General features: G+C 42.4%; 4 protein-coding genes across 10 annotated transcripts; all 4 read left to right on the top strand.

Annotated features, from left to right (window-relative positions):
* Positions 1 to 101530: 101530 nt before the first annotated feature.
* fat1a (FAT atypical cadherin 1a) lies at positions 101531 to 175935 on the top strand. 7 transcript variants are annotated; one of them, XR_004697696.2, is made up of 32 exons: positions 101531 to 101679; positions 103237 to 106526; positions 119137 to 119451; positions 130774 to 130835; positions 136087 to 136416; positions 137432 to 137648; positions 138752 to 138820; positions 139363 to 139502; positions 146606 to 146881; positions 147115 to 147325; positions 147891 to 151961; positions 152607 to 152803; positions 152928 to 153081; positions 154385 to 154618; positions 158801 to 159187; positions 159956 to 160170; positions 161395 to 161532; positions 161727 to 161870; positions 162710 to 162907; positions 163579 to 164178; positions 165085 to 165307; positions 165394 to 165525; positions 165625 to 165782; positions 167063 to 167531; positions 168238 to 168391; positions 168768 to 168878; positions 168986 to 169626; positions 170305 to 170442; positions 170724 to 170786; positions 171096 to 171126; positions 172682 to 172717; positions 174047 to 174097. XR_004697696.2 is itself a non-coding variant. In XM_035168752.2 (31 exons), the coding sequence occupies exons 2-30, from the start codon at positions 103241 to 103243 to the stop codon at positions 172698 to 172700; spliced, it is 13320 nt and encodes a 4439-aa protein (XP_035024643.2). In that variant the 5' UTR covers positions 101531 to 101679; positions 103237 to 103240; the 3' UTR covers positions 172701 to 172717; positions 174047 to 174184. The 7 variants fall into 7 exon arrangements, 5 of the variants coding, with proteins under 5 accessions (XP_035024643.2, XP_035024606.2, XP_035024623.2 ...); XR_004697695.2 differs by lacking the exon at positions 171096 to 171126 and having other exon boundaries at positions 174047 to 174153; XM_035168752.2 differs by lacking the exon at positions 170724 to 170786 and having other exon boundaries at positions 174047 to 174184.
* Positions 175936 to 185202: 9267 nt separating this feature from the next.
* On the top strand, positions 185203 to 217288 carry mtnr1aa (melatonin receptor 1A a). The gene is made up of 2 exons (XM_035165385.1): positions 185203 to 185751; positions 215750 to 217288. Exons 1-2 carry the CDS (start codon positions 185577 to 185579, stop codon positions 216616 to 216618), a joined length of 1044 nt encoding a protein of 347 aa, XP_035021276.1. The 5' UTR covers positions 185203 to 185576; the 3' UTR covers positions 216619 to 217288.
* A 48909-nt stretch (positions 217289 to 266197) lies between these two features.
* LOC118121939 (E3 ubiquitin/ISG15 ligase TRIM25-like) lies at positions 266198 to 269574 on the top strand. The gene is made up of 3 exons (XM_047342378.1): positions 266198 to 266875; positions 269139 to 269196; positions 269513 to 269574. Exons 1-3 carry the CDS (start codon positions 266198 to 266200, stop codon positions 269572 to 269574), a joined length of 798 nt encoding a protein of 265 aa, XP_047198334.1.
* Positions 269575 to 270828: 1254 nt separating this feature from the next.
* Positions 270829 to 280067, top strand: LOC118121648 (E3 ubiquitin/ISG15 ligase TRIM25-like). Its single transcript, XM_047342377.1, has 2 exons — positions 270829 to 271555; positions 279993 to 280067. The coding sequence occupies exons 1-2, from the start codon at positions 270905 to 270907 to the stop codon at positions 280065 to 280067; spliced, it is 726 nt and encodes a 241-aa protein (XP_047198333.1). The 5' UTR covers positions 270829 to 270904.
* The last annotated feature ends 8291 nt before the right edge of the window (positions 280068 to 288358 follow it).

Genomic DNA, 288358 nt, shown 5'->3' with positions numbered 1-288358 from the left:
AAGTGGTTCTCGAGACGCAGCGGAAATGCAAACAAATCTACTAGAGTGACTTTGATTCCATCTTTTATTTTTCTGGGTTTCATTTCTTGGCGCGAGTGCGTTGAATCCAAACTGGTGTAGTCTGGTTTAACATGGCTGTTTTACATTATCCAGTACAATTTCAATAAAAGCACTTATAAAATATCTATGGTTTGCATCTTTTTCTTCTTATACTGTATATAACAATGTGCAACCTGCCTCCACTTCCTCTTAATGTACAAAAAAGAAGTTAAATTATCAAAATAAGGTTGTTGTCATCTTGCACAGACCCCATATAGTGATCGTTATTTCGAGGTCCCACCTATGCACGCGCTCGGCCAATCGCAAGTCGGTGGCAGCTGTCAATCATGACGTCTCACCCCATTTCTATACCATCAAATAACTAAAACCGAACTTTGTTGTGTTTTTAATTCGTTTTAGTTGATTTGTGCTGCAGCCAGCCACCAGGGGGCGATCAACAAGATGTGGCTTCAATTTTGGGGAGCCGTAATGTCATCCATCTAGTGTCTATGTTCTGTTTCTACCCAATGGAGGCAAAAAAAGAAGTTGGAAAAACAGACGTAATATTTGAAAACAACTTTAATTTACGATTATATTCATTCAGTGAGAGAAAATAATTGTGAAAAAGCTTATGAGTAAAAATGTAAAATTGCTCAACTGCTTCTTTTTGGTCAGGGTCATGCGTTGGAGAGTTGGTACAGATGAGTTTCAAACTTCTAACTGTATGGAAAATTATACTGGACTTCTGAATCACTAAACCCAGAAGTGGTGTCCCACAGTGCAACAGCAGAGGTGGAATCCTCATTCCAAATATGTCCTGTATACATTACAGGACATACACTACAGGAAAAGATGAGGCCCTGTGTCTGCACACCCAATGCTGAATACATTTACGAGAGAAAGTACAACTACCCATCTTCCCCATGTTAATAGTATTGAATATAGGAGCATATGAATAATGTACGAGTACAGTCGTATTCACTCCTCATATAACTCGTGTGTAAGTTTGAGTCTCTCTGCAACGGTAGCAATAAAATCAACAATCAGTCTGTAAAGTGCTTGGAAAAAAACATGAATAATACACTGTGTCGTAGAATATTTAAATTACACAACATAAGTATAGTTTTGAGCCCCTCATTAGCACTTAAAATGGCACATTTTGTCTGAGAAAGTTCAGTCCTGATTGAAAAAGAAATAAAAAAACAAAAATTAATATGAAAAAGTTCTGAACAATGTTTGAAATGATGCTGTTGTTTGCAGAGAAGAAGGTCCTGGGTTCAAACTGACTGTGTAGGCGATGTGTGTGTGTGTGTGTGTGTGTGTGTGTGTGTGTGTGTGTGTGTGTGTGTGTGTGTGAACGGGAGTGCGGATGGTTGTCAGTTTATTTGTTTTGGACAGTGATGGATTGGCGACCTGTCTCTTGCCTTAATGTATCTCCCTGAACATGAATAATGGCCGGATTGGATGATTGAGAAACAATATGTGAAATGCAATGAGTCTTCTTTGGGTAATAATTGAACCTGCCTGTAGGCTCCCTCCAGAAGAGGAAACCAAGGTGGAATGACAGCTGATATATGCAATGTGACAAATGAGATCAAATTAAAGTGAGGTTCAAACAGTATTTTGCTATTTAACCCCACATTTCTTTGGAAACTGGCTCCAACAACTCACATTCATTTTGCTCATATTAAAATATCCACACAGTAATGTAAATACGCACGTGTCCTGTACGGAGCTTTGAAGATGAAGGTTATCAGACAAGTCAAACATGCAACTTAACACAGGAGAGGTGCTAGGACGGAGCATACGACTGCACCAAGGCCAACCGGTCCATTTAGATTTATTCAAGCTGCACCAAATTGCGCACACTCCGAGATCAGTCATCTAAATGTGTCTGATGTTTTATTTTTATTTTTTATTTCTCACGATCTATGAATTATTCCCCTGGGAAACCAGTGACAATGTCAAAAGACCTATCAACGAGAAAGTGAAGAGGAAATCCTGGAAACGACCCTTTGTCCATGCAGGTCCAAGAGAAAACTTAGGTTTTAAACTTAACTTTGTTCCATCCTTTACAAAATTTCGTGGAAATCCATTTTGTAGTTTTTGCGTAATCCTGCTAACAAACTAACAAGCCAACCTATCTCACTTATCTAATTTCTATCTAGGCCGATGGGCACAAAGACCAGGATAACAATGTGTCATCGGCTATTAGAAATACATAATAACTGCATACTAACATAAATCTAGTAACATGCTGATACTTTAACGTGTCAAAACAAGATGGTCTAAAAAGTCAAATAGAAATAACTTCTCTGTAATAATATATAAAGAAGTATTTTACATGTTTAATCTAATAATCGTGAAATCCTCCTTGTTCTAGTAGATTTTATGAAAAACTATCTCAAGCTAGATATTTATTGATCACATGCAACATATAAGTAAACACTCGAGTTTATAACATTGTGCTATTTAGCTATCAGTGTTTGACTGCATGCAGGAGACCTCGCATCGTAAGCACATTTTCATGCTGTACAAGTGGACTATAGATAGATGGATATAGAAATGTTGTATTTACTGTAAAGCTCGTCTTCATTTCTTCTACCCACACCCAAGCACCTGCGGACAGGTCTCAGCCAATCCCTCTCAAACTCATTAGGGAGGAGATCGGACGAGGGGGTGACAGCGGTTTCATTAACATCAGTCCTCTTTGACACCGACATGCTGCAATATAAAGACGTCAGCATGTCTTTAGGTGTGTGTGTGTGTGTGTCATCATGAGGGCTGAGTGGGGAGGATGGAGTGGATGATATCCAATTAAATGGAGGAACTGGCGGAGAATGTGGACAGACTGATGAAATCCCGGAGAAATACTCTAGTGATGCTAACGTATTCCAGCAAGCGGCAGATACGATAACCAGATGTACCGCGGTGTCTGTCCAGTTTGGGAAACACATGTCCAGACAATTAAATCCAGTTCCAGACCAATTACACACAGTGACACTGACGGAGGTGTGTGTGGGTGTTCAGGCTCGAGCTGCTGACGGTATAAATTATAGGGACATGATAACTGTCTGGCTGTTACAGTTGCTTTTTTAATAGAACAGAACAAAACGGAGCAGAGTTGCTTAATGTTTCAACACAGACCCAGAACACAAGTTAAAAAAAAAAAAAATCCATCACATTTATAATTAGTGAAGTTGGATTATAGTCAATGTGTAAATTTAATGTTTAGAGACACCTGAGTCTAACAAGTTTCTCAATCGTGAACTGACACGACAGATTATTTTTTTACACAGCATGAACAGCAAAGAGTGAATAACCAGGGCCGGGGCGTTTGACTTGGATTAAGATAGACGTTTATTCATGTTGTGCTACAAACAGCTCAGTCGAAGGAGTCACAGTGAATATTTTGGACTCATTAAAAAGTACTGCAGGTTGCACAGGTTGTAAATCAACATGGAGACGCTGTGGTGAACGTGATGCTGCCTGTAGCATCATCCAGCTTGACCGGTTTGGTGATGGTCTGGGGAGGCAGATCCTTGGAGCAGCACAGACCTCCATGTCATAGTCAACGGGACCTTTACTGCTGTTAGGTACCGGGATGATGAAATCCTCAGAGCGACTGTCAGACCAGCTGGTGCAGTGGGACCTGGTTCCTCCTGGTGCAGGACGATGCCCGGCCTCATGTGGCCAGAGTGTGTGTAGCCAGTTCCTGGATGACGAAGGCATTGATGCCAGTGACTGGGCCTAACATTCCCCTGACTGAAATCCAATCGATCACCCATGGGACGTTATGTATCGGTGCATCACCAAGTACCTGTCCAGGATCTCACTGATGCCCTGATCCAGGTCTGGGAGGAGATCCCCCCCAGGACACCATCTGCTGACTCATCAGGAGCATCATGCCCAGACGTTGTCAGGAGTGCGTTCAGCCACGAGGAGGCCAAACACACTAATGAGTCCCATTAAGAACTGTCGTGATGAAATTCCAGTTGGATCAGCTGTGATTTTACCTTACCTTGATTTTCTGTGTGGTTTTGAAACCAGCCCTCCAGTGGGTTGGTGATTTTGGTTTCCATTAACCGTTGTCACGTCGTTTTGTTCAGTAAAGATTGAATAATTTGTTCATCGAGATCTGACGTGTGATTTAAGTGTCCCCTTGATTTTTTTTTTGGAGCAGCTGGTACATGAACACACTTCAGTGAAATTTGGTTCAGACAAAAAGAGAAAAGATATTTCCAGGTCCCTGTTGAGAGGAATTTTAATGTCTGATGTCACAATTACATCAGAATTTAATTGGATTTTTTTTATCCATCGGTTTATGACAGAATACCTGCAAAGCCCAATTACATGTCCAACATTCTCAGCTGGAGCTTGTGCAGATAGTCTTAATTAACAAATGTTAACATGTTCAACTAAAATAGTCAGTGAGTTATACATTAGAAATTTTTAATTAGCAAGAGTCCTCGCAGATTGTCGACACTGTTTATTTATTTTTTAATGTTATTTACCCAAATACAACAAACAGCAGGTCGCCATCCTGTGTGGAACGTCTCCGTCTTCGTGTCCAAAGTCTACATCCTGCAGTGCTCGTCCATCCCAGGACAAGTTGAAAACCATGAACTGGACCCTCATCCTTTTTACGACCCATTCAGGGAACTTCAGATGGCCTGTGTTTGTGTTCAAGTCATTATCCTGCCCCACACACAGGCAGTAGTCTCCACGCTGCCATCAATGATTACTCCTCTGGCTCCTGTAGCTCGCTGCTGTAATGATCCTCCTCGCTCCAATCAGAACAGCAGTCACTCCCTATCTCACATCTGAGGCTGAGGAGCTTTCTCCTCCACGTTCGCCTCCTTCAATTGAATAAGTTCCGTCTCAGCTTCCACCTTTTATCTGTCTTTACCTGTTTCTCTCCTTTCCTTTCTTCTCTCCTCTGATATAAATAATTGTGAATGTGCGAGCTACATATGTCCTTTATTCTATTAGTGTCTTTTTAATACAAGGACCAGTTCTTGTCTTATTTAGCTTTGGATCCCAGCTTTATTTTTCTGGTGAAGCCTGTAACGTATAGTTTGACTGCCCGTCTGATTGTTCATGAAATGTGTAGAAAATACAAAGAACATATTGATCCACTGCTCATCTTCACAGTGATTCAGTGTGAATGAAAAGCAGAGTTGAGGCCTACGTGATATTTGTGATATGTGAAGATTTCTCCTCCCGTGGAGCCTTTTGAATTCAGACGACTAACAGACGCTGCCAGATGTTTAAGAGCAAGTTTAAAGGAACAGTTCAATAACTTTCTCTCCGACAAATACATGATGGCTTTTATCATGTTGCTGTATTTGCCTGAGAAACACAGCGAGAGCGGGATGATGAAGGGATGACAGTTCTTATCGCACAGTTTTTTTTCAAGTGCTAATTCCTCTGATTTGGTTTTAATTAGTTATTTGATGCCATTAAAAACAGGATGGAATATCATGATTGACAGCTGAGACTGTTTATAAAGATGGATATTGTGTTTCCACTTCCTGCCACTAACAAATGAAGCTAAAATGTCAAAAACATAAAATAACTAATCAAAACAAAAATTGCTGGAGAATTTCCATTTGAACAAACATCAGTGGGATAAAAACGACCTAAATCAACATAAACCAATTTTCATAAAAATGTATTTAACGTCTATTTTGACTTTTTAATTTAGTCCATGTCCCATCCATTGGCATGAGGGGGCAGGATGGATGGTTCATACTGCAGCCAACCATCAGGTGGCGATAGAGATGCTTTGGCTTCACTTTAGGTGAGCAGCCATGTCGTCCGTCTTTATTTACAGTCTATAGCTGTGACTGACTCCCGACTGGTGAGTGCTTGTTTTGGAGGGACCTCGATACCGCAGCTCACTAATGAACGACCTTAAAAGGGCAAGATGGATGTGGGACATTTGGCTTCATTTTTGTACAACAGGAGGAAGACGTGTCCAGTTTTATATACAGTCCCTGTCCTGAGTGAGTGGGGCGTGCAGGGAGTTCCTGTGGGAGCTCCTATGCAGCCATGCTGCTATAAATCAGCCACTTGTGCCAGACTGCATTAGCACCTCTTCCAAAGCACAGAGCCCTAAAGTGATTCTTTAAAAATACATATCTCCAAAAAGAACACATGACGTGAAAAAAACCCACAAGTGATGTCGCTGTGATCTTTCTATAACGGCTTCTTTGCCGAAGAACAAAAAAGGTGCAGACTTGACATCCTATCAGAAAACAATCCCGTATAAACAAACAAAAAAAAACAACACAAAGAAACATGGTTGTGTGGGCTTCTCCCGGGGCTTTGTGAGAAGAGCTACAACAGACACATGAGCTGACATCCTCGCAGTGTTTCTCTTTGGGGAATCGGCTAATGAATCCCTCCACAGCTCTATAATGTGGAGATGGAACCATTGTGTATAGCTTCATGGAGCCCTGCTGAAAAGACGGAGCAGGTTAGAGCTGGATCAATCCGCACACACGCACACACACACACACACACACACACACAGGGAAACTCTTAACAATGCTGCTGTGACAAACTGTGGTTTTTAGAGTAAATAGAGTGCAGCGGAGACACCCGGAGGAATAGGCTGAGAGGATTGAGTTTATCTGGGGAACAAAGACGGTGTAACCAAATAAATGCAGACATGACAGATACGACGCCCGGTATATGATTGTCTCGCCCGACAACAGAAACAATCTAAGATGTTTTTATTTGTCTTCCTTCTTTCGGAGTCTCGGTGTGTTCTTATATTTTTTTTTTTTCGTCCTTTGTCCCCCAGGCACTCGTGAGATGTGGATATTCACCGGGCTGCAGAATAGTTTCCTGGCGATTTCTTTAAGAATAGGTCGCTGCTCGACAATGAGCCACAGCGATAGTATTTAGTCGGCTACACAATTAGTCCACTCACACAAGAGATTTCACTTGTTTTGCCTCATCTTATCGAGAAAGTGCACCGAGTTATACTGTTGTACTTTTTCTCTCCAACTTCACGTAGTGTGTATATACAAAAGCATACAACACAACAAAAGTGGGGGGCTCATAAATAATGTGCCTAAAAAGAGGTTTTCAAGGTGTTTAATGAGGTTTTTCCAGTGTACAGACTATGGGAGCCCCCATTTTGCGAGTCCGGGCAATAGGGATTGTGGTCAAGGTCCCAACGATACATGCGTTTGACCAAGTGCGAGTCAATCCAAGGATAATATCCTAGTAAAACCGAAACCAAGCAAATTAATCTAAATCATTTATTCTTACGGTGACAAACAGGTTGCCATTCATGTTTGTGCTGTTGGCGTGGAAATAGTTTTTGACCATTAACCTTAGTAATAAAAAAACGCTTGTATTCGTGTTGGCGGTGTCTCGACCTGACTCTCTGACCTCCACTGATCGGGGGGGGTGGACTACACCGATTGTCTGGTGTTGTTTTCACGTCCCTCTCAATGCACATGTCCTCGAACAGACCTGCATGTGCAGGGATCACTGTGCTGTTCACTTCAGTGCTGGTGATCTTCTCACCTCAGCAGCTGTAGGTGTGGGGCACCACTGTGCGACAGTCCTCCACCTCTGACACGTGTTAATGGTGTGACTCTGCACCTCCTGTTTAAACACACTCTGCCCTTTTTTCCAGCCCTGTTCTCGACATGAGTTGCTGCATGGGCTTGGTCACATTTAGCATGCGCTGGTCCCGTTGTGCCTGCGTCCTTCGCCACAGCAGATTGTTGTTGCTTCGCTTTCTTTCCCCTGCTGATCCCAGGAGGCGCCCACAGTGGATCTTTTGTCACAGAGTGCGGAGCTGCTGAGGCCGTGTGCGTGTGCTGCCTGGTTAGACTGAGAGTCGGGCTTTGTTCGGGTGTCTGACGTATTACCCGTCCTGTGCTGTCATGTGTCACAGCAGGGGCTGCACTTAGGGCTGAAACCGAGCAGTGTAAAGTGACCTCCACATCTCCATCAGAGGGGGGGAGCCATCTAATGAGTCACCTTCCACTTTCCCTTGTCACTAAGAATTAAGTGAGAGAGAGAGAGAAGTAAGGTCTTGTCCTTCTATCAGGGCAAACACCAAAAAGGAACAAAGTTAGTTGTAATTGTCTGAGTAGATCCATCCGTCCAAACATCCGTCCAAACATCCAACTATCAAACTACATTATAGAACATGCAAACTCCACACGTTGTTTTTATGCTAATACTTATTGCTTTGTATGACTCCTCCCTAGCAACAGCCAGTGGTCAGGAGCATTATGTTCAGATTCCCATTCTTATGAAAACCATATCTCAAGAACACTGAGAGGAAATTCGCTTGGACTCATGGATGAATTGATTAGAATTTGATTGTCAAAGGTCACGTCTGCTGTGACCTCATAAATATACATATTTTCTATGCCTTGTGAACACAACAGCTCAAGAAAGCATTGAGTGAGTTTATTCAAATTTGGAACCAACATTTACCTGGATTCAAAGATTAAGTGTTTAGATTCTGGTGTTTGAAGGTCAAGGGTCAAGGTCACGGTGACCTCATGTTGTTGTGAACGTGATGTATCAGGAATAGCCAAAGGGAATTTCATTATATTCGGCACAAACATTCTCTTGACCTCAAGGATGACTTGATTAGAACTTGAAGGTCAAAGGTCAAGATCACTGTGACCTCACAATCCCCTTTTTTGCCTTGTGAACACCTTATCTTAAGAACGCATTTACAGAATCCTCTAAAATTTGGCACAAATGTTTACGTAGACTAACGGAATAATTGATTAGATTTGGGTGGTCAATGATCGAGCTCATGGTGGCCTCACAAAACATGTGTTTGGCCTTTTGAACATGATATATCAATTCTGCCTTCAGGACATTTCTTCAAATATTGACCAGTTTTCATATGGACAGATGAGATCATTAGATTTTAATGGTAAAAGGAAAAGGTCACAGTGACCTCATGAGAATAGAAGAAATGTATGTAGATTGAAATCTCACTGGCTGGTGGAGGCAAACAACCACAGCGGTACTTCTAGTTGTGCTTGTTTTAATTTTTCTCAAGCACCTCACATGTATTGATATTCTTGTTATTGTTGCTGAGTGTGTTTTGTAACGTCTGAATAATACTGAACTTGTTCATTATTCATATGCTGTTATATTGAACACTATTAATATTGGTGAGGCGGAGTTTCATTTTCCCCTTGTAAATGTTTTAAGTAATTGATGTGCAAACACTGGGCCTTTCCCTTTCCCAGCAGTGAGGGGAAAGCAGAAGAATGTCGACGCATACATATCGGAAACAGGAATAGCCTCTGTGCCTTGTTAATGTGCAACCTTTGGGTAACTAGAGTATATGTAGTCACAGGGGCAGGAAGTAACTCCACACAAATAGGCCCTAAAAGGCTGGCGAAATCAAACTCTGCTCATATTGCTGCAAGGCAACAACACGAACCACACCGCTTCTGTGCCGTGGCCCGTGGGTAGGTCCAGTTTTCTAAATCTGTGGTGAGCGTGTGAGTCTGCAGAGTCTTGTTAGAGGCCTCCGCATGTAAACACGGAAGCAGGGTTACACTGCATAAGCATTGTTTCTATCCACGTGAGTCCTGCTTCTTTAAAAAAGGAAGAGGGGATGATCCGGTGCAGACGGCGCTGAAGGTTGCAGGAGTCGGGACCTTTATGCCACCGGGGGTCAGTGGTCACGCTGCAGGCTGCCTCAGGAAATAATCTTTGACCTGCCTTGTGCCCTTCCACCCAGAATATCATCTTCTCCCCCAGGCAAGTGTTTCAGAGCCGTAAAATACAGGTTATAGGCTGCTGAAGGAAATTGTGCAGGGTATCCATTTGAAGGCCTCAAACTGAGTCAATCTTTAGCCGTGGAGCTGCTGCCTCTGTGTTGCACACTGATATTATTTGTATTGTACCACATCTTTAATATAAACCCATCAAACGTTGCTTTGATGATTCTTTTAGCAGCGGCACCGATAAAGTGAGCTCACTTAAATTTCCCCCTGGAGGGAAAGAGTTTATCTGATCTTAAACATGCAAATTCAAACAAACACAAACGTAATCATATGCACGGTGAGATGAGTGTCTTCTCTTTTCCCATTCTCTCACACACACACACACACACACACACACACACACACACACACACACACACACACACACACACACACACACACACACACACAGCCAGTGCATGTTGAACAGAGGAGATCATGGCGTGAGGACACTGAATTATTCATCCAGTCCTCTCTGTCACTCTGTGCTTACACAATACTGAGCTCCTTTTCATATGCATTAGCACCGACACAGAGTTCACGCACTTTTGACCGCACACACGATTCACGACACGATGCTCTTCCTTCGCGTCTCTCATCCTCGATGGCAGTCGCCGTTTTCGACGCCTGTGTTTATTCCGCTCGATTTTGTCACCGTTTCCTCGGCAGTTGTTACCCTCCTGCCCTCGTCGTCTCCCTCTGTGTTGTGTGTCACGGACCCTTGTCTCCGTGCTTCCACCTCCCGCTGTGTGAAGGGCAGTCGTTATTGATGCCGGGGGGGGGGGCCATCGCTCCAGAAGTGACAGGCAGCCATGGGATGAGAACATGCATGGGGTTGGAAATTGGTGCGTGGGATATCTCCATCTCATTACCGGGTTGCCTCCGTGCATCTGACACACACACACGTCTGGGAGAGTAACAGTCTGCAACACATCATGAATATAAGCCACCAAGCAGGGAAGTGACTTCAGCTGCATGTCACATGGTGGAGCCACAGACAATATTCCTTTGAACAACAAAGCCAAATGAGAAAAGCAGATAGAACTATTTCTGCATAAAATGGTCGTAAGCGGCCACAAGTGAATCCGTTTCCATTTTTAAAAAAACGACGGCCACTGGAGGCTGTTCTTGGCGTTGAAGCGTGATTTCCATTTGTAACTTAATTAATATTCAATTTTACATTTCCTGAGACATTCGTTTTGCTTTAACAAACTAATTACTGGCCGTGCAGCAAAAACAAATTCTCATTAAGTTGTGTCCCATGTCTCCTCATTTAACCTAAGTTGTAACTGAGCTGTGTTGGCTGACAGAGGGAGGGAGGGAGGGAGGGAGGGAGGGAGACATGAACACACAACAGCCTTGAATTTCTAAAGACGGTTAACATTTGTCTGGAGAGAGAATATGGACGAGCAGAGAATTTGATTTAATGATGAGGGATCCAGGATGAAAAACAGACCACTTACAGTGAGTTTGAAGCCCATTGATGTAGACGTCAGCTCATTTCTTCAGATAACAACAGGTTCAACGTGTCTGAAGGGTTTTTTTTGCTTCTTTCTTTCCCAAAGTGAGAGTTTCAGTGAATGCACATTATCATGACTTTGAAAATCTGGTGTGTGATTAGTAATTATCTGTAGTATATGATTAGTGTCTCGCTGAATGACAAATGCTGCTGTGCCTGCAGTCAAATTAATTGGATCAGTCAAATTAATTGGAGATGTTAACAAGGATAAGTGCGTGTCACTCGGCTAATTGAAATCTATTGGTGCTAATCGATGATTAAAAGGGAATGAAGCTACAAAATAGCCTCATATTCACAAATATAAAGAAATTTAGAAAAATTAACAAACAACAATGTTCTGTGCATAACTGAGCAAATGTGTGTATATAAACACACACACTCATAAACGCATATACATAATTTTACATCCACATGAAATGAGGACAAATGCAATTATGAGGATTTTAATATAACCGTTTATTTATTATATATTATAATTAAATAACGTTTATTATTATATATCCATATACGTATGGTTACAGTAAATATCCAGACATAAAATAATTAGAAATCAGAAAATATATAAACAATAAATCAGATGCTAAACCTTTCCAGTGATTTAAATGTTTAAACTTGTAAACAAACCAAATGAGCCACTTCTTCCATTTTTGTGGATGATCCCACATACCCTCGAGGAGAAAGAAAATATATACCATGAAATAGGCTGTTTGGATCATAAAGTTTATTCCAAACCCACAGGAACACCGTGTGGTTTATTCAGACTTAAACACACAGCAGCAAAGACAAGGCTGTAATGGCTGAGATGATATTTGTTTGAGTGTCGTGTGCCTTTCTCAAAAACGACGCCTGGAATTATGGCATGTTTGCATTTATTGTAGAGCCAATGTAAATTCAAAACCACTTACCGGGAAGTCGGAGGGCTGGAGCCAGAGAAAGGCTCTAATGACCAGGAGTTACTGGAGCCCAGGGTAAGAAGTGGGACAAACGTTTTCTACACATGTGCTTGCTGAGCAGTTGTAAGGAACCTTCACCAAATTCGGATTTCCTATTAAATCTTCAATACTCATGATCAATTCTCTGACCTTCATTTCCTTCATTTTGTATTTGTCCTAATTATCAAGTCGAACGTGACGTCCAAGAAAATGTGAGACTCGTGTTTCTATATTGATTCATTCAGATTTGAGATGCATGTTGTTTTCAATCCTTTTTTGCTGAGGGTATAAAATTTTTCTTTACGAAGCTGTATATTTGCTGGGAGCAGAAATGCTGCAGTGGTCATTGAGTCCATGTTCTTCTCATTAGCCTGAACAGGGGAATATACTCAGTAAATCTGGTGCAGATGCTGAGCTTGCGAAGCTAAATGCATTCTATTCCACTTCACTGTTTTTAATCACATATAAAAATGTGTTGCATCTTTGAAACGTATGCATTTCTCAACATTACCACGTTTCCCTGCAGTGCATCTACTGCATCTTTATGTGCAATTTTGTATTATTTAAAATAAATGTGTTCATTAATAATGAACAATCGTTTATTGTGTAAACCTGAAGGTGTGTTTTCAACGAGACTGTTACATGTTGTGATGAAGCAAATCAATCACGGCTGAAGTTTTGCTCAAATCACAAAGCAATGTTCGCATCACTCAGAGAAAACGCTGCAAATTGAGAGTAACAATGCTTCATTCAAGGGTAAAAAAAACCCACAAAGCTCTGTTGTCTTGTCAAACTTGTCAGGCCGACAAAAAGGTTAAAATAAATTCACTGGATCTTTAAAGCTGCATCATTGTTTTTCTTTGAGCGGCTGCAAAACCATTCATCTGTTAGTCCCTTTGTTTGCTACTTGGAGAAAAGACCAACCCCCAGAGTGATGTTTTTTTAAATGACGTCCAGCGCTAACGCTCATTCGGACAATCTGCAAAGTTTTTTACGAAGGAGTTGGTTACATAAACATTTGCATTGTCACATACGTCCCCTCAGGAGAATGTACGTAGCTTCTCCGGAGTTCAGTTCATGTCTGAAATCTGCTTTTCTGACAAAGTCCACATTTGGAAGAAGATGTTAGACCATCAGTCCTTATTTTAAACGTAATTATTATCTTTCACAAAGCCGTTCTGTTCCTGCATCGAACCAAACCAAACATAGGATCGTCTCATCATGAAGGGGTTTATGTGATTTCATTTTCAATCTGTAGCATATCTCTTGCTGCTGTAGGGTCCACAGGTCACACTACAGTTCCAGTGTTTTTCTTTCCAAGCTCTCATGGTCTTTGGGGATTCGATCTGCAAATGTCAAGACATTGTGCCACAACAAGGAAATGTGTAAACAAAAGAAAAATAACTTGCGCCATTAACCCCCCCCGAAAAGCAGAATACCTCAACAGGACTCGAGCACAAACAGAATCTCATGTTTTGTTTTGTACATGTCATTGTGTTGACAATGAAATGGCCTTTTCTGTTGATATTCTACCTTATATCATAAACAGGCCAATTTCTGAGTCTATTACCCGCTGACACGAGGTAAGAGCTAACCTTTCTTTCAGTGTTGACCTTTGTGCAAAAGGCAGCATGTGTATCACCTAGACAAACACTTTGGAGGTTGTCAGGCTCCGGTAGCACGGAGAAAAAATCTTTTATTTGTTTATGTTCTTTCAAATGTCATTCCTTCCCTCTCAAACCTATTAACCGGGTTTACAATGGAACTGAATTCTTATCTGTAGAGTCTCTCATGAATGCACCGGAGCCGCGGCGCATTCGCGGAATAACAATGAGATTTTTTTTTTTTTTTTTAGCGGGAGAGAATATTTCATCCAGATCTATGGGGACAGATAAACAGGTGAATTTTATACAGAGGGTAATGCCTCAAGAATGATTAGTTGGGATAAGCTTTGTGGGCTGTAAGGAAAACCTCAAGGATCGCTGAGAGCACGACTGTTTACATGTGGTGGTGAGGTTAATCAATCAGCTGATGGCTGAAGCTCGACGCACAAATGACACAACAATTTGCCACTGAGTCTTTGGGGATTGTAAGTGTCAGAGAAAATGGGGTAAATCAAGAGGACAAATTCTTTGTTTGAAGGTTAGAAAAAACCCCACAAGGCCGGTTTGTCTTCTCACACGTGTATATATATATATATATGTAATATGATTTGCTGCTAGAGGAATGATGTCAACGCAACACACAGAGAAACAATCTTTTAGAATCACACTCGTCTTTAAACGCACATGGAATATTATTATTCTGCTCGTATCAACCTGTTATACTCTGATGGACACTGAGAAGACCGACTCGTCCATTCAGCCTCTGGACAGATTTGTCCAGAATCTCACATTTAGCGGCTCAAGACGAGGTTTATCTGCTCTGTCTTGTTTCCCACCTGTTGTTAAGTGAATTCATTTTAAAACATTTTCAGCCTCGTACACAATACAGGATCTTCAAGGCTAAACCGATTTAAAAAATGTAGGAGACGACAGACAGATTTAACCGATTTCCATCAGAACGCACACACTGGACGATTTGTAGGAAATGATTTTACGTTGGTTGATTCTCAGAGAAACTCTTGTGATCAAGGAGGATCGACAACTTGCATGTGTTGTCTTTTGCAGCAAAAAAACAAAAAAGAGCAATAAAATAGGAATGAATCAGACATGTTTTCAGATCTGGGAGGATCCCACACAATCGGGAGCATTACGATTATTTTGTAAACTGCTCACAGTTCATGGTAATTTGGGTAATCGGCTTCAACTGGCCTCTAATCGGAAAAGACGCCCCTGCAATAGTCGAAAGGAGCAAATTGGGTCCGATTATCCTTAAGTGTTTACCAGCCATTAGCTTTATCCTTAAACCTGTGATTGAATACAAACTGTGACCGGACAACAGAGGTAGAACTTTTTAATTATATTTTATTCACAGGCCGATTTTAAAGGGCAATGTCCATATCTATGACAGTTTGTGCTTGTACACGCTTCTCCTCTTGTGATGTCTCATTAACATGTTGACATTAACATCGTCGTCTTACACTCAGATTTTACTCCCAAACATTTCATGATGAAGAATATTCCCTCATCCAGTGCTGATGAGTCCCTACATGAGCCCACGTGACACTGTTTGTTTGTGTTAATCGGTTTTACGCGACCACGTTGTATCATATTCCAGTTTAATTGAGGACAAGTGATGAAAGTCTCGTCGGTCTTCCGCAGTTTATTGTGTGCTGTAATTAAAAGTACATTCTGACCAGGTCCGTGGGGAGTAACAGGAAACCAGGCAGCGGCGGGCAAAAGAAAGAGGACGACAGAAACGAAAAAGGAAAAACACTATAGAGGCTTTCTATAGACCGTATTTTAATATATAAGTCTAGATGCTCTGGGATTATCCTGCTTGCTGCCTTGTTCTGTTTTTTCTAAGCATTGGTTTATTAAAGAAATCACATTATATCGGGCGGTAGGCAATGATAATGTAAAAAGGCTTCTCCGGACTAAGAGAAGAGATAGATTTGAGATCTTCAAACGGTCACTTTCACTTCTTTTAACGCTCCAATATGAGGAAGCAGACTGGTAACAAGCAATGGCAGCTTAAGAAGCCCCAAACAAGTGATGAATGGCTGCATGATAGGAGTTGTGTGTGTGTGTGAGCTTATCTCCAAAAGCCAGAAAAGCCTTCTTTTATCACTCGATTTTTTTAATTGCCTTACGAGATGCACAAACCCAGCGAAACTTACACATCGTACGTACAAGTTTAAAGTGCCCCCCCCCCCACACACAACTAATCTAGTATCACCTCAACCAAGGAGGATATGTTTACGTCCGCCAAGGTTGTCTGTTTGTTTGTCTTTCAGCCGGATTACACAAACATTCACTGAAGCGGTCGGGGGCCTGATGCCACTAAGACCCCATTAAAGTTTAGTGCGGATTCAAATCTGTTTTTTTTTCAACATTTCCGTTAATTCCTCTGAGAATAATTCATGGCTCTTGATGATGACTTCGGGGACTGGTATTTATGAGCGTGTGGAACCAAAATAAAAATCCAGATCTAGTAATGTTTGAGACTATTCATTGTCTGCTTGAGCTGCGAACACTTACTGCAGAAACTCCTGGATGTCAACGGTACGTGAAAGACTAAGATGTCTGAGGTGGACAGCTGTGTGATATTGCACCGCTCCCTAAAATGATGATAAATGGGAGTTTTCTCAGAAATAAAATCACCAGGATAAAAGTCCCTCTAGGCCACCGCTATCCCTCCATCTCTCAATCCTGCACGCTCCCCGCCATCGCCACTAAAAGTATAATATCCTTAAATTGAACACATATTACAGGGTATCCCGGCAAATACCAGTTCAAATTGAACAAAATTAGAAAAGGTGGTGGCGCCGGTTGGCCTGATGGGATTCTGTGCGGCAGCAGAGGTGGAACAGCAGCCTTGAAAATGGATAAACGAGTTGACACGGAGGGGTTGAAGTAAATGACCTTGAGTTAATACACTTGCGGCAGCGAGAGGCCGAGTTGACTGAGTGGTACTGAGGGGAACAAGCGGGTCGCCGATAATATACTGTTGTTGTTATCATCAGCAAAGCTCTTTGGTTTCTTTGCCTCCGTGTCACGAGAGACACATTGCAAAAGCCGTAATTAAACAAACGACGTGAACTCGTGTCACGGCTAATATTCATGACATTCTATATGAGGCGCTGTCAGTGACAGTTTTGACAAGTCCCGCGCTCTGCTTCAGTGCAGATTAAATCATCCATTTCTCTATGCTATCAAACTGACAAGGCGCTGATGGTAAAGGAGCAGGAGCTTCTCGAACGCAGGTGTTCAGAGAAGCAAATGTAAAAACCTTAACTGGTTGAGTCACTGATGTATGGTGCAATGTATAAATCTGGCATATAGGAGAAATACGGAGATTTATCTGCATGAAAATGTTGCAGATGATTTCTCGGTTAAAAAAATTGACCAGCTACAAATGTTCGACGGAGCCGCCTTTTGGATCCTGCAGATTTATGACGTAAGACACGTTCCCATCTGTGGCAACAAATATTTAATATCCTTAAGCATCGATGCAGCTCACATCGGATTATTCATCTAAATTCAGTTATTGTGTCTGCGAGGCTCTGCCTGGTTTTCAGATCATATATATAAAAGATAAATTAATTAAAGTGTTTTATATGAATGGAGCCAAACATGCTGAAAGACGAGGGCAAATACCCTGCAGCCCCTGAACACCATAGACATAAAGGTTAATATCAATAATAGTAATAATCTTTATTTATATTGCACCTTTCATACATAGAATGCAGCTTTAAGTGCTTTACAATAAAATCATGAAATAGGATTGATCAATAAGAACAAGTTAGCAATGGAAACTTAGGAGCATAAAACTAATTAAAGGCATAAAATGAAGGCAAATAACTAAAAGCAAGATCATAAAAATATGATTTTTCTTAGAACTATCAACAGAAATAGTTTGTACGATGTGCGGTGGGAGTTTGTTCCAAACCTTTGGTGCATAACAACAGAAAGCTGCTTACCCAAACTTTTTTTAGTTCCTTTTTGGGATATTTAGCAAACCTGCAGTAGAAGACCTGAGGGGACGATCAGGAACATTCTCAGATAAACAATCAGAAACGTATGAGGGTGCTGCACCGTTAAGAGACTTAAAAACAAGTAGAATAAGTTTTAAACCAATCATCAGCGATACAGGAAGTCTAAAGATGCCAAAACCGGAGTGATGTGATCCCTTTTCCTCAGGTTCCAGGGTTAATATGAGACTTCAGGAATAAATGCAATTAAAACAGAATAAACAATGTGTCAGTGGGACCTGTTTTAATCAAGGCAGGGCTTCAAATCTGGTCTAAGATCTTCATTGTTTCAGCTGTGATTAATCATGTTTGTATGAGCCATGTGCCAAAATACATCTGTTCAATGAAATTACTACACATTCAGGTCCAGGTAGTATCGTGAGAAAAAGGTCACATAAGCCGTTTAAAGTCATAAACTCCAGAAAATGTCCAGACAATTGGGTTAGGACATTATCTGGACTTCACCTTTCACATGTGATCAACGTATCATCCAGAGAATCTCCTGAGGTATTCTCACAAGGGCTCACTCACAGATTCTCCATTTTAATGGGGGGGGGGAATTACCATGTCTTGTTTGTTTACATACTGTGGACTTGGGTGTGTTCCTTTAGAACTTATGGCACATTTATGAAAACATTATTTAAAGACTGTGATTGTTTTTGACTTCCTTGTGTCATCTTGTCACTTCAGCCTCTTCTACTCCATCAGGAAAGCAATGGCTGCACATTTATATTTTCATGTGGGGAGATTCTGTCAGTGAACTTTCATCACGAAACTCCTCTGAGCCAAATGTGGAATTGACTGAAACTGCAAAAAGTTTCTCAGTTACAACAGCGACGGGATGAGATGAAGGTCAAGCTGTGTAGAGTATTGCCTTTATGATGCCTTTAAGACAGACATTAGAAGATATGTTCAATCCAGGGCATTATCCTGATGATTTACTGTCCTGTAGTGACGTACCTGCTGCAGAGATTAAAAAATGTGTAATTGTCTAATATTGCCTGGGTCCAGTGGCACTGTGCATGAGCAGCACACAGAGAATGAAAGCCGGGGGGGGGTGAATAGAGATAGAGAGGCCAATTATTCCTCATGCATAGTAGATGATATGCAATAGACAAAAATCAATACACTCCGACTGTACGTGATGAAAAGTGGAGAAAATAAACATTTATTCCATCACATATCAGCTGGCGAATCATTTCTGCCGGGCCACAAAGCTGGGAGGAAAAAAAACTGCATTTCAGGAATAAAGTGAGTGTTGTGATTAATGACGAAGAACTGGGAAATGGTGGAGCCGTCTGAATGCAAATGGGTGTTCCTCCAGCTAATCAATGCTCATTTTCTTCACTGGACGGACGGAATCCCCGGCGGTTTCATCTCACGGGTAAACAAGGGAGTGAAGCACGTCTGGAAACAGCTTGAACACAGCGTCCGGAGATGAGGAGGCGCGTGTTTGAACAAGTCACTTACCTGAGTTAATGTCCGACAAAGATCGGATTCTCATGCGGCTCGGCAAACCTCGTCTTATCCGGAGACACTTTGAGCAAACCTAAAGTATGATTACAGTCTTCAGACTCCTCTACAGAAAAAAATCTAATTCATCAGCTCCCACAGACACGGATGACAATACCAGTGCACTGTAATTATTTACTAATTTCAGAAAAAGACCCTGGTCTCTGTAAAGGCTCATTTACGCTCAACATTCGATTTGGGAATGGACGGAACATTCTGTCCGTGCTTTGTGTTCTTTTCCTCTGAATTTGTTCCCCGTCTTCTGAAAGCAAAACAGAGCACTACCACTGGAAACCGTAGGGGCGGGGGGGGCGGCAGTGTAGCCAAAAGTTCAAGCGAGAGATAGGTTAGGTCGTAGAATATTTGGTAAGAAACCACAGGGCTTTACACACAACATCACTTCATCCAGGTACAGAAACAAAGAAAACGCTTTTGCATCACGACCTCCTCCGACGTCGACGTATGTTTTTGTTGTCGGGAAATCTCGCGACTCTGCACTGCCCTCTACTGGATGTATTATTATGTGATATTGTAAGAACCATCCAACGTAAAGGATGCATGGAAGTTAGTGAGCGGTGACACTAACATGGATAGGAAAGGTCATATAGATCGATAGATGAATTGTATTGATGCTAAATTGGGAAATTGTGTTACAGCAGCATATAGAGCGAAGAATAAAGAGACCAAATCCAAGAGATGAAGAAATAAGAGACCAGCATGCAAAATTTGCAGTAGGTAAAAGTGGGAATATGACTAAAAATAAATATGAATATAAGATGTGCACAGTATCTCTCTTCTCGAATGTAAAGGAGGCATAAATTAGCATTTGAGCAGGTTGCCGACACCAGACGCTCCATCTTCCCACTGCTGTAGTTTCACATGCAACAAAGTTTCAGGTCTTAGCTTCAAAGACAAACTTTATAATTTTTTTTTATGCCACAGAAAACACAACGGGTGCATTAATTGGCATGCTGGGGCCCCCCACCAACATAATGTACCCACACGCTGTGCAAACCATAGCTGCTCTGATTTGGATAACGGTATTAAATAATCACCACTGTAGTGTGTTTTGCCAGTTCTGTGTTTGTAGAAGCAAGATAAGACATTGCAGAGTAGAGATGTTCCTGTAGTAGCTTTAACCTTTAAGTCCAACTTCTCTCATACTGTTTTATTTATAGTAGTTTAATTACTTTTAAAAAACTACCTCACTTTTCTATTCACCACTTTTCCTGTTAGAGGGCTGCATGTCATCTCAAGACTCGATAGAGCTGTCCCTTTTTTTTGTGTGTGTTTCCCTCTCAGAACCCTGATATATGACGAACTGCCATTAAAGTTCAAGTCGTGTCAAGAGGAGTGAGAGAGGAGAAATAGCAGAGATGTGTTTTGTGCCTCTGGAGGTTCACAGAGGGAAACCGGCTGCAGTTCCACATCGAAACAGCCCAGTAGGAAGGGAGGTTATTAGGGGTGAAGTGACGGATGGGGATCGAACACTTTCTCTCATCTGTGATGCTCTGAGTGACCTGACATTTTCCACTGTCAGTGAAGGTTTATATTTAACCATGACACAGATCTCGCCCCGATCGTGGTTAAAGTTTTGATTGTGTAACCTTGAATTGAGTTAAAATCTATCATGTACCTTTTTTTTTAAATAAAAGGCAGTTAAGGATCATTTGGCTGTTTGCTGATGTCACTTGAGATGACTGTGGTCCTAATTGACTTTAGAGTAATACACCAGTTAGCTCTACATGCTACCATTAGCAGCATTAAGACAGTCAAATTAAAAGTTTGATCTCTGGAATCACTATTTCTGCAGGCAAACATATCTGAAGCGTGACAGCAGCGGTGCCAGATGGGAAATGTTGAACTATTGTCCCAGTAACGTAAAATGTACATGATCATACGTGAATCATATCGGAGAAAACAATAACAATACATTAACAATAAGTAAATAGTTTCTTCATAATACTTTTTTAAAAAACGGTTGGGATTTAGATCAATTACAGTTCACTATATCAACACAAAGAGAATGTGACAGCTCCAGTTTGAAATATTATTTGTCAGTAAAGGAAAAGTAAGAAAAGTACCAGCAGAGGCTCCCCGCAGTGTTTTGCCTTCAAGACAAATTCTGCTTCCCCAACATGTCAAATATTCTAAGAGGCTGAAAATTGTGCAACTGAAAGAAATGCGAGAAACACGTCATCTCTAATAGTCAAACATCAGAGAGGCACTTTTCTCTTTGTCCATTACGCTGTTGCTGCCACTGAGCAGAAATTCAAACTGAGACGTTCACGCTCCAACCTGATGAATTGTTTTTTGCTCGCAGCCACTCCCCTGTAATGTTTCAATTAATGCGCGTTGTTTGTGTTGTGCCCCGGAGGCTCGGAGTCAGACGCTGGCTCTAGTAAAACTTTATGTGTGAGACAAGGTGTAATCAAACAGGGAACGTGGAGCGAAACAGTAACTCAGTGCTGAGGAGTCGACTCATCCCAGGATTCTCTCACACAAACCATCGTGAAAGTTATCCAGAACACAAAATGCAATAATTTACAAAAAGACAAAAAAAAATGCAGCTAGATATTATATCAATATTCTGAATATATTCTGTGTTTTGTTATATCATACTAGCATCATTTTTATTTAGTTTCTATATATATATATATATTGGCAATTGCATATATTACAGGGGAATGTGGTTGGCTGCAAGTTCATAAATAACAGGGAGAAGGGGAGTTTGCAATGTTCTCTGTCTGTTTTACTCCGTTGCTCCGATGATGGATGAAATCATGTGACTTCTTTCTGGTTACAACTCTTCACTTTTCCAATTACTCATTGACAGCATTATCCGAGGCAAGTTCATTCTAGAACGACAGGGCCGGCAGTGGCAGTAGCAGACACACACACACACACACACACACATACACACACTCACGCCTGCGAGCTGCACCAGTTGAGCGAGGTAGCCATTATACATAGGTGAGGCAAGAGCTACGCCTGATGCAAGAGGTCCATCAACTCACTGCTGCCTGTTATGTAGCTGCTGATCGAGCTGACTGTTCACAGGCCAAAACCAAAACCACCCTGCGGCCACCTGGAAAAGCCCCAGAGCTCCCGACGGCATGTCTGCCACTGTGAATAAATATGGAGAAAGATCCAATTAGAATAAACAAGGCACGATTCATCCCCTCACACGACGGACAGTGTTAAATAAACTCCAGCTAATGTCCCATTAACCAGTTTGTGTTCACTTTGAAACACACGTAGGCGTCAGTTAGATTTCATGAGTTTTTCCTATTCCTTTAGTTCATAAGAGTCCAAGGATCAAAAGAATCCAGAGTTGTTAATATTGTTGTGTCTTTTGTAAATTGTCTGTGACTTTATATTAACAGGTTTAGAAGCGGCATGGTGCTTTTCACAGTTATTCCATTGAGTTTGATTCCACAAATTTGACGAGTGAATGAACGGATGTAGCGTAGTTTGTGTTTTTCCAAATTGTGTCTCATACCTGCACTGTGGTGTTTCTATCATCTTTTTCATCCTGGTTTGCCAAATTGGTGAAAATTGCACCAAAAAGGTTGAGCTGGAGGAGCTTGGACATTGTCTGGTACTTTCAGAGGAGTAACTCCACTGTAAATTTAGGGCAATTTAGTAATTTAAAGTGGCTGCGATGGGGTTTGGGTTTTTCTGCCTTGACTTTGTCCAGTTGGCACCAGAAGTTCGCAGAGACAGACTGTCTGGATGGTCGGCGTCTCACCCGAGCCAAACTCACCACTGGTAACTGCTGGTTAGACTGGGTCCAAGAATCAGCCAGAAAATTTTCTCTCCTCAGCATCTGCGGCTGCTCACTTCCCTGCTCAGGGAGAATTTGTCACGGGTGATTTACCTTAGTGACGGCGTTATCAGCCGCTGCTCCTCCCAGAAGCCTCCTGTGATCCAAATATTCAAAATCTATTTCTCACACACGGATCGCACGCTGGCTCGTCCCCAGCCCACTGAGTGATTCCTCCTTCTCCGGAGGGGCTCAGGAGAGAGAGAGAGAGAGAGTGGAGGGATTTATACGGGCTCAGCTCCTCAGGGACCGAGTCCCGCTAATCATCCATGATCACAGACAGAAAGTCAACATGCAACTGACACCTATACCTGCCTCGGTTGTTTGTTTCCTCCTGTTGTCTGCTGCTGCGTCTGGTTTCCTTTTTCCATTCACTGCTCGGTTATTGTTATCATTGTTAAACCCACAAACTCAGTGTTATTTGTGCTTTGCTTATTTGGGGACAAAAGTGGAAATGAAATACATATTGTTCTCCGATGATAGAATTCCTAAACCGGCAAAGGAGCATTTCAGTTTTTGTGAAAAATGAACCATCTCCTGTACAGATTCTTTTATTTATTTATATATGCCTTTTGATCAGTGGATTTAAAACAATTCAACACAAATAGGTCAACATTACTTTTATATGTTTATGTAAATTGATTTTTTTTTTTGCCATTTAAAGAGAGAAGACTCAACATAGTGCTTGCAACCAAAAAACAGTCTAAGCTAATCGAACATTGCACGCTGAACAGTTCTTCTCACAATCTCCCCATTTGTAAAGAAACAATACTTTTCCAGCCGAGCATCGAGGCTGGATCATCTAGCAACACTGACCCTGATGAACTATTCGGTTGAATCTGCAGACGTTAACAAAAACAAAGTTAGCAAAACAGCTGCTCGCTAAAGTTTCATATTTGAAGTTGACAGCGTTTTCAGAAATTGGCGGAAACAGTAATTTTTCTTTGGATGGTAAGTTGATATGTTGTAATTATAGTTTCATTATAAGGAAAATATGCATCTCTTTAGCTTTCTGTCATTTCCTACATCACGCTATGACTTGAACGCCAAGCACCCACCATGCACCGCTTCCTCTGTCGGGCCACGCAAGCTCCCAAGTTCCAACATGAAGGCAGCAATACAATGAATCGGCTCAATCTATCACTAACAAAGCAAATAAGCACATCTTCTACCTTGTGTAGCTGCTCCTTACAATTCACAGGACCATTAAAAAGAAATTTCAGGAAATACAAAGCACATTTGTATTCATTAGTCCTCCTCCTTAAACAGAGCGTTTTAGGCTCAGTCCTTTTCTTTTAATTTTCTTACTTCAAACACCTGGAGCAATTCGAGCCCAGTCTAATTGGTAACATGTCGAGAGTGAATATTTAAAAGGTAATTGGGTTGATGTCTTTCAGTCTCAGCTCGCGGAGTTTCTGCAGCTTTGATCTGCCGAAGCTCTGCGGAGCTTTAAAAAGGCCCGGTGCTCTGACGGCGGACGGGATGGAGAATGTACCAGGTGGAAATGTGTTCATTATGAACTCCTGAAGCCGCGGGAGGCTGATCTCTCTCTGTGACCTTCCCATTGCACCAGCTGTCCAACCCTTTGCAGCCGCCTCTTTGTCAGGGGCCGCTGTTTCAGAATGTGATGAAGTGCGTGACAGGTAATACGGCTTTTTTGTTTTGACAGTTTTTCTTGCAGCTTCTCAGATACCACAGAGCACAACATGTCAGCGCCGTGTGTGGCACGTGCCGTATGTGTTACATTTAACACATCCGTGGTCTAAATGCAGTATCGTGTTTTTTTACATTTCATGACGTTCGCCTTGGCAACACACAATTTGATTTTGCTAAGTAGGTCTTCTTCCTGGATATGTGTCTGGGGATGTGTCTTCTTTGGCCTACATGTGTCCCCTGTCTGCTCCGTGTGCACGCGCCTGTGTCTCGTCATGTAATATAACTGTAACTGAAAGACGGGGAGGACTGTCTGTCCTCGGCAGTTAAACGCTGCCACCTTCAAGGGCTGTTTTAAAGTCACCTCTCCTCTGTGTTTTGCTGAATAGGCCCCTCTGAAGGTAGAGAGGGATGAACACCTCTGAATTAAACCTAATTAACCCTTTTCCCCTGAACCCACGTTGGCTGAGGATGGTGCGCTTGCTCTCTTGTTTCATCCGCCCTACGAACTTGAACTGTGCAGAGTTTCCTTTAAAGGAGAGTGAGGACAGACTTATTAAAACAAGCTCCCTTCCACGCTGATAACAGGGAAAACTGAAATCCATCTTACACGATCCTAAATGCTTCAAAACCTCGTACAATGGTCATGAGGGCGACCACTGGGACACAAAGGCGGGTTTGAACGCTGGCTGAGCAAAATATAAAGATTCATATGTCATATAATCCAAAAGAAATCAAATATTTGAAAAACGTATCCTGACAATCAGTCATTCCAACACTGCGATGACCTTCTCAGGAAGCTTTACAGTGTGTTTCTTTGCTCACCTGCCTTCATGTGTTGATGCACAGTCAAACCTTTCAGTGTGAGATCTGTAATATAGATGAAACCACAGAGATTTCAGTCCTAACTAAATACATAGACGCTGACATTTGCAGGAAATCATGATTGCAAAGCGTCAGAAATGAGAAATGACCTTAACTGCAGAAGTATTGCATGACAAGTCAAATATGCAATGAACATAAGCACATAATTACTTCAGACAAGCTTTCATAAAAAAATGTAAGTATTATAGTCGGAGTATTGTCGGAGTGTTGTTGTCATTCATCATGACTCCCAGTTAAAGACAAACCTCTCTGGTACAAATGCAAGTTGTTCACTTTTTTATGTTACTGAGACTGATATACGGCTGCTCTCTTCATTTCCACCTGTAAAACTCTTTCAAATAAATATGTTAAATTTGATTTGTATACGTTTTTGCATTTCGTTGCATCATTGGAAAACCTCAGCAGGAAAGAGCTTGTATATTTTTTGCATAAAGGCCAAACCAGATCTCATTATGACTACAAAGCATCTGACTCTTTTGTTTCATCCTATTAAATAAATCGGACAAACTGCTCACATGGACTTTCACACTGCACACGCAGCCTCGCACTCGTACGTCTTTACACATGCATCGCCTCCCATGCGGAGTTGAAGACAGTAGCAGCACCGAGTTTGCACTGAGGTCAACTCTATTTAGAGAGCAGACAGCCAGACTCCTGGAGCCGGCAGAGAAAAAGACAGATTGAAATACAGGAGACGAGAGAGGAAGGCCCGGTAACCTGAAACCAAGCAATAGTGGAAGTCACTACACACAGGCATGCACGCATTTAATCTTACATGGACGTGTGTGTGTGTGTGTGTGTGTGTGTGCGTGTGCGTGCAACCCACTTTCTAAATTAGAATTTTCCAAATCCATCTGTGACAGGAATGTGGCAGAGATGTGTATTTGCGGCGGCTCAACAGACGGCAGCACAATGCCACCAGTTTTAAGAATATTTACTGAACCCAGAAGAAAAGTTTGCTGCCTGGCTTTTTGCTGAAATAAGTTCAAGAAGAGCAAACAACAGGCAACATGTCACGTTGACTGTGAACCAGAAGTGTTTCCACTACAAAGTTACATTACAACAAGCACAGACTACATTCAACTTAATTTTAGATATTGTGACCAGTGTGGATTAAGGATTCAGGATTTGCCTCTAATAAAAAGTTTTGTATTTGACGACACAATGTGGCTGCAGGCCTCCGAAGTCTTTTATCGATGCTATCATTTGTACAAATGTAGATTTTTACGAACACATTTTTCAGATGAATAAATATGTGGTGACACGTGGGATGTAACTGTGAAAAAGATGGTGATGATTTAACACGGAGCTAATACAATAACAGGACCCAGTGTGCCGCAGCAATGTAAATACACCGGGTAAAGAAGACAAAAATAGCAGCGGTGTAAAAGCGCTGTGAAGTAAATGTAAACTGTATGAGAAGGTTGATTAAAGGTTAGGATGAAAGGACTGAGAGGACAGTTAGGGGTGGCGTAGGGAGGACGGTCAGTGTGTGTAGGCAGAGGCAGAGTTCAGCAGGTGGCAGAGTTCAGCTGGGTGACACAACCAGGGAAGAAACTATACTTAGCACAGTGGTGAGACACCTGTATCACCTTCCAGGATACTTTGAAGTACTTCAAGCTTTGGTCAATATGTGTTTATTGTACAGTTTGAAGTCCAACAACCAGAACTAGTAGAAAAAACCCCTTTGCACTGAGATGATGTATTTGTTCCACACTAGGGAAGGTTTGGCCATAATGGGAACATTTGGCACCGGACATTAATCTAATATGGTCCAAAGTAAAAACAATAGCTCAAGCTTTACAGGAAGATGTATGGCCTGTGAACCGTGCGTTATTTTTTCTCATTTTTCAAGCTAAATTAAAATAAACTCTTTGGGTTTTCTCCACTAGGTTGAAAACGTTAGACCACCTCTAAACCGTAGAATGTATTAAACTCCTATCACACAGCTAATTCATTGTGCAAATCGAGTAGCAATCCACATTAAATTAAGGTCTAACTGAGGTTTACTAAATAATCTTAATGGTACCAACAGTGTCGGAGCCTCACAGAGTTCCTGTGAGATTCCGAGTCTCTGGAATCCCACTGTAAAAAATATATTCTGGATTGTCAGTAAACAGCGTATTGCCTATAATGCAAGTACAGACTTTTAAAAAATTATTATGAATGTATTTCTCTCCCATTTCTCATCTGAGGCAGATTTCTGTCACCTTGTCTTTGTACATATGTTCCTCTACAGCTGAATACAGAAGGGGAGCCAGCAGGAGTCCTGCGTCCTTTAAAGGTCTCGGGAAATTACTGCTGTACATTTTTTTATTATTCAAAGACATTGCAGCATAAATTAAACAGCAATGGAAAAGGGAAAATTACCTTTGAGTAAAGTAAGGGATAACAAAAGAAACTCTAGCCACACGTGTCAGCATGATGGCGACCGTAATTATAAAACGTATATAGTTTGGTGTGTATCTGCAGATTGTGAAGTTTTCTCATTAGTTCTTTCAGCTCAGACTCACAACACTTAGCGACAAGGACAGAGTCACAGCAAAATACCATTTGAAGAGATGCAGGGGGTGTCATTGTACTTTGTACTGCATGTGCTTTGAATTTCAATTTGACTTTGATGAATACAGAGCCATAAAAGCTCCCAGTGGGGTGTAACATGCCATTTAAAATCTATGGGTGATGATTGACATAATTAGGAGTAATGGACCAGCCACCGATTATCAGTGGAACAGGTTTGAGTTAATGTGCAGTAAAATACCATGTACTGTACCTGGTATGTGGCTCAGCTCATAGGTGCCATTTCAAACAGCGGTGAGGCTAAAAGGAGCATGGAAAAACATAATAATCACATGTTTCCAAACCTTTTTGTTAGACGTTGTAAATACTTTTACAGTCCACTTCTTACATTACACAAAATATTTTTTGAAGCAACCACCACTTGCATTTCAAAATGATTGTTACTGTGAGTGAAAATAACGCCATTGCAACCCACAGTAGAGTGATATCGCTGAAATGGCGCCTGGAGCAGCTCACATATTCTTTTTCCAAATAGACAAACCTATCCAAAGGAGTCCTAAGTGCAGTCACCGTGAAATAGAGCAGCAATATAATAATAATGTCCTAAAATGAATGGAAAATCATAAAAAAAACGAAGTCTTGCAAATCAATAAATTGCACCCTGGTTTTAAAAAAGGTCATGCATAATAAACCACGAATCAAAAGATTGTTTAACCTAATTTAAACGACTCTGCTATGGTCTTAACTTTCCAGTCGTTTAGCCTGCAGCTGTTTCTCTCCCCTTTTCAACTTGAGGAGCAGGGGTGGTCCTAGCTGGTATGGGGCCCTAAGCAAACCCCCCTTCAGTATTGTTATTTATATCAAAAGCAACGATAAATACTGAAATTATATACAATCATAACAATAACAAAATACCAAAAGGGAAATACAAAGAATAGAGACTATCAAATTATTTTAAACTGTAGCATATTGCTAATGAAAAAGACACAGAAACAAAAGTAAATTGCACAAATCCTATATCTATAGAACAACACACGTCATAGTAATTTAATTGTTACACAACTTCCCTTTAAAGATACACAAACACTACATAGCACAACCATCTAAATCCTCTTTAAGTGCACTACATTCCCCCGCTCCCTTCCCCCGCTCCCTTCCTCCCCTGACCTGGGGTCAACCAACCCCCCCGATCCCTCCCCCATCTCCTACTTCTGACTGAGATCTTTTCTAGAACGAGGGCGTCCCCCTCCACTGGGGTTAATTCACCCACACAATGACATTATCTCACTGATAATGAGCGATAGAAAACCAATATCGAGGAATCTTACTTTTCTTTCTTCTTCTTTTTTATTTTTTTGGGGGATGCACCCCCCTTGCTGACCCCTGCCAAGAATCTGCCACGAAGTAAGAGAGACTCTCAGGAAGCGTCAGGGAGATAAAGAAAGTTTACTCTAAAACACCAGTAGTGTCCTTCTACTCGAAAACCACGCAGCAATCAAAGTTAAAAGTTGAGTTCAATCAAATCGCTGCTGGAAATCGGGAAAGCTCCGTTTTAATCAAGATGCTAATCAGTGGACATTTTGTCTCAATGGGGTGTGTGTGTGGTTGTGTGTGTGGTTGTGTGTGTGTGTGTGCAGCAGCAACCAGGACGACAATGTGTGGAAATCCAAGCCTCTGCTGCAAAAATATTCCTGCACCTCAGTGATAGACCTTGAAATGATTTATGAAGTGTAATCGTAATAATCCCATTAGACGTTCGACTGGGACTGACATCAGTTACTCAGCTACTCAGCTCAAACCTCAAAATGGGAGATGTAGAAAGACATTTTAAATAGTTTTGTTTGAGCTGCTGCTGTGAAGTGTCAACATGACGGCCCCCCCCCCCGAAAGTGAAGCCAAAAAGCCTCTTGATCGCCCCTGGTGGCTGGCTGCGGTATCGGTCTCCCGCCTCCCCCATGTACGTGGATGGGGCACGGACCAAATTGACCAAAGATGGTTTCTGTCATGTTAGGTAGTTCTTATCACACTGACGTTTGTTCAAGTGCATTTTGTTTTAGTAAGTTTGGTTTTAATTATTATTATGTTAACGTTATGATTGACAGCTGGGAATCAAGGCGGTCAAGCACATTTATGGTTTGGTTTTACCATGGTGGTGTTGGTACAACAGAACTGATGCAAAAAACTTTAAATTACACAAGAGAGTAAATTGAAAAGCAAAAAATATCTTCAGATACAAATAAAAGTGAAATCAAGGCGTATTTTAAGATTTTTTTTTCAAATCCAGCAATAAAACAACATAGATCAACGTTTTTATTACAATTCATAAATAGCAAATATTTTTCAAGTTTCTGACCTGGAAAAAGTATTTTTCTACCAAGCTAATAATCTATGAATCTAATTTAGAGGTGAATGAAACCGTATTGAATGATATGGTTCATGGAAGCTTGTGATAGGAGAGAGAAATGGACCCTAAAGGACTTTATACCCATCATAAAAAAGTACAGTTGAAGATCTCGGTTCCATTAGATGTTGATGTTAAAACCAGTAGAAGTGAATATCTGTTCGTGTGTTTTTTGGCGTCAACAGCATAAATCTTACTATGTTGGAATTTGAATCTTCTCCTCTACGAGGAGTATGTCAGACGGAGCGGTGCCTTCAGGGTGCACGAGGAACCATGTGATTGCAATTACTCCCCTTGATTCGCTCCCGGCCATAATGATGTGTTTAAAATGCCATCACACAGTTGGTGGGGTTTATCTGCAGCATAGACCACTGCAGCCCAGTGGTACACTTATTTACGGTGAAATATCAGGAGATTCAAATTTTGTGGTATTTTAAATCCACGCAGAGGAGGGAGGGGAAACGAATGCTTAGAAGAGAGTTAATGGATTTCAGCACCGCACCAAGTTCACATCTTGTGAAATTTAACTTTGAACCTTTTGATACATATTTTCAGCCAAATAAAGACAGAGAACCATCCTGCATCCAAATCAGGAAAATTCGCCAATGTCAGAAACATGAAAGCTTCCAAAGGTGAAGCCAAATCATCTTGATCGCCCCCTGGTGGCTGGTTGCAAAAATACTCACAAACCCCGCCTGTCTATGTTACCGGATGGGATGTGGACCAAACTATTAAAAAATTTTAAGTAAACGTCAGGTAAATTGTTCTCAAAGATGTTTTCTGTCGTTGTAGGTAGTTCTTATCAAATTGATGTATGTGGTGTTCGTTTGTATTTGGGATATTTTGGCCTACTTTCTGGATGACCCCCCCAAATCGAATCAGTTCATCCTTGAGTGCAAGCAAATGTATCTGCCAAATCTGAGGGGATTCGTTTAAGGTGTTTCTGAGTTATAATGTTCGCAAAGTCAGAAAACTGTTCAATCAGTTCATCCTTTAGTCCAAGTTAAGCTTTTTTATCAAATCTGAAGAAATTCCCTCATGTTATTTCTGAGATATTGCGGTCGTGGAGACGTGTAAAATAAAGTCTGAACAAAGGAGCTAAATTCTGTTACTTGTATAGTTTCACACCGATAGTGTAAAATCTAAATTAATGGCTAAATATTGTGATATCACAGTTTGAAGTTCAACCTCATTTACACCATATAATGAGACACAGCCCCCCCATCTGTATGATCCTTCATCACCTCCTCACCTTCCTGTGTTGTACCTGGAAATAGAAAATCCAGCACTGAACTGCAGGGAGGAGATTCCATTCTTCACAAGCGGAGATTCCAAGCGGCTCATCTGTAATTACCGACTTGTCTTTGATATCTGTCATGTGAATGCTGATGTTGATATTTTGTTTGATGAGAGAATGGTTTGATCTACAAGCTCTGCTGACAGAGCGGTTTATCGTTGATGGTGCACTTAAAGATGCAAAGCAGAGCCGCACTTTCTCCTCGATTATAACAAAGAGCAACACACACAAACTTATACTCCGTTCAGTCTAAGACGACCATGAGCGGTGCCGACCTCTTGTGTTGTTTACGCTGATAAACACACACACTCAGAAGTGGCTCTTCTCATAAGCTTGAAGCTGGCGGGCACGTTTAGTATTGAGCCCTTCATTTAAATACTTTCTCACGTCGCCTACACTTTCCCAAACAATTTGAAAGAATTTGAAACTTACAGAATTGTCCGAGGTTGTGTCTCCTTTAACATCTGTTCACCAACAGCACAGTAATCATCTAGTGACGTCGGCCAAGCAGGTTGTGTTGTGTTTTCGACCCTGTACGTTGGTTGGTTGTTTTGTTTTCTGTTTTGTCTTTGTTTGTCAGCAGGATTACGCAAAAGCTACGGAACAGATTTCCACAAAATTTTTGTAGAATGATAGAATGCAGGCCCAGAAATAATTCATTAGATTTTCCAGAGAATCCAGACAAAAGGGGCAGATCCAGGATTTATTTTTCACTTTCTTTAACCCTTTGACCTAAGGTGTGTTTTGACCTTTACACCAATTTCCAAGAAACTTTTTTAATTTTAATATTTAGGGGATTAATATCTATGAGTGTGTGCAATTTGGTGCAGCTTAATTGAATTTACAGGGACTGTTATGCACTCTACTGAGGGCCGTTGTTAGTCTGTAGGACATAATTAATTTCTTACACTAAAATGTCAACGAGAAATTAACTTTTACTACTTTAAAAACATTTTGGGGGGAAATGAGAGATAACTTGCTTTACGTTTTCTATTAAAATAATGAGGAAATGTTAGTTAACAAACTGGACCTGGCAAGTTTCAAAATGTTAACATTGAAAGTGTCATTAAAATCAAGCTTTTCAAAGTCTGCAGCTCATTGTTATGGTCGGAGAAAGATCATCGTCTGGATTTAATACAGGAACAGACTTGAAAACATCAGACAGATTAATGTTTCTCCAGACATCATTTACCAAACCGTGCAAATATGATGCCTAAAAATCTGAAATCATCACAATGATACTCAAATACGAATTTCACATTATTAGTGTTTTGATAATGTTTCACTCAGGCATATTTAAGTAGTTATGCAAACGTCTGCCTGACAGACACGCTCAAGGGCAGATGTGGCAGTTTGTTTCTATTTTTGAGCCGTGATGAATCTAAAAGTCATTTTGAGACAAATCACTGATGTGACATTTAACAAATGTCGCACTCTCTGTCTTCGATAAATCGCAGAATTTCCTCCCCCTCTGCATTCATTTTCATGTTTTTATTCCCAGGACTTTGTTCAAGGACTTTGTGAGACGCTCAGAGAATCAAGACAACGGGAGCGAACCAAACAGAAACACGTGTCAGTCTGCGGCTGATTCCTCCGTCTTCATTTGGACGCTTACAGGCTTCCATTAGGACGTAAATGCCACATTGATCCCTTTTCCACCGCCTGTCCACATTATTCTCGTATTTCACACAGTATTAGGGCACATGGTGGCTACAATTAGCATTTTCACTTCACGGGGGTGCCCTTTGTGATAATAATGGAGCGTAGAAGAATCCCAGCACAATATTCCTCGGATTATACCCAGAGTTCAGCCGTGAACACTCAATCTTACGCTGCACGAAAGCCCCTCGAGGCTTCCACACGATGTCATGAAGCCTTGATATCCTGCGTCGTACGGGAGACATCTTGTTTGTTTGTGTACTGTTAACATCCATGTTTCCTGTAAATGGCTCCGGATGACTTTAGTGTTCCCCTGACGTCTCACCTAGCAGCAGCATCACGTACAAATCCTACTGACTCCTGAGATCCTGGAGATTTCCCTTGGCACCACCATTATATTCCAGATTTTGGTCTGTGATAAAAAAAATGTCTTAACGTCTATTTGAGGCGATGATATTTGCTGCAAATCTTTCGTGGTGGTCTTTTCATCATCGGGTTCAGATTAAGTTTGTGCAATACTTTGGTCTTTGCTGGGTTTTGGGTTGTTTAGCAGGCTAATGTCAGTTCTATGTTACCATCATAGACTGTATATAAATTATATTTTTTAACACTGGGGGGAAATGGAGACAAGTTATCCATTTTTTTGTTGTTTCTATGCATGTTAGCATTTAGCTCAAAGCCCCACTACAACCCTTACAGCAGGGCTAGCGTGGTTGTAGACTCACTTGTGTTGTGATGTCGAGAGGTATTTAGTATTTGTGCGTACTCTCTCAGTATCTTCAGGATCTTTGCAGCTAAATGAACCGTGGTGAATGATTCCATCGAGCAGAAAACACAGCCTGAAATTTACTTCATACGCTGATTTTCTCCACCACATTTGACTGACTTCACATTTAGAAAACATTGAAAAAACTCATGTCATGACTGCATCTGCATGATCGATGAAATGGATATATGATATGGGGACATTTTAAACAACAACTGTGCCAGATGTGTTTTTACTCACAAACTGTTCTGGAGATTGATCCACTATAAGAATGTTTGCAGACAGATGAGGCGTGTGACTCCAATCAGAGCTGTGGGATAAGCCGGACCTCCGAGCTCGAGTTGCGAGGACGGAGACTCTTGCTGGCAGCTTTTCCAAAATAATTCCTGGTGCTACAAACGTGAACCGGAACAAAACACCCACTGACGACTGTAAACACACCCAGAACGCACTCTAAACACAGAGTGTGTGTGTGTGTGTGTGTGTGTGTGGTGCAGAGCCTTCAGGCAGCTATTCACACTGACGTGTCCACTGAGGAGAGATGGATGATCCACTGTGAAGTCTCTCTGCAGGCAGACACGCACACATGCTCAAGATCTGTCCAAATGCTTTCTAAATATATATTTCAGAAAAATCTGACCCCTGACGCCTCCACTGAGAACAAGGATTGGCTTGTGGGGGATATTCTTTTAGAATCTGCACAACATAGACGATGAAAGCATCAGCTCCCTGATTGATGGCAAACAATTCAATTAGTACGGAGGGATGCAAATCAAAAAGAAAGTTGTTCTGTTATGCGTGTGAGTGTTTGTTTGTGACAGGCGAGCGTTATCCCCATAATGAAGAGAGCTGGAGGAAAGAGCTTGTAATTGTTTTCATAACACAGAGCATATGGCAGATCAAGCTTGTTACAGCTCGCTGCGAATAGAACCAGGAACTAAAGCTGTGGAAATGAAAACAAAAGTGAGGACGCAGTTCTGACGGCGAAACGCCACATCTGCAACTCGCACAAAAGCAAATCCAATCGCTTCCTTTGATCGGGCTTTGATCACCGGAGCCCATGTGAAGTTGTGTTTGTCAAGTGAAGGAGGAGATCCAGGAGAGCGCCTGAGCAACTTGCAGCCATAGGAGATCCATCTGGATAAAACCACGAAGTATGTGTCAGCGAAAATGTAGGACAAACAGAAAACTGTAACTTTAGCTGTCCAGTCAAGATAATTAAAAATAGTGAACACAGCTCAATGAAACTCATCAAACTATGGCATAAGTAGGTGGTTGACACTAATTAAACACGTACTGTCAACACTTTGTTCGCTTTATTTTTTATTTGAAAAAGGTTTGTGATCCCCTATATTTATAAATGTAATTTATGAAGCATCCAGAAAACAAAAATAGCCGGCGCCTTGTTAATTATGAATCCAGAAATGTCGTGATTAAGTGTTTTCATAGAAAAAGGGCCTGATGCTACGAGTGTGACTGTAATAATCCACAGTGAAATCACAGATTGTTTGACGCGAGCCATATGGTGCATGTAACTCAAAACCTCCGGTGTTTAATTAATCATAAGTGTGGCCCCTTGAAATTAAAGCATTCATCTTTCTTAATGTTCCTGAGCATTCTCTCACATATGTGCTGAATTTGCAAAAAGTCAATTTGTCACTGACTAATGATAATTGCTCGTTTCAATCCAGTGTTCGCTCTTTATCATTGGAAATCGTATTTTTACGCCTCGTGTGTAGGTGTTAATAAGTCAAAATCACTTGTGACCCGAGTGATTTTTCTCCAGCAATTAAAAATGGATGACTTTAATATTCCTGCAGCCTTTTAATTAATTAGTTAATGTATCACCATTGAAATATGTCACTCTTGAGGAATGCATTATTGTTTCATTTGGGTGCAACACATTTTAGAGGTTAACAGTTTTCATAACTCTGGAGCTTTACTTTGACAATTTAACCCTGGAGCACTTTGGCCTCAATCATACTTGTATGGGTGCTTTTACAGTATTGAGGGTGCAGACGTGTCAAGTCATGTGTATTAATCCATTCTGAAGGGGAAAGGGTGGCAGCCAGGTGATAAAAGACACAGCAAATAGATGATGGGGACAAACAACACAGTACAATATAATACAGCATTATAACACACAGAGGCCGAGATGAGACAAAGACCATCGTGCAAGAAAAGGTGCGCTTTATTTTGTACCATGGGTCTGAGCTTACCTGAAGGTCGAAGCACAGACTCCCTGAGCAGGGGCTGGACCTTCTTTAAGACGTGACGGTCATGGAGGTTAGAGAGCTGAACATTCACTTCAATAAATTCACTGGCCAACTATAAGCAAACCAAGCTTGTTCCTGATCGGCAGATTCAGGTTTTCAAACTATGCCACCATAGAAAAGGATGATTCAATCATTTTGGTGCACACGTTAAAATAAGTCATTTTTTAATAGCCTCTGCATTAGCCTGGGAGCACAACTCATCATCTAAAGCAGTACTCACATACCATAATATAATATTAGGAGTAATTCTCCAGCTCAGTTCCCTCAATACGGTTGCTAGGTGCTGACGGACGCCAGCTCGGAGCCTCGCGAATCCCCTCTGATGATGAAATGTACGCCACGCGGACCCCTAGTGGACCTTCACATGTATGAAAGTGATTGTGTGTTTCCTTCAACTGTCTTTCAGGTGTAAATGAGGCCTTTTAAGCGTCTCTTGATTCGCCTTGAAGTGCCTCCTTCCTGCTTTTATTCTGTCGCCATCTGCGTCACCTCGCACAAATCCTCCAGATCACGAGACACAAGTCAAAATGAGTCAACCCCTTCTCTGTAGGAATATGTAAATGTTTATTTGTTTATTAGTATTTACAGTGACTCAGTGATTCCTCTGTCAGCGCTGGTCTCACCTTCATGAAGATGAAGCTGATCCTCCGTCTTCCTGAGATCGTCTTTTCTTCACAGAATCATATCAGTGGAACGTTTACAAATTCAATGTGTTTGACTTTATTTGGCATCAGAAAGTGTTTTTTTGTCGTCCAGATAAAATGTTCAAATAAAAAAAGACTGAACCAACAACATCATATTTCATTGGGCTGTTTCCTCTACAACACATTAAAGCACTTTCTGATCTAATATCCCTGTCGACAAGAGGACATAACTTCTGTGTGGTTCAGGTTTGAAACAATAAACCCTCAACCAATCTCTTGCTGAATCTCCAGGTTTGATGCCTCTGGTGTTAATTAGACACTATGGACTTTTCTCACGGAGGAGACGTTGACCTGTTAATCACAGGTCTCACTAATTGCATTAATAATAACTGTATTTCTCTCAGGTGTCTCAGCTCGTCCCACTGCTCCAGATTTGTGAATTCTGGCTGAAATGGATCTGGAATGGGAGGACAGAGGATAAAGCTATTATCTCCTAAATATCAGTATTTTTGTGGACCTAAATCTGCCAGATTTAATAACTCATAATACAAATTGTTTTGTTTTTGAGGATTTACATTGTTGTTGTAGTTTGAGGTCTCATGTAGTGTGTTTATATCTGTTAATGTCCTTGTGCTTCCTCCAGACTTGGATGAACACACTGAAAATGTCCAATTAAACTACAGGAAATCTCATGAATTCATAAACAACTTATTTAATGTTTTCACTCAACCATCTGACACTGTTTTCCTCTCCTTTAGTTATCGAGGGGAACCACTCCTCTGAATGAACAACTTCCTCCACCAGGGAAAAAGAGACGTCTAATTCAGCACATCTATCGACATCTGCCATGAGAAGCCAGTTTTGTGTCGTGCACCAAGTAATTTACAAAATGTGCACGTGAGGTATGAGCTGCATTTCCTGCAGTTTAGTTCATGCTTCATGTTGTTGTGCTGTGTGTCATGTTTTTCGGGCAAATTGGCAAACGCTGTTGTTTCCACAAATGTTGGGACAGACCAAGAGTCTGTCGGGGGAGACGTTTGTCTTCTGGTCTCTCTGATAGAAATCCCTGACGCCAGAAAGACCGACTTTCTGGCGTCAGTTTTCAGCTGCAGTTTGGTCAAGTTCACACCACAGAACTATTCGGTTTTGGGTAATAGGCAACTAAATATGTTCAGGACGTGGCCAAACCGAGCAGCCACTGGAAACTGTGCATAAAAATAATATGTTAAAAAGGGAAGGATTTGACCTTCAGTCTCCAGGTTAAAGGTCGTGTGGCTGATCCACCACAACCTTCTCTCTATGCAGACAAAGTCACCCGACCCTCTGCAAACTGACTGACTCACAGAAAGCTTCCCTAGCAGAAAACACCCTTAAAGGCAAACGTCTCCCACGTGCACAGAGAGCAGTGCACACAACTGTACAGTATCTCAGCCACATGAAGAGGTCTTTGCCCTTTTTATCATTCACGAGAGCATCTTGTGATTCCCTCATCGGGGGTTTGGAGCTGCAGAGGCACCGGAGGGTCTGAATTATCTTTTCTTATCGGAATTATCAAAGTGTATTTAAGTAGACAAGCAAGAGCGAGAGAACATGCAGGCAGTATCATCCCCATCTCGTTCGCTGAGTGATTGACACGTTCTTTTTCGACTATTGATGAAGGAGAATTTACTTTTATAACCCTAGTTGCAAATGGAGAAAGAACTTGCCAGAGGGAGTTAAGTGTCACCTTTTCCTCCAACCTCCTTTCTCTCACACAACATAATCCTGACTTCACACACACACACACACACACACTGTCTCTCACCTCTTCACCACTTTTATGTTCGTGCTGTTGTTGCATTTCCTAGAAAACACGTCAGCCTCAGTGCTTCAGACCAGCGGCCAAGACCAAAATAAACCGAAGCCAGTTCGGAATTATTTCAAGAGGAACAGATTTGTGTCTGAGAGCAGAGACACAGGTGCCGGTTCAAGGTCTGACGTGAAAAGATAAATGTTTAATGCTTAAATGTTTAAAATCAACACTTCACAAGTCTCTATCGCTGTGGTGATTGGGAGTTTAATAACCCAAAAAACACACATGCCAAAATTTGTGACAATGATGTGAGATTTTAAAAGGAACAGAGGGAAGACGTGTCCTGTAAATAACACAATTTAAAAAAAGACAACAATGCTGCAAATGTGCAACACAACTAAAATGTGCTGAAAACACCTTTATGTCACCTGTAAAAACACTTCCTGTGTCCGTGTAACTCACAGTGAGTTTCTGTATTTGCTTATATGGCCTCCTGTTCTTTCTCCTCCCACCAATTATCCCCTTCATGAATCAAATCACTCACCTGACTTGGTTTATAAAAGACGAGTCCAACACCACTGCAGGAAACGAGTTTGTTTTTAAAAGACATATTTTGTGCCCACCTGAATAGCCTTTGTTTTCCATCTGCTCGGGTTAACCTGCTCGCTTCTCTTAAACTCTGCCGCGCTCCGCAGGTCCGCAGCTCCGCAGCCTCACTTCTCTGAAAACATCGACCTGAACATGTCGAACTCTGGACAATGTGTTGAACTTATTCCATGCCGCTGTGTTCCGCCGTTGAGTCTGAGTTCTGTGGTGCAGAAAACACGACTCCTGCATTCCTCCAACTTTATTCAACACTTTCAGGTAGTTTTCAAAGTTCACCCACAGCTTCATCAACTCTTTTTTTCCCGTCAAACACAGAACAAATGTCACAAGGAAAACATTCATTAACATTTGCAGTGCAGCGACTGACTTAAACACACGTGTGGTGCAAGAATAACACAGATACTTCATCTCTTATTAAAAACATGTATATTGTGGTTATTAATAGTGCAACAACTTCTATTACTGAGAAACTTCAGCAAAGTGTTTATATTAATAAAAACATTCAGATCATTTCATCATTTCAGATTATAATTATTGCACATAGTTGTTCTTGCCTCCCTGAGTTATTGGAATGTCAGTTTTTAACATTGCTTGATAATTTGTTCCGATTGCTGATGTTTATCTTGGTTTTTATCTCAGTTTCCTGTCTCTCTGCTAAATGTGAAGCGACACTACAGCTTCCTCTTTAAAACTGCTTCCCAAGTCATTTGAGTTTGAAAGTTTGTGTAAATATGACGCTTCACCCGACTTCCTCACGCTAATGGAACGTAATCACCTGAAGCCAAAACAGGCACAGAAGCATCGCCGGTGCACAGATTAACATGATTTAATACTAATCGTGCAGATTGTGACATTGTTAGCCGGAGATTATGGGACTAATCTTGGCCTCAGCTGGGGGCCAAGTGGTTTAGAGGTTAGAGTCTGTTATTCCTGTCTCCGTCCAGTGTTCTACTGATCCAGTGACATATGGCCCGCTGCAGTCAGCCGAGATCTTCAAGTCACTGTGTCGTCACAGTTTTTTCTTCCTTGTGTTTGTTATTGGGGTGAACAGGATCCCGGTGGAGGTCAGCTGTAACCTTGGTGACGAATAAATCGCGTTTCGTTTTTTATCTTTTCACAATAAAAGCCACCAGGTGATTTGCACGTGGAGTGTTTTTAATGCAAAGCAGCTAAGAGGAATGTTCAGTGTGGATTCAGCAGTAACTTAATACAGCTGTGACGTGAGGGAGTTTCCTGTGAATCCTTTATGCATTAAGTGAGGCAATGATGAGCTCTGCTGCAAACAGGTACAGAACTTTTACATCGAGCAGTGAATCCAGAAAGTACACATAATAAATTTGGCCTTTGCAAAAAATAATGACACAATTAAAGACCCGATGGTTTGATGTCTGATTGTTGTTGAAATTTCATTTGACCGATTCAGTGTTTGGTCGATAAACCTTGAGCTCAGACATTTCACATTTGATATATTTTCAGTATAAAAACGTTTCTTTTACAGAAAGTGCAGAAAAGATGTCGTTTTCTTACATTTTACATTTTAAACTATATAAAATGAAATGTAAAATAGTATTAATACTATAATTGTATATATTATAAATATGATATAAATATAAAACATCATGAATATAATACATTCAAATTTGATTTCCTTTAACCAAGTTAAATTTTTAAATGTATAGTTATTTATAATTAAATGTGTGGTTAAATTATAAATTGTGTGAATGTTTGATAAAAAGCGTCTTTATTTTTTATATTTTCTACATATTTCGGTTGACATATTGGTATAATAATTTTTTTTCAAAGTCGGCATCGGCCCCCACTGATCTGTATCCGTCGCCCTTTACTTCATCTACATTTCATATATTGTGGTTGGCTGTGCTCATAATTAAGACCTTTGTCGAGATCTGTGTGTATGAAGTGAATTAAGATTCAGCTCGTGTGTCACGGAGCAGTCACACAGATAATCACCTTCTCTCCCTTCACTCATCTGTATTCTGATGATCACTGTGTGTTTTCCTTTTTTTGTTTTTTCCTGTCAAGTGTTAATGAATCACAGCGGCCATGTTTTCGCAGATCACTGATGACTCCAATCCTATTGAATGCAATCAATTGCTCGGTGAGATTGTCGATACATTAATCAGGCCTTATACGACCTATTAGTACTGATCAGAGGCCTCGACTGGAGCCCGTCCAATCAGAGGGGGGAGACACACTGTGGAACCAGCAGGGCTTCACCCAGCACTTCATTTGTCTTCCCCCTGCAGCAAGTATTAGTACTTCAGTTATCAGCAGAGAGATCAGTCCACAGAAAACTTTTCATTTCTTTCCTCATCGTTCTCACATCAGACATTTATTCTTTTATTTTCTCATATTCAGAATCACCAGGAGTCAGTAATAAATCATCGTTTAAAGACGTCTAGACTTCAATAAGAGCTTTGTGTCGGTTAATGGTTTCTTATTAAGAGGAAAAATACTGCAATTGACTTTTAATACCCAGTATGTCTCCTGTCACCGTGTACTTATACAGGTAATTTGTTCCATTTCCTTGTTTCTTCACCTCTCATCTACAGCTCAAATATCTTTTTTTTATGAAGACTTCAATAACAAAAGGTCCCAGTTTAATAACTAATTGGAAACAATAATTGAAATATGCATGTAAAGGCCCTTTTTCATATTTTTATATGAAAGGTTTAGGTTTAGGTTTAATTGGCTGCAATACATGTAAAAACATATGTATTATTCTGCTGCATATTTTCCAGATTTTAACGCTGTTAGATATTTAACCTTCTCTGTGCAGAACAATTTATACGTTGACAAGACTGATGTTCTCACATTCATCTAAAGTCCAATAATGCACAAACTGTTTCACTGAAGTATGTTATACGTCTTAAAACATGCCTGATAAGAAGCATTTAATCTTGTTATGAAAATATTTGTGGATGTTACAGGCAAGGGGACTGATATGGATTTTGACCACATAGGTATCCATGTAGTATTTCATGGGTAAAGCATCTTACAATTAACGAGAAGCGTGAAAGGAAACCTCCACCAAAGCTATGATGTCACGTCAAAGGAAGTGCCGGTATCTGCCTGCTTGTCCAGATCGATTCCGAAATGTAATGGGTTCTTCTTCTCCTCCTGACCTGCTACTTCACCAAATGTCATGGAAATCAGCTCAGTAGCTTTTCAGTGATCCAGCTGACAGAGAAACAAACAAACTAGAAGGGCACTCAGTTGAACCTCTGCCAAGGCCTAGGTTCAATCAAGCTGCACACGAATCACACAAAATTGAATGGTTTCTCTCGTGGCCTGTGTCGAATTCGTCCACCAAATTTCGTAGGAATCGGTTGAGTAGTCTTTGCGTAATCCTGCTCACAAACAAACAAACGAATCAAGTGACAGGGGAAACAATATAGAATCCAAAGATGAACGTATATACACCAAATAAATAAAGAAGAGTTTCATGGAAGTCTGTTCAGTATTTTTTTGGCGTAATCCTATTGACGAACAAAGAAATGGACACAACCTAAATTGCGGGATAAAAACTTGATCAATAGTGCAGGATTAATAATTTATAACTAATCTTAAATTAATGACACAGACAGTTTCTGATCTGACACCACATTTGTCCTAAATCATTACTACTGGGTTGAAAACAAACCAGAAGTGAGCAGTTGTCTCCGGTGTGTCGAAAGTCGGACGGCAGCTTCTTTCCTCTGCAGATTCCTTTGCTCTATAACAATGTCTCACTGTTTCCTTTGCTCCTGGAAGACAACGGGCTTCGTCACTTCAACACAAACATACGTCAACTCCGCGAAACAGACGACGCCGTCAGTTTTTTCTCGGGGCCGTCTGTCTCAGCAGCGAGTGTCCGATGTTTCTTCATGCAGGGACGACGATTAACCCTGAGCTTCTTCTTCTTCTTCTTCTGTCATAAGTCATTTATTGTGGTCCAATGGGATGATAATGGCTGCTTGACAAAATGCTCCAGGTTCAGTTTCCGCCACGGACGGGACTCAAGGTGGACGCGGTGATTTAAGTGGCCCTGCGGGGGGAGAAGCCGTCGCCGTCAACAAGCAAACAGCAGCGTGATAGAGTGGCTCTCCAATGAGGCCGGAAAGATGAGACGTCAATGATGCTTTTAAGACGACAAGAATTACATTTTTCAACCGCCTGTCTGCTGTGTGTTATTTAAAGTAAATGTCAGAGTGTGTGTGTGTGTGTTTACTTTGTTTATGCTCCTGTCTCGTCCTCCACTGAGATTCTTTTCTTATAACAAGGTCGTCATTGCGTCATTTAACTTCCACCGCACCAAAAATAAATCGATTCTCATTTTTAAACTCTTGTGTGCTGAGTCAGGCTGTTTGTTTTCCCTTCTGATCACAATTCATGACCTAAAGAGTTAAAACTAATTATTTACCAATTAAATGAATCTTTTAATGAAGCGTTTTGACTGTCTGTTGGTTAATTTGTTTGTATGTTATCAAGATTTCGCATTAATTACTGAACACATTACCGTGAACCTTGGAGGAGGAATGTGGTGGAGGTCAGGGAAGAACCCATTCAAATTTGGTGTGAATCTGGTTGTGGAAGTGGCTTTTTATTTTTTACTTTATTGTTTACTGTTTTTTCCCGATTACGAATCAGATAAAATGTGTAAATATAGTTAACAGTTCATTGTTCTGTCAGAGTAATTCATTCATTTAGAGAAAGTAGCTCTGTTCCTTCTCCATACAGCTGATGGTCGTGTTTGATCATTGTTTACACTCAGTTTGTCAGAAGCCAGAGAGCGACAGGTGCAAATCTTGCTAAACAAATGGATTGTGAGCTCAGTGCCGGGCTCAGCCCCGATTACCTCCCGTAAGCCCTGTCGGCTGATGCCTCCGAGGCATGCTTCTTCTGTTCTTCACCAGCAAATCCACCAAATGGGGGATCCGGAGGGGATTTATTAGGCTGTGGCGCGGGTTAATCTATTCACAGGTACGCTAAAGTCATTAGCTAATCATCAGGAAGGTCCTCTCAGCCACGGAAAGACTTCCCTCGTGTGCAGCAGTCGTCGGGATGTCAGGTCACGTCTGTTTGGTCAAAATAGAGTTTGTCTCGTCAGATTAACTGTGTCCTCTGTCGACAACACTGTTAAACCGTCCGATAGCACTGACCTCGGAGCAGATCTAAGTTGTGAGATTCTTGTTGTGCTTTATTGCAGCCTGCATTACTTTAGTAATTTACTGGAGACGTTTGTGCTTCAAGTTCAGGGTCAGACTCTGACAGTAATTAATCACATGTCTGAGGTAAGTGACGAGATGTGTTTACCTTATCAAGGTAAAGTGTTGTACTTGGAAATGGAAAGAATCAACATTAAACACATCCATGAATTACATCCTTGAAAACTGGTGAAAAGGTGAAATACACCACATCTCACAACGTTGTAGAAAAGTTTGTTTATATTACATCAAATACGTAATTAAAACCAAACGTATCTGAAAGATTAACACTTGAACAACCATCACTGTGATGAGAATTACCCTGAAACGGCAGAAACCATGTTTAAGAAACATTTCATTCCTTTTTAATTTGGTCCATCCTCCTTTTTTCCAAGGTGCTCTTTAGTGTTTGGAATGATTCGTAGTTTGAGGCCGTGATGGTGGATCGTGGATTATAATTACAACTAGATTGTTTACCTGCCCACATATACTATTATAGACAATACCTCTCATTAAACTTGTCATTACCGCTCCCTTCATCTCTGTAGATACTTTAAACCTTGATTCACCTCTCCATTCACGTTAGAAACTGTCTTTTATCGTCAGTGTTGAAATCATTATTATTATGTTGATGTGCTCTCACCTGTGGCTCTTCCACAGTTGGTAGGTAGTTTTTCTTCACTCTTCCTGAGGAGTAAAGGCAGATTCCGTACCTTTTTTAATTGCTATGAGACCAATTGTGATTTGTGAATATGGGCTGCACAAATAAATTGAATTTATTGGAAAAATAAATATTCAATATTTCAATTACAATCTCAAATACTCATGTACAAAAATATCCAATCGGAGCAAAAACAATTCTTCCATCTTCGTGTCGCTCAGCTGATAAACAAGGTTGATTAAAAAAAAAAAAGATATATTCTATTGAAGCCTGTTGCGTGGTTACGATGGGGGTGCCACTGAAGGGGTTCCGGCTCCAGCAGCACTCGTTGGGAGATTCATTTGTCACTGATCTTCTCTGGCCTCTAATTAGGAGGCGAGTACAGGGCTGCAGTGTGCGGGAGGAAAAGAAAAGAGGGAGCGGAGAACAGAGGCTGAGCAGATCTCGTCCTCGTTGGATGTGTTTCCTGCAGAGAAAAAGGCTGTGAGAGCTGTTTGTCTCTGTGGGGTCGTGAAATCACAGAGTCATTGTCTCTCGCAGCCATCAGGGCTCATAAAGGACTCTCACTATCACAATGTTCTCCCTGCTGCATGAACAGGCTGCTCACAGACGTGGAAGAGTATCCGTTCATTTTCCGACCGATCAAAGCACATATATATATATATATATATATATACACGAGCGTCGTTTTAAAATGAACTGGTCTCTGTTTCAGACGATACGCTGGGCTTTATGCTCTGAACCTTAAAGGGATAGTTCACTGAAACATGAGAATTCACTCATTATCTACTCACCACTGTGCCGATGGAAGGGGGTGAAGTGTTTGAGTCCACAAAACACTTCTGCATTTTCAGGGGTGGACAGCGTTGCAGCCAAATCCAATACAATTGAAGTGAATGGGGACCACGTCTTCCACCCACCCCTCCATCAGCATACTGGTGAGTAGATAATGAGGGAATTCTCATTTTTCGGTGAACTATCCCTTTAAAGTTATAAACCAGGATTCAAGATACACGCACCTGCAGAACACCACCATGATTTAATAGATGTAGTTGGCACTGTCGTTCCTGGTTCGAACCCCGGCTCGGCCGGGGACTCTGTGTGGAGTCTGCATGTTTCTCGATGTGTTTGCGTCGAGTTTCCTCTCGAAGTCCAAAAACATAACTGGAAAGTTAATTGTCCGTGGGTGTGAATGTGATTGTGATTGACGGGAAATATCCTGAAAATGTTACTATTCGGGATAATATCTGGAACAACGTTTGCGTTCTCACATGCAGCCCCTCCGGACAATTTCAGGACTTCATTGCACGTTTGAAGGCAGCTTAAGTTGTCCCTGCTATATGACCTGTGCACCTCTCGCCCAATGTCAGCTGGGATTGGCTCGAGCCGACCCTGTGACCCTGATGGTGGAGCAGTATAGATAATAGATGGATGGATGGATGGGTGTAGTAAATCATGAGGTGTATTCACTTTCTTATTTGGTCCCAGATGAAGTCGTTTTGATGAACGTGCTCATTACAACTGCATTCGGAGCAAATTTCATGATAACACACAACATAACATCTTGAAGTTACTTTCTAACTTAGTTGTAGGTCATCTCGGAGATTATAAAATGTTTTGACGCCTCGCATGCTTCTCTGTGCTTTATGTCCTTGATGGTAAAAAAACTGCATTTGTTTATCTCGCACCTTGACAAACTGTGACTTCCTTTTTCTTTCTGTCCACAGGGTTTTGTTGCAGCTGGGCTCCCTCTCTGTGTTTAGCCGAGTAGCAGGCAGGGATATTGGTTCCCTGCAGTTTCAGCTGACCTCCCTGTCTGTCAGACACTTCACACTTGACTGCCATCTGAAATCCCCAGATTATGGCCAGCGGCCCCCTGCTGTGTCTTGAAATGCTGCATCGAGCGCGTTGGGGGGGGTTCAGCAGGCGGGTCTCATCGTTAACCAGCCTCTACGTGTTTCAATGGACTTGTGGTTGGAATATAAAATAAAGGAAAACGCCACATGAGGATACCAAAACAATACGAGGCCAAGCTCTTACAACGTTATTGTGCTATCGAAACCCGGGACCTTTTGACCAATGACTTACTGCAGAATTATAAACCCACTCGCTCACAGCAGATACGTTCTCCCTGAAAGTCACCCCGGCTGGAGGGAGACGTGTTAAGGCAGCTGTGTCTTTAAACAGATGGCGAGACATAAAATGCACCATCTATTGTGAAATGCGAAGCAGTAAATCTGCACACGTATATAAGACCCTGTGCCACACTATCATGCTACGTTTCCTGCCACATGCATGACGTTTATATCCTGGTTCCACACCCTCTGGATTACAGATAACAGGAAACTGGGCCTGACAACTGTTATCACAACTTCCATGGGAACGGGGACGAGGTTTTCTTTTCTTCTACATATATAGGAGATCGTATCTATGTTTTAAAGGTGGCTGCAACTAAAACTTCCTTCAGAATATGAATGCAAAGTGAGTTTGTTTTATTCTGTGTTAAACTAAATCCATATTGTCAAATATACATCACAATATGCACAGGTATGATTATTAAATTGGTGTTGGCTGAATTCTGTTTATCTGGTTTGGTTTGTGTCCATGTTGACTCGTGTCAGACTCTCAGAACTAAGTGTTTGATGTCTGCTGTAATAAAAAGGCCTGTCTGCTATTCCTCACCTGTCCACTAGTTGTCTCTGCAGAGCATCGTGCTCCTGCTCACCACCTGACCTCTGCCTGTCCAGCTGTGTTGAGCAGCTCACACTACCTGTGTCCAAACTCAAGGACTATCAGTCCATGAAGGTGTGGTCTTCGTAGACCAAGTAGACCATGGACGCTGAAGGGAAATGAGACCGTCTGGTCTTTGGAGGATTTCCTATTTGCGTCACCAGCTCGTCCCGCCCTTACGGTTCCATCATTAGCATTCCAAATGGAACAGCCAGTGGTGAGCAGTGTGACGCAGTGGGGGCTTCAAAGCAGCTTCTGAAGGATGCGGCTCCTGAATTGAGAAACAGCACAACGGCAACCCATCCACTTCTGTTTCCTGTGTCTCAGTTATTTTTGGTTTCCTGCTGATTCTTTCTGTATTTGCCTGAGCTCCACCTGCCTGCCCGCTACCAACCGGAAGCCCAAACTTCATGGATCTGCTTTTAACGACACCTGCCTTCTGCCTTGAAGCCTCCAGTCTTCCTTTGGGTCCAATTACCGGCTGTCAGTTGATCTCCGAAGGTGTCTCAGTTCCAAAACATTGTGTTATCTATTTTCTATCCTCAGCCTCCTCATAGGCTTATTAATCAGTTAGCATGGTATCCAGCAGATCAGAACCAGTAGCTGGTTAAAGCAATATCACCCGAGCTTGCATGATTTATATCAACCTTATTACCATCCACACACTGGAGTAATACTGATTTCAAGTGAAATGACCTCTCGTGTGCAGCAGAATGCAAACTGCACGTCACATATGGACAAGTGTTTCAAATGGTGTGCACAGGCTGAAGTTATTGTGATTAGTTCCCAATAATTTCCTGTCAAGTGACCTTTTCACCTATTTTCAGGTTTTAAATAATGTTCTACCTCGGTTACTGGGGTCAATCAAGGTTAATACAGGTGGTATTTGCTTTTTCTCCTCACGTCCATGAATCCACCCTATGACCTAGATTTCATAACCTTTGTGCACTTCCTTTTTGCCTAGAAAGAGCCTGTGTCACAACTGCATTCTCACACTCACGTTCCTGGACTGCGGCTGCTGGTGTTGCACCAACAAATATTTGTATGGCAGCAACATGCCATCCCCATCCAAGGTGATCCGAGAGACACAGTCTCCTGCAGTGGTTCCCTCAGACGGAGGAGAACAGCAATAACAAGCCTGAGATGGAAGCTGAGATTAAGAGAGGAGAGGCAGCGGCAGAGGCTCCTCAGATAATTCAGGTCTAATCTATGCTCTGCAGGTGTGCCGTTAGCACCTCCACAAATATTTACTCTCAGCTCTCACCCGCTGTTATCGTGCCGGTAGAAACCAGAGGCACACGCACACATTTCACAGATGCTTCAGAGTTAGACACGATTAAGCTCCGTCATAGAATTAAGTTTGTGACACGTGACGCATGTCTGACGGTCTCAGGATTTACGATTCCGACATGGTGCGAAATGCATTTGATCACAGTCAGAAAAATAAGCCTTTTTTTTTTTTTTATAAACAGCACAGCAGAATAAATTATTAATAAACGTGTTTGCATGACAGGGCAACGTGTGCATGATCAAAATCAACCAAACTGATGATTAACACGTGGTTAATGATCTATATGTGCATTCAGACCATTTTAATCTTTTTTACTCTATTGATTAGAGGCGTTTGCTGAGTGATTCTATGAAGGTGGTTATTGCAGGTGATGGAGTTTTGTTGTAAATTGTTCAGCAAATATTTGCTTTGGAAAATTTCCAGTTAGATTTTGCGAAACATCTGAAAGTCTCAGACACTCAAAGCCATTTCATTTAAAAGGTATGTTCTTTTTATTTGTCTCCTTGAGCTGCACACATGTAAATATCGGACTGAGATTCCTCTGGTATCAGTCGGGTGATCGGTTAATTCAATGTAAATAAAGTGTACATGTGAAGCTCCATGTGACAGGAGTGTACATGAGTATGAGCAGAAGTTGTTCGCACAGCGAGGAAAGTGGATTTTTTCGCTGGAGGTGGCCTGAGAAGCTCTGACGGCAGTTTTGATCTATCTGCATAAAATACTCCTCACTGTTGCGATCAATATGCAAACTGATGAACCCCAGTCGCCGGTGAGCAAGCGAGCCGCCTGCTTTCTCTCTGCACATCAGGGAATTGGTGTTTTCGCAGCGAGATGCTCGGGTTCGGGCGGAGCGCCTGGTTTTAAATGACCCGCACGCCCCCGCGCAGGTGCTTTCATTCAGGCTCATTAGACCTCTGCTCAGGTCTGCGATGGAAATTACATGAAGTCAGCAGAGCTGTTTCACCTTCATGCTACATAGTCAACTAATTATCTATACCCTGTGCTATATAGTTTACTGATTCACATCGTGTTTCTGCAGTCAACAGGATGCGAGAGATGGGATGATGGTGTTAACGTCCCAGCAACAGAAGGGAAAGACAGAAGTAAAAGGCTTTTTGAGGTGGTGGTGCAGTGGTCGATTCACTGGTTGTTTGAACTGGTTTTCCGGCTCAGGTTTAGAGTTTGGAGTTTGCAAGTACTATGCATGACTGCTTTGTTAGTCTACTCTGGTTTCCTTTCACAGTCCAAAGACCTGCAGCTGAGGTAAAGTGGCAAATCTAAATGTGAGTGTGAAGGGTTGTATGTCTGTGTGTCAGTGCTGCAATGGACTGGTGACACATCCACAGTGTACCTGGGCAATAAAGAAATATCGCAGTATAATTTTCATCAACAGCTATATAACAAAGGTTTAATATATATATATATATATATATTGATATATTGCCTATGCATTGTACAAACAGTGACAAGGTGTAACATGTGAGTGATCTTTCTCAGATTTGTAAAACGTTTCACTGTTTATCCGTGTCGCAGATCTTACCCCACCTCTCACCCAACGTCACCTCAGATTGGCTCCACACCCCTTGACCCACAAAGAATAGAGAGTCAGAGTCAGAGCTCAAAGATCATCAGAGGCCTAAGAATAGACATTTTAAAAAAGCTGAGAATGCATTACAGCAGCAAAAAATATTAAACGTGAGGTGTTCTGTCCACCCAGTGCAACGCAAATGATCAGTAGACTCTAATCTGGAATGTGCCGCTTCAAACGTAAAAACCTCTGATGCTGTTTCACGATGTAATCGCCAACTTTAAGGTTACTACAAAAATTATTTCAGCATATCACAATGCAAAGGACGACATAAAAGACAGTATATCAAAGTAAAGCTGGATTAAAATAGGTTCTGAGAGTTTTAATGCACGATGCTAATTCTGAGACCCTAAGATACTTGAGCAACCTTTTTCAAAGCCTTTTCAAAACCCAAGGCTGCATGCTGATGAGAATCCCCCCCCCCCAAAAAAAGAAGCTCGAGGCCAGGCAATGTTTTAAAGTGATCGAGCGATATCATGTTCAAATCAATGCTGGACAGGTAACCAATTAAGAGGCGCCAGTGTCTCATCTTTGTGGTGTTTAAAGTGCGAGCCGGTGCATTCGGTGAAAAGGAAAGTGGTTAATCTCTGAATAGAGACACACATGAATGAAGTCCCGTAGGTCGTCCACTGCTTCAAAGAGCTTCATTCATCACTCACATATTCTGTGAAAGGAAACATTAGGCAGCAGTTTGTCGTCTAAAGGGTTTAATCAGTTTTCTAATCTTAATCAAATTTTAAAACATGGGAGACCACAAAATTATATTTTATTAATATAATCATCAGAACGCACCTATTAGATGATTTGGCCAGAACGTAAAACCACACACTCGCCGTTTGTAGGAAATTCCCGGTCAACTCGCTCTCATTGGCTATTGCGTGTTTATGCTCAGAATTCCAACGTTACTGATTATGTGATATTTACGTTTTGAGATCCCAATCTGTAGCATTAAGATTGTTTTGTAAACCCCAGATATTCTGCTCCGACTGGCCTCTCATCTGGAATTGTCGTAAGGGTCAAATCAGTACTGACTCATTAGTAACAGTGTGTATATATGTGTGTATATAAAGAACCTATTTAGCCTTTCTCATTGAAGGATCATAGCTGCTTTAAACAGCCAGTCATCTCCACTCTGTTCTGCAAAATTTGTTTGGTTTGTTTTCCAGTTCCCCACCAGTCAGCACTTTGCTCACCATTTTTCCTACCAATTGGTTCTGTGAAAACCTCCAGCACATTCTCATGTTCTGGCTCAGCAGGAAAAGCCATAAAACTGCACTTCATTTGTCTCCTCCACAGATGGAGTATGTAGATGGCTGCCTCCTCTCTCTGTGCTTTCGTGCTGCAGGCTGTGGTGTGGTATATGGTTGTTAGTCCTCCTCCTCCTCTGCACAGTTAGCCAGCTCTCAGACAAACTCCCCTTCAACTTCAATTTCCCCCCACACAGGAAAGAGGCATATGCCAAATGAGGCATGCACAGTCGCCTGTGTGTGTGTGTGTGTGTGTGTGTGTGACAAAAGTCAAGAGCTCAACTCACTGAAATGTTTTCTTGATGTCTAGTTTCCAGGTTCAGTTTTTTAAAGGAACTTATTTATTGTGACACATTGAACATTGGTGACTAAAATGACCGTTTGTAGTGAAAATGCTAAATACTGTAAACATTCCAATCACTTTTAAAAAACACAACCCAAACCTTTCACATGTCGAGATTACATACAAAGTCAATGCGAAGACATAAATTAGATTCACGTGTTACATGTGACGAATGCGATTAAACACAGATGATCCTTCTGTGCGATTCTAGCATTTAGAGCAACGAGAAAATCTGAGTTGCGTTTTGTAGTGAGCGCAGCTTTAGGAAAACACCTTGTCTGTCCCGAAGGTAAGTACAATGTGTAAACAATCTGTAAGAGTATTAATGGAAGTATTGGAATGGAGACACATTGATAGTTTCCTTCTGGCTCTCACAGGTATGGACGAGGTTGAGGTCTGTGACTTTGTTATGGTCCAGAAAAGATCCTGGAGGTTAATTATTACCATCACTGACTCAACAACTGGCCTGAGAAGGGAGGTGTTCTCGGACACCTGGTGCTAAATCTGAACATGGGTGTTCACTGCATGTTAAATGTAGCGTGTCGTTACGGCCCACTGTGCAGTGAACTGCTCTGTTACCTCCGGAGCTTGAGCCAAAGGCCGACCTTTAATAACACCATTCAGTCGTCGGTGCCGCTGCCCCTCCCCATGGCGAGTTACACTTACCTTTAGAGATGGATGTCGTTGAGCAGCATATTCATCTTCGCTGAATAAATCCTTCAGATGTCAACACACTCAAGGACAGGGATTCCCTGAAGTTACGAGCCATCCTTCTTCTGAAGTAATGTTTGTGGGTCTCTGGAGAATAGCTGCCAGCGTTTTTCCCTGAACCCAATAGTTGGACATAAAAAGCAATCTGTATATTTCTGAGAGAGAAAAATTAATTATGGATGTGTTTGACTTTGAAAATATTTACTTCCACCGGCAGGCACTTAAGTGACAAAGCTGTGCATGTTTGAGGCCGTCTTAAAGATTTATTTTGTGAGTAATGGATATGTTATTTAGATTTATGCCACAATATGGTTGTAATAAAATCAGATTTGTTGATTTCTCAGCGAGGAAAAAGAAAGAAAAAACTGTCCATTCTTTTCATGAAAGAAAATATGGTTACACAGCCTGCAGTCATACAGATGAACAATATTATATTCAATGCTCCAACTCCAACACCAGATGTATGTAGTAATGTATTGTGGTGTATTGTCTGTCCGCCCATCTGTTTCATTCCTGTGAGCGTGATATCTCAAGAATGTCTTCAGGGAATTTGGTAAAAATATTCACTTGGACTCAAGGATGAGCTGCTTAGATTGTGGGGGTCAAAGGTCAAAGGTCAGGGTGACCTCGTAAAGCACAGTTCTTGGCTTGTGAAGGTGAAGGAATCCTTTGACTTTTGGCACAAACATTCACTGGGAGTCGGGGATTGAACATTTACTTGAACTTGGATTCATTTTGGAGGCCAAAGGTCGAGGTCACAGTGGCCTCACAAAGTATATTTATGTTTTGATGATAACCATAACCATAAGACTGAAATCCCAGAGTTAAATACTTTAGCAGGCATTGTCATTTTCTGTGGTTCAGACATTCATGTTCCCCAGAGGCTGAACTGTAATGACTTTGATCCCCTCTCTTTTCATCTGGTGCCATAAATGAGTTTCTTTTTAAGACCAAATACCTACAAATCTATCTTTACTTTTGCATTAAGTGCTAATGGTCGATGTTTTCAGGCTAAAAAACTTGAGCATTAATGGCGAACATGGTAAACAACATACAAGTTAAAGATGTATTTTGTTATTAAGTTCTTAAGATTTATGCTACAATATGGTTGTAATAAACCTGATCTGTTGTTTGTTGATTTGAAAACGAGTATAGTTAAAAAGAAAAAGCCACTATTCCTTAGTCAGAGTCCTGTTTAAGTGTCCATCTGGTTCGTCTGCAGCAAAATCTCTTTTGTTTCCTGCACCAATGAGGGTTTTAAGAAACAATCTGTCCTTTAGAAGCAGCACAGCTCGGAAAATTATTCTAGTAATGAAAAATAGAGAAAGAAAATTGGTTGGAATTAGATGCAAATTGTGAACCAAAGTTATATTTGAAAAAAAGACCCAACACACACAATTGTTTGAGCTTCAAATAATGTTTTTCACGATCTGATTTTCTCCCATTTTAAATTCTAAATAGATGGATTTCTTTTTTTTTTTTTACAATAATGAGATCTATGCGTGGTTACCTCACACATTTATGCACAAAAGCTGTTTTTGTTCCTGTTACCTTCTCAGATCTCCGGCTGCTGATGGGCTCTGGTATGCGCCTGCAGACAGAACATAAACCAGGTCAAACAAAAGGAGGAGGAAGACAGAAATGAGTCAGTGCTAATACACCTGGGGATGTGCAGTGAGCTCTTCGGTGACATTTCTTTTTCTTCCCCTCACAATGTAACTACCACCCATGAGGGCCCGGGTTGTCGGGTTGTCGAGGACATTTGATGAGTTGCTGCTCAGAGTTGTTTTCATCGCTGGAGGCAGAGTTCCTACATGTACATTGTCCCGCAGTCAATTTGTGGAGGTAATAAAATCTGCACTGCCATGTAAGCATAGTGAGAATGGGATTAAATCTAGCTCATGTACGGTTTACTTCTCATTACTTCATTCTACGATTTCTCCTCAGACAAATACTGGAAAGTACTTTTAGAGACATTTTCGATTATGTTGTCTTTTGTGTTGTCTTTTCTTTAAATCTGCAGCGAGGACAGTATTTTCTGTTGGACGGGTCAGTCCCTCCAACAGAAAGCCACCTGTGTGTCTTCCTGACCTTGACGTCACGGAGCAGTCTCCTCGGATCCCGTCGGGCTTTACGGCCTCCATAATGCAAGGTGATGATGACACTCACAGGTTTTATTGCACCATAAACAACCTCGACTTCCAACATGTCTCCCCAAAGGATGATAAGGTCTTTATCGGAGAACATGAAATAGCTCCAAATTCAGTCAAGTGGATATCACAAACTTAAGAACCCCCTGCTTTAATAAAAGTGGTGACATTCAGGAGATAAATGCACAAATCATGAACTCATAAAAGCTTTTTGAAAGCAGTCACAGACATGTCACCGTATCACATTTCACTTCAAGGATTTAAAATGTTTATCAACAGAATGTTTGAGATTTTTTGGCGATGGTGTGATTTAATACAAGTGTAATGATGTAAAGTTGTGACGGCAGCAGCCTGCGTCTTTTAGGAATTTCACACCTGCACATAAAATGGACATTTCATGGTAAAATCATTGGATTCACCTGCAGAGGCTGAAGTAACTCTGAACAAACATTGAATTTATGATTAACTTTGACAAACAATGTCTGAACAACCCTGCCTCCTGCAAATTACATTTCTATACAGCTAACATGCAACAGCAACTACGTTATGGAGGAAACACGATTGCGATCAGATTATATTTTCAATCACAAAGAAATTATTTCAATATACAGATTTGTCAATTTACAGTTGGCAAATTAGAATTATGTTGCATCACAATCTTCTTTTATCTGGTGGAACCTTCTCCATGTGGAGGCTTGGTTCACAGACAGTTGTCTCTTGGTAGCTAGCTTCAAAAAATCACACTTACAAGCTGTGAATTGCAGTAGCTAGTTCCCAGCTTGTTAGCGGTTTGTTAACCAGCTACAGTTCCCTCTGCAAATGGCCTTGTTAGCACATCACCAAGCCAATTTCCTGACAACACAGATAGGTGTTGCTGTGTCCTCTGATTAGGTCTCTATTAGCTGAACTTCATCTTAACAGTTGAAGTGTGACTGAAGGCTGAAGTGTTAGTTGGCTTCCGTTTCCATTTCCACCCTTTAGACTAGTTCACTCGAGCTGTATTCATTACACTGCAGTGCTGAGTGGATCAGTATCTGACCCCAGGATAAAAAAGCAAGTGGAAAACTGTGTTGAATAACGTTATTTTAACCGGCTGAGAAGAAGAAAAGTGGTTGAACTGATCTCAGACCTTTCTGCTGCTGCTTCCATTCAATGTTGAGCAATTCAACTTCAACTGATGTGAAATTGTCAAAAACTTCATTTAGGAATGTGTTGCTTGAACCTTTAGAGAAAATTAAACACTTGGCCTTGTAGCTTTGTTGTATCAAAGTCAACCACCCTGAACAACCATACAGGTCTTTGTGTTCCTGTCCTCTTTCCAGACCTTTGACATCATGTTAAAAATAGTAAAAACACAGTTAAGCTAATGGAACGGTCACACCTTGTTTAGGTTTAGGCACAAAACTAAACTGAGATCAGGAAGAGATCCTATTTGAGCTAAAATAATTACATGAGCTAATCAACGGGTAGTTCAGGTTGTGGAACAGTAAAATCCACAGTGATGTCTATTGGTTCCCAGTGGAAGACAAACACTCACTTTCCTGCTTTTTGTTGGCCTGTCCATTCTCTTCAACTGCCCCGTGACTTGGCCTCGCTCGCTCAGAGTACTACGTCACGTAACTTCCTAATTTGCTCCCTGACAGCATTGTAGAGAGGTTGCATAACAATAAAACACCACAATGGGCCGCGCTCAGCTTCTGGCACGAGCAACTTATGAACTCATTTATTTACAGGAGGGCAGTCTTGTTTCATCCTCGTTTAAACTTCAGAGTTAATGTATTTATCCTGTCATTAATACATTATGGCCCAGTTCCATCACGGCTTAAAGGTTTTTGGGTCGACAGTTGTTTTCTGCTGGATTTATTGTGTGCAAATGGAGAAATGACTCCAGGCTGATTAATTACAATCTGAAAATATTAACCTGCTCCATATCAAGATCAGGAATTTTAATGGTCCGTATTTTATGTGTAAAAACAATGTTCAGACATTTGTAATTCTTCATTTAATGGAATTTGACTTTACTGCCTATATTTCCATGCAGATATTACATTTTTTGACTCGTCTGGAAAGGAGATGAGAAATGTCATGAGGCTCCCACAAACTTTAAAAAAACTTTGAGCACCGGTATGTTTATTGTCTTCTGGTTTTCATATCTTCCGTCCAACACCTAGTGCGAGTGTGTGTGTGCTTTTCGTGTATTTCCCCAAATTTTATTGTTGCCGTTCACAGCTACATCACACCTGGTCGGTCGACGGCCCCCAGGAAAGAACCAGAATGCTTAATTCATGCTTAAGTGGCAGTATATTTTATCCATTATGTCGACCATAATGCACTTCTTAGATGAGGGCTCTGTACTCAGGAATGGATGGATGGCCAGAGCAGGAGCCAAATGGACATAGAGCCAAATTGTCTCTGGTGCTTTGGAGAGAGAAAGGCAGCATTGTTGTTCACTCCTGCCTCCCCCAGTGTGAAGCTCTGGGTCCCTTCCAAGGCTGGATGCTGTGCTTTTCTCTTCGCACTCTGCTCTGGTTGAGAGCTTGAATAAGGAAAAATACAGGAAAGAGGTTTTTCTGGGGGGAAAAGCTTGTTTGCTTTTCTCTATCTACTTTTTTTTTATAAATTAAACCTTCCAGATGGATTTCTGCAACCGTTCACCTGTTCAGTCATTTGACAAACATGAATGAGCTTCTTCTTATTCTTATGCAGCCAAGACGACAGTTATTCAGACGTCTGAGCTGAGGCGTAAATAAGAAAAGGAAATAAAAAATACTGCAACGCCAACATTAAAGAGAAAACATTAATTTGAAAAGAAGCTTTCGAACACCGATGCCTTTACATAAACAGAGGAAAATATATAACTGCATTGTGATCGGTTAAGTGCATTACTTTGATACAACAAAACGATATTGGCAAGGGAGCTGTCAAGTATCATAATAATCAGTTATAAGTTCCTCTAGTTTAAATTATAGACTTAAAGATGGTAGGCTTAAAAAACTAATTAAAACCAAACTTAATGGAAGATTGAAGGCCAGATTTTTCACATTTCACATGAGGCTTTGGACCATACTTGACTTAATTTCCTGTTTTATTTTGTTAAGTCTTTCCTCCACGCATTTCAGTTACTTCTACTTCCTGTTACTGTTCAGTTTCCCACCAGTTTTTTTCTGATCACCTGTTTCCAATCATCCAATCAGAAATATTTGTATTCATACCACCTGTGTCTTTCCCAGATTGTCTTTGTTGTACCATGACTCCCTTGTTTGTGTTTTCAAATCTGTCTCTATGACCTCTGCTTGTTTTTGGACTTTGATGATCCTTAACCTTTGAGTTTTTGACATCTGCGTAAAACTTCGGACCCTTTTAATCAGCTTTCCTTGTTTTCTTGTGTGATCCCTGCTGCTGAATCCGATTCTGTGTTTGGCTCCAACATAAACTATTTATCTTATGAGTATTTGCGATGACCCAAAGCTTTAACTGTTTTCCAATGTCACGAATGTCTTTAAAGCCTCTGCCTTTGATAAAAATGGATGAGAAATCCGTAAATGAAAAACAAAATCTTCACATCCACAGTTCCGTGACTGCAGGGCAAACAACTGAGTGGATCTCATCAGACCTGTTTTCTTTTAGCCAAGTATGCGAGCATACAAATTATCTGTCTGTGCACTTACTCTGCAAATTCAACATATAATAACACAAAAATACAGACCTAAAAAACAGGCCTATTGTCAATTTCTATTTCCAAGGTTCACTAAACGCACAGAGAAGCTGCACTACAGTCACCAAAAGAAAAGAAATATATCCTGCACAGGGCCCTCAAAGGGCTATAGTGGGTCCTGCATAGGGTGACAGTTCTTTAAGCAGTGATCCATGATAGGGATCTAATGGTCTGCAGGTCGGGTGGGGGAGCTGCAGGACCTTGTGGGTGCTCTGTGACCTGAACACATCTTCCTGATTATCTGTCAAGTGGTCCTGCAGAACTATCTACATTCAGCTGACATGAGAGATGCTGGGGAGATGTTCTCGCTATCATCATTCATCACCGCCAAACTGGTCTTCTGCAATCCATATTGGTTTGACGCCCATGCATTCGTCTGTTCTGCGGATGAAATCGTATTTTAATTTATTATGTAGTCACCGTCTGCTGAGAATCATGGCTACCACTAAAATATGGTCGCCCCAGAAAATGGAGATATTGACATAGAACACTTGGAGCAGTTTGTTATCGATGCAAAAGAGGAACTTCTTTTCTGAATTCTGAATTTATCTTCATTAAATGCGTCCATCTGCCAAACAGAAAATACTTCACTCTCTGTGATTCACTTACTCGTTCTGATTTAATATTCTCCAACACCGTGTTACTTCTGGAAACACACTGACCTTTCGGATTGTATCGGACACAATTACAGACATTTCCAGGATCAAAATAAATCAAATGATGTAGAGGGAACGCGGTCATACATGAAAGCTGACATTTGTGGAAATCGGCAAATGTTTGCTAATGTCTTTGCCATTTCGGCATAAAAAGGTGGGAGTATGACTTTGTTTCTGTGACCTCTGAAGTGCCTCGAAACTCAGTTATTCTGGGTTTAATAGCATGTTTGAAAAGGAGGTTTAGTTTCCATCGACGTTTGTTAGTTAGTAGAATTAGATAAAAACTACAGAATGGATTTGCATGAAATTTTGCAGAGGGGTGGGGCATGATCCAATGAAGAGAGCATTACATTTTGGAGCAGATCCAAATACCTGTGCATGCGAATCCAGGAATTCTTTAAAAAAACTTTCCTTAACATGGCGAGAAAGGCTGTTAGCCATGGCAGAGGTACTGTATGTGAGTTACTGGTTATCAAGATTACCCAAAAACTACTAACCCGATTTTTCTTCAGGGAAGATTAATGGTTGAATAAATCACCACTTTTTTCTTTTATATTTCTAGAATTTAGTAATAAATGGACAAACGTGTGGGATTGTTCAACGCCTGGTTTGTTTCATTGTTAGCAAGATAACGTAAATACAACAGGACAGATTTCCTTGATACTTGGTGGAAGGACGGACACGGGCCAAGAAAAAGACACTTTCTTTAACATTGCGAGATAAGACATTTTCTGATCATTTTGGGATTTGATGAAAAATAAAGTCTTACTTCACAGACTGATATCTATGAGTGTTTACAATTTGTTGCAGCATGATTGAACCTAAGGGCACTGTTGGGCCTTGGGAGATGTAGGCACACTATTGAGTGCCATTAAAGTTTATTTAAAATCTTACTGTACGTGGATATAGATCCAGAGATATTAATTCAGTATTTTTACTCCGAGGTATTGCCACTTAGTGTGTACTTGAACCCCTCCCAAAGCCACACGGGTGCTTTCACTTATTCTAAATGAGTAGTTTTATGAATACCTTCGCCGCCCTTTACCCACCAGAAAAGACCTCTAGTGGTTCTGTGATGACACACAACAGTAAACATACAGATAATGAGCCACGGGAAACGGGAGACGGGGGAATCTAGATGTTTTGTGTTCCCCCTTGGGTGGTGATTACTAGATCTATATCTCGCCTCACACTCAAGTATGCTCCAGTGTGCGCGATTCAGAAAAGCAAAAATTGTATGTGAACAGGGCGAATTGTTTAACTCATCCACTTGAAAGCCACGGGAGCTCTGTGGAGACCTGCTGTGAAAAGCACTGGATTAGTCAACATCAAGCTAAGTTGCTTTTCGGTAACTTCCATTTATCACACACTCACACAAACACACCGGGTTTCCTTCGCTATTCATCCTCGCTTTCAGAGGAGCAAGTGCAAATGAGCTATTGCACGCTGAAATCACTGGGGGCACTGCCACTTTATGGATTCTTCCAGGGCCTAAATAAGTCCAGACATGCCACCGTTTCCAATAATGATGTCCTTGCTTCATAATTTGTAGTATCTCCGTGCACGGACACAAAACAAACAATCTCAAAGGGCCGCCAGCGAGAGGAATGTGATGAATATTGCATGGTTTGGTTGGTGAGACCCTTTTTTTAGGGGGTAATTGTTCCAGCACAACAACTAATACGTCTCCTTAAACCTGTGACATCCGATGCCCATTTAAGGTATTCAGAGCATGGAGAATCCCATCACTAATTATCTCCCTTCACACAGTGCTTATACTGTCTCTATTTGCTGGGCGTTGATGTAGAATTCCACGTTTCTTACTCAAAGCAAAGGCTCATTTGTATTTCACTGGCTGATGCTGCAGAGATGTATGCTGCAGCTGATAAGTAATAAGGAGTAATTGTCTTTGGTTTTATTGTTGTCCTTTTTTCTGAAGTTCACTGTTGGAGGGAAACGTTAAACAGTCAAACAGTGGTGACTTTTTTCCCCCCCATTGAAAATCTATGTCATCAACCTCAGCAGATTATTGACTCAGCCAATGAGAGTTGAAGCTCGATGAAGAAAACTTGTACAACTCAACAAAAGGAAACTAACAAACAAATAACAGTAAAAGAAATTAGCTTTCAAGGTTTGTGTCTTTGTTCAATTGTTTGCATTTGATCTTTTTTTTCTTTCAAATTTTGATTTAGAGCGTGGACATAAGAATTTAATTGTACATACGTAAATCCTGTCATCACCTACGTGGGCTGCGTCTCCCTGTACTTGTCTTTGATTGGTTCATAGACGGGCGAGTGTCTGACATCAGCGGGTTGTATTAGCTAACTTTTTTTGAATAAAATGCATAGAGACAACATGGTCTTTATGATAGTTCTGTTTGAGTCCGACCGAGACCACCTCCTTTGGTCAGACTGAATTTTGGTTTGTTGGTGCCGGCCACGGTCTGAGGCACATTTCAAACCAAAGGTCCAAAACTGTAAAGTCCAAACAGATGTGAAAGTATGTAGCTGAAGCTGCGGAGAAGTTTCAAACTTCACGCTGAACTTTCACTGTGTCGCCTCTCCACCCGGAGGCAACGTTAGATTTGTTGATGCTGTAATAAACCTGACAACTTCTGTGCTTTTGTTTCAGTGCAGCTACAAAGGGCTCCCTTGGTATCCGCCATTAAAACACACTGGAGTGGATGTGAGTCATCTGCGTTAAGTGCAGTACGAATTCCTCAGAACATGACCCACAAGGGTATAAATCAGTGGGACGGTCGCTCGGTGCCAGCTCGCTACCTGCTCCCGCTCGCCGTGGCTGCGCTGCAGGGATCATAGCAGGCGGCTCTTGGCGGGAAATTAACTGCTGCACTTCATTGCGAGTTATTCAACAGAACGGTGCTAATACTGAGACGGTGAAGCTTGTAATCTCCAGTATGTGTTGACATTTTCAACATTCTGGATAATGGGAATAGATTTAAAACGCAAATGAGCATTTGGAGGACTCAAGCAGAATTCTACTATTTACTCTGTGGCGTTTATTACAGCTCACAAGATCCAGCGTTATTATTTTGTCGATTTGGGGTACATCGAAACAAAAACAACTATTCTTGGCACAATAATATAGTTACAGGGTAAGAAGATTTTCTGCTGAAAATGAGATGAGTGTAGTTCAGTTAGACAACTTACCATTGAAATGTTTATCCCAGCAGCAGAACACATGGTTGGAGTTTGGCTCGGACGTCATCCCTCCCCTGAGAAGGTGTTGAGTACATATTGATGCTGGAGCAGGTGGATGCTGGGAGTTAAAACAACATGAAGGGAAACACAGGCATTGACAGGCAACGGGAGAAAAGGGGGAAATATTGGTTGGGTGTGTATGGAAGAGGATTGCGGAGTATGAAGCTTGTCACCTGAGTAGAAAGTGACAAGCATCACTCATTCATGGCATCTTTTGCTGTATTTGAAAAGTATAAAACTACAAATAAAAAGTATTTTGGGGAGATTATTTTGGAGTAATTACTTTTTATTATCATCTACGTTGCTGACGTACCAACTTCTCCTGCTCCTCCTGCAGTAGAAACGAGCAACGATGTGATCTGTGTATATGAAACATAACCCTGATGACCTCGTGGGTTGGCCGTGACCTCCAATTATTTTGTCAAACTACTATTTTCAAGGTCAAGAATGAAAGAATAATAAACAAAACAAATTCTTCCACTGGCTTTTAAAACTTTAAATGTGCAGGGTGAAATCTGATGCCCAATTTGGGCACCGCAGCTCCAGTTATCTCTGTGTTCATTATCTCCTCAAATACACAAAGGAATTAATGAGCTTTTTTTAAGATGCCAAGCTGTTGATGAATTTAGATGATTAGGTTGGCATCAATGGTTAACATGTAAATCTAAAATAAGTTTTTAATTGGCACGAGGAACTTTGTTCAGTTAATACAAGGCTTTCTTGTCAACTCCACTAAACTTGTTAGACTAGACTGGCAGTGGAGCGCAAACCTCTGCCAAGGCAGAACAATGCTGCACATGATTGTCTGCTTCTTATATTCCCTTCCACACCAAAATCGAATGGGTTCTTCCCAGGCCCCATTCCATCACTTACCTGGTTAATCTGAAAAAATAAACAAATAGAATTGCGATCGCTATGTTAAAGACAGTGAAGAAAATGTCTTGTTATCGTGTTCTTCCTTTGATTTCATGCAAATTGCTCCGGTAGTTTTTGTGTAATCCTTATTAACGGATGCACAAACAAACTCAGACGACAACTTAACCTGCTTGGCCGAGTTAATGAACAAACACTTCATATGCATTTTGTGATTTTAGCTTTTAGTAAATGCTTGTTTAAAAAAAGGCCACATCAAGTTTTTATTCTCAGTATTTTCCATTTTGTGTCTTGTCTGTTGTTTGAGAGAATCTTATTCTGTAGCAGGTGGATTCTGGTAACCCCCCCCACCCCACCGCCTCCCTTCCACAGCAGCAGAGCGAAGCCAAAAACAGCCTCTTTGTACAGTCACCTCCTTGTTAATTAACACATGGAGAAGGAGCCATTTCTCCTGACTGCCACTCTCAGAATATCATCTTCTGCCAAAAGCAGCTGCAGGTGGGCCAACCAATGAGCACAAACAAATCCTGCCTTTGTAGGTTACATTAATTGCATCCCACTCCAGCAGAACATACCAACGCCAGGTGCTGCAACCAGATGGGCGTGTGAACGCCGTCTCACAGCCGTGGCCTCGCACCAAATCTCAGATACGCCCTTGGTCATAATTATTTATCACTCTCTTTGGTTCAAGATCTTTTTTTTTTTGCTTGACCTCGCGCCAAGAGGACGGCTGAGATAAGACCTCAAACAAAAGCAATTACAGCCGCAGTCAGTGTTGTATTGCATCTGCACTTATTTCATTACTTCTCAAAAAACAACAGCTGAAACATTTAACTTGTTTTATTACATTTAATTCAGTATCACCTAATACTACAAACCACTGAACCCTGTCTGTCTCCTTGTGGGTTTGACCTCAAGGTCACGTCTCATTTTTGATGTGGTGCCGCGAACGATCCCCCCCGTCCACCCCCATACTGCCACGATGACCGCCGATGCAGTAAATCTCTCGCTGGGGGAGTCCCCATTACCGAGCCGACCAGTCGGCAGGGCTGCGAGGGAGGAGCACATGAAGAGGATGATTAGCAGTGGAAGGTTTCTATCACTACACAAGTCAGTTCTTATCTCCTCTGCTTTGATGAGAGAGAGAGAGAGTGGAGAGAGATAATGTCTGAAGGTCAGCACTGAGCAGGGGGCCGATAAGGACTCAGAGTACACAGAGTAAAAGAAAGCCGCCAGTCCTGACCGGCAACTACACACCTCAGAAAGAGTGTTTCTTGTTACAGCTAAAAAGTAGAGAATGAAACGTCCACCTGTTTTAGAAAGTGTGTAATCGCTTCATGTTTCTTTTCTTTAAAGTTGAGCTGAAATGTGATTTCTCCTCACATCTTTTGTAAGAAAAAAAGTAGAACCACTGGCATTTGAGGCCTAAACTGAGTCACAACTCAGAGGCTGCATCCTTCAGACGCTGCATCGGAAGGTCGATTGCGTGACATTGACGAGGCGAGGCTGTATCATCTCGAAGGCTCCTTCAAATTCAGTTCAGTTATATTTTTATAGCACCGAATCTCAACATGCATAATCCCAAGGTTTAGACCTTCCAAGAGTATAGACCCAACAGTTCCCACAACAAGCAAACACAAAAACTGGAATAAAAAACTTTTAACTGGAAGAAACCTCTCCTCCCATGGATCCTGCCCCAGCCAACCTATCACAGGATTTAAAGTTAGTGATGAAGCTTACAAGCTAGCCATGCTGTTGGTTACGCTGCAGTAAGTGCGGCTGCTAAAAGTAGCTAAATGCAACGGTAATGACGGGACAAGCTGGTGTTGCAAATAAGAAATCCTCTGTAGACCGTCGAATTTTGGTTTGGTCTTCATTGCCATCTCGATTTACAGAATGGCCTCCGTAGAACACGTCCTCCGACGGATGAGGCCCCTAAATTGGGACCTTTTAGGGGCTATTTAGCCTAGCCTGCTAACATTAGCACTGATTCCTTAAGTCTAATACGATTCAAGCTAGCGTGTTTTATCTCTCTTTAATGGCTTTCATGTTTTACTGTATTACTGTACTGCATCGTTTACCATTGGGTAAGTGTAATGAATAGATCTACAAATTAGACGTTAGCATGTTGTAGCTGTTTCTAGACATTGAAGATCCATTTCCCCCCAAATTTGAATCACTACAAAGGTAATTTGTCCTTAAAAACTGATCTCATGTAGATGATGATTTTATTATTCCTCAGTCCCAAAAGAGGCGTGTTGGCATCACATGATTTGTCGACTCTTTGTACTCGCACCACACGGCCAAAACTGCCTCTCCGGCTCTCGACTGCCGGCACTCACCACAGCCAGAGGGAAAACAAATCTGTGAAAACAGTAGATGCCAATGACCACTGACCAGGAACAGTGACCCTGCTCAGGGAGTAATATTTAGGCAGCTGCTTCAGAGTTCCCACAGTCAGTAGGTGGACCAAACCCACAGCGACAGTGTATTTTCCTAAGTTTGTCCGCAGTTTCATTTTCTAAATACCAATTTAGAAAATTACTTTACTGGTTTTATAGCTATGACAGATGATACAGTTACACAGGTGCAAAATATTGTAAAATGCTTAATTAAATTCCTCTTTCTTTTTTTTTGAAAACATCTCGAGTCTACGCACAATGACAAATCCACCAGAACCAATCGGTTGTTCTAAAGAAAATAAGCCTGTGATTCAGTGCTTATTGTATCCATATTCAAAGATGTGGGCTGTTCTCCAGCGATAACAGATAGTGGTGGAATAATATTATCTCTCCCCTTTTGTATTTTCAATTTAAATGTATTTGAATCACAATGGAATGTACAATATTTCCATTCCTACAAAGATATAAAGAGAGTTTCAAAACACTCGGATTTCTGTTTGTTAGTCAAGTTTAATTTATGCATTGATCTCAATGAAATTACTGAACTCTTTTAAAATGGAGGATCCTTGAGTCCGTCTGTCACTCACTTTTGTATTTTCGCATTAACTTCTATCTATCAATCATTCCTTTTTCTCGCATGCATTCCAGTCATAAATGTGGATTTAATTACGCCCGTGTTATCGTATTTCTTTTACCGTCAGGCAGTGTGTGCTTTTATTGAGAGGTTAAAGTAATTAAATAGTGTTTTTCAGTCATTATCATTCTCACCCAGGGCTAAGAGAAGAAAATACTGATTTAAACAATGCATCATTTTAAATATAAAAAATTTAAATGTGTTATAAATGAGATGCATTCGACATGTTTGTTAGAACGTCATGAAACACACAATGTGTCGTACCTTTTACCAAAAAATACCCATAGGGCAACTTTACAAATTGCTGGTAGTTACCTTGAGTTTGTATTTATTATTATATTGACTTTTCAGGACTATTATGGTCACAGTTTCTCAACCAGCGATATTTGGTCCCTTCATTCTTTCTTCACACCATTAAGACAGAAGAGTCCTGTGTTTATATATTAGTCAGCGGCATAATGAACTGAAACGGGAAAAGATGATGTCCCAACTGACATTTTAGTCGTTCTGAAATGACATTTTGAGAGCATCCTACCTTTTTAACTAAATGTGATGAGGACTAAACATTTAAAAATTAACTTAGAGCTTTAAGCATTTGTAGCATTGCAGAAAAGAAAGGCTTTTGGAATTTTTTAACGTAAATTTTTATATAAATAAAACCTTCCTTAATTGTGTACTTTTAATTAAAATATGATTTTTGAGTTCGGGTTAACCCTGACCCTATTTTTAGTCAAACAATAAGCACAAATCAATTATTTGTGTACTTAACTCCCAGTGAATATACAGCAGGTTGTGATTATGTTTGTCCTACTATATGGTAATATGCATTCAAAATAAGATTTATTACAACAAAATCAATTTCTTTTAAGTGTATTTATCCTTTATTTAACCAGGAAGGTCCCATTTAGATTGTCAGGGAGTCCTGTTCAAGACGGGCAGCAGTAAATGATAAAAAAGATGTAAATACAAACACACACACACAAAAATGGATCAAAAACAAAGAACATACACACATTAAAAACAATGAGATTGATTGATTGTGTTGTGCGTGTGTGTGTGTGTGTGTGTGTGTGTGTGTGTGTGTGTGTGTGTGTGTCATGAATTTGACATGTAGCCAACAGGAAAACTCAAAGTAAAGTTCAGCATAACAAACCAGCAGCAGCAGTGGAGGAGTCAGGACAGTTTCTGCTTTCTAACAGGGTACAGCCTGTTTTTTATCAGCTGGACGCTGGAGTGAACAGCAGAGTCGGAAGGAGGGAGTAGAAAATACCAGCGCTTCAGCGGACTGAATGAAATAGATGAAGAGGGAAAGTAAAGGGGGAGTTACAGTGAAGAAAAGAGCCAGATGACGCCTCATCTTCCAGCAGTCAAGGATCCGTGCACCACAGAGTCTGACACTGCAAATAATCCCCGTTTTGAAGTTTTAACTCTTACCCATGAAACTTTATTATTCCCCTTCGATCTTTTTTTCCTTTTATTTACATAGACATTCGTAAAACTGACCTTGCAGTTTTTGCCGGGCGATGAAATTGGAATTGATTTTATTGATCCAAGGTCCGTAAGCATGTGGGTTTCACTCCACTGCAGTTACTATCCACTGAGCTGCAGATTCAGATTTAAACTGAGCATTAGATCTACTGACGAGCTCGATACCTCTAATTATTACAGATCCTGACATTAACATTTCACCAGTGTAACGAGTACTTCTATAGTCAGAGTAGAAACTGGGAGGACAAAATGAGGATGTTCATCCAAGTGAGAGATGATGCTGAAAACTGTAACTGTAGACAAACTTCATACTTTTATTTCTGTTCTTGTTTTTTTAGTCAGACAGAAATAAAACAACATTTTTAAATGTACAATATAGTCGATGAGAACCTTGATATTAACCATCCTGCTGACAAATGGCGATCATTTAAAAATCAGCACATGGCAACGATGGTATGGTTAAGGTGAGAAAGATTGTGGTTACTGAATGGAAACAATTAAATAGTTAAACCATAAAGATGGACGACGGCTCCCCAAAGTGAAGCCAAATCATTTTGATCACCCCCTGGTGGCTGGCAGCAGTATAGCTTATAAGCCTCGACGCAAGCAGATGGGACATGGGCAAAACTAAAAAGTATACATTTAATAAATGCTGGTTTCTGCCATTTTAGGTCGTTCTTATCACACTGATCTATGTTCAAGTGGCAAGTTTGATTTTAATTAGTTGTTTGATGTTGTAAAAATGTGGTAAAACATCATGATTGACAGATGAGACTGACTCGCGATTGGCCCAGATATCGGATACATGCAGTATCCGATATTTATATCCGGATAAATATATTGGATACTGCAGCTTCTCACCACGTTTACTACTTCACAGACTCAAAATTATGTAAGAAGCACAAGATGGCAGCCCCTGTATCAAGTCAGGGAAACACAAAGTAAGGTGGTAAATGCAGATCTGTGATTGGATGCAACCCCTCAATGCAAGTTGGCCACGGCGCGCGCACACACACACACACACACACACACAGTTCTTCCTGCAGTGGCGGTACCGCAACAATGGCAGCGATCATAAATCGTGAGGTGTTGATTTGCCCGGTGGGTTTTTCCTGCGGACGCGCGACACTGCCAACAGAGTCACTGTTTTCCGAGGCACAAATTAATATCGTCTCACACAATGCCGTCAGTATGTGGATTTAATTCACTGCCGACATCAAACCTGCTGATCCCAACAATCCCTTTATAATTAATTATTGACTTTGCTGCTGTAATAACTTCTGATGATACGGGACAAGTTGCTGAACGATTCCCGAACTCAATACTCCCGCAGAAGATTTTCACCGACTCGGAGTCAAAAAGTCAAGTGAGTCTTGGGGAAGCGAGAATGAACGAGAGGATCACAGTCACAATGTTCTGCGCACGATTTATCCAACTGTAATGAGTGTTAAATGAGTCGGGAGTAATGACCGTCCCACTTTACTGAAGAGTCATTATTTATCTACTACAGTACTCACAGCTCCTTCAGTTCAAATGAATGAGCGGCCCATCTTCTCCCCAGCTGTTCTTCTGCATTATTACAGAAATCTGAGGGAGAGAAACACCAAATAACGACGAGCTAAGTTTCAGTTTCTGTTGTGAGATCAGGGAGCGTCACGTCACCGATGTTCATCTGGAGGAGCCGAGGCTGTCGCTGAATATTCTTTGAGGTGACAACCACTCTGTCAAACACGCGTGTGCTTTGTATGTTGACACCGTAACAAAGAACTGACTGAGCGTGAGACTTTTTCTCTAAATTTAGATTTTGTTCCTTTTCGATTTTCGCTCCCCGCTGCCTCTTCTCCTCGTCGTCTTCAGGAGTGTTTCTCAATTCAATTCTGTTCATCCGCCTCTCAGCCCCTCCCCGAACCATTTGCATGTGCTCGCACCCACACACTCCACTTTCTTTTCCATCAGTGATGAGATGTAGAGATCACATACAAGAGGCTCTGTCGCCCCCTCATCCCTAATATCAGCCTGCTCTGTCGCCTCTTGATTCAAGTAGTCAATGGCTGGCAGCGAGGACATTTTCTCCGAGACGCTCTGCGGTGGTTCAGTTTTCAAGTTTCTACCACAGCCGCCCATTAGGTCACACATTCATTACTCCTGACAGGCCAGGGAGGAGAGGAGAGGTGGAGAGAGACCAGAAACACAGAAGATAACGTTTCTTCGGAGGATGAAATTGAAAACATAAGCTCGCTTTGCCTCTTGTGCTGCCTGAGAGATGCGTCTGATTCAAACCGTGAAACCAGCACTGGTCACATTCTTCCATGTTAAACGATGCAAAAACTAGAGGGCAGCACTGAGCCGAGAGTTTCTGACAACAACAAACGTGCTGACAATGGAAGAGGTGAAGAAAAAGGCCTGTTTGTCCCTTTGTCTGGGTGAAATAACGTCATATAGATAGATGCCTGTAGTTTATTTCCAATTCGCAAAGTCTCTCCTAAAAGTTTCCACCATTGATGACATCTCTTCCTCGTGTCGTCTCACTTGAGCATTGACTACACTGCCCCCCCATGATTTCCGACGGTACTGCTCCATGTCCCTCTGTTTTGTCCACATCCGTAAGCTTTCAGAAGACGTCCACAAATACGGACAAAATGAACGCAGAGTACGGATAAAAGTCTCCATCCATTTCTGTATCTAACGTATCATAATAATTGCGGCAAACGTACATGATTCTTGTAAATTATACTTGAATAGAGACGGATCTTCATGGCAAAGTCACTAGTTCAGGTTAATTTAGTCAGATTGTTTTGTGAGTGATTAGAAAGCAAAACAACCAGCGAATACATATAAAGTTACACATCCAGCAGACTTTCTAATTCATTTAAAGTCATGTTTCATGCAATCGAATGAATGTTTAATTCCAAATTCATAAATGCTAATGTTCACTATCTAGCCGGTAACTTTGTCGGTGAGTCCTTCCAGTTAGCCTGCTGTTGGTTTTGTAGGGTTTACCTGCTGATGAGGGCAGTGCGTCTCAGTCAGGGCAGTTAAGTTGCTGCTTGGCCCTGTTGCTGATCAATTGTTAATATAAAAATACTAATTAGAGTTTTTTTAGCTTCTTGGGTATGACGATAGCTTTACAAGGCTAAAACGGAGGCCACACACACAGGTCATTATTTTTAATTAGCCCTATTTTATTATTTGGGTTATTACAGCCGGCCATTTCCAATTCCTGTGTTAGCAACTGTTAATCCTGCAAATAATGTGCCATTAATGCTTTTACAATCAAACCTCTGGTATTTGAGGTAGCAGACGTCAGCTCTTGGTGGAAAGCATAACAGTTCATACTGATCTGACACAATGGACCATGGAAATTAGTCCACTTTTTACTACACCATCATTTCGGGGGAGTTTTGCGCAGCAGGGATGACATTAAATTCTGGTTCGACACATTTAATTAAACAATGATGCTGAAATCAAATTAGTTTTGTCAGGGCCGCAAACTGTGTATGCCTTTTCTTCTTTTTGATTTATTACATCCTTAGTGGGATGTTTTAGAAAATGACTAATACACATATTCTTGGAATTTTGAATTTGTTTTGGTTTTCTGAACTAAATCTCCTGTAGCCCACATTACTGGCTCCTTAATGGAACCCAAGTGTGAGGAGTCGGCTCTAACAAGGCTGCAGGGTAAACTTTAGTAGCACACGCTGCATCACACATTTTGATTAATGTCTCGTGCACGCAGCGAACCGAACCACATCACAAACACAGTGCACGCGGGTTACAGAGGAGATTAAAGCACCATTTTTTGAAGATGATTCGGAGTGACTCCCATAGGTCCTACCCCACTTCCAGCAGTAGTGATGTGCACGAGCTCACAGGTCAACTATGATAAATGGTGAACACCCGAGATTAGAGTCATAACCAATGATAAGAAGTGTTTTCAAACAAAAGTATTTCTGGTCAATCTCCTAAGAGGCTCACCTTATTCATTAGCAAGTACACGGGCGGCGTAAATCAGCCATTTAATCACCGATTCACAACGACCCCTATTTTCATCGGGTGACCTGCATTACACACTCTGCTGGGACCGTGATCTCAAGGTGGATCATCCACACGGGGCGGGGGGGGGGCCGAGCATCAACACTATTCCATTAATGGTTGATCATGTCTGACACAGGTCAAGGACTCAGTTGAAAAAGAAACTGTCACTCCAGGGAATAGTCTGGGAGAATAAACACTACTGGGAGAACAGCGGAGTTCATATTGATTTGTTTTGTTTCGCCAATTTTTATACTATAGTCTGTGGCAATTAAGGCTGAGTTTTGTGCAAGTGACATCAGGATAACCCCGGTTTTGAATCTGCATGGCTCGGCACTTTTTTCCCGTTTTGAATTTGTCCTCTGTTAGGACATATAGAGCTCTATTGTGGGGCCAATAGCTTCCTGTGGAGGCAGTTCTTAAATTGCCTATTTGATATGCCATTTAAGAGCTGGAACAGTCCTGAATGTTATTGGAGGCAGAGGGGAAATCTAAAGGACTCATTAGGTTTAAATCCAGGACAGGGTGCGAGTGAGGGAAGGGAGATGGGGGGGGGAAGTGAAGCGAAACAGGAGGGGGGGAGACTTTGTAGTTTGCTTATGACAGGGGGAATAGTCCAAGAGGGAGTTGGAGAAGAGACGGGCGAAGTTCCTGGGGGAGAGAGAGAGAGAGATGATTATGTGAGATGATGGACAGCTGCAGGGGTTGGATGAGCCGAGATGATAAACGATACATAATCTGAGGCACATGAAAATCATGGGCCTGCTTGATTGACAGAGAGGCCAATTGGTGGCCGACGAGTGGGGAGGGCGGGCCACAAGTCATGACTAAGTCCGAGTCCATCATTACAGTTCCCAATTTATTTGTCAGAGATAAATCTGTGGGCGCAGTGTGACGGACGGAGGGGAGGGGGGGGGGGGCTGCGTGCAGAATGGATGGAGATGGATCTCTGTAGCTTCCAGGCGGGAGTCGGCCCTCAGACGTGTGCCTTCGGATGACTTGCAATCCCCACCGGTGGCGTTGGGTTGTTTTATTGCCGAAGTGCATAAATAACAATCATCTCTAAGTGCACTGCCTCTACAAAACGCATAGTAATGATATCATAATGATGAATAACGCTTGTTTGTGTTCGATTAGAAACACCAACTTCTCTTAGTGATGCTGTTACGAGGGTAACACTGCACATTGCGCAGTTAAGAGATCAATTGAAGTGCTCAAAGGTTGTTGTGCCAAATAGAGGCTTTTATTAACTGAGAGGCTCTAAATGTTTTTCATATTAAACTGACCTAGCCGACATAAATTATGTGACTGGAGTGTGCAATTTGAAACACTTCTCTTGGACTTATTCACTGAACATTTGTAGTTTAAAAAAACCTGTTATTTGTAAAGCACCTCATGACAATCATGCAGTCCAGCAATGTGAAGCACTCACTTGCTATTGATTCTTTCCAATAACCACATCCCTAAGAGCAGTACTGTTGCAGTTTGCAGACATATTTTTATTTTATCCTCCCACTGGATTCTGTATCAAACATATTTACATAAAAGATATACTGTTCTTAATATAGTTTTACTATTTTAGGATGTTGTGTCCTAGAAACGGCGCCTAAAATTCTGATAAATGATAAATGCTGCCAGTGGGGAATAAATGTAAGATGTGCAACTGTAGCAGAAGACAAGTCATACATGGGTGTGGCCAGTTTTATTTGCACTGGCTTTTACAACATGTTCAAAGTTCCCCTGTAAAGTTTTGTTGTCGCTCGTTGCTATGAAACTATCTTTATTTGAGTGGGTTTCACATTCGCAGATGACGCGATAATTTCTATCGATAGCGTCCCACTATTTTTACTGACCTACAGGTGGCGGTAAAAGTACACATGGATGTAAAATAACTGGATTTTGAATACTTCCTGAATGTTTTATGAGTAAAATAAATGAATTAATTGCATTTGTTAGAGCTCAAGCATACACAAAATGCATTTAGGTGAGTACTACCTAGTGTGAATGTAACTCCACAGGGCACCTTTAACTTGTACTTTTGAATAAACCATTGAAATTCTTTGACTTAATGATGGTTAAAGTCTGAAAATTATGGAATTATAGAAATATTTTGCATTAACTGACTGAGGCTCTATAACCTTCCAATATTCATCCACAAACTAAAAGATATTTGTGCCATCATCACCAAGGAATGTTTCTCACTCACAAAACATAATTGAATTTGATGGTAAACAAACACAAAATATAACATTATCGTTACTTTGGAAATATCACTTTTACACGTTTACCATTTGTGCTTATTTCTCTCGTTGTGCATTAACACCTCCCACTGACATATCACCTTTAAAATAGGCTTCAAGGGACAAATATTCACTCAGCAGTGAGAAAATGTGTATAATAATAAAAAGAGAATCATATTTTAATCATCCTGGATCCCACTACAACTTAATATTCATTTAGTTGTTTAGTGTCGTGCAGATTGTGTATTTGTACATCAGTAAATTGCCTTGTAAAAGCTTCAGCCCTTCCCTCGGTGAAGAAACAGCTGTGATGACTGCTCGACAAACCGAACACGTAGTTCACTCCCAATGATTAATCAACCAAAGCACACGGTATCAGTACAGCATATCGTTCACACTTCCTGTTGAGTTGCTGAGTAACTTTTATGGGCCGGCGATTAGAGCTTGTACGGATATAATTTGACACGCAAACCAAAATGTTTCACGGAGATGAGGGAATTGATTTGGCGGCATGGATGTTCCGTGTGTAACTTAATCATCAATCCATTGTGAGTCCTGATAAAAGGCTCAGTGAGTAATCGTCCCACCTTCTCCAAACGTTCCTGCCCAAAAGGTGAGGCTCCGATTCTTACCAGAGGAGAGAGGAAGCTCTGACGCGGTTCTTTTCGGGTGATTTGTGCTGTTATTCGATTCCTGAGGAAGGAGTAAATGAGCTGTGAAGGTGAGGCAAGAAAAGAGAGAGACTGACACCTTTCTGACCATGGAAGTGTGTTTACACTAAACCCCCCCCCCTTATGTAAGTCAGCAGCTGGGCTACATAACACACACACACACACACACACTCACCTTCCCTGCAGATGGAGACTTCATTATTGCAGGAGGAACGAGCCTTTGTTTCGAGCACAAGCACAAATTCAGACCACAGTGGACGACTGGCAGTCTATTTCCAGCGGTGCATGAACCCAGTGCGCGCTATGTGTGATCTGCCCTTTGTGACAGTCTATTGTATCGTACAGGTGTGATCAGAAGGGCTGTGAATCATTATTTCATAGTATTGTTTTTCTCCCCTTTTTTGGTGGAACAGAATATGTGGTGGGCACTTTCGAAACATCCTCTGCTCGCTTGTATTGTTTATTTTAAAGAAAAGCCCCACACCGTTTGAATGTGTGTGTGTGTGTGTGTGTGTGTTTTTCCTGTTGCACTTGTCTATCTGCAGCTCTGCAGTGTATATGGCTCACGGTCCCTTGGCAGGTAGAACAGCATGCTGCTCTGGGATTCTGCTCAGATGTTGTTAACCACAAATCTGTCCCTACAAGCAAGAAACGGCAAAGGAAATGGATTCTTCCCCCCATTCTGCTCTCTGGGATTCACAGCACTTGTGGCTGCACGCCTGCAACCACACAGCCCATATTTTATTACAGGCATACAGATTCTATTGCACAGCCAAAACATAAATATAAATATATGATCTAGTCATTGCACACAGAAGATTGCAATGAAATTTGAAGAGACGTGAGTATATGTTTGCAATACCATGTTTCAAGTGTAAAACAGATTGAATTATCAGGGAAAGATGATGTTTTCTGTGGATTCTCTGTTAAATACATATATGATGTAAAAGATTAAACTGCTTTCACATTCACTTAACAGCATTTGAAGATGTTATAATACATAACATGTGGTGGGGGTGAGATCAAGAAACCAAAACTCAAAAAGAAAGAGAAAGAACCAGAAACTTGGTGTTCATCACGTACACTGTATATCAATATACAGTATATTGGTGTGAATTTGTTCCAGCCGCCTCCATGACCCTGCGCAGGAATGAGCAGGTGAAGAAAATAAACAACTGAATAATGTTATCCCAATCTCAGCATATATACAATCACTCACATGCATCTAGGCATGACAAGGCAAGGTGAGGCAGGTTTATTCATACAGCACATCTCCTGCAAAGGGGTAATTAAACATGGTATTCAGCTTATACGGACCAATTTAAAAGACCTTAACATTTTTTATTTAAGGTCCTTCAGGATGTAAACACGAGGTGGATAAATAATGAGTCGTCAAGGTCCAGGCGAAGGCAGTGAAGAACATAAAAGTTAGCCTTGCAGACCTGAGATGTACGAAAACAGTCGGTGATGTGATTTGGTCAAAACCAGTGAGTGCGCTGTAGAGACAGGAAGCCACTTTAGTTGGTGTGATATTTTTCATTTCCTTTGTCTTTCCTAGTAGCAGCTTTCTGAATGTGATAAAGATGTCTGAGTTTCTTCGGGAAGAGCTGAAAAAAGATTACTGGAGATAAAAAAAAAAACTTGGTCCAAAAAAGTTCTCCCTGGATATGAAACATCTGCTTCTTACTTCACTACATGGTAGAAGGAAAACCTGTTGTTGTTGTTGTGTATTTGTTTCAAAAGACTGAATAAACTTGAAAACCTGGTTTGCATTGGAACCAGATACAGTTTTGTCTTTACCAGCAGATTTTGGTTCATGCAAACTTTATGTTTTGTTTATTTCCCTTCGCAGAAAAGTATCCACAGTGACAAAAATGCATGGTGACAAAGTTTTGAATAATATAGCACAATGAAAGCATGTCTATGTAGAATATAAAAGGCCCAAGGAGTGAGCTTTGGGGAACACCACATGTCACATTGGTCTACTCATAAATACTTCCAAAACAAGCAAAGGCAACTGCCCTCTGGCTTTGTCAATCCAATGTAAATGTGTTTGCATGTGGTGTGTGGTGCCGCATGTCAATCAAAGAACGAAGGTTGTGCCAGACGCCCACAGGTCTCGGGGGTAATGGCACCTTCCAGACCAAAACAACCCAAAAGTGAATCATGAATCATAGAGCAGGGAGATGTAAACGGCTCTGTGATACAGGCTGGAATACAGATGTGACATTCACAGATAATGTCTATTCGACAGTGTGGTATCAGTGGTGGTGATGGAGGAAGAGAAATGTGCCTTTTTCTGCCTTGTTACATCAAACTGTAAGAACTAAAATGATGTTTACCTGGATGGATGGATGGATGGATGGATGGATGGATGGACCTGTGAATGAATGAGTGAGGGCTGAATTGACGGATAGATCGATGGATAAACAGATGGATGGATTGGTGAATGGATGAGTGGATGGTTGTATAGGTAAAGGTGTAGGGGTGAATTGATGGATGGATTCATTGAACGAATAAGCAGCGGATGCCTGGATGGATGGATGTATTGGTGAATGGGCTGATGGATTGGGGCTGAAAGGATGGATGGATGGATGGATTTATCGGTGACTGGATGATGGGTGAATGGATAGATGGATGGATGGATGGATGCACAGACAGGTGCACGAAAGGCTGGATGCATAATTGGATGGATGATTAATGGTTAGGTAGAAGTGCAGATGGACGGATGAATTGCTGCTGTAATCATCTTTGTCTCGGTGAGAGATGGGCATCAATTACAGAGACTTAATGAAACGGAGTCATGTTGAAAACAATGAGGCTGCTGCAGTGCCACTTGTATGTGTGTGGCTGTCGTTCCCCTGAGAGCCATTGTATCTTAACACACCTCCTCCTGTCTCTTCTTCAGAGGCAAACAAGTGATTATGCAGCTAACTAAGCTTCCAGGCAGGATGAAGCAGAGTCTCTGAGGGTGTGTGCGTCTCACCACAAAGAGCAGAGCTTTGTGGCTGCAACACAAACACACCACGTAAATATGAGAAGCCTTTTTCTGTACAGTGAAACATCCAACCAGCTCATGGAGGACGCACGCATTTCTCTGATCACGTTATTTTGAAAAGGATACGCTGACACATTTTTGTGCCAACGCGCCTATACTGATACCTACTCAAGCAAACAGTATTTATGTTTGCGTTATGCCTTACTGAATCTTATGCAAATATTTCCAGAATTCATGTGACAGTAGTTCAACCGTTCATTTTGGAGCAAAGGCTTTGATGTTCTTTTGGTAAATTCAAGTGAGCGTGTTTTTTGTCCAACGCGTCACGCTAACTAGTGCAGCGTGGATGCTGTGTGTGTTCAACGGTCCAGTGGAGGTGCAGATGCAGGGAGGCCACCGGCAATGACCCCCCGATTGTTTTTCCGCACTTCATCGCTGCACACACACATGCCAACGAGCCACGCCAGCTGCTATCTGCCACCATTGTGTTTTTGTGCTGTGTCTGTGTTATAGATGAAAGACAAATAACCGCATTACAGATTTTAGCTCAACATTATTCAATTTACAGTTTTACAGTATATTTTCAAAAGAGTGGTTTTAAGTGTGTGTGTGTGTGTGTGTGTGTGTGTGTGTGTGTGTGTGTGTGTGGCAATGTTAGCAAAATCAGGTGTTTAAACAACGTCAACAACAATATCTTTGCCTTTGGCTAAAGTATTTGTTTTCTAAATTTGATTCTACAAATATGTTATATGTCCAGGGGCGTTTGAAAGGCCCTTGGGGGGTCCCAGGCACAAAGGAAAATGGGGGTCCTACATTAAACCAAACACCGAACCCCCCTCCTCTAAGATTCTGAAGCTTTTGGCAGGAAGCTGCAGTGGAATGGGACCGTGGCGTCGTTGCAGTTTTCCTGTAAAAATAACTAAAATCTCACAGCAAAAATTCAGATTTTATTGCCAAGATTTGTCCCAATGTCTTTGACCCAGTTGGCAATGTTTCATAATTTTCTCACTGGCAGCACATTTTATTTGAAGACAACACATTGGCCTAAAGCCCACTGGCAGCTAATGGGCTTTGGGCTGACGGTCATAGACAGGGTGTCAAAAAATGTTGATAGTATTTTCAACTTGAGTGGCACTCAGCACAGCACATACTCCACCGAGGCTGAACCTACACATGATTGTCTTTTTCCTATAATGGAAATTGAGAAGAAAAGAAATCAGATGACCTAAATTATTTATTTCTCATAAAACATAGATAAAGACAGTGAAGAGAGACCCTGGATCTGTCCTTTAATCTGAGGACCAACCCCTCCACCAAGTTTGGTTGAAATCATTTAAGTGTATGTAATCCTGCTTAACCAATCAACATACAGACAGTTTGTCAACATTTCTGCATGGAAAATGCAACCAGATACTTTTTTTGTTTGTTTAGTTTAAGTAATGAATTCAGAGGATTGTGCCGCCTTGGCAGAGGGATGCAATGTTTCCCACGTCTGTCTCTGTTTGCATATTATAAACAATGAAAAACAAGCAAATCTGGCCAATTTGGTTCTGAGTATGGATTCCCAAACCATTAGTCAGACACGGCCTCTTCATGCATACTGATAAATTCAAATTTTACCCTTTTCATCATCCTTTTTCTAATGTGATACTTCAAAACGCTCATAAAAACATTGCCGATGGCGATTTGTAAAACGACGTCCCAAAGCGAAGTCCGGGTCTGGATTTAGACAAGAAGTTACAGTCCCGGTGTTAGCAGTAAAACCGTGATCGCGTACAGATGTAAGTTGCAATGAGCAGTGCAGTAACAGCTGTAATCAAGTGCAATGGGCTGTAACATCCCTGCCCTCTCGGAACCGTGGTGTAATACACTTTTTATGTGGGAGTTACCAACGGCCGATGCCTCATTTTCTTTCGTACGGCTTTGAGCATCACAGACACATGACCGGCCCTTGACTGGTCCACACACACACACACACACACACACACATAAACACTGAACATCTGTTTTACAGTTTCCCTCCAGACTCTCTGATGATGGATGTGAACAGAATTTAACCTTTATTTAGAAAGCAAATAACATTGAACTGAGATTTTCTATATTTAAACTCAAATCTTTTAATATTTGTAAATGAGATGTCGGCGTCAAGTGAGGTTACAAAATACGTGTGATGTGACACAGTTTGTGTGAGAAGCTCAACACTATCCTGAGTTTATCTGGTTCGAGCGGCTCCCCTGTCCTCTTATCTCTCAACCTCAATTACACATGAGTTCTCATTTCCATAACCAAGGAGGATCAAATTAAAACCTCATCCCAAACCCTGTTCAGGGGGAAATGTGTTAATGAGACATTTTATAACTCGCGCACAAAGAGCTTGACACGAGAGATCACAGGTCGTAATGTAAAATGAGTGAAGGTGGATTATGTTTATTCTGTTGGAAGAGATTCTCCTGATGTTAGCATGACTTTAACTGAGTCAAATGTCAAATACTTTACAGATACAGACTAAATATATAAATATTTATGTATATTTATTTTTTTCAATCACTTACAATTGAAGCATTCAATTCTTACACAGCACATTTTAGAAAACAGGACAAGATGGTGAATATCTGTACGTTTGAAGGTCTTCTGCAAAATGTAAGTTTCCAACTACCAGTAGACGTTAGGGACATAACCTCAGTTGTGCTTCTTAGCATCATCAAGTTATTTGGCCTTGTAATCAATGATACAGGCCGAACTTGAGGGGCTGTGTCCTCCATAGAACAGACGATCTCATTTCATCTGTCCCTCCGAAGGATACAACCCCTGAACTGGCACACGTCTTTCCATCTCTTTTTAACCAACCAAAATGACCATCTTGAGACATTTTGTTATATCTAGATAGTTAATTAATGTTAACTCCATGCATCGGTGGGTAAAGTTGTTCTCCACTGACTTGGTTTAAAGCTAGAACCATGTAAGGGTCTTAAATATCCACATGATGGCTACATAGAAGGATATTCCAAATCCTCACGAGTTGACGATCGATGTATCAAGAAGACTTTGGGCAGAAAGGGAGCAGCAGTGTTCTTGTTTTTATGTTTTTCATCCGTAATACCACTTTATTACTATAAGGCAGACATAGTCTAGTATCCACTGTTGTACAAGTAGTGCTCGTCATACACTGTTGGTATGTTTGCTTGTGGTTCAGTTGTTCACGTTAACTAATAAGTGTGTTGATACCAATGTATTCTCCAAAGGACAGATGGAAGCAGCTGATCTATGGATCCATGGAGCAGAGATCCCATTAGAGTGAATTGATAATTAGTTTATTTGTCATTGCCACAAATGCGCTGTGGGGCTGCACAGACTCTGGACTTGTTGATTCTGGGAGCTGCAGCTGTGGGAGTATCAGATTTCCCCGGCGTGTCCGTGAGGCGCGGGCGGACTGAGAAAAGAGTGAGCGTCTGGTGGCTGCGGCCGGCGCAGACAGACATGGTCTGCTGACCTTTGAGCCAGTTGCTGATTCTGCGGGTGGTGGCATGAGGGTAAATAATGGTGACATGCCTGTCACCTCAGGGTACAACTGCTCGGAAGTTGGGGGGGGGGAGGAGGAAGCCGTCATAAATTCACCAGGGACCAGATTGGGTGGTCTGCTGCCTCAACTGAAGGGCGCTTCCATTTAGCTGGAGTGGGAGCCTAATGAACTAAATGCAGCAGCAGGAAGAGCAATTTCTTCATTTCTTTCATCATTAAAAATAGCTGCTGAGACATTGGCAAGCAGATTGAGAGAACAACAGCCACCTGGGAACCCAAATCAACAAATTAAACACATTCTGCTCTCCCTTCTCATAGTAAATGCTCAATGAATTTAGATTTTATAACATATCAGATAAACACCAAGTCAAATGATTCGGTCAATTCACTTTTTGGAGCTTTTTCTTTCTCTTCAAACTTGTTGTTTTGGTTTTTTTGGTCACAGTCGTCTCATCAAATAACAAACTGATAAACTGACTTTACCTTGATCTGCCCAGTCGAACCAAGCAGCAGCTTTCTAAGCAGCTTAAAACATTGGCCTTAGGTAGAATATACAAATAAAAACTGCTCTTCTGCACTGTGAGTTATTGTAGAAAAACTTAAGGTAAGACCACCAAGGTTAAAACAAAAGAAGACACTGAAATTTGCTGATATTGAACAATGGCCCCCAAAGATGAACGCCTAATAATAAATCATGAAATCAATTCCGTTAATTTGTCTCCATCCACTTCTAAATTGGTCCCAGGACCGAAATTCTACTTAGCGCCTTAGCGGATCAATAAAAAAAATAAAAGCCTGACAAAGATTTAGGGTGGAAGCGCCATCTTTAGAATAAATGAGTCGGAGGAAGAAAGGGAACCGTGTCCCTTTTGTTCACAGATGCAGTCAATACATGGGAAATATATAAGTCGTAGGTGACAATGTAATTGCATTGTGGCAATTCTGTTCTACAGGCGAACGGCACCGATTGTTCTTGTGTCGTGGGAATGTCTTGTGGAAATTGAATGTTGTAATTTCAGATTGTTATCATCGATACAGTTGAATTGGAGGTTTTTTACAGCGTAGATAAAGCTCAGAAACCGTTTAGCCCATCTTGATAAATCTTGACAAGGAAATCCCGTTTTAGAGATAAACAGCTTGTGTAAAAAAACACGTTACAATTGTTCCACATAAATTTAACTGCACAGAAGCTTTCCCAGAGGTTGTTGAAGACAAAGATTGACTCTGTCATTACTTTTTTTTAATTTAATTTCAAGATTTTCATCTGTTTTTGATTCTGTTTTCTGGTTTGTATTTTTTCAGTGATGGCCACTCAGTATGTTTATGTTACGATTGGAGGTGAATGGCAGAACTCTGTGAAAGAGCACAGAGACATAGACGTAAAAAACAACAACGCCACAAAAACTGCTTCAGCGTACAGCGTATCTACCACTGATATAGTACGATGATCTGGTGGAGTCTTCTGGGTTAGAGTGCGGACTGGGACTCAAGCCCAAGATTAACTTACAGAGCCCGACCCGAACCAGAATGGAATTCTGTTATTTATGTCCAAACCCCTCCCAAAGATTACAGACATGTCCCGACCTGAAACCGAACATCATTTCAAATTCTTTTTCCGAACCCGGAACCAGGTCGGGTATCCACACTCTATTGTGGGTTGACCTGGTCCTGTTTGCTGCATCAGGATTAAGTTGTGGCTGTGGTTCAGAAGGTAAAGTGGTTTGTCCACCAACCAGAGTTGACAGTTCCATCCCAGTCTCCCCCATTCCGTGAGCTGAAGTGTCCTTGGGTAAGATACTAAACTCCAAATTGCCACAGACAAATAGATGCACTGTATGAATGTGAATGGGGGAATAAAGTCATCAAGACTAGAAGAGCTCTGTATAAATACGGACCATTTTTACCAAATTTGGTGATTTGGGTGAGGTGCACAGGTAAATTGGCAGGAGAGCATGAATCCTGAGGCCACTTCCAACCGGCCACATACACCAACATGAACACAGACGATATGTGGACAGAACAACATACAGGGAAGGACAGAAGGCATCATGGAAACATATGGAAACTGCAGGACAGATTCTGTCAGTAGCTCTTATTGTTAGAGGTGAGGCCGAGCTGGATTCAAATTACCTACACACGTCAATATAAAGGGGATGATTCATGCATGTAATGAATTGTTAATGTTTGCGGCTTTGTCTAAGTGACGTCAGGCTCGCTGTTCCTTTTCACTCTCCTGCCTCCCCTGCGACGCTTAAATAGATAGAGAGCGGTACAGCTAATGGATGGATGGAGGGATGAATAAAAGCCATAGCAGTTATGGAACCTGCATTAAATGGCCACTTCCATTAAGAGCAGCAATCGTGAAAAAACAAAAATTGATGGGTATTTAATGAAAAATTTCATTAAATACCCATCACGATATTCCCGGTTGCAACATGTGCGTGGCATCTAAATGTTTTATTTTTTGGAAGGAGCCACAATAAAGGAACATAATAACATATGGCCGAGCATAATGCCCAGATGTCTCTGCAGAAGTGCTGCCCTCCCCTTGACTTGTAGGTAACAACATCGGCATCTGGGAAATGAATACATGTATAAATCCATATGCAATTTCTTTTTGTGTGAGTCTCACCATGAACCTGTGAGCCCGGGTCGTGCGGTCACACGCCTTGAAGCCCGAGTCCCGGCCCATTTCGCACGATGAAAAAAAAATACTACGAGTATAAACATGCCAGAGATTTTTTAAAAAAGGTTGCAGAGTGGACTGCATGTCTCATCAGCCAAGGGCAATTTTTCAGGCTGGAACTAAATGAATGATGATGATAATAACATCCCAGGTCACCCCTGCGGATATGTGAAATGTTTTTTTGGGGCCCTATGAAGCATTTTCTGATTCTCCAGTATCAGCCGTGTCCAAAGGCGCTCCGGTCACTCGCGACCCGGTTTGATGCATAATGTCGTTTCTGTGATGAAATGACAAAATGAAATATTCACTTCAATTTCACGAACTCCGCACAGGCTCTGAAATCTTCATGATTTCTTTACTGCGCGGGAAAATATAGTCACATTATTCTGCATCAATATTTTAACTTTGCCGCGCTGATTATTTTTCAGACTTGACATCAAACGATGCAAACATTACTTTTAATGATAGTATTTCTTTAACAAAGACGTGACTTTATTGTGCACTAATGAGGGGGAAACAAAACCCATTTGTTAATTCTGACAATTTCATAGTGTCGGCTGCGACGACTCGGTGCTGCACAACATTCGCTTTTCATTATGTGAGTATAAAGGCGACTTATTGTCTCCCTCCTCGAGGTGCGGATCTCCTCAGTTTGTCTTCAGTCCCACGGGAGTTGGGAGATAACTCGGTCTGATCAAAGAATTTGAATGAATCATTCTGTAGTCTGTGGGCCTTTGGCTCCGGGGAGAGTCACAGCCTGATTGGATTTTCCACTTTCAGGAGCCATCCTCTGTAATGTCACTGACACCTCACTAAAGAAACACTGTCACAGTCTGTTATCTGGTTCAATATTCTCCTATTGACATTTTCCTGTCTGTGAAGAGCCGGGGATATATCAAGAAAATAAGACACACGTGAGGGAATATTCAGCCTTGTTATTGCCAGCCAGCAGGAAAGGTAGAGGGGGTTGTAGAAACCCTAAGCAGCCGTTCTCTGCAGGGAGTTGAGTGTTACAGCATTTTGATGCAGGTAGCATTAAAGAGCACCAAACTGCTACATCCACTAAACAGCTCTTCATCAATTATTCTCAGACTAAATATTCAGTTACCCCACTTAGCTTGTCTGTTTGTGTATCTAAACTGTTGTGTGCTGTATGTGTTGTGTTGTTTTAATGCAGGATCATGAATCAGGGAACTGGTTTGGGTGTAAAAAGGACGGACTGGTGCCTTTTTTGTTGCTGCAAAGAACTTTTACAGACACTATGAAAAACAGTCCGGTTTTCCCCGCTTGCATTTATCCACCTGAAACCTGCTGCAAGCTTGAAATCGCAGATGAAAGCTTTCCTCGAGATTAGTCACAGCAGTCTGTCAATTGTACTTATGTTAGTCATTTCCCCTCTCAGTTGGAATTCTCTGTGATTATAATGTATGAATATCTGATCCCTTATGAAAATATTGTATTCCGCTGTCTCTGAGGGCAAAATTTCATTTACAGTACGTAGCTCTAAGACTAAAAAAAATTGATATTGCTATTCTCCCTTTTCTCATTTTCTATTTTCCTCTCAGGTGTGCTTCAAGTCGGATGTGATTTGTATGAGGGAGTGAAAAATTGTTCTTCATTTTCTACGTGAAGTTTGAGCAGGAACTTCAAGACGAAAAAAAGTTCATTTTGTTAATTAATTCACACCAACCAATGTGACTGGGGATCGTATGTCAAAGAAATATGTGAAAACTATAAATGACTGACAAAGCAGTGTATCTTTAGCTGTGTGTTAAATAAGGAGCTGCACGAGCAATTAGTATGTGTTATGAATATATACAAAGGAATACGTGTATATACCCCAGTGAGTAGACGAGGAATCAAATGACATCATTTGTCAGGAAACAAAGGTTATTTCAACTTTGTATATTTTTGTATTATATTTGTATTTATTCATATTCATATACTAGTAAGTATTTTGTAAACTACAACAAATACCTGCAGCAGAAGAGAAGGGGGCAACGTTTGATCCAAAATACAAAGAAATTGGACAAATTGCACAATTACAGAACTTTTATTCTTAAAAAAACACCTTGTATATAGATTTTTTTTTTTTATTGTATATAGTATTTCTAATTTTAGTCTTATTTTTATTCTTACTATATTTTTTCCCTTGTGCTGCAGTCACATCTAATCTCAACTTATCTTATCATATTTAAGGAATATCAAAATACAAAAAACTAATGAACTGTAATTATACATTTTAATTTTTTCGGTTGAGAGATTTGTCAAATAAGTAATAAGTAATACACATTTTTTTAATGTAAAAATGTAATCAAGTTATTTAGTCTTACATTTTCAACAAATACATTTGGTCACGACACATCTACGGTTAAACAGTTCCTCAAAATTTCGTGCAACAAATCCCATTGTAACCTGCTGAATTCTCTCTGATGTCACGTCTTTGTACATCTACCTATTGACATCACAAACAGCAGCCTGGTCCCACAGCACTTTCACGAAATGAACAAATGCTAACCTCCCCTGTGCAGGAAAAAAAAAATGAGAGAATTGCATTTTCCAGTCCCAACAGGATTACACATTGACAATGCGCCTCGAAAAAAGGCAATTTGACACTGAAACACAGCGGCGGAGAGTAAAGCTGCAGAGGTCAGGGTGACGGATGCTCGATTCATGCCTGCATTCTCACAGAATTTGTCACAAAACCAATGGCTTTTAAAAAGTTGCTTACAAAGTTGCTTGATAGTTGTTTTTTCTATTGCTACATAGCCACCATTAGCGTTAATAATCAGAAATGAGTTCACCGTCAAATTCATTCCTTTGCTCACCCGCTGAGGAAAGCAACAACAGTGTGAACTCTTTTTTTTTTATTTTTATACTTCTATTGCTATATCACTCCTTTGCTTTAAGTGAAGTTAGCAGCTAGCCCCGACCCAGTTGGCCCTTCTCGATACCGAGTCACTGTAGTGTGCAGTCTGCTCAGGGTAGCGTGTTGTAATCTCTTGTCTTCTAAACGCAACAAAGGCTGATCCTTTGGCAAGTGACCATCACTGCCAGCCGCTCCTGGCAAGAAACCACATGCACCAGGACAGAAAACGTACATTTAGCACGCAAGCTGAGAATACACTTAAGATAAACACGGCATCTACTGCATGATATGGGCACACGAGCAGGATTCTGTGGCAAATATGGGTCATATGTGTGTATTTCAGGTTTTGTGCTCACTTCCCCGAAACGCTCTTTCTGAGAGTGTCTTGTTGCAGTGACAGTTCTGCTCGCGGACTCTGGGAATCTGGCACCGCGCAGAACAGGCTGTTCCCAGGTGCAGTCATATCAAGGCTCGCACAGGACAGCGGTGTTTGAACACCCTAATCCTCAGCCTTCATTCTTCCCGAGCTTCAATAGCCGCCGCTGTTGCCACTTCCCCCGCAACAACTGCCCCTGCAATGTTTTGCACACAAATCCAAAGTGGGCCCGGGCTGCGAGAGACATTCGTTAGACCTTCAAAGGGAAGCCGAGAAAAACCCTGCCCGATGATAAAGCACTGTTTTCACCCGTTTCTCTTTGAAGAGTGTTACGAATACAACCGTGCAGAAACCCGAGCACGCATGCACTTGCACAGGCTTTCTCATTCACCCACACAAACTCACATGGGCATACATAGAAAAATGACACACAGGAAAAAAGATGGATAGCAGCGGCGAGCACAGTCCGTTTTGCAGCCGCCTGTGGATCAATCCAAAGAAGAAAGGGCAGGGTTCTCGCCCCTATCAGTATAACAAAGTCTGTTGACCTTTTTAAATGAGTGAAGGATACGCTAAGGTAAAGTAAACAGTGGTTTGTTTGCAGCATCATGGCACGCTGTATTGATCCCTGTTCCCAGAAAAAGGTCATGCACTTGAGAGGTGATTGTTATTAGATAAGCAAAAAAACAGACAGTGAACTTTTCAGGTTTGCGGGCAGACAATGGCATTTAATTGTTTCAGCTCCGTATTCTTTTCCCAGCGCTGGAGGTTTTATTTTCATTCTCATGCACATTGCGGTGTCATCGTGAACAGTACCAGCCGGACATCTGTGCTGAATCAGCAGTAGATTGTGTGTGGCAGGTCATTAGCTAACAAGGGCAAGTCTAATGTCTGCTAAATAGCTAATAACTGCAGTCTGAGGGAACGCTGCCAGAAAGCGATGGATGTACTTTCAGCAGCCTTAATGTGATGGTTTCTAAGTCCATAAGCTGCTCTTATTGATCAGGTCAAGCTTGCATGGTTAATTTAATCAGGAGTTTGGAAGTTCAACGTTAGTCGGGTAGTAACACAAAGACAATCCATCATCTACCTTTCTCCCTGTCCGACGTTTCTTTGGGTCTTTTCTTTTTTGGAGCAGAGATTTTAAACTTGGAAAACACCTCTTTAGATCAGACGCCACAAAGTGCTTCACAATAAAATATAAAGGAAAGACAAAGCCAACGGGTAATCATGGTTAGCAAATTGTTCAATGGGCATGTAGAGGTGCCTTCTGCTCTGATGTATTATTGTGTCTGCAGAGGGCACCTCTCAGCCGCCGTTATATTCAATAACTGAGCAAGTGTCAGTGTAATTTTAACTCAAACACTGTGCTAGTGACAATTATCATTCCATTGAGGAGACGTTGTGTGAGAGCTTGCTCCATCTCAGTGACGGGTTTCTCAGACTGACGCACTCGGCTGCGGTGCGTGTTGCTTGCTTGTACCCGTTTTTTCCGAATTTGAATTTTCATGCTTGAACAACCGCCGAGATGACAGCAAGCAAATCAAACTCCAGACTTCACACCATTTATTCATCAAGTTTCATGCGCCATCCCTACTTTTCCAATCTGTATAACATGAAACATATTGATGCCAGATGTTAACAGCTGTCCCTGTCGGGGACGTGCACAGACATTATGAAGGGCTGTTAACCTAAAAGAGGGGAACTGTGCCTCATATAGGTTTGTATACATTTGGGGCCTGATCTACTAAGATCCCAAATAAAGGGTACTCAATTGCGTGTGCATTAAAACAGATTGCATGTTTGGATTGTGGGCGTTTTACTGGTTTCTGCCATGTAGCGTTAAGGAGAGCAGAGTGGCCGCCAGCGCAAAGCGATATTTAATGCCATGGAATTGAAGGTGTTGGTGGAAGAGTCAAACCAACATGTTGTTGAGCTACAGCAAAGAAATATTAATACAACTCAAAGAAACGCGATATGAGAGAGGATCTACGAGAAAGTAAATGCTGTGGGTAAAACAAAAAGAACAACCGATGAAATTAAGAGATGATGGCAGGATATAAGAAGAAGAACTAAAGAAAAAGTAGCTCATAATAAAACCTCGGCAAAGAAAACAGGTGTGTGGGGGGGCGGTTGAAGAGAAGCCTCTGACCAACACCTAACACGAGAAAAATAAAATGTTCTCTCCGTCTTCTTCCACGCCGTCTCCTCCTCACCACAATAACTGCAGCCATCTGTGCGTAACCCTGTGGCGATTAGCACCTACCTTTCAAACGTACTAAATATAGACGCAGTCACAAACCACCGCAATTATTTTCAGGCTTTGTAAAATCACAATGCATCTGCTAAATTAAAGTATTTGCATCTACTCCTCCCAAGCACACTTAATGGACAGCGCATGTTGTTCTGCATGAAATCCTCAGTGCTATAGCCTGTATGTTGTTGTTTTTTTTACTTTCTTGTGTAATTTGGACCACGTCTAATGATCCTCTCTCTGTCGGGAGCCTTCACTTCATTTCTGTCCGATATGTCCAACTCTATTGTCAACAACTGAAAACTTTAGCGTAGCAGCTGAATTTAGACATGACACTGACAGTAGCTTGAATCAATGTTTCCTGGGGGAAGCTCAGGAATTAAGACTGGAGTAGGCAACATCCAGTTTTGTGTTTTAAAAATACTGTATTTAGTAGAATTCAGAGCAATATATGGTATAGGATTTTTGATCATATTTTCTGGCGTTATCCCAGAAGTATTTTTACTTGAGCCCTGTACAAAACACCACTCTTTAATGTTACGTTCAAAATGAAACTCATTCACAATGCTATGCACAGATTGAATATATTGTGTATTTATTGTTGATTTAAATATTCGTTTTAATTAGTTAGTTAGCCCACTTCCAACTTCAAAAGAAGGCTCTACTAAACATTATATTCATCTAAAAACTGGATGACCAAATAAACCTGCTCGAAAGCCAACAAGTCTGATCTCCAACGAGGTTTAAAGTGTCTGCATGTGTCGTGTGTGACGTCATTCTTTGAGGGTGGAAACTGAAATATCAGAGAAAGCCCTGAGCACAGCGAGCCGACACATTTCAGCCCATTATAATTTAACTGACTGACGGATAAGAGAAAGAGCTTTCACTCTTGAAAATGTTTTTATGTTTACATATGGAATATTGATTTAGATGAGATGTGACATGATAATGACCCTCTGTGCTGCTCTTTCAGCGTGTGTGTGTGTGTGTTTGCCTCGCGCTCATCCCTCCATGCTGTCGTGAGCTCCCCAGATTGGCACTTAGAAAGAAAGAAGCCCATCAAACATTGATGAATGCCCCTCCACCTGCTGCTCCGCTGATTTGCATCTGTGTCCTGGCGCTGATTTGCAGCCCCGAGTCTCGCAGAGGGGACTTAAAAAACGCAAATGCACGTCAATTAAAAATGACATCTTCCAGCCAGCTCATTTCTATAAAGTTTTACACGTTTTAAAGCGTAAGAGCATCACACACACACACACACACACACACACACACACACACACACACACACACACACACACACACACACACACACACACACAGAGAGAGGAACTCATTGCCATATTATAATGTTAGCGTTATCAGGGCCACCAGCGCAGCCCACTCCCAGCATGTCCTGAGGGCAGATTATTTGCCACCGAAGCACTTTGCTATTTTCCTGCTGAGAGTCTGTGTGGAGAGAGCTCACAGTGTCAGCTTCATGCACATAATGTACCATGAGGATACATCTTTAATGTCTCGTGAATTTTAGTAATTCTGGGGGAACAAAATAATTTAGGGAGCTAATGATATGCTCCTTGGCCTTGGAAATGCTGGGTGAGGTGTAGGTAAGCGGGGTTAGCTGCTAATGCTGCTTACCTCAGAGTAGAAAAACACTATTTAATATATTATTCTTAACTGAAATACACCCCTCAAACATATTTAAATGCTAAGGCTACATCCATACTAGTACGTTTCTGCTTGCTACGGATACTACTCCGGTGTTTTTGAGCCACTAAAACGGAGAAGTTTGGAAACGCTGTTGGCCTTGTTTTAGTTTGAAAACTCCAGCACAGCGTTTTAATCTGGAACCAAAACGAAGATGTTTGGAAAGATGACGTAGACACTGACTGGGTCCTTTTGGGTCCTTTTGGGTCATGATGCAGCTGATTCATCAGGCTCCCATCACATGACCCCCCTTCCGGAAGAAAACATCCGACATTGCAGCCTGAGTATCTCTCCTTCTGAGCCTCGTGCACAATCGTGCATGCTCGCGAAGAATGTGAAGCAATCCAAAGCTCGACGCACCAACTTACAGGTCCTCAGCTATGACTGGATAAGTGCTGTTCACAGGGGGAGATGATTAGCGAGTGGTTGATTTACCATGAAAGAGGTGATCCATAGTTTTGGTTTTCCCGTGACGACGACCTGGGGATTCGCAGATTGCTGGAACAGGACACCAATAATTACACGCGTCTAATTTGTCCCTCTTGTGAAACAGGATCCGGTTTGAACGCGGCCGCTCGTCTGTTTGCCGCAGATGTGATTACACAAAATATTGTCTGCAGGCGAGGACCGAGCACCCATTCTCTGCGGTGACTGTGCCAAGGATGTACACACACAGCTTTAGCACTTAGTCACACAAATGTTCCCATGTTTTGTACACAAGACGGGGAGAAAGAGAGAACGAGGGAAACTTAGGTCCTTTTGGGTTCTTTTATTCCCTCCCTGGAGTGATATGACATCCCCCAGATCTGAGGATTAGGGAGCAGCGTGACGCCCTCAGGGCCTTCCCTACACTGTCGAAATCTGAGGCGCGATATGGCTCCTATTAGATAAGCAAATGTGTCTGTAAATACATGCTTGAATGCCGAAAGGACGATGATGGGCTTGTTTTTGTGCGAAGCAGACGGAGGCAGTGTCTTGCGGAGCCCGGATGAATAAGCTGCGTAGTTCTTAATGGTTTCGTTTTATTTGCAATTTTCTATTTTTCAAAGCATCAGCTTGTTCAAGGGAGGATGTGGGCTGGGTGACAGTGAAAGGCGACATCATCCTCAGGGGTTCAAAGCTCTCCCAATCCTCTGTATCGCACTGTCTCAAAGCCCAGAGCTGCAAATGAACATGCAGCACAGGGTGACTGTTGTTCTGAGTGGATTGTTGACATGTAAAACTGTCCTTGCAAAAAGCAGAATATTTCTTACTGAGGCATCTGTGTCTTGCTGATACATACAAATTCATAACTTTCTATATGGCAATGAGAAATTATCTGGGCTCCCGGGGTGGGAGATGAGTAATGTGTGTTAACATGAAGTGGAGCACCGCATCATGTTAATGTGCAACAACAAAAAGATGGAGGTCTCTCCACAAACACGAGCCTCCATTACAAGGCTTTACTAATCCATCCATGCAAATCCATGTCCAAAATGCGCCTTTTGTGTATAATCCCGACACAATTTCTGTGGGATTAGGATTTAGCGAGGGAAGAAAAAAAATGACTGGAATACAGTACATCAAAAATATCAGTCAGTGTTGTATTCAGATTGTTGTTTATCCCCCACCGCCTTTATATATTACATCACATCAAAGAGCTGGCCACTCACAAGCCAAATGAGGTCTACTTGAACCAAACTGTGTGTGGATATCTGCTCATGAGCAACAAAAAAACAGATATAGTGCAGCACCACAGAGTTAGTCTGTATGTGCAAGCAGATGAAATGGCTCTATCCTATATCACAACAATGTGTTCTACTTCGATCTGCAGCTTTGTGTTTGCACTGACACCACTCGGGCTGCGCTGCATACGGGTGAGCAGTCGTGATATGTTTGGAACACTTCAAAGATATCATCTCCCTGAAGCCACCTACTCCACCGACCAATCAATCAACACTTCAGAGTCCAGACTGTGAAGGAGAGGAGCCGAGGTGATTCGACTCTCAGAAAAAAAGAAAATATCAGTTTCAATGCATCTGAGCAACATGATAAAACGAGACCAATGACAGTGTGTTCTGCGATAAGCTTAATGGAATAGCTTGATTTTTACGCTCCTTCACTGAACAGCCGGTCGCTACATGTTGAAATGTATCTCGCTTTTTCTTTCGTCGATTAAAGATGTAGCTTATCTTAGCTGAGCTTAGAGGCTGAAAACCATAGATGTGAACTGTGTCTCAATTCGGGGGCCGCTTCCTTTGGAGGCTGCGTTTGAAGACAGATCGTTTCACAATTCGAAGGCTCCATAAGCGTTCGTCCACCTCCGAGCGATAAAGGCTCCACTGGGTGGAGTACTCAACGTCACAGCGAACGGTACACGTTAGAAAATCGTCTTTTCTGCGTTTTTAATCAGCTCTGTTGCTAGGTGACAGCTGTAAGAGTGGTGACAAGCTGGTGATGTCTCATTTCGGTTTGACCAACGTCGGCTGCATAGGCCGGGTCCTCCGGAGGATGCAGCCCCTGAATTGAGACACAGCTTGAATATAAAGATGGAGGATGAATCTCTGCCTCCTCCCACAATCCAGAAATATAGAACGGTGCCATCTTGTGTCGATGACGTCAGTTGAGACACAAACACACAAACTTATCAGAATCCCTTATCAGATAAGAACTACCTAAAATCACCGAAACCAATTTATTTGAATTTTATTTTTAGTTTGGTCCATGCCCCATCTGCTAACATGGAGGAGGCAGGAGGCAGGGTTTATGACCATAACGCTATGTTGTTGTCTATCTTTATATACAATCTAAAGGGAAAACTACAGCAACTATTAGCAACTTTAAAGCTGACTAATTAACACAAACTGTTGAGATGTATGAATGTGGGAAAAGCCAAGTGAGGATGACATAAGGATCCACGCGGCGGTGCATGTAATTTTAGTTCACGGCATTCTGTAGTTTCTCAGATGCTAAAAATAAATAGTTCATTCAGATTTCTTAAAATATCAAAAGGTCTCAGCTTCTGAGAGGCAGCGCTGCAGTGGTTGGCAATTTGTTGTGGAATATTGAGAGAAATCCAAAGGAGTGTTCTTTGTTTTTTTTCTCCACAAACACAGATCAAATACATGTTGCATTGAGTCACAGAAGCTAATAGAGCAGAGACTATAGTCTGGGTGGGATTTCATGTTTTGGGCTCCTTTAATAATCTCCGTCATCGCTGCTCTTTCTTCTTCTCCAGTGACTATGGATGGACTTTGTTCTCGGGGCTACCGAGGCGAACAGCTTGTTTACAACACGTGATGAATCCACTTCTGTGATCCACCTGGGGGACGTCTTCAGGGACAGCCGTCTTATTTGGCTTATGAACCAGTGCATAACAAAGGGCTTCGGTAATGCAACGCAGTCAGAGTCAAATATAGAGTTTATGAGCGGGGAAAGGAGGGGCTATTGATCCCCCCGAGGATACGGCAAGTTTTCATAATCGCTTGGAACGCGGAGAGAAACACAGATAAATAATGCAGTTATGTTAACTCTCCAAACAGGTTGCTCCAGCGGTAGCACAGTCTCTTCTTGTGTCATTTCTTTGCGGGGGGGGGGGGCGTAATTACGGAAGCTTCTACAACCAAGGGGCTTTGCTAAGATAATCTCCTGCTTTGCTTGAGGCAGCAGAAGACTTTATTTTCAGAGCGCAGCAGTTTGTCTCCTGCTGCAGGGGAAATGTCAATTGTTTATTATTATTTCCCGTAGATTTCTTATGTTATTTTCTATAAAAAGAAATCCCCCCCGCCCCCCCTGCCAAAACAGTGTCAGTTACATTGTCGACAAAAAGAATAAAGCCCCAAACTCTTAGTTTTTGTGTCGCGTGTTATTCGGCGATAATGTATTCTCTTTTTTGCACAAAGGCACATCCCATGACACCAGCTCAGAGAGGGTCAGTGTCTTTACTTGAGGACACTTCAGCGGGGTAGATATTGAATTATTCTAATCTCCTTTACAGTTAAGCTCTGCCTTGGGAATCAGATTCTACACTGATTGGGTGGTGCATGGGAGAAACAGATACCTGGGTGCTCTGCTGCTGCAGGCGCACCACAAATCATCTGTATCTTCTCCGGATCTCTATCCAGTTTCAGGTTGCAGGGGGAACATACAGCTTAAGACATTAGTCATGGGGGGAAAAAAGGGAAGTAACTCACTCAGCATGCCGGTCCACGCCTTTTACGAACATCTCTCAACAACAGGAGGACAATCTTTGGGCGGATTAGAATGATTTTTAAGAGGAAATTGAGCCTGCAGCGTGGGACATGGGAGAAAATATGTGGCACTCTATCAAAAGGAGGCATCTCGACTTGAACACTGAATTTCCTGGCTCTATTACACACCAGCGCGGCACATGATGCAGTGGCTGATGGGTCAGGCATCAAGCTATCTCACTGCATGCAGTCAGTGACATAAAAAAAGAAAATCAGTCTCCAACCACAGGTCTCCTGCGTGAAAAATATTTCCCCCCTCAGCAGAACTCGGCAAGTTACTTGAAAAATGTAATCAATTAATCATTACATGTTACATTCCATTAGCTATAGCTCCTTTGAGGGGGCTGGAGCCAATCCAAGCTCACATCGGGCAGCTTGGTACACTGTGGGTATCACAGGGCCAATGTGACATCCTGACCTCTGGAGGATGTCCGCAGAATTGGACCTGGACTCTGGAGCCTTTCACACATAAAGCACCGGAAGATTCTTAGCTCAGATTTTCTATGTGTGCTGTACTGCCTTTTCATCCTTAGATGTTTTTATTCTTTTATTTTTTTTTCAGTTTTGCATCTGTCACATCATCAACACACCCACTCACTCGCACTGAATCCTCCTGAGAATGTCTGGAGGTTCTCTGGAGTTCAGTGCATGTCTGAAAGCAGCTATATAGCTAAATATTAACACCTACAGGCAATTTAGAGTCTCCGATTAACCTCACCTGCGTGTCTTCGGACTGTGGAATGATGTTGGAGTAGCCTACCTGCACATAACCCGCACAGGGAGGGGGGGGAACAAACTCTATACAGAAATGCCATAGCAGGTTAACAGAGACCACTTTGCCACCATCATTACATTTTCGTCCATTGAAAAAGTTGGGTAATTATGCAACTAAACTAATGACTTGTACCTGAAGCCCATTCGTGGATGTAAGCTTAGCGTTGGCTAATCGTTCGGGTCTGTCAACTGAAAGCAAAGAGACCAAACTGATATCAACCATACAATGAATATGAAGACGAACGACATGACAGATCCCCAGAAGTTAAGACACCTGGGTGCAGTATAGGTCAGAGGTCCTGTCTCCTCCATGTTAGCAGATGGGACATGGGTCAAACTGAAAAGTCAAACTATACAATACATTTTTCTCAAACTGTATTTTGGTTCTAGTCGCTATTCTTTCCGTATGTTTGGTTCTAACTAGTTATATAGTCATAATTGCCCACAGGCTGAGTAAACGGCTGTTCCATCCTAGCGGTTCCATCCCCTGATCGCTGTAGCTCCCAATGCAAGATTGCAGCATCCGTATATGGGATATTTTACCTTCATTTCTGGATAGTGGTGCAAGTCCATGGTTAGCAAATGTTTATCTGCAATAAAGATGTATATAATTCCAATTTCAGCAGTGATTTGCTGCCCAACACTGCACTTTAAAGCCTCCTGGTTTCAAGTTTGTATTTAATTACTTCTACGGAGATGATTTAACTAGTTATTAAGGGGCTGGAGGGGCTCGCCAAGGCAAACACTATACACATCCATCAGGTCTATAACACACAAGGACCTGACCCCCAGCAGCCAGGACTGCAAACACTTGGTGAGATCAAAGCGGTGGAACCAGCCCTGGGCATCACCTGACCTGAATTCAATTAAAGCTTTACAGGCAGATCAGAGGAGAAGCTACGAGAGAGCACGAGGAAAAAAGAAGAAGGGAAAAAAAAGCTGTTCCAGTTACCGAACACTGTCTAAGACAAAACTGAGAGCGAGACAGAGGAGAGACCAGGAGAGGACAGAGAGATGAAACACTACACACTTGCTCTCTGACACACAAGCTCAATCTTTCTCACCCTCCCTCCTTCCCTTCTGCACACACACACACACACACACACACACACACACACATACATGCACATCCACACACACACACACACACACACCAAGCCCATAGGTCTCATTCGTTTACTCAGCCTGTGGGCAAATGTGACTTTAATGAGCCAGTGCTGAATGGACATTAGGCAGAGATTCTCACGCTGGACTCCTGGCTCCGGCAGCCCTTTCCGCTGTGGCATTTTTTGGCAGCCACTTCACAGCGCGGTGTCAAGTTTAGTTGTTAACCACATGTTCGTATAGAGCTGAATGAAGACACTTGCTTCTCTGGTTTTCAAGGACATTTAGCTAAATATGATCACTATTGAAACTAGGTGGTGGTGCAATGGCATAGATCATATCACCTCATGAGTTGAGAAGATTATATGAAGAAACAAAATGTTGTGTGTTGGTTGTATTTAGGGCAGAACAAACACAGCCACACTGCCGGAAACACACTGAGCTGTGCATGCAGGGAATGAGGGAAGAATCCATGGCGTCACAGCCTCCTCTCAGACTGAAGGTGTCAGATCCGGTGTGTGTGTGTGTGTGTGTGTGTGTGTGTGTGTGTGTGTCTTCAAGGACATCTCACATGCTCCTACTTTCAAGCTTTGTGGCTTTTTTGGGGGATGAATTTCATGTGCTTTTTGATGTAGATAGTAAATATAAAAAATGACCATGTAATTAAATGTTTTAATGGCTGTTGCTTTAAAGGCATGAATTAAACTAGGCCTTAAGGAAACTCTGTGGTTAAAATTCTAGTTTTAATTGATGCTTTAGATTATGCGAGGTTCAGTTAGTTGTAAACGCAGAAATCCATAAACCAAACATACAGGCTTACAAGCTGAATCACTTTCTCCATCAGATGTGGATGTGACTTCCTCTCACTCCGCCCCCTCAGTAGCACTTCTCGGAACGGCGGAGCTGTAGCCTGGTAAATCACGACTTAGGCGCTTCTCCAGTATTTTTAACTTCATGGTGTGCGCTCCCGTGAGGACGAGGTTGCGATATTTCCCGACATCACCTGAAGGCAGCGGCAGTATGCACCTCCACCTGAGCCGCCGGGAGGTGGAGGAGAGGAGCGAGGCGAACCGCAGCCCCCACGCGTGATGCCTCTCGGGCGGATGATCGCAGAGCGAAACGCTCTGAGACTGTGAGAGGTTGAAGAGGAGCAGAGTCACACATTGACTCAAACAGAAGCCACGCGGATCTTGGAGATGAGCGCAAACCGCATATACCAACCAACGCCAAGATCTATGTGAAGGGGAGTTTCTGGAGCGACCGCCGGCGATCGTCCAGCTGGTCTGGTGAGTAAAATTAGAAAACGTGGACTCGTGAATTTGTCTTCTACATGAGGTCGGAATGACTCTAGAAAACTTTACGCGCAAGTCAAGGGGTCTTTTACAGGGCGTTCACGCAAAAACAAATGCGCGTTTCTTTCTGTGTGACTTGTGCCAAATGCGCAATTACGCACGCTCGGCGCAGCCACACGCTCGCAGAAGGCAGGAGCTGTTTAGGTGCAAGTTGACAAGTTGTCAAGCTGCATGCAGCGCAGGCTTATTTTCTGCAGGCGCGCACCAGCTGGATGACTGCAGTCAGTCCGGGAAAGAGCAGTGAGACAGCGCCATCAATCGCATAGCAGCCATACTCCTCAGCGCCTGTGGAGGGGAGGTAGTGCAGAGCTTTGATGGCTGTGTGTGTGTGTGTGTGTGTGTGTGTGTGTGTGTGTGTGTGTGTGTGTGTGTGTGTGTGTGTGTGTGTGTGTGTGTGTGTGTGTGTGTGTGTGTGTGTGTGTGTGTGTGTGTGTGTGTGTGTGTGTGTGTGTGTGTGTGTGTCTGTGTGTGTGTGTGATGGGATCAGCGCCTTCATGGCGACTGTACCTCCTCCATCATCAGTCACCCTGTGCCAATGCCAACAAACACAGATCCACTGGGTGCTACATTTCCAGCCAAACCCCAGGCTCTTTAAAAAAAACCACACACAATATCATTAGTTAGAATAATGAGAAGGAGATAATCCCACAGAATTGCTACTTAAACACATAAAATACAAAAACAAGCCAGTGAGGAAGTATTATTAGCCTATTTATCATCATCGGGGGGGCGGCGCAGGTGCCCTGAACTGTGATTTCATTTGCAAAACAGAGTTAATCCACCTTTTCACCAAGGATGACAACATTTTGGTGTGAATTCACAGGTCATTTGTTTTTTTTCTCCGCACAGCGAGCGTTAATTATTGCCTAATTGAAAATATGTTAATCGTGTCTCTTTGCTTACCATCAGGTAGAGGTCATAGGCAACCCCCCTTCCCTTTTTTTCCTCACAAATAGCATGTGGGTTGTTTGTGCTGCAGCTGGAGAGGTGGATATTGGATTAAGGTTAGTCCCATTTGGGCAGGACAAGGTTTTGCTCTTTGCAGTTATATCTCACGTGGCCGAGCCTGAGGAGGAATTTGTTGTAATCTCTTTGAATTTGGGTTATTATAGCGACAAGCATAGACGATTTAGATGCATGAAATTGAGTTGAGATCATAGGTCTACAGTCTCTATTTTGTAGAGCAAATATAGTGGCAATAAAACAATACCGATAATTATCACGACAATTGAGTTAGTTTAATCAAAAATGCCATTTTAAGAATATTGTGACATGATTAAATCTCTGCTTGGCTACAAAACAATATCAGTAATTATCATGATATAATTCTAATTAAATAGCATTATAACTAAATTCTGATATAGCCTATCGATTATATGTAGGTAAGTAGAACACGTAATTGATCCAATTCAAATCTCATTTGTGAAATGTTTTGGTGTTTGTCATTCTCTGTTGATAAAGACAAGTTTAAAATCACAACCTTCACTCGAGTGCAAAAATCTGTCTTTCAACTCGAAAGGAATAATAACGTGTCATTTATCACAATCATTATCAGTATTGGTGTATCGTCCAATTTAGTTAGTATAAATCAAAAAAATCATTTTAGGAACCTTTTGACATAAGTAAATCAGTGCTGGGCTACAAAACAATATCAATAATTATCGTGATATAATTTTCATTAACAGCATTATTGCAAAATTCCGATATATAGCCTATCGATATAATTATATAAGTATCACGTTATTGATCGACCTCTGATTTGGAAAATGTTGTCAAAAGACCAAGTTTAAAATCACAACCTTCACTCAGGAGCAAAAAATCTGCCATTAAACTCGAAAGGAAAATGAACGTCACATTTATCGCGATAGTTGTCGGTATTAGCGTATCACCCCAATTTAGATCATGTAATCAAAGCACGCGGCACGGAGCGCGTGCACTGGGTTTCTCCTGCTGCCTGGGCCGGTAAGTAGATCCGGGCGTGCGCAGCGCGGAGAGATACGGCTCCGGTGTGTGAGAGAAAGGGAAGCGGTGGAGGGAGGGATAGAGAGAGAGAGAGAGAGGGAGGGAGGGAGAAAGAGAGGCTGCCCGGCGGAGGTGGTGGTTGTAGCTGCCGGAGTAACGGAGAGGAGAGACGCAGCTCCATGTATTACCATGCCGAGATTTGGACTTTATGAACTACATGAAAAACCTCCAAGCCTTTGAGCCCGGCGACAGTAGAGGTACGTGAATTACGCGCTTTTTTTGCGCTGTTTTCCCTGCGTAAAGCAAGCTTCGGCATCTGTGAGGGGAAAAGTTGAAGGAGGTTAGTTCGGCTGCTTTTTGTGGAAGAAGCGAGCCGCTGCTGCCGCTGCCGCTGCTGCTGCGTCTTTCTGCGGCTCTAACAGAAGTTTAGCCTCAGCGAATACAAAGCTGTAATGTCGGGTTCGGCTCCACAGCGAGTTTAAACGTGTCCTTTTCGCTCCGGGAGCAGTTTTGACGCTGGTTTGTGTTTGAAAGGTTGATTTTTTTTCTTTTCTTTTCTGGAGCAAACGGCTCCTTCGGCTCGTGAAGTGAATGGCTCCAGTTGGGGGAGGGGGTGAAACGGTCTTAAAGCAGCTAACTTCTTAAAAAGGGATACTTTGTATTTCATCAAAGGAATTCCACCGTCAGAGGGGAAAACGTTAAAGTAGCGAGTTGACAGTATCTTTGTTGTTTTAAGTGCGAAAATAAGATACAAGTTTTTACTTTTGAGTTTGAATTCTTCTCTTCTCTTTTACAATGGTGGTGCTCGAGCAGATGGTGCTTTTGTACCTGCAGGCGACACTTTAGCATTTTAAGGTGAACCGAGCTCCACTCTGTCACTCATTAACCGCACTGATAACCGGACCGTGCTCGGGTCATTCTGACACGCCTAAAGTAAATAATGTGGCTTTTTTATTGTACGTATACACACACACACAGCTCCAGACATGGCAACGTCCTGCTTTTATTTGTCTTTGTATGGACTCCCTACCCCCCCCGCCCCCCCACACACACACACTGAGCCCTGCGATGTTATAAAAGCTGCTGTAAAAGAATGAACGTGCAGTTTTAAAGCAGGTTTCTTAGTCATCTCCCCGGTGATGGTTGCTCCATGAGATTGCAAAGATCCCCCAGTGTGTTTCTTTTTTAAACACGGCTGATTAATTCACTGCTGCAGAAAAAGTCCAGTGCGGTTGCAAGTTGTTGAAATGCAAAAAGTTGCCGCTGCATGTGCACATTTCATTAAATTGTTGAACCCATCGTGGGCGATAAGGAATCTAAATTTATTGCATTTCCATGGAAGAGAAAAGGGAAAGCAGCCCCTAAATGTGCGCTCTCATGTTAAAACGACTTTTTTATCAACAGGGAAATTAAAGATTTATGTGTTTTCATAAGGCCACCTCTTCCTCTGAGCTTATTAAGCTGATGTTTGGAATAAATGAGGCACTGCTGCTATGAAATGCACATAGTTGCCATATGGCATTGTGCAGACATGGGGAGCAGCGCAGACTTACAGTACATCTTGTCACCTGACCGACTCCTCTGCCTCATCCTGTCCACATGGAGCCTATTTAGCCATTTATCAGCACCAGCCATCGCATGTCATGACATTTAAAATGTGGGGCAGTGCACAATGTAATAAAGGAGTAAGGTATGCTGCATTAAATCTGACCAGGTTGCTCACGCGGGGAGCATAAAAATGACTGAATGTTGAAGTTAATTATAATTCTTTGTATGATCATGACATTTACAATTATATTTTTGTGTCTTTCCAGGTGGATGTGTGAAGATCACGGTACGATAATGGGGAAGCACTTGGTTTCACTGCTTGCGCTGCTCCTGCAGCTGCTCTGTGGTTGCGCAGGGAACCAAAGGATGGTGAGGGCTGCCTCCATGCAATTCACCCACTCAGTTTACAATGCCACCATATACGAGAACTCTGCTGCTAAGACTTATTTGGAGAGTCATGTCAAGATGGGGATCTATATCACTGACCCAGCCTGGGAGGTACGGTACAAAATCATCTCTGGAGACAATGAGAACTTATTCAAGGCTGAGGACTACCTGTTGGGAGACTACAGTTTTTTGCGAATAAGGACCAAAGGAGGCAGCACGTCCATTCTGAACCGGGAGGTTAAAGACCACTACATCCTGACTGTCAAAGCTGCAGACAGGAACACCAACATAGAGTGTCGCACTAGAGTTTTGGTGCAGGTACTAGACACCAATGATCTGAGGCCTCTCTTCTCACCAACATCCTACAGCATCTCTCTGCCGGAGAACACGGCCATACGCACGAGTGTGGCCAAGGTCACGGCGACTGATGCCGACATCGGTACGAATGGAGAGTACTACTATAGTTTCCGAGAGTGGACGGACATGTTTGCAGTTCATCCTACAAGCGGCGTGGTGACACTGACTGGCAAGCTAGACTACTCTGAGACGAAGCTGTACGATTTGGAGATCCTGGCGGTGGACAGAGGGATGAAGCTTTACGGCAGCAGCGGCTTCAGCAGCATGGCGAGACTTACAGTGAGGGTGGAGCAGGCCAATGAGCATGCCCCTGTCATCACTGCAGTGACCCTAGCCCCCTCTGATACAGACCATGACCCAACCTATGCTATTGTCACAGTGGAGGACAATGACCAGGGACCAAATGGAGAGATAGCGTCTTTGAGTATTGTTGCTGGCGACCCTCTTCAGCAGTTTAAGGCTGTAAGAAGCAGCCCCGGGAGCAAAGAGTACAAAATCAAAGCAGTCAAAGACGTGGACTGGGACAGCCAGCCTTTTGGATACAACCTCACTTTACAGGCAAAGGACAAAGGCAGCCCCCCTCAATTCTCATCGGCTAAATTGGTGCATGTCACGTCTGCACAATTCAAAGTGGGCCCTACTATATTTGAAATGGCAGTTTACAGAGTCAATCTGAGTGAATTTGCCCCTCTTCATACACCTGTCACTATGGTAACAGCAGTGCCAAAGTACCCACAGATAAAATATGCTTTTAGACACAAATCTGACAAGAACAGATTCGCTATCAATCCAGATACCGGCTTAATCAGCACAACTGGACCGATCAATGCTGACGTTGCCCCCCGATTTGAGCTGGATGTGATCACAAGTGACACAAAAGCTGCAACAAAAGTCATCGTTGACGTGATTGATGTGAACAACAATGCACCTGAGTTCCAGCAGACGTCTTACAATGCCATTGTGGATGAGAATGTACCCATAGGGACCAGTGTGGTAACTGTTAAAGCCACTGATGTAGACAGAGGTGAGAATGGCTATGTAACCTACAGCATTACCAATGCCAGCCCTCAACCATTTGTCATCGACTACTTCTCTGGTGTCATCAGTACCTCAGAAGTCCTAAATTATGAGCTCATGCCCAGGATTTACAATCTCAGAGTCAGGGCATCGGATTGGGGATCCCCTTTCCGCAGAGAGGTGGAGGCATCAGTCAAAATAACATTAAACAACCTGAATGACAACAAGCCCCTCTTTGAAAATGTAGACTGTGAAGTGACTGTGCCGAGAGACCACGGTGTAGGAGAGCAGATAACAACAGTGTCTGCCATAGATGCTGACGAGCTGCAGCTTGTACGGTACAAAATGAAAGGTGGGAATGATCTCGATCTGTTCGAACTTAACCCGAGCTCTGGCATGCTGTCACTGAAGCACACGCTGAGCGAGGGAGAGGCAGCTAAAGTGTCCTTTCATAGTTTACAAATCATCGCGACTGACGGAGAACACGAGACTCAGCCAATGCTCATGAACATAACTGTTATCACGGCTCGCAAGCCCGTCCAGTTGAAGTGTGTCGAAACTGGCGTAGCCACCATGTTGGCTGAAAAGCTACTTCAGGGCAGCAAAATCCACACTCAACCTGAGACGGATGACAACTTCATGGATGTTCACTCAGTCAACAGGTACACTCCTCAGTTTGCAGAATCCTTCCCCAGTGTAATTGAAGTTAAGGAGGACCTCCCTGTCGGGGCTCGGATTGTCCATTTAAGTGCCACAGACTCAGACAGTGGCTTCAATGGGAAACTAGTGTACGTTATCTCAGGGGGAGACACTGAGAGCCATTTCATAGTAGATATGGAAACTGGTTGGCTTTTGGTTTATTCTCCTCTCGACAGGGAAACAACAGACCATTATACCCTCAACGTTACAGTTTACGATCTCGGCATTCCACAGAAATCCTCATCACGCCTCCTGGATGTTAAGATTCTCGACGCCAACGATAATAGCCCCCAATTTTTGCAAGATTCCTACTCTGTTGAAATAAGCGAGAGCACACCTGTTGGGACAGAAATTATCCAGGTGGACTCGACAGACAAGGATCAAGGAGATAATGGAGTTGTCGAGTATTCGATTTTTGGAGGCACAGATGATTTTGCGATCAATAAAGACACTGGTGTGGTGACTGTGATGAAGCCGCTGGATCGGGAGCTCCATCCAGGTTATGTCTTGAAGATTACAGCACATGACCAGGCAGTGAATGAGCCACAGCTAGTGTCCACTGTGGCGCTTAAAATCACTTTGGAAGACGTGAATGATAATCCGCCTAAATTTGTCCCCCCTAATTACCGCGTGAAGGTGAGGGAAGACCTTCCCACCGGTACCATAGTCATGTGGCTGGAGGCTCACGACCCAGATATTGGACCTTCCAGTCAGGTACGATACAGCCTCATTGACAACGTAGACGGGCATTTCGAAGTTGACAAACTCAGTGGTGCTGTGCGGATTGTCCAAAACCTCGATTACGAAACAAAACAGGTGTACAACCTGACGGCAAAGGCTAAAGACAAAGGGAAGCCCATATCCTTGTCATCAACCTGCTTCATCGAGGTAGATGTGGTGGACGTGAATGAGAATCTGTACAGACCTGCGTTCCGGTCATTTGTGGAGAAGGGATTTATAAAAGAGGATGCTCTCGTTGGGACTTCAGTGATGACTGTGACAGCTGAGGACGAAGACGGGGGACGAGATGGAGAGATCCGATACTCCATACGAGATGGATCCGGCCTGGGGATATTTACCATCGATGAGGAAACCGGTGAGTCTCTTTTCTCTGTGTCACTGCAGAGCTCTGTGAGCTTGTGTTAATTTCTGAAATAAGTTTGCATCAGCATTGGAGTGATTTGCATAAGGAAAGTCTAATGCGGCCAGGGTTTATTCAGTCATGTCACGCTGTGGAACAATGAGCAGTCTTCCAGGAGACGGGTAAGGTTCCTGATTCCAGTCATATTTCTTCTTTGGGAGAATTGACGGCAGGAACAGATGGAGCAGCTGTCTCTCAGACCTGTGTGGACATTCCTGAGTTACTGTTGTGGTCCTAAGGAGATTGTGGGAGTGAGCTCACCCTCTTTTCCCCCAGTCGAGCTCTCGCTGTGTAAATACACACACTCCCTCTGAAAACAGTTTAAATGTATAAAACGGGTAAATCTGTTACACCTAAGAATATAATATTCTAATGGCTTTTATAACAGAATATTGCAGTGACGGTAAGAACTTGCTTGTGAGCTCCTTATTTATGCAGCTGAAAGTATGTTAATAATTGCTCAGCTGCCCTGAATGATTGTAACAGCTGACTCAAATTAGTTCAAAATAATCAGTCTGGAATTTCAGGAGTTTCAACCCAAAAACCAAACAATCACCTGATTTGAATGTTTCGGACGTGCCGCCACCCCCTTTCTAACTTAGTAACCACATTCTCAGACGGCTTAATGTGATCTTTTCTTTCTTTTTAAAATAAAATTTCCCTCTGCATTATACATGTTTAATGTCTAAATCAGGCTGTGCATTTTAATGCATAATGCATTGATTTCTCTTGGCACATGTAATCTCAAAGGTTCTCATCTGCATAAAAAGTTGGAAGTGCAGCTTCTTAGTCTGCTGCTTACTTTTGCAGTTGTTAAACTGGTGTATATAGTTTTTAGTCGAGTGTTTCCTAAAGAAGAATCTGAATTATTTAGTAAGTTGACAGGAAATCACCTCAGTGAACCTGTTGGGAAATAGCCTACTTTCTTTTGCATGTTAAATTTAGCGTGAGGAGATGAGCCTTTATGAAGGGTACATCCTCTGTGGCTGTGTGTCAGCTGTGAGGTGTTTATATGCCGTAGAGCTTGTACGTCTGATCTCAATAAAATTAGATGCTGGGCTATCAAAAGCTTCAACTAGTGACTGTGATGGCTTCATGCAAGACTTGCTGTTCGGCATAGTTTTTTCCTCTCAATGTCCTGAATTGAATGTCAACGGGTGTTCTGATCAGGATTCTTGGGGCCGATCACAGATTGTTTAAAGTAATATTGGCAGATACAGATCACCGATCACAGGGCCTCTGTCTTGGGTGATCCAAGTGACCACTTATGATCTGATTTCTCTTCCTCGCTCTATATGCAAACAAACACTACAGGGTTGAATCCTACTCAGAATTTGGTCAGTAAATGTCAATTATTACTGTAAAATTCTTTTTTCAATTCAGCGCTACATTAAACTCCTGTATCAGCCTGGGTCTGTGTCACATGTTTCTCCTGCGCTGTCAGCAGCTGCAGGAGTGATGCTGTGCAGGGTTTTTATAACTGAACTATATGAGCAGGACCCACTTAAACCTTCTCTGACTGAGTGGAAATTTGACGTTTTCACATCACAGATAAATGACGATGAAAGGCGTTAATACCGGAGAAAGGAGAAATGTGCGTCCTACTCGTCGCACCACACAGCAGTTTCTCTTCGCTCAACAACTCTGAAAAGTGCACGATTTTAAAGGGAGTCTAGTGATATTGCGGAACACAAACATCTGCTGCTTGTGAGCACCTTTAAAATGTACTACAAGTAAAATTTTGCCATGTACAGTGCAGATTTATGATGGACTGCTGTTCTGCTGTGTTACAAGCGTGCCAGCGACTGTCTAACTCCAAATCCTGTGTAGGTTACGGAGTCAGGGACTCGGGGTTTGATCTTCTACTTAATCCCAGAGGCCTACATTAAGTGATTATCAGAGGTGCAATGATAGGATTGTCCTGGGTTGGGTCCTGTTATTATGGATTACATCTGAGGTCAGTAGACAACTAAATACAGCCAAGGTGGTAATGCCCCTCCTATGATTTCACTAGATGAAGGGTGTGGTTTTTTCAGCTACCAAATGCATTTAGAATATTACGCTCCTAAAAGGAAAATATAAGCACGGGTGCACACCCCGCTGTGTACTCGATGCTGCAGCTGCATGTTGTGAATCTTAACCAGAATGTTTTAATATGGTTTAAAATTAGAAAACGCATGAAAAAGTGGAGTAAGGAAAAATGCCAGGAGCCACGCACCTTCAGTTGAGGAATTTGCTTTTCACAGTGGGAACCGGGAAGGAGTGGAGCCTTTTCCTGTTTTACTTGATGCTTGTAATTCAAAACCCTCGCACATGTGTTTGTCAAGAATACACCAGTCGCTCGCACAGCCCTAATCTGTGCTGTAGTGTCTTGTTTCTTCTATTACCACAATATGAATCACTATCCTTTCAGCCATTCCTCTTATAGTGGCGTTCACAATAACACAGAAACAACAATGCTACTTTGTGGGGAACAAAGTGTTGATGTGGAGAGCGTCTGTGGTTGCTGGTGCAAGAAGACAGAGACTGATTTTCATAGAGTAGGTGTATCTAACGAATGCATTTCAGAGCTTGCCATGCTCGCTACCCACTTAACTGCCAAACCTTGCACACAACAGACAAGTATTCGTTTTTTGTTTGGGAGACATTATGCGATTATATTTAAAAAATGGTGTGCACGATCGCTGTTGGTGTCGTTCTAATTTACCTGAATTTAAGTCAAAGAAATGTTTAAATGCAAGCCACGTCCTCCTTTTCTCCAGATATGGCTGCTTTCTCTTGTCAGACGACTCAGTGGGTCCATGGCAACTGTTTGCCCAGACATTCTCTTTGTTATTAAAAGCTCTTTGCTCACTGGCTCATTGCCATCTCAATTTAAACTCGCTCTTATCGAGACTCTTTGCTGGGCCCCTGCCCCGTGCTGTAGACCAAATTTACCATTCCTCACTGCAATCTGATAATTTGTAAACAGTCATACGATTTCTGGAAGATAACTCTGAGCAATTTAACCGAGTCTTGATAGAGCAGAAAGTTTCCAAGTGTTTTTTTTTTTCTTACATGTTCGCCAACTTTGCATTTCAGCAGAAACAAAGCAAGTTGCTTTCTAAAGCAATTCCAGCATTAGCGCTGAGCCCTTTCTAACCAACTTTTTAGAAATGTATTCACATCACACAGTTACCCAGAAGAGTTCCTGCAGTATGCACCACCATTTTGTTCTTGGGAGGGAGCATAGCTTCACTTGTGAGGACTTGTATGCCATAAGTGGCTCGCTACCGGTGTTTTACACGTTGGGGTTGTGGAGGTCAACTGATATAGGTTTTCAATGCTAATTTTGAAGAGGTGTCAAATAGCAAACAGAGTGACATGTTATTTTTTTTATCATTTACCATTTCCTTTTAGGTAGAGCTTTGTAGCCTGTGATATAAAACTATTGAGAACACTGTGAAAAGATGCTGGTACTCGTTGGCGAACTAGAAGTTGGTAAACTAACAGTATGGCTGTGGTGTAAATCCAAAAGAGCAATGCTGAGAATATGTGGGTCAGTAGAGGAGAAAGCTGTGAGGATTATAAAGACCACTTATAGTGGTATTCATGTGAAAAACACATGGAGATCAGATTCCACTGCGAGTCACAACAGACCTGCAACAAAACAATGCTTATCATGATATAACTACGCCTGGATGACATCAAACCTGCCACAAATCACCTCAGGAAGGAAAATCAACAGTTCTTTGTTTTCATTACCAATGAGTAACCGTCTTCCATCTGGAGTGACTAAGACAGATTGTGTAAACCAGGAAGCTGGACCAGCTCATTCCAGATTCCAGGATCCAGTGATGTTACGATTAAAAGGTCCCAAGTTTAAACTGAAGGATTTGGGAATCAGTAGTTTTGTCCATTTGTCCAAACGAAAATCAAATTTTGTTATGTAGTTAAAGGATCAGGGAAAGGGATGATGGGTTCTGCTTGATTGAAGATGCATTTAGAGTAAAGGCAATTTTATTACACTGGCCTATTTCCTGATACACATCCATGTACATTCTTCAGTGATAGAAATGTTAGGACATCAATCAATATGAGTGAATATCAACCAATATAGGTCACAGGAAAATTAATTTGTTCTTCTGTACCTGGAAGGAAACAATAACCTGTGATTCCCACACATTAATTAACTTGTGGCGGCTCAACACAATATCACCATTGACCGCCACGTATTGATTTTTCTATTTTTGACCATTTCCAACGGGTAAAGTCTTATTAGAACAGCGTGCAGCGCATTGATTCATGCAGATGGTATGGAGCTAGAGACACACACCTGTATACTGTCGTGTTCTTTTTTCCTTAGGTAGAGATGGTAGAGTCGGTCTGGTTCAAAAAAGTATTTATTTAGAAGCAATGAACAGCTACTACATAGCTATGGGCACTCAACGTACAACCCGCAAGCCGCCTAATACCGCCAGGGAAGTCAAGAGTCGCCCTGAGCGGACGATGGGTGCAATATTTATAATAATAGGTAGAACTTTTCTAGACAAAACAACGCCTTTCCTATCTGTCCTTCAGACCCCAGTGGCCACTGCTTGAATTCTTTCTAAGGGTATGTCACAGTTTTTTAAGAAAACAGTGCATTCATGTATGTGTGATGTTTGAAATAAAGCTAATGGAGTTTATGCTGTAATATAGTAAGTTAGGTATGAGAACAAGTTAAAGTACAGTGTATTGTATGCCACAGATGTACAGTCTTCTCAAACAGGCATTATCAGACAGGTGCAAGACTGAACTGCGATGTGACACACACACACAACCATCAACTTCAAGATTAAAACCAGCCAGCAACGGCTACTATCAGTCACTATGTGAAGGCCGCACATTTTCCCACATATTCAGCCCAAACTGCCCCTGCCCCCACCCCTGTCTAACATACTGCACTTGTTTAGAGTTCAGTTTCATTGCCATCTTCACAGACACATATTCAAAGAAAAACATAGATTTTAGTCTTTAACAATATTCAAAGGAAAACATAGATTTTAGTCTTAACAAATATTCAAAGGAAAACATAGATTTTAGTCTTAACAAATATTCAAAGGAAAACACAGATTTTAGTCTTAACAATACACAACTGTTGAAGGCAAGTTGTTCCTCAGTTTGAAATGAAATCATCCAGTACACAAGGTGACCAGAGCCGAGTGTATTCAGTCGAGATGGGACACAGATGCTGATTGTATAATGTATGCGCTGCCCTTTCTTGCTGGGTAATGGTATGCATTGCCCTTTCAGTTGGAGCCGTTTGCTGCCAGCACTGCGAAAGCTTTCTTTGTGAAGGCAAATTAAACAGTTTGACGCAAAATGACAAAGTCCTATTAGCTTGTTTTTAAGAATTCCACAGAAATTGTGCCTGTCACTCCTTCACTTCTCCTCACATCTCTTATTAAAGTAAACAGACTCTTTAAAGAAAGGAAAAGATGAATTCTAGTTTAGTCCGTCTTTTGTTATCAGTGATTTGCGATAGCCGAGGAACCCGGGCCGCCTTCTGTCCCTAATTCCCATTCAGTCTATATGTCACAGATAAAAGTGGGACTGCAAAGTGGCACATGATTCCAAATAGTCTTTGCTCGAGCGCTGTTACTGTGGAGACGGGTCCAGGAATGTGCAGCGGGACAAAGTTGATTGTAGGTTGCTAAATGAAAAACACACTTTCCCTCGTTAAAAGTATGTTGGTCTCTCAGTCCATTAAATCTTTTAAAAGAAACTTGAGGCTGCCTTGTGCAGAAGACGTGCTTCATTGTGTGTTAATTCATGTCATGCTCTCATGAATTAGATTAATACTATTTCCACTCTTGCTGATGGCACTACTTACTTAGATTTAAATTTATTAAATTTGATTTATTTAGTAAAATACAATGCTCCAAACTATCTCATAATTAGCAGCCAGTGTTAAATACTTACTTAAAGCTACTGTGGTTAACCACGTTGCAAATTTGTCTGGATGCTGGTATGAATAGTCCTAATGTGTAAACATTTTCGGGTGTTGTGCTGTATATCCGTCCCTATTGAGATGTGTGTTAGCCTAGCTTAGCATATACTGTAGACTGGAAATGGTGGTAGACAAACTGTGTTCCCCTCTTTCCAGTCTTATGTTAACTGGCTGCTGGTTGAGGCTTCATATTTAGCAGATATATCAGTCTTCTCGAGCCCTTGGCATTAAAACCAGTTGTTGCATTTTCCAACAACACCAACATTACATTTTTGTGAAGTGAATGTTTTGTTGTTGTTCTGTTATGGTCATTAAAGATTGAATTGATCTGCATTAATGCACCATGATTGGCCTCACAGGTGGGAAGCCAGCAGGGCATCGTGCTTACTGGATGAATATCTGGGACAGATTGTGTGTGTGTGTTTTTTCCTCTCACATTATGCTGCCCTGAAGAAATTGTGTGGTGTCAGTTGAAAGTCTACATCTTTAGGGCCACCAGAGGTTATTGTATACAACAGGATACAATGCTATCATATAGATAATAACATGGACATGGGCGTAAATGTATAGCTATTCTGTTGGTGTACAGAAAGTAATAAAAATGGCTCCTGTGTTTCCCTCATTGTTATCAGAGACGCAGGCGGTGAGCACTTCAGGACTAGGGGGTTTATTAACTGCGTCTAAATAATATTGTGATATTGAATGAAGGAGAATTGTTCGGAGGCCTGTTCAAAGGCCTCTGAAATAACACTGTTCCCAGTAACAATGGAAGCTTTGTATCGTCAGCGTCAAGTCCCAAAAGCTATCTCAACTGGAATTAATAGGCAATTTTTTTTTTTTTGTGTAAAAAGTGGAAAGAAAACCCCCATTCAGTCATGCATCACAGACGTGTAACAACGGCATCAAAAGAGTTTCTGTTCAGTGCTCACAAATAAATGATTTTCGTTTTTCTTTGGATGCGAGTTTTTCCATTATAACTAAAATACACTGTTGAATATATTATAAGAGCTGGCTGGGAAACCGTTTGATATCCCACCATTAAACAAACAAACAAACAAACAAAAAACAATAGGATCACACTGATATACTGAGCATCGGGGGTTTTCCACTGTTAGGCTGGTGAAATGTTGGAGCTTGCCTTAAGTACCGTTCTCCCTTAACCCAGCAGTTTACAGCCATTTCTTCTGCCAGTAATGACTGTATATGGCGTGCACGCTGATGCATGAAGTGGAAATGGCTCACTGGCCCAATAGACTGTAATTGTTTGTCCAGGATATTGAAGGAGACGAGCCTGGACATGCTTTTTTGTGTGTGCGATACTGTATCATCTTTATGATTATCTCTAAGACCTGTCCTAAGGTATTATGACCCCTGTGCGTCCGTCAAACAAAACACAGGATCTCATGAGACTCAGCGAGTAGAGGTACTAGGTATAACCGTGTTCATAGCAGTAAATGCACAGGATTTTATTTGTTAATAAATATCTAAAACCACAGAGGCCTGCACGCCGAAGCAAGTTCAACATACCCACGGTATCTTTTTTTGTTATCTGGCCTCACTAAGTCTAACAAACCATAATCAGGCTGAGCTGTCACGCAACAGTGGTTATCAACCCAGTGAGGTTTTCCGCACAAAAGCGGTGGTGTTTGCAGCATATCAATAAACGCAAACACGCTATTAGAAAAGCATATTAGATAAAGGAAGATAACTGTAATATTACACGAATGCGAAGAAGATAAACACAGAAGCTGTTTTCAGACATGGTTCTGGGTAATTTGCGGACAATATTTGAGTTTGCTTTGCACAAATGAAGAACGCAGTAGTAGATTGTACAGACGTTTTATTCCAGAGAATTTCAGGAAAATGCCCAAACTTCAGTGCATGCCTGAGAGCGGCTATAGCCTATGAATCACTCCATCGTTGTGCACTGACATGATGAAATCAATGGCTTCAGGCAACGCTCTTGACATACAACAACATAACATTTTTATTTGCCTTGGACTACACCTTTAACTCTTTAAGTTTTTCAAAGGATTCAGATATTTATACCATCTGGCCTCGCGTCTTTGAAACTCGGATCTGGGATGCAGATGTCTGGGAACTCTGGAGAAGATGTGACATTAAGTTGCCGGGTAACAGAAAGCTTAGTTTAGGACTTTTTGTATTACACCAGGCCCTACAGCATGGTGGTGGAATTCAAAGCATTTTGCCAGGGCTGTGGAAAGAGAAAGGTGGGGGGTGGGGGTGGGGGGGCACTGAGAAAGTTTATGTAAGCATGTGAGCTGGAGGCCTGAGAGGGCTGAGGAATGTGGGGAAGGGGTGAGCGGAATTAACAAAGGTAGTTCAAAGCGAGCCCTTCGACGTTGCAGCTTAAGAATAAGAGAGTTGGGAGAATCGCAACTTTTGTAGGTCAACGGTTGAATGTCAAATGCACCTCGAAAATGACAGTGTTAATTTTTGAATCGACAGCAAATTCTATATTTAGCCCTCTACTTTGTTTCCCTGGGCATGTTGTGACATGCGTGGAGAATTTTCAAGCAGCTTCTCCAAAGCAAATTTCACCCTCTTCAGACTGTGGCTTCGCTGTATTCTGCACGTTTCTTTCTACAGAATACTCTCATTGTGCGTCTGTGCAGGACGTTGACTCAAGTACACTTATATGTAAAATACCCGCTGCACTCGATGGCTTCGAGATCCACCGGCTGTGTGAAGATTCCACCTCACTGCCACTGTGCTCGGGTAACTTTGAAGAACAAAGCCAGAGGGAAGAGAAAAGAGCAGGAGGGAGGAAAAAAAAAAAGCGGAAAGCAAATCTGGCCGAGGCTGTTGCACCGTCTGTTTTTTTTTTCTCTTTCTTGTGGCCCGAGGGCAGGTTTTGCTTCTGCCTTACTGGGTAGGCTAGGTATATGGGCTGGGTGTGGCAAGTAAATTCTTCAGATTCATCTTTCATGTGCTTTGTTAGTAGCTGCTCACCCAAAGGCAGATATGTCTTCATTTTAACTGCTTTAAGGTCAAATCTGTGTGTTTTTTTTGGTGTCTTCTTGGATAAATATGATCAGGAAAACTCTTAAGTGTGTGAGTTTGCGTTGACATTTAGTTTGAAAAGGCAAAAATTTGTTGCTGCAACAGATTAATATGAAGCTATCTTCTCAATGTTAGTAAATACCAGGTAAAGAACTGTGAGAGAAAAAAAGCACGACCCTGGTGAAAGTGGCCTCGTTCTGCTACACTGAGGTTTGCCAGTCAAACACTTTTCGCTCTCACAATAGACGGCGAGTCCTTTCTTGTACTTTGTCTTAATGGCTCCTGCAAATAAGAGTATCTCAGTTTTACTCCAACTGCTTAAACTAACCTCTCTAACCACGTTCCCCTCCTCATTCATCTAAACCGATCTCTATTTAATGTCCCCCTTCCCCACTAATTTCCTCTCTGTGGGTGTCCGCAACATTAATTCCCTTATCTTTTAGTGTTTCTACTCAGGATGCCTCACACAATCATTTGCATTCCTTATCTAGGTCTTAACATTTAGCAATTTCCTGCACGTTTTCCTCCAGCAGCAATCTTTATTATCCTCCGCAAGTTGTCGGATGCAGTGTGTTCATAAATTAGTCATCAACGTGTTATTTAATTTCTAAATTATTTCGATCAAATTATCCTGTTAGGTCTGTTAATCTAATTTAAGACGTTGCCAAACGTTTGGTTGTGTTTCTCTCGCTGCATTGTCAGTTTTTATGACATTAGTTTGCAGATTCGTCTAATTTGCATTCTTGACATATAAACCTCGTATTGTTTTTGCCGTTGGACTCCCGGCTTCAGGAATCACAGGGGGGAACTACCTCCCCTCCCTTGCCCGACTTCCCTTCTTAATATGTGCTTCAAGCCGCGTTGAGAGCGCCGTAATGATGACTAATGACAAGAGAGAATCCCAGGCCGAAAAACGCAGGGATGCCAAAGTAAAGCAGGGCGAGAGAATAAATCAGCCGTAGCCCCCAAAGTCCCCTACTGTGTTAAATTTGAGATTTTTGTGACAAGTCATTTGGCGTGTTATCTCTTCTCCTAAGAAATCTTTCATTACCGCAGGCAAGAGGTTCGGCTGCTCTCACTTACGCTCAATCACAGTTCCTCACGTTACAGTGTGTGAACAAAGGCAGCAGCAAAGAGACGTGTCCGTGTAAACTGTTCAAACCTATTTATCTGGGCCAGCAGTGAGTACAAATGTGTCATAGAGTCCAAGTCATTGCTGAAAATTGGACAACACCCATACCTGGTTATGATATGGGTGTGCTCGTACCATTATTAACTTTAGTTTTGCAATCAAATGTAGCTGTAAGTTCTATTGCTGTTATCAAAGTTATACTGTACAGGTTTCACAGGAAGACACTTATTAATGTTTTTTTAAAGGCCATCAGACATGTCAAAGTCCAGGTTTCTGATAAAAACTAACAATGGCCCTATTATATTTGTCCCAATCTTCATTTTTATTACTTACCCTTGTGCTCTTCTTATTGCAACATGTGTTTTGTGGGAAAAGCTGACCTGAAGGTTGTCCGTGTTTCCATTGTCTGGAAGATATCGCCGTGTTTATGTTTCCCCTCCGCAGCCTTCAACTTTGTGCTTGTTGAAACAACGAGACCTCACACGTGCAAGTTATCCAAATACTAAACTGTTGCTGCATTATCAGCAACTCCCTCCTCATTTTTTGGGGGGGCAATACTTGACTCTGAAAACCCTTTCAAACAAAAGGAAAGAATATTGATGTGTGTGTTTATATTCACTTTTTTGGAGAGAATAACCAATCAATGTAACTGTTATATATTATGGCTTTCACATCCCTCCGAGTCAATTGATTTCCGCACTTAATGTGTTTGTTTGAACAGCAGAAACAAGTCGTATGGAAAGATGTGTGTGTGCGAGGCGTCAGAAGTTTAACAACGTAAGACAAGAAAAATGGAGAAAGCTGATGATGAGTAACGATGGAGACTAATGTGAATGTTCTCATTCATTAGTTGTGTTAGAAGAGCCTTTTCGCTGTCATCTCTAAACTGTCAGAGAAAAACAACCGTTTGTTTATAGCCGCTTGGCTCTCTATCACTTTTATGTTGTTATATTTTTTCCTGCATAGAAGGAAAAACGGAGAGAAGGGAGTCAATGGTTTCAGAGTTGAAACAATAATTGAAGACATGTTGGCCCCTTTAGATCTATCAGCCGGGTTATAGTCATAACAGAATAAAGTAATCTGGTCAAATGTAAGGATATAGCCTCAGTCTGATTCTCACATAGTAATTTCTGTGGCTGTAAACACCTTAAGTAAGACGTAGGCATGCGCACGCATCCTGTTTCTCAAAGTGAAATACACCCCCACCTTCTCTCCAGTCCAAATGCACCTACTGAGCACCTGGTGAGTGCTTGTAAGTGGGGTCGGTTGGAGATGAATAGCGCTAAAGCAAATTCACTCCTGTGAACTTCGCTGTTAGCTTTTCCTCAGGAGGATCAGCGAGGACATTCAAACCGCTCGTCAGTTTCAGCCCCGTAAATATCTTAAGTCGTGTTGACAGATGTTACAATTGCTGTAAAACTTCAGTCAATCATGTCATTGATCCGAGGGATTAAAATGTCAACTAGAACTGCCTTGCTGTTAAAACCAATCACATTGCATTTCTGCGTCATATTGATACAAAACTTCACACCTGAGCTAACAGTTTCACGAGGACGGTGCACGGGGGCTTTTCATCAACTCCTTTCATCGTCTCAGACAAGAGATTAGTCTGTTTCAAATGATGTAATACCTCCATGCGTCCTTTACATTGGTGTGGCTGCTAAGCAATACATCCACTTGAGCCGAATCGAGTTTCTGACAACAAACATGGCGACTGTGGCGGAGGATGTGATAATGTGCTTCTTCAGAAAAAGGCCCCCGTGCCTGGGCAAAGTAAAAATCATATGGACGCCAGTAGTTTGCACAAAATCCAAAAAGTATCCGCAAAAAGGTCTGATATTGTGATTGTCTAACTTATTGGCTACACGGCCCCCCATGATTTCCACTGGTACTGCTCTGTTCGGTCTGTTTTTGCTGTAGCTTTCAAATCCACGTGAAATGAACGCAGAGTACGGACAGAAGGCTCCTTCCGTTTCCGCCCACGTATCTATGATGAGTTTAAAAGATCCTCTATATTTCCATATGTGACCTTTTTTAGTTTCCTTCCAAGTTGCAGAATCTACCCGTCCTCCACTCTTCTATTTAGCCATTGTCAACTTTTAGGGTTCCCATGTGTCTGAAAGTGCTTTGTTTTCTCAGCTGAAGGCTACAGCCCCCAAATGGCAGTAGAAAAAAAACTTCCCTGCCAGCAAATGTAAACAGGAGAGCACCGACTGGCTGTTGTCAATATACTACTTTGACACGCTTCAGTCGAGGGGCCTTCAATCAAACCCCACATCTGCCTGTTCGGAGACAGCTGGTTTCCCGAGCTTTTGTTTTCTCCTGATTTCAGAGATCAGTGGTTGTACAAGTAGTAATGTGAGACTCAGGGGATGTGTTGCACGTAAAAATGTTCCCCCGAAAGGATGCAGACTTAAGAGTTTGTTTATGTCTTTCAGGTGTCATCCGCACACAAGAGCTGCTCGATCACGAAACCACGTCTCACTACTGGCTCACGGTCTACGCCATGGATCGCGGCGTGGTGCCGCACTCCGCCTTCGTGGAGGTGTACATCCAAGTGCAGGATGTCAACGACAACGCCCCGCAGACATCAGAACCCGTCTACTACCCGTCTGTTATGGAGAGCTCGCCGAAGGACGTGTCAATCATCAAGATAAACGCGGTGGATCCAGACGACAGGGCCAGTGATAAACTCACCTACAGGATCACGAGTGGCAACCCCCAGGGATTCTTTACCATCAACCTCAAGACAGGTAAGATTGCTGTAACTGGTGCTGCTCAGTTCTTTCCCCTGTAAATTGCTTCTTATAGAGCGGAGAGGCCTTGCTCTGAGTCACAGACTTGTATTCTCTTTCATTTGTTAAATGTTAACCTTGAATGCGGCTGCTAGCCTGAGAACAAACTTGAAACTACGACAAAGAAATCACCTCACATGGCTTAGATTGGAAAGGTGGCCCCTTTCCAGTGCACAGTTTATCTCTCCATAAGTGAAAATAGTCTTTTATCGCTCTTGTCACATCTCTCATCCATTAAAGTAGGGATCAGTCTTACTGATTGATGAATCTAAATGATAAACACGTTCCACCCTTATCTAAAGACGCCGACTACTTTGAAGGTCATACATGTGGGAAAAAGATTTTCCTACAAATTAAATTATCCTCTGTGACTCAGGGCGAGGTTTTGAGATATATACTATAGTCTGACAAAGTGGTGGACTTCTTCCGAGGTTCCTGTTTCCTTTCTTCTGAAGAGGAAGAGCAGTGTGAACATCATATTTTGACCCAGGACAGGAGTGGGTTGAGCCTACAGGGTTTTTTTCCACTCTAACACTCTAAAGTGTGTTCTCATATGCGTACTCTGGAGATGGTGTGATGATTAATATTTCATTGGGCTCTTTAAAGTTGCTGGAGCAGGCTATGTTTAGGTGAATAGCAGGAAGAAAAAACTTAATAGGTGCAAAGTGAAGCTCCGGGTAGAGATAGAGCTACTTTGTAAATGTACAGATTTATTCTTGTTTGGCCAGATTCGAGCAGTTAAATTTACTTCACTGAACACCTAATATGAAAATATAATATACATTTTTTAAGTGGGAATTTAAGTTGCTTATCATTTTTTACTAACATCGAATACAGGAGTAATATGAGCTCTTTAAACTCTGCATCTACCTCTTGAATTTGTTTTTCTTTCCTACCTAGCTTACACACCGGTCTCTTATTGCTTTAAATGCAAGTGCTCATTAAACTGAAATGAGGAATGGGTAGTGAAGCAGTTGCTCCAATTTGTCCTCCCTGACGTGTGTGGTCCTGTTTCCCGAGGTAGTCACGTCAACAAACTGGAGTTATTTTTGTTGGAAGTTGCAATGTGAACTTTTCTGACCAAATAAGGATTCATCATGCAGCACGCCTCCCAAACAAGCCCCGGAGTAAATTTGGGCTCTTCCCAATGCGCAGGAAAAGAAAGAAAGAAAGAAAGAAAGAAAAACGAATGACGGAGAGAAAGGGGGGAACCTTAGGTTGTTGTTTTGTCTGCAGGCACGACAAGCTCAACTTACATATGCTGATAACAAGTGTGGGATGCTGGGGGGGAGGAAAAAAAAGGAAAGTGCTGGGAGATTTAATATTTATCTTCTCGCAAAGCAGTCATGTATAACGCTGTTCCACAGGCAGACCCTGAGCTGTGGAGAAGATATCTTTGCAATTATTTGTGTCTCCTAGATATATATAAATATATGTATTGCCCTTGTGTGGAGGAGTAACCTGTGATAATACAGAACCAGAGCTGGAAAAGAAATGTTTAATACTTAAGGAGCTGCTCTCAAACTAAATGGTGTTGTGTGCTGGTTTTTCATTTTGCTGCAAGACTGCGTATTTATCCCTTCTCCCTCAAAAGGACGGCATTCTATGTTGATGAATTCTTCATAAAATATACCACCATAAATGCCCACGATAAGTTTACACCACATCACTTATTCAGTAGTTGAAGGAAGTCTTCTAAGCCAACATATCTGGAGTAAATATTTCCTTCTACCGGGATTACTGAGTATTTATGAAGCTTATGGTCAAGTCCACTGTGGGCATGGGCTCTTTACAGTATCTTTACATGGTTCCTTTTTGAAACACGTCAGAAGAGCTGCCTGGAGAAAAAAGAAAGCTGGTACTACAGAGGACACTGAAGCACGAGGATAAGACTCATTCATGCATATCAAAGCATGTTAAAACTTTTATCAGTGGGACACCAGAGCCCCTTGTGTCAGGTTCAACAGAGGGGTTTGAGCGAGGAAAGCTTCATTAAATCACTGCTCTGATGCTTTGTTTTTTTTCTTTCTTCTTTGTTTTTGAAGATTGTGGCCGCGGGTGGAGGTAGAGAAGTAGGTGGGGGGGTGGAAGTGCGGAGCGTACTGCTGAGAACAAGAGGAAACAGTGATTTATGCCGAGAGACAGTTTAAAAAGGCAGCAGCATTCATAACTGGCCATTTTATTCCAAAGAATTTGACATTTTTATGAACTATTCTTCATTTCTGCAAAATCTGTGGCATTAAACTAGAGCAAAACGGGCCCAATATCTCTGCACATTATCAACTCAATATGACATTCAGCCGCATATTACAGGTTTTTGAAAATGTTTAAATTTACAACATGCAAGCCCCGTAATTACATGTTCTAAAATTGCATTTGGAAGCCTGGGCCCTGTCTTGGCATATCTACAAAGCTCTGCACAGGGCTGGGAAGAAGGAAAAGACGTTAAGGCCTGTGTTTTGTGTGCGGGTTTTGGGACTTCGTAGGCATGTGTTCCAAGCTAACTAACTAGCCCTCCATCATGGGCTACGGCCTTGTGCTGCCGTCCAAGTGTCCCGTCAAGGTTGAAACACATTTGAAGGTTTTGCTTTGACGCCTTGGGTGGCGTCGGTTACCCTGTTTCCCACACAGACGCACGGTGGCTTAGCAGAGCCCAGCATGAAAGGCTCAGACCTACTGTATGTCTGCCAAGTAAACACGTCCTGCTGTTTTGGCTGTCCTGACTTAGGTTTGTCATTAAAAGTGCAAGACCAGCTCTTCTCTATAGGAGACGTCCAGCAGACTATCTCAGACCTCAGAATGTAATGCCTTGGTATAGCCTTGCTTTCTGAAGGGACTGGAAGAGGGATATGCAGTGAAAATTGTGCCAGTCAGCTGGACACGAATGATGTTTTCTAAATCAGTAAAGGATCGGTGGAGATGAAAAATGCTGTTCAGGTCTGAAATTCTAAAAGATAAAAAAACCAATGCTCCGTTGTCTGGTGGCACATATCTCATCCCACCCACAGACATGGCCGCCGTTGTTCCAGCCTCCTTCAGGCGCCTTCATTTGGCAGCTGAAGTGAATTACATTTTCTGGATAAAGACCCACACGCTTGGTGTTAACAGGTCACGGCAGGATATGAGACGGATACTTCGCCGTGCTTTGTTAAATGTCCTTTGGTTGTATTGTAGAGTAATCAAAGGTTGTCTATTACTGAGGTGTAAATTCAGGGAAAGCTGGATTTTCTCTTGAGACAGCCGGCCCACTTGCTGTCTAGTTTTATTTTATTTTTTTATAAAGGAGTTGTCAGCCGTCTGAGCTGGTTCGTCTGGGGTTGTTGACATGAGTTACCCACCTTTTCTCTGGGAGAGAGAGAGAGAGAGAGAGCTGTGTTCATTACCCAGTGAATCACTCGCTCTCTCTCTCCTCTCGGAAATGCTGTGCTATGACTTAGTGGACTTTGAACGGCGCTCTTACGCCACACGTGTGTGGACCGGAAAACCAAGCAGAACATGTCATCAGAAGACAAACACACACACACACACACACACACACACACACACACACACACACACACACACACAGGAAGTTTTTTCTACCTTTCCCAAGTGAGAGCGAGAGAGAGAGAGAGAACTGGGACAAAGATCACACTACGATCACGAGCCATACCGGTCTTATCTCGCTGCATTAACCTACCTCCTGCTAAACATATGCTACTTTCCACATGTAGTATTTCTCCAGTGTTGTCTGTTGACATGTTACAAAACATTATCATCAGCGTATGTTGACCTGACACAGGAGATTTCTGCTTGGAGCACTTAAAGCCTGTTGAAACCTCCACCCTATAATAACGGCGCCTATCTGTGTTCGTCACCAGACAGTTGTCTAGTTATACCTGACAAGAGTCTGCCTTTAATAGGATATGGCTGTCTTTGCCTGATTGTGTTTGCCTTTAAATGGCAGCTTTCATTCCAGTGGTTAAACTCAAATGGAGAAAGATTCACCCGGCTGAACTTTGACAGCGTACAGAACAATTCGAGCCCAATCCTTTTTCTCCACCTGAAGCCAGCGGCTCACTGTCACCAATTGAAAAGGAATGCCATGGGTAATGCTTTGGCGAGGTTTGATACCTTCGTGCATTTGTCATCTCGAGGTTGAATGAAAAGGTAAGGGAAAAAACAGCCGCTGGGATTTGCAGCTGCGAATCATCCACTTTTCGAGGTGCTCATATCAACCATCCTTTCCTTTTTAAAGAGAGAAAACACTTACACACACACACACACTGGTGTTATCAGTGGTTTACGGATGCCCCAACGACTATCGGGGGAAGTGAGATAGGAAATGGATACTTCCAACAACCACTTGATGTTTCCGGTGATTTGGGGTCTGAGCAATTGTCGCAGCTCTCAAAAGAGATTGTGAGAAGAAAATGTGGAAATGAAAAATGGCCCTTTTCCCCTCTTAGAACTACAAAGAGCGGTCATGGTGGCTTAGTTGGCAGAGATTCAGTTCAAACCGTGTTTCTGTAGAAGAAATTCGACCTGGGACCTTTGGGGCATTATATCTTTTTCAACACCGGGCATTCATTCTCTTTATTACACGTTTCTATTGAATCATGACTTATTTTGATCAAATTGAAGAAAATTCCCCCAAAAAGTTTACGTAAAGATTTTGCTGATATTCCCGATAAGCGGAAGGACACTTTAGTAAATATTTACCCAACACTTCACAGTAGAACTGCTTTCATTCGGTACAAAGTGAAACTTGACAGATTAATGTGTGACAGCCAAACCATTATGTGACCAACCTCTGTCTTGACCTAGTAAGGTATGTTCATGTTGTGGAAAATGAAAGATGATAACCATGACAACACAGATCAAGGGACACCTTTTAATTAGCATTTTGACTGGATCATTTTCAGGCCGTATTTGAAAGGCTGTGTTTACAGAAACTCGGGACAAGGCCGTGTATTGACAGATCCCTCAGAACAGAGATGCATAGTCTCACTGTCACAAGGGGGTTGAGTGAGTTAAAACTGTAGCCGACATGCAGCCCCGACAGCTGAGCAGATTAAACATGTTTCCAAACGTTAAGCTATCATCACACAGCGGAGTTACAATGTTCGGTGTTTTAATTTGTACGTCTTATCACTTAAAACGTTCATCCCAAGAGTCGGCGAGGAAGTGCTCTTAAGACCCCTCTGTTAAATGGACCAAGTCAATCCTGTTGGTGCATGACAAAATGCCATTAGGGTGATCTCTTCCACTCAAGTGAAGCATACAGGCAACCACTTTAGATGCGGAAGGTCTATTGTATGTATGCACTGTAAACTGCTGTATGTGCAAAATTAAAGGGCACAATCCTTCAATGGAGTCCTAAGTAGGTTGTTGGCATTAGCGCCATTCGTATGGACAAATACCATGTACAAGTCCGGTCTTATCAGGAGGTTGTCGTTCTGAAATATTGGATTCTAGAAGCTTAGTGACTTAGAGATGACATAACACATGTCCGTACTTCTCTGTTTTCTCTACTGCACCATTTACCCCCCGCTAGCATTGTATTCTTAGGGTTGTTAACAGAGGAACATTAAGCTGCAAAAACAGAGTTTCCATTCAGGCCTTTAAACAGACGAAGCTGCGCCGTAAAAACATTTAGTTCTACAGGTAAATTTTGTATTAATTATCTGCCTTTTCCAGAGCAAGGTAATTAATCTCTTAAAATGTTTGCAGTCATCAGCGAGTGTGTCTGATTGTCAGAGGGGCAGGATTCTAACTTGCAAATTAACTCAAAAGAGAAGACAACAATGGGACATAGCTAGTTTTACATATTTGTGAATTTGACGGATGCAAAATGGTCATTGTGAAATCCCCCAAATTTTACGAGGGAGAAGAGAAAGTAATTTAAACAGACTTCATATCTTCCTATAATACCACTTGAGAATAAACACCAAGTAAACTGTACTAGAAGCAAACAGTCCAGCCACACGCTAAAATTGTTTTGATACTTCTTATGATAAATCTGTCGTGTCAATCTTGCATAACTCCAGGATTGTATGTGTACATAACATACACTTCATAAACATATTAATCAAAACTACCACCAGCTTCCAAACAGCCCATCCATTCACACAACACCACATAACATTTACTTTCACAAGCACTCGGGAACCTGACTCCCCTGTAGCCCCGATCCTTCCATGACGTCGTTGTCTTTTCAGATTACAAATAATCCTTGCAGCTGTGCGGTGGTGAGACATCGCAATCCCAGTGTAAACAACGCTCCCCCCAGTGCCTTTTTACTCATTTTTTTTTTTACAAAGAACTTCAGATTGTGCGAGAGTGTTTGCGTTAGCTTATACGGCCTCTCTTTGTTGCATCTGTCAAATTCTGTGTTTTGAGGTGACAGAACATGATGTTCATTGGAATATTAGTAAATGGGAACGACCAGTAGCTTGTGTGGAGCTGTAGTTTGGAGGCCGTTATAAAGAAAGCAACTTTGAAGTGCTAATCCCTAAAAACTCCCACAGTCCTTTGGATTTTGGAGGACCACAGTTTGCATATGACAGCGTCGATGGCACCACGAGCAGTGAAAACAGCCACCGTTCACAGTTTTGTCTTAGGCCAAAGCAACAGACACTGCAATCATAATGAAGCTGAGAATATTGCTGTCGTTGTTAGGACTTGAACATTGGATTTTTTGGAATAAGAAATGTTGCAGCCCATGTTCCACATTCTCGTCACTCCAGAGAAATGCCAAGTTTTTAATAATGAATTTTCATGGCCTGCTGTTATCCCTCAAGGTCTTCAAAACTGCACGGCAAAGTCCAACCGCTGCGGACACCCAGCACATTCCCGATAGTCTGGAGTCACGGCTAAATGTGTGTCACATAAATTTGTGTACCACTCTCTAGACGGCTAATCACAGCAGCAAAAGCCCGGGTATGAATAAGCCCCAACAATGTCCTAGACTTCTTAACTCCCCCCAGGCCTCCATTTTGGAGCAGCGGTTGTAGAGCTCAAGGACATGCTTGAGAGTGCCACTGCTGCTTTGCTGTTGTTTTTCTCCCCCTCTCAAAACAGCATGGCTATAATTACTGTCGGCCCAGCGCGGCCCACGCCTAAGCATGGCTTCTCTGTGTGTGTGTGTGTGTGTGTGTATATGTGTGTGTGTTGTGACAAAAGCTGTGGGTTGGAAGTGCAGACTTCACTGGCGAGCTCTGGCTCACCAACCAATCATTTTACACATAGTTAGCGTTTAGGGTAGAGATAGAGAGGTATGCACCATTTACCGTCTTGAACGCTAATGCCAGCGAAGACCGTTCCTGGTGAGCAAGCAGGCGAGCAGGATGAGTTTAAATAGATTTTTTGTTCTTTGCAAGTTTAGATTTCTTCTTTTTTGTAAACAAGTCACTTCTCTGAGAGTAACTCCAGTGCCAGGATATTAGAGAGGGAGGCAAGTCCTGTGGTCAGAGATCTGGCAGTGAGCTGGCAGCGCCTCGGACAGAAATGGAACAGAAGCAAACAAAAGCAGTTTAATCCACAACATGTCTCGTGAATCAAAATAACTCAAAACTCATCGACAGTCAGTGCAACTTATTTTGTGTTTCAGATGTTTCCTTCTCAGACGTGTCTATATCTTGAGGCAGATGCTTGTTTCATGCTCCATAGAACAAATTCTAAAATACTTAAATGTTAAAGATGGAGAAGAGAGAGAGAGAACCAGAGAGAGAACTAAAACCGAGCTTGTGGTTTAGACAAAAACACAGCGTGGCCATGACCCAAACTATTTAGCTGACTGTTGTAGAATTTAAATAACTCGTGGTTGAAACGATCAGTTTAATCAGCAACTACTTTGAGTGTCTAAGGTAGTTTTATTAGCGATAAATGCGAGGGAAATAACGAGGGAAGTTAAAGTAGAGCGCACGCCACTGCCAAAGCACAGTCCCCTTATGAAACCACAGTTAAATCTGCCAGATCCGGATTTATTTTTGGTTCTGCACAAAATTGCACACACTCCTAGATATCAGTCCCCTTAACGTGTGGGATTTTCTTCCTCAAGAATCCATGAATTATTCCCTGGGAAATCGTTGTGAATGTCACAGAGTGCACAAACTCACAATATTAAAGAAAGTGAAAAATGGGTTCTTCTTTTGGCCATGTTCCATCCTCCCATGGAAATCAGTGCAGTAGTTTTTGATAAACCAACAGTCGGGTGAAAACACAACATCCTTTGGTAGAGATAATTAATGGATCATGAAATAACTGATAAGTTAACATCCTGGGACTATTCAGTTCACCTATTGTGAAAACACTGGACTGGAAACAGGAACCTGAGAGAAACTGAAGGATTAAAATCGGTTACTCGTTATATGACAGGATTGCCTGCTGCATTAGAGATGTGTATTCAGAACACATGTTGGCAGGATTCACCGCCCCCCGGTGTGAGAAGGTCAGCACCCCGCCAAAGGCACAACAGTATCTGGAAGGAGTCTTTACCCGCACATCTTCCTGATTGTATCACCCTGGTCACTGAAACTTCAGCAGGGAACAGTTCATGAAATCGGAGCCTGTTCTCCACCGGAGGGTTGCTAGGGACAGTTTGGCCTTTTTCACAGTTCAGCAAGTTAACCATAAAAGTTTTCAGTTCAGCTTTACCTGGCTTGTTTTTTAAAAAAGAAATGGAAACTACACATCCCTTTTTTACGACTGGAGGTGATATGTTACGTGTAAAGTTGAGAAATCGATAAAAAGACATGTTTACTTATTTTATTGAAGAATTGTACTTCTTTTGCTTATATTTATATTTGGTTATATAGTTGCTTATTTTTATACTTGTATATTTCCTTTATAAATGGCACAATTTGATCTGAGGGCGACTTTTGACAAATTCCGTTGCTTGCTTGCTTACGACTAAGCTCTTGAATCTAGAAACAGAGAAAGATGACACCTGAGCCGAGATGCATTGAACATGCTCGTGCATACTCGGACAAATATCAATGTGTAAATGATGTTTGCAAACGACGACTTCCCATACAAGGCAGAGCTTAGACCACATCTCTATTCTCCGGAGTGGAATTGGGATTAAGGCCCAGCTGTTTTGTGATTTTATCAGTTTTGCTAACGTTTTTTATTCTCTGCCATGCGATTCCTCTGCTGCACAGAGACGGTACTGTTTACATTGCGAGCGGTGTATATGTTATTAAACCCAGCCAAGCTTTGATTAGGCAGCTGATTTGCAGAGGAATTATAAATCAGAGACCCGCTATGGTTAATGTTGTCGTCTGTATTCTGCTCTATAATACATGCGCAGTGAGTAGAGTTACCTAACGCGCAGGGGAGCTGGAAAACATTATCGTCCATCAGCTCCTGCCCGGCTTAAGCACATGAATAATTAGTCAGCGTGGTCTATTATGATGTGACACAGCAGAACTATTAGCTTTGATGGGGATAATCTACAGCCCGCTCGCTGATGTAACCCATGCTGATTCCCCTGCTAACTTTTTAGCGGACGTCATGTAACGTGCAAAGAGGAAAATCCTGCAGCTAGTATGAGTTTAATTTGTCGTTGGAGGTCTAAGTGATGAGGTGCATGCAACAGTACTGGGAAATGGGCTGGAGGCAGGTTTTCTCTTTGTGTTAACTGTACACAGACATAAAACAGCTCCCACTGAGGGACACATCTGAATTAACATTTCATTTGTTGCCCATCAATACTCGGGCATGTTAGGCTAGCAGAGCAAAAAACACGGGTTACGCCCACAGGAAATGTTTTGTGCTCTTTTATTTTTCGATTTCAAATATTAGCAGGTCTTTGCAGCTCACTGCGAAGATTAAATAAAGCCTCAGTAGGATGCGATAAAAAAACAGCGGAGCAAAAGTGCTGCACTTATGCGCCACAATTGCAGTGCTGAGGGACGCCTATTTCAGTACATGTAAGTTGTGGCCTTCTATTCTCGATGCGAGCATATGTGCCATTGATTGGTTTGGGTTTCGGAAATCCTTTGCTTTATGCTAATCAGGCGCAGTGTGGCAGGCCGTCGGCTCTGGTGCGGTTGAAGCTGGCATGTCTACACTCGGTGTCTCTGCAAAGTTACAATTACTCTGGGAGTGAGAACAGAACGCCGCGTATAATGTAGCTCTGTCGCAATATCCTTCCCTCCTCTTCTTCTCTTCCCTTGTTTGTGACTTTGATTCAAATTAGCCAGGAACTTCAGCTTGTTTTATTTTTAGTGTTTTTCTTTCTTTTTTCTTTTTTTTTCCGGCTGGCTTATCAAAGTAAACTCCACACGACTGATTTAACCCGACATCAGTCCCTTTTTTTCTCCTTCAAATGAATGATAGAGCTCAAAAAAGACCCTTGAAACACTTCAGCTAGCGGCGGGATCTTTTCTTTGGTTTTCCCTTTCCTCTGGTGTAAAAAGAGCTCTGCGGACTGCGGGGCGGTTTCTGACCGGCTTGTCTGTTTAGTCAGCTTGTGGAAGAACTAAAAGCGGGGTGTCAGGGCCGTGCTGCTGTTTGGGCACTATTTGCAGACCTTTGTGATATTTCACATATGTAAGGCAGTGTGGTGGGTCTGTCTGGCAACGGGATTGACTGAAAACAGGGAAGGCCCCATGGGGACGGCACCTCCCCCCCAGCTGCAGAGTCTTAACTCATGGGTGACTGATGAGATAACCAGCAGGGCTCAGTTTATGTCACCCAACAGTGAGTGGGGGGATTTTTCGAAAGGGTTTTTTTATTAGTGACATGTTGTTTCTACTCCTTTTTAAAGTGAAGTCAGTGTTTGCTGAAAATATCTCTTTGGTTTTTGTTCTTGAAAAGAAGAGAGCATTTGTTTTTTCTGCCTGAACTACAATGGCCCAAGTTATATTATTTAACTGTATTTCTTTTTTTATTACTTACTTATTACTTGAGACTTTGCAAGAAATACTGGAAGGATCACCAGGAAAACTTGGTGGAAGGATGTGGTTTGGGTCGGGGACAAACCCGTTCAATTTTGGTGTGGATCTGAATCAGGGGGCAGATCCAGGAAAAATATTTTGAGTTTCTCAAACCTTTTGTGAATATCGTAAATAATACAGATAAAAATCTGTCATATTCAGGATACGATATCTTTGGGTGCGTGTGTAATTTGGTGTGGCTTGAATGAATTGATGCATCATTTATAGTCTCGATTGAGCTTTTATGATCGCTCCTATAAAACAAAGCGATATGAATGTGATATCTCTCGGCTGTTGCTTTATATTATTCAATTTTATGACTGTGTTGTTAATTATTATTATCGTTTGTCGCCAACAGGTCTGGTTTCAACCACGTCAAGGAAACTGGACAGGGAACAACAAGACGAGCACATTCTTGAGGTGAGTTTCGTGTTTTGGCTGATTTTCACGTCTACAGGAGAAAAAAACTTAATTGTGAATCTGAACATGTGTGAAAATTAATTAGTATCTTGTCGATCAGAAACCTGCAAGGTCAACTTCTCTGTGTTTCGATTGTACTTGGCTTTGGCTGAGTTCCACATGTTGCCAACAAAGACGAGTCTTCTTGTGTAAGTGTCCTTTTCGAGGATAATTTCTCCTTGTACTGATTTCCGGCCGGGGTAGGAGGGAGAGGTGGGAGAGGTGGGAGGCGTGCGGCAGAGCCCGGTGACTGTTCCTTTGTTCTGTCCCACTGTTCCATCTCTTGGATGGAGCAAGCTGGGACAGGAAACCCACAGGTCAATGTCTAAACTTGTGGGTTTTAATTGCTCTGTTCTCTCCTGATGCTTCCCTCCCTCTCACCACAGAACTCTAGACTCATAACAAGGTGTTTTAATCGTGTTTCCGGTGCTGACAGGGAGCAGATTGGATGCCTTTTAATTACTGTTAGAAGTTACACAATTCAGTGATCACTGGGTGACGTTAAACGCTGGTGCATATGGTGCTGGAGCAGTGTTCTATTTCATACTCGGGACCGATGTAATTTAATTACAGGACTGAGTAAATGATAGGGACGAATAAGACTGGATTCTTGGAGGGAAATATTTAGCTGATGAATTAAATTGAGAAACAAATCCCTGAGGAAAGAGTCTACAGTTGAATCTTTGTTTCTGTGCCTGTTGACTTTGTGAAGACTGTTGGATGACAGGGTCAGAAAAAGGTTCCCATGCAAACGACAGAGCTCCCCCATCTAGCGGTTTGCTGCAGACGTAGAATTGCTACTTCCAACATGTGGCTGAAAGCTGTTGAATTACTGGGTTGGAATTAGTGTCTGATGCAAAGTCGTCGTGTCCTGAGAAAGAGAAGAAACACTCCCACCTCCGCTCGCTTCATGAATGTTGTTCATTTGTCTCATTTGACAAAAAGCCTCCAGACAGACATTAAAATAACCACATTAGACACTCGGCTCAAACTCTGTTACACTTTAATGTCACGCCACATTCAACACCCCTCTTCACGCTAATACACTTTCTTTTCTTTGTAGTGTTTCCTACTAAAGCCCACAACGATTAATCAGATACTGTAATTCACAAAGAAATGCAATTTTCCAGGAAAAATAACAAATTAAAAGTTTCACTTGCACATTTGTGCCTAATTTAAAATATGAGTTGGAGGATAATTTAGAGTTAATAGCATTTTCTGTGGAATAGAGGGAAAGTAGCTGGGGGAACTCAGCCTGAAGAGGCACGTGTAGCTATGGCAACTTGAGAAGTTTTAGTGTTTTGGTCAACGGAATCCAGCAGGAAGGCTTTTATTGGGCTGCACGTTCATAAAGCAGGACAGACCCCTAACCTGACAGTTTAGAGCTCCCCTCACCTCAGCGTATCCTACTGCAGCAAATTAAAGGATAATCATGACTCAGAAGAAAACGTGTGCGTGCACATGCCTTTTGTGAGTCGACCGGGGGCTGGCTGAGCAAATCAAATCGAAGTCCGAGCTGGCGTTGAAAGTTTTTGTACTGGCTTGTTGTAGAAGAAGAAACGAAACATGTGGGGCCATGTGGAACATGTGGAGCAATTAGGGTGGGGGCTGTGTCAGCATTGTTTGCACCAAATGCCAAGAGGAGGTGGAGGGAGCGCAGGGGGTTTCAGGCTTTTATGACGGGACGGGTGGGGGTTGGTCGTCCGTCGTGTGCCTGTGTGTGAAAAGGAGAGAGAGCTAAAGGCAGAAAGGCAGCGGGGGAATTCGAGAAAAAGGCAAAGCTGCTCCTGGTGGTCTGTGTGGGCTCTAGCGGCAGGATGAGAGGCCTCCGTCCCAGGAAGGAGGAGGAGGGGGTGGGTAAATAGCAAAAGTGGGACATGCCAGGACATGCATTCAAGCCTGGGACTGTGGAGAACACATTATAATGGAGGTGAATGGTGCTGTTCACATCTGTTGTCTGGAGCCTCTTGTTAAATACAGTTGGCATGAAGTAAGGATACACCCCAGACAGGTCGCTCGCCCGGGCCTGTGTTTGACGAAGTTATCAGATCCCACCCTCTCCACTTTTACAGATTGATCAGTGAACGGAAAAAAACAAGTACAAATCTGCACCACAAGTTTCATAGCCTGGGGACGATTGACTTATTGGCACGAATCACCTCACGGCTGCAATACAAAAACTTTTCCATTTTTCAATAAAGAGTTTAAAAGTTGCACCACAGTTCATTACTGCAAAACAATAAACACGTCATTTCTACTAACTTACAAAACAACTTATCCTGCTTCCCAGTTCATTTGAATTATAACTGAATGCAATAAAACCATGTTACTTACATATGGTTGAATCAGATGAAGCTAAAAGCTAAAAGATCGAGGAGCTGTATTCTGTCTCCGTTTGCAGCTCCACAGCCGTTCTGTCCTCATGCAAAGAGACAAAACCCCTCTGGTGCAACTTGTCTGCCTTTTGTGCAGTTTCCCTAATTATCAAACAAAGGCTCCTGATGAAATGGGTTCCAAAGAGAGGCATATAGTGATGGATAGCTGGGTAGATATAGTGCACCACTCGCACGCCCACACAGCAGTTGTGACTGTAAACTGCTAGTACAAGGTTTTTTTTTGCATGTTATTGTTTTTTCCTTTTCAGTGTATTTTTTATTCAATGCATATTATCAGGCTCTAAACCTAAATACTGTATATTCGGCTTAAAAAAAAACAACTGTGAAAATGTTCATTACAAAGCAGAAAATCCTCATTACAAAGCTCAGGATGGGAACCAACAAATCCTCCCTGAGAGACACATTCACATTCAGGCTCCTTGTCATCCCCGTTTAATTAATTCTGCTCATGTGAATCGCACGGACAGCTGCAGACACTGCGAGAAACACAAAAACACATTATTTCAGTAATTGAGACGACGGCACCAAATGGTGTGTGCCTGGCCCCGGACTCCTGACTGTTCCTGGTGAAGCACTTAGCAGATGGTTTTAAATGACTGCGGCGCTGCGCAAGACACACAACCTTTTCCAGGACTGTACGAGCATTGTGTTTGTGTAGGTCAGCGTGTGGCTCTTTGCTTTTGATTAAACTCCTCAGACTGTGCAGTGAAATGTCCGAAGACACAGCGGAGAGTTGAATCGAGGCGCGGATCTCAAAGCGTCAGCCCCCGCCGCCAGTAACTTTTGATGTCAGGACTTAAATTAAGGCTTCATGAATGATGCAGTTGTGCGACACTGTCTTTTTATACCGGGTCCCTTCTGGGATTTGGGGAAAAAAGAAGCCCCTGGTGTTTAGTCGAGGGCAGAAAGTCTTGATGTTTATTAGCAGGGCAAAGTCATTTCTTTTGCTGGTGTGACAGACTGCGGCAGAGTCAGTGCAGCCGGCGAGAACAGGATGAAGTCGTGCAGCTAATTAAAAATAATTATCTCTGGTGGGTGGTTCGTGTATCAGCCATATATATATATATAACGTACTGTTATCGTGATCACAGGAAAACATATTTCAGATGAGGAATGTTTTCAAGTGAAGCAAATCTTGTTTATCTGAAGACACCGATCTACAGGCTGTTACTCCTCAGGGGCAACAGAGGGTCTTCATCTACTGCAGTTACAGAAATAATATTTAACATTTAATCTCTTAAATAAGTAGGGTTGGGTACCGAATCAGACATGGCCAGTACCTACGGGTCCTTCTGAACCAAATCGCAGTGCGGATTCCGATGCTTTGGTACAGTGACTTTGAACTGAAATAGTTTTCCTGCTTACATGTAACGTAAACATCGCTGCATTTGCCAAGTTAACATTACACCTCAATCTAGTAGCTTCCTTAAACCTCGAGCTAAACGGCCCGGAAATGTGGCTGTATTTAACGTGAAAGCACTTAAACTACTTTAAACTTTAAATGGGTTAGGTTTTTGTTCTGTTTTTGAGTTTTCCACTTATTTATATTTGTATATTTACTTTAAATATAGTTTAAACTGTTTGCAGTCAAATTTCAAATTCCAATTTGCTTTAGCGATAAAAAAGCTGTTATCGTTTTGCTTTGTTTTGTTTAAACATAACGTTTTCTGGCTGTACCAATTTAAAATTATCAATTTAACGTCGGTATCGGAAAAAGAAACAAATACCAAACCCTATAAATAGTTGATTGTTGAATAATAGTGAATGAAGTTGACACTGAAATAAATACTTCCTGATTTTGTTATTGTGCCTCAAGTCGCTGCCAAATCACCAGATTCTTGTTCTCCACATGCACATTTATGCATAAAATTGCTTTATGAAATTATTATTATCATGTGGCCTAATAAAACAGTGACCCGGGAGATTGAAAGCTCACATCCAACCGGACAGAAGCGGTTTGAACTGAACAATCCCCACAACCAGGGGACTAAAATCTCTGTTATTAAAGTCCTGCATGTTCCCTCTTTCTCTTTAGCTGAAAATTCTGTTCCTAAAATCCGATTAATCTCGTTGTTTTGTTTTTTTTAATGCTGGAGAATTTGCCCGATAAGACTCAGAGATTTGTAGTTCTGGAAAAAAATGTCCCTTCTTTACGACTTCAATGCATTTTTACGTGTGAAGAATCCTGTTTGAGCACTTTATGATTAAATGTTTGACTAAATGAGAACATCGCCCTTCAGACTTCAGATTATTAGGCTAAAAATATAAAGACAACAACTAGTCTCCGGCAGCAGCGCTGTATATCCGCCTGTTAGTGGTGTATATTTGTTTTGTTAAGTAGCGTGTGTATTGGGAAGACCCCCTGACAGCAACTCTCAAAGGGAAGTGCCTTTAATTTTGGCTGCCAGTTAACTTGCTGAGAAAGAGGAGGAATGAAAGGATGATGATGAAGGGGGGGAAAAACACGCTTCCCCCCTTTTCCCTCTTTTCTTTGATTAATTTTGAGCTTTGGAATGTGAATTTCTAATGGGGTGTCTTGATCTGTACAAATTCCCAGGGTAGTTTTATATAATGTTTAATGTTAAGTCATATCTCTGGCTTTATTCACGGCCTCCTATTCCATAACTCAAACATCGTAACTATTCAGGGGAGTTTTTACTGTATTTGTATCTATAGGCAGGGAAATTAGAAGTAATATTCATTAATATATGTGATATTATTATGTATTTTGAATATACTGCTCAAGTTGTTTTCAGTCCCAAGCGCCTGAGGGTTACGTCTATCTCTGTTTTGAAACTTTTAACCTCTCCTCCCAGGTCACCATCACCGACCACGGCGTTCCCGCTAAGTCCACCACTGTCCGCGTCATCGTCCGGGTCCTTGACGAGAACGACAACAGGCCGCTGTTCCTGGAGAAGATCTACAAGATCCAGCTTCCTGAGCGGGAGAGGCCGGAGAGGGAGAGAAACACGAAGAGAGACCCGGTGTATCGGGTCATCGCTTCGGACCGCGACGAGGGGCCGAACGCTGAAATCTCCTACAGCATCGAGGAAGGAGACGAACACGGGAAGTTCTTTATTGAGCCCAAGACCGGCCTGGTGTCTTCCAAGAAGTTCTCTTCTGCCGGAGAATACGACATCCTTACAGTGAGTATCCAAGCCCCATCCCGAATCCTGCCGTCGGCCTGGTAGTCTCTCACTGAGCAGTAAAACTTAACAACAGATGCTTGTTTATTACACTCCCCCCCCTCCCATGCTTTCTAGCTCCCTTTGTTTTTTTTGCTTTTATGCTTGAAATACAGTTGTAAAAAATCTGTGTATGAGAGACAAAAAGCTAATTGGTGTAGGAAGTTGTTTGCAAAAACATCTACTTAAAATTTTGGGGCACAAGCCAACAACAAACAGCCTCTCTGGAAACTTTGAGGAAACTTTCCAGTGCACGTCTGAAAGCAGCTTAACTACGGTATCTAGATAGACATGAATGGAAAACTGCCACACCACCGGTTGATGGAGGCAAACATCCGCGATGCAGTGATTCTAGTTTGAAGAGAATCTTTGGATTACACTTGTGTTATATGTGTGAAAATCAACGTTCTGTCAAACTGCCACAAGGATGTTACTCCGAGTTGAGTTATTTCAGTTGGCTGTGAAAACTGCAGTGAATCATTAAGCGGTGATACCTGAAGTGATTTTTATCCAGATATAGGCTTCTACAAGTTGTGTCTAGTGCTGCTCGAAGACACGGCTCTCTCTCTCTCTCTCTCTCCACAGTTTACTGTAATTGAAGTCCTGACAAAAGGTGCGCTCACAAAAGAACTGCATTACAAAAGGTGTTTTGTTCTCCTGAATACAAGGTTTTCTTGCCATGTGGACGGCTCAGGGAACGGAAATGCTTTTACGATTGAAACACAGCCCGTTCTGTGGATTTGTGCCACTAATCAGTGCTTCTATTTATGCCTCCAGTGGGCTTTAGCTTTAATATGGTCTATTGTTGTATTGTATTTGCAAGCATTTACCATCAACCCGCACAACTAAACTTTCCAGTGTATTTACTTCTGAGAAGATCCAGGCAGAGGATCTGCTAGCGAGCTGTGCAGAAACTCATTGTCAACCAGATGCGTAACGCTGTGTAACACTTTCATTCTCTGCCTCTCTCTCTCAGATTAAAGCTGTCGACAATGGCCGCCCTCAGAAATCCTCCACTTGTCGCCTGCACATCGAGTGGATCCCAAAACCAGTAGTGCCAGCCGACGCAGCTCCCCTGGTCTTTGAGGAGTCCCCCTTCACTTTCTCTGTAATGGAAAGCGACCCCGTGGCGCACATGGTTGGCGTCGTCGCCACGGAATCCTCTGATGTTACCGTGTGGTTTGAGATCACAGGTACTGCCTCCCTCGCACGCATCACTGTGTAAACGCTCTGTCGTAGAAAATTGCTCTTTAGATAGAGAAACTCTTAAGTGCACTTAAGAACTAACGTAGCGTTTGTGTGTGAAATGTCAAGTAAAAAACCTATTACTAAATAAACAACAATTTAGAACACAAATATATTTCTATGCATTTTAAAATCATTTGTCGTGGCATCGATGAGTCAGTTTTCTGGTAGAAACTCGTCATGTTTGCTGCCTGAAGGAGCCAAAGTGCAGTAAATTCATATTTGAGAAAGAAATTGTTTTACCACGTTAGAAAAATAACAATGTACTAAAAGTGTATGCATGTGTGAAAACTTCCCATAAAGCTGCCACAGAAAAAGAAGGAAATATAACCTTAACTAAAGCTAAAACTAAATTGACTTACTGTTTTTCTCCAGCTGTAATCGGTAATTGAGAAGAACCCATTCTGTTGAATCAACTTCTCTGTAATTGAGTTACTTTTTTCACAAAAATAAACTAGACTTAGGTTCAATCCAATTGTAATGGAGAATAAGGCAAACCCAACTACATTAGCAGAGGAGCAGTAATTAGCTTCTCTCTTGTACTAGATTTCCATTTGGTTTTGATACCTTTAAATTACATGGTTAAATATATAGAATGCATTTAGGTTTAAGTGCAAATTGCAAGTTCTTAATTCGCCTAAACCCAAACAAAACAAAGACATTAAACAGTTTTCTGTAAGTTGTACTGTTGTCTGCCTGTGTGGTTTAGATAAAACAACTGTACCACAAATCAATAGTTCAAAAACAATACATGTTATCACAACTATCAGGTGCGAGGTCATTTCGAGACAATATATTTTCTTACAAAGTGTTAAAACTTAATTCGTCCTCTCTTGAATGTATTTCTTTTAGCTCTTTTAGGCTCTATGTGCATGAGAAAACTTAAACTGACTCCTTTCTTCTTCCTCCATTCCCCTCCTGTCGTCCCTCTAATCAATGTCTGACTGACACGTCTCTTTTTTTTCTTCTCTTCTTCTCTCTCTCTCCTTGCTTTGCTACCGCTTTTTCCCTCCTTTCTCTGGAATGTTCTGTTTGGTTGGATTTTTGCAAGACGGCATAGAGGATTCTGAGATGTTTTACATCCTTCAGATGGCTTGCGACCACAACTGTACAGCAGAAGGTAGCTGCTGGGATCTCCTAATAGGCTGTGCTGCGTTATGAGATCAACCTACATTGTCTGTTGGCTGTGGTTGGATTGTGTTGTGTCACCGCATTGATGTTGTACCACATTGTTGTGCCACATTGTTGTGCCACATTGTTCCCCTTTAAAAACCTGTGACCCGATGCAGATTAACCTGATTCGCGAGTGCCAGGAAAAACCTCTGCTCCTTAACCTCATGTGAATTAGAGCTCCATTTTATATCCACTCCCCGCACGGTTTATCCTTGAGATTTTAGAATAGCTTCATTCAGTTCATATTGTGCCGTCACACATTCCCCACTTTGCATTCATGCATGTTCCTTCATCCACTGTCAGGGTTGTATAAATAGCTTTTGTAATATCTGTTCGTTAGCAGAGCACAGAAGAAAATTAATGTCTGTCCGTCCATCCCAGTCATTCGTATTCAGTCGTCTTTGTACGTGAGCACAACTCAGCCATGATTTGTCAATAATCTTTCGTCCTTCCTTGTTTGTTATACAAAAAAAAAAACCTCTTCCACAGGTGGTAATTATGACAGCCGCTTTGACGTGGGCAAGGCCAGCGGAACCTTGATTGTAGCACGGACCCTGGACGCCGAGCAGAAATCAAATTACAACCTGACGGTGGAAGCCACAGATGGGACACGAACTGTCAGCACCCAGGTAATTGAAACACTAATGAAATGGTTGGAAGCTGATGAGGCAGTTGTCATTGTTCTGTTTTTCCTCTGTGTGAGAAATAACAGGGGGAAATGGACGGGTAACGAGTGAAGCGGCGTTCCAAACTGTCCCGTTTGTTTGTATCTGTTTTGTGAATCGAAGCTGTCGTTGCTCTCACCTGGTCTGGAAAGATGGTCGAGATCTTCATGACCTGACTGCTAATTGTATAATGCTGCCGTGAAAGAAAGGGCACGGACATGATGTGGTTATACTTTCCTTTTTTTGTCCGGTGCTTTCTTTTGGGTGGGACTCGGTTGTATTTTAACACAACTTTGTTTGTTTTATTTTGGCTTATAAGATTATAAGAGTAAGAGAAAGTTGATTTGATTTTAAGAATCAAATCCCCACATTTTGGGAAATATGCGTATTTGCTTTCTATTCAATAAAAAAGCTCTGTCCCGATGTAGTTTAATCCACATCAGATCCCTTATAAAAACATAATATTTTGTTGTTAAATCTGTACAGAAAACAAAGTGTTAAAATGACAAGTACTGATTTTACTCGGGTTAAGTGCAGGATTATTTTTGACCTGGTGCAATGACTTCTGGGTCGGCAGTTGCCTGGTAACCTGATGGCCACATCAAGTTCCAAAATACTGTAGAGTTGCTGTTAGGCTGCTTTTTTAGCCAGGATAAAGTCTTCATGCTGAACTTACCCTGTCATATCCCGACTGTAGATTCATACGGACATGAAAGTGGGTTCATAAGAAAGAAAATGAGCACATACCCGTGAAGAAATAAAGCAGAAACAAATGTCAAATTTCAGTTTTTCAACCCATGTTAGCATTAGTTAGTTCCACCCCGTCTTTTCTCTACCATCTCAGTCCAGCATGTTGAGCTCCAGGAATCTTCCATTGTCTCATTCCTGATGCAGAAGCCTGCTTTGATGATGGTGCCGTCTGGCCATTTTCCTTTTTTTTCTTTTATTCAAAGTGTGCATTCTTGAGCCCCCTCCCCTCCGCCCCTCCGCTGTGTCTCTCGCTGAACCTGTGAACCTACTTTTCTCTGAGAGGAACAGATTGTCTCTGTCTTTTCTGAATGGACCCTGAATAGCTAAAGACACTACACCGATGGCAAATGGCACAGTGCAGGGACTAAGATCAGCTGAACGGCAGAATGACTATAACCTTAGTGCAGAAGAGAATGAAAAGCTTCGACTGCCGTGAACCATGTGATCCTCTGTGAGCCATTTTGATGAAGATTAAAAATTACATCCAAAAACATAAAAAAAAACATAATGCAGAGAGATTATGGATCCAAACGACCTGAACAAGGCCGTTATTCAGGATGTTCATGTTCCACATCGTTTATAAACTAAATAGAAACCCACCAAAGCATGTATGGTACACTGACAACTTCATTTAAATATATTTATATTCAAATTGAATCCTACTTGCATGTGCATCTCGCTCCCCAGCTGATACCGAAGCTGAACTGCCATTAAAAAAGCTTTCACGCGCACAGCTCGTCTCCGGGCTTTGTTCAGACGTTCATGCCTTGTCCATACGATTTTTGAACACTTTTACATGGTAGTTTGGGTCATATCAGATGACAGCATTCAAAATGTTTTGTCCTTTGTCCTCAAAGGGGAGCTTCAGAGAACTGTAGCTGGAAAGGAATCTATTTGTTGTCACTCCGTATGAATAAAGCCTTTCATCATCTGGCTGCTGTGCTCCACTGAGCCTTGCATGAAGCGGCGCCTTCGCTGGCATTTCGCAGCTCATCCGCGGCGGCAGCGGTGGCGGCAGCAGCAGCAGCAGCAGCCGCAGCCGCAGCGAGTCCTTTAGTTTAGTGCAGAACCTTAAAAACAGAAAACCTACACAAGCTTCTACCACTCTCTCTCTCTCTCTCTCTCTCTCTCTCTCCTCCGCAGCCCCCCGGCAACAGACAATTTGAAAGCCTCTCAGCAATGCTGCATGCAGTGACATTTTAAGTCAAATTAATCACATTCAAAGGTTAATTCTCGGTGGGGCTTGGTTCTCAGTGGGACCGGCTGTGCTAGCAAGCCTTTCACATTACAGGCAATGATTTCGTGCAGTCGTTCTATAAAACAAAAATACTGACTCACTCTAATTTAGGTTTGTTTACTTTCATTCTTTCTGCATGACTGTGTTATTTTTATTCTGCTTCATGGACAAACTTTTAAATCGTTGTTCTACACACTGATGACATGACATTTTAATTTTACAGAAATCTTAAAGACTGCGTCAGAGAAGTAGGTGTTCATCCACATGTGATTCGTTTTAAATTGGTCAACCTCCCGAACCTTAAAGTAAATGTTGATTCCCTGGAGTGGATTTTCAGACCCTTACCTTATTTCCATCTGTCGGATTCTCAAAGGAAAGTGTAACGACAACAGTAACTGCTAGAACTCCTGTATGATCGGCTTTATGAACTCCCTGTCTACAGGCCATCACTGCTCCGTTGAACCCTGAGTTCACACAAGAAGTGGGTCAAAGAATCCATAGCTTATCGCCGGCAACACTCACGTCTTTCTCGCCGCCTGCAGACCTTGAATGTGCATATTTTTTTGTAGTTATTATTAGTGCTGTGACTGATAGGCTCTCTCGCAGATGAGTGCTCGAGTGTGAGATATTATATACCCAGCTGACCACCGTGGGTCAGCTGTTTTCTGTCGAGGGAAGGGATTTACTGAATTTGTATGCTCCATAAACCACATTTTAGTGATGTAGGCCAGCTGGCTGGGATATGCCGAGAGTCCAATAGGTGACTGAAAAGAAGCACAGAGCACTAGCAGAGTTTAGAGCAATTACCCCAAATTTGGTTGGCTCGTCATAAATACGTCCCCGAGCGGTTATTGTTGTCACAAATTATCTTCCGTGAAAAGAGAATGGTGAAAAACCATTAACTTGTGTTGGCCTCGGTGGTTTTTCATTTGTCGTGTACAGTCTATTGGATATATCTGACACAGCGCCAGTTTTGTTGGCTTGCACGTGTGTTTAGGAAAACCTTAACTGTCCCGAGTGCTCAGAATACAGTTTGCTCCGACTTGTTTCAGGAAAGCCCGTCTGATTGTTTTGGCTACCAATTTGTTTGTGCGATAACATTGTTGGGCATTGTCAGCATTTGCTCTGTTAGCGGGGGGTTTAACAAACTGTAAACACGCCACTTGCTGGGAGGTGCACATGTGTTCTGGTGGCATGTAACTGATAAGGTTTTGAAAATCTTGTGTATTGATTTATTTTTAAGGGGTAGGTAAAGCTGTACAATGGGAGTAAGTCATTTTGAATTTGAATTATTATCTGTAGAGTAAAATATGAAAGAATAGATTATGTTGAGTAATCACCTTTCCTCATTTCTGTGCCTGTAACAAAAACGAAAAGAGAATTTAATTGGAAACCACAGCACGTTATTGATTGTTATTCAGTTTGGATTCTTTTTCTTTGTGGACAGTGTGTTGTTTACCTTTAAGACAAGTCCTCCGGAGTTGCACTGCAAATGAGATCTCCCTGATCACAGGCATGCAGCGCACCTCGTGAAAGCTCAGCGTTTGGACTTGTCTGTTCTTTTGATGCAGGCTGGCCTATTTTCTCCCTCCTTAGAGTGTTGATTTGTTTTATTTGTGTATCTCTCTTTGTCTTTCTTTTTGATTTCTCCCTCTCTGGTTTTCAAAAGTCTCCACATTTATTGGCCAGGCATGCAGGGATGATGATTATTATGTTTGGGTAGAATAAAGCGCAAACAAGAGCACTGGACCTCTGTGGGTACTGGGCTGTGTTAATCCTGTTTTGGGAACACGGTCGAGTGGCCGGTGCCAGTGCCCTGCCTTTGCCCAGAACCTGCCACCTGGCAGGGAGGCTTCCTCTCCTACGCACGACACAGGAGGACAATGAGGACAATGAGAGCTCCCGTGTGGCGTGTCCGCGATACCACACAAAAGCTTTTTCGTTATTCAGAAGTAGAGCCTCACTGATATGGAGGCAGATGCTAATTCTGATATTGGGGAGTGAACATTTTTAGATACTTGTATATTAGCCGATGTATATATTTAAGATTAAGTGGCAGTGATTGGCGTTTATCGGCCAATAGACGCTCATACTGTTAATGATATTTGTGAAAGGTCAATATTAGAAGCTAACCGATATATCGGCCGGCCTCTCTCCAGCAGCCACTGTTCTCTTTTGAACTTAGACGTCTTTTATTTTCCAATGACAGTGACAAACTCAAAGGTGACATTTTTTAAATTATTTTAATGGTGTCTGTGTGTAGGATGTAGTGCCATCTAGAGGTGGGTTTGCAGACTGCAACCAACTAAACAACCCTGCCCTGACCCAAGCATGGAGTGAAACATATGGTGGCCAGATTACGTCGAAATGTGTAAGCACTCTATAGAGCAAACGTCTGTTCCGGGCTACTGCAGTATGGCGGGCCCCATGAAAGAGGACCCGCTCCTAAAGAAAACGCAACAGTTTTGCACTAATGAAAACATAAACTTGAAAGAATAGAGCCCCCTAAATCCTGCAGGCTGCTCCTTTAAGTCCAGCTTTCCTGTGACTCCAGTGGCGACATCAGTCTGAGAGACCCTGTTCTGTGGGAGGTCCATGGAAAACAGTCGGCCATTCTGTTGTGTGCTTTCCATTTGGCCGTTGAAACTCCACGAAGGCGTCGCTGAAGGATCAGCTGATGCAGACGAGGGGTGCCGCATTCCAGCCCGGGCACCTCATAGCTAGGAGCTGCGCCAACAAGGCAGCCTCATCATGCAGCCCAGACTCCCTCCCCCCCTCCATCTCCACCTATATGACATCCTCCCTTGGCCGTTCAGAAGTACTTCAAGCTGTTCAGCTCACAATCTGTTCCCGCTCTCCTGTTTCTCATGTTATCTCAGTCCACATTACAAAGACTCTCTTTATGTCTCAGTGGAACGTTCACCTCAGTCACTCATACGTTTTCTTGCCGTCAGTATCAAAGCTGACTATTGTATTTCTTTTCTCCTGGACCTCCTGGATTCTTTTTATGTGCCTTTTATTCTCAGCCACACATGTATTTGAGTGTGTGTTAAAACCTGTGCCTGCTAAATTTGACCGTTTCCCTTTGCTTCCTTTGGTCTCACTGTCACTTTTCTTTCTTAGTCAGTTTTTTTTTTTTTCTTCAGTACCTCCATCTGTCACGTCTGTGTCTCAGTCCCAATCTTGCTCCTCCTCAGCGTTCCCAAAGGGAGCCTTACACAAAGACGACAGAGTCTTCTTCTCCACCAGCTTTTCTGCTAGTCGGGCTGTATCATGCTGCTTTGTGATGTTTGGGGGCAAAGTTCTTTTGAAGTGTGTTAGAGCTTCCTTGCAAAAGGAAAGGCAAGTTTCTGTGCACGTGGGGGATGGGGGCTGAATAGCCTTGTGTGTGTGCTTTCAAAACTCTCTGATATACTACAGTTTGGAGTAAATGTGGATACTCTGACCAGGTTCCATTTCTTTCTGCTTCTGGACAGCACTATCAGCCCCTGCCACCTTAGCCGCTATTCACGAGACGCGTTATCTGACACTGGGCAGATTGAGACACACTGGACGGCTTTCTTTGTGTGAATGCATGTGGGGTAGAGCATATTTTATGAGCCTGTGTGTTTGGGTGCATGCATGTGCATCTGCGTGTGTAAAATGTGGATTGTGATACAGCGGGGATCTGGTGTTATATGATGTCTAAAGTGACATGAGAGGACATGCATGGGATAAGATGGATTGTCAGGCTTTCTGAGGGTGCAACGGGAACCGGAGGCCCCATTCAGGGTTAATGTCTCATTAGAAAAGCCTATTTATTTTACATTACACGTCCTGATTAGCAGCGTGACACGGGTCGCTCACGACACATGACTTGTGTGGCAAACAGCCAGTTTGACAGACAGCATGCAGCCCCGCGCTCCCCCTGCAAGAAGACATCTGTGAGCCTCAGCAGCATTGCCAACATCACAGCACACAGCAGATTGTAAATGTTATCAGTCCTGTCAGGTTGAGTCTATATTTGTCTCTGATATAGGCTCACGGTGCTCAATGAACAGTATTATGACAAAATACAACAGCGGGCCGTGGTGTTGACCAGAGATCTGACAAATCCTGGTCAGCCATCGAGCTGTTAACTGGTCAGAGCTTTTGTGACCACAGTCCCCTTCACTCTTCCTGCACCAAACAGCTCGGCTTTGGCCGTTTCCTTGTGGGACATCACCCCCTGGTGTCTGGTATGCAGGTGTCTAATCTGGGCTGATCCCTTTGTTCCCCATGTTTGGCAACGGTAGAAGCCCCTCGCTGGTCTGGGAAGCAGAGATGGCATTCCAGCAGCTCTCCATAATCCTCTGTCGGAAGTCCAGTAGACGAATGGCTGGTGTTGATAAAACATGCTCCCAGTGGAATTTTACAGTTTGGGGATGTTCAATTCTTTGTTGTTGTGTGTGGGGAGAAGAGCAGTGCACTTTGTGCTGCTCCAGGCAAGAAGCAGAACTTTCTATTGTAGATTTGAGTCTGAAGAGTTGTTGGACTATTTCATCTGCAAAACTGTGTCACTGAAACATGTATCAATCCTAAAAAGTTACTTTTAGACGTGTTATCATATTTCTGTTCCCACAGTTTACACTTATTTTATGGATCACACATAAACTCTAAATTTAATCGCCTGTACCTAGATGCATTGTCATTCAGTTAAAATATTGTATTTGCCATAATATGCATTGAACTTGAATACAATTGCGTAGAAGAAGAGCCTGGAAAAATGATAATTTCTGCATGAAGACAAAAGGGAATGAGAAAAGGAAATAAGATGAAACATGCGTTAACATTTTTTTTAGTGTTCTGGTTTCTACTTTTCATTTACGGGAACATTTATTCAGTAGATCTAAACTCAAACACTATGATTCTGGTAATGATTGGGTTAGAGTATGTAATTCATGTAAAATTAACCCTTACAGGAACTTAACCCAGGTTGGGTGTCACTGCTGTGCAATTACCCTCTCTATACTTTTAATGATAAAGGATTTTAAGGATTTAATGGCTCGGATAATACTCCTAAATAATATTCTAAAAAATGTATGGTGTTATTCTCCTATAGGTGCTCATCCGTGTCATCGACACCAACAACCACCGGCCTCAGTTCTCGCAGGAGACGTACTTCGTGAACGTCCCTGAAGACAAACCAACGGGGAGCGAGGTCATGCAGATCAGCGCCACAGACAGAGACGAGAAGAATAAACTGACCTTCACGCTCCTGAGCAGCACCGATCCATTCAGCCTGAGGAAGTTCAGACTCGACCCGGGAACGGGCATTCTGTACACCGTTGAGCCACTGGACCACGAGACGATGCATCATCACATCCTTACTGTCATGGTAGGAATCAATGAGAACTGTTTCACAATAGTCTGTTTAGTTCCTACATGTGGTTTAATGGAGTTTTGCTGATGTTTGCTTCATTAGAAAATGAAACATCCATGAAATTAAGTTTGTATATTTAATGCGTTCCCAAATATGAATAATTAGTTGCTTTTTGACGTTCAGGAAAGAATTATCCCTTGGGGGTTCTCACACTCTGCCTCTCTCTTTCTAAATACCCTTTTCTCTAGGTTCGAGACCAGGACATCCCAGTAAAGAGGAACCTCGTGCGTGTGATTGTCAACGTGGAGGACTCCAATGACAATGCACCGTGGTTTATAGGCGCACCTTACTCCGGTCGTGTGTTCGAGTCCGCTGCCGTAGGCTCGGCCGTGCTTCAGGTCTCAGCTCTCGACAAAGACAAGGGCCATAACGCAGAGATCGTCTACAGCATCGAATCAGGTACATATACACAAAGACGCTGTTCCACTCCGTCAAGCCACTGTTTCCCCACTTTTCTCCCACAGCAGAAAGCTTTCATTGTAAAATAATGCAAATGAAATCAGCTAGTAAAAAATGCATGAGTCATGTTGAGTCCTGCTGCCCACTCTATCTCCATCATGAATGGAATATTTTACAAAGACGAGGAGAATATTGAAGACTTTGTGTAGAGGTTCTTCAAATGCGTGGGAGATGAGCAGATTCCCCCCCTCAGAATTTCCCACAATGCTATTCTGCGACAGTAAGCAGTTATATGAGAACAAGATTTTTTGTTTTGAATGCATGCATACTTAAAATGGGTTGGATGACTTATTCTAATTGAACAGTAGCTTGCTCATCAAAAACATCTTCCTGGTACAACACAGAAAATAAAAGTTTTTTTATGCCTTCGCGCAGACGTCAGCCAGCGGCTTTATGTTTTCAGGTTGTCCGTCCGTCTGCTTCTTGTCAACAATATCTCCATCTCAGTGTGCATTGATTTATCTTTTCCTAAACACATTATTCTTTTGTCTTCCCCGTCTCACAGGAAATGTTGCAAATTCCTTGGCCATCGACCCTGTTCTTGGAACAATCTCAGTCGCCAAAGAGCTCGATCGCCGCAGCCAGACCCAGTTTGAACTTACAGTTAAGGCGTCTGATAATGGAATACCTCCCCTGTCAACTACAGCCACTGTACATATTGTGGTCACAGTTTCTGATAATGCAGCTCCCAGATTCACGGAGAAGGAGTTCTCTGCCGAGATCAGTGAATCCGCCCATCCAGGAAGTTTTGTGAGCTTGGTCTCAGCTGTCAGCCAGTCGTCTATCTTCTATCAAATAAAAGCTGGCAACATCAACAACGCCTTCAACATAAACCCAAACTCTGGAGTGGTTGTGACCCAGGGGGCTTTAGATTACGAGACCACCTCTCAATATAGTCTCATCATACAGGGCACCAACATGGCAGGAATCGCCAGCAACACAACACTTCAGATTCATCTAAAGGACGAGAACGACAATGCTCCAATCTTCCTCCAGAGGGAATTCAAAGGAGTGATCAGCGAGTCGGCTCCCGTCAACAGTGTTGTCCTCACCCATGAAAACACTCCTTTCGTCATCCGCGCCTCTGATGCCGACTGTGACCAGAACGCCATGCTCATCTATCAAATCGTCGAACCATTTGCTCACAACTATTTTGCCATTGACTCGAGCACCGGAGCCATCAGAAGCACAACAGCTTTGGATTATGAACAGAGGAGCGTTTTCCACTTCACAGTCCAGGTCCATGATCTAGGAATGCCACGCCTGTTTGCAGAGACGGCGGCCAATGTGACCATTGAAGTCATCGATGTTAATGACTGCTCACCAGTTTACAGCCAAGAAGTGTATGAGACCACTGTCATAGTGCCAACATACAAAGGGGTGGAAGTCATTCAAATCAACGCGACAGACTCAGACTCTGGGCCCAACTCAAAACTTCTCTTCTCCATCTCTGAGGGTAACATCGGCGATAAATTTAGGATTGACCCGGTCACAAGCATAATCTCTATTCAGAATGTCACACATTTGAGGAGCCGGTATGAATTAAAGGTCAGAGTGTCAGATGGTAGATTTGCCACTGTTGCAACGGTAAAGATAAATGTGAAAGAAAACAAGGAGAGCAAGCTGAAGTTCACCAGGGAGTCCTACAAAGCCTTTGTTCCAGAAAACTCACGTCAGAAGAAAACTCTAGCGGTCATCGCCGTTGTGGGGAACCAGGTGAACGAGCCCTTGTTCTTTAAAATTCTGAACCCAGACAGCAGGTTTGTAATCAGCCGCACATCTGGAGTAATCTCAACCACTGGAATTCCATTCGATCGCGAGGCACAGGACACGTTTATTATCATCGTTGAGGTCACCAGAGAGGACCAATCTGCAGATGGGGCTCATGTTGTCGTAACCGTGACAGTGGAGGATGTCAATGACAACAAACCCATGTTTGTGAACCTTCCTTATCACGCCCTGGTTCAGATGGACGCGGAGGTCGGCCAGGTCATCAGACAGGTCACAGCAGTGGACAAGGACATGGGTTCAAATGCAGAAGTCAGTTATTACCTGAAGGAGCATCAGGAGCACTTTCAAATTAGCCCCTCCGGTGAAATTTCCCTCAAAAGCAAATTTGACAAAGAGTCCCTCAACAAAGACTTTGTTATTGTTGTCACGGCAAAAGATAATGGAGAGACGGTTCTCTCGGCTGAAGTAGACGTGCCAATAACCGTGGTGAACAAAGCAATGCCTATATTTGAGAAGCCCTTTTACAGCATTGAAATCCCTGAAAACATTCAGTTACACACACCAGTGCTTCACGTACAGGCCAACGATTCCGAGAGTCCTCGTATCGTGTACACCATCTCTGAAGGAGATCCTTTCAAACAGTTCTCCATCGATTTCAACACAGGTGTTATTCATGTGATTCAGCCATTGGACTTTGAGACACATCCTGCTTATAAGTTAAATGTAAGAGCCACAGACTCTCTGACTGGAGCACAGTCAGAGGTATTTGTTGATATCATACTGGAAGACGTGAATGATAATGCCCCTGTGTTCCTGTCAAAGTCCTATTACGCCAATGTTTCTGAGGCCTCTGTCATTGGTATCTCAGTTTTGCAAGTTGACGCCAAAGACTCAGACACTGGCCATAACCAAGAAGTGTTCTTTCAGTTGGTGGAGGAAAAGGGGAAAAGCTCGGATTATTTCACCATCGATCGTGACACAGGAACAATCACGATAGCTCAAATGCTTGATTGTGAGGAAATCCCGCAGCACAAGTTGCGAGTCCGCGTGGTGGACGGAGGTGTTCCAGCGCTCTCCAGTGATGTCATCGTGACGATAGACGTCATGGACCTAAACGACAATGCTCCAACCTTCACAGAGCCCACTTACAAAACTACCATCAGCGAATTGGCCCCACGTGGACACTTCATCACCCAAGTCCAAGCGTCAGATGCCGACAGCTCAGACTCAAATAATTTGGAATTCTCAATCTTATCCGGGAATGAAGAGCAGAACTTTGCCATTGACAAGCGCACGGGCGCCATCGTCATTTCCAACCACCGGAGGCCACACATGCAGCCTCTTTACAACCTCAACATATCAGTGTCTGACGGCGTGTTCAGAAGCTCGTGCCTCGTCGTGGTCACAGTTATCGGTGCCAACTTCCACAACCCGACCTTCTTGCAGTCTGACTATGTAGTAGAGCTTGTTGAAAACTCCCCCGCTGGCACTTTGGTAGCAGAGGCGAAGGCAACAGATGACGATGACGGCATTTACGGGCAAATAACGTACCAGATTGTCAATGACTTTGCCAAAGACAAGTTTGCCATCAATGACAATGGAGAGATTTTCACTCTAGAGAGCCTTGACCGTGAGACTGCCGTTGAGAAAGTTATTCCTATTTCTCTCGTAGCTAAAGACGGCGGTGGAAAAGTTGGCTTTTGTGTTGTCAATGTCATTCTCACAGATGTCAATGACAATGCCCCACAGTTCAGAGCAGCCGAGTACAAAGCCACCATTGCATCAGATGTTCCAAGGGGAACCTCAGTGATAAAAATTGCTGCCTCAGACATGGATGAGGGAAACAATGCTGACATTCAGTATTCAATCGAGGCAGATGTTGAGAATGTGGAGGAGAATTTTGAAATCCACCTGACCTCTGGAGTCATCGTAACCAGAGAGAGTCTCATCGGGCTTGAAAATGAACTTTACGCATTCTTTGTGAGGGCGAAGGACACAGGGAATCCATCCAAACATTCACTTGTGCAGGTTTACATCAAGATTGTCGCACCAGAGACCCCAATTCCCAAATTTGCTGAACCCCATTACCGTTACACGATCGCTGAAGACCTTCCCATTGGCACGGAGATCGATGTGATTCAGGCAGAGAGCGAGCAACAGGTCGTCTACAGCCTCGTGAAGGGAAACACTCCCGAGAGCAACGAAGATGAGGTGTTTGTTGTCGACAGAGACAGTGGAGCCTTGAAACTTCAGAAGAGCCTCGACCATGAGACGACCAAATGGTACCAACTTGCTTTGCTCGCTCAGACCAAACACGAGAATTACGAGATAGTTGCATCGGTAATCATCAACATCCAAGTGAAAGACCTGAATGATAACAAGCCCGCCTTTGAGTCGGACCCTTACGAGGCTGTCGTTGTGGAGAACCTTCCAAGCGGGACTCAAGTGATCCAGGTCAAAGCCACCGACCTCGACTCCGGAACCAACGGCCATGTCGTCTACAGCCTCGATCCCAAGCAGAACTCGCAGGACATCTCTGAGCTGTTTGCTGTTAACAGTGAAACCGGATGGGTGACCACGTTAAAAGAGCTCGACCGCGAAAAGATGAACAAATACGCAGTTTCCGTCCTGGCCACAGACCAAGGGGATAAGGTCCAACACACCACCGGCACCACAGTGGAGGTAATGGTCGCCGATGTGAACGACAACCCGCCTCGCTTCACCGCAGAGATCTACAAAGGCACCGTGAGTGAAGATGACCCTCCCGGCGGGGTGATCGCCATCCTCAGCACCACGGATGACGATTCTGAGGACATCAACAAACAAGTGAACTACTTCATCACAGGTGGGCATTTATTATTCTGCAAAAATAGATGATAAGCGAGTGCAAAGAGTTTACTCCCGACTCATTTGTGTAACTGTTTTTACATAAACAGAGCTGGCGGGGGGATTATCCATTTATGCTACTTAATGCGATGATAATATCTCATCTTTGAAACATTACACAGTCCTATTATCTGTTAGCAGTCTTGAGTTATTGCCTGATTTGCCCAAGCTCAAGGCAAATATTTAGGTCATCATAATACAGAAATGTATAATTATCTGAATAATGCTTTGAAATAGGCAGGGGGGGAAAATACTTCCTCTGGTGCTAATTAGCAAGTGGGAATAAATATGCCAAGTGTGGAAATATAAAGAGGACTCGGGAACCAGCGCTGTTATTTGTTCGTTTACATTGTTCAACATCCTGTTGTCTTTGGTTGGAAGGATTGCTTGTGTTACCAAACATTTAGCAGCAAGGATTTGCGTTTTTTTAAAGTAGAGCTGAATACCTAGATGATTATTTTAAATTGATATTTAGTGGGATTGAGTTTTAAATTGTGCACATATCCTTGTCCTTATCCTTGTGTGTATTTAATGAGTCAGGCTGCTTCTTGCCTCTAAGTTGATGATCATTCTAAAGTGGTGCTCTCTTTTCAACGCCAAACAGGAGGAGACCTACTTGGCCAATTTGCCATCGAGCACATTCAGAACGAATGGAAGGTCTCTGTCAGGAAGCCCTTGGACCGTGAAGAGAAGGACAATTATCTCCTTAACATTACCGCCAGTGATGGCATCTTCACTGCCAAAGCCACCGTGGAGGTCAAGGTGCTGGATGCCAACGACAACAGCCCCGTATGCGAAAAGGTAGTAATTTCCTTCCCCCGAGTTGAGTGTGTGCAATTTTAAGTAGTTAATTTCAGTTCTTGTGTCCTCTTCATCCTAGCAGTCCCTTTAATTTCTTACCCGTCTTGCTCCATCCGTCCCCCAGTCTCTATACAGTGAGAGCGTCCCAGAGGACTCCCCCGCCGGCCGGCTCATCTTGCAGGTTTCTGCCACAGACGCGGACATTCGCTCAAACGCCCAAATCTTCTTCGAGCTCCAGGGAGTTGGATCAGAATTGTTCGTCGTTGACTCCGATACAGGTTTGTAGGAGTAATGTGTGATGTTTTAAGGCCACTGTAAAATCGTGATTTGGAATACTTTCATTATATATTCCATTTGATTCACTTGGCTTTTCTTTCCTGCTGAAGCCATCTGTGTCCTCAGCCATTGTGTCAGATTTCATTCCAGCTGTGCTGCAGGTTATTTTGATTTCTAGGAAGCTGTATGTGGGACACTCGTGTTAAAGGCTTTCATCGAACACACATGGCTTTTTCTGCAGCTCAGCCGCAGTCTCACATTCTAACACTTTTAAGATCCGGGGCCTCTGATCTCTCGGCAAGCTGTTAGGTTTTTATAGTTGTGTCTCTCTGTGTGCAAATCATTACCAGCCATGAAGGAGGCAATGAGTTTTCTTTTGCCCAGTTGTTATTTACTTATTCCTTTCTAAAAAAGCCAAGAACATTCCCCCTGCAGGGCAACTGAAAGACCCATAGTGGCACTAGTAATATTATTACAGAGTTACACTTAAATTGAATTTATGGCTGCTATACTTCTGGCCTTCAAATAATTTCTTCTGAGGGACCTTCTAAATCAGACACCCCAGCTGGCCTCTGGGACGACAAAAAGGAGGAAGAAGGGGAAGGAAAAACAATACCAGTTAATCACAGCGGACTTGTTTTCGAAAATAAATGCAAAGAAAAATCATTAAAGGGCAAAACAAACTAGGCCAGTAGATTTAAACGGCTATACACCACATCTGCGGCTGTATAAAATCCCTTAGTAATGGCAAAAATTGACACCAAGGCAGATACTAAGGCCAATAATGCCGTCCAGCTGTATATTTGGCAAACATCAATACTGGGTTTCTAGCAGCAGGGCTACTGTTACGTTGAGGGTTTTATATATTTTCCCAGTGCAGTGTAGTGGGATTATTGCAGATGAGGACAGCCAAGACGCTCTGGAGTTTTCCAGAATGTTTGCTGCTTCACTTCCAAGGTGGTTTCAGCTGCCAGAACCCTTCTGTCTTTGGCTTTCTCTCTCTCCTCTTGTGAGTCAATTACTTATTTATTCCCCTCTCTCCTCTCTCTTGAAAGCCATTAGTTGTTAGATGCTTTTCACTTGTTTAGTAGAAAGTAGACAAGGGGGCTACAGTGCTGTAGAGTACACACGCTGTGCTCTTTTAATCTCTGTCTCTAGATTAATTGCATACACAGATTTAATTTTTTGTCTGTGAGGGGAACGGCTTTGATGCTTTTATTTTTTATGTCAAACGACATCCCTCTGCTCCCAGAAGAGCGCATGTCTCTGTGTGTTTTGTACAAACGAGTACTGTCTCACCTCCAGGGGAACTGAAGACCTCGCAGCCCCTGGACCGGGAGGAGCAGGACATGCACAGGTTCAAAGTGCGGGCAGTGGACGGAGGCGGGCGATACTGCGAGGCCGACATCCACATCGCTGTGGAGGACGTCAACGACAACCCGCCGCAGTTCTCATCCGACCCCTACAGCATCACGGTCTTCGAGAACACAGAGACGGGCACGTATATGGCGAAACTGCAGGCCAATGATGTCGACACTGGTGAGGAAATCTTTAATTCACAATGCACAGTATTTCCACAACCTTGTGCTTCCACAAGGAAACTAAATCAGTCTATCATTTAAAGACATTTATTGTGTAGCAGGGGCCGTGAATCCAGCACCCAATAGATTTAGTTTACAAATTTTGAAATATTAATGTTCAAAAATAAATTAATCAGGATTATCAAAGCTTTAAAGACTCAAGAAAGCTGTTCTGGTCTTTGCTTTTTCTTTCAGCTGAATTTGTGTATGAGCTTGTATTATCCATAGATTTGAACAGAGCTGAGCTGATTGGACGGCGGAGCGGCTCAAATTTGAATGTGAAGACAGTTATTGGTGGTTTGCCAGCCCCTGGTCTCTGCTGCTGTTCTATGTTCTTTCATGGCACATGTGCAGTTTGATTTCAGAGAGTGACAGAAAAAGAGGAGTCCCTGTATTTCTAGCTCAATTTGCTGACTTAAATATCAACTGCCACCAGCAGATGTAATCAGCTGTAACTACGTCATTCAGCTGAAGTTAGATCTGTGTCTTGCACTGTTTTCAGCTCATTTTTACAGTTTGCATCTGACTTTTTGTTTAAAAGCCGTAACCCAGTTTAAACAGTTGTAAATATGCGTAAGTGTCTCACAGGCAGAAAGTCAGCATCAGCTCTCGTGACTTTGTCCACAAAAAAAACCCAGCACAGTCTTTATTCTGTATATAAGGGAATATATATCCAATACAATCGAATGTCATTCTTTAGAAAAGACTGTATCTAACATAAATGGAGAGTTGTATTAATGTTTCTGTACATAGGAAAATGTCCGACAGAGATGAAGGGAGCAGTAATGACCTAAAAAGTAAAGTTTAAAAAAGGAATGTTTTGCCTTTTGAATCTTACACAATATTTTAAATGTTTACTGCTCACTATCTAAATATAAAACTCACTTACGGCTCTGAAAATAATTTCCTCCTAACCACAGCAAGTCAATTACTAATCGGTATTTTATGATTCCTAAAATATTTATGTAATTTTTCCTGTTTGGAGTGTTGTTTTTTTAGATTTTCGATTTTTAAGTGATACTTTACTGCCCAAGTGCACTGTATGAATAATAAAGTGTCTGAACTTTGCTTTAGACAAACTTTACAGATGCTGGAGGCTCTCAGGTAAATCAGCTCCCATTCAGCTGTAGATCCTGCTGAGGCCAGAGAAAGTTAATTATGAGTCAATAAACTCACCAATGCCATTACATTATGCTTAAAATGCAATTAGCGGCGTTGCATTGCTCAAAGTCAGTGTATAATATAGCATTATAATTCAAGAATACTTTAAACAGGCTTTTAGCATCACGGTGTGCTCTCTGCATATGTATCTTGGTTCAGTGCTGACTAACAACACACAGGTTATTATCTTTCCATTATGCATTATACTAAATGGCACGAGGGAGGGATAACAAATGTGGAATTTCATGAATGATAAACCCCTCAAATTAAAAGCTCCATTACACTCTAATGAAATTCTTCTCTCTTCGAGCTGAATTCTCAAAAGGGATGATTGCAATTTTCCGTTCGCCTGGTGCAAAGCCGCGGGGCCTCGTATGTGTCTCTAGCGTCTTCACCTTTCAGCGAGCATCGCCAGCCGCCGAGGGGTTTACACGTGGATACGACTGAAACCACGCAGTTTTAACAGTCGCTTTAACTCCTCGGGACTTTATCCTGGGAACTATTGAACCTGCCGCTCCAGATTACACCTTTAGTTTAGTGGAGCACGACATTCCTTGCTTGAGGAACCATTTCAGCATGTTCCCTGTCAGAGAATTAAACGCACTCGCTTTCTATTTCCCTCTTCTTCTTTTTCCCCGGTCCTTCATTTTGGCTGGACTGACAGCTTGACAGAGTGAAAGGGATGCCAGAATTAGGTCCCCTCAGAGAGAAACGTTAAATGGTAAAAAAAAAAGGAAAGAGCCGGTATTGAGACATTTCTTCCCAGAGGCTTTGCTGGCACAAAATGTTTCGCATTTTGAATATCAAGGATAAGGATACCCGAAGGAAGGGTGGGGAAAAAAGGTGCTCCCTGCAGTTTCGCCAGGAGCAATAATTATTTAGAGCCACGCTGAGTGAAAGCAGAGGGGGATTTGATTAGTATTTCTCTCGCACACTTGGGCATCACACACATTGAAGCTTCGGTCTCTTATTTTTTTTGATTTAGGCTCAAGCTGGAATCTGTTTGGCAAGTCCCAGACAGACATGTACAAGAAGAAAATATGCGTTGTAGCTTTGACCCAGTTCACTCAGGCTCCGCTCAACTGTCTCTCCCCGCCAGCCATCACAATGCAAAGCCTAATGTATCCCTCCTCCTAAGAGAAAATAGTTTGCTTTATCTTCCATTGATATTTGACGCTGCACATCTCTGTGTGCACTCACTCTTGGCACTAGTTGCTGTGTGCCACTTTGGCTGGAAGACGTTTGATACTTAGCCACATCGCTGCTCCTCCGCTCAGCCGTCTGCTGCTACAGTGTCTGAGCGGCTTATCAGTGTGGAATAGTTATGAACCAGACAGAAAAACAGACTCAGGCTGGTGCCCCTGATCTGTGATAAACTAAAGTTATGCGAGTGCACATTCCTCCTTTGATTGTGCTTTGACCCTTATCGCTCTTCCTGCATCCGAGTGTCTCCTCTTTGCCCTCTGCACTGCCTCGCTGTTGTTGTTGTCCTCGTTCAATCTTTCCCGTTGCTCCACTGTAGACGAATTCAATCAATTTCAGCCGTGTCTACGTTAGTGCTTTGCCAGATTCGAACAAGATCTTGAGAATCTTTCCAATAAATTATTGAAAAAGCTTTAAAAGCAGGGTTTCCGCAGCGTCTGAAGATGTTTTAAAATTCAATAATCTCAATTTGCAGCCTTAAAGAGTCTTAAATATGCTAAAATATCACATATATACTACGTCTTGAATACGTTTACGCTGGTTTTTCTCCACGATACAAATATTTGCACAAAACTACAAACAAAACCAACAAAGAACTGATCATTCATACATGATACATGCTTGGAAACACACGGTCAGAGAGACTATAAATACTGTCTCTTCGAAGGTGTTTCTCCAAAAGGCTACTTCACCTTATTTTAATTTTGGGGAATCGTTGGAGTCCTAAATATTCCTTCATATTTGTTGTACTTGACATCAATTTGAAATTTCACACATTATCGTCTCAAAAAGTGTAAAATCAGCTCAATGAAACCTCCAGAAACCCTGAAACGTTACAACTCTCCCCAAAAATACAAAAAAGATTGCAGTTAGCAGATTTGCATTCAGCAATATAAGAGATTTACATGAGCTGCAACTAAAAATATTCTTATATATATATATCGATTCATTGTTATTAATTAGAAAAGTTTACAAAATATCATCACAGGGTTTAGTTTAAGTTTTTTAATCTAACTTAAAAAGCTAAATCTTCTGTCAATCAAATAATCAGCCCAGCTCCACTTTAATATTACATGTTCCAGGCTTGGGACGTAGATGAGCAAACAATTATAAATTTATGTGAACAAGGGGATATGGCCAATCATGATTAAACTCGAGTCTCTTAAAGGACGATCAAAGCAGATTAAGTTGAAACCATATAAGCAGGGCTCCCTTCCATCGACTCTCCAGCACCATAATGAGAACCGTGGGGGGGGGGGGGCTTACCTGACAAATGGGAATATTATAGCGTATTTCAAATGGGGGCCACCTGCAGGAAGGCATTATGATTATTATTGTGATCCGTCTCTGTCTTGTTGCTGCGAGTGTCTTGCCAGTGGGAGGACGTGAGTTATGAGGACGGAGCGGATTAGACTTTTTTTTATTTTTTACAGCTCCTGTTTATAAGAGGCTGTGTGAAAGATGGATGCTTTGGAATGAGAATAGAAGGATGGGAGTCTGGAATCAATACATCAATATAATAATCAATATGCTTGTTTACGCCCTGTACTTAAAGGAGTATTTCTGTTAATGTGCCCATTACTCTTATTGGTGATGATAACAGTTTATTCACCAGCTTAGTGAGACATGTGTGGTAGGTTAAACAAAATGAAAGGTCAGACACTCAGAGAGGTTGTGAACTAAGAGTTATCACATTATCACTAAAAGGAACATTTGCCAAAATGCATTATAAACATCCATGTAACTTCAATTTCCTTCTTTCTTTCCTTTTTTCCAGGTTTTAACAGCGACATCCTTTACTCATTGGTTGATTCCCTTGATGGGTATTTCTCGATTGACGAGAACACCGGCGTGATGAGCCTGGAGCGCCCCCTGGACCGCGAGGTGCAGTCGGTGTACGAGCTGAAAGCCCGCGCCACCGATCAGGGTTCGCCACGTCTCTCCTCGGTGTGCCAGGTGGTGATCTCTGTCCTGGACATCAACGACAACCCGCCGGTGTTCGAGCACCGGGAGTACACAGCCACGGTGTCGGAGGACGTGGCCGCGGGCACGCAGGTGATCAGAGTGCAGGCCGCCAGCCGGGACACGGAGGCCACTGGAGAGATCACGTACAGCATCATCAGCGGCAATGAGCATGGCATGTTCAGCGTGGAGCCACATACTGGTACGCGGTAGCATTGAATTAACTACTTTTACCAAACAGTCCCCTGAAATCCAATCAAGTTGCACCAAATTTCACACTCGTAGATATCACTCCCCTGAATGTGCCTGATATGCGCCTGGAAGGCATTTGTAAAAATCTTAGTTTTAGTGTTACAGTGCTTCACTGTGGACCGGGTTTAAATATGTAGTAGAATATCTAGAGTCACATCCTCAAACCATTACCTTGTTGTTGAGTCTACACCGTCTGCATTCCTGTCTCAGCTCAGATCGTGACATCAAGGTAAAAAGCCAACAGGGATAAGTGCTATATCCCCGGTGTGTCGACATCTGCAAACAACACAACAACGGCACATAAAACTAACACGTTCACTGAGTTTTACCTGAGTGTCAAAAAGCTAAAACCTTTTGTTTCAGACGGCACCGGGATTATCTTGCTGCATCGCTGTAACGCAGCGCACAAAGAAAAGAGCAGGATACCGTTCTATTGTGTAGCTGCAAGCAGTAGTGCAAGTTAAAGCAGCTGAACCAAGCATAACTTTTGTGTTTCAACTGAGAGTCAGTGACGGAGGACGAATTGACCTGCGGTTTGCAGAAAGTTGAAAAACCTAAAAGTTATGGCAAGAGCAAAAAAAAGGGGAAGACAGGTCACCACTATGTGACATTGCTCTTAACATATTTAGTTCTTTGTGTAGGCATTGTTGTACCATTGTGACAAACTCAAAGAATTCCTGTAATGTGACACCAGCACTTCCTGTCTCTTTGTCCCCAGGTGACATCTTTGTGATCGAGCCACTGGACTTCGAGGTCTCCCACGAGTACTACATCACCATAGAGGCCACAGACGGTGGCTCACCGCCACTCAGCGACATGGCCACCGTGAACATCAACCTGACGGATGTCAACGACAACAGACCCGTCTTCAGCCAGGAGACCTACACGGCCGTCGTCAGCGAGGACACGGAGCTGGGAAAGACCGTGATGGCGGTGAGAACATACACGCTACCTACAAGCTTACATACAGTTTGAGCTTGTTGTGGGGAAATAACACATAACTACTCTAAAAGTGCATCTCTCAGTTTTTAAAACTTTCCCCGAGCTCGACTTGTCTGTTTGTTCACCTTCTCACTCACGTCGTTCATTTACCAAATACACTATCGCATATCTGCACCTGTGGCAAATCACCATCTGGTGGCACAGCTAAATTAAGACCAATGCTCTTCATGCTCTCCGCACCCCTGCTCTCGTGCATTATCCGCCACACATGCTCAGACTGTTTAATTAAGAGGCATTTCACTCATTAAGCCCCTGATGCAAAATAAGACACTTTTTCCATGTTAAATTTTTACTCCATCCATCCCTTTCCACCTCTTCTCCTTTGTCTTATATCTGTTGTGTGATGTACCTGAATATAAATGGGATGCCGGCGATTGTCTCACACATACGAATATCACTGATTTCCCAAAGGATTCCTCTCTATATGAGGCGGGTGGTGGGTTTTTAACCTTGTTAAAATGTGCATCTAGTGTTTTTTACACCATACTAGATATATTATGTAGTGTATATGTGCCTTTTTATTCGGATCCACTCCAAATTTAAATGGGTTCTTTGTTGGGTCAGGCCACACCCCTCCACAAACCCCCTCAACAAAACAATACCTCCCTTGCAAAAGTAATAAACAGTCAACAATTGGATATTTCCACCCTGGAAGTGATTGTCTTAAAAAACAAAAAGACAAATTCAGACATTCAGTATTTCATACGTGATAAAACTAAGAAACCAATCCTGTCAACTTGCAGAGTGGAACTTTCCATAGCAGGGTTTATCTAAATTTAGCCTCATGCTATTAGCGGTTTGACGACGTATTAAAGACGAAGGTACATGTTTCTAATGTTATAGAGAGTGACAGATTCGTTAGTTGATTATTTTCTCTTTCACATTCATCACATTTTTCTAATGTTCTTCTAGAAAACAATCCTGATTATGTAAATCTTCACTGTGAAATACCCAGATTTGTTTTTAATGTGGCAGATAATTATGTGTTCATTAAGGAACCTGTCGCTCTTAGCAAGAGGCTGATTTAGAAAATAGGATTTAGGCCTTTTAATATATCATTTAACATACGATAGGGAAGCCAAAGCATTGGGTTGTCATTTTAATCCCTCATCAGTGGTGTCCAATTGATTAATGTCTTGATTGATTGGCTCCAAGGTGGTGGCGGAGGATCTGGACGGCCCCTCGTACGATCATGTGCGCTTCTCCATCGTGGAGGGGAACCAAGGCAGCCCCTTCACCATCGACCCGGTCCGAGGAGAGCTTAAAGTCGCTCGCCAGCTGGACAGAGAGCGGGTAAGAGCAACAGCAGACAACAATGCTGACTGTACACATAGGCTTAAATCCACAGAGGAACTAATTGCACTCTATGCAGAATCCAATCAGAGTCATGTCAGGCCTAATAGGAAAGCTTGTTTACCGATCTGTGCTGCATTATTGCTCACAAAAGCAGCTTTGCCCATGTATAGTAATTCTCTCTCTTCCCCCAGACTTCAGGGTACACGCTGACGGTGGTGGCTTCGGACAACGGGGTGCCCCCTCTTTCCAGCAGTGCCATGATCAACATCGACATCTCCGACGTCAACGACAACCCGCCCCTTTTCTCCCAGGCCAACTACAGCCTCATTATCCAGGTGAGAGGGGAGATGGGGGGCTGTCTGTGTGGAGAGGATGGAGAATGAGCTAGATGCAAAAGAAAGCAAGAGAGAGGGGGAGGTGCAGGGGAGGGGATTGCAGTGGACACGGAGAGAGGGATTAAGACGGAGGAATAATGGGAGACTCTGCGACTAGAATGTCAAAAAGCAAGTGGGAGGATGGAAGTGAGGAGACGAGAGGAAGGAGGAGGGCGAGGGAATTGAAAGGCAGAGGCTGCATCTTAAGTATAAGAATGCAGATAAAGGATTTATCTGAAAATGTGATGCTGATAATGGATGCATGACTGCAGTAAAGGGAAAATGTGTGAGGATGAGAGAAGTGAACGGAGGTGCACCTGCATCCTTGTTTCAGTCTGTTTAGAAAACTGAAAAAGTAATTTAAGAGAAACTGTGAGGGGGCACGGTCCATGTTGCAAAGAGCTCAAACACTTCAGAATGAAACATTGCTTTGCCCCTGAGAAAGTCCTGACTGGCTTTATTTTACTCACTTTGGAACCTTGATCAAGGTGAAGAACAACAAGGAGACACACACACACACACACACACACACACACACACACACACACACACACACACTCAGGGTCTTCACATACTGTACACACCACCAGGAATATCTGGAGAGTCACGATTTGAATGAGTTCACAGACGGGACAGAAAAAACTATCAAAACAATATAATAATAACAACTAGTGCTTTATAAAATCCATGGCAAAAAAATCAAAGGTATTCAGTTCTATTTTCAGCACCATGTATGAATATAATCATAAGCCACCTCCTCTCACTGCAAACATTAAACTCTCCCCTCTGGTATCCCACAGGAGAATCGACCAAAAGGCACAAGTGTTCTCCAGCTCACTGTAACCGACCGGGACGCTTCCCACAACGGCCCACCCTTCACCTTTGCCATCGTGGACGGGGATGAGGGCGCCGCATTCCACATCAATCAGCAGGGAGCTCTAGTAGCTGTGGGGGCGCTGGATAGGAAAAGCACAGAGCACTACCTACTTCAAGCGCAGGTGAGTCACAGCGCTGAGGAGAAACCGGAGTTGAGAGGTTGTATTGATTTAACTGCCAAGCCACAGCAGCATGATCTATTTGTCTTCCTTTTTCCCCTCTCGGTACCTTTTCTGTCATCCTCGCTAACTCGCTATCTCTTACTCTTCTTCCTCTCAAACTGCTCAGCGTTCCTCTCTGCGCATCAATCCTTGAATTCCCTCTAAATATATTTGAAATCCAATTACTTGGACAGTAAAGCTGCAGCATCAGTGTACATCTCACACGAGAAGCCTAAATAAAACACATTTGCTCTGAGTTGGCACGATTCTGAGTGTTGCTGGGTGTTGATGTGTCATCTTGGAGGGAAGAAACAGAAGATACAACCAGTGGGCAGATGGGAGATGAGATGGAAGTGTGATGTCTTCTTACACACGAGCTGCACACTCAGACTTGAGTTGTTTTTTTTACTTGCAGAACCGATGACCATCCGCGTGACAGTGTGACTGTGCAAGTGCATGAACTGTAGATGTTTTGGTTTTTTAAATATATTCACAGTACGGAGAGGCTGTCAACTGCAGGATGTCGGCAGTGGAGGAGCTTGATTGCCCTCTGCTGTTGGAAAAATACATCTTGCAGATAAATTGCACATTATTTGCTCATGGACGCATCTCTTTCCTCTTTCTCACGTTAGGTGTCAGACAGCGGCAAACCACCGCTCTTCTCCACCGCCTTCATCAGTGTACGCATCATCGAGGAGAGCGTTTACCCTCCTGCCATCCTCCCTCTGGACATTTACATCTCCACCGCCGGCGATGAATACGCTGGAGGCGTCCTGGGCAAGATCCACGCCACGGACCAAGACATCTACGACACCCTCACCTACAGCCTCGCCCCTTCATCCTCCTCCTCTTCCTCCAACGATGAGAGCGGCGCCTCGTTTTCAGTTTCCGCCTCTGATGGTAAAGTGATCGCCCTGAAGTCGCTCGACGTGGGTCACTACTCTCTCAATGTGACGGTGACTGACGGACGCTTCACCGCGGCCGCTGATGTCAACGTGCATGTTCGGCAAGTGGCCGCTCAGGCCCTCAACAACTCCATCGCTGTGCGCTTTGCAAATATTGCTCCGGAGGAGTTTATCGGGGACTACTGGCGCAACTTCCAGCGAGCCCTGAGGAACATCGCCGGGGTGAGGAGGAGCGAGGTGCAGCTAGTGAGCCTGCAGCCTTCAGAGCTCGATCTGGATGTGCTGCTGACTCTGGAGAGGTCAGGAAGCCCCTATCAGTCTCAGGAGGTAAGAACAACCTGAATTAAACTCTTGATATAAATGTTTTAGTTTATTCAAATTGTGAAATGTCACAATTTCCGAGAATCTTTGGTGACGTATTAAAACAAAGTCGAAACTTAAAGATATTAAGTTTGCAAAAAGGTGAAAAAGAAAATAGCTAAAAAATAGTTTTTGCTCAAACTGACTAAAACGTATATATCAGAATAGTCGTATAATTTTAAGTAATTGATTGATAGACTAGATTTAATAATAGGATAGAAAGTTGTTTCAGCTTCAAGCATGTAATTACCTTCAGGCCTGGTAAGCTTTGCTGTGTGTTCTCAAATCAGACACACACTTTGAGGTAAGATGAATGAGGAAGATCTATTGAAAGCGTAGCAGGGAACTGGAGCTGGAATGAAGAAGAAGGCGGTTCGGCTGCGGAGGGCGACAGGAGGGCGGTGATGAATTGCAGGAGCGACTGCGTAGGGGTGAACGGTCGAGAGGAATGGCCGTGGACAGTCTGGAGGTAGCTGGTGTTTGTGGGTTGATGAGCAGGGAAGCAGCACGAGTTCAGATGCACAATCTGTCAAAAAAAATAACATGAAGAGCAAGAACATCTGCTCCGGTTGCGAAGGTAGAAGTACACAGATGTTGCTTCGGGTCTTAAATGGAAGTTCACACATATGTTGTTTCGTTATAACCGCTGAATATTCATGTGTGAGTAAGAAGCAGTGTACAAACGTCTGTAAAAGCAGGACCAGTAAAAGAAGAGTCAAATAACGATGCCATTGATTAATCTTCTCTCTATCTTCTGATAAATCAAACAATTGTTTCATGTTTTTGTTGATTGTCTCATTGATTAATTTAGAACTAATCTCAGCACGTCTCCTTTTATTGAGTTTATCTGTGTTTGTTCCCTATTTCCTTCAGGTGGTTTTCCGTAAGCTGAACTCCTCTGCTGCTATCATCGAGGAGATGACGGGGGTGCGCATCGTACGGGTGGTGCAGAAGCTGTGCGCCGGGCTGGACTGCCCGCTACGCTTCTGCGACGAGGTCGTCTCCCTGGATAAAACCGCCATGTCCACGTACAGCACGGCCCGCCTCAGCTTCGTCACACCGCGGCACCAGAGGACGGCGACCTGCCAGTGTGACGGTGATTACGCCTCGTAAAAACACAGACACTCGCGTTTATTGTCTGCTGCGACCTTCCAGTCTGAGTGAATGTTCTTTGTGACCTAGGTGGCAGATGTCCTGTGGTGAACAACCTGTGCGAGAACAGCCCCTGTCCTGAGGGGATGGAGTGTGTGGCCGATCCCAGAGCGACCATGTACAGTTGTGTGTGTCCAGAGGGCAACAAGGGCAAATGCTCAGGTAAGAACCCCCACCACCACCCCCACCTCTTTATCTGTGTCTCCAGACGTCTTTATTTTTGCTCTTCTTTATTAACGCACGTCTGTCGCTTCATATCAGATGGCCACTCGCTGACGTTCAGCGGCGAGAGCTACGTGAAGTATCACCTGATGGAGAACGAGAACAAGGAGCTGATGAAACTGTCTGTGAGGCTGCGGACCTTCTCCAGCCACGCGACCGTCATGTACGCTAAAGGGACGGACTACAGCATCCTCGAGGTGAGTGTGTGGAAACCAGTTGTGATCATACATCTGTCACTTCAGCCTCTTTAACCCAGTAAGACAGAATTGCTCGTTTCCGAAAACTTCTCATCCTCTGAAGCCGATGGAGACATGAAATAAAAACATTTAATCGCTTAAACATTTTGCTTTCATTATAATTAATTCACGTTTTTCCCTAAACTTCCTGAACATTATTTTAAAATCAACAAAGCGGTCAAACTTGAGATCCAGACCTTCTTCTTCCTCCTCCTCCGAGAACACATCTTTTATCGATTTCGCCTCGGTCATCAGGAACCTCGTCTGGGTCTGAATCTGTCTCATTGTTATTTTAACCAATGTTTCTATCAATGAAACACGGCTGCAATCTGCCTTAATATCGCTCCTGTTGGTTTCATTGTCTGAAATGCTACTTTGAAATCTTATTTCCAAGCTAAGATCGCGAACAAACAAACATTTCCCAAAATGCATTTGCCTTTCCCGCGAGTATTTCAGTGAATCACGATGTATTTAGTCAGTCACATGTCTTCAAAAACGTGTCATCACGCCTCTAAAGGTAGAACCCTGCAAATGTCGCCCCCGGTATTAACGGTATATAAAACCATATGTTACATCCAGTCTTAATGGGTTAAAACTGACCCTGCGAATCAAAACTACGTCTAGACTTGCCCCATCTCTGAGTGGCCACCCAGCATTTCCATATCAGGACGGTTCAGTAAACACACGGCCGACCTGCCCTCCCCTGAGAGCACCCAGCCGACTGTGCTGAAGGGTTCACAAAGCCATTTTAAAAACTCCTCTCACATGAGGGACTATGGGAATGTGGTGGTGGGTTGACAAAATCACACACGAGAGCTATTTTAGTACTGGGAGGGAAGCAGAAAGCAGTTTTCCACACATTCCTTTCAGAGTCTGTCTGGCACAGCCGTCTGCACACCAGACGTACGACTGAAACCTGGCTGGTGAGCAGGAGAGCTATTGTTCATCATGCTGCCATGTTTGGTTTTTAATATCTACAGTTTGGATGTTTGTTTGAAACGAGTGAACAGAAGATATATTGTTGTAAGAAGTTCTGGTTTTCTTGTAAACTTGGTATTGTTTGCTTTTGTTAAAAAAAACTAAAAATCAGCTGCCCTGTGTTAGCGAGTGATTTATGAGTGTCACACATTGATTTCTAACGGTTACTTGAAGATTTGATTATAATTTCTCCACTCAGGTTTTAATCTTGTAGAGTTTTGATGAACTCTGTTCTATCTCTTCATTTTATTCTTCTAAAACAGATTGTGAACGGACGCCTGCAGTACAAGTTTGACTGCGGCAGCGGGCCCGGCCTCGTGTCGGTCCACAGTGCTCAGGTTAACGACGGCGAGTGGCACACCGTCTCGCTGGAGGTGGACGGTAACTATGCCAAGCTGGTGTTGGACCGCGTGCACGCTGCCTCGGGCACGGCACCGGGCACCCTGCGCACCCTCAACCTTGACAACAGCATTTACTTTGGCGGTCACGTGCGCCCGCTCATCTCCACTCGCCACGGACGCAGCCTGCCCGTCACCAACGGCTTCCGCGGCTGCATGGAGGCCCTCACCCTGAACGGCCTGGAGTTGCCCCTCAACACCAAAGCTATCCGGGCCCACGCTGTACTGGAGGACATCGTGGACGTGGCCCCGGGCTGCGCGCAAGCACCTGCCGAGAGTTGTTCCAGCAACCCCTGCACTAACGGCGGGAGCTGCACCTCGCTGCCTAATGGAGGTACATAATGTCCTGCTCGGCTCATTGCACTCACTCCGATTTACGCCGAAGCTGCTTCATTTACATTTTCCAGTTCTCCTTTTGTGTTCTGTACCACTGGAGCACTTACGTACGTTTTTCACCGGTCTGGAGGAGATCAGGAGTTTTCAGTCCTGAAAATCTTTATGTGTGTCTCGCTGCCTTAGACTGCAAATCAGTCGTAGCTTCTTTTCCATTACTTTAAACCAAGAGCAGCATAGATTCTCACATTTACCTATTTGAAGATGTGAACCAGCTCTTTTTCTAACGTGTTCCTGTTCCGTGTTATATTCCACTGTGTTTGCTGTTCTGCCGCTGGCTGCATGTTTATTCAAAGTTTATTAATATTGAAAGTATCACGTGTCGACACTGCACTTCTTCATGCCACTAAAAATACACAAGCCTAGTGTGAAGCTGAGAAGATGAATGGTTCTTGATATGTGAGCCACATATAGACAGATATGAATTCGGAGATAGATGTTAGCTTAATTACAAAAGTCAAAACTAAAGTACGATGAGCACATATGAACTTAATAATAAGAAAATGTAAATTAAGCAGAATTGACCAAGCGGGCCATGAAACAGTGTGACCTTTACCTGGTTTATCAGTTGTCTTGTTTCCAAACTGACTTCAGACATGGACACATTTTTACCATCTCCCCTTTCTGTTTTCCTCCCCACGCCACAGGCTACTTCTGTAAGTGTCCGGCCTCCTTCATGGGCACCCACTGTCAGATCGGCATCAGCCCTTGCGCCTCCAACCCCTGCCTGTACGGAGGCACCTGTGTCCCCCGGGCAGACGACTTCTACTGCCAGTGCAGAGGGCAGTACTCAGGACAGAGGTACCACGACTTTCTCCCGTTGATAGAATAAATGGAGGTTATCTACAAACATGCAGCATTTGTGCGACACTGGTAGAGAGATGTTGGTCCAAATGATGAATGGAGTTCTATAAGAATCAGTCTAGTAGTTTTAATACTTAAATTAATGCTAAATAGTAATAGTTAATGTTGAAGAGTAACGCTTATATTTGTGGTCTAAGCCTGAGCAGCAGTTGTCAAATCTGAGGCACTTGCAGACCAGTAGTTTTTATTTTTTATCATTATTTCCTCTTCATTAATTTTCATGGCAGTTTATCCTGCAAACATAAAAAGCTTCACACTGTATCTCAGCAGTTTTTCTTGAAGTTGCTGACGTGAAACTTCCTTTTGACACCAGGTGCCAGTTGGGGCCGTACTGCAGAGACAACCCCTGTAAAAACAGTGGGAAGTGCATCGACAGCCTGGACGGTCCAGTGTGCGAGTGTGAGGCCGGATTCCAGGGAGACAGGTTCGTCCATTTTAAACTTCAATTCATCAACCTCACAAGTCTGATCTCTGTGATAAACAGAATTTCACATTCCCACCCTCCTCACTTCATTCCCATGTACGGTCCAGGTGCCTGAGTGATGTCGACGAGTGCATCAAGAACCCCTGCGTCAACGGGGGCCAGTGCCAGAACACCTACGGCTCCTACAAGTGCAACTGCTCGCTGGGTTTCAGCGGGCCGATGTGTGAGCTGCGCGCCGAGGTCCGCAATGATTTCGTCTCCACCTCCTGGAACATCGGCCTGGAGGAGGTGATCGGCATCGTGGTGTTCGTCTCCAGCATCTTCATCCTGGTCCTCCTCTTCATCATCATCCGCAAGAAGGCCTGCCGCAGGAAGTCCAAGTCCAGCAACGACGACAAGCACAGCGGCGGCTCAAACGTGCCTCACTCCTTCCTGCAGCGGCCGTACTTTGACACCAAGCACAAGAACTTCTACTCCGACATCCCGCCTCAGGTCCCCGTGCGGCCCATCTCCTACACCCCCAGCATCCCGAGCGACTCACGAAACAACCTGGACAGGAACTCGTTCGAGGGCTCGGCCATCCCGGAGCACCCCGAGTTCAGCACCTTCAACCCGGACTCGGTGCACGGCCACCGCAAGACCGTGGCCGTCTGCAGCGTGGCGCCCAATCTCCCTCCACCCCCGCCCTCCAACTCGGTGTCGGACAGCGACTCCATCCAGAAGCCAAACTGGGACTATGACTATGATTGTAAGTTTGTTTAGTTTGAGTCGTTTAATGTAGATGCAAATACTTATTTTACATGGATGAATAGATGATAATCCATAATTTGTTGTGATAATATTTACTATATTGTCTTTCACAGAAAATTCCCACTAACAGACAATGTAGTTTAGTGCATTTATAGAAATAATTGTGACAGTATGTAATTGCTACATGTCGTAGTTTAACGTATAAATGTTTCTACAGGCAAACAAACACTTCAGCATACAAACACTGTACAGACATTAAGGTTTCTATCAATAAATAATGAGTGAATATATATACTGAGATTTAAATGGGGAAGTTCTTTGAGGGTAAATTTCTTAGGAAGTCAACAACTGCTTAGAAATGCAATACAACTCACTTAAGTACGTTTTAAATAACAGAACTTTGTCTCCATTTTCTCTAATTTGCTCCAGATTATTCCCCCTTTGCTTCCAGGAAACTTGCTAGAAAATCGTTAGGACATAATGAACCCTAAAAATAAAGTGCTGCCCAAGTTAATTCCAAAGTAAAGAGAATGAATGCGGTTTCCCACCTGTTCCTCTGTGGATTTTAAACAACTTTAAATGTACAAATAGAAAAGCAGCATCACACAAACACTCCAGGACCTTTTTATATCTCATACATGTAGTTTTTAATATTAAAATGTGCTTTCTTCACTAGCTAAAATGGTGGACCTGGATCCGTGCCTGACCAAGAAGCCTGTGGAGGACAGCGCCTGTCACCCCTACAACACCAGGGGGAGCATGTCTGAGGTCCAGTCCCTCAGCTCCTTCCAGTCTGAGTCCTGCGACGACAACGGTACGATGCCACTCAACATGTTCAACCTTTTCCCTCGTAGTGAATGAAGAAAAACTAACAAGATAAAATAGTTTAAAAAAACACAGTGATACTTGTTGGAAATGTTGTTTTATTTTGCACTTGTGATGAATTATTGTTGTTTTTCCCTTTGATCTGACATTTCTTTGCATTGCTGAGTAAAATGCTAGCAGTGTTTCTTTGCATGCTCAGAATGGACGACCCAAGTGGTTTCTCTGGGCGTCACATGTTCTCTTCTCTCTCTTTTTGCTGCGGGGCATCAGCTCCCATATGGATCAAATCAGTCCACAGATCCAGAACAAGGTTTTAAATACGGGGTCCAGCCTGTAAGTCCTCATTCACTGCCGGTACAGACGGAAGCAATCACAACAACGTGTTCTGTGTAATTCTCCTGGGATCACATATATATAAAAACAGCATTTTTACCATTCGCCTGGTCTCATTTCACCTGCGCTCAACTCCGACTAGAGGAGTTTGACGACTCACTCGTACAGCTGTTATGTTCTGTTTGGAAACATCACTCGCAAGGTCATCGATTTGACGCACGCCTGCATTTTCATTCATTAATTTTTTTATTTACAAGCATGTTTTTTCTCTTTCTTTTTGTCTTTGTTCTTTTTCTTCAAAAAACGTAGCCACAAACGGATGTTTAAAGCAAACATCAAGGTACATGTCACCGGGGTTTACACACGCTCCTGTTAAGTTCTCCCAGCTCCTCTTCATGTCGTATTCATCATCACTGTCATGACGGGGATCGTGCTGCTCATAAGTCATCAAAACATGCACCTGCACCTTTTCAAATATAAATGAAACAAATTTGAAATATATGGAAGAGTATTAGGGCCAAGCTTAAGAAAAAAGATTGAGAAATCTATGTGAAGTCTGCGATGTCAGACAATGAGTAGCAGGCTTTGTAAAGTAAGATAAAGTCGAATTGTTAAGAATTTGTTTTAAATGTTGAAACTAACCCGGATCATTTGTTGCATTTTGTGAATAAAGTCGGAATATCGAGAATAAAATTGTATTAAATCATAATTGTAAATAAAGTAAAAAACTTGAGCATGAATTCAATACATATCAGAATAAGATACTTTTTAGTATTACGTATTTAAAGTCCAAAATGTAATCAATATGTTGAGCTTAAAGTCTTAAAGACGAGAATAAAGTTTAAAAACATCAGATGAAGATTTTTCTTTGATTTCACGAATAAAGTAAAAATGTAATTCTCTGATTTAGTTCGATTTTATTCTTGATATCCAAAATCGTCCTCTTCTCATTCTTTTCATGCCTGGCCCCAATATTCTTCCTAATTTGTTTCCTAAGTTGTTACACACACACACACACACACACACACACACACACACACACACACACACAAGTTTTTTTGGAAATGCGTTTGTATCTCCCGGAATTTCACAGATTCTTCCATCTGTACTGTCAATGGCGTCCCATAGCATTCAATATGTTGTTGTGTGTTACATTGCATAAAGACCCCCCACACCACCACACATACACCCACTGTGTCGCCTTCCACCACCCAGCCATGAAACCCCCCCCTCAGACATTCAGTGAAACTTAAGTGTGTCTGGCAACGAGAACAGTAGAATTAGTGGGAAGTGTCTCTTATGTCCCACCATCATTCACTCCATATGTGTTTATATATATTTTAAAGCGTTTGTATTAATGCTAGAATCTCTCCCACCTGCTCCCCCCCCCCTCCCTCACCCATCACAAGCCTCCATAGTGACAGTAATCCACCTTGTCCGCTCTGTTGTTGACACGGTGGGAGGAGCAGGTATTCTTTTATTGCTTCCATCAGACAGTCGTTGTGTTCGTGGTGTCGGGTCGTAGCGCTGCCATTATCTTACACTGACAACCCCCCACCTCCCCCAGTACAGCCCCCGACGTGCTGCTTCTCATTTTGAGCTGCTAATTAAAAAACGTAGCAATGCTAAATCCAATTAAACACCAAATTAAACAGGCACAGAAGTGTTCGCCTCCCGGTCTCGGCATCACACTTTGATTACATGACTCGGGACGTCTGTTTAAGAAAATGGCACAAAAAAAAAACCTGTTGTTCTATTAATGAATCTGTCGCCCTCTTCATCATCATTTTGTCGTTCATTGTCCTCATTTCATTTGTGCTCTCAGCCGATTGTTCCTCCGTCTCAGCTCCTAACGTGACTTGTTCTCTTTCTTCTCCTTCTTGCCTCATGTAAAGAGTCTTTCTTGGCTCATGATCTCAAGAACCCAAGAGGTGACTTTGTTTTTTTTGTTTTGTTTCCGTCTGTGTTTGCCTGCTGTTCACCAGTATAACCCCCCCGATCCCACCCTCTCTAACTCTTAACCATTAACCCTGGAGCGTAATGAGGAGCGGGTTAAACCTCCTCAACCGGACTTTCTGCACCGGTGGTGTAACGGCTTCCTCTGTGAGATTATTTCCCCACCAACGCTCCCGTGCATGGCTCGGATGTGGTGACGCTGTGAGGGAAAGTGTTAATCTGACTGTTGTGTGATTAAAAGGTTTTCGCTCAGCAACTAACAGGAAATATTCTCAGTCGTTTGTGTTTGTTCATGTGTTTGTGTAACTACTTTTAAAAAACCTAAAAATGTATTACTTCTCTAATATTTTATTAAATATGAATTTGGTGAAGAGGTGGAGGGAAGGACAGTGAAACAAAAGTTAGATCATCTTAAACAGTTAGTTAGATATAATATGTTTATGAGAAATACCCCACATCCCTTATACCAGTGTTTTGGGATCATACTGGGATTATTAGGGTCAAAATTATGGAATTTCTAGAATAATGTGGTAATATTATGAGAATAAAGAGGAAAAAAATAACCAGCAAGGTTTCTGGATCCAAAATATTAAACTAATGTCATTATTTCCTTTTTCGAAACCCCTGACATATCTAACGAATGACAAACTGTGTGGTTGTTTCTTCACAATAGACTCAGTCTCTTGCATAATCTTTCAAAGTCCTAATACTTGTGATAATGAGCCAATAGATTAATTATGCAGTTGTTTTTTAAACTTATACTAAAATATAACTAAACAAGATGCTCCACACTCCACATTTTAACTCGACAGGTTGATCATCTGATATTTTCCCCTGTAAAATGACATGTAGCCTAAAATTATTACTTAATTCTCGTAATATTATGACCTCTTAGATTTTTGAAAATTGTCAACTGATATCCACTCACATAACAGAGGTGAGATATCACTCTTAGGGGGTTATAGCCCATAATTATATCGCCCCATGTTATATTTGATCGGACACAACCCAGAGTTCAAGATATTTCAAATATTGTAATATTTTAAATCATAAAACATACAGCCTGAATTAGATCTCTGAAAATTTAGTTTTTTTATTTCACTGTCTCTAAGTTTGTGCAGCTGCTCTCCCAAAGTGTTGTGACATTGTTGTGTATTAATGAACAACCCGTTGTGTTGGTGTGACGTTGTGTTGTGTTGATGTTGCATGGTGTGGGTTTTTTAACATTAACATGATCTTAGTAACCAGATGTGACGCTGAAACGCTCAGAACATTAACGTTTGCTCTTTTCCTTCCAACGTCAGGATATCACTGGGACACATCTGATTGGATGCCAAGTGTTCAACTTCCTGGAATCCAGGAGTTTCCACAGTATGAGGTTGTGGAGTCGCCCGCCCCTCTGTACAGTGACCCGAGTGCCATCGACACCGACTACTACCCCGGCGGCTTCGACATTGAGAGCGATTTCCCTCCGCCGCCAGAGGATTTCCCTGCCAATGACGACCTGCCGCCGCCACCTCTGCCAGAGTTCGCCGACCGCTGCGACACACTGCGGCCCCAGGGCAGAGACCTGGACCCGTCTGCGGGGGGCACAGGCGGCTCGGGCGGGGTCCGCCAGCGCCCGGCCCTGCCTCATCTCTACAGCCTTAACCAGTACCTACCGCAGCACTCCTACCCAAGCGACGGGGGTGACACTGAGGGCCAAGGGGCCAGCTCCGCCAACACCACCCCTGCTTCTACCTTGGGCAACAGTGGCTACAGAGGGGGCTACCCTTTAGGTTGTAGTCTGGACTTTGACTCCTCCGCTCTGGACAACATGTCCTTGTCTCTGTACACGTCCACAGCCTCTTGCTCGGACATGTCGGCGTGCTGCGAGGAGTCCGAGGCGATGATAAGCGACTACGAGAGTGGCGACGAGGGCCACTTTGAGCGGCTGGCCATCCCGGCGCTGGACTCCCAGCAGCACACTGAAGTCTGACACTGGATCCAAACAAAAGTGCCTGAACCCACAGCTACACCTTACGTCAGCCCGTCACACAACACCCACACTAACCGCGCACAGTATGTGAACACAACACAACACCACACACACACACACACACACACACACACATACATGTACACACACATTGAATTGAGTCACACACAGGGGTTGTTGAGACTGGTTGTGAGACCCCCCCCCCCCGCCCCCTTTGAGTTTTGGCGGTGCTGTTACTCTAAGTGACTGTCATCTCACACAGGAAGTAGATTGTCGGAAAGATCAACGATTCAGCGCACGACAGGAAAAACATGGTGGAAAGAAAAAAATAATAATAATTTACCACAACATCCGTGTTTCTATAAATAAAACCAAGCAAACTGTTTTTATACAAGTCCTCATTTTCAATGTAAATTTAAATGTACAGTTTTGATTTCAAAGTTTACTAGGTTTTGTAGATATTCTATGCTTTTATTTTCAAAAAATAAGAAGATGAGTTAAATGGTGTGACATTATCAGCCTTACTGTGCTTACATTCACTAGAGATGAAAAAAAAAAGAAACGTTAAAAAAAGAGAGAGAAGAGCGTGGCTTTCCCGCACACCGTGTACTCGTAAAGTTTATCGTCTCCTGCTCATTTCAAAAAGGGTCCTCAGTGAACGACTGCATATTCTTGTGTTGTTGGTTTTTTCTTTTTTAAATGTCTGTTTGTAAATTTTGACTTTGGAACCTCTTTATTTTTCCACCAAGAAAATGGGACCCAATATATTTATAGTGCAGAGTTATCCGTGGACACGTGACTTTTTCAGGTGTCCATGTGTGTGTGAGCAATGCTATGGTCTTGTTAAGGTTTTTATTGAATACTGCCACAAGCTCACGCTTTCCTACTGGCAATAAATTATTCCTAAAAAATATTTCTGCCGTCTTCTTATTTCCAGAGCGTGCTCATGAATAGGAACACGGTGATGTATTAAATGTAATATCCTGGTGTTACTTGTGCAGAAAAACATTAAATCTTAACAATGAAAGTCAGAGAGATTTTATTACAAACTTTTTGAAAGTTTACTTTTTTTGTTTCAATCAATCAACTTTGATCTGAGTCCGACTTGTGTAATTGTAAGTAAACATTTTGACAATATGCTAATTGTGATGGGTATTTATTCACATCGAAAATATACAGCAATTAATAAAATGTTTTTATGTTTAATAGACTGAACCATGTGAGAAAATGAATTATAGACTGATTGAAAGCTGCTTCAGTAAAATACACATGATCTTTAGTTTTAATATTTTGCATTTAAAACATGTTTCTTCAACGAGGAGTCGAGAGAAGCTGATACAGAAAATCGGACAGATTATTACTGATTATAACTGTGGAGCTAAAAAGCTTGTGTGAACGGTTTGAAACATGTTAGTGTGGATGTAGCCACTAGGAGGCAGCATAGAGGAAGATCTACAATAGCAAAGCTTCAATATGTGAGAGGAACAGGTGACAACAGTAAAGTGTGTATCATTTAAAACACAAGTTCGAACTATCAGGGAACTAAATAGAGCACATACTCTACAGCAGTTCCCTTAAATTCAATCAAGCTGCACCAGATTTCATACACTCTGCAGGATATAAGTTTATAACTACACATACAGTAGTTACATAAATAAGATAAGAGCTTCAGACTTAACATAAGAAAAAACATAAAATTCTGACTGCAGAGCTGATAACTTTTCTTCCTTTTGGCTCTTTATTAGTTTTAAAATAAAACATCACTCTGCAGTTATAAGTGTCGGTAATAATAGATCACGGATTCCTTAGTTTCTAGTGATGTTTAAAGGGTGGCACGGTGGTGCAGTGGTTTGTACTGTCTCACAGCAAGAAGGGAAGCTGGGTTCGAACCTGACCGCGCATAAGGGTCACCAAACAATGGTGTCTGTGCATGTGTGTGTGTGGTGTTGATGGTCTCAGGTCCACCTGCAGCAGGGGAGTGGTGAGCACAGCTGACTCTAGTTAGTGAATCCCTTCCTGTTAAAAGGGAAGCCGGGTGGTGCCCAGGGTGGAGTTAGTAAAAGTATGGTAGTGGTGAGCGCCGGGTGTCTGGCACTTTGCCACAGTGGGTTTTCTCCAGCCTCCTCCCACCGTCCAAACACATGCAGGTTAACTGAAGACTCTTCGTTCCTTGTAGGTGTGACTGGTTGTTTGTCTCCAAATGTCGGCCTGTGACGGACCAGATCGGCTCCAGCCCCCCAACGTCCCTCAAAGGAGTGAGAAACTTTACTCCCTTTTATTCATAGATTTCTCAGTTTAAAATAATATTTCTGAACCAATTTCAAACTCAAAATTATATTTTGTATAGCCCTTATTCACAAATCCCAGTTCACGTCACTGGGCTAATAGAAAGGTCATCCTCTCACCTGACCTGCTGCTGATACCAGAATTCCTCTTCCTCATGTCCTCATCCTGAAGTGCAGATGAAAACATTCCTTGGTTTTCAAACCCCAGACTCCACCTTCCTCCTCCACCTCTACACGGTTTTCACCCTCTGGTAAAAACCCATTAGTCTGCGAGTGGGATGGATGATTCTCCCTCAGCCGGGCTGCAGAGTAGAAAGAGGCCTCCACAGAGCTCCGGGTTCAAACAGCTGCTCTGTGTTCGGGTCACAATGTGGAGGGAGGTTTTCCAGGCTGCAGCAGTGGAGGCTGATGGAAGCAGCTCTGACTGCAGCCACTCACCTGCTGCTTCATGCTCCACGGATCCAATCAACTGTGGAAATGGCACCAGGTGTTTTTTTCCATTAAATAAATGAAGACTCTCTTGCCTATTAATGAATTATTCATTGGATGGAATCGGGGACGCAGTTGTGTGGGAGAGGAGCTTGTTCTGCTTCGAGGGCCCCGTGGTGATAAGCTTCCAGGGTGTAGGACAAGATGACGGCCACAAGATGGCAGCATGTGGCAGCTGATGAGAGCGGAGCGAGAGGAGGATGAAAACAGAGGAAAGAAGAGCGAGAGAAGTGACGTCACAGAAACAAACACTGGTTTGTGCAGCTTTGCTTGTTAGGACTTTGCATTAACCTTAACCATAACCAATTCATGACTAACCATAACCTTAACCTAACCACCAATCACATCATAACCTTAACTAGAGCTTAGAAATCATGTTGTCCCTCATTAGGACCATTAGGACTTTGGTCCCCATGAGGTCCACTGGCCCTGACACGGTCATTGTTTATACTGGAAAAGGTCCTTCACACACACACACACACACACACACACACACACACACACACACACACACACACACACACACACTTCTGCCTGCCAGTTGTAATCTTAGACTCTCGACAAAGACGGACGATATGACAGTTTGCCAAAAGTGTAACCAAAGCGCCCTAATTGCCCCCTGCTGGCTGGCAGCAGTGTGAGTCGTAAATCGTATACGTGTGCAAATCGTGGAACAACAGTTGACACAAAGAGTCTGAAACAGTCGGTTTAATCCAGAGCTCGTCAGTGAGATTAGTTTTTCCATCAAACATGACTCAAGCTGTGATTTGCTGTTTGCACAAAAAACGTTTAGGAATTCAAGCCTCGGTTCCTGTGACAATGTGCAAATGTTAAATAGCTCAAATATGGAATCAAGTCAAACACAAGTGTCTGAGAGAGATGCAAAGAGAGGAAGACGATGATAAACCGGAGGCTAACGTGTTGTTTAACTACGTCTTCTGCACTCGACCGAATGTCTACAGCTGAAAAACGACCTCGCGGGTCTGAAACTCTGCCCAGTCATTCATGAGAAAGTGTGTCAGGAGCCGTCAGCCGCTCAGACCCAGAAATGTCTCGTCCACTGTCTCAGTCGTTATTAACATCGACCCACCTTCAGCCGTCTGCCCTGAACTCTTCCTCCACAGACAGAACAGACAGAAACACTGAGCTGCTGCAGCAACACACAGACACTTGAGGTCACAAGTGAACCAGAGGGTCTGGAAATCCACCAAGATGCTAATCTGACATGCATCAGACGCCATGACCCCGTGTTTCAGTTTGGAGAAATGTCAGGAGACCAAAGAGCTTTCCTCGAATATTTGTCACCTCCACCAAGGAGCTTACGCTTTCACTGCTGTCTCTTCGTCAGCAGGGTTACGCAAAAAGTACTGGACAGATGGGACGTGGGCCAAAAAGTACCCATTCAATTGTGGTACGGATCCAGAAAAACAGGCAGATCAAGAAATTTAAAAATCTTTAAAATCTTTAACATTGTGAGATTTGGCAGGTTTTTTTGTTTTACCATTTTCCTAAATTTCCCAGAGAAATTCGGTGCATTATAGTTTCTGAGGAAAACACACAGCTTTGAGGTGAAATGCTAATGTCAGGAGCACCAACACAACCTCCTGGGCAGAGGTAAACAATGAATATGCTGTTACTATTCATAGACTTCAGTGTCGACTTCTACAGGCTGTACTGTTTTTATCTCATGTATTCTCGTCATAAAGGAATCTCATGTATGTATTAATGTGCCTGTGTGTATGAACTATCTTTGTCGTGTGCTTTTGTTCTTATTTTAGCTGTTTAATCAAACCATGAGTTCTGATTCTATTTGATACACGATCTGTTTATAGCCCACATCAGTAAGTTTTGTTATAATCAGTTTGTGAAAACTCTAGGTGAATGCCTTTGGTTACTTTAGAGGAGTTCTTTGGAAAGTTTAGCAACTTTTAAAACGCCTAAAACCATGGGACTAATCTCAAAGCTCCTGTAAATTAACTATGTTCATTAGATTAAATAATTTATTTGATAAGAGATGAATGTACAAGAGTACGAACATTATCAGTTAGTTACAATCTGTTACGCTTATTTGGACATCTTGCGTGTTTTCAATCTTTTAAATGAATAATTCTATAAACACACCAACGCTCAGAGGCACAGATTAAAGTCAGTGTCAAACCATTTACATCCGTATGTGACTTATACAACGTGACGACCACAAGGTGGCTGCAGACGGCAGCCGATGGAATCCGAGGGCGAGCAGGAGGGTGAGCGGGACGACCCGGAGACAGACGAGCACTTTCATCAAATGATTAAACTCAGTGGATCCTTCTGGCTGGATGAAGTAACACAAATCAGACACATCAGACACAGAGATTACACAAACTCTGCATGATTTCCCCCAACACGGCCCTGCCCTCCAGTTACAACAGTCTCCCTTTAACGCGTCACGACAAATAGCAATAAAAAAAACTGTTCAATAAATGTGTGCTTGTCATGCATGAGGCAGAGAAAGTTGAAAACAATCCGTGTAAATCCAGAGCTTTTGACAGGAAGGTTAGTTTTTCCATCAGTCGTACCTCCAGCTGTGATTTTGCTGTTTGCACATACCAGCGTCTTACTCTGAAACTGAGGCGGCGAGTTCGGTCAGGTGACACATTCCAGCACAGGCGTATAAATAATGAAGACGGAACCAAATTAATACGTTTGATTTTAATATTCAAGTCCAACAGTAAATCTCTGGAGGAGAGAGCTGAGACATTGAAGTGTGTCAAACCAACGAACGAACACACACACACACACACACACACACACACACACACACTGTGCTGCTATAGGGGTCAGCGACAAATGAACGCTTTGCAGGGGGTTGATTAATTAAATAAGCAACAACAACAACATCAAAAACAAAATTTGTCTGCGCCCTGTTCACGTCATATTATCAGTTACTGTATTGGAATGTGTTTGTGCTCAATCACAAGCTGTGAGAAAATGTGTGTGTGCATGTGCCCGAGAGGAGACACACACACACACACACACACACACACACACACACACACACACACACACACACACACACACACACTCACACGCATGCAGAGACCACTGACCCCAATAATCCTCTTTCTCCCATCTCTTTCCTGGGTGGAGCTCCGCTGTTGTCACGGCAACTGGCCCGGTGGAGGAGGGAGGAAGAGGAGGAGGAGGAGTGATGGGGGGGCTGTGGGGGGGTTGGTGGTGGTGGTGGAGGGGTTTTACAACAGCAGATAAAAGCAAACACTCTTGTTTCTCTGTGGGACGTAGTGAGGACCAGTGAAGCGGCAGAGACATGCCGGGGCTGTGTCGAGGCCGCACTCATTACATTACTTCTGTCTCCTTCATTCTGCTGACAGCTCCCTCAAATGAGCGGGAGTGTGTGTGTGTGTGTGTGTGTGTGTGTGTGTGTAATGGGGGGGGGCGTTCTCTTGGCACCCTCCTGCCCACAACACGGGTGCACCGGCCCTTTCCCTCCCACACACACACCACTCCTCCCCCACGTTTCCACCCCTTTCACCCTTCCCCCTTTTATCATCCCCCACAAAACTCATAACCTGTTTCTCTGCTTGACGCGATGACACCTCACTGTACATCTCCCCTCCATCTCTCCATCTCTCCATCTCCTTTTCATTTCATCCCCCTTTTCTTCCCCTTTGGCAAAATAAAAGTGAACAACGTTTCTTTTGAAGACGTTTCTAAGCAGATGACAGATCCCTCCTTCTCTCTCCCTCTCGCCCCTCCGTCATTTCGTTTCACTTTAAATTTAACGCTGCCACAAAATGTACGTCTGTCATTTTCTTTTCCTGCCACTGAAGTTCCCCTGAAGACTTGAAGTGACACAGGAAGCGAGGGCTGGTGGGTGCACCCTGTGCTGGAGCATTATCCGGCCTCCTCTTTAGGACCATTTTAATAAAAGTGAGCCCCTGTAGCGACAGTGAGCTTTTGTTAAAAGCACGGGAGTCAAAACACAACGCACTATCCCCTGCAGATATGTCTCTCTCTCTTTCACATGCCTGTTTTATTACTTGGTTTACATGCTCTTTGCTTTTGGCTCTTTGCCACGGAAATGACTGATGCATAAAGCGCCTCAGTTATCCTTCAGATGAAAGTCTCTCTGCCTGGGATGATTAAAATGGAGCAGGAGGTAAAACAGTGAAGTCTGAGCTGCAGGACGAGGAGCATAGGAAGTGTCGGGTGCGGATGTACAGGAGGAAATATTTAGATGTGACTGACTCAAGCTGAATTATTGTTGCTGATGAATCAGTATTTTACAAGGTGACACACACACACACACACACACACGCACGCACGCACGCATGCACGCACACACACACACACACACACACACATGCAGTAGAGTCTCAATGACTTCAGAGGACATTACATTGATTTACTTACTCTAACCTTAACCATAGCTTCTACTTTCCTAACCCTAACACTAATTTAAACCGAACCTTTAAACTTGTCTTCACCTTAAAATCTAATGATTCATTTTATGGGGTCTTGCTTTTAGTCCCCATAAGGAAGACAGAACTTCAGGGTCCCCACAACATGAGTAATACCTGGACCACACACACACCTACACACACAGGTATAGGGTCCAATATACCTGTTTGTTGGTGGAAAATATTGGTGTTGGTGTTATTTGATTAACTGTCTTGTTTGATTTAAGAAAAAAAATCTTTAAAGATCTCAATCTTTGTAACAAAATGAATAAAGTCCATTGTATTGTTAAAAGAATCCACTCAGATGATGATATTTGTTGACTGGCAATACTTAACATGGATGTATGAAGTTATTTCAATGTCTATAAATAGTTATTCAAAGATGTTGTAAGTATTAAAATAGATGCTTAAAGTTCAGCCGGAGCAAAAAACATCGTAGATCTGATCAGACTCAAACAATAAAGAAAATGAAGTCTTAAAATGCTGTTGTTTTGGTCTGTGATTTGTCTGTGATTTGTCTGTTTGTTTGCTCTTGTGTTCCTGCTCTGCACCTGCACCCTGCTGTGCTGAGTGGGTTTTGAAGACAGGCCTTTGTTTAATCACTATAATTATAATAATACTAATAATTATCATCACAACTATTCTTATTGTTGCTGTGCATGTGTTGTTGTGTGTGGGGTCATAGTGTTAGAAGCTATGAGGGAATAATCGCCATTAAGGGTTCACTCAGAATGACCTTCTCTTAAAAAAACATCACGTACTTTCAATTCCAAATGTTTCAAAGGATTTCCCCACAAAAAGTCGCTGTTGAATTTCAGGCAGTTTATAACAATAAGCTCTGCAGCTGCGATGAAGACGTTGATATCGTGTCCCTCGTTCTGCTGATGCTGCTGCAGCTTCTTCTTCTTTTTTATCAGCGAGCGAAAACCAGAAACGATGGAACATCAGCCGACGACACAAAGATTAACACTTTCATTTCCTCTCACTTTCTCCCTGTCAGTCCACATCTGTTTTTTTCCCTGCTGCACTGTCTCACTAACTGGTATAATTATTTTAAATCGCTCCTCTGCTGCTTCTTCTTCTTCGTCGTCCTCCCTCCAGTTTAGATCACTGTCCGATCGCAGAGAACAGACAAACCTAAAATCTAGCACAGATGAATGTGGAGAGATAACGATCGTGTTTTGCGTGAAGCAGCTCACAGATATATTATAATAACCAGCCGCTTGTGTTTGGGAACGATAAAGCAAAGTGCGATGAGATGGAGGATAAAGGAAGAAGATCCACAGGCAGGATCATTACGACTCTTAATTCTGGGACATTGTTGAGTCGTAACATGGTGTCATTTAGGGACGAGAAAGATGAGAAGCTCTTCAGAATAAAAGCAAATTGAGGGGCTTGATCAGTGGATTTTACTGAACTCGCAGTCATCAGTGAAACATGCACTCGTGTTAAAGCAGAGAACTCTGACTTCAGAGTTTTTTCTATATTTCTATTCCAAAGTCGCACTTGTTAAAACTACATGCGTGTCCTTGTTATGATTAGAGCTTGAGTGATTTATATCGGTTGGTTGATAAGATTCAGACGACACAAGCCTTTCACATAAATATCAATATCTGTGTTTATATTTGCTGATGAGAAAACTTCTCATCCATCCATGATCTGTATCACTTATCCTGTAAAGGTCGCGAGGGGGTTGGAGTGTACGTTGACTTTGCATTTATGTTTAAGTTTTCATGCATGTCATTAGCACATTCTATATATCAGACTCAATTTGTGTGTTCTTTTTCTTTTAAGTCATTAATATTAAAATTATATACAAATTAATATATATATATATATTGGCTGATATCAGTATCGTGAATTAATCTTACTCCAAAATATTGGTATCACGTTGTTCTCACAATCAGTCAGGCTCTAGTTATGATACTTGAAAGACACCATTATTAATAAATGTTTTATATATATATATATATATTCACTGAGAGGATTAAGTAATCAATAAGTGATCAGTGTCTATCAGTGACTAGTGGGTCTGTCAGCAGAGGTCACAGGATTCAACTTCAGCAGAGTCATGAGACAAATAACAGAATAATAAACACAAACATCTACTTTTCTCCTTTTTCTTGTGATATCTTGCATATTTTTTCCTTTTTATTCCCCTAAAACAAACTCACTTTTTGGCCTTTGTAATAATTCACAAGCCTATGTATTCTTACCACTGATTAATTTCTCACAGTCACAAGCCAAAAGAGTTGGGAACCTGCTGTTTATGAGGACTGGAACTAACTATTTTCTTTATTTTCCAATAGTCTCAGTTTTTGGGGATCTTTGGTTGGAAACTTACTGAAACAATAAACCGAATACAAACATTATTTTTCTAACAATCTATTTATTGCTTCAGATCTGTTGTCCATCATAATAAAATAAATCCTGTAATAACTGGTGGTGGGCTGGAGCTCTGACTGACTGACAACCTGTCATCGCTCCAGAATGTGTGATTATACTTTAACTTTTACAAGTATGTTTAAATTTGCAGATGAAAATCAAATCTTAAATGTGAGGTTTCACTTTTTATTATGACAAACTGTCATTTTGTGAGACAGCTCGGGAATAGGCTGCAGGAGCTGTGTTTGTGTATGTGTGTTTGTGTTTGTGGAGAGAGGGGGCCCTAATGGCAAAACCACAGTCACCTTCAAGTTCCAACCTCAACCTTGGAACAGCCAGCAGGATCCACTGGAGGATCTAAGGCTGATAAGATAAGATAAGATAAGATAAGATAAGATAAACCTTTATTAGTCCTACAATGGGGAAATTTGAAATTTTATAGCAGCAGCAGGAGTCAGAAATAGGCATCAGTGAGTAATAATAATAATAATAAGATGCAATATTTAATGTAAGGAATATAAAAAATATAATACTAATATATACAGTGTAAAAACAAGAACAATCCCCTTTAATTATCCCCCACAATATATGAGTTTCTTAATGGGGGAGAGAAGTACGGAGGCTAAAAGGAACAAAACATGAATGATTCCACAAACATAATAATGAATGGGCTGAAATAAAGGAAAGCTCGACTGAATGAACACGCATCTGGTAAAAGAGGAGAAGTGGGACGCGTCTCTCTCTCTCTCTCTCTCTCTCTCTCTCTCTCTCTCTCTCTCCCTCTCTCTTCTCTCAGCTGCTCTTCCTCCTGTCGGCCACCAGGCGTCAGTGTTTCCCTCTACACAACTCCCTCTCCGGGTCTGTTTTGGTCACATGCTGGCGAAGGCGCTGAAGTTGCGGCTCCATGTCACACACGCGTAAAGACAAAGTGGATGGCACACGGGCGCACGAGTGGCACCAGAGCCAGGGAGACTACCGGAGCTGAACCGAGGACGAGAGGAGGAATAAGAAGAAGAGGAGGAGGAGGAAGAAGAAGACGAAGGAAGGAGGAGGGGGAGGATGGAGATGAAAGCAGCAGGAGGCTGTGGTAGTATGCCACCAACACCACCACCACCACCACCGGCTCCGACATCCCGGCGCTAGGAGGAGGGGACGCACGGCGCGGCGGGCTGAGGGGCTGCGAGCCGCGGCGCGTTGATTTGGGGGAAAAGCCCCAAAAGTTCAGTGACCGACTACAATGGTTATAAATGGGTCCCACCTGAACAGCTCCTCGCCAGACGCGCTGCTCAGCCGCCCGCCCTGGGTCACCACAACTTTGGGCTGCTTCCTCATCTTCACCATCGTGGTGGACATCCTGGGGAACCTGCTGGTCATCTTCTCCGTGTACCGCAACAAGAAGCTCAGGAACGCAGGTGAGTGGGGGACAGTCGGAAAAGACAACAAGTAAAAGTAAAGAAATGAAAGAAAAGAAAACACAAAGTCCTAAAGATGACAAACCCATGTAGGTGTTGTTGAAACTCTTTCTATGATACAGTCTCCTCCGGTCTCCATGGTGACACATTCCGATGCCTAGGTGTTGGATACGTCCTTTGTTCTCGTGTGTTCTCATTTTTAACAAGTATCAACAAATCCGTGTCTTTATACGCTCTCGCAATAAGATTCAACCTTCAAGCCATAACTCGTCTTTCATCAAGCTCACTTCATGTTTCATGCTGTTTGTTTTTCCTTGTCTTATATCATTTTAATAGAATATGAACATATTCTTCTTCATCACCTCCCAAGGTTATTGGATAACTTCATCGTAGAGGCTTTTATTTTTGTGTCTTCTCATTTTTAAACATGTGTCAACTAATCCGTGCTTTTATACGTAAAAATAGATTCAACCTTCAACAGGAACTTGTCTCCCACTTCATTTTTTCATGTTGTTGTTTACATATTACATAAATATATTCCCCCCCCCACACACACAATCGTAGAGGCTTACAGTAACGGACAGTCCAAATCGAGCTCGACTAGCTAAAGCCGACTTCTGAAGCGGATCTGATTTCACTGACCTCCACCAGCAGAGCAGAGGTTCAGAGGCGAGCGGAGCTAAGAGAAACACGATAGTAATTATTGACACGGCGTGAAGCCACAGGGAAAGCCCTGCTTCCATCCCAGCAGTGCTTAGCACACTAATGCTTCCCGGGCTTTTCCACTGTCCACGTTACTCCAGCCCGGAGATTTGATCTAATAATGACAATGACGACAGAATATTTGAAATCATTACCAGGTCCGTGATGGAACTAATGCCGTGAATGTGTTGTTTTTTTGTCTTCTTCCCCTTGACTGGGAATTAGATTAGGATCTGGGCTGTGGATTAAATCCCGCGCTCCGAATTTGGACTAGATTGACAAAGCAGTGTTGTGTCTCGCTCGGTGAAGGTGGTAAAACGCTCATGATTTAATAGTCAGAGGACGGAGCGCTGCTGTGAAAAACCCAAGAGGCTTCTGTCATGCTCGGGTCGGCACACCCTAACTGGCAGCTACACTTATCCCGGCTGTCATCGTCGGGAGGCTGCACTGGGCTGATTTGCTAAATACACACCTGCCATTACCATTTCACCCACCGCAGAAATGCTAGGGGTCAGAATAGATTTCCGTCATGTGGATTGAGAGCGGAGAGCCCCCCCCCCACTGCGAGGAGCATTCAGGATGTACAAGGATATGATTTCCTCTCACTGAGATTCCTACAAGCTGTTATTGTTTTGTGATGATCGGCGTTTGACAAATCAGTAGTAGGATTTGAGTGTTTTTAACAGAGCTGCTGACAACACAGCCGTAACCATGCCGTCTCGAAATAGCACTTATCTCCGATATATCCTTGATGATTTTGTGAGTCACAGCGTTGCGTGATGAATTGCGGAACGAAGAACGAGACAAGAGGAACGATAAACGTAGGGAACCGCATCTTTTGAAGTTGTTCCAATAGTTACGGCTATAATTACTTGTAAGGAGGACATAATGCAGCGGCAGCAGGAATTTAATCAAGCATGGAGTTAACTTACACTATCTCCACTTTAATGTTGCATATGGTTGAGAATTTACCGGCTGGGACTCCGTGTATTTACTCACTTCATTGGGCAATTCAATTTTCTTTCGACACTCCGAATTCCGACCCAACGCGTTGCAGAGAAGTCCAATAACCGAGGATCAAAAGAAAGTGAGGAGGGAAAGAGACAAAGCTTAATTGTGTCTGTTGCCGTCCCTGAATCCTAACAAGGCCGACGTCAGCTGATGACGTGCTTCCTCAAATCCGTGGCTTTGAAGGGTATTCGCCGCTTTTCATTCAAGCTCTGAAGACGTGCATGTCTAACTTAGGGCTCTCACAATCTTCTGTTCAAATAGCCATCGGCAAATTGTGCACAAATTGGCAGATGTATTGATTGGTATGAAAACGTTTCCATTCATACTTTCATCACTGTTGGAATTTTTTGATGGGGGGGGGGGGAACTCATCTGTGGGAACCAAGGAGGATTATTTCAGTCGCAGCCGCAGATTGACCCAGCAGTCTTCACGTTCAGGAGTGGGGTTCTTACCGCCACATTTTCTGCCCTCATAGAAAGAATCCAATTTCCTGTTGTTGAGTAGATCAAATCCCACCTACGGTAAAACACAAAGGGAGGCACACACAAAATAAACGTTGGTACAGATTGCCCAACAGTCCAACAGCACGGGGATAAATTAAATAATGAGTAATGAAATAAACTCAGCGGAAAACCTGGCAGGCGCTGGGTCGCATATTGCGAGCAGCAGCAGCACTGCTGTCTCTGCACGGCCGAACCCCTCCGTCAGCGCACAAAATGGCCAGTGATCGAATGAGCGTGAAGCCAGCAACACATGGTGAGCGGTTTGAGCTGCTCGGCTGGATCCGGAATCAGTGCTGTGAACTCAGCTCAGCGCCAATAAATCAACTTCACTCGTACCTGTTTTGTTGCAGATAAAGTCATTTTGAGTTCTACACTGGAGAAGAAAAAATGTAACATTCCAGCGAGGAATTGTTGTAGTTGAAAGTCCTGACCAGCTGTTTGGCTGCAGTGCAATATGAGTTCATGTATGAGGTGGTTTTATGAAGCTTTGCATTGATGACAACAGAGGAGAATATCAAACCTGGAAGCCCTGTGTGATTGTGAGCATAGGTTGTGGTACAAGACGAGGAGCTTCACATGTTGGTAAAAGTGTTGATATTTGGATTTCTAAGTGGACAATCTGAGAAGTTCTTGTTGGCCAGTGTAGCCACAAATTTTGATTAGTAGCAATATAACAAAAGTTCAATATAAATATATGGATAAATATGCATTGTGCACGCATGGTGAGGAGGTAAAACACATAACTGGGTTTAATGGGTTTAAAGAGAAGGAGGCTGAATCACCATTTCAGGCCTGTCAGGGTTTTTATCTTTTTGTGACGTTAATAGTGACAACGATGGGAGAACCACTCTGCCAAAAACTCTTTCTTTTTCTCTGTTTGACCCGACTATTTCAGGCCTGGCATGTGACACATTGTCCTGCTGGGTTCAAGCCTCTTTCCGGGGTCATTGGATAAATATGCATTGTGCAAGCATGGCGAGGAGGTAAAACACATATTTGGGTTAAATGTTTAATGTCTTTAACCTTGAAAGAAACAATAATTTGACATTTATCCTCGATATTGACAGATATTTGGCTCAGCCAGGTTCTTGCTGTGTGGAGTTTGCTTGTTCTCCCCATGTTCATGTTGGTTCTCTGGCCTCCTCCCACAGTCCAAAGACCTGCAGATTGGAGTTATAGGCTGATTTGTAGCTGTGGCTGTGAGTGGTTGTTTGTCTTTGTGTGTTGGCGCTGTGACACGCTGGCGACCCGTCCAGCGTGCACCCCGCCTTTTGCCTGATGTCAGCTGGGATGTGCTCCAGCCCCCCCCCGTGACCCTCAAAAAGGATAAGCGGTAGAGATAATGGATGAATGGATGGATAATGTTGTCCTGCCCCAGTAGCGACCCTGTACTCTTCACTGGCAAACCATAGGATCCTGCTTTCTCTTTCTCACTCAGGTGTTGTCAGCTTGAGTCAGTGAACGAGAAGAAAAAGAGAGAGTCGGGCGTCTGCAGAATATGTGAAAAGTCTTATTCGTGTCACACCGTCCCCGTTTCCTTTTGCACTGATCGTCCTCAAAGCAGAAAACTTTCACAGCTCAGGAAGCACAGGAAGTTTAAACAGTGACTTACCTACTGTACCGTTCACAGCGTGAGATGACAGATGAAGACGAGCTTCAAGGTGCTGCTACCTTTTGTGCACCAACTTTTGCTGCTGCAAAACAAACCAGAGAGCTGCACGCCGGAGCGGGCCCTGTCTGCGTTTGTGTGTGACACCGAGTTTATCCTTTGCCAGCATTGCGTGTCGGCAGAATGTCATTTCCCATCGTTCATTACACCTCTTGTGTCTGCAGCGGCAATATTGCTCACAGCGTAATGAATATTTTCAGGCACTAATGCAGAATTAAGTGGCATTTGCATGTGATTCCAATTAAAATGAGCGTTTTAGTTCTCATAATAATATCCATCGGCTTTGTCGGGAGATTCTTCATGGAAATGAGCTCAGAAATGTTAATATCTTAATAAAGAGAAAAGAAAACAAATCCCCTTTCTGTAGATGTTATACAGTGGATGTTGATTTCGCTGCATCCTGTTTTATTAAGAAGCCATTTTAGAGAAATATTCTGTGAGGAGCTGTAAATCCTTTAGCTTGGGTTTTATCAGATGTTCACAAATCGGATATCAAGATTGCACAACTAAGGTTAAACTGAACAAACATGATGCTCTGGGTAAATGTGTTGTGTTGGCACGAAGCTAAATGAAAGAATGTACTCGTGTGTCCTCTCTGTGGAGAAGAATGCTGGTTTCTATTCAAATGCAAAAGTTATTTCAAGGGTTGTTCTCACTTTTATTGAAAGAGGGTGACAGGTCCTTATTTGTTTTCATGCACTTCAGTGTTTCACCGTTGAAATACCTGGATTTTCCTTTTCTTCTTAAAAAACGTCAGGCATCCGCTGTGTGGCTCTTAAACACCATCATTTTGTCATTTTCTCTTTTGAATGGCAGCTCTAACACTGTGTGTTCGCTGCGTGGCTTCTCACCACTTCAGAAATTTTTGTGAAGACGTAGATGTGGAGCTTACTGATACTGAGAGGACATGTGTCTTTGGAAATGTCTCAGGCAGCGTCACGCGACACTGGGTTAGGGTAACCCTAACCCCACAATCAGCTGACTTTATCTGCCTCGGTTTTGGTGGCGACTGCAGCCTCAGACTTCTGTTCTTGGCCGACAGGAGTGGAGCCCACATGGTTTTCTGCTGTTGTAGCTCATCTGCCTCCCGGTCGGACATGTTGTTCACCCTGAGATGATTTTCAGTTGTAAAGAGCGGTTATCTGAGTCGCCGTAGCCTTTCTGTCAACGCAGAAAAAGTCGGGCCTCCTCTGACCTCTCTAATCAATAAAGCGTTTCTGTTCTCAGAGCTGCAGCTCACCGGACACTTTTAGTTTTTCACTCCATTCTGAGAAACAACTCCAGAGACTGTCGTGTGTGACAATCCCAGATCAGAGGCTTCAGAAAACTGTAACCATCCCTGTCTAGTACCAAACATCAGGCCACGGTCACTGCAATTTGACCCCATTCGGATATTCAATGTGACTGAAGCTCCGGATCTGTAGCTGCATGATTTTATGAATTACTCTGCTGCCACATGATTGTCTGATCAGATAATGGCATGAATGAGCAGGTGTGGTGCATCTAATAAAATGCTCAAGTTTTGGCTGCGAGGATTTCAACCAACCTGTCATGCGAAGCTGTGGCAGCAGGACGATCAGTTTGCTTTAGCCGTAACTTATTACAGCTCTGACACCACTGTGCAAAGAGAGGGAGCGATAAACAGGGGGGAGGCTGAATCCGTGTCTGCACAGGAGGCGCAGTGGGAGCGGCGTGTTAGCGGAGCAGCCTCAGCGCCTCCTGTGGGTCCTCACGGGAGGCATTTAGGCACAGGAGCGAGTTGTTGTCACTGCAGCTAAAAGCCCAAATACACAACCACTGTAGTCACACATGTAAAAGGGAAAACATGTTTTGAGCCATTTAGTTTGAATAACGGCTGAATCTTAAGATGAGTGTGAGATGGCTGCGTCTTGTGAATCCAGCATGGGATGATGGACTAGACCAATAAAATTTACTCTGTAGAGACAGTAAGTGAATATATAAGTTAAGATGTGTTGCATGATTTTGATCTAGTTTGAAAGCTGCTACTTCAAGTGTTGGAACCTCCAGAGGACAAATAATTTAATCTTTTTATCGAAAAACCACATCAGAGACAAATTATGGAGTATTTTAATGTTGCATCAACCAGCCTGGTGTTGCCTCACATCAAGGCGGTTTGTGGTTCGAATCCCGGTTTGGCCAGGGGCCTTTCTGTGTGCAGGCTGCCTGGGTTTTCTCTGGGTTTTCTCTGGGTTCTCCAGCTTCCTCCCTCTGTCCAAAGACATGCAGATTGGGGTTATTTTGAATCTAATCTGATAGCTAGGCCAACGTTGATAATCCGTCTCTACATGGTGGCCCTGCAATACGCTGGCCACCTGTCCATGGTGTAACCCACTCTGCTGTGACCCCTATACGATGAGCGGTGTAAATAACGGATGAATGAAAGATTTTCTCTCTTTTCCATAACGTTTAAATGTAATTGGTTCGGGCTCAAGTGGGCCTCAAAGCTCAAGTTTCCAAAGGGGGCCTTTAATAACTGAAGGGGCCACAGGTTAGAGAAGCACGTGTGTGTGCTGACGTTGACATAAGAGGTGCTGCACTGTATCCACTGCAGACATTATCAGATTAAATGCCTGATAAAATAAACACCACCTCAGCACAGTCGCATATTTGTGCCGTTCCACATCATTTGAAATATTAGTTTTGAACTCGATACCTTCCTGGATATTTATCCCCCACGGATCATAGGGATTAAAAGAAAAGCAACCGTAACACAAACACGGCGACGAGCAACTTCATCTAATCTAACCCACATTTCTCAGGCGTTGCCCCGTGATTCCATACGGATACGAGGAGGCGCAGAAGTCACGGCTGCTCGGGGAGTTTGTCATTTTTTCCGCGGCGATCGCTGTGACAGGCGTCGGAGCAGCACAGTATGGTGGAGTGCTCCATAGTGGGAGGAGTGAGAGAGGAAGGGCTCAGTGGGTGAAAAGCAGACTGATCAGGGAGCCACAACAGCCAGCAGGTCATGACTTTACAATTAATTCATAGTTTTCCCGAGCTGAATAAATGAACATTGAGTGGGAGAGGATAGGGAATCTCCGTCTTTTACTCATGTGGCACTTAACTCCCAGCTATAGATTAGTTAATGGCCCTGCTGTCAGCCAGGACACGGGGAAAGAAGGAGCGGCTGCGAGCACACCCCGAGGCTGCTTCGTTCCAGTCAGCATTACCTCCTCCTTTCCCCCTGCCTGTGTTTCGTCCTGACACATAAAAAGACGTCAAAGACTTTGTACATTTTCATTAATTACGCATCGACTTGCAAATCAACTTTTCCTGGTTTTTACAGATTTCCCGTCAGAGGGCTTTTTGGCTCTCGTAAGGATTAAGAGTCAAACATCAGATCACACACACGAGTCTAATTGGATAGCAGAAGTACAGTGTATGCACGGCCGCGGTTGCGCTGCCGTGATTGAGCGCATGATGTTATCGCCGCCTGCTTTGTCAACTTTGTCCGACTTGTTTGCTGTAGCCCTTCACTCTCAGCGGCGACGTGGGAGGAGGGAAGGAGGCAGCAGATTGTCGCCGGCCCCGTCGTACAAAGGGAGACGTGCAGCGAAAGAGACAGAGGCTGAATCACCATTTCAGGCCTGTCAGGGTTTTTATCTTTTCGTGACATTAATAGCGACAACGATGGGAAAACCGCTCTGCCAAAAACTCTTGTTTTTCTCCGTTTGACCCGACTATTTCAGGCCTGGCAGGTGCCACATTGTCCTGCTGGGTTCAAGCCTCTTTCCAGGGTCATCGGAGGAGGAATCGCTGACCCAGCCAGCGCTCTTTACAAGGTGCCGCGGCTCCTCCATGGTTTTCTGCAGTAATCCATTGTGTAAACACGATTTGCATCAGCTGTATGATAAGAATACAGGCTGTGTGTGTGTGTGTGTGTGTGTGTGTGTGTGGTTTTATTTCCTCGTCTGAGTAAATATGTCTTCACTTTTTTCTGGTTTACATTGTGCGTGGCGCTCGGCCGTTCCTCTCACCAAGTTTTGTGCCTCATCGCAGTCTCCCACCTTCTTTGTACTCCTCCTCCTCCTCCTCCTCTTCCTCCTCCTCCTCCTCCTCATCCTTTAGTTTACTCACCCTGGCGCACGCACACTCGTTTCTTTTCTCCCTCTTTTCACTTAAATTTGACCTTCCAGGCTTCATATTCCATGACACCCTGTCTGTTTGTATCGCTCTGATCCAACACCCCCACCGCTCTCTGAGGATGTTATGCTGTCAGGCCGCATACCTGGAGAAGAATTCTGCCAATAGCGCTCTGCATCAGGCCAGTCAGGCAGCCAGACGGTTATCACACAGACCCTGTGGATTCAGGATTATATAATGGCCAAGTGGGCAAAAAAAGATTATTAAGTGCTAAACAATGACCAGTCTGACATGGTCGGATTTAACAAGAGCAGGCGACTGGCATCTGGTCCTCTCTGTCACGACCCCCTTCCTCATGCTTCCTTTCTCCTGCTCTCATTCTGTCTTTGTCCTCCTCTCGGTCTCACACACTTTAAAGAGCCGACTGTGTTTTAACTTCAAAAGGAAGACACAACATCTATAAATACTTGTACATACAAGAGACTATATTTGCAGCCATTTGAGATTCCATCCCCTCACTCCGGCTGCCCTCCCTCCCTCTTACCCTGCTCCCCCTCCCCGTGCTATTTTTAATCATTTACAATATTATACAGTGAAACTTCTTTCTGCTTGATAGGAGCTCGGGATGACGCACATGGAAAGCCCAGGGCAGTGAGACCAAGTAAAACCTAATGCTCATCCAAGGGGAACTCTGCATAACACATGCATACTGTAGTGCTTACTGTAGAGCTGCAACTATTTCACTGCACACACATGTGAGAAGCTCAGATGTTAGAGATGCTGGCTGGTGACGAGAAGGGTTGTCGGTTTGAATCCCAGTCGGGAAAAAAAATCACATCATGGAGGCAAGGAGCGCTCGCCTCTGCGTTCAAGGTGCCTTTGAATGAAGCACTTAGTCCACCATTTCTACTTAGTGTCCAGCAGTGGAAGACCGCAGTTGGACTCAGCAGCTTCCAGCTGTGAATGCGTCAGATTAGATGACTGTTACAGAAGGACACATAACGGAGAAATATGCAGGCTCACTCAGTCCTTCTCGGATTTAGTTTTTAAAAAAGAAGGAGAAACAGACCGACCTCGTCATCTTTTAAATATCTCCTCCCTTATTTCTGTCCATACTTTATAATTAACGTGTCCCAGCGGACGGACGTACAAGCGGCTCAGTCACAAAGCCTTGTCACTCTCCATGAGCCGGCAGGTTCATTCAGTTGAATGGCATGTAGTGAGGATTATTTTGGCAGACACATGAATGCCATTTGATGTGGCTCTGTGTCCCATTCAGCCTTATCGGACCGGCGTCTGGGTTCAGCAGTAGTGAGTTTATCACTCGGCCACAGCACTGTCCTGCACGCTCACTCCGTTTCACTAACTACAAAGCGAGGGGGGGCACGTCAGACTAAAAATAATCCAGAGGTTAGAGTGGTGCCTGTTGTCTGCGCGAAATTAGCAACGTGGTTCAAACCGCGCCAGCTCTAAAATAGGTCTTTTGTTTGGTGATCCCGACTACGTTTGGAGCAGAGGTGTCAGAATCTAGGAAGCACGTGTCACAGGAAGCATATTTCTCAGGAGACAACAAACAGCGAGATAAGGTTTTGTTGCTCAGAGGCGCAGGAAAGAGAAAAGCATCACCGTAAAATATCTGTATTTCCTGAGACATTCACAGAGACACACATTTGTTCCTTCAGTCTGCACAAGACCACATTCATCCCCAGTCTCCTCAGAAACCCTCTGTAAACTTCGGCGTTATGTAATAGCCAGTAGCTAGAAATGTTCTCTGCTGGATTCGCTGTGGAACAGCCTGAATCAGTGCTCATATTTATGAGAAGGGGCATTTTTTATCAGTCCCAGTAAGAAAGAAATAAGAAATACAGTCATGTTTGTGTTCTGTAATATCCCAGGGAAGTAATTTTAATAAGTCTCATCACCTTAACATTCACTCTGGAAAATCAATTTGCTGCACTGTTAACATTTTCTCTATTGTTTTTTTCAACAATATTTAATATCTAAAGATTGAAATGAAGTCAAGTGAAGAGCCTGCAGCACCACTGACACTGCAGATTAAATAATGACATCTTATTAAATTGTGATATTTATAGGGATCTCATTAATAAGGTTATTAAAGCAGCTTAGGTCCATGAATCAAATGACAGTGTTATGTAACAGACACATTTATGATTTTATGATTCAAAGTTTCACTGTTTTCAGTCTCACTGCTCACAGCTTTGTTTTCAGCAGCAGGTACATTTAAAAAAACAGTGGTATTCTCATGATGCTACCTGCTCATCGCGTTTGTGACTAGTTTGTCACCTGTGAATATTTCCCCTGCACACCAGTGAACCTTTTTTTGCCCCTCTCTGTGTCTGTGTGTTTGTGTGTTTGTGTTTGTGTACAAAATAACTACACAACACATTGACGGATTTTCATCAAACTTGATGTGGATGTTACTTCGGAAGGTTTCTCCAGATGATAAACTTCTGGAGCTGATTGGTCAAAGGTCATAGTCAAGGTCAACGAAAATATGATCAGGAAAAACACATTTTCCAATATATCTCCTCAAATATAAGAACTAGAGTGGCAGTGTAAAGCGAATATTGATCAGAAAATGATTCCCCGTCATATGATGTCAAGTAATTTCACAAAGACATCATCAGAAAATGACACGATTCATAGTTCAGCAATGGATTTTTTTTAAAGTATCCCTATAGACACAACCTAAAACCTATATAGATTGAAAAATAATTTATCAGCATATGTTAGGAATGATCATCATTATAATTCCACTATGAAGACAGAAAACAATGGCATCTATTCTATCAATGCAGTATCCTTTGCAACCGATAAGATCACAGGCACAATCTACAGGTTTTTTAGATTAACCAATCATTTGTCATCATGTGGTATAAATTACGTCTTAATCACATTATGAAAAAGTTCTCTCAGCCTGATTGGAGTACAGTATATACAGTGAGTATACCCTGCTAGTGAGTGCAGGGTATTCATAGCCCCTCAGATGCTTTAAATCCATTAATAGATCCCTATCACAACAACGGGCTGTGGTTAAGGGCTCTTATTGTGGACTGGAGTGTTCGAGTGTCGGTGACTCCTGCACTTTGTTTTACCTGCAGAGTTGTGAGGGAACAGCGATTCTGACACTGGAGCCCTTTTTCTGCTGAGATGAGTCACAGTTACGGTGCGGAGGTAAAGTACAGTCTTTCTCAAGAGGCCGATTATGACACATTCCTCGTGGCCTGTCACGTTTTGCAAAGTAATCGGTTGAGTCCTACGCTTCTCTAATGAGCAGGAGCTTAGTGCTTGAGATTTTCCTTATCACAGTATGCTTTGCTTTAATGACCCATAAACATGCCCCCCCCCCCGGTGATTATTGTCTAAATGAGTGTATTTAGTCACACTTTCACACACTTTCACACATCAGCTGGGTTCACACATCATTCTAGCGTTCCTTGGGTGCCGTCCAAAAGCAATAGAGAATTATGCGGGAGGAAGTTAGATGTTCGCGCCGCTCGCTTCTCGGTGACCTCGTCTGAGCCCCGGTTTCTCTGGGAATATGAGAATAAACTCACGTCGCATGTTCGTATTATTAAAAAATAAATATATACTCCATGGGAAATATTGAACTGTGATAAGATGGGAGATGTGGGTGGATATGTGTGATATCTGTGCAGCTTTGGGACAAATCCTCTTTGCTGACTCTGCTGCAGCGTGGACCCAATATCTTATCATTTCTAGTTTTATCGAGAAGATTGTATTTTTTTTGCTGTGGCTGCTCTTCACTGTGTAAAGTTGAAGTTTTGGAAGAATTTAATGGGTCACAAAAAATGGTGGTTAAAAGTGTAACACAGGATATTTTTATGTGATTGAGGGACTCAATGGTTGTTTCTCTTATGGCGATGCACATATTTCCTTCAATGCAGGCTGTCACCTTTTATCATCTCAGGAACACCCTTTATATCTGCTCTGAGCACCAGTGCTGCTTTTGACATAGTGTATTAGACCAGAGAATGCAACAATCTGAATTTCCCGTCCTGACACAAAGGACAGATCCGATACCGCTGTTTGATTAATAATCTGTATACCTGATTGTGTGGAAGAGATCATTCTTTTATGTTTAAAGCAGCATTGAGCTTCACGTAGACATTGCTTTCCCTAACTTTGAGTCATGTCCCACCCCTCTATAATATGTCATGGAAATCAGTTCGGTAGTTCTTGAGTAATCCTGTTGACAAACACACAGACAAACAAAAATGAATGAATGGAATAGAGTATAACTGAGACGAGCGCTAACCTCCGACTAGATTCAACAGTCCCCCCAAATTCAACCAAGCTGCACCAAATTCGTCAGTTGCCTAAATATGCCTGTTTGTTTTTCATCAAGCTACATGAATTATTCCCTTGGAAATCGTGTAAAAAAAAAAGGTTGAAAAATGTTGGATCTCACAGTGTTTCTCACAAAGTTTTGTGGAAATCTGTCGAAATCCTGCCGACAAAACAAAACAAAAAACAACAGACAGGCGGAAACACAACCTTCTTGGAGGAGTTATCAACACAAAGATAACATACTAACTAAGTTCTTGAAATTATAACGCTAGCAAACAGCTGCTTATTTAAACATCCAGCAGAGACAGAGCAACAGTAACATTTTATCTTACTGTCTTGTTGGTGGTTTCTCTTTACATCAAGACTTTCACATTCACTGTCTATTGTTTACTCTCAACCGTGAGAACCACTGGAATGCAGCCACACGGCCTCAATAACCAAAGCGATGAGATAAGTGTGACTCAAATCTAAGTAAAGCTTTGTTGATTTATTGTGGGTTTGTATATTAACTTTATACACAATACACAGTTGTCGTTTGATTCATTGTTTATATCAGAAATCTCTTAATGGAGCTTTAATGTCAAGAACCAGGACTTTAGCCACAGCAGGAATAAGAAAGATATTCAAGCCTTTGGATGCATTTTAATGGAGTGGACAGCAAAAGAAAAATGTTTCCTATACTGGTAGTTTCATTGGCTGCCAGACCAGTGATCCGCTTTGACATTTGGCGGCCATGCATGCCATTTAAATAGATGAGTGCTTTTTATAGCTAATGATGAAATGAGATGTTGGAGGTACTGGGTGCTCCCTGCCCTTGTAGAGAGGAGGACGTGAAGAGAAAGTCAAGTGATACAAGTGAATAAATGGAGTGAAAATGTAGTGTAACATCAGTATTAGGATGGACTCACATGACCCGGTCCTAACTTTCTTTAGATAGACACAAAGATACCATACGAAAGGGAGGCAGATGATTATTTTCATCTCCACTAAAGAGGTTAGTTGTTTTGTTTTGTCTACTGGACCAGATGCAAACACTACTGGACAGATCACCACAAAACTTAGAGGAAGGTCACTGGATGGGTCAGCTGAGAACTATGAGCTCTGACTGTCTCCGTGGACGGTAACAACTTTATGGATGATGCTATGGACGATAGTTATTCAATACAGCAGCGGAGTAAAAACCAGATCAAAGATTTCTTATGTTGTCATTTTTGGGGTTTGTTATGAAACTGTAGCAGGACAGATTAGAATATGGCGGCTGGCCACAGTGTAGATAATTAATGGGAATCACTGCTGTGACGTGGCTTTCAAAGGGACCTTCTAGTTTTCGTTAGCAGTTGATCTACCAATAATTTCTTTAATGATTACTTGTGCTCCACAGTTATCACTGTTTTCCAGAGCCCAGTCTGATGTATTCAGATTATTGGTTTTGCCGCAAACCCTCAATTTGAAAGCTAAAACATGTGAATGCTTAAAATTTCTGCTTGAAACCGACTAATTGAGATTCGGCTCTACTCCCACGTTCTTGAAGAAAGATGATGCTTAAAGCCCGTCAGTCCAAACTGGAAACCATGAGATCATGGAGATGAGAACTGGAGCAGACAGATGAGTGTGAGACAAACTGTTAGGTTGGTGTTTTCACAACAGAAAATTATCCCCAGTTTTGTGGACAAGGTTGTGTTAAAAAAAATCCTGGACTAGACTTGATGTAACCAAAGTGGAGTCTTCAGTTACATCAAATTCTTACATCACAGCACATTGTGGCCGACAGTGTTACATGAACTGGAGTGGAGACATGCATCATGGCTGGTGAGACGCCTGCGAGGGGTTAGGGTGACAATGTTGCCGGCGGTTTGTGAGCAGCTTTCCTGCTGAGGGTGAAAAATGTTTCCAGGCCCGTGCATCAAATTGCAGTGAAAGCCAGAGTCCAGTGTGAGAGGCGTCTGTAAGGCAGCGGCAGACGCTGTCAATGACTCTCTGTGCAGAGGCTTTAAAGATCCAAAACCAGTTACTGATCATTTATTCATCATCTGTGTCCATTTATTCCACATAAATCATCCTGTCAAGTGGACAAATTACTGCCCTGTGCTGTAATTTCAGACCAGGTCACTGTGTGGGTGTGGGTGTGTAAGTGTGTGTGTCCCTCTGAGGCCAAATTTAACATACAGACTGAGGATATTTCACAAAGAGCTTGATTTTGCCTGATCCTCACTTCTTCACAGTTAGTAAAACGAGTGTTAGTAATGGAATAAAGTTAAATGTTAAATGTTGAATAGGTATTTCTGGGGCTTAAAGGTAGAATTTAGTTTTTTAAGGGTTGGACTGCAGGGGCTAAGGAATGGATGCTGTCAGGGTCCTGTGCCGGTATGTTTCTCTGCATATTATGGTCTGGAGTCTGGGTCAGACCAGGTTCGGACTAACATTTTGAAATGATATCTGGGTGTGGGTCAGGTTCGGTCACATCGGCTGTGCTATGTACTTGATATTTTACACTGCACATTCCTGTAATCGGAGATAATATTTTTGTTTCTATTACAATATTTCTATTGCTTAACCTGCATTATATATTTTTTGCTACTTACAAAAAGCTAGAAACACAACAAATACGGTTATGATTAAGACGTAAGAAGACCGTCCCACCTACACAATAAAACATGGATTAACTGTGCTTGTATTTGATTATCATCCTCTTGTGTTCACCATCTATCTGGCAACTTGGTCAGTGTTTGACGTCAGGCAGGAAACGTACAGTTGGTTCATTGTTTTTTGTAAATGGCTGCGAGCTGCGTCTGGAAATGAGGTTGATGAGATTGGAACCAAAACAGTGAAGCTGCGAGCCCTGAAACCAAAGCGATACGTTTGTAGAGTTGAGGGGAAACTGCAGCCGTGGGAGGATCCTCTGTGGGTTTGATCTGAAACCCTGTTCAACATCACATACAACCAGTCGATCAATTATTCATGTAAAAACATTGATGAGTGCAGCTCAGAGTGGACGACATGAAAGCTCCTCAAAGCATCTTGATCGCCCCCTGGTGACTGGCTGCAGTACAGGTCATAAACCCTGTCTCCTCTGTGTTAGTGGATGGGACATGGACCAAACGATCCATCCCTAAGATGGTTTCTGTCATTTTAGTTTGTTCTTATCACAAGGTTAAAAGGTCATGATTGACAGGTGAGATTAAATCGTGATTTCTTAACCACATGTATGGGCGGGACCTTGAAACCATGGCACCGCACCAAGATTGCAACGTTCGTATCTGGGATATTGTGTTTTAATTCCTGAATATTGGAGGAAGTAGAGACATGTTGTCCATCTTTAAATACAGTCTATGGTGTAATCTTAATAATTTTATAATCTTAAATGCTGAATATCTTATATTTACAGGTACTCAAATACAAGTTTTTTTCTTATTTTACGTTTGAATAACTGGACTGTTGACTGGACAAAACAAGTAATTCAAAATGTTCCTCTTGGCTTTGTGAACCGCTGAGGGGAGTTTTTTCTCTGCTTTGTGAAAATTGTATAGACTAAACACGTCCTTGTTTTATTAAAAAAATATTGACAGATTATATTATATTGGAAAATGTTTGTCCGCTGCAGCTCTAGTGCTGCTTGCAAGATTGAAATTGGTTTGTTTTCATATTCCCACAAATCCTTTAGGTTTAACTCTGCCTACAAACGACAACAAACACGAGCTAAACACAGATACATCAGGGTCCATTTGTTCCAGGCCTGGAAAAATCTGATAAAATACCATAGACGCAGCGATGTCTCATCATAGTAGTGGTTGTGTGTGGGTCCTCATTTATTCCAGCAGCTTGTTGGTGTCATTGTTGCAGAATATTGTGTCTGTTTGTGAGTGTGTGAGACACAGACTGAAATAGAGAGAGGTTGCATGTGGGCGGGTGATTGATGTCTGTCTCCGAGCTGCTGTTTACACAGGATGCTTATTTTCCTTTGTATTTACTGTCAGTGCATGAAGCTTTCTTTCTTTCACACACACACACACACACACACACTCACACACACACACACACACACACACACACACACACACACACCCTCTGTTTAAATGAACTTTTGATCTCATTATCATAATGATGGGAAAGGCCGCACAGGAAGTGATGTGAAGTTGAGAGACACATGAAAAATTTGGAAAATACTGGCGATGCAAATGACGATATTGGGTTTTCGATATAAGGATTAGTGACAGTGTGACATTATGGCTGCTATGACTTTGAAACAGAGCTGTAACATTCAGTAAAAGGAAATTGGAAGCCGTGTCCAAAGCTTATGCTTAGTGACACTCATAATAAAATGGTCAGATAAGCCCCTAACGACAGCAATAAAATACTGCTCATCTGCTCAAAGTCCTCAAATTTATGAAGATGACACAAAAAAAAAAATGCAGAAAGAATCCCAGCTATGGTAAAAGGAGATTACATTGAGCTCTTCCAGATCAATTGGGGTCAGATAGGATGATGGAAAATAACTGCTGCACAAACTAATCATATATAATGAAGCTCAACAGATGCTAAAGCTCTAGTCTGACCTCAATTTTCCACGGGACCTGCAATGATACGTCAAAATACACAAAGGTTCGCTTGTTTTAGGATCGTTACGAAAACTCATTACATGACTCATTCATCACGGAAAACTGTCACACCCTTTTTTTGATAAGCAGCACATCGGTTAAGATGTGTAACAGTTGCACAGCTGACTGGTAACAAGTAGAGCTGTCAACGGGGGAACGTCACTGATTGGTCAGAAGATCTCACCCCTTTATGCTAAACGCTGTTGCGTGTGGACTGACAATGCAACTGCATTTACACGTGTGGTCAATGAGAACAGCTCCAGACGTGGTTTGGTCCACAGTTTGTTTATAAAGATGGACGACGTGACAACTCCCGAAAAGTGAAGAAAGATCATCTTGATCGACCCCTTGTGGCTGGCTGCAGTATAGCTCATGAATCCTGCCTCCTCTGTTAGCAGATGGGCCAAACTAAAAAGTAAAAGTACCCATTAAATGATTTTTGTCAAAGATGTTTTTGTCATTTTAGGTTGTTTTTTTTCACACGTTTGTTTGTTCAGGTTTTCATGTTTCTCATGACTGGATGATCGACATGACACTGCACTTCTACCTCTTTTTAACTTTCCCTTCCTATGTGCCTCTTCTAGAAGTTGGTTCAGATGTGTGCTACGTGTTTTAAATGTAAATTGTGAGTTTTGTCGAGCCATGTTTTTAAAGATGTACTGTGTGTTGTCACTGCCTCGTTAAAAGGTGAATTTCTGTCACTTTGGGACAGACAATAAAGTTTATCTATCTATGATTGACAGCTGTGACGGCGGCACCTTGATAATCTGGCTCTGGAGACTCTGGCTCCAAATGACATCTAAGGTGCAAGATGGCCGCTGTCCTATCTATCAGTTCCTACAACCGGAGGAAGTGGAGACGTGTCGTACATCTTTATATACACTCTAAAGTTCACAATCTGTCCCCAATGCGCATTGCGTGTATATAGACCTGGATTTTCACTATTTTATTGCCATCTGTAAATGTGGTGTCACATGAGCTGAGGGGACTTCCAGAGTTAGGTCGTCATTCTCTGTGGATTTGTTTGTATGACACCTTTCAAAAATATTGATGAGTGCGACTTCAAAGTGCAAAAATCTCTCACGTTATCTGCTGAATGTGGAGAAATGTTTTTTATCTAAGCTGCAGAGACAGATGGCTTTGAGGTAGTGATGAAAACACTGGATTCATGGTTTCCACTCTACAAATATTTCACCCAAAATAAGATCCTGAAGTTGTACAGCTGCTGTCATGAGAAAGTGGAGCAAACAGCGCACACATACACACACACACACATACACGTACACACACTCAAAGATACACACACGGCGTCAGCTGTGCAGTGTGATAAGCTCTTACCTCCCACCATGTATAAAACTGCCTCCACAACCACTGTAAAATATATTAATAGTTAATCAGAAATAACTTCTGCTCCAGGCATAAAAATTTACTATTGCGGATTCTCCACTGTATTTATATTACATTTCATTTAAATTATGAGGGGAAATTATACGTGGGGATAAACCATATTTCACAAATGTATTATTGCACGGGTACATTTCCTGTCTCTAATTCGTAGTTAATTTAATTGTGACCACCGTCAATCCATCCATTTTCTGCATCTTCTGAAGGATCAGATTGCAGTGGCAGCAGGTCAAGCAAAACAGTCCAGATGTCCTCCTCAGCAACATTACCCAGCTCCTCCGGGGGGGGAACCTGAGGCGTTCCCAGGCCAGATAAATAATCTCTCCAGCATGTTTTGGGTCTACCCCGAGGCCTCCTCACAATTGGACGTGGCCTGAATACCTCCGATGGGAGGTGCCCCGGAGGCATTCTAATCAGATATCACTTCAACTCCGACTCCTTTCGATGCGAAGGAGCAGCGACTCTACTCACAGCTCCCTGCGGATATCACAGCAGACACTGTATATATCTCTAAGGCTGAGCCCGTCTGCTCGGCGGAGGTAACTCTTTTCATCTGCTTGTATCTGCAATCTCAGTCTTCCAGTCACCTCCCAAAGCTTGTGGCTATAGATGGGACTCGGAGCTAAGATCCACTGGTGAATCGAGAGGTCTCCTTCCACCTCAGCACCCTCCTCAGCCAATCCATATCTGCCTGTCATACCCCTGTTCATTTCTACCCTCCGTCGTGAACAAGACTTCGAGATACTTCAACTACTTAACTTCGGCGTCTCTGTCCCAACCTGAAAAGAGCACCCCGACATTTTCTGGCAGACGACCGACTGTAGCCTAAAATTTGAAAAGTGTAAACAACTCAGGGAGGCTCCCCGGGCCTTTATAGTTTCATTTTATTTCAAATGAACCATAATGTCTCCTCTCATTTACTTTTATATGGTTGCTTTGAAAATGTGAGACATTAAATAAGACTGGTCGCCTTGTTCAAAACCAATTTATGTGAAGGCGCACAGGACTGAGGACATTTCTATCTTTTTTATGCTGTGTTAAAATTGGCTTTTTATAAAAGGACTAAAAGCATTTGACCGTTTCTCAGGTAGGAAGTTGTATCAACCTACTCCTGAAGGTTTGTTTATAATCTCTCTGACCAATGGAGTCAAAGACATGTACATCATTTGAATTAAACCATTTATTGTGCTATTGAAGGCATAATTAATGTTCTCAGATTTGTAATTTATAACATGAATATTCTGGATTTTACAGTTTCTATTGTACAGTAAACCTCAATGACCTTGGAGCATGATGAGTGTGCTCATTTCATAATGAGTGGCAGTAACTCCTCATTAAATACTTGCTTTCCAGGGACCTTAATGGCATTAATGGGATCAATTCAATCTTCTGACGGGATCAAGCTGCTTGGTAATTGCAAATGGGAATCCAAGCACCCTGTAATTGGTTGCTGTGTGTGTGTGTGAGAGAGAGAGAAAGACTGGGTGATATGTGAATGCTGTGTGCACCGACAGTAAACCATCCTAACGTTGACCTTTAAGGAAATAGAGAGTCGGCTCAAACTCTTTTATTAAAATTAAAAGATGCTCAACTTGCAAGAGAATAAAAATAAGTTATGATCTATTGTGACTGACTCACGACTACAATACTTTAACCTGTGAGTAATACACAAACTGAATAGCAGATGCTAAGTTGACGCACCCTCATTTGAATGGAAATTGATCATCAATCACATAATTTTCTGGCCTCAGTGTTAACTTCAGTCTTAAAAGTTCCTGCAGTGGAAAATTGGATTTTAAGCCTTACGGCATTCACCACATTTGTTGTGAACTGTCCCCATGGCAACACAATATTCTTATTGGTCTGTATACTACAGCAACTGACTCTATTTGTGTCCCAATCTTAGGTACAAGTGGATTTTTCTATATACCTCTGTCAAGGAGGTTATGTTTTCACCCCTGTCCATTTGGTTGGTTGGTTGGCTAATTGGTGGATTGGTTGGTTGGTTGGTTGGTTGGTTGGTTGGTTGGTTGGTTGGTTGGTTGGTTGGTTGGTTGGTTGTTTGGTTGGTTGGTTGGTTGGTTGGTTGGTTGGTTGGTTGGTTGGTTGGTTGCTTTGTTGATTGATTGATTGGTTTGTCCAGATCTAGCAGATTTAAATGTGGTTTCAACTTCTGCAATACAGATTAGGACTTGCTTTGACTTTAAGGGGACTGTTGGGACTTGGCAAGGGTATGTACTCTCCTGAGTGCCATTCTAGTTGAGCATTATTTCGTGTTTGGTCGTTTCATAAGTGCTGATCAGTAAATCATGATAACTTTTTACTGACCTAATTAAATCTAGTATGTTCCTCCTCTACGTGGTGACAGTTCTGTTCCCCATCTAGGATCTAGCTGTTTCTTTCTGACAGTTATTTGAGGTCACTGATTTCAGGTCCCATGGGCACAAACACTGGATCAGATATTATGCATCGTTAGACTGTCAGACTTCAGCTTATCATTTCGGCTATCGAGCGTGGCACCAAGGAAAGTACCAGAACCTCGAGGCTCTTTGTCATCCACAAACCTGCTGGAGCTTCAGCACAACTAGGAGCAGGGTTGGATGTTCAAACTGGGAAACTCCATGTGACCATCTGCAGACAGTGGCTCTGTTCATCTATACAATAGCCCTCTTGTCTGCAGCGCTGGATGTCTCTTATGAAACTGCTATGACTTTTGTTGTCTTTCAATTTTTCATCAATATTTACTTTGTCTTAAAGGAAATGAAGCAATATCTGGAAATGCAGATGTTCTTTGGTTTCCTGTCCTCGGTTGAGTTGACGATCTGCTGAAGCTTGGAGGTCAACATGGCAATGAGGCAAAAGTTCAACAAGTTGTTGTTGTTGTTTGAATTGTGACAGAATGGAGGTTTTTAAAGGACACAAGGTGGAGCACAATCAGTGGTTTGGAGTTTCTGTGTGGGTGTGTGAAGCAGTGGTCGTCATAACACTGTATTCAAACCTATCCCATGTGTCCTGGTTGAACTTTAAGTCTGTCTCCCCCTATCTGGGTCAACCCATCAGCCTCCTGCCACGTTCTGCCTTTCAGACACGCCACCACTCAGACTGGAACCACCTGTGGAAGAGCGAGGCGCGATGGAAGGTGCTTTTCTGGTGCGGACAGGTGGGATAAGAACCACGTCACAATTCTGTTTTCAGCGGACAATTTGTCTGAATTGTGTTTGAAGACGCTGCCCTTCCATTCTGTTCGTCCCTGTGTTTGAAAGGACTTTCACACAGGAAATGAAGTAATTCATGCTGAACTTGTTGCCCTTATTCTGATGGTTGTAATGTTGTGTGAATGTTTGTACGGTTCTGTTCAAATTGGCCGTGAGAGTTTGGCTTTTGAAAGTGTGTTCGCTTTGAGGACTGTGAAAGAAAGAATCCTTTTGAGCTACGCTAAGCTTCACAAAACACAGTTTAGAGACACAGCAGAATGTGGTCATTGTGCAGAAGTAATGTGTGACATTGTCTGGTTTTCTCTGAGACACTTTTTATACCCTGAAGGTGTTTTTACTTAATACTAAGAAAAACTGAAAACCTTGTTGGACGATTTGACATTTCTATCCAAACAATTACTGAACAGCAAAGGGATTAACTGAAAAAATCAGTTCTCCTCTAATTTAAGTTAGAATCAGTGTAGGTATTAAGAATAAACAAACCTTGTGATGGTGCCTCCAAGTGATCGCAGGCCCTTAGTAAGTTGTTGTTGTTGTTGTTATTTATTAAGATGTTTGCAAATTCAATTCAATCTTTAAAAAGACGTTAACAATCCAGAAAACATGTTAATTTATGTTCACATATAGTAAAAACATATTCTTAATTCAAGTATTATATATTTGGCTGTATTTGGTTATGGTTAACATGTAAATTATCAAGCCTCAGTTCCATTTCTTTGTCATACGGGTTTGATAACATCATCTTAGTAATCATAGCCAATTTTTTAAAACATATGTTGGCTCATATCTTGGTATCAGAATTGTTTTTATTCCATGTTGTATTGGCATTGAAACGCATATCATTGGGCTCCTGTGCTTATAAAAGGAGTTTATAATGTCAGAAAGCCTGAAGTGTGTCTGGAACCAAGTGATATGCTTGTGAAAGGGGTTGAAAGCACTCTGCATTCCAGCATCAGCAAAACAACCTGCACTTCTCTCATTAATGAAATACCTTCATTCACACAGCACTTAGCGCGAGATAAGTGTTTCTGCTTTGTCCCTGCTACTCAACGTCCTTTAGTTTGCTCTTGGATGGTAAAAGGAGGAAGGCACTGCAGTGCGCACAAGTGTATGGATAACATCGAGTTTCAGGGAGCAGCTGGAGTACTGTAAATCTGAGCAGCAGGAGAGCCGCGGCCACATTGTTCAGCAGACCCACAGCCCCTGAGGGGGTCGACGGCACCGTATCCCCCCACACAATGACCCCATGTCCGCCCAGTGTGATGGAAAGATGACAGAATGATCCGTGAGGAAAGATGACAGCACTGGTGTTTAACAGAGACGGCGGAGATGCAGATGCTGTTACATTTCACGCCTGGTCTCACAGGTTAATTCTCTCCTTTTATTACCACTAGTCCCTGACACATGACGAGTGTGTAATCAGATTGACAACATGACATTGGACAACTTGTCTCGGGGGCTTTATCTGGAAGACGTGACTGGTCCTGTCAGGCTGTGTCAGGCCACCAGCTGTGGGGGCCTGGCTGACATCCAGTGTGACACCACCCGTGGTGTTTTGTCATCTCTGCTCCCTGACCAGAGAAAGTAAGCGTGGCGGACAGGTATTTTCACAACACATGATCCTCAAAATTGCAGCGGCGGCTGTAGGAACAGAGCCCGGCGAAGTTGAGATTGATAGTTCTCAAGTCCTTTTTTAAATTTTTTGATGAGATTGGTCCTTTTTCGATCGATATTAAATCTGCTGCCGAAAACCCACAGGACATCAAAACATCGTCAAGTACAACAGAAGCTTGTTTATTTCCCCGTAATCAAAGCAACAAACTAAATTCATAACTTGAGATGTGAAATGCACCTCTGTTAAAAAAGGATAAAGGACGGTGTGTGCTTGGAAAGTATCTTTAAAGGAATCTCCTGTCCAATCGGAAAAACTTTCTGTGTCCGATAGAAGAATTACACATGGTGGTGATAAATATTCTCGGATGTCATGAGGTAGGAAATATCCTCGGCCCACAGAGAGAAATATTGTGCTGTCACGGTCGTTCGGATGATTCCTGTTCCGACTCCTACTCCTCTGTGTACGAGCGTTAACTGTGGTGATTAACGCTTGATTCTGACATTTAAATATTCTGCAGGCTACTCGGGGCCATCTGCTTGATGAGCGCAGCCCTCGTACTCGCTGTGAACCAGAATCAGGCTGACGGTGCATTATGCCGCTTTCCACTCCGCTGTTTTGGCTTCGTACATCCCTTTGCAGAGGGGGGGGGCACTTGAGGTCAGTTTTATAAATCCCCTTTTTCTCTCCTTCCAGGGTGGAAGTAAACCACTGCCGCCTAAATCCACATCAGAAGCGCTACAGACTCTCCGTCAGTCATGAGGAAGGTTATTGATGGGTTTTGTCCTTCCACGTTTTTTGTTATTAATGTACTTTACGTCCTGTGTGTTTCTGCTCTCGTCCTCGACTCGACTTGAAATAGGTTCCATGAGAGAACTGGGGAGATTAAAGCTGCCGAGAGTCTCATCATCCGAGCCTGTCACTGGCTTCATTCATAAACACAATATCCGCAAATCCGATAGTGACCCAGGGACATAATCGCCCTGCTTTTTCATCAGGCTGCCTTCAACTCTCTCCCTCTCTCTTTCACTCCGTTGTTACTCATCTGCCTTTTTCTTCACCTCTCTTTCTCGCTCCGCTTCTCTTCCTCTTTGGATTATTAGTAATACAGTTCAGGCTGAGTTCCTTCGTCACCGTTGTTTGTTTTGTGTGCATTTTGTCACATTTCCTGAGCTGCCATCCTATTTCTGCCGGATGGATTGCCATGATAATCCGATTTTTTTTTTTTGTTGTTGTTTGTTTGTTTGTACTTTCTCTCCCTCTCTGTCATAGCTGAGAGATATTTTGAGCGAATCCCAGGAGACTCTTGCCGAAACAGTCAGAAACACAAAAACACATCAGATGAGTCCTTTCATCACGGGCTCATCTTCGGCACGGTTAGTGATCGCTGAGCCATGTATGGGCCGTCGCTCCGCATTAATGATGAAAGGAAATCCACAAGAAGAATTTCTTGTCTTTGAAGCAAAGCAAAAAGTGCAGAGAGGTGAACGGAAAAAATACGGCAGGCTCTGTTTTTAAGTCGCAACAACAAAGAACGACTCGAGACACAAGGTCGTGCTGGCAAGGTCACTGAATATGTATCAGTCAACTAAAGGTGATTTATTTCCTCTCAGTCACATTGTCTGGGGAGGATACGGCGCATCACAAATAAGATTCCCCAAGTGTTTGACAAAGTTCGGTACGTCCATTTATTTTTCGCAGATGGTTCTAATCTACTTTTTTCCCCCTTTCTCTCATCTTTGGATCAATTTATTTTTTAGATCTGAGCAATTTGCGCATTTAGATCTGGCCGCCGCGGCACTTTCCAAATTAGAGGTCACAGAGAAAAACCCAGCTCGTCCGTTGCCTTGTAATGGTTGAGGAGATTTGATCAGCTCCAGGGAAAGACTTTCACATCGCCTGAAGGATATTGCAGTCATTGCATTGCGGCTCGAAAGGTGTCCTTCAATTAGGGTATGCGACGAAAAGTGTTTAGTGGGACTTTTCCTCGCCGCTTTGTAATTGCTGTGTTTTTTGCTGTCCGGCATTTAGGTTGCTCCCACGAGGGAATTCCACAAATTAACTGAGGTTGCACAAAGAATTTAGTTTTCAGTGTAAAAGACAAAATATAAACACCTCGTCTCCGTGCTGCCTCCCTTTGTTGATCCTCTTCCATGTTTTTGCACAACACTGGGTGTGAAAATACCAAAGCAAGAAAATACATGTCAAGGTCAGGAAAACAGCTGCTGTGGAAATAGAGACGTGTTCATATCCCTGGGGTGGTTTCTCACACATTAACATCCATTAAAATGAGCGTTCTGCAGTATGTTGCCACACTGAAGAGACTGTCATGCTTTTTTCTGCACATTCATCCTGACCTCGGGAACTTCCCCTGATGAGGTATGCAGTTGGATTTGACTTCTGACCGCGGGTAATGAAACGCCTGGTTCATTAGTGCAGCCGGGACAAAAGGCCACCGAGTCAAAGACATCTCCAGCAGCTACTAACTTTCAGCACATGGAGCCTAAGACTGTTCTCCACCAGAGAGGCTACCAACTGCTCCATGTCTGGAATTAAACTCAACGCCCACGTTCTCTGCTGTTCAGATATTATCCCGACTGTTTTAAGCATTTTAAGAAATCATCTGCCTAACAGTTGGTGGACAGGTGTCTGCACAGACTGACTGTAGGTTGACGTCTTTCAAGAAATCTTGCTACAAATGATCAAACTTTTAATTAGTGGGTTTGAAAGATCAAGTTCTGAGCTTTTATTTTATTTTTCATCTCCACTAAGTTTGTTTGTCAGCAGGATAACGCAACAACTCCCATGGAAACTGATTTCCACAACACTTTGCTGAAGAAAGCCTCCATTAAACTTCGGGGCGGATCAAGTATTTATTGATTTTTCCCCGTTAACATTATGGGGGTTGTTTTGACATTTTCACCAATTTTTCAAGGACTGTTTCATGGATCTTGATGAAAAAAGTGTGAAAAAGGGGAGTGTTTCCAATTTGGTGCAGATCCAAATAGAAATTCGGACCTAGCGGATTTAAATGTGGTTTTGAGGTCTTTACTTAACTGAGTGTTATTCTAGTTTCAAATTTTTTTTTGTTAAGACACATCCCTGGACTCAGACAGAGCTCAAATATAAACATACAATTTGAAGATTATATCAATTTTCATCACAGCTCCTGAACTGGGAAGTTTGTAGGACCAAAATACCACTTTTTAATTTGCATACATATTATCTAGAACTGATAGTGGTGTGGTATATACGGTGTGTATACAAGCAAACTGAACGACCGGCCAATATGAGCGTCGGTCAAAGGGGTGACAGAGAATTACAGTTTTGCCGAGCTGGCACATTTTGAATGACAGCAGACCGAGCAGCACTTGCCGGGCAACATGTCAAAAATACTGAGGGACGTCACGGCTCGGGAAACCAGCGTGACCACGAGAGACGGCTCGCTGTGCAGTCTGCAGGAAACAGCTCAGCACCGGTCGAACAGCATCCGCGCAGCCTCGTGCTCATGGCTGCTCTTCACAGCTCTGAGGGGACGGGGGGAGAATAAAATGCAGCCAAATGTGAAGCCTTATGTTGTGGACAGTTTGTGTTCCCACAGGAGGGAGAAAATGTGTTTATGAATTCAGGATCCCACTGATTAAATGTAGATCAGTTCTTGGCTTCAGCTTATTTTGGACTAATGCCCAATTTCAGGAAACAACCGTATAATTGATGCGCCCTCTGGCTCGGCCGGCGTTCCTGTGATATCTGTGAGGAAGGTCAGCGCTGCAGGAGAAGAGCAGGAGGAGCTGACGAGTAAATAAAATCCACACCGATCAGCGAGCGATGATAGTAAATGGAATGATTTAATCTCATTTAATAGGATGATGTGAAGCAAGAAGGCGTCGCCTCTTTTTACCTGATTGGATTTAAAAGAAGAGTCTGTGAATGGAAAAGAGTCAAGAGGTGGAGCCCATGAACAACAGATTGAAGAATAAAACAAGTAAATAATTAACTTCACTTTGGCCAAGCTCCATATCAAATCACAGCCCCCTGTCACTGCAATGGCTCCAGGACAAGAAAGTGACTGTCCTTGCGTGACCCAGTAAAAGCCAGGTCTTAAATCCCTTTGGAAAATCTGTGGACAGACGCTTCACTTTCAGCTCGTAAAACACTTCTGATCTTTCAGGCTGATGGAAACTATCTCTGCAAGATATATATTTTAAGTATTGGATATAGACGGATGCCAATATTTCATTTTCTGCACATCAGAAAAACAATTCCAAGGGAAAAGGTTTTGTCTCTATCGCCCCCAAAGAAGTAATCTCCATTTTCAGATTAGGTTGCAGCACTATACAATGTGGTCAGTGAGGCTGTGTTCAGTTTTAAGTAGCTTGCCCATCTGTGTCAAAACTCATCGCGAACTACAGAAGCGAAATGCTGCTTGTACCTAAATCCTGACAGAAATTGGTTGAAAGTGTGAGGTTGCAGAAATGGATAAAAAAAAAGGGCCACAGCACCAGGCCTTATCTCTCCTCAAGCCAAATGAAAACTCAGGGTGATGCGTCAATCACAGGACTAGTCACAGTGACGGGAGACAGTGAATGGGAGTCCAGCAGCTAAAAGGACCCGCTGCCTGCAGGGCCTCTCACAACGTGACCTTGTCAAGGTCGAGGCTGCTTAAACGGAGAGATTTGAGTTTCACATCCTGTAACCGGGTGAAGAACATTTCATTTGGCTTCAGCAGCTGCAGCCGGCCGTCACACAAATCTCCCACATACACTTGTTTCTGTCACATTGACTCACAGCAACTCTTGACCCTTTACTCTGTAACCTTAACCACAAACACTACATCCCTAACCCCAAACTTTATCAGTACCCAAGCCATGAAGGTACTGCAGATATTTTTAGACCAGATAATTTCCCCATTGTTTTTAAAAAAGCGTGCGGCAGCAGAAATGAATCTGCCTCTTGCTCTGAGGTGATTGTAGAGATATACGATGTGCGTTGTTCCCTTCTGACGTGCAGGTAATGCATCAAATCATCTGTGACAGGATGTTGTCACATAGGTAAAACCGAATACAGGCTCGTCATTAGACCTTGTTATATGGCGCTCGCTATTATTCATGCCAAACATCCTCACTGGTGTATAAGTGACAGCTGTGCAAATGATGTGTGGCTGCAATTTAACACCCTTCAATATTCTAATGAAAGGGCATTCAGCGGTAAACAATTGCTAAAATGCCGAACGGTGTCTAAAAGGTGGTGCAAGGAGCATAATGAGATATTTGCAGCACTTGTCATGTATTTCACTCGAGAGCGGCTGAAGATGCCAGTCGCTGCCTGTCACCTCTCCGTGTGCAACAGTGTGCTCATGTGTAACCTTCACTTGACTGACCCGACTGTAGATCATGTTCACGCACAGTGTGGAATCCTCGCAGGTAATCAGAATGGTGGGGGGGGGGGTTCCCTCCCTTTCATTATTCAGCGACATCAGAAGGTGACAATTGACTACGAGTTGAAGTTCACACACGCACACACACGCACACATTTGTATACACATGAAATCACCGAGGGGAATCTACCGAATATTTTTTATGTATTCACACAGGCTGTGTGAATGTGCAGATGAATTCCCTCTCAACAGCCTTGAGGCTCTTTATTCTGGCTTATGTAACAAAGTAGCAACAAAAACAAATGGATGTCTCTAAAGGGCCTTGCTGGTGTTTTTGCATGTTTCAGCATATTTACAAATCATGTGCACTTGACTTACCGCCAAACATTTTCCGAAAACATACCGTAGCTTTGTTTGGGATTCGGTTTTTAGCGTTATTTTAAAATGTCAGTGCGGTGAGAACATGACGACCCTTGATCCTCGATTTAGTTACTAGTGCAGAGTCCGTTCTAAACCTGCCTGTTTGGAATGGGCTGTTTGTTTGACCTGTGGTGATGCTGGTTGCAGCTTTTTCTTCCTGAATCTGTAAAAGTGACCTGCAGTAATTGAGCCGTAACAAATAAACACCAGCTGCTGGACTCAGTCCTCAGAAACCTGAAGCTGCTGCACCGCTGCTGCTCAAAGAGCCGTTCATCTGTTTATTCAAAGTTCATAAATATTGAACATACTGCACAGATCGGCCCTGGCATCATCCTAATCCACACTTATGCTTGACTCATCCTCCCATCACCCTCCCGCAGGAATTATCTTCTCCAATTTAGACACCTGCACCCACATGAACATTCCAAAAACAGAATAGCATCCGCTGTTCCAGTATTTAGGCCTCAATGAAGCGTCGGGCTGCGCTGAATTAGCGCTCACTCGCAGCGCCTGTTGCAGGAAGATTATCTTTGCAAGATGCTGCAGCCGTGGGAATGAGCGGCCTTGTTTCTCCCAGAAAGAAAGCACTGTCTTCCGATGACTCGTCCAATTGGCCTATTTCACGCTATTAATCAGAAATGCTAATTCTTCAGACCCTACCCACCGAGCTGCCATTGGGCCATGCATACACATACATGGTTCTTGAGATATATGCATTACAGATTTCAGGAAATAGTAGATACATAACACAGAGCACTTTTCAGTTCTTTTTTTATGTATTTTTTTGTCCATGTTGTTTATGTTTTGTCCTCTGAGTCAATATTTGTTCCATAACTTTCTCCACACTGTTACAAATGGCTGAAAGTAAATACGATAAATCGGCGCAAAGCAGTGGTTCAGTCCTTTTATCCGACAGATAACTGCAAAATGAACAATTTGGCGTTCTCTCTGCACAATCCCTCACGCTCTCTTTATCGCATTCATTTGGATGAGCAATTTGCTGTCGGTGACTCACGTCCTTCCTCTCTCTGTGTCTGTGTTTTTTCGTCTGCAGGGAACATCTTCGTGGTGAGCCTGGCAGTGGCAGACCTTGTGGTGGCCATCTACCCGTACCCTCTGGTCCTCACCTCCATCTTCCACAATGGCTGGAACCTGGGTTACATGCACTGCCAGATCAGCGGCTTCCTCATGGGCATCAGCGTCATCGGCTCCATCTTCAACATCACCGGCATCGCCATCAACCGCTACTGCTACATCTGCCACAGCCTCAAATACGATAAACTGTACAGTGACAAAAACTCTGTGTGCTATGTGCTGCTGATCTGGGCTCTGACTGTGGTGGCCATCGTGCCCAACCTGTTTGTGGGCTCGCTCCAGTACGACCCGCGGGTTTACTCCTGCACCTTTGAACAGTCGGCCAGCTCGGCGTACACCATCGCAGTGGTCTTCTTTCACTTTATTTTACCCATCATGATTGTCACCTACTGCTACCTGCGCATCTGGATTCTGGTCATACAGGTGAGGAGACGGGTCAAACCCGATAACCGGCCCAAGCTGACGCAGCACGACGTCAGAAACTTTGTCACCATGTTCGTGGTGTTTGTGCTCTTCGCCGTTTGCTGGGCGCCGCTCAACTTCATCGGCCTGGCCGTAGCAATCAAGCCGCAGGTAGTGATTCCCCTCATCCCCGAGTGGCTGTTCGTGGCCAGCTACTTCATGGCCTACTTCAACAGCTGCCTTAACGCCATCGTGTACGGCGTGCTGAACCAGAACTTCCGGCGCGAGTACAAGCGCATTGTCGTCTCAGTGTGCACGGCTCGCATCTTCTTCCAGGAGAGCTCCAACGACGCAGGGGAGAGGCTCAAAAGTAAACCGTCACCACTCATGACCAACAATAACCAGGTCAAGGTGGACTCCGTCTGAGGAGAACTGAGAGGACACAAACACAAAACTATTCAAAAAAATTACATGAGCGGGAAAAATACCAAATATACATTTAAAACAGTGTCTATCCTCTGGGCTGTTCACAGACTGCCAAGCTGTACGGTGCTATCTGACCTCTGAACAATCACAGTAAAAACAGGGGTGCATCTTATCTTTGTCTTTTATCAAGCACTTTTGTTTGACTCTGCAGTATCTGTAGTGCCGTAAAATATATGATGTTGGTTTTGTTTTCATGTTTACAGTGATGATATAAATGTATCATGCATTATATTAAGTATTTATTTTGTATGAAATGTCACGTAGATATATGGTGGGATATATCAGGTTACGGTTACATGAAGAAAGGCCACTACGTTAAAAAAAAAATATTCTACTCAACATTTTGAAAATAGAAGGAGAAGTTTATAAATGAAGTTAGTCGATTTTAATAACCTCATTTGTGACTCTGTGAGACTAATTAAGTGCAAGCAATGTGGGTTGCTGCTGTCTTATTATATCCTGCACTACCGTCCCTTTCATTCGGTGGAATATATATTTTGGTAAGAAAGATCTCTCTCTCTCTCTCTTGCCACTTTGTGAGCTCATTATAATGTATGCATGGATATCAGGAATTGTTCATATGCAAAATAAAAATCTGATATTGATGGGAGGATGTGTTTCAGTCTTCTGTGTTCACTTTTTGAAAAAGGGTATTGACCCTGGAATTACATTAAATCCAGAAATGTGATCGGCTACCTCAGAAACTTCTTTTATTTGGTAAACAAAGTTAAACTAACGCAGCTTTTTCGCAGCTCTGTGCTGCTGCTTCTAATCTTCAGTCTACTCTCATTCATACAAAGATACAAGCTGTGGTAGTATTTGCTGCTACAAGCTCAAGCAGCAAATCAACAAGCGCTTTAAGCTCAGGGTAACTAATAAATTGAATGTTTATAGTATTTGAATTGTTCTTTTTGCCAAACTTGTCTCAGGTGAGTGCCCCCTATGTTGTGTTCTTCGGCTTGTCCTCTGTTCATAATTCTGCAAAGGATCAAACCACTACAGCTCTGCCTCAAATCCGCCCTGAGTGAAGTATTTTTATCCAAAGTGGAGCACAGCCAATGAAATTCATTTTGCTTTTCTTTTTCTTTTTTTTCTAATGTGAAGCTTTTTGTTTCTGCGTCATCGGACTCATGCACATGTGGCCGTCCGACACTGACGATTCCAGGTTTCCAGTCTGCAAACAAATTTCAAGGTGAGCACATAAAAAAGCGTTGGTCAGCATCAGTGCAGTGCATCATGGGAAGCAGGGACCGTATAGCCCACTGTACATCGGTGTTTGCATGCGTGTTGCATGGCGTGCGTGACCTACCCCTGTTAGTGGGACACAGACAAAGGCATCATGCATCACAGAGGAGAAAGACGCATCTGAAATTCACTTGGCTTATATAATAGATGCTGACCATCGTCCTCAAAGGAAGAGCTGAAAGTGCCGGCTCCCAGCAGACTCCCTGCCCCCCCCCCCGTCCGTTTAATCCCAAGAGCTCTGTGTCGTAGGAAACAACTGAACGGGTTGGGGATGGGCAAATGTAGAAATCCCAGGGATTTACACTGCCAACAGAGTTATACTGTAATCTGTGGCCCAAAGATTTTTATAGCTCAGGATGTACAACTAAATGGAAGAGAGAAGTCAGGTGATACATGACCAATGGCTCTGATTTAGGCCTGTGTACCCTCACTGACTTAATACAGAGACAAGAAAAGAGAATGAATCCTTCACCGCGACAAGGCCACGGATCAAAGCTCCAACAGAGACAGAAAAACACATGACAGGCCACGGCCGCCAACGTCTACGCTCTGTGTCAACTTTGACCCAAAAGATCTGTTTCTTAAGAAATGTTGTGGAAATGACTGATTAATTGAGTATTCAGTGTTCATTACTACATTATTACATGAGTACTTAGGAGTCATTACTACATTATTATATGAGTACCCAGTAGTTATTACAGTGATATTTCATGAGCAATACTTTGCAGGTTTATAACTGTATCTCATACTCTCTGTTGACACTTTTGTGGTAGTTCTTGCCACAGTATTTATCTCCAGGATATGATGACACAAAGACTCACTTGATAAAACAACAGCAGCTTTACTGGGACGCCTGGTAAAAAAGTCTTGCCCCCAGGTCATCAGTAAAGACTGAAAATATCATATTTAAACACTTAGTTTTTCTTGTTTTTGTTATTTTATTGTGTCACTGGTTAGCATTGTCACACGGCTCTGTACAGCAATGTAATCGATATTCTGTGAAGAGGCCATCTATCTCCTCTCGCCTGGAAGGTGCCACTGTGTCGTCAGTGTTTGTTTTGGTTGGCTCTGAGCCTCACTGAAAGATGACTTAAATAGCTAAGATGCTGGATAATACAGCTCTGTCCTCCCGTCGCTCTCTCGCAGAGACATAATCCAAAGATGAATCACTGCTGCCACCTGGGCCCCCAAAAAACTCCCCAGAGCTGCCGAAGCCTGGTACAGAGAAAAAAGAGACAGAGGAGATCCTTATGATCTCACCAGCAGTCGAGTTACACAAAATGACACGACAAAGAACGACATACAAAAGTATAACAGTTCTACAAAATACTGTACTTCCTCAAATGCATGTCCTCTACTTCAGTGCTAAATTACCTGAGTTATTTTCAAGATGTTCAGTAGCTTGACAATGAGCCAATAGAAGACACATTACCACCTCTGTATATTATTTTCATTCTTTCCACCGAGAGCAGCAGCTTCGCCTCATTCAGTCTTTTTCCTCTCGCTGGTTTTGTGTTGCTTTCTCCAACTTTCCTCCAATAAAGGAAGTTGTTTTCACTTACCTTTGAGCACATTTCCCAGCAGAGCTTGTCCACTCTGGTTTCTGCCTGACCACACAGGAATGATACGGACCTCTTAGAGGCACAGAGGGAGAAAAGGAGGTGAATTGAGAGAAATACACAGATAGGAAAGAAAAAGGGAGGAACAATGCACAGGGAGGATGAATCATTAAAAATAAATCTGTACATATGGTGACAAAAGCTTTTTTCCCTGTCTTTCAACCATGAAATAGAATACAAACATTGTGTACGCTATTTATACGTTGAGCATTATGCAGATACATATTCTTTTCCACTCTGCAGCTGTAACTGGAATAGTAGCACATGTCTGTTTAAAAAACAACAGTCAAAATCGGGTTTAGTTTTTGCATGATATTACTTTTGCTTCCCTCAAACACCAGTGTGTCAAGAGAAGTAGCAGCGTTATGTTATCTCTTCATAACACGATGTCTGACTCACAATAAATAACTTGATGTGATGTGTTCTTTGGTGAGTCCCTTGTCAGAATGTGGCATACTGAGGTTTTGGGTTCCTTGCCCTACATGATCTACTTTTTTTCAAACCCAGTCCGATACCTGGTAGTTATTAGGTCATTTTGAGTAGGCTACTGTTCTCCTTTGGGTTGGGTCCTACTTTACATGTATTGTTTTTCATTCAAGAGCGTGGTCTTTCAGTTGGAGAGCAGGACTTCTTGATTTCTGTCATATTCTGTAATTCTTTCCGGTAGAATGTGCTAGCCCCTGCTTGTGCTTAAATCAGTCACTTTAACAATCACACCCTCCACAGCTTTATTATTACACTGACTTGAAAAACAATGACACCTTCATGGAGCAGGAATCCAACAGATCCCTGGTCAATACAGAGCTCAAATCAAGAATCTTGATTGAGTTTTCTTATGTCATGGGAACACTGTTGATAGGAACTATATAAATAAACTAGAGGCTGCTCTGTTTCTTTACCAAGAGCACCAACAGCAAAAGTAAACAGAATGAGGGTGTTTGTGGTTTGTGGTGTGTCCAAGTGGTACCTAATATCCTCTGGTGTACCTCAAGGAGTTATTCTTGGTCCCCTTCTCTTCCCAATATAAACCACTCTAGCTTGTTCTATCTGTATCCTAATCACCATGAATGCTTGGGGCGCCAACCCCATTCATTCATTCTATGTCAGTTCACATTGAGTAAAACCAGAAAGATCAGGCCTCACCTGGTCACCTCAGAACCTTCTGGCAGGGTTGCAGGCAAACCTGATGACACCTCTGCTCTACAGCAACACATATGGATCTTCACTCAGCCCATAATAGCTCACTGCACTTTTCACTGCTCTTCACTAGTCCCCTGTAGCATTTTGTATTAAGCCCAATCTTTAGAGTGTAGGCTGACTAATATGGATGTTAAAATCATAAATTGCAAGTAAATGCTGCTGCATCATTGTTTAAGACATTTCAATCCTTTAAAATTGCTTTAAAATTTGCCACCTTTCGGAATGTGTTGTAACTGCTATAAATTCAAGTGGACCACAAGTGAGTTTTATAGCCATTTCAACTTTTATAGCCATTTCAACCACACACACAAACACAATCAAATCTCAGGATGCTAGGAATGGGAATGAGACACAGTTTGAATGTGTCTCAGCAGTGGACTGTTCCTTCAGTACACAATTTTGTTCCTTGTATAGTGATTTCTGGTCCAGGGTCAGTCCACCCTGAGGCCGTGGACACAAGTTTCATTTCACACCGGTGCAGCTGTTAAATCCCTGTAAGCAATTCCATTGGCTGTGAAAAACACATCTAGATGAGAATAGAAACACGGGACCAATATGGAGTTTTTGTATCTACCCAGGGAAAACTTTTATTGTGACTTTCCAATTTGTCTGTGCTGCCAACCCTGACACAGCCATATGGTACCAAACTCTTAATTCATGTGCTTGTCATATGATTATATTCTTCTCACCTTTCTGGCCTGGGATGGTATGAATACAAAATTAAAAGCATTTATATCACAGTTCCATCTTATCACAGTATTAAACAACTTCAACAGAATAAATCAGAGTATTTGTTACCTGCCTTCGTTATTTGACAAATTCTTTGCGTAGAAATTTGTTGGAATTGCTTTTATTCCTTAGGTCACGTGTAAAATTGTTTGTTATAAGGTAGCCAATAAAGATTATGTGAAGATGTCTGACCACGGTGTTTATTTGTTTAACCCAAGTACATGCAAAAGTGTAAGGAAAACAAATACATCACTGACTTAACTTAAATGACATAACTGAGGGATTCTCAAATCTCTTATGGACTTATCATCAAGCTGTTCGCACATATAGCGAAATGGAAAATCTTTAATCATTGACTGATGATGCTTCAAATCTACTGAGGAATCAGTGTAGACCGACCCATATTTCTTGCAGGGGTGTCGTAGTTTCTCTCACCACAGATAAGTAAATGACACTTCCACTTGTACTACTTAATACACTCAGTATTCTGCAAGTACACTCATCACAAATTAGGAAAGAAAATTACTACAGTCATAAATTAGAATTCTTATCAACGTAACATTAAACCCACCGGAATCCTCCCGTACTTGGAACTGCCCGTGACATCACTGATGACATCAACAGCAGTGTAAAAGCAGGAAGTGTTTGGTTGCCGCCCCCTAAACACCTGGAGCAGCATGTTGAGTGTGGTGAGTAACGATCAAGAAATCAAACATGTGATTTATGGAAACTACAAAATTATATAAACCAGCTATAGTCGGACTTAAATAAAACTTTTTTAGATTTTTATTTAAGCAGGAAAGGTTGATGGTCACCGGTAATACCACAGATTGAGGTGATATTCTGGTTAAACAAACGAGCATGGTTGAAATTACAACAAGAAGAAATTGCGAATTGGACAAATGTGGTCGAAGTTTAAGGTTTTAACCCCGAGTCAGGTTTTATTTGGATGTTTATTCACGCTTCTGTAGGTGTGGCACCTTTTCTCGTTAAAAAAAACCAAACAATTTATTGAATTAGTTTAAATAAAAAGTCTATTTTACTGGACTCGTCTTTACATTGAAATAAAAAAGTTATTTCATAATACAAAAGGGTTAAGAAGACATTTTTACATCAGATTTTTTAAATGTGAGAACAAGTGTGTTCAGTCTGTTCTGCCTTTCAAACCTGATAAAATGCTTAAATTGAAACGTGGATTCTCATTTAAGACGGTGTATATAAAAACTTGAGGTTGAAGGAGATTAGAAGATGTTGTCATGTAACAGAAACATGTCGATGTTACTGATGATGTGTAAAGAAGAGAGATCCAGTTAAAGCCCACAGAGACGCAGCGTCCGGACGTGAGAGAAATGACAATGGTTTGATTATGTTCCCCAGCAGGTGTGATTTACGTGTCAGCAGCGTAAATACCATTAAAGCCATAATATGAAAGCTTTTTGAATGTAAACAAGGATAATTCATTTTAGGTTGATGCCACGGACACGTGTACACACTTCAGTCAGTTACATGTTCAGAGATAAACAGTCACAAAGTGAAGTGGTTTGAATTAATGTTCCTTCTAATTAGCACATGTTTTCCTCTGTTCAGTTGTTTTCTGACCTGTTAATGGAAGCACGTTGTTTATATTGAAGCACAAATTCAACTGCTTCCTCTCTAACCTGATACTGGATTTCAAATGTAATGCAGAATCTTAACATTAAATGTGAATTATGGGATTTTTGACCACTTACAACCTAACAGCTAGAGCCGGGCGATAAAACAATATGAATAATTGTACCAATATCATTTAATCATAGCAATATGGCAAAAGTTCAAGTTCCACTGTTGTTTTAAACTAAAAGGATTCCTCCTGTCTTTTTCTCCCTTGAACTCACTTGGCTCTTTTCATGTAATCTAATCAATCAGTCATGGTTATTACCGAAGAACCAATATTCATCACAGGACCAACGTTTACGCATCATGTTAGTCGGTAGGTTTTACGAGCAATTCCATCAAGCAAAGTGAATATAAAAAAAATAAAGCTCTCCTGCATGTGCAGCTTTCACACAGGGACATTTTAATGCCATTCTCTTATCAGGAATCCCAGTCGGTGACGGCGGATCACCTGACAGATCTCTTTGTCCTCTGTGAGACGAGACACGGTGACATTTCACCAGTTCAGCATGATAATACGCTGTGGTAGGTCTTCACAGAGGCGGAGACGGAGATTAGGTATGAAAAATTACTTTTGGTGATAGGATAGGTATCAAATTAAAACTCTATTAGCATAGGAGTAGTTGACGTTAGTAAGTAAGCTTAATCATTTTTATTCATATGAGAGCGTACAACTGAATCTGAAGAAGCTGCCAGGAAAGACGGTGACTCATATTTGAGGGACTTAACTTCAGGTGGTTCTCAGACCGTACTGATATCTTTCCTAAGGCCTGATCAGTCTTTTTTATCACTTTGAGATTTTCAACATGCCGTGCGGCACACGTGAGCCGTGCGGCGACCATTTAAGTGTTCCCGACGAACAGCATGGGAGGGGAGTGTGATGCCGATACCCTTTATAGAGCGAGGTGAGATGTCAGCGCCCTAATTAGTGTGATACTACTTTTACTTTGCGAGATAATTAAAGTTTATTTAAAAATCAATTTGCGGTGCGGTGTCATTATCTGTTACGAGAAAACGCTGACCCGGGTGTGTGGCTCGCACCAACTCCCACGCAGACACACTCTCTGCAGCCTTTCATCTCAACAGCAGATTTTGTAAGTTTCCCAATTAGCCACGACAGCGAGCCAGCACGAACAATACCAGAACCAACGGTGAATGGTTTTATACTTAACAACTGGGTTTTTCCTGCTGTGACATTGTCGTCATTGGCAGCTTCTAAAACCTGAGCAAACACTGACTGGTGATTTTATTGTGTTTTATTATGTTTGTCTTCTTCAGTGTGCTGAGATTCTATCCCATGATCCTCTGGGATGCTGGAGGCAGCGAGTTCCAGCGTTAAATCAGACCGACCTCGGTGCCAATCAACACCCACGAGAAGGAGAAGTGGGCCGAGGTAGGAATCACAACACTTAAATATGCACAGAACCTCTTTTACAGAATCTGATGGCACTTATTAACACTCCACACTTTTTAAATTACTCTTGTTATATTGCCATTTATGTTTTTCCTTTTATTTCATTTACATAAAATTCACACGGCAGGTGACATGTTAAAGGAGAATAAGCACAGTGCCAGGGTGTGAGGGCTGAAGATGATATGATGCTTTGCAGTCGGCTGATTTCAATCTAATTAAGCACCTTTGGGAGAGGGTCCAGGGGTTCCCTGACCCCTTGAAGAAATGTTGCCAGAGACTTGCTGACCCCACTATCTGTGGAGGTGGTTAAAGCAAAGAGGATTTTGATTTGAGCTAATTTGCAGACAAACATGCAACAATGTGTCCTGTGGTCCCTACTGACCAACAGAGGTCATGTGCGGTCAATGAACTAAAGCTGCATGACGTATTATTATAATAACGTACTTGTTTTTAATGGCTAAAATGTGCTATTTCTGAGTTTAAGTTGATTTCTGGAAATCATCTGATGATCTGTTGAGGGGTCCCGACCCAACTTTGGGAAACACTTCCATAATCCATCGCTCACAATGGAACATTCAGGTGGTTTAATGTCAAAATATATAATTTTCCCTCGTTGTATAGCAGATATTTGCAGTGTGACGGTTGGTCATCAGGCAGGTAAATGTGAAACAGACATTCCTCGTGGTAAATGATGGAGAGAGCTGTGACAAGTTTGCCAGTTTCTCACCATGAGTTCAGATGAAAACCGTTGTGGAAGCAGGTTTTATTCAAGAGTCTTTAATAGACTGTAGGTATTGAATGTGGCTGAAGTGTGAGTTCAGCTGAGTGCAGGGCGAGCAGGCCCTTCTGCCTGGATGGGTTCTGTTGGCTGGATGCACCCAGGAGTATGTTGATGTGACGGTCGGTTGGAGCTGACACGGTCGCACCTCAGTGCAAGCCGATGAATGAATGAGATAGTACAGTTGCTCTGATTAAACAGGTCAGGGATCATCAGCGCAGAGGCTCAGTGACTCAAATGAGCGCCATGAAACTTCTCATCTGTTGTGTTCCAACACTTTGAAGACATTTGCTATCGTTCCAATGTAGAAAAATAAACTTAAATACGCTTAATGGGATGGTTGGTTTCTGGGAAATGTTCCTGCTTAATTTTAGTCAGTCCTGCAGCCCTGTATGTTCACTGGTTAGATATCGAGGAGCAGCTCTTCTCAAAAGCAGAACAAATGTAACTAAGGACACGGCTTACAAACGATTTTCAACATCCATACCAAAACACCCATGAAGCCGTGAATAAAGCAACATTATCCATGAACTGCAATAAGTCAAAGTAGTTAATGTCCTCACAGTCTGGACTCTTAACAAAGAATAGAAGAAAACTGGTTTTGAAAATGAAAAAAATAAAAGTCCTGCATTCGCCCCTTTGTCCGGATCCACACTAACATTTATTGAGGTCGTGACCCGTGTTCCCGTCCTTCCACCAAATTTCCTGGAAATCCATTCAGTTGTTTTTCACGTAATCCTGCTGACAAACAAACAAACAAAGGTAGAGAAAATTGTGCTTCAGATAATTATGCTCCATCACTGAAATGTGATACAGTGAAAAATAATCCACTGAGTTATTGACATCGTGATTATCAAGCCTTGTTTTTCACAAGTAAAACCAACACGTGCACATAACAAGCTGCTTTGCTTTGTTGGCACAAACAAAGACCCTGACGGTTGCTCCATTTCTGCTCCAGCAACTGAAATAGGCCATTTGTGTTTTTTTCCTCTCCCAGGCTCATGTAACAGTGGTGTTTTTATAATATTAAAATTACAGAACCATAGTGCCGGTATAGGCACTGAAAGCCAACAGAACAGCAAAGGTCATCATCACACTGGAGCCAAAAAGACAATTACTGCTATTAGATGATGATGAGAGGCATCTAGCCAGAAAGAAATTTGCCATTTAGACACAAGCGAGTGGAAGCAAATAAACAAATGAAACATTAAAAATGAATCTCTTTGGATTTGAAACAGAAGAAGCCTCCATATGAAGATAAAAACTGAAAGGACACAGAAGTTCAGTGCTGCCACTGAAGACTTGTGGATTAACTCATTAGAATACGGTGGTTAAAGGTCGACATCTCAGGAACGCCTTGAGGGAATTTCTTCAAATTTGGCACAAACTCGGACCCGAAGAAGAACTGGTTGGTCAAAGATTAGAGGTCAAAGTCACAGTGGCCTCACAAAACAGGTTTTTGGCCTCTTGAACATGATATCTCAAGTTTCCTTTTTTGGGAATTGCTGATTAGATCTCAGCGGTCAAAGGACAAAGGTCACGATGAGCTCATGAGAGTCTGGGAAGAACTCGTACAGTATGTAGACTGAAACTGAACTAGTTGGTACAACTGCAGGGCAACAGTTTGTCTTTGGAGAAAGCCGGGGTAGCTGTGCTGCCAGTGCTACGCTAAGCTAAACTAGGCTAACCAAAATAAGCATGAGAGGAGGATAAATTTGATGCATGGAAAGAAAAATGTAAAACTATTTACTCAAAAGTAAAGTAAATCCAAATCAAACATAGTTTAGGCTAAAATAAATATATGTATGAGTCTATTTTATTAAACGCTGACGGCACCTTTTCCCCACCGCCTCATCTCTCTCTCCGTGTGTGTGTGCAGAACTCGCATTAAAGAGTGCATTGACAACTCAAAGAGAATTAAAGGAACTTTTCAAATGGAAAATCACTGTATTAAAAATGAGAGTAGAGTTATTTTTAGCCCTTTTCATTACACAGTGGCATATTCAGACCATCCAATCTATCCCTTCGATGGAGGGATAATGGCGTCTCAAAGTGGAATTAGCGCGTGCCTCCACAGCGTCTTTGTTGGATTTTTTTTACTTTTAATGACTGCACTAATTAAGACGTCCTCCTCGGGTCCTGGATAAAACGGGAGAAGCGATGATGGATGGGTTCGAGAGACAAAGAAAGAAAGAAAGAAAGAAAGAAAGAAAGAAAGAAAGGGAGTGGAGAGAGCGGGAGAAGCTCAAGGGCGGCCCCAGGAGGAGACGGTAGGTCTGCTCACTGTTCACTTCACAGCAGGGGTCCCGTCGAGCAAAGGTCCAGCAAGTGACACTTTCTCCTAATGAGGGAGTAAGACAGATCTTGGACATGCTGCCCAGCCGTTAATAGTGTTGACTGGGAGGAGAAAACATCCCCCGTGACCAGCGTGTCTTTCTCTTCTGTGGATGTCTTCAAACGCACATTTGTGTTTACAACAACCACCATTTTTTATTATCTGTCAGTTCCTTTTATGAAAAAATCTGATGTATAAACCTGATCTGAGCTGATGTATGGTCATGTCTTCACCTTGGCTTGAACAGAAGCTGTCGCTGGATGTTGAATTATTATCTGTTAAGTACAGCCGCTGAGTATAATTACAGACACTTAAGGTCAGTACGTCTTCATTGTCAGTCATTAAGTTGTCCTCTGCCATGATGTAGCTGTTAATTTAAGTGGGAGCCACCAAGTGTAAATCAGACTGAAGTTTCATGCTTAATGGTTGGTGGCTACAAAGGGATATTTCAAGAATAAGTTGTAATTTTAAGAGAAAAATACATCATTTCATAATAATTATTTAAAACGACACGTGTCATAATTTAACGCCTTGTGTCGTGTGATAGGGGGATATGAAAAGATCAGTCTGTTGATTATGTAAGAAGCTAATTACATCGTATTACAAAGAAAGAACCGTACGGACACGGACGAAATTGCATAGCTTGTGGAGGAGGAGATTAAAATATTTTAAAAAGGGTTGCGTAATTTCACAAGGATCAATGAGATTGGTTCAAGATTTTGAATCCAGGAGGAGTGGAACGGAACTCCCATCGACACGGGTTCTCCTTGCTGCTTATTCTTTACTCTCTTAATATCATTGCTTTTTATACTCATTAAATTCCAACTTCATTTTCGTCATATTAAAACTTTAAGGTCATAATATCTTGACATTATTCTCGACAGAACTAGATTTTTCAATATGACCGTAATAATCCAATGCCAAAGACCTGGGATTTCCATGCTACCCACTCAACCCACACTCTGTGGAAAAGAATTAGCATTTTCAGTGAACATCATCTGCACGGCAATTAGATCTCCTGCAAAACCTGTCGGGGAAAAGCGTTAAACATACAGATGAGGGTTGCAATAAGAAGAACTCTCACAGCAGTAATCTAAAGGTAGAATAATTGTTTTTGTGGCCATGGTACATGTACAATTCAAGAACTCTTTTGGGAGCAGTACTTGTATGAAGAAATAAACAACAGAACAATTCTCCCGTCATTTGATTATTCCCACATCAATTTGTTGTTTTTTCCTTGTTGTGATTAGTCTGCCCATTGGCTATGACCTGAATGTAAATTAAGGACGAGTAAAAATCTTTACAATCAATGCTAAAGTTCAATAAAGATTTCATACCTCTGTGCCGACAACAGCCGTGGTGGAGGTTTTGCATTCCGGGTTATCTGTCTGTTCATCCCTCCTTGTGATTCCGATATTACAGGAATGACTTGATCTTAATGGTCAAAGGTCAACGTCACTGTGACCTCACAAAACATGTTGTTGGCCATAAGTATTGATGAGGTCATGACCCTTTACATCCATTTTTTGTTTCTCTTAATGAGCTTACACACTTAATATATAGTAGAATAATAACCAAGCTGAACAAAGTCAATTCAAGTCATTCTACTTGTTTATCCTTATATCTCAAATTAAAACAAATACCACATATATTACATGAGACGACACAGGACAAATATGGATATAAACTGCAAATTAACTGTTTGGGGGCGTCAAACGCAGGCGATTGTACTTTTTAATCTCATTTAGAAAAGTGGAACAATATATTCTGCACAATATATTCTGTACATTTATAGTTTACAATTTAATTTAAAAAAGAGAGCTCAACTTGTTGTTCCAAAACTTTGAGAAATATATTCTGTAATGTGTTTAAAAGGGTTGTGATCGTCGCATCATACACTAAAAACTAAGTGTAGCACCTGAAATGAATGGATACTGAGAGCTGTGTAACCTCCAGCCTGTCGCCCTGGGGACCACATGGCACACGAGCATCTAAAAATCAATTACAGGACGGTTAAGGCAACGGAGATAAGCAAAGACAAATGATCGCACATCTGTTAAAAAAAGATGTCAAGAAAACAAACAAGTGTGTTGCGCTCCTGCCAGGCCCACACACTGCACATGCTCACTTACGAGTGTGTTTCTAAAGAGGGTAGAATAGCTTATGTAGCTGCCAAATCCAAAGTCACCTTGTCCCAAACTCTGCTGGATCAGATGTGTTTTTTTGACAAATCTTCTTCAAATACCTTGAGCAACGCGTCGCTGCTGCCACATCCGCTGCTCAAATTGCCGCCCATCAGTCATGCTCAGGGAGAAAATTATTCCTCGTCTTTTCTTTTTTTTTTTTTGTCTCCCTATCGAGCTCACGTCACCGTATCCGCTTCCTCGTGGTCTCTCTGTCAGCTGACACTGACCTTACTGGAAATAAGAAACCTTAAAGATCCAGCCTGACACTCTGTGAGTCGGTGTCAAAGCTGACCGAGCCGAACGTCTCCGTAGCGTTTGCTCTTCATCCCACGTTAATCGTGATGACAGTTCACCTTTCTTCACTTGTCAGAATCTGCACAACTTTGTCTTGTAAATCTTGTGAATGATAATGCACCGAAATCCCTTTTTAATAAACAGTCAGGCTACGGAATCCCTGGATTTAATAGGGGATCAGTTTCTTCAGCTCGACGGATGCTTATAACCTGGATGCTCTCATAAGAAAGCATTTTATCCTCAAACTGGCTCAAAGATAAAAACCGTTGAATATATTTTGCGCTGCTCCGCACAATGTAATACTGTGTGTGATCTGTGATGTCTTCTCTAGATTATAACTTTTACAGGACGTGCTTGGACACAAAAAGGAAATCATCCTTAAGGGTTAGTTATTTGAGAGGGGTAAACAGCCCATACACAGAAGCCATAGCTTATCAGTTGCAGTATCAGGGGGTGGAGCCGCTGTAGAAGGGTCCCGTTGATACAAGGGTTCCACCAATCACGTGTCAGTCTCAGCTGTGATGTTTCACCCCATTTTTATAGCATCAAATAACTAAATAAAACCAAAATTACAGGATAGATGAACAATTGAACAAATATCTGTGGAAAGATATGGAAAGATGACATAACTTGTACTTTGATGACAACTTGTACTTTGACTTTTTATTTTAGTCCATGTCCAATCTGCTAACATGGATGGGACAAGGTGTAGGACCTATACTGCCGCCTGCCACCAGGTGGCAATTGAGATGCTTTGGCTTTGGCCTTCACTAATAGGGGGTGAGCACACTGAGGTGACACCATTAGCTTAACCTTATGTATGTTATATAACCTTATATGTGTTATATTCAACCTCGGCTTGAATAATGAACATTTAAATCCCTGTATTTTCTGGTAAATTTACTCAGGTCTACTTTCTTAGACTTTAACATAGTTCTTTCTTTGCTCAGGAAAATGCCGAAGGGAACAGAGGGTCATGTGCACAGTATGTTTATTTTTATGTTTATTGTGTGCCTGCGTCTTTAGACACTGAAGACTCGTGGCGACGGTTCAGTTACTGTTCAGCTGCACGGCAAAATACTTTTTTCGAGTAAGTGCTGTGACGTGACTGGAGGCTCGGTCCATGATATCTTCACGACCTTGGTTGTTATGACAATGGCCACTGGGGACCAGGCCAGCTTGACTCCATCTGTGTCTTCACAGCTGTCCTGGAGACAATGAGCTCCAGAGCCTGCCTGTAAATGACCTGTGAGAAATGCCACGTAAAGAATCTGCAAATCTGTGACTGAAAACCTCGCAGGCAGTGAATCAGGAGCCTCAGTCAGACGTTTACATTGCAGCTAAACATTTAAGAATAAAACTACTGAAACTACATAAAAAATACAGCTGTGACAGCTTTTCTTTTCCTTCATCTTCAAGCAGACCAGCATTACAAAGACGGTCATACACTCCCATATAACAGGCACATATTAATATTGGCGAGACACCGAGGATTAAGTGATTCTTTAAAGTTGACATTGGCTTTTTTCAGCTCAATAACCTTTTAGGAGGAGTCACTGATGGAAAAATAATACATTATTAAACAAATACTGAAGAATAATATAATAAAAGAAATGTTATAGTTAATTAAAGACAGTTACGTTTATTCGTCTATCCATGGCAAGACACATATTTATTCTATGATATATTCCCACAATATTTAAATCATAAAATATGCCATATTGACAGTTGGTAATACATCTTAATTGTTGCACTATTTACTTTGGAACTCCAGCTATTATCATGACCCATTACATTCAAAGGAATTTGTAACATGAGGCTGTATCCAATGATAACATTTTCATCTTTTTCTGTTTTCACTCTTATAAAAACCACAGTTTCCTAGAAATGATGGCTTGGGGGGTAAAAGACTGTGTAAGAAAAACTAGTATTAATTTAGTTTCAAATGAGCATATCAGTGAAAAGTATCAGTTTGTGCCTGGCCCTGCGTCCCCTGGAAAGTGAGCCACGTTCAGTCGTCTTATTTACTTGGCACCGGAACGACTTCTCTCTTCTGCTGCGCTGTACTCTGCCGGTTTGGGCCGTGTTGTGCTGAGGGCAACATATGGGGTTAATGAACTGTGGTGTACAGGACATATGTCTCCTCCTTGTGTGGAAGAGAACAACTCCTCTCTTTTTGTCCAGGTGGTTATTTCCACCATGATACCGGCCTGTTATACCCCCCCCCCCACTGTGAATCGTGACACTCAGAAGGTCAGTGTGTTGTTCTTTTGTGTGTTCATCTGTCTGTATGTGTGTGTGTCTGTGTGTACGGCCGAAGCTTTGATTTGTAACTTTAATCCCTGTGTCAAGTAGTTTTAGATGGATAGATGTATTGAAGTTTGCCTTTTGCACATGCACAATGCAGCGGGAGGTTCTCTGCACAGACGCGTTCACAACAGCAACAAATCCTCCGCAGGATTCAGGCGAGAGGTGGAGCAGCAGGCAGAGGCAGGAAGTAACGTGATATTATCTCCACTACGGAGATCACTTGATTTTGACACATCTTCGTGGGTGTCTTCTACGACGTTTTTTTAACCCCCCCACTAGCTCACAGTGTGGATCCCCTGCTGTGTTGTCGCCTCCGATTTTGCAGACTTTCTGAGGACTTCTCGGGGACCAGGCTGAAGGTCCGTAGACTCTCACTGGGACATTTGTGTTCACTTATAAACCTCCTCTGGACAAACTGCAGAGGAGGTTCAGTGCACGCCTGAAAGCAGCTCATGACAGTCATCCCAATTCTCTCCCATTATATCTATTGGGTGTGAGATTCTCGTCAAGTACCAGACTGGTATTTCCCGAGCACTGTGTTCGCTCTATGATACGCAACGTAAACACCCTCACAGCTTTGGAACCACCGCATAGAAAAACTTTGTTCATTGTGACTCTCCTGTTATTCTGAAAGGTGATGTTGTCCTTGGGCTATGCTTCCCACATACGTCAGCGATTCTTTAAATTGTCAACACATCGTGACAGAATTCAGAGGAACACAGCACATCAACACATTTACTGCTGTCAGGGAAAAGTCGGACTGTCGTTTTTTTCCTTCTGTCTCCTTGCTGCCAGCTCGTTTCCGCCGCACCCCGGGCTGGCGAGTCGTCGACAACATAAAGCACTGTTTTGTTATTTGCTTGTTTTTCAAGTTGGCTATGTATAGTATGTCATAGGAATATTCATTCACCCTCAAACTGAATTCTTTCGTACATCAGGCAAACAGAAATCTTGCCTGAAAACTGCAGAAGCTGTATTAAACTTTTATTATCCATCTTTTGAGCACTTCTCATGTCATTGATCTGAAAGCAACTGAGCTGGAAATTTAGCGCGCACCAAAAATATTGAGTTCAACCGAGACATGTGTTGTTTAGCTTTAATAAAACATTTTCATGTGTTTTAAAATACTTTTAATGTTTTTTTCTTTTTAAATAATTCATATCGGGGAGAGGGAAGTTAAAAGATTCTCGCTGGAGTCTGATGACCTGGAAACTCTTTTCAGGAATAAGAGACAGACACACTGATCACGTGAAGTTGTCGGAGTAATCAAGCAGAAAAGTCTGGTTATTTACAGATGCAGGAAAAAAGGTGAGTCGTGGGATTACAGTGTATAGACAGAAAAGAAGATCAACTGAGACGGGAGGTAAGGACAGACTGATAGTGTGCGTGTGTGCAGTTGGCTTGCCTGCTGCATGGTTGGCATATTCTCAGTTGGATGAGAGGACATTTATGTGATGTCAGCACGCATTAACCTCTCTGAAAATACATCGGAAACAAACAGGGACACATGTGCCCACATCCCACCAGCTCTAAGTAACAAGCCTCTGGAAGGCGAGGCTATGCCGGACCACACAGCGCCGATCCAAAAATAGAAACGGGAAGATGAAAATAGAAAGGCTCCTTGGTTGGAAAGGAAAGAGCCAGAATTACGAAGATTCTTTAAGGATAGCGGAAGATGTTTAGACTTCGTAATTAAGTTGCTTTTGAATTTGTGAAGCAAAGTTTATGCAAAATCGACTAATTGAGTGGCATCTCTTTGCAAATCTTTCGTGTTTATTTAAAGAATATATGGGCAGGCTTCAAAAGTGAAGCCAAATTGACTCGATCGCCTCCTGGTGGCTGGCTGTACTATGGGTAGTACATCCCCAATTTTTCCCCCCAATAAGTTTGGTTTTAATTAGTTAAGCAGAAGGTCATGATTGACAGCTGAAACTAACTTGTCGAGCGCATGCAACGGCAAGACCTCGCCACCCCGACTCCATCCCCGATTTCTACTGCGCAAACTCCGACTCCAAATTTCTTCCAGGTACCAATCATCACACAGGTGGTCTGAAAAGTCGAATTGATGTGTGGCTGCTTATGTGCATCCATGAAAGACTGTATGTACTTCATACTCTGGCTGGTGGGAGACAAAGGTGTGCATTCGAGCAAACATTAATACAGCTTCTGTACGCAGGGCTTTTTCTATCACATACTATTCACACACTGTCGGCACGGCTATTTGAAGCTCAGCATCTTGCCGACTTTGGAATACAGACCAGAAGAGCCTGGAAAGTCGAACCACCGACCTTCTGGTTAGTGGACGACCCTCTCTGCCTCCTGAGCGACAGGAGTTATTGGTTCTTCAGGTTGGGTCGGTCCCACCACACGCTCATGCACACCCCTAATGACACAAATTTATGGATTTTATGATAGTCCATCAGGTCTCATTACTATGGATGAAACTTCCAATCAGATTTAAGATTTACTTCGTAACCTGAGAGGGAGGGATGCTGTTCCAGATCTTTTTGGCTCACTCCAGCCCCAGATTGTATGTTATTATTGCATCAAGATTCAGACACTTTTGTGAATAATTTATGTGCATAATTGATGTTGCTTGTGTGCATATGTATAATTAGAAAGCCTCCATTGTTGAATAATTGACCTCTCGTGTGTTCACTGGATGTGATTTGCTTTTGTACAAACTTTCTAATGGGGCCTCAAATCAACTGTGAGTATACTTAGGTGCCTGGAAGCGAGTGTGTTTGTTTTAAAGGCTGTCAGGGAACTTAGGTGTGCTTTTTTTCACATTAAGTAATCATCTAAACTCTGCTCATCTTTAATTGTTACTGCCACAATCCAGAATTATTTCTCCTGTCCACCTACTCGTTCTGCCTCTCCCACTCGCGCTCTAATACCTCCAACCAAAGGCAGTGAGGGATGCTGCGGCCCTCTGGGCTTTGTCAGCCAGCTCCTGGCTCCCACGTTACAGACAGTGCCCTGTGGGCAGAGATGCTAATTTGAAGTGTTTCTGGATGAGACAGCTCTGTGAGAATACAAGCCAGAGTCCACAGAGAAGGATTTATAATGCCTCCATGCTTTAATGCCCTTCTATCGCTAGCACAAACGTGAGATCTGGTTTTAGAAACCTAAATTGCCCTGGCTGCCTGTGCTACCCAGGGAAAGATAGCGTTTGTGGGTCGTGGGTCCCAAAAATAGTTTTACAAAGCTCTGACTGTAAATGTTTAATGCTTGTGCACTCTGTAGCGGGGAGCCAAATAAACAAGTTCCGCAGTATAAATGAAGCAGGTTTTTACATGCCGAATTTAGAGTGTTTAGTCTCAGTAAAGTGTTTTTACCTCAGGCATTCAGAGAACTCATGAACTGAACTGTCTTCTAGCCTTAGCAACGAACTCTGGGTTGTAGTTCAGAGGTTATAACCTAACTGGTATTAACCCAGTCGTTAATCCTGTAGGGATTTTCTGCTCAACATGACCTTTAAATCATTAAATCTCTTGTTTATTCTGACCTTTGCTTTAGTGCAAATAACCGAGCAATACACCAGAAGAAATCAAAGTCTATTCCCTTTGTAATATCACCGTCAATGTGCGTGAAATTCCAACAATGTTTTTGTATGTCCACAACACACAGTTCCAGTCTACATTCTCAAAGAATTAGACCTCATTTACAGTGCAAAGACCTAAGTAAAATTACCACACGACTGTTTGGAGTGCAGCCAGTCAATGTAACTGAGAACAAAACTCTGTGTGGTGAAGAAAATGCACCTTTTTGTCCTTGTCCAGGTGCCGAGTCAGCTAAACAGAAAACGTCTGCAGATGGTGCAGTTTCAGGCCACTGTCTCCTGATGAGTCGAGGAGAGAACGACAATATCAATGTTCTAAATAAAAATGTAAAGTAAAAACCAACGTAAAAAGAGAAAAATAAAAAGTTAAGCCTGTAATGTAATAGAAATCATAATTCATACTAAAATAACATAATGAGTATAAACATTAAACCTGGTGTATTACATCACAGGGCCTTAATACAGTGTTTGGTATTCTCTAAATTATTGTTTTGAGTGTAGAAGATGTAGTGGTTTCTGCTGCCATGGAGGAGGTTGGGCCTGTGGTCCCCTCTGCAGCCAGCTGCCAGGGGGCAATCGAGGGGATTTGGCTTCACTTCTGGGAGCTTCCTTGTCATCCATCTTTAGAGTCTATAACCAGCAAGACATTGTTCAGATCACAATTTCAATACAACTTTAAATATACTTTTATTCTCTTGGTTTCTGTATTGATTAATGAAACAATGTGTAATGTGTTAGTTTGTGAGGTCAGAGGTGGTGGGAGGTGGATTTTTATATCGTTGGACCGAGTCAGCCTGGCTGTCTTTTTGCCAACTTCATGTTTTTAGCAGGTAAGGGGTTAAATCTTATCTAACACTCAAGTGAGTAAATGGTGTTAAAATGCTGAACTACTTCTCTCTGATGTACTTAAACAACTCAGGTAGACTCATTTGCTGAAACACTGCGAGCCCAGCATTGGTTTCCTTCCAGTTGTTTTACGGATTAGCTCCAATAAGGGTTGGAGTTGATTACGACTAAAGAGCAAATAACTCAGCAGGGATTTGGATAAAACAAGACGAGTCTTCCAGCTAAGCCTAATCTGTAAAAGCAGCACATACCGTGGCCCTCAGCGGGACTAACTGCCGCAGATGGGAGTCTTTGACCTTAAAGCTCAATTTGATCAGTCAGATCCACCACACACGAGTCAGGCTCCTGGTAATAAATGATGAGATTCTGAAGAGCCTGTTGGTCATCAGCAGCACAGTCAGGGTGTATGTCAGTATCACGTTCGTCTCTGGCAAGAGGTTGGGGAGGGCTGTCATCAGAAAAGTGCTGTGCATGGGTCTTTTCCCTGACCTTGTTTTTGTGTATGAGAGGAAGCTGGCTCTCATCTGTCTTATAATTCCAGAAATCTCATTCTGACTGTCTGTATGTTGTTCGCATATCTCAAGAACCATTGTTATTCGCTTCCCACTTGGTATGTGTATTGTTGAGGGCCCGAAGAAGTGCAGTCAGATTTTTGGTGTGATTTGGAAAACGCGATACATTCAATAATAAGACAATTTGGAAAAACTAGATGACCAGCGCTGTTTAGAAGCATTGGCTGGGACTCCTCAACATAAGTGATGTTGCTGATTCCAATGGTTCATTCAAGACAACGGCAACAACAGCCGATTCTCCACATCGGGTTTCTGTGTCGAGCTTCACAGAACTTTGAATAAGTAGAGTCCAGCGACTGGTCTTTACTTGCTGCGGCTTAATTAATGCAGGTCGCTTTTACACTTTCAGAAAGAAAAAATGCAATCAGCATCACCACAGGCCGAATAAACAGCCCATTCCAAACAGACATAGTTACAGACACTGCACCATCACCGCTCCATCTGACGGTCATAAAGGAAGGAATTGTGGTGTTGTTTTGGGTTGACTACACATCTAACTAGCTCGCAAGGCATACGGCGATAAAAGCTCAACAGAATACTCATTATGCGGCTGATGTGTTTCCACAAATGGGCCTGTCTGTCTCGATGGTTTCAGACACATCCTACTGCTCGGGATAGACGGACATGGCCAGAACTCTATTTCCTTTTTTTTTACCAAGGTGATAAGTCCTGTCCCATCTGTTTGGTAGCTGGAAAATGAGCTGCAGTGATGACACCAGCACCTTTTTTAAAACATTTTCAACGACAAGCACTTCGAATGGCCACACACACAAAAAAGTTTGCTGAAGAAAGATGCTGGGTGCACTTTTCCTCATTGGGAACAATATATATATATATTTATGTGTTATCATGGATTAACTTTACTGGATGAACTTTGTGGTGTTTTTCTGACTTTACTGGATGTTAGGTCGGTGCCTCTGGGCAGTCCTGAAAGATACAGTAGCTCTATTATTAGCCTTATCTTCAACCGGCAGAGCGATGAGACCGCCATTGCACGGTCTGTCCACAAACTTCTCTACTAAGTCATTCCTTTATAGATCCAAGGTCACTTCCTGCCCACGGTGTCGTATCCACCTTGGGTCTCGAGCTCTCGTTTGAAGCACTCTGCGAGAGCTTGGATGCGTTTTTTGTTTTTTTCGTCCTCCAGAGCAGCAGAGGAGGCGGAATGCCTTGTATGCACATATTTGGCACAGACATAGGTTTTTTTTTTTTTCTTCTTCTTCTTTTCACTCATGTAATCATTTGTTTGAAAGCTTCGCCAGCTCAGCTCAGGGCAAGCTGTTGTCATGGCAACACCTGTCCCTCCGGATTACAGAGGCTGTCACTGGAGCCAATTCAGCAAAGGGATTTTAGCTGGCTGGTAACATTTGCTGCCTATTTTACCCACGGATGTATGGCACCGCATTGGAGAAATCATAAGCTGAAAATCGAAGAAAGTCTGCTCCCGACTGTTGGTGGTTGTGAGATAAACGTATAAAGTTTGGCCAGATCCCTCCGCTTCCACGGTGGCATATGCCGCCCAGCCTGTGGGGGTCACAAGTGTTGACCCACATTTGAATTAGTGGCACCGGCACGGATCGTCTAAGGTGTGCGAAGCCAATTTCCTGAGAAAGAAGCAGAAGAGCAGCATCTCCCACTGAGATCCTTCAGAGAGCCGTGTGACATACAGATGTCAGTAATGCTGTGTGTATATGCCGTTTTTGACTTTCAAAATCACTGACGCCATGATTAAAACATTTAACGGTGCACGTCAGACGGCCGTGGGGAAGTTACACCTCCTTCCCTGCGTTTAGGAGATGAAGTGATCAAGTGAGTCTTCGCATATCCAGACACAGCTCCCGCGCTTGGGCTTCTTTGTATTTCTTTTACCAATCACAATCATCAAGGGGAAGCACTTAACCAAGGATGCAGGGACAGTGCACCAGTCTGGGAAGGGGGCTCGCTTTAGTGAGGAATCTGGGGAGGTGATCCCTGCCATTGACATTCCAATGCAAATAAAACGCCATAAATAGCAGAAAAGACGTTTTGACTATGATTTGTATAAAGCAGAGTGTAGGTTGCGAAGTGAGATGAAACAGGCGCCCAGTGGCCGGGCTTATACCCACAGTGTGCATCCGGTGAGGCAGACTACTCTCGACTAAATCGTGCCATTGAGTAATTGCAATAACCAGAATTTCCGAGAGAAAAAGCAGGAAACGTCCCTGTATTTATTGAGCAAACAGGAAATTTAGAGAGAGGCTGTTAAAAATAACTGTAATATTGACTCACGTGCCACGTACAGTGTGTGCACTCTGACATATCTGTTTGCCCAGTCAACATCATTCATCTGTGTCGAGGACAGAACAGATTAAGTGGGTCGGGCAGAGGGAGTTGATGCATTTCAAAACAATGCTCATCACAGAACAAACAGTGGAGTCTGGAGCACTTAATCTCACGCATATTTAATGAGGAGATATATTAAAAAACGTGCTCACTCATATTGGGCACACTGAGCTGCGTGCCGCTGCTATTTTTAGATCCTCCTTCGACGGGTTTCTGGCTCCGCACGTGAGGCTGCGGGAACGTCGACAGAAAGCTGTAGATAACAAGATGGAAAATGGCAAATGTCAGAGATGACAGTGCTGCTGTGAGTATCTGTGTGGCTTCTTTTTTCTTTCTTTCTAAATGTTGTCACCATGATTAGCGTCAGACTCAGAGGTGAAACATTGGCCTTTTGCCTGTCAGCGAAAAGCACGGTTATTTAGGTTTAATGCTTTTCCCCCCCAGTGAGAGAATGATTCGGGGGAATTCAGCCATTATTATTATTATTAGTGTGGTCATGTGTAGAGAGAGTGATGAGTGATATGAGTGGCTGAGTGCATTAGCCAAATGTAAAACGTATAGCTATAGGAGGTCAAATATCAGTCTTCATATGTCTCTCTCTTCAGGTGGGGGACAATAATCCCTTTTTACAGGAGAGGAGTGGGACTCATTTTCAGCCCGAGAGTTAAATGTTGCCGTCCATCTTAAGTATCAATATTCCATCCTAAGTCTTTAAAGTCTTGTATTTTTCTTCAAGATACATGAAGGGGTTTTGCGAGTGAGATGAGAACACCCATCCATTATCTGTACCATTTGTCCCTTTGAGGGTTGCAGTGGGGGCTGGAGCCGATTTGGCAGGAGGTGGGGTACATCCTGGACAGGTCGCCAGTCCACTGCAGGGCCGACATGCAGAGACAAACAACCATTCACACCTACAGGCAATTTAGAGTCTCCAGTTAACCTGACCTGGATGTCTTTGGTGAGTGGGAGGAAGCTGCAGTACCCAGAGAAAACAGACACGGGGAGGACATGCAAACTCCACACAGAAAGAAGAACAAACTTTGTGCTCCTTTAAAAAGTGATGCAACAAGTAGATGCAAAGATGAGAGTCGACGCCAATTACGCATCATTCACACCGGCGTAAATGACTAGAAAAGGCTGTGAAAAGTTTGCGTGATGCAATGACAAGAAAGCCAATCAGCTTTGGGAATGAAACTCACCAGAGACAGGTCCTGGTACAGATCTGAGCGAGCAGGTCATTGAACTAACCACTGGTCAGCCTCAGCCTCAGGTAAAGAAGAGCTCCAGCTGTGGAGGAGAAAATCCCAGGGCTGTGTGCACCTCTGTAAAGATCCTGTGGACCTACATGTTGATGCTGGCTTCTCTGGGGAAAATACACTTTGCGTTTGGTGTGAGCACCGCATTAGACTCATTAGCCTACTTGAAACCTGCAGTTTCTCATATGACTGGGTGATAAGCCCAAAAATGATCCATCCGTCACATCAGTCGATATCAATAATGTCCCATTAGTATTTCTTTTCATTTGAAAGACTTTGCTCCATAGTGAAGGTTCTGGTTTTAAACTCTTCATCAGCAGAGAACGACGAACACTTGATGAACAGATTTTGCTAATCAGAGGCAGATCAGTCATGTGTTTTATCCTAACTGTGCTCACACGATGCATAAGCAATATATTTAGTTCAATTTATTAAAATAATTGATATTGTTATTTTGCCTCTTTTTTGTATTACTTGTTCAGGTCTTTAACGTGTGTGAAACTGGGGTTTTATATGGATCTTGGGTAGAGGTTGACCTGCAGGTAATAGGACCTTGTTTCCCACGTCTTGTCTCAGTGAGGCCTCGAGCCAGACTGTCCACTACATATCATACCCTTCCATTCAGCTTAAATACAATGTAATTATTGTTAGATGGCACATTCTGAATCATTTAACACTTCAAATTCAGGTTGTGTTCAGTTTAATAATGTCTGTTATGTTTAAAGCTTGTTCGTTTTCCCCCAAGTGGCCTAAAAATGATAGCTGCTTTAACAGATGTCTGTAAAATTTGTTGGAAAGGCCGCAGGCTTAGAAAGAAAAATGTGGTTAAAAATGTCTCCATTCTTCAAGACTCAATTTGGATTCATTGCACTGCAGCACTTTTACTTTTTAACCCTGTTAGGGTGTCTGAGCCCCTGGGACCTGATTAAATTCAACCTGGGACTCATTGACCTTGGTTCATTTTTTATTGAGCATTCCATGCACGCCTCTACACGTATTACATATGTGGTGCTACTACTATTACTAATACTACTACTACTACCACCAGTACTACTACTACTACCTGTGCAAGAACACATACAATAAAACTTCATGTGTTGTGTACACTGGCATGTGTTCAATAGGCCTCATGTCATTTCTATAAAACACTGTATGTATTGACAAATTAGGAGACGTAAGTAGCAAATATGAATCATCTATCCTGTCTATTTGCTTTTAATTGAGCTAGAAGTCATTTGTATTTTTGAATAAATTGTTATGGCAGCATTGTTTTAAAAATCAGTTGTGTTTCCACCAGACCCACAAACATTGGGTGAGTAAAACCTCACAAGGGTTAATTCACTTATCTACTCATCACCACTGTTTTCTGTTGTAAGGTTGCGTTTGACCTTCAGCGTACGTAGAGCACTGAACAGGACGGGAATCAGCATTTAACTGACCCACTGGGATTCTAATAACCTTTATTCTCCTTCTGATCACTGGTTTCTCATGCATGTGAGGATTTTTGTTGTCCCAGTGAGGCCCGTTGGAAGAAGAGGAGCAGGAAGACTGAACACAACACAAATGTTGTGGGAAAATCTCAGTTTTGTCCCATGACTCTCTCTAGTGATGGTTTGTTTGCAGACATTAAAGTACTAATGTACCCGTTTGTATGATATGAAAGTTTTGACTGTAACTTAACTCAGATCTCTCTCTCTCTCTCTCTGTGTATGTGTTAGCCCTTTAACTACAAACTGCACTTAGCATTTGTGCTGACCATCCTTCACTGCATGCTTTCACTAATTGATTTCCTACCTTCAAGGCAGCCCCTCGTTTCGGGTCATTTTCAGTGCACTGTGCAACTCCCGATGCAGAAGAGACTTGAAACTTCCTCCATCCCAGTCCCAGGACCTTCATTTTCTTTGTGTCATATACAGATGACGTAGTTTCTGATGCACATTTTACACTTGTTTATCCGAAAGCCAAAGACGGGAAGCATTTCAAGAATTGACATGTGTAAATGATGTGAAGCGTTCTTGCATTTAATCATTCATTTCAGTTTTGTCGATATCTCTGACACATCAAGTGTTGCAACATCCCTGAATGCACAAATGGGTATTTTTTACAAAACTGCTCATCTGTAAACGTAGCTCCATTCAACTGATTCTTGAATTAGACCATTTAAAGTCCATGTAGTAAATTCCTAAAGGCAAATTAAAATTAGAGTGACACTCACTCTCTCTCTCTTCGGGTATCTCTGACTCCAGAGCTAAAGGGTTCAGACAACAACTATTATTATTATTATTATTATCATATTAGCTGTTGCTGCTATCGTTAATAACATCTTTAAATATCACATATTGTTTTCATTATAACATCTAGTGTAGCAATTTTTTCAGGCATGTGATAATCTAAAAAATGTTTCCCAGTAATCTCTACTACACGAGAGTCAGCAGATCGTTTCTGCTGTAAACGATACTGACACTGTACATTCTTCCCCAGAGAGATATGGAGGAAACTGTCTTTTGGTCTTTTTCACCGTCCAATCAGTCAACTTTGATGTGATATGATGTGACGTGATGTGAAATCGACTGAGCGCTGATGTCATGATTAGTGTTTGGAAATCAGCTCAGCCCCGTCAATCATGGGGCCATCGCAGCACCCATCAAAGCCCCAGAGAAATGAAAGCCAAGGGCACGGCGATAAGACTGACAGAGGGAAAGAGGAAGGGATGGAGGGGGGGGAATTGGAAGCTAAGGAAGGGGTGGGAAAAGGCTTGTTAGAGGGGGAAAATATAAAATTCATGACTATATGTACTTTATTGGATAGATTGAATGTTAAAAATGGCAAATGAAAGGATATAGTGATTACAATATTTAAAAAAACGTTGCAGCTTATTACACTGTCACTCACATTGGGTTTTAGCGGCTAATCTGATCCCAAATAGAACTCTAAATCCAGCCATCGCTATTCTGCTGCTCCTCTTGCTAATGTAGGCCACTGAGGACTGTTGTCAAAAAAACACAATGTACCTGTCAGTCGGTAGTTTGAAGGACATGCGATAAAACAAAAGAGGTTCTCTGTTTTTCTTTCCTTCCACACATCACATGTGCCGAGAGTTAGTTTTTGCCCCGAGTGCATGCCGTTTCTTACATGGTTCAGCCCCAGTGGGACACAAACACCCGAGTCAGCATTAGCTCCGTGTTCCGTCTGCGAGGTGACACAGACATCACACGGGACGACATGAGACACTGCACTCCCGACTGGGTGAGTGCCTCCAGAGCGACGCTGGGCCAAAGGAGACACTATCTTTATGTGTTGAAGTGTTGATGTGGCCCCGGGTCTCTTCTATATCCTGTCTTTTTTAGGACTTTCAGCATTTCAACCACTCTGGATTCTCTTATCTTTGAAAATGGCCTGAATTGTATTATCCTTAATGTTGCTTAGAGACACTGAGGGTTGTCCACGCTTCTCCTTTGGCTGTTTATGTGTAAACTGTGTTTGGTGTAGAGATGAAAGCAAAACTCTCTACACCAAAACTACCACGGTTATAAGTATTTTTGTGGTGTTGTGGTGCTGTAAATGTTTAAATGTCTCTTCATCATGAGCTCATGTCAGGCATCTTCTCTCGCACACGGCCTTGACTGCCGGGGTCTGGAAGCAGCAACTGAGCTCCAGCTGTTCAGCTACATCTGCATATGGCTCGATCCCTCTGCTTCCCCACTGGGCAGCGGTGAGATGAAAGCCCGACGTGATTTCTCTCCCACGTGTTCTTGATTAACATTGGTCCGAATGACGGCAGATCGAGCCACTAATTTGGCAGAAACCTTCCTCGGATACACTTTCCAGCTGAGTATGTTTTCCCACATGGCCGCTGTAACACAAAGCAGAGCCTTCCTACATTTATCCAAGGAAGTAGATTAGACCATTAAAAATGTGTCAACAGCAAAGCCTTGTTATCTTCGCCGATCAATCACCATCATAGTAGCGTAAGTCGGATTGCAAAACTGGGTTTCGCGTATTTCTATAGGTAGCTAGGAGCTAGCCACAAACACTAGCTGTCTTCATGAACGGAAATAATCAATCAAAATATAGGAAACTGCAGGAAGTGTCAATTTAAGTCTGTGTGTCAGCCAGAGGAGTTTGGAGGCAGTCAGGTGAAGGGCTGCACTGCACTGTACATGTCAGAGACTCGGTGCAGCAGCATGTTGTGACCTACACAGTATTGCCAGATATAGTATGTGACATTGACGTGACAGGACAAAGAGCAGCATAGATGCATGTGTCACTTGAGGGAGACAAACGGGAGCTGAGGGACACTGCTGACAAAACAGCTGTTTTACACACAAATATAAAACCCACTTTTCAAAATAAAGATTTACTCATCAGTTTATACCTGAGAATGAAATCCTTCAACGTATCCTCGCTTGCTTCTTCTATGATATAAAATGAAGTAAAATAAGTTTCGTGGTTCACTTGTTTGCCTTCATCCCTACACCTCTTACATAGGGTTTGTGTAAAAGGCAGCGCTGGTGCTATAGGCGACGCGCTATAGTTGGGGGGTTGTGCACACGAGGGGGGGCACAGTTGCTCTTCAGGCTCTCTCAGCCATTTTACATTTGCACTTGCCATGACCATCCCTGTGCGTATTACACCGTTCCTCCTAATGAGACCGCTCTCATTCGGATGAGAGTGGTTACACGCACAGGCAGGTGACTGTGACTCTGTCGATCATCTGAGATCCACCGAGCTGAAGGTCAAAAGAACGGAGGGTAGCTATTATCCTTTACATCCCGACAGTGTCACGCTTCCCCTCCGACTTTAACCTCTGCTGTTCTTGATGCAGGCGTGACAGCGGTTTGTATTGATTCAAAATGACAATGATCCCATTACAAAATCTGCTTCTTTTTTTTTATTCTCACAGCATTGACAGTATTTTCATTTCTTTCTTTCATACATTATTATCATCATAGCTTTTCTATGAGCTCCCCGCTGGTGGAGAAAAGCACAGGTAAAGCTAATTTCATTGACAGTGGCTCAGTCAACCTTGACAGCAGTGGGGCCGTCAAGGTTTTGTCATATGTACTGTTAGTGTTGTTAGCCTATTAAATAAAGATTCATGACTGGACAGGGGGCATTTCAGGGGCCAATCACATTTCAGCAGGGGTCAGTGCCCCCCCTGGTCCAGCCCTTGGATCCGCCCCTGCTGGAGACCTCCAGGAACCTGGACTCACCTTTATGGTCGTTGCTGTGAAAAGAGAAGGGAACAGTAGAGAACAAAAAAACTTTAAAGACCAGAGACTGTTTGCAGAAGATGTCTGTGTCTCACACCCTTTAAAAAAAAAAAAAAAGCGGCAGCACTTTGAGTATCTTTACACCATTAGAACACGCGACTGGATAAAGATCAGTCGGCTGCACACCAGCAGCCCCAACAGCAGGAGATGTCTCGTGAAAGAGACGAGCAATTAGCAAACAAAAATCCCATAATCTTCTGCTGTGGCTCGGAGGGCTGCAGTCTGTCTATTAGGGACAAAGACTGTTTTTTATTCTTTGAGAAGCCGGCAGCTCCGGCAAAAAATACTTTTGCTTGTCCTGCATTTACCTTTTTCTTTTCAAAGTGGCAACAATGGATTTTTGTATTCATGAATTGTCAGCTTCTATCAGATTAATAACTGTGCACTCAGAAGATGGTCTTGAAAAAGGAAGCAGAATGTATCAGAAGAATAATTATATAGTTTCATATGCTATAATTGATATGTATTATATACATGATTGAAGATGCAAGATTGTCACTCATCTTTTAATTCTTTTGTTCAATTTTCTCACCAGCACCTGCACTTCTCTGAATATATAGAACTATGCATATCGGATGGAAAAATACACTTTTAATTCAAGGTCCTTTGTTCTGATCCTTTTTTAAAAATAGATAGTTGTCACGTTCAGCACTGTTTGTTTAAATTGCTAATTTATGTGTGGTAAATGTCAATGACATTCAGTTAATCTCCTTCACATGTAATTAATTTTAATGACGAGGCTCAGAAAACAGCTCAACTGTGACCCCTCATATTTATCTGAATCTCAAGTGAATTAATACAGTATCTTATTTATTGTGTGTAATATTTATTGTACTTTTTCTGTCTATTTCCTACTTTTTCTGTGATACTTTGGATAAGACAACCAGTGAAATGTTACAGAAGCTTATTGCTACAACGCCAGAAAAACAAAAACGGAGCAGCATCAAGTTGTACCATGCATGAAAAGTTTATAACGAGATATGTTTAATGATATAACTAGAAACTTTTCTTGCTATACTATTTATCTTTTTATAGCTTGAAACATATTATGCTTTATTGTGGTAATATTAGAGTGTAAAACTCATGTTTGAGTGATGGAACGTACCAACAACGGGTAAATTCAGGAACACAGCTTATTTAAAAAACCTAATTTGATATGATTCTTTCTGCTTGGATTGAGAATAACAGAAATTTCCCCTAAGTAGCACTTACCATCACTGAACCCCCCTGCTAACAGTTGGACTGGTTACCAGGAAAAATCCCAATATGTTACCAGTGGGTTTGGAGAATCACACTCCAATACCAGTGACCCCAAAAATATTTTTATTTTATATAAATTATCACTCTTGTCCGCTTGTGCAGTGCTGAGAGAACAACAATACTGAGCTGTGGTATCAATGTCTCATCGATACACGCGCTCGACCAATAACGAGCCAGTCTCAGTATTCAATCGAGACTCAGATAAAGTTTTAAAGTGTGCTGAACCGAAGAACTAATGTGTAGTGGATGCAAAAACGTTTTTGGGAATGGAGGTTCAAAATATTGCAGTAGTGACAAAAATGAAATGAGACTTACCAATTAAACCAGTAACTGCTGTGCCATGCATTAGTTAATTCTGGCAATAAACAGCGAGAAGTTCAATCCACTCCTGTCTTATCACTCTCAAGGAACTGAACCAACAACAATAAAGCTTCTATAATCACAATTTTCATATCAACGATTGAAGAAATGGCTGTGAAAAGTGAAATGTGTCGCTGGAGGTGATGAACCCACTGAGAATCATCACCTGCCTCTGCAGTCCCCCGTAGGTCTGGCTGTTTTATAGCCTCTTTTAACCTATTGAGTTGAGTTTTATCGTTTTGGTTCACTCTCCTCTTTTATTAGCCTCGTTTCCAGCCACAGCAGGAAGCTTTTTATATATCGAAAGAACTATCCTGCATGCTGCCTGGGCATGTTAGCTCGATGTGGTTGTGGATAAAAATTGTAATTTACTGTGCCGCCACCAAATGGTCCAAAAAAAAATCCATTATTGCAGCTTTGAAAGTTGCGTCAAATTTAGTTTTAATGTTTTACCATTATACAGTTTTTAATCAGTTTCAAACTTCTGTTATATCAACTTCTCATCTACTTTCCAGTGTTTTAAAAGGATTAGAATGAACAAAAAGAACAGTGTATGAATATATGCATTTAAACAACTTCTCAAATACACCCTACACATCGGTTTCCTGGTAGCTGGGAGGAAAGGTAGGCATTTGTTTGAGAAGCTGAATGTTAAAGTATCTGTGTTTGAGAGAGAGAGAGAGAGAGAGAGAGAGAGAGAGAGAGAGATGAATTAAGGATTTGGATCCGAGCTCTGAGCCCAGGTCATTATCCCAAACAGCAAAGCTACAAAGGGGAAACTACAAACGGTGTTTGTCTCTCTCTGTGTGTGTGTGTCTGTAAATCTGTTTGCTGCTGTATTTCACCGCTCCTATATATTTTTTCTTCTGAGATTTCTTCTCTCTGAACATTTCTTTGTTTACAGATTTCTCCATTCCATCTGTTTGCTCACTGTTCATCATTAAATAATCTCAAGACTTGTGCTATCATCCATAAGTTGTTACTGTACATGCAGACGGTCAGACCACATAGTTTAAGCTGCAATACAATCCTGGTGGACACTTGTCTTATGGGTTGTTTGTTCCTATGCCTGACACAACCTATGTTGACTTGATCTCTTGTTGGAGCAAAGTGGAAGAAGTGAATGAAAAACCTTGTGCAGAGCAGATCAGGGTGAATCGGCAAAGAGCTGGACTTAGACACATGAGATGTGTGTTTGTTTGTTCCTCATTTCCTTATAACAATCAATGTTGGATTCCCTTAACCACAACCAAGCTTTTTTCTCACATTAATCAAGTTGTTTTTGTGCCTGTATGTGTTTGTTCTTGAGGGGGCTGAGCAGCAATCATTGAAAGAGCTCTCAAAACAAAGCTGAGATGCAGGTTGAGAACAAACTCACCAATTAATGAAAAGCCTTGAAGGGTTGAAACATCTAGTGTGTGATTTGTACCCTAATCAAGCAATGCTAACTTTTAATATGACTATAATGCATCATGATGTTCTGTTTAACATATGATGACCAATTAATGGTTAATCTAATTGAGCGATAGATTCCGTCTTTCGTGTTATTGGCTTCAGAAAATATTAAAACAATGAAAGTGATATAAGTCTGAGCAAGGTGAAGGGTAAAGGTCAGGTCCATTGTCTCTTCAGGTCAAAGGGTAACGGCAGAGCTGACGCTGTGAAGCAGGTCAAACACAGTATTCTCGAGGGGAGGGCGCCCTGACAGGTGAGGAAGGCTGGACAGTATTAAAATGCTCGGCACCAAACTGGGTGAAAGACGCTGTTTCCACTATTCATGAGAGAGCTCACATGTGAGAGGGTTCGCTCCTGAATCCCAGGGCTGCAGGAGAGGGTCACTGAAGCACCAGAGCTGTGACTACACATTAACTCATAAACGTTTAGATTAGAGCTTTGACTTGATCTTGACAGATCTGACTTCTGACTTGATTTGAGATGCAAAACAGGTTTTGACCTGGTAAAATAAAACATTTTGAGCCTGCACAGTGGCGATTATGGGAAGGGAGTAAATAGTATTGAGGTCTCGTTGATACACGTGCTTTACCAATCACGAGTCATTCTCAGCTGTCAATCATGACATTCCACTACATTTTTTACAACATCAAATAACTAATTAAAATCAAACTTAGCAGAAAAATAAAAACATGCCATCAAAACACACATTCGACCAATCAAGAGTGAGTCTCAGCTGTCAATCATGACAACCCTTTTTTTAAGGATGATATCAAATGAATAATTAAAACCAGAATAAACATCAGTGTGATGAGTTTGTGATGAGTTTGACTTTTTAGTTTGGTCCATGTCTCATCCACTAACATGGAGGAGGTGTGTCACTAGCTGGCAACTGAGACGCTTCCCTTTTGTGGAGCAGACATGTCGTCCATCTTTGTATCCTGTCTATGGACAAAATCTATAAAGGAGGTGGGAGTGGATGGACGGGTGAACAACACGTCAGATCACAGACATTTAACGATGACAGCAGTCACTCCCTAATCAAACCTCCATCCTGGAGGTGTCTGATCATGATTGATTGAGAGTTTTCTAAGACCCTGACCGTTGATATCACCCTGCACAGAAGGTTTATGTTGTCCTGGAGGACAATTACAGACAATCTCTTTGGTCATTTCATTAATTTTCTCTCTTGAAAGTTAGACTTAAAGACTTTGACATTTTGAAGGCTGACTAAGAATGAGTATATCTTTATTGCAGCTATATGTCAACCACACTGTCTATTACAAATACTATTCCCCTGTAAGGAGGTTCTAAAGGGTCAATAGTAAGAAGACAGCATCGGGTACAATGTCATTAGATTGACTTGCAGTTGTTATGAGTCTTGACACCATCATGGAGACAAACACATCTGGTGGCAAGCTGGAGCAGATCTCAGGGGGAAACCTGAAACCTGAATGTATAGCAAAGAGCCTGCTGGAAATATCTGGTGAAATGAATTAATCTCACACCTCTGGGTGATGTCATGTCCTGGAAGAGCCTGAGACGTACAGTTACACGTCTGTCAGGGGAATGGCTGCCGGGAAATGTGGATAAAATGTGTGCAGTGTTTCTCAGCACTGTAACAGAGATTTAATGTCCAGCGGCAGAATGAGATGTTTTGTCTTTGGTGCCTTTTGGTGTCTTTGAACTGCCTTGCTTTAAAAATATGCAATTCAAATAAACTTGCCTTGACTAAGCTTTTAAAACGAGTGCCTCAAAAGAACTGAAGTGACTCGCCACTTGTTTTTTATTATCTCTAAAGGGCAGAAAATGAGCAGAAAATTGCTCCGAACAGCCTGTTCTTCAGAACACATGGTTCACAAGTTAAATGTCAACTCGTTGTGGCCAATAATTCAGAAGCGTAATGTAAAGAATTCCTTCAAGGTGAATTGTGAAGCAGTTTTAAAATGAAGTGGCTGCACTTTGTAAAACCCAGAGGAAGGAAAATCACACTCCAGTGCTCCATAACTTCCTTCATAGGTAGTTACTAGAGATTTATTGGATGGTGAATAAAACACCAAAATAGCTTTGTACATCAGGAACAATAAACCAATAAATGCATACAAATTACAAAATAATCCAGAATTTGTCTAATAAATCTAGGAATCTAAGTATACATTGAACTTGGCTCACAAGGTGAGAGTTGTCATATTCATAGAAGTCGGTGTAACTTGATGATTCTTCTCTATTTAATTGTACTAGTGAGCCACATTGCACAACATTGCCCTAGAACTGGGTCACGTAACTGGTATACAGCCATTGTTAATCTTATTCATTACGCCTGTTCATAACAATGTATATAACTTGAATATTTCAACCAATGGAGGTCAATGTATTGATCCCACTCCACCCCTCCCCCCTCATATACAATATTTAGAGCTGAGCTACTGTTTAAGTGGCACGTGTTTCCCACAGTACTTTATTCGTACCTGTTTGCCCACAACACCGACACTCGTAACAGTTCGTGCTGTGTAAACTTAATTAGCGCTGACATATTCAGTCCATGCAGTCACGGATGTAGCGTTCATTTCCAGTCCTGCTTTTAGTGAACTTGACATTGCTCTGAGCAGCAGTGCGGACACGGCCCCTGTCACTGCTTCAGTCGCTCTATTTACAGTTGCCTGTCTCTGTTTGCCCGTTGCCATGAAGACTACCTGAGCGTTTACACCGAATGATCTATGAGCACGAGTAGGTGTGAAAGGCACAGAGACGGCGTTGTTCATTCTTGGCCGTGCAAGCACACAAGTGGATGATCGTGTCACCTCTTCTTTTTGATTGCCGTGTGGATGTCTCAGAGCTGTCCGTCAAGAGAACATGGCAGATCCCGTGAGTGACATATTCCACAGCAGTGCTTCAGACAGCGCTAGATGCCAAATGCTTTTGGCATAATGTTTTTTACACTGTCATCTTGTATATTGTGGAGTAGGAAGGTCAGTTTGTATCTTAACTGTTAAAGTCTTCCACAAACACTAAATCGGGTATAATAATCTTGACATGCAGATTTTGTTCTGTGACTGGCTGCTTATCTGTTCATCTATAAAGCAAAGGTTTATCAAATACAAGCCTACGTAGCCCAAAGGGGGCACTTTATGATCCTTGAATCAGTTGTGTGACATCGTACCTTTGTCTGTCTGTGGAGGAAAGATGAAATGTACTTTGCATAAACAGTAAATAATTGAAGCGCTGGAGTTGCACACAACTAAACTCTGACATACTTTTTCAAAATAGCACCATGTCTGAAAACAATGAATAATTCGACAAAATATTTAAAAGCCCACATGCATGTTTTAACAAACCAGGTCTAATGCAAGTTCTCATACTACATTCTGTGGCTTAGTGTGTGAGTCACCAGCGACGGATGGTCTCAAGACGGTTTATAGGAAGATGGGCTGAGTATCAGCATAAGGTACTGCTACTGACAGGCACTACACAACCTACACAACCTCTTTAGTATACTGCTTGTCTGAGAGCAGCTTTCAGATATGTTCAATAAATGTTTTCCACACGTTTGCATTTAATGCAAGCTCCATCAGTGATACCCTAGAGAAGCAACTTGAAAACACGGACTAAGACGTCTTACATGTGTCGCTCGGTCCTATGATGGTGCTTCAGTTTTGAGTGGAGCAGTGAGAGGTGGACAAGCTCAATTAAGAGAAAAGCTATCCGGAGGCACTATACGTCCATTGCTGTGCCCAAGAACTCAATCTTGTCCTTTGCTCCACTTGCAAAACCATCCCAGTGACTTCTTTGATGTCTCTATTCTTTTTTTCCCCACATCTCTCGTCCACCATCACAAATAACAAGCCTTTAAAAGGGAACTTGGGAGTAGGGGACAAAGAACTTGTCCAGCTTTGTAAGACTCGCTGGGCATGCCAGATTGAGTCTGTGAGTACAATTCGGAAAAAACCTCCCTGCTTTGATCCAGACCTAAGGGAGTATTTCAACACCTCTGGTTAAGGGACTGGAAAGTGCACTGTGTAGATTCAGCACCATCTAAATGCTTGTCATGTTCCAGACACTGCTTTCAGCACCTCAGGGCCTGCACAAATACCTGCAGAAAGAAACAGCCGATTCGGTGCAGGCAATGGAATATAAAACTGCAGTTCAGGATACTCTCAAAGAGTATTGGACGGATGAGAAGCAGATGAAGTCTACGAGAAAACCAAGGCCATGTGTGAAGGTCTTGATTATTCGTGAAGCTTGGACACAGAGGAAGAGGAAAAAAAACGTGGAACTATGTGGTTGAGGCATCTTGTGGCACAAGGCCAGACTCAGTACTGGGGATCACATGCGAAGGCAAGTCTTTTTTCCGGTTCTCGATAGAATGCTGGAAGAGCTTGCCAACAGGTTTTTTCCGGAGTTGGGGAAAGAATGTTGATGGGGAAACGGGCATGTCATCCTGCCTCAGAGCAGTTCCTGAATGAAGCCGCACTGGAACATCTTGCTGAGTATTACAGCCCAAAGAGATTAGTGTTGCAAAACATTTCCTTGGCAGAAGAATGAGGGAGAAAGTTCCAGCATTCAAAGTGTCTTTTCCCTTTTGGAGGATGATATGTTCCCCTCCCTTAATCCATCTTTCAAGCTTCTTTGTCCTTCTTTGACCATCGCAGTTCTGAAAGATCTTTCAGTGTCCTGCACCGACTGCATGCATGGCTGAGGATAACAATGCATCAGGACAGGCTAAGTAATTTTGCTATCATGTGAATTGAGTGGGAGATACTGGATGATGTAGACCATGAGGAGGTCATTGACAGATTCGCCAAGCTAAAACCAAGATGCTTCAACATCACACCTCCACCCCCGTAGCACCATGGACAGGTGTGCAGACAGTTAACAGACTCAGTTGCACCTATAATCTTCGTATTTGCTCGGTTTACTTGAGGGTGGCAGCCAACATCAACGTCCATTACCGTATCTCTTGCGACAGAACCAGCCGAGCACCTTCTCATCCTCCGCTTCCCACCTACAATAATTCACAGTCATTTGATAAGTAAACACTATGAAATAAAAGTCTGCTTTAAAGGAAAGAAGCAGATGGGAAAGGGTAAAGTTCCTTTGGACTCCTACGAGTTCTTTGTGTTGTTTACAGATTCTAAACATTTCCTGTGGTCCATTGAGATTCAACGGAAAAAGGTAAAGCATGGTGTGTGGTTTTGACAGTGACGATGACACACCACTGTTTCCTTTTCACAAGACATGAAACATCCCTGGTTAAACAGTAATCTGCTCTATGAGAACATGGAGCTTAATTATTCAACAGTAAATTATTAATGAACTGTCAGAGCCAGATTTTAATGTTGACAGAAGTCAGAGACAGATCTTCACAAATCTACACATTTCAGTTTTTGTCTCAAATCTTGACACGATCTACTTGTTCCATGAGCCTTGTTGAATGCAGTAAAAACACAGGATGTTGAAAAGAGTGACAATAACAAGTTATAACTGCTCAGGTAACTTAGCTAATACATAGCTCAGGTGTATAACATTTGTTACAGCTGCTAACCCTTCCTACATTTGTGAGACCTGCAATACACTGGTGACTTGCCCCACCTCTTGCTCAATGTCCGCTGGGAAAGGCCTCAGTGACCTAATGACCCTTAAAGGATAGGCAGTAAAGATGATGGATGTATGGTCATTGTTAAATGGTTGAATATATTATTTCACTACTTCCTTTAGTTGTTGGCCTCATTTGTCTTTACAAATAAAGTAATAATGTTATTTAACATCTTAAAATTTCGGTTACTTCATTTTCTGTGATGTGCCTCAAGGTGTCCCCTCGGATTTTCGTCCCAGAAATATTGTATCTGCCGAGCTTTTTCCCTATAATGCTTCATAGTCACTTTTTCTCTTGGCACATGTAAATTTGAATTGGGTCCAAGTATCAACCTGATTTGCTGCTGTCATGTTCTTTTCCAGTGACTGATGTTGTATCTCCTACAGTCAACTGCATAGGTTTCATCACAGTTTCCATTAATAAAACTAAGATTAATTAATTGTCTGTGCTGACTCACATTGGGCACAAATGAACACACACAGATCTGGAGATATGTTCTGCAGGAGTTCCTTCCTCTACAACTTGAGGAGCATTGCTGTTTATTAAAATGAGATGAAGAGAAGACAAGCAGGACAACAGCAGGTCCCCTCAGACAGAGGATACTTCAAGTATTGTACTAAATCCACACAAACAGCCACATCCCATCAAATATGCTGATCCACTGGAGGCTGTTCCTGATGAGAGTAATGTGGCAGACTGCCTAGAACAAGAGGCCTAGGTCATGCCAACAGACAGTACCAGCCATCAGTGACATTACTGATGCTCAAAATCCAAGAAACCTAGAGAACTTCTAAGGTATATGAAGAAGACGACTCACTTTTGTGGCTGCTGTGTTAGTTTGACAATGGTTATGTGGTGACAAAGGTGAAGATGGTGACTTATTTCCTATGAAAACTGAGCCTTCAACTACAGGGGCCTGTTGTTTCTTTCAGCTCATTGTTTCATGCAACAATTTGCCAAAAGGTTTTCTGTATTAGTTTAAAAAGTGATTATATTTTGGCCTTGTCCTTTATTGTTTCCATAAGAATTCCAAAATCTGTCATTGTGGGTTCAAGGGAGTGTGGTCCAAAGCCAAAGTCTTTTGTTATCACAGTTGTACCCACAGAGTGTAGTCGATTTGTATGTGTTACTTTTCAATAATGGTTCTGCAGTCAATCTGCAGCACTGCCTCTACTCTATGTGTTAGGGTTACGCTGTGTAACCTTTCTATTTCACACTAGCAGTATGGCCACTAATGGACTCCACACAGCCAATAGAGGCACTGCCTGCCACTCCCATGATATTTCCGACATGACTTGTTCCTTGTGGGTCACAGACAGTCACACTACAAGCCATTACTGTCAGCACAAAATGAGGGAATCAAGCCAGCAAACACCTGGCTGCACTTGTGAAAATTGCATGTGTCCAAGTGTAAACCCAGAAAGACCTCCAAACCATTTCATATGCTAAAGGCTCGGGGCAAGCCCGGGGTGGAAGGAATGACCAGCACTGAACAGCAGACCTGGCCATAGGGCCCAGGGAAAGGAAGCGGATGCGGTGACATCACATAACCTGGTTCACAACATCAAATTCCTCAGAGATCAAACTGCACTAAAGGGCAGAACACAGACCAGGACATTTTGACTGACCTACTCATTTTGCTCAGTCTAGATCACAGCTGCATTGCAACAGATTACATTTGGTTCTTATTTAGCTCTAAACTGTTTTATAAGGACACATTGGGGGGTTGTGTTTGCACTGTTTTTATAGAATACTAATTCAATAAAGAAGTTGACTTTTGTGTGGAATTTAACAGAGTGTGTGTGTGTGTGTGTGTGTGTGTGAGTGTGTGTGTGTGTTGGTGTGTGTGTGTGCGTCCGTATGTTTTTAAATTAGGAAAGTATCAGACCAGTGCGTTTTTTCCAAATACTTCATTTGATCATGAAAATGCAATGTGTTACAAAATTGAATACACGTTTGGGAAACTGTTCATCTCTGTCCCCCCCGCCGCATATGAGCCGATCCACTCAGTGCTGACTGCGCGGAAGTTAGAAGTTAAAGTTTAAAATCGTCTTTTTCTCTTTTTGAAGCTTTAAACAAGTGAGTTGTAACGTGTTAATTCGGGAGCTGGCAGGTGGATTGTTTTACTTTAAGACAGAGCAATGAGCTATAGTTACGAATGCTACTGGCTAGCTTTAGATTAAACAGAAGTGAAGCCAAATCAATCTGATCGACCCCTGGTGGCTTGTTGCACTAGAGAACATTAACCCTGCCAACTCCATGTTACTGGATGGGACATGGACCAAACATGTCAAAATCATTTTTCGTAAAGATGGTTTCGGTCAGTTCAGATAGCTCTTATCACACTTATGTATATTCAATAGATGCTATGATTGATGACTGGGACTGTGTTGTGATTGGTTGTGTATCGGCATGACCTTGATACACACCAATCACTGCTACAATGATGTCAAAAGCAAAAGATGGCGACATTCGTGTTGGGGTGGTACGAAGTATGTATCGTCCGTCTGTGTTTACACTCTACATGCTTATGCTAGACAATGAGCACATTTCACAATCTGTTGAACTATTTCTATGAACTTAAGGAACATCCCACTCTTTTTTTTTGTGTTTTGGACAATTATTATCCTTTACAAAACCATCAGTCACATTATATGAAATAAAACATGATACAAACAACCGTGCACAAGCCTCATGAAGCACTTCAAAGCGTAATTCATTGTTGCTCCCGTTCGTACTTTGCCTCAGTGCACAACCTCGCCTGTCTATGCCGTGCCATGTTCATATTCATTCATAATGGTGCTCACGTCCACAGGCACACAGTCACCGGGGAGATGATTGCTTCTGTTCCACAGTAGGCTGCACAGCGGGGTTCGGAGTTGTGTGTCTGATGCTCAGTCTGCCCCGGGCGTGAAATTGTTATTATTATTCATACAAACTTAAGTTCTTTTTTTAACGGTTTCCCTCCCTTCAATGAAACACGCACACGAAGAAATGTGCAAATACATGCATGCATTTTCTTTCTTTCTTTGTTGTAGAAATGATCAGAGCCTGGATTTTTTTTAACTGCATCTGAATCAGGAAACACATTAAGGCACATCAAGGCACATTTGTTATTCTATATTCCACTTATGTCATAATGCATCACTGTACGTACTCCATACATGGAGGAAATGCATAAACCATAACACACACGTTGGAAATTCCACATGAGGGCAGACCTGGGAATCATCTGCACCCCTCCAGTGCCTCCAGTCATAAAAGCACCTCTGCTGCCTCTGAGTGCTCTGCGTTCGACGGAGCTTCACACCCTGCACCTTGACTCATGAAATTAGTGCCTGCAGTGTCGCACACAAAAAGCAGGTCATGCCAGATGGTATAATTTAATAAGATAACGGAGCCCATAACACTCTTGCACATTCTTTTCCTATTTTGGAAGAACAAATCGATGGCTATAAGTTTTTGGTTTATTAAAACTGTGACATATGCCAGGAGGTGATTATATTCAATTAAATATGATTCATTTTATTGATTCTGGTTCTACCAGGGTAAAATGATCTAAATATGGCATAAACATAGTGTTATATATATGTTTTAACAATGCTGCAATGAAAATCCTCAAAATCCAAACTGATAAGTCATTTGGAAGAAATCTGGGCCTGAAGTTCGAGCTGTACGAACTTTAGTGGACGTATAATTCCAGAAACTGTCTGAAAGGCTGCAGTATTGCTTTGGGAATTCCATATAAGGAGAAGTGCACCACTTATTTTGGACAGACAAGATATTTTTTCACATTAAAGGGTTCAGCGCTCATCTGTTAAATAAGCCCCTAAATCCGCAGTAATGCAAATAATCCTCTAAATGTGAACCAGGATGGGATTGATAATCTTGTCATTTCTTGCATTCCTGTGATAATACATTAAAGACCCTCTCAAGGCTCTTTGAGGGAAATAGCTGGAAATGAAGCAGTAGTAAAGGTTCGATAATTCAAAGTTATATCTGTCTGGAAATGTAACTTCAGTGTAAGATCACGTTTTAATATCAATCATGTTAGAATAAGATACTTACTTTTTACTGCCCTTTCTTTTATATTTCTGATTTGGTAACTTTTTCCCAGAACTGGTGGTTTGGTTGTTGACAGGTTGTTATTTTTAATAGACATAGTTTCTTAGCAACTAATAACCTAATTCCACAAAAAACAACATGCAGTATTTATCTGAGGTTTTTACGTTCCCTTGTGCTTCTCGTGCATCACCATAAAGTCACGATTTTTACTTTTCACGTCGACGAAGCATCGAATGGCTCTTTGCAGCCAAGATTTCAGGTCTTTTCATTTCAAACAAAGCATCTCAGACGTCCTCTGAGACTGTACACATATCTAAATATAGCTCTTACCATTAAACTGTTGGAAGATTAAAGTTGATCAGAGACAGATTGTATTTGAATCCACTTCTTGTTGTCACATCTTTAATGGAGACACGTCTTGTAATAAATGAGCGCATGGATCTGTGCTGCAGTTTATTACGACCCATAGTTATGTTTTATTGTTGGGGGACCTCGAGCAACCGTTATAATTATGACATGAATAAAGAAGGAAGTCACGTGATGCAGTGGGAAGAGTGACGAGGTCGGCCTTACGAGGAGGTGTGGGGGGGTTGAATCTGTCAATTTGCAGCAGATCAACATAATTGAAGAAATATGTCTGCAGAAGCTGTAATTAAGAGCTGTACTTAACAACATAACGTTTTCTATCCCCTTGTCAAACACACGTTGCCTTAGTGATGAATATTCTGAGATGATGAATCACTGGGATATTGGTTGTTGACCTGTTACCGCTGTCGTCTCTGTTGCTAAAGACAAATTGCTGTTGAAGTAATTTTAAAAGATGCTGCTTGCTCCTGGCAGGACCCAGCTATTTTCAACAGGACAAAGCAACGCCCACAAAAATTCTGTGTTCTGTCAATCTTCATTTTTAAGCTAATTTCTCAGTTGGCTACACTCAAATCTCCATCTGTTAATGTTTAGAGACAACCACAACAGATTTGAACAACAACATACGCTGTTGTTGAAATTACCAGTTTATCTAAAAACTGTTATTAACAACAAATATAATCCAGTCGATCACTCAAATGTCAAACAATTCTAACTCTTCATTTAAACCCGTTGGGATTTGAATAGAAATTGTATGAAACACCAATCTGTAAAATAACTGACATTCATGATGAGCTCCTTCAAGCAGACTAGAAAGAAGTATAATAAGAACAGCACCTGTGGTATCAGCTGCCGTCTATTTGCACGACCACAACAGCATCAACCTATTTTTGTTAAGCTTGGGGGGGGGCGGACTCTGGGCAATTAGTTTCATGTGTCATAGACCATCTGTGAGACATAGTCAAGCTCTGTTGTGTTCGTTGAAGTTACGTTAAGATATGGTTCTTCCTTATAAAAACAAGCTATTCTAAATACACATATGATATCTCCACACCCGGCATTTTGTAGGGAGTTTAATTTTGTTGGGAATATTTCATAGGAACAGATGGAGGATGTGAACGGACACTGGACAGATGGATCATGATGCAGAGGAAGTTTTCATGCCATATTTCACAGTGATGGTTTCTTTGTTTGTCGGTAAAGTAAATATAAAATTAAATAAATACTGTTTCTTGAAATTCATAGAACAATTTAGGGTCTTTCAGGCTTTGAACATCAAAGACAAAATTCAATCAACTCCTCTGTATTTGCTCGGCAAAATTTTGCATATATACAAATACAATATATTTAGTTTTGAATGTAGTTTTTACTTTTTCCACATTTACCATCTACCCTGTGCTGTGCTGCTGCTCCTGCAAAGAGTCAAACTTGGGAAGTTGAAGTCAAATGTCAAAATGGAAAAGCAATTTTAAACTGTCAACATAATATCTTTCACCCTTGGGTAACACATCTTCAGATACCCGGTGTCAGCGATGTGGGCGGCAGGAGCCTGAACGAAAAAATACAGCGTGAAAGCCAGAGATCTCCTCATGCGGACAGGTAGTTTTGAATCATTTTGATTGAGGCAGATTATTTTCGGGATAAGAAATAGATATGATATTAAATAACACCGGCAATGTTTTGTCCTTCAGACGGTAAAAACACACTGGTCTCTATTTATAGGCTGGTTTATTTTTAGCCACAATGGTGCCAGAGGATTTGACAAATTGAAAAGCGCCACACGTGACAGACCCAGCCTCCACAGTTCGCTCCCTCCTCTCCCACGCGAGCATCGCTCTTCGTTCTGTCTCTCACCGTCTTGTTGAGGAGTTTGTGTTTTTTTTTCTTTTCCTCTTTCTCCCTCCCCGACGTTATGTCTCATTTTCTCTCCCTCTCTCCGTTCTTCCTCTACCTGCTCCCTCATTCATATCATTCCCTATCTCTTCTCATCTGTCCTCCTCTCCCCCTCCTCCTCTCCATTCAGTCGTGAAGCACTGACTACTCAGTCACGTTTTGCTTCATACTTCCACAAACCCCCGAAGGCAAGTCATTCCAGGATATTCTACAGCAGAGCAACACACCAACTGTGTCACTCTCAGAGACGGGGGCACAACACGCCAGCACATACACACAAACACACAATCACACACACAAGCCTGATTCTTATTTTCTTTAAATTTACATACGAATCTTAACCTGCCACAGCTGATATGGTTTACCACACAGATATGTCTTGTTTACCATTTGCAAACAAGCCAACCAGCATCCAAAGCAAGGAACGGGATTTTGCTGAAGGCAATAAACGGCACAATTCATTTCATTCAATTCATACGTTCATAAATGTATGCGGCTAAAGATAAAAGCACTTTTATTTTTATTTACTTGTATATTTTCTCCGACCCCCGCCTGCACTCCCACTCTCTCCGCCCAAAATCATTCAGCTCATGCTTCTGCTCTGCTCTCAGAGGAGATGGGCTAAAAATAGAGGTGTTTCCCAGGCACGTTCCAGAATTATTTCCCTCAGTCTCTAACCCTCCCTCCCTCTCTCTGCTCCTCACATGCACCCTCCACTCTCTTGCAGTCAGATACCACACATACACACACACACACACACACACACACTGGGACACACACATGAATCAAATCAATTCAATTCACCATTTGTTAATTGCTATTTACGTCCCAGATTCAAAAATCAAGCAGTTACCCCCTTTGGCTAAAATACATCAGAGGTTTGTTCGTTTGTGGCAGGAAGACTCAAGTAAAAGTAAAAATATCAGACTTATTGTCTTTGAACTTGCTTTGAAGGAAACACAATTTCTAACCAAATTATATTCAGCCAAAACATCATCTTTATGTTCCACATGGCAGCAGCTACATGTTTGTGATGGTAGTTGGGTCTTCAAAGGACGTGGATGTATGATGACTGTTTCTAGCAAAGACCGTGTATAAGGATATAAACACCCCCACTATCAAGAGATAAAGCCAAAATGTCCCAGATATGAACGCTGCCATCTTGAACATTTGCAATCAGGGGATGTTGCCGCTGTATCGGGGTCCCGTCCAATACTTGACCTATCATGAGTCAGTCTCAGGTGTCAATCAGTTCAAATAACTAATTAAAACAAAACTTTTCAAACAGAGTTATAAGAACTTCCTGAAATGAGAGAGACCATTTTTGAGAAAAATGTATTGAACATGTTCTTTGACTTTTAGTTTGGTCCATGTCCCATCAACTAACCTTAGGGGGAAAAAAACATTTCTCCTAAGGTTAATGAAAAACATCAGAAAAGCAAAAACTCACTATGAAGGGTTGCCTTGGTTTGAGTGTATCTGGAAACCAATATTTCAGGTTACCATATATAAAACATAGAAAATTACCCAGTAGAAAATGGTCAATGTCTAAAAGCTAAGTATTTTCCTTGTGGTTATTTCTCACTGTAGCAAACTGAGAAATACTCAACATCTGTCATCCATACTTCTCAATGACTACTTCACATAAGTGGGGATAGATCTCAACATGCATTTCATTTATGGAGGCAGGGGCTCGGTAACTGCAGCTGTGTCTGTATGTATAAAAAGGTTTGTTAAACCAATGCAGTCATGAAAACAAATGTGTAAGGAAATGAAGAAGAAATATAAAGACGTAAAATGGATTGCGTATTTAAAAAGAAATCCAGAGCCACTAAAGCGCAGTGACCACAGCACATTATCAGCAGCTCAGTGAACGTGAAGCTTAAACTTAATGACCGAAAAGCCACTGTTCCCAACACGCTCCTTGTTTGGTGCTGTAAAAAAGTCATTTTTGGTCCTGAGTTATTACTGCTGCTCCTATCTCCTGCCCTGGAAGATATTTCATATTTTAACAGGGATATCACCAGCATAATTTCTTTTGTCATACGTTTTTTTTTTCTGCTGTCATGGTGATTTCTATTGAGGCGGTTAATTAAATTCTCTCTTTCCCACCACAACCATTCTTTAATATATATATATATATGCTAATTGGCAGCCACTTTTCAGACCAACGTATTTTTTCCCCTGTGCAAAACTGACCCTGATAAATTGCATGAACCTGAATAAATCCGGCAAATGAGCTGAGTGCACACTCAGCCAAACTTCCTGTCTTCCCATCTTCCTGCCCTATCTTCTCGGTGTTTGTATGATCCCCTTAAATGCATGACTGCAATAAGGAAAGACCTGCACTCAACTGATTACTCTCGGGAACATACTCTTCATGTGAGAAAGTACATGACTCAACTAGAAACTAGGGTTTACGCCTATTATAAAACTGTCTCTATCTCCAAATGGATTTGGAGTGTTGTCCATAACGACCAAGTGTAGAGTGTGGATACCCAGCCTGTGTCTGTGGGGACCTGACGGGGGGTCTTGGTCGGGTTCTTTCACGTTTTCTGGGCTTCCTACTTCAGTTTTTACTCCGCAGGTGTCTGTAGTACATGAAAACGTCGGGCTCGGGTCTGGTTCCAACCCAAAAAGCAGAACACTTGTCGGGTTCGGGTCAGCTGAGTTTTCTCTGAAGCTCAATCGTGTTCAGACAGAAAATTGAAATTCTGCTAAATGTTGCTGTGGTAATAGAGGCTGACCCTAACCTAGCAAACCGTTGGATGAAGACGTGCAGGCAACAGGTTTTTAAAGATGTCATTTGGTGAAGTAGTAATTGGGGAGGGAGCCGCACCAGCTACTGTAGGTGCCGTTGGAACACATGGTCGACCAATCGCAAGTCAGTCTCAGCTTTTAATTGTGACGTTTCACCCCCCCAATTGAAAATACATCAGGGTGATGAATGTAAATGACAGAAACTATCTTTGAGAAAAAACTTATTTGACTTGTATTTTTGAATTTAAAGTCTGAGTCATGTCCCATCCACTAACATGAAGGAGGCAGGGTTAGCAGCCAGCCACCAGGCATCGATCAATATACTTTGGCTTCACTTTTGGTGAGCCGAAATGTTTTACAGTCTAAGATGCTAAAGCTTTAACTTTTTGAATAAAACACCCAATGATAAATAAACCATTGCTCTTCTTGTCGGCAAAAAGAGAAACGAACGATGAAGAAGAAGAGGAAGAAGGTTGTGACTCCTATTCAAGGTCACTTCATTCTTTTCTCTTGTCACTGATCTACGACATAACAATACAAAACCATTTGCACTGAAAACCAACCTGAGGATTTTGGAGATACAAATTTATGCAATTTAGTTTTTCATATCAACTCAAAATTTCACATTAAATGTGTGCGTTCATACTAAAAGAAAGAGAAATGCTCTATACAGGACACATAATGCAGCACATCATATAACATCAATCAGTAGTTCACATAAATAACGGTGGTGATAAGAACACTTCAGGTGAATTCTGTTCCTGTCCAGTAAAACATTTCCCTCATCTCATTTTCCCTGAGTTACAGCTTCAGAGCAGTCGGACGTGAAGGCTGCAGAGGAAAGACAAGTTGTTGTCGGTGCCCTGTGACCGACAGTAAGTGTGCCAGGACATGTTTGCCACCGGCAGCTAAGTAGCAATGCAAAATCCTGACAACAGTGTTAGTGCGGATCTAATGGAAAGTCTGTGTCACGGTGAGGCCGAAGCCCATGAGATGAAATTAGGTGTTGGAATGATGGGATTGCATGAGCTGAAAATGGAAGCTGATGTGTTTTACATCCACGTATATCCTCGTGCTTCTCGGGTGGTCACTGAGTTCTTCCAACTCATAATCTGGAGCTTTTTACTAAAAGCTGTTTCACTAAGGGGAAGTTTGGACATCTGTCCATCCGTCCATCCGTCCATCCGTCTATCTATCTATATCTGTCTGTCTGTCTCTCTGTCTGTCTCTCTGTCTGTCTGTCTGTCTGATAAAATATATCTGATAGAATATGTGAAGTATGAATATTTACGGATGTCCATCTCTGTATTACTTTATATATTAATAGACTGTGTTAAGTTCACTTTAAGTTTATACCATGAAGAGGACTCGCATCAGATCAGCACTGTTCTTTGTTGTGCCTGTCAGGTGGCACCAAGTTAGTTGAACTAAACTTGTTGATCTCAGAGCACATGGAGTCTCTTTGGATGTTGAAGGTGCTTCTGGGCTCCACCTTATTCCCACACAGACCTCCAGGGGCTCTTTGGTGCTGTTGGATGCCATTAGGCACTGGATTGTACAACATTCACTAGACAAACGCTCTCTGGCTCATCAAAGTAAGGAGGGATGTTTCAGGCTCATGGGAACATGAGTCCTGCAAGTGCATCCCCCAGAAACCCCTAATGGCCCCTCGGGGACAGTAAAGAAGACCTTAACCTTAACTTAACCTTTATTCTACTTTTTTAGTTTTTCATTCTTCTATGAGTGAATTTGTAGTTGTTATTTTTACGAGTTTTTCTTTATTAGTTTTGAGATGTGCTTTATAAAAAAGATGTGATTTATTATTATTAAATGCATCTGTTTGATTTGACTTTAATTGTTACTGTATGTTGTGAATGAAGGATAACACACTCTCACTGAAAGCTCCTCTTAACACCAAGTGTGAACAGGCCGCTGTGAAATGCAGTAAATCCTGAAAAACCAACAACTTCTTCCTCAAACACAACCAGCTCCTCCCAGTCAGGATATTTCTGTGTCTCCTCCCTTCACAGGTGTGTCAGTGTAAGGACCAGTGAACAACAAGCAGTGAACTGTGGGAGATGAGTCACTGCAGGAAGTGAACGAGAGGGGGAGGAGCAGAGATCTGTTTCTGTTGAGAGGAAGTGAAACTATTCTACAGTCACTGGCACCAGCTGAAATGGCGCAGCAAGAAAATCAACTGGACAGAGAAAGATTCTGCTGTTCGATCTGTCTGGATCCGCTGAAGGATCCGGTGACTACTGGCTGTGGACACAGCTACTGTCTGAGCTGTATTAACACCCACTGGGACAAAGAGGAGGAGAGAGGAAGCTACAGCTGCCCTCAGTGTAGACAGACCTTCACACCGAGGCCTGTCCTGGGGAAAAACACCATGTTAGCTGATTTAGTGGAGGAGCTGAAGAAGACTGGACTCCAAGCTGCTCCTGCTGATCACTGCTATGCTGGACCTGAAGATGTGGCCTGTGATTTCTGCACTGGGAGAAAACTGAAAGCTCTCAAGTCCTGTTTGGTTTGTTTGGTCTCTTTTTGTGAAAAACACCTCCAGCCTCATTTTCAGTTAGCTCCATTTAAGAAGCACCAGCTGGTGGAGCCCTCGGAGAAGCTCCAGGAGAACATCTGCTCTCGTCACGATGAGATGATGAAGATGTTCTGCCGCACTGATCAGCAGTGTATCTGTTATCTCTGCTCTGTGGATGAACATAAAGACCACGACACAGTTACAGCTGCAGCAGAAAGGACTGAGAGGCAGAGAGAGCTCGGGCTGACAAGACAAAGAATCCAGCAGAGAGTCCAGGACAGAGAGAAAGATGTGAAGCTGCTTCAACAGGAGGAGGAGGCCATCAATGGCTCTGCTGATAAAGCAGTGAAGGACAGTGAGAAGATCTTCACTGAGCTGATCCGTCTGCTGGAGAAAAGAAGCTCTGATGTGAAGCAGCAGATCAGATCCCAGCAGCAAACTGAAGTGAGTCGAGTCAGAGAGCTTCAGGAGAGACTGGAGCAGGAGATCACTGAGCTGAAGAGGAGAGACCATGAACTGAAGCAGCTCTCAGACACAGAGGATCACAACCAGTTTCTACACAACTACCCCTCACTGTCACCACTCAGTGAATCTACACACTCATCCAGCATCAGGATCCGTCCTCTGAGGTACTTTGAGGACGTGACAGCAGCTGTGTCACAGGTCAGAGGTCGACTACAGGACATTCTGAGTGAGACAGAGACAAAGATTTTACAGATTGTGTCTCAAGTGGATGTTTTACTGCCACAACCAGAGCCAGAGGCCAGAGCTGACTTCTTCAAATATCCACAGGAAATCACACTGGATCCAAACACAGCACACAAACGTCTGTTATTATCTGAGGGAAACAGAAAAGTAACACGTATGAGTAAAGAACAGTCTTATTCTGATCACCCAGACAGATTCACTGGTTGGCGTCAGGTCCTGAGTAGAGAGAGTCTGACTGGACGTTGTTACTGGGAGGTGGAGGTGGGGTTGACAGGAGTAGTTAGTGTAGCAGTTGCATACAAGAATATCAGCAGAGCAGGAAACGCACTTGAATGTGTATTTGGATTCAATGATAAATCTTGGATGTTAAATTGTAATGGAAACAGTTATAAATTTTATTACAACAACATCAACACTCCAGTGTCAGGTCCTCGGTCCTCCAGAGTAGGAGTGTACCTGGATCACAGTGCAGGTGTTCTGTCCTTCTACAGCGTCTCTGACACCATGACTCTCCTCCACAGAGTCCAGACCACATTCACTCAGCCTCTCTATGCTGGAGTTACGGTTGGTAAGGATGGAGACACAGCTGAGTTCTGTAAACTCAAATAGCGTCACATCTCTCACCAATACATGGCGTGGAGAAATGGATATCACTCAGCAAGAAGTCAGACAATCAATGAACACAGCCAGAGAACAGCTTTACCGTGCATTTCCTGATCTCGGCTGTCTGTCATCTCAGACACTCACTGTTTCCAGTATGTTATTCTGGAAAAAAGATCTGAGCTGTTTGCTACTCAAGAGTTTAAATGTTACAAACTAAGGGCTTCATCACATTTCAGCCTGATATCACTGAATGGTAGTTGTCTGTGTGTGTATTATACCAGTCATCCACTAGCATTAGAGGATGATGACATTTAACCATGATTGTTTGAATAAAGCTTTAAAAATAACATTTTACTCTGTGATATTTTTGATGTAAACACTAAGTGACCCAGCGAACGCAGTGCTAATTCAATCCCACTGAGAAACTAGAAGCCGGGGGTTTACACCTATTATAAAACTGTCTCTATCTCCAAATGGATTTGGAGTGTCGTCCATAACGACCAAGTGTAGAGTGTGGATACCCAGCCTGTGTCTGTTGGGACCTGACGGGCCGGGTTTGGGTCGGCATCAGTCACGTTTGCTGGGCTTCCTACTTCAGTTTTTACTCCGCAGGTGTCTGTAGTACTTGAAAACGTCAGGCTCGGGTCTGGTTCCAACCCAAAAAGCAGAACACTTGTCGGGTTCGGGTCAGCTGAGTTTTCTCTGAAGCTCAATCGGGTTCAGACAGAAAATTGCGACCCGAGCTTTACTGTACTGATCCTTGCGGAGCAAACCTGTGCTAATCCGGAATTCTGCTAAATGTTGCTGTGGTAATAGAGGCTGACCCTAACCTAGCAAACCGTTGGATGAAGAGGTGCAGGCAACAGGTTTTTAAAGATGTCATTTGGTGAAGTAGTAATTGGGGAGGGAGCCGCACCAGCTACTGTAGGTGCCGTTGGAACACATGGTCGACCAATCGCAAGTCAGTCTCAGCTTTTAATTGTGACGTTTCACCCCCCCAATTGAAAATACATCAGGGTGATAAATGTAAATGACAGAAACTATCTTTGAGAAAAAACTTATTTGACTTGTATTTTTGAATTTAAAGTCTGAGTCATGTCCCATCCACTAACATGAAGGAGGCAGGGTTAGCCGCCAGCCACCAGGCATCGATCAATATACTTTGGCTTCACTTTTGGTTAGCCAAAATGTTTTACAGTCTAAGATGCTAAAGCTTTAACTTTTTGAATAAAACACCCAATGATAAATAAACCATTGCTCTTCTTGTCAGCAAAAAGAGAAACGAACGATGAAGAAGAAGAGGAAGAAGGTTGTGACTCCTATTCAAGGTCACTTCATTCTTTTCTCTTGTCACTGATCTACGACATAACAATACAAAACCATTTGCACTGAAAACCAACATGAGGATTTTGGAGATACAAATTTATGCAATATAGTTTTTCATATCAACTCAAAATTTCACATTAAATGTGTGCGTTCATACTAAAAGAAAGAGAAATGCTCTATACAGGACACATAATGCAGCACATCATATAACATCAATCAGTAGTTCACATAAATAACGGTGGTGATAAGAACACTTCAGGTGAATTCTGTTCCTGTCCAGTAAAACATTTCCCTCATCTCATTTTCCCTGAGTTACAGCTTCAGAGCAGTCGGACGTGAAGGCTGCAGAGGAAAGACAAGTTGTTGTCGGTGCCCTGTGACCGACAGTAAGTGTGCCAGGACATGTTTGCCACCGGCAGCTAAGTAGCAATGCAAAATCCTGACAACAGTGTTAGTGCGGATCTAATGGAAAGTCTGTGTCACGGTGAGGCCGAAGCCCATGAGATGAAATTAGGTGTTGGGAATGATGGGATTGCATGAGCTGAAAATGGAAGCTGATGTGTTTTACATCCTCGTATATCCTCGTGCTTCTCGGGTGGTCACTGAGTTCTTCCAACTCATAATCTGGAGCTTTTTACTAAAAGCTGTTTCAATAAGGGGAAGTTTGGACATCCATCCATCTGTCCATCCATCCGTCCATCCATCTATCTATCTGTCCATCCATCTGTCTGTCTGTCTCTCTGTCTGTCTCTCTGTCTGTCTGTCGTGTCTGATCTGATAAAATATATCTGATAGAATATGTGAAGTATGAATATTTACGGATGTCCATCTCTGTATTACTTTATATATTAATAGACTGTGTTAAGTTCACTTTAAGTTTATACCATGAAGAGGACTCGCATCAGATCAGCACTGTTCTTTGTTGTGCCTGTCAGGTGGCACCAAGTTAGTTGAACTAAACTTGTTGATCTCAGAGCACATGGAGTCTCTTTGGATGTTAAAGGTGCTTCTGGGCTCCACCTTATTCCCACACAGACCTCCAGGGGGCTCTTTGGTGCTGTTGGATGCCATTAGGCACTGGACTGTACAACATTCACTAGACAAACGCTCTCTGGCTCATCAAAGTAAGGAGGGATGTTTCAGGCTCATGGGAACATGAGTCCTGCAAGTGCATCCCCCAGAAACCCCTAATGGCCCCTCGGGGACAGTAAAGAAGACCTTAACCTTAACTTAACCTTTATTCTACTTTTTTAGTTTTTCATTCTTCTATGAGTGAATTTGTAGTTGTTATTTTTACGAGTTTTTCTTTATTAGTTTTGAGATGTGCTTTATAAAAAAGATGTGATTTATTATTATTAAATGCATCTGTTTGATTTGACTTTAATTGTTACTGTATGTTGTGAATGAAGGATAACACACTCTGCCTCTCACTGAAAGCTCCTCTTAACACCAAGTGTGAACAGGCTGCTGTGAAATGCAATAAATCCTGAAAACCAACAACTTCTTCCTCAAACACAACCAGCTCCTCCCAGTCAGAATATTTCTGTGTCTCCTCCCTTCACAGGTGTGTCAGTGTAAGGACCAGTGAACAACAAGGTGTGAACTGTGGGAGATGAGTCACTGCAGGAAGTGAAGGAGAGAGGGAGGAGCAGAGATCTGTTTCTGTTAAGAGGAAGTGAATCTATTCTACAGTCACTGGCACCAGCTGAAATGGCGCAGCAAGAAAATCAACTGGAGAGAGAAAGATTCTGCTGTTCGATCTGTCTGGATCCACTGAAGGATCCGGTGACTACTGGCTGTGGACACAGCTACTGTATGAGCTGTATTAACACCCACTGGGACAAAGAGGAGGAGAGAGGAAGCTACAGCTGCCCTCAGTGTAGACAGACCTTCACACCGAGGCCTGTCCTGGTGAAAAACACCATGTTAGCTGATTCACTGGAGGAGCTGAAGAAGACTGGACTCCAAGCTGCTCCTGCTGATCACTGCTATGCTGGACCTGAAGATGTGGCCTGTGATTTCTGCACTGGGAGAAAACTGAAAGCTCTCAAGTCCTGTTTGGTTTGTTTGGTCTCTTATTGTGAAAAACACCTCCAGCCTCATTTTCAGTTAGCTCCATTTAAGAAGCACCAGCTGGTGGAGCCCTCGGAGAAGCTCCAGGAGAACATCTGCTCTCGTCACGATGAGGTGATGAAGATGTTCTGCCGGACTGATCAGCAGTGTATCTGTTATCTCTGCTCTGTGGATGAACATAAAGACCACGACACAGTGTCAGCTGCAGCAGAAAGGACTGAGAGGCAGAGAGAGCTCGGGCTGAGGAGACAAACAATCCAGCAGAGAGTCCAGGACAGAGAGAAAGATGTGAAGCTGCTTCCACAGGAGGAGGAGGCCGTCAATGGCTCTGCTGATAAAGCAGTGGAGGACAGTGAGAAGATCTTCACTGAGCTGATCCGTCTGCTGGAGAAAAGAAGCTCTGATGTGAAGCAGCAGATCAGATCCCAGCAGGAAACTGAAGTGAGTCGAGTCAGAGAGCTTCAGGAGAGACTGGAGCAGGAGATCACTGAGCTGAAGAGGAAAGACCATGAACTGAAGCAGCTCTCAGACACAGAGGATCACAACCAGTTTCTACACAACTACCCCTCACTGTCACCACTCAGTGAATCTACACACTCATCCAGCATCAGGATCCGTCCTCTGAGGTACTTTGAGGACGTGACAGCAGCTGTGTCACAGGTCAGAGGTCGACTACAGGACATTCTGAGTGAGACAGAGACAAAGATTTTACAGATTGTGTCTCAAGTGGATGTTTTACTGCCACAACCAGAGCCAGAGACCATAGCTGACTTCTTCAAATATCCACAGGAAATCACACTGGATCCAAACACAGCACACAAACGTCTGTTATTATCGGAGGGAAACAGAAAAGTAACATTAATGAGAGAAGAACAGTCTTATTCTGATCAGCCATACAGATTCACTTATTGGCCTCAGGTCCTGAGTAGAGAGAGTCTGACTGGACGTTGTTACTGGGAGGTGGAGGTGGGGTTGATAGGAGCAGTTAGTGTAGCAGTTTCATACAAGAATATCAGCAGAGCAGGAAACGCAAATGAATGTGTATTTGGATACAATGATAAATCTTGGATGGTTCATTGTGATCGAAACAGTTATCACTTTTATTACAACAGCATCTACACTCCAGTGTCAGGTCCTCTGTCCTCCAGAGTAGGAGTGTACCTGGATCACAGTGCAGGTGTTCTGTCCTTCTACAGCGTCTCTGACACCATGACTCTCCTCCACAGAGTCCAGACCACATTCACTCAGCCTCTCTATGCTGGAGTTAGGGCTTGTAATGCTGGAGACACAGCCGAGTTCTGTAAACTCAAATAGCGTCACATCTCTCACCAATACATGGCGTGGAGAAATGGATATCACTCAGCAAGAAGTCAGACAATCAATGAACACAGCCAGAGAACAGCTTTACCGTGCATTTCCTGATCTCGGCTGTCTGTCATCTCAGACACTCACTGTTTCCAGTATGTTATTCTGGAAAAAAGATCTGAGCTGTTTGCTACTCAAGAGTTTAAATGTTACAAACTAAGAGCTTTATCACATTTCAGCCTGATATCACTGAATGGTAGTTGTCTGTGTGTGTATTATACCAGTCATCCACTAGCATTAGAGGATGATGACATTTAACCATGATTGTTTGAATAAAGCTTTAAAAAGAACATTTTACTCTGTGATATTTTTGATGTAAACACTAAGTGACCTAGCGAACAGCAAGCGCAGTGCTAATTCAACCAATCCCACTGAGAATCAACACCCGATTCTGCAGCTAATTATCTTAGACAACTAAACTAAGCAATCATTTAGTGATCGAACTCTTTTCACCTGAAATTACTCTGCGTACTTTGCCACATCACACTAGTTCCTGCATCGACATTATCATTTGACAGAAATCGTGCACTGACGCCATTTCTGAGATGCGTGACCGAATTTCAGCTTCATCACACGTTGCTTGTCGAGCAGTGAACAGCTGGTGGGGAGGAGCGATCAGTTGCTCCCGACCGGCTGTTGGACGATCTGATGAATTTCTGATGTGTCCGAGAATTTGGGCTGTCGATCGCCCAGTTGAAGCATAGTCACGAGTCAATTCCCCAAACTCTGTGCCTTTTTCTCTCACTGCGCCTGCACGACACCGTTAAACAAAGTGAAACCAGGACATGGCATGAACTGGACATTTACCACGGATATTCCACCTCTTTATTTACGATGACACGGTTTGAGCGTCCAAATTGTGAGCTTTGGATTTACATCGCAGACGATTCATTTGTTCCAAAGTCGCACGTTGCATTCGTGCCCTGCTTAATGTTGCAGGCTGTGCAATCCAGTATCTGCTGGATGCAAGTAGTCAATTGATTTGCTGTTTTATTGGGATTGCGTGAACCCTCAGGCTGTCGGGTTTAAACATTAGCACAGCATCGAAAGGAGGATTTTTTGACTCCCAGGCGCAGATTAAAAACCAATGATCTGCTGATTGTTCGACGTAATAACTGTTAACCTAATTACCTGTGATCTATCGTTGCCTAATTCACGTGATTTTTTTAAAAACTCAATATTTGTCATTTCCATTCTTCTGTTCTGTGACTGTTTTCCCATTTAAATATGAGCTACAATTGAATTTCCGGGTCATTTGCAGCAGTGGGTGACACCCATGAGACTCTCAGAGTGTTAATATGCTCATTAGCATGCTGTTCACTTAGAGCCACACTGCTCAGGTTAATCCTCTCTCTGTTAAAAGCAAAAATAACAACCTTGGGTTCTGACCCTTTTTGTCCAAGCGCCACAATCTATTATTCAATGTTCCATTTTTTTTCTCTTACTCATTAGTGCCTGATAATGCGATGAAGTGCAGAGATGCATGATGGAGGAAATGTTATTCTAGACCTACTGGCTGATCATCTTATATTGGAGAGCAAATTAGTGTTTTTATGATTTATGTGCCCCAGTTGTTTGATGTTGCGTGTCCGATAAGCCTCCTGAGAAGTATTCAAAGTTTACTCAAATAAATGGCAATGACCCACAAAAAATATGAAGCGAAAATGATAACAAATTTGAGTTAAACTTCACTGCAAGTGAAGATGGTTTTATAAGTGAACTAAATGATAAAGAGCCTGTGATGTTTAACACTGAGTAAACGTCAGGTTTTCAATAATTACTGAAAATCATTATTGAGTTATCCATCCTTCCGTTTATCCATTTACCAAAGAGCTTGCCTTGGATTTTTGATTAAATTATATACATAGATTAATTTAATGTAGAAGTTAGAGCACATTATTTTGAGCTGCGTTGTCTCCCTGTAACATTTAGAATGGATTTCTTCTTATGTGCAAAGCCCTTAACAGATTAGGACGACGCCACTTTACGAACACCCTTGTTCATTATTTGCCTTCAAGATAATCTGTCGCCAGTTTATTGGAGGTTTTGCGGCTGAAAGAAAATCTTTCGTCAATTATGCCACAAAGCTACGCAACACACAACCTATAGATTGATAGTGATAGCTGGCTAATATTTTAAAAATAGAGCTAAAAACTCTATCTTTAATATCTATAACTTTACTGGCACAGGCTTTGCACTTATGCACTGCTGCTTTTAGATTTCTATTTAATTTTGTAGAGGTGAGAAAACCCATCGAATTTTGGTGGAGGGGGTGGATCAGGGAAAAGAATGTGAGACGTGAGGTGTTTATCAACATTTTCACTTTTTAACCAAGGAATAATTCACAGATCCAGATGGAAGAAATCAGGCACGTTTAGGGGACTGATTTCTATGAGTGCGTGAAATTTGGTGCAGCTTGATGGAATTAAAGGGGCCTTGGCGAAGGTCGGCGCACTTCTGCGTCTATTTTCAATAATGTTTTTTGGGGAAATTCCATTTCAAGGACGGCTGGAAACCACTTTGTAACTCCTATAAAGAACATTAACTGTTATCATCACAATACATCAAACAAAAAAGTAAAGAGAAACTTTTCCATCAGATCATGGTTCTCTCAAAAACAGTTTATGTGTGATGGGAGTCATTTGTGCTGCTGGTGCATTAGCTCGACCTGGCTTTGTTCACAGGGACACAGATGATAACGTAGATCTCCCCAGATTGAGGTAGAAGCAGGTTTAAGAAAAACATGCGTCGTTTGATGACGTCCAACAGAATGAAAACACGGACAATGGTCAAGCTACTCTTGGATTAAAGAAGCAACCGGCTATATGTTTTCTAAGATGTTTCAGTGAATCCAACGACTGAACATCTTGCAATCCCTCCATTAATCGGCGAATCCCTGTGAAATTATAAAGATGATTGGAAAAACCTGCTTTCAATGCAGGAGGAGACATTAGAGGGGAATTTTCCTCAAAGGACAAATGAACACACAGGTTTACACAGAGCCCCAAAAACGGATTTATCAGAAAATTAAAAAAACATTATTGGACAACACTGTCAGATAATATATAAAAGAGAAGCAACCATGTTACAATAACCAGGTGTGGTGGTATCAATTCTGTCTCATTAGACGATGAGTAAAAACGAGGAATAAGCTGAGAAGGAAAGTCAACAGTAACCAGGTTTATTCAAGGTTTTGTGATTATATTCTCCAACAGCTTATGGGGTTCTTTGACAGCAATGTGATTACAATACTGGAAGGAAAATTAAAACGCACCATGTATGGAAGTTAATTTAATCATCCAACAACCCCAAAGAAAAAACAGCTGGGGGTGTGACTAAAATATAAAATATTATGCTGAGTGAATATCATATTCACTTTATATTTATGTGATCATGTTTCAGTTTTAGTTTATTTCTTACTTATTAGGTTTTTCTCTTTTTCTTCTGTCTTGGTTTCTTTGATCAATATTTCTTTTTGCACATTTGATAGTTTTGTTTGTTGATTATGGTGAAATTATAGCTATTTATTTCATCACTCAATTTCCGCAGCAAATTTAAACCGTGATTTACTGTAAAATGAAGTTCCACCATTAATATTTCATAAGAATTTTTTTTCTAATGAATGCAATTTAAATCTTTTTTTAATTCATTTAATGCTAATATAACATTAATCACACTTAGAGGATAGGTGGTACAGATGATGGATGGATGAATAATCCACAAGATGAACACCTTAAGTGAAGTGCCGCAAGAAAATTACTATGAGACATAAAACCAACAATAAGCAGGTTACTTAAGCTATTTTATCTTTGTTATGTATTTAATTAAAAACTTTAAACTACTTAGATTGAACTAGAATGACACTTAGAGGCGCACATACCTCCACCAAGTTTCATGAAGCAGAAAAGAGCAAAAGCTCTTTGGCTGAGGTAATTATCAAAGCTGACAACTCTTATTTTTCAGTATCATCAATTTGCATGAAACATGAATTTCATCAAATACATTAATTAACCCAGAACTTATTTCTAGATAATGGTGGTTAAGAACTAGTTTCAGAAATATTTCCACATCGCCACAAAAAGTCACAGAAGAAAATTGACTATTGCAGCAAATTCTCACAGCAAATTGTCCCCGACTGACTCCTCAAAAAGAAATGTATCCTGACAAAATGAAAAGATCTCACCGATAGTTACATCACTGAGTCTTGTTGTTCTCCAATGGAAAAAGGAGCAGAGAATTCACAATGACTTCAAAGGCATGGTCACTCTGCTGCTTTTGTTTTGTCCAGATTAGATTTCTCTGTCTTGCCACCTTGGAAGAAATCCAACCATTGTCTGGTCCGAGAGAAGAAGCCATGTTCTGAAACATCCTGTGTTGGACTATAGAGGCCAAGCGGAGCAGGGGAACAGATGGGTCAGATCCTGTGAGGGTATTTAAGGATACTTTAAGGTTAAGGGTATTTAGAGGCCAAACAGCTCTTGACTGGTCAAGTCCATCATCTGACCTCAAGTCGGCGTCTGTCTCACCAGCTCAAGACTGAAGCCACAGACCAGAAAACAAAACAGCAGGAAAAGGAAGAAACATCTATGCTGATATCACTGTGTCCTTTTCACATAGGTAATAACAAGGACAATTTAAAAATATAAGGAACTGTGAAGCATTTTGGGGGAGACACTTATTTGGTCTCAAGTTAAATAAGAAGCTCAACATCATTCCCATGCACATCAAGTATACGAACCTAGAACCATGAGAGATAAAGCATCAATCTGTCAGCAGGAAACGGCTAAATAATGACGTGGAGAACTGATGAGGTGAAAGGTCAAGTTCTATCATTTCACCGGCCTGCGACAAGAAGGTGAAACAGGTTTGGTCCAAGACCTAGATGTTGTTTTGGCCTCTCAGCGAGCGAAAGTACTAAATACTACAAGAAGCAAGTTAAATCCAAATCAAAGACACTTCAGTCCCGGTGGAGGGAAACTGAAGGCCACAAAGAAAACAGAGAGAAGTGAAATCAACAGAGCAAACGGAAATCAAAGTGGTTCAGTTCACATCTACAGTAATTTCTCTCAAGGGATTATGGGGAATTCTGATAACGAGCCGCTCGCTGGCGTACTAACCACGGTGTTCTTGAACGCACCGGTCCTCTTCCAGCGTGCGTCATGTGGTTGTGATTAAATGCCTGACTGGCCTTTTACCCCACTCGCTCTTTTATTTCTCATCAGCAGTCGTTTTGTCAGCTCTGTGATGATTATGATAACGAGTTTGTTCTTGAGATTTGGGGGGAAAACAGACATTTACTTGAGATGCAGCCGGGGTCACTGACCCGTCACCTCGACCAAAACCAAAGAGGCAAAGTTATCTGGTGCTAAACAAAACCGTACTTTACTTTTTTTAGCCTTTAAATCATGTTAAAAGGTATTTTCCCTCATCAAGAGCAGACGAGGTCAGATTCATGAATAAATACATTAGCACTTGAGATGATAAAGAATACAGGCTTTAGTTGTACCATAAATATAAAAACGTCCATCGTGATGTCTCATTCTGAAGTCTGCAGATTACTGACAGTGTCTCAGGTTCCTCCTGGAAACTGAAAGTCCATTGAAACCAGATGGTATTATGGGATTGGACGGAGCAGTGACCGAGCCCGTTTGTGTTACCCTGTCACACGGTTGTTGTTACCATGGTCACAACGTGGCTGTTTACCCTGATTGCACCTCGTAAATGACCGTCACAAGGCACAGTTTTACATAGGCTGGAGGTAGATTGTTAATATCTACTTTCTAAAGTGCATGTGGCTTAAACAAACCCCAGCACTGAGCAGGAATCAGCCCAATAAAGAAAGTACGTCTGTTGTATTTAGGCCTGTTTGTGGGCCTCTCTGTTTCTACTACAAAGTTCCAATGGACATTTGAGGAAGTTTAAGGCTGAGGACAAACCAATGTGTTTGAAGGATGATAATGAAACTGGAGAATGAGGTCGTCTGGAGGGTAATTATTAAACACACATCCTAATATTTGCAGCTTATATGAGAGCAGAAAGACACAGTCTTTAATCATATTCCAACACTTGCTGTTGTTGTGAATAAATCTGTCAGTTCCCGCCTGTAAGGTTCGTCCTGAATGTGTCTCCGCTGAGCAAACAGTCGATTTGTGAATGAAGTTTCTCGAAAGTTTAACTGAATAAACTGTAAAAGTAGGTTAAAGAATAAAGAGGAAAGTCAACGTTAGCTCGTTGAATAGAAGTGAAACCGAGGACGGCATTTACATTCATTGCCTTGTCTGAGATTATATTAGATGTATCCATCAGATGAGAGGATTTATAAAATGGAAATCAATCTCGGCTGCGAGCAGAACCAATAGTGCCGCACGGTAGGTCATCTGTTGAGGTACACACACACAAAGAAAGACACACACACACACACACACACACACAAACCTTTAATATCCATTTCATCACCATTTCACCCCTTAGCTGCTCCCCGGCTGCCTTAACTATTAAAGGGCAGTTCCCATGAGGTGTCCTGGTCAAGGATATCACTGCCTGTAATCTCTCAGTACAGATATGACAAGATTGTAAACTGTCACCGGCCAATAATGACGCCGCAATGCTCTTGAAATACTGAATCATGTGTGGCCGCTGCGGCACGGCTCCTCTCTTCCTTTGAATAACGGCTCGCTGTGGCCTGACACCGGCCCATGCGAGGCAATATGATTCGCTAATAGGGCGAGCTGGATATTGATGGAGGTCACACGGTGGAGACGGTAAAGTGGAACCGTACGGTCAGAACTCACGGGGAAAAACAGCCGGTAAAAGCAGCGGGCGGCTCAACCTGGTCAGTCCTTGGTGGGCAGCGGGTTTCATCATCACACAGGGACACCGTGTCAGGACATGGTCACTTTTATGGGTCAGGCCGGCAGATGATGACAGAATGTGTTTCACAACCATTTCATTTACAGGTGGTAAATGGGTTTTTCTGTAATAGAAAAAAAAAAAGGTCCAAGGTTCAGCCTGACAGCAGCTGAAGCCTACAGCAGAGAAAAGGAAACGTTAGATGCACAACTTGCTGTTTATAAATGACGTCTTTTTGATAGTTCAGATAGTCGAGACAGATCTACAAAAACGTCAGTGATGAACTCACGTATTGAGATGCTGCAAATACCATTAACAGTCGATCCATAGGAGCAGAAGGTCTCAGGATAAATGCATCAAAGGAGACTGTGACGGGTTCCATAACGTATTTTTTTCATATATGAGGCGACAGGTAACTGGTGGACGCTCAAGATACTTAAAAATATGAGTCAAATTCATACAGCATCTCTCTGTCATTCACACTTTCTCAAATTTACTATTTGGCGTACAGGGTCTCGCCGTACAGGAAATGGGGATTGAACCACCGACCCTCCAGGCTAGCGCAGTGTCATCAAACTCCTTCTAAGCTGCATTTAAAGAACTCCAAAGCCTCCTCACAAACACACCACGTATTCTGTGTTTAACACTTGAGTTCTTTTCAATGTAACACCTGTCCGTTTGCACATCTTCCCCTCGTCTTTGCACCGCGCGCGCTGAACAAAATAACCTAACGACACCTGACGGTTCAAGGTCACCGCCGCTGCCAGTCTTGGCGCTGCTGTGGAAATGGAACCTTTAATCTCATTACAGGTGAGCTACAGCAATGATGCATAACAAACATGCATACATCAACCTTGTAAACACATGCTCGGCTACATGCTCAGACATGTAGAGACACACACACATGAACACAGTCAGGTCCTCGTGATGTCAGTTAATAATAACTTATTATCATTACAGCGATCCGTGCTTAGTCATCTCGCTCTGGATCCAAGTGGAAGATTGCACATAATAGCAACAGCGAGATAATGAAAGCGCTAATAATACATGTGTAAATTATACGGCAAGGAGCTCGTCGCAAATCCTAAACGGCGAGTGAAGTGTTTGTGTTATTGTTCCCATTCAACGCCTGATTATTATGTGCATACTTGTAGATTTGTTGTGAAGATGTTCACTCTCACTCAGAGAATTATCTCTTTTCATGCCAGTTTGAAAAGAAGAGGTTTGGGTGTTGGAACGGTTTCCCCTTCATCTGTCAGCAGCCATTAGGCACGACCAGAACACCGACTAGCTAAACAGGGTTGGCACTCGCTACGCCCTTCTCGCTCTATGCAAATCGGCCCCTTTGATGTTGAGCCGACAGCACAGGGAAGGACAGAGCGAGGAAGAAAAGACGGGAGCGAGGGAGGGGAAGAGGAGGGCGACGTGAGACGGGCTTGTTTTCAATCAGCAGCTGGCTCTAATGAGGACCTGTGTCAGCAAAACAACGCGGCCACGCTGCCGACTGACCCAAGCAGAATTTCGAAGGGGGCTGCTTTAGGAAGAACAGGAAGCTTTTTATTCTGCAAAACCTCAAACCGAGTGCTGATCTGACTTAAATCTCTCCTTGCCATTTGTTTTTTGTAAGATGTGCTCTTACAACTGAGCATTCTCACAACTACGGATGCCATAGATTACATTCTCGAATTTTATTCCTGCCGCGGTTCCTCGGCTCCTCTGGGAGTTATGCATGCTATTAAAAAAAAGCACTAAATGGAGTCTGGGAGGTTACTTGTGTATGTTATTAAATACGGTTTCCATTAGGAAGCCATAATTGTAATGGCACGGGGGCAAGTGACTACATACTGTACAGGTATCAGGTAATAGTTGCAGGCAGTTTTTTAATTAAAAGTCGGACTGACTTCACTGGAAGCTGCTACCACACGGATGCAACCGATATTACTGTTATTGCAATTTAATTGAAGAATTACTGAAGGCAGAACTCCATTTTCTCCTGGTTAAGCAATGTGCAGCTGCAGGGAAGCGGTAGGTGTGCCACCCTTACATATCTGTCATTAAAGAGAGGAAAATGAAAAAAGGTGACGGCCCCGGAGATGCGGCAGCAGAAAAACCGGTGGGGAATATTCATGACATGATCTATACACCAGATGTAATTTTTCACGACTATGACAAGAGATGAATTGTTCTACACTCATGTGGCGCTGATGTCGACCAAATATGTCATGTTACAGAAACGCTGTTTTCACGACATCATGCTGAGATCAAAAAACACATCTGTTTCATCGTGATCTGAGCAGAATTCACATCAAATCAATCTGTTCTGCTGTCAGCGAGCGTCGGTTGAACGCCTCCGTGTGGGCGCAGCTTCTCCCGCTCATTGGCTTTTATGGAGAAACCATCAGATTTACAGAATGCGAGACTAAATGAGAAAGCATAATAAAAGTTTGCATGTCAGCCAATGGGAGACATGTGATCCATGTAAAAGTACGACTCATCATTATCTTTATATGCAAACTCCTCAGAGGTAATGGAGTAGTGTCTCTAATTGCCATTGTGATAAAAAAAAAATTAAAAACTAATTAGCAAGTTGCTGTCTGAACTCAGAAAATACTTATTAAACAATCAGGTACTGAGTCCTCATTGCATATGATGCATAATGAACTGAGTCAGCACTGTCACTGTAACCTGGGCTCCACGTAGAGTGAAGTTTAAAGGGAATGAAGAGAGTTTGGAAACAGGTGCAAAGAACAATACGCCCCCAGAAAACTGAGAAAAACACTTTCTCCAATTTGACTTGATAATGTAACTGAGCTACAACTAAATGGAATATAAATATATATAATTAGTCTCATTTATTTCAAACCTACCTCGTGATTTTGTTACATTAAAACTTACGTAAATAAATATCAAGTATCAAGTTACATCATAGATCATTTAGAAGTTAGTATAAAACTAAACTGTTTAAAATACACTGCTCCGAAAAATAAAGGGAACTCTTAAATCACTCGTGACATCTTGATGAACGAATTAATCAAGTTGGAAATCTTTACTGATTCACTGACAATTTGTTTATAACAGATTCACCAAATTTGGAGGATTGTGGCACTTGGGGTTCAAACTCTCCCAGCTTGGCTGTTTCCACTGGCAGCTCAGCCATTTGTTTTTTCCATTGGCTGGAGCTGACACAAAGTCGATCCAGAGCAGCTGCAGATCGTCTGGAGCGAATCTCTGTGCAACGAACTCACATCAATTTGCATCGACTAAGAGGATACGTGTGATGATTGCCTCGATTAGAGGGAGTTAGATAATGGCAGGGAGAGAAGCTGACCTCCTGAATATTAACCCAAACCTTTATGTGAACAAATTACCAGTAGATTTAAATTCCAGCCCTCGCATATGGCCATGAGCTCTGATCCTGAATTAAATTTGAAGTTTGGATTTCTGAAAGGAGCTACAGCTCTGTACTGAAAGAAGTTTTGGCAGTTTCAGTATCTGATTAGGATAGGGTATTCCAAGCACGTCCAACCGGGAGGAGAATCCAGGACAGAGTCAGAGCACAATGGAGGGATCGTACATCCCATCTGATCGGGGGACGTCTCAGGGAGGGTCCCCCAGGAGGAGCTCGAGAACAAAGCAATAGGAAAAGGGCATCTGGCTACTGTGTAGGATGGATGCATGGACTGGACAACATTTACATAAATATTTGGCCCAATATGTGATTTAATTTGGTTAGAAGTTAAACATTTCACTTTAACAGAGGTTGGGAAATTAAAAGAGACACTCACTTTATTGACTGAAGTTTAAATAGACAAATATGCACAATAACTTTTCAAGCTTGCCACCTTAACATAAGCAAAGATGAAGCGTAACACACAAAATAATCATGCTAAAGCAGAACCAAATGCAGAATATCCAATTTCAAGTTATCCTCTCTACAGATTTGAGATTTTCCCTCCCACTGGTTTGAAACAACAGCTCCGGGCTCACAAACACACCTGAGTTGCTGCTCAAACAGAACAGAGGCCAAACACAAGCTATCAGCCATCGGCTTCTGATGAAGGCTTCGCCTGCTGTGCCAGGTTTGAGCCCAGAGCCCAGTGATACGAGCAGCCAACTTTTTAACTCCAGTGCGGCTGAAATAATGGAGTGTGGTGGCACCTCAAGGGCCCTGACAACAATTCTGTGGCCTTTGTGCTCAGATGTGTGTGTGATGGAAATCTGGTTTACTTGAATTGGACGAAGTGTCAGGAGACCAGATGTCTTGCACAGAAGGATTTGATGCAGTTTGATGCAGTTTGATGCATGGAGGAGAAAAGTGATGAGCAGTACAAGTTAACACTGGTTCTGTGGGGTTTTCCCCTTGAGATAAGTGAAGCAACGCCGCCACAATCCCGTTTCGCTTTCGCATGACATCGGCCCAGAGTGAGAAGTTCTGAGTCACTGTACGTTGTAGTGTGAGCTGGTGCATTATCGAGGTGGGCTGACGATGAATCCGTGGGCTGCTCAAGCAAGTAGAGAAAAGGACGCTCAAGCAGCCCAGAGAGAGACTGGAGCCGATGGCCTGTCAATGTTGCAGGGTGGATTTCCTTACAAAACGCAACCAAGCCTTACCCTTGTTCTTCATTAGACAACAACACCTATCCATACATTGGTGTCAAATACCGAACAATAAATCACGTTCACCTAAGTCACATTTAAAATTCGTGGGAGGTTCGTGTAAACCTCAGGACCCTGAAGGGCACCAGCATTATGCCTGTTCGCTCCCTCGACCCGTGGGCTCAGTTATCCTATTCTTACGACCTTGGTTGCTATGGCAACAGCACTTGGGTACCAGGCCAGCTTGACTACATCAATGTCTTTACAACTGTCCATCCAACATACAGATGGTGAACTAACACCTTTAGGGTCTGTGTGACCTGTGGAAACGCTGCATACCGCAAACTAAACTACCTGCAGAGGGGAACATTCCCTCACAGAACGCAGATTGGTGCTGATCGTCAAATAATTACAAATGTAAAAAATCTGGTTTGCATTTGAAGGGAGGTTGAGTGGAGACTGAAAGAGCAGTACTTAGTCATTAAACTAATTTACTAACCACACAAAGGACATGACTGCTGTGCCTCCATGTGGAGTAAAATTATGCAAACGTTTAATGAGCACTCCTCGACAGTAGTTTCATAAGTCTGCTGAAGCAAAGTGCTTCCTCAGCCGTGAGGTGGTGGATTCAAAAACTGTCTTTGAAGCTCGCAGCCGTCTGCTCACCGAAGACCCTTCGGTGGTGTTTCTGCAAAACCTGTTAGGTTCCACACCTCTTTCATCAAACCTCCCATGTCTTCTATCCATTCTGTGTGCGAAACAAGACACACAAGATCTCATAATACAACTTGGCAAAGTCATATGAAACTTTTGCTGATGCTCACAGCAGCAGAAAGCCCCCGTGTACTTTCACATCGTTCGGCTTTGGATCCACGTGAATCACAATCGTTAATACTCAAAATTAAGAGCATGCCCTCATCTCCCTCACCTCCCGGGGGCTTTGCCGTCAATGTGTGTTTGACAGGTTCATTAATTCGCAAGTTAAAATAGTAACTTGATGGTCTCTGTGTCATGATGAGAACTGCTTCATAAAAGGTATGAATTTCTCTATTTGAATTAAGAGTAATAAGTGTAGAGCGGTGTTCACAGTCACAGTCACACAATGGCACCTGAACTTATACCAGAGACAGGGCAGGTGGGCGTATCAGAGGGTTTTCTGCAGTCACAGGGGTCGGGACTTGGAACAAAAAGTCAGCATGGAAGTGTCCCGTTCAGCCAAAGACTGATTGGGGTTAAATCATCAACTAGTTGCGTCTACTTTTGTAAGATATACAGTAATTTCCTGTGTATTTTGTCCCAATTATGCTTTTCAATCATCAGGAGGAACGTGCACATCCATTCCTTTGCAGTTGCTATGAAACAATTGACTTCACAGAAAGACAAAGAAGTAAAATACCTGAACGTAAATATATTTCATTTTTTTGATTCTGTACAGACAAGTACAAATTAAAGTTTTGCAGTCACAAGAAACTTTGTGATTTTATTCAGGTTCAGTATTTGAATGATTTGTTTATCTACTTATTTATTCTCTCAGGCTGTTGTGCACCCAGGCAGTGATGTGTTACCTTTAGCATTTGCCTGTGACGGTGTGCACCAGCAGCCGGCTCCCGTAGATGAAGATAAAAGACACAAATATAATGAGCTCATAAACTGTGAAATGTTGAAATGTTGCTTGGGCAATTATGTGCAGTAAACTCACTTGAGGAATGAAATAGTTTAATGCTGACAGAGAGGTCATTCTCCGACATCAGAACTGCAGGGACACTGAACGGCAGAGACATACCATTATTCCTCTGGTGCTTGACGAGTAAAATTGAATTTATGTTGGTATGTGCAATGTAGGCATTTGAGTCAGACTCCAAATTATGAGTTGGCTTTGATGGGTGCAAATGTTACTGTTCATTTTACACACATTTTACTGGTTAAACCGTGGCTGTAGACAGGCTTACAGTGTGTTGATATCTTTAAATTATAAAAACCTGTATTCTACCCTGCATTCACTGTCAGTCAGTGTTCAACTGAAAAATGTAAATGCTCTGTATTTATATGGCAGCTTTTCTTTATGACAACTCAAAGCCATTTACCCATTCATACAGCGCATCTATGTCTTTCTCTATCACACATCACTCATACACTGCCAGAAAAGCCATCAGGGACCATTTGGAGTTCAGTATATTGCCCAAGGACACTTTGGCATTCGGAATTGTGGAGACAGGGATCAAACCACCAACCTTCTGGTCCGGTTTCCTCCTGAGCCACAGCCGCCCCAAAGAGAGGCAGCCTATGCCAATTGTCTCAGAATGGTAAAATACAGTAAAACCCTGGAATGGCACTCAGCAGAGCTCACACCTCCTCTTAGGCCCAATAATCCCCTGAAATTCAACTGCACCAAATCTCACACACTCATAGACTCATAGTCCTCTGCATGATTTATTCATCAAGATCCATTAATTATTTCCCTGGGAAATCCGTGAAAATATCATAAAAATTGCCCTATCCCATAATATTACAGAATAAAAGACCGGATCCAGTTCAAATTGAATGGGGGTTTTGTCTTGACAAATGTCCCATCTGTCCACAAAGTTTCATGGGAATCCTTTCAGTAGTTTTTGCGTTACTCTGCTGACGAACAAACCAACGGACAGAGGTGAAAACGACCTCCGTGGCAGAGTCAATCAACTTGTTCAGTTCAGTTACAGTTTCACTCTTTCAGCTCCACCTTGAGAGTAAATACAACTCGTACTCATACCTGCACATATCACAGAAGGAAAGTGCCCCGGAGTCAAACAATCTTTCCATCATCACCACAGGAGGTTCCTCAAGGGCACTTCCACATGTGATTTGGAGCAAGATAAATTTAGTACTGTCTCCACTTCTATTGCCTGTTGAAGAGTGTTTCAGTCCGTCTAACTGAACTGTACAATTTAAGGCCAAAACAAATGGAACCTTGGCTTTGGCCCCTGTTCGCTGAGCCGAGGCAAAGAGACGGCTACACGCTCTGACATGTCATACCTCCTGTAAGTCAAGGTCAACTCGTGATCATATTACAGCTGCTCACTCGTCCTGTCCATCACAGTCAGCAAACGTCTGTACTTCACATGTAATGTAGCCCCTGAATTACCTCCCCATCACCCCCTGGTCCATATTTCACTTCACGCTGTCACAGTCGTAACACCCACTTATCCTTCCCAAAGTCAGAGATGCTATGAATCAGCAGAGCAATGGCTCTGTCAGGGAAACATTGCATGCGACCAGAGCATGCTAGCTGTTATTTAAGCATGAGGATCTATACAAGGGCAACCTGCAGGGACAGGAAACTGTAAGGTAAGCGTGTCAATAGTGGTCACGTGTGCAAGACCGTGATTGGCCAATGCTGACAATGAGCGTTTTGCATCCTGTGCGTAAATCTCACATACAACAGGGTAATATCAGTGTATAAGAAGAATACCTGCAGTTCCAATGCATTCACCCACAGGACAATATGTTGAGCTCATCTCTCTCTGCAGAATTGGGCATTGTTTCCATCATTTATTTTTTCTGTTGAAGATAGAGCCACACAATTTATCACATTAATGAATAATTTGCAATTGTTGTGTTTCACATTCAGCTGAGCCAAATAAACTTGCTAATATATTCAAACAAATTCTGGGCACAAGATATCTCATTGCTCCAGGGCTCTGGCACGGGACTCGGTATGGATCTACTTCTGACGGGATGCCCTTGTGTTCGAGTGTGTGTGACTGTGTGTGTGTGTGTGTGTGTGTGTGTGTGTGTGTGTGTGTGGGCATGCATGTGCATACAGTGGGCCAGAGTGAAGCCCAGGACAGAAAGAAACTTGGCTTCAGTTTTGTGCCCTGGTGTGCTGGACTCCAAGGTCTTCCAAGAGCTTTTATCTCAGTGGATCAAAGCGTGATCGAGCTATAGTTTTCCAAGCTGCCAGGGACACTTGTAAAGAAATACCGTCTAGTTTTCAACATTTATTGGATGACTGTTGCAAAATCTCATGTGGCTTTTACACACGTAAGACTAATGTGGAGAAGTTGTGCTTACTTGAAAGACAATACATCAAAATCTCTTAAAAATCTTTTTTCCTGAAAGTTCCAACCAAGGTTCATGTCTTTGTCACATATGATTGGCTAGTTTCAGTTTTTACGTTGCAATTTAGGGAGCATATACTAAAGACTATTGTATAACATGCATACGTCCAGTCTTCATCACCTCTGTTGGCTGCTTCTACCTCTACTTGACAGTGATTGGTTTGTAGACGGACGTGCATCAGGT

The sequence above is a fragment of the Hippoglossus stenolepis genome, chromosome 2, assembly GCF_022539355.2.
Source record: "Hippoglossus stenolepis isolate QCI-W04-F060 chromosome 2, HSTE1.2, whole genome shotgun sequence".
Lineage (NCBI taxonomy): Eukaryota > Metazoa > Chordata > Actinopteri > Pleuronectiformes > Pleuronectidae > Hippoglossus > Hippoglossus stenolepis.
Note: the sequence above shows the minus strand (reverse complement) of the source record. Positions and strands in the feature narration are given on the sequence as shown.

Bases quoted from the DNA above. Each gene is read 5' to 3' on its own strand.
- mtnr1aa (XM_035165385.1), top strand. From the start codon at position 185,577: ATGGTTATAAATGGGTCCCACCTGAACAGCTCCTCGCCAGACGCGCTG. The intron at 185,752-215,749 runs GTGAGTGGGGGA...TTTCGTCTGCAG, and splicing joins CAAGAAGCTCAGGAACGCAG to GGAACATCTTCGTGGTGAGC.
- fat1a (XM_035168715.2), top strand. From the start codon at position 103,241: ATGTGTGAAGATCACGGTACGATAATGGGGAAGCACTTGGTTTCACTG. The intron at 119,452-130,773 runs GTAAGATTGCTG...TGTCGCCAACAG, and splicing joins TACCATCAACCTCAAGACAG to GTCTGGTTTCAACCACGTCA. The intron at 168,392-168,767 runs GTACCACGACTT...TTTTGACACCAG, and splicing joins GGGCAGTACTCAGGACAGAG to GTGCCAGTTGGGGCCGTACT.
- LOC118121939 (XM_047342378.1), top strand. From the start codon at position 266,198: ATGGCGCAGCAAGAAAATCAACTGGACAGAGAAAGATTCTGCTGTTCG. The intron at 266,876-269,138 runs GCCATCAATGGC...TCTTCTTGTCAG, and splicing joins TGCTTCAACAGGAGGAGGAG to CAAAAAGAGAAACGAACGAT. The intron at 269,197-269,512 runs GTCACTTCATTC...CCTGAGTTACAG, and splicing joins GGTTGTGACTCCTATTCAAG to CTTCAGAGCAGTCGGACGTG.
- LOC118121648 (XM_047342377.1), top strand. From the start codon at position 270,905: ATGGCGCAGCAAGAAAATCAACTGGAGAGAGAAAGATTCTGCTGTTCG. The intron at 271,556-279,992 runs GTGAAGCTGCTT...TTTGGCGTACAG, and splicing joins TCCAGGACAGAGAGAAAGAT to GGTCTCGCCGTACAGGAAAT.